General features: G+C 43.4%; 4 protein-coding genes and 1 non-coding gene across 16 annotated transcripts; 3 read left to right on the top strand and 2 right to left on the bottom strand.

Moving 5' to 3' along the window:
* The first annotated feature begins 4,017 nt into the window (after positions 1–4,017).
* TMOD1 (tropomodulin 1) lies at positions 4,018–93,748 on the top strand. 2 transcript variants are annotated; one of them, XM_024995989.2, is made up of 10 exons: positions 4,018–4,132; positions 25,310–25,456; positions 45,001–45,157; positions 53,272–53,391; positions 61,889–61,978; positions 62,907–63,037; positions 64,729–64,836; positions 70,758–70,901; positions 84,473–84,617; positions 92,149–93,744. In XM_024995989.2, the coding sequence occupies exons 2-10, from the start codon at positions 25,337–25,339 to the stop codon at positions 92,211–92,213; spliced, it is 1,080 nt and encodes a 359-aa protein (XP_024851757.1). In that variant the 5' UTR covers positions 4,018–4,132; positions 25,310–25,336; the 3' UTR covers positions 92,214–93,744. The 2 variants fall into 2 exon arrangements, with proteins under 2 accessions (XP_024851757.1, NP_001073108.1); NM_001079640.1 differs by having other exon boundaries at positions 4,019–4,132; positions 25,313–25,456; positions 92,149–93,748.
* TSTD2 (thiosulfate sulfurtransferase like domain containing 2) lies at positions 92,734–121,807 on the bottom strand. Of its 6 annotated transcripts, none has more exons than XM_005210193.5 (10): positions 121,666–121,807; positions 115,814–116,029; positions 110,504–110,817; positions 108,458–108,578; positions 102,719–102,844; positions 101,782–101,887; positions 98,424–98,542; positions 97,777–97,935; positions 97,098–97,236; positions 92,734–95,310 (listed from the first exon to the last, which is right to left on the bottom strand). In XM_005210193.5, the coding sequence occupies exons 2-10, from the start codon at positions 115,979–115,981 to the stop codon at positions 95,021–95,023; spliced, it is 1,542 nt and encodes a 513-aa protein (XP_005210250.1). In that variant the 5' UTR covers positions 115,982–116,029; positions 121,666–121,807; the 3' UTR covers positions 92,734–95,020. The 6 variants fall into 6 exon arrangements, with proteins under 6 accessions (XP_005210250.1, XP_002689777.2, XP_059745466.1 ...); XM_002689731.7 differs by having other exon boundaries at positions 110,504–110,643; positions 121,541–121,680; XM_059889483.1 differs by having other exon boundaries at positions 120,958–121,680.
* Positions 121,808–121,848: 41 nt separating this feature from the next.
* Positions 121,849–159,187, top strand: NCBP1 (nuclear cap binding protein subunit 1). Of its 4 annotated transcripts, XM_003586402.5 has the most exons (23): positions 121,849–122,188; positions 130,805–130,893; positions 131,453–131,553; positions 133,360–133,516; positions 135,560–135,667; positions 136,014–136,135; positions 137,067–137,136; positions 137,606–137,821; positions 140,575–140,672; positions 141,413–141,476; positions 143,072–143,182; positions 143,901–143,965; positions 145,501–145,563; positions 145,787–145,861; positions 147,732–147,835; positions 149,979–150,101; positions 151,029–151,131; positions 151,938–152,031; positions 152,832–152,935; positions 154,563–154,677; positions 155,927–156,055; positions 156,855–156,968; positions 158,638–159,187. In XM_003586402.5, the coding sequence occupies exons 1-23, from the start codon at positions 122,155–122,157 to the stop codon at positions 158,749–158,751; spliced, it is 2,373 nt and encodes a 790-aa protein (XP_003586450.1). In that variant the 5' UTR covers positions 121,849–122,154; the 3' UTR covers positions 158,752–159,187. The 4 variants fall into 4 exon arrangements, with proteins under 4 accessions (XP_003586450.1, XP_059745464.1, XP_059745465.1 ...); XM_024996221.2 differs by lacking the exons at positions 121,849–122,188; positions 130,805–130,893; positions 131,453–131,553; positions 133,360–133,516 and having other exon boundaries at positions 135,574–135,667; positions 137,698–137,821; XM_059889481.1 differs by lacking the exons at positions 121,849–122,188; positions 130,805–130,893; positions 131,453–131,553; positions 135,560–135,667; positions 136,014–136,135 and having other exon boundaries at positions 133,446–133,516.
* A 1,951-nt stretch (positions 159,188–161,138) lies between these two features.
* On the bottom strand, positions 161,139–189,557 carry XPA (XPA, DNA damage recognition and repair factor). Of its 3 annotated transcripts, none has more exons than XM_024995859.2 (7): positions 189,360–189,557; positions 182,137–182,175; positions 181,806–181,916; positions 178,283–178,388; positions 174,378–174,543; positions 172,457–172,574; positions 161,139–162,387 (listed from the first exon to the last, which is right to left on the bottom strand). In XM_024995859.2, exons 1-7 carry the CDS (start codon positions 189,529–189,531, stop codon positions 162,239–162,241), a joined length of 861 nt encoding a protein of 286 aa, XP_024851627.1. In that variant the 5' UTR covers positions 189,532–189,557; the 3' UTR covers positions 161,139–162,238. The 3 variants fall into 3 exon arrangements, with proteins under 3 accessions (XP_024851627.1, NP_001033770.1, XP_059745161.1); XM_059889178.1 differs by lacking the exon at positions 161,139–162,387 and adding an exon at positions 169,212–169,449; NM_001038681.2 differs by lacking the exon at positions 182,137–182,175 and having other exon boundaries at positions 162,136–162,387; positions 189,360–189,553.
* A 59,794-nt stretch (positions 189,558–249,351) lies between these two features.
* TRNAG-CCC (transfer RNA glycine (anticodon CCC)) lies at positions 249,352–249,424 on the top strand. Its single transcript has one exon. It is a non-coding gene; the product is annotated as a tRNA-Gly (tRNA).
* The last annotated feature ends 38,934 nt before the right edge of the window (positions 249,425–288,358 follow it).

The following is a 288,358-nucleotide window of genomic DNA, read 5'->3' on the forward strand; positions in this document are numbered from 1 at the left end:
AACTTTCCTGTGATAATCCAAAGATACATTTCATCTACACAAACTCCTTTTTATGAGCCATGTTTAAAATTAAAACACTTTAAGTTTCTGTTTAAGTGGTTTGCTCTGGAAAACACATTTGGCTTTTAAGAAGGTAAGGCTTTTGAACACAAAAGTAAAAACAAACAAATGGGACTACATCAATCTAAAAAGCTTTTGCCCAGTAAAGGAAATTCATCAACAAAACAAAAAGGCCACTTACTGAATGGGAGAAAATATTTACAAATGATACATGCAATTATGGGTTGAGGAGGCCTTACAAATAGCTGTGAAAAAAAGCGAAGCGAAAAGCAAAGGGGAAAGGAAAGATATAAGCATCTGAATGCAGAGTTCCAAAGAATAGCAAGGCGAGATAAGAAAGCCTTCCTCAGCAATCAGTGCAAAGAAATAGAGGAAAGCAATAGAATAGGAAAGACTAGAGATCTCTTTAAGAAAATTAGAGATATCAAGGGAACATTTCATGCAAAAATGGGCTCAATAAAGGACAGAAATGGTATGGACCTAACAAAAGCAGAAGATATTAAGACGAGGTGGCAAGAATACACACAAGAACTATACAAAAAAGATCTTCACGACCCAGATAATCACGATGGTGTGATCACTCACCTAGAGCCAGACATCCTGGAATGTGAAGTCAAGTGAGTCTTAGGAAGCATCACTATGAACAAAGCTAGTAGAGGGGATGGAATTCCAGTTGAGCATTTCAAATCCTGAAAGATGATGCTGTGAAAGTGCTGCACTCAATATGCCAGCAAATTTGGAAAACGCAGCAGTAGCTATAGGACTGGAAAAGGTCAGTTTTCATTCCAATCCCAAAGAAAGGCAATGCCAAAGAATGCTCAAACTACCGCACAGTTGCACTCATCTCACATGCTAGTAAAGTAATGCTCAAAATTCTCCAAGCCAGGCTTCAGCAATACGTGAACTGTGAACTTGCAGATGTTCAAGCTGGTTTTAGAAAAGGCAGAGGAACCAGAGATCAAATTGCCAACATCCGCTGGATCATGGAAAAAGCAAGAGAGTTCCAGAAAAACATCTATTTCTGCTTTATTGACTATGCCAAAGCCTTTGACTGTGTGGATCACAATAATCTGTGGAAAATTCTGAAAGAGATGGGCATACCAGACCACCTGACCTGCCTCTTGAGAAACCTATATGCAGGTCAGGAAGCAACAGTTCGAACTGGACATGGAACAACAGACTGGTTCCAAATAGGAAAAGGAGTACGTCAAGGCTGTATATTGTTACCCTGCTTATTTAACTTACATGCAGAGTACATCATGAGAAACTCTGGGATGAATGAAGCACAAGCTGGAATCAAGATTGCCGGGAGAAATATCAATAACTTCAGATATGCAGATGACACCACCCTTATGGCAGAAAGTGAAGAAGAACAAAGAGCCTCTTGATGAAAGTGAAAGTGGAGAGTGAAAAAGTTGGCTTAAAGCTCAACATTCAGAAAACTAAGATCATGGCATCCAGTCCCATCACTTTATGGCAAATAGATGGGGAAACAGTGTCAGACTTTATTTTTTTGAGCTCTAAAATCACTGCAGATGGTGATTGCAGCCATGAAATTAAAAGACGCTTACTCCTTGGAAGGAAAGTTATGACCAACCTAGATAGCATATTAAAAAGCAGAGACATTCATTACTTTGCCAACAAAGGTCCGTCTAGTCAAGACTATGGTTTTTCCAGTAGTCATGTATGGATGTGAGAGTTGGACTATAAAGAAAGCTGAGTGCCAAAGAATTGATGCTTTTCAACTGTGGTGTTGGAGAAGACTCTTGAGAGTCCCTTGGACTGCAAGGAGATCCAACCAATCCATCCTAAAAGAAATCAGTCCTGGGTGTTCATTGGAAGGACTGATGTTTAAGCTGAAATGCCAATATTTTGGCCATCTGATGCAAAGAGCTGACTCATTTGAAAAGACCCTGATGTTGGGAAAGATTGAAGGCAGGAGGAGAAGGGGATGACAGAGGATGTGATGGTTAGATGGCATCACCGACTCAACGGACTTGAGTTTGGATAAACTCTGGGAACTGGTGATGGACAGGGAGGCCTGGTGTGCTGAGGTTCATGGGGTCGCAAAGAATCAGACATGACTGAGCGACTGAACTGAACTGAACCCAAAATATACAAAGAACTCATACAACTAACATTTAAAAAAAAAAATCCAATTTTAAAAAATGGGCAGAAAATCTGAACAGGTGTTTTTCCAAGGAAGACACAGAGATGACCAATAAGCATATGAAAAGATGTTCAACATTACTAATCAGCAAAATACAAATCAAAACCTCAATGAGCTCTTACACGTGTCAGAATGGTTACTATCAAAAAGACAAGAAATAAGTGTTGTTGAGGATGTGGAGAAAAGGGAAGCCTAGTAAACTGTGAGTAGCAATGTAAATTGGTGCAACTACTATGGAAGTTTTGAGAGGTTCCTCAAAAGAATTAAAAGAACTACCATACAATCCAGCAAATTCCCTCAGGATTTATACAAAGAAAACAAAAACACTAATTTGAAAAGATACATGCACCCCTAGCCAAGATACAGAAGCAACCTAAGTGTCCATCAATAGATGAATGGATAAAGAAGATGTGGTATACATACATATATATACACACACACACACACACACACACACACACATATATACACAATAGAACATTACTCAGCCATTAAAAAGAAATCTTACCATTTGCAACAACATGAATGGATTTAGAGGGTATTGTGCTAAGCAAAATAACTGAGACAAATACTTTATTGATATCACTTATATGTGAAATCTAAAAAAGCAAAACAAATGAACAAATATAAAACAGGAACAGAGTTATAGACAGAGAACAAACAGGTGGTTGCCAGAGAGGAGCAGGATAGAGGGAGGAGAGAAATAGATGAAGGAGATTAAGAAGCACAAGCTTCCAGCTGCAAAATAAGTGAGCAAAGTATGAAATGTACAACGTGGGGAATTTAGTCAGCAACTATGTAATGTCTTTGTATGGTGACATTATCACTGGACTTGTGATCAGTTTGAAATATATAGAAATATCTAACCACTATGCTGTGCAAAAGGAATTAACATGTAGGTCAATTATACATCAAAAATAAACTCTAGGGAAAAAAGATAACATTTTTTGTTTGGGGAGTGGGGGTTGGATGAGCAGTCAAAAGGTACAAACTTCCAGTTGTAAGATAAGTAAGTACTAAGGATAAAATGTACAGGATAAATATACTTAACACATGAAAGTTTTTAAGAGTAAATCCTGATTTCTTATTACAAGAAAAATGTTTTTCTTTTGTATCTATGTGAGATGATGGATGTTCACTAAACTTGTAATAATAAATTTATTATGTTTATAAATCAAACCATTATGCTGTACACCTTAAACATACAGTGCTGTATGTCAATTATATCTCAAAAAAACTGGAAGAAAGAACAGGTGGGGCTTTTTTTGGGTGGTTGTTATTTTAACCATGTACCTCTGTTGGAACTACGTGTTCACAAATTGTTCGTGACTAAAGTTTGGGCTCAAACAAGACTCAGCTGGGTTGCTGATGAGACGGGATGGGTCGTTGCTTCAATTAAAGCAGGTAAAGTTGTGGCAACCGCTTGGCTGGCTTTGCTCCATCCGAGGACCTACCGATTCTTAGGTCTTAGACCCAGCAGGAATGAAATCCGCCCACCTTTTTCTAGACAACTACCTGGTGGGGAAACCGAGACGAAGACAGGAGGTGACGTGCACCCACTTGGTCAAGAAGCCCATCTTCCGGGCGGCTGGAGCCCTTGCCCCGCGCTTCACCAGCGGACGTCCCTACCCGGCGGGGGACTGTGCGCTGCGCCCCGGCGCCCCCGAGTGGAGGGAGAGGTAAGGAGGGAGAGCCGGGCGGGTGGGGCGGGGCGCGGTGACAACGCAGAGCCGGGCCCGCCCCTGGCTCCTACCCCCGGAGCCCACAGCGCCCGCCCGCTCGCGGCCGCCCGGGAGCTCGTCCAGCCCCGCGCTCCGCTCGCCCGCGCCCGTCCGCCGGCCGCCTGCGCTCGCCCAACCGCCGCCCGCGCCCGTCCGCCGGCCCCCGCGGCTCCACGGCTCGGTAAGCGTCCTACTGGCCAGGGGTCCCCCTCGTGCTCGCGGGGTTCCCTGCCCCCGCGCCGGGGCCCCAGCCATATCTGGGCAAAATATTCAGCTGTCGCTGCCGCAGCCGCCAAGAGGGACTGAGCGTGGCTCCCTCTATAAATAGCCGCCGCCTGGGGTTGCCTCTGGGGCTGGGGAGCCGGGTGTCTGGGTCCGGAGCTGGGCGCTCGCGTCCCCACCACTCGGCGCGCGTGGCCCCGGCCAGGGCGCCCTTCTCTCTGGACCCTGGCGCCGCATCTGTAAATGGGAGAAGGACCTGGGAGCTCCGGAGGACTGGGGTCATGGCGGGGCCAGCGCGCGGCAGGGCCAGGCGCCCCGGGCGCTCAGCGGTACAGGTGCAGCCGAGCCGGCACTCAGGCGCAGCCTGGGTCCGGCTACCGAGGCTGTGCAGGGGGGAGTGGGGCGCCTACGCGCTCAGGTGGACTTGATACTTGGGGCTCGCGCTGCTCCTGGTTGCGGCAGGAAAAGTTTCCCAAACTGCGGGAAGAGACAAGGTTTAAAGCCCCACGGTAACTCGCCTTTCGCTCGGAGGCCGAAAGAAGAGGGGGAGAGCCTGAAGGCAGAAGTCCCCCCACACCCCGCCCCGGGTATCGTCAACCCACTGGGTGGACTTGATAAGCCTCCTCCCTTTCTGGGCCTCGATTTCCCCATTTGTGGGGGCAGGGTTTGGTTCCGCGCTGGAGCTGGTGGCTGGGCCGAAAGCAGTAGGGCGCGCTCTTGACCGCCGGTTCTCCCCCACCTGTTCACCAGTTCCAGGCCTGGGACCCTGGGGGGCATAGACGCGCAAATCCGGAGGGGCTGCGGAGACTGGCGACTTTGCCGCTCCCTCTGACTCGGATCTTATACTAGACCTAGTAGGACCCTCGGAAAGCCTGGGCCATATACACCCAGGAAGCACGCTCCACGGTAATTATAGGCATCTCTGCTGGGTGGCAGCCATCACCTTCGCAAAGAAGCTTGTGAGTCAAACAGCTATAGACCCAGTGAACTGGGCAGGGCTAGAGGCTCCAGTCCCTCTGCTCTCTGCCCTCTGTTTTCACATCTGTATGATGCCTATGATGCTGCCTCAGAGCCCTACACACACCTCCTCCTCCTCCCCATCTCTTCTGGCCTTGACCTTGGCCCTCTCAGACCCTTGAAGATGACCTGGCCTAAGCTTTTCCCTGTCTGAATCACAAAACCAGACCCTAACACAGGTTCTAGGCACTCCGCAGGGGCACCCGGAAACTTCCCGTTTTCCCCCCAGTGGTGACAACAATTTTGTTTCTGGGGAAGGGACGCAGAGCCCCCTGCTCAAGGTCACACACTACCGGGCGTGCCAGACAGTCTCCACCAGCCTTTCTCACTTTTTTGTTACACTTGCTGCTCAGGCAGGTCTTGGGGATCCACGAGCACCCCACCAATGCGCCCCCCTTCTTTGGTCTGCTATTGTCTAGGACTTTCTCTTACTCAGACAACAGCACCCTCATCTGGAAGTTTCGTTTTTGTTTCTCCTTTACTTTGGATCTCTTTTTTTTTTTTCCTAAAGCCATTTTAAAGCCTCACAGATAGAATGAAGAAGAAATGGAGACAAATAGTGAGGTTCTCCTCACTTGCAGAGACACATCAAGTAGGCAGAGAGTGAGAGCAAAGAGTGCTGTCACTCTGATGTGTTAGTTCTATTTAATGAACCAGCCTTGCAGATCCACGATTTAGAAGATGTTGACTCCTGAGTTTAAGTGGAAAGCCTGTGTTGTCTAAAAATAGCCTTGGCCCCACCTTATCAGGGTCCCACACTTTCTCCCTCCTCTGGGGTTGGGCTGCTTCCTGCTCCTCAGCAAAAAGCATAACTAGGAGTAGGTAGTGGCAGCTATGAGTAACAGGCCGACCTGGATGTTAGGACACTCTGCCTGCCACTGACTTAGAGTGACCTTGAGCAAGTGGGCATGATGTCTCCACTGCATTCAAAGTTTCCCTTGGAAGATTTTCTATCATGAGAAAAGTGAAGTGCCAGGGATAAAATTCAGGGGAACCCACCCTGTGAAGAGGAAGGAAAGAGCAAGGGGAAGCTGGCTCCCAAGAGCCAAGGGAGGAGAGAGATTGGCAGTGCCAGTTGGTGCAGAGAGACAGAGGATGAGGGCTGGGAAAGGGCCACCATGATTGGCAGGCATCGTGGGTGACTTTGGCCAGGGCATTGCAGAGGGTTCAAAAACGGGATCTGCCACTGCTTTACTGAAGCCAGTGGCCCAACCTGTCTGAGCCCATTTCCTCCTCCATACAATGGGATAATAAGAGCACCCATTTCACATGGGTTTCTGTGGGGATTGGTGTCGGGGGGTGGGGGTGGGGGGTGGGGGGGATGATGCAGGGAAAGCCCCTGGTCCTGTGCTTGGTATCTGCGATGCTGTTAATGCTGGCAAGAGGAGGCAGAACCTAATGGGAGCTGAGGATGTGGAGACAGAGCCCACAGATCTTCTAAAAGCTTGGAGGAGAAGGGAGTAGGAGCTGACAGGAGGGGTTTCCAGGCTGAGGAGTGTGAGAAGAGGCTGAGCCAGACCACAGACCCCGGAGAGGGGAAGAGGGAGAGGTGTGCGTCTGAGGGACTGTGCATGGGAGGCTGAGGGCCTTCCTTCACCACCTGCTGAATGTCACAGGCTCTCAAACATCGCAGTCCTCTAGATTCAGGCTGAGCGAAGAAAGGGTAAAATGAAGCCAGTCCTGACTCAGAACCTGGTGTCCCCTTGGGAGACTTTAGTATCTGTGAAGGGGGGTAGTGATGGGCCATGCAGGGTCGTTTGATGCTGCCAGAGGCCTTGTGACCTTGGCTGGCTTATTTCTGAGATGACATCATCTATTGATGACTCCTGCTGAGCCCAGTCATAATGGCCTTTTCCAGGCAATGTTTTGATTTTTCGGTCGTACTAATGGGCCAGCCAGGCTGCCAACATTTCTAAAGAGGCCATTTCACTTTTCACTTAAAGCCAGAACAGCAAGTGATCAATTATTTGGCCACTAGGAGCTATTACCAGTTTAAAGCCACAAATGGTCTGTATGGAATAACATGAATCACATGGCAGGATTGGGGGACCATTTCCTATTTCTTGTTTTGTTGTGTAAAATCCTCCTTTGATTAATCACGATAAGACCAGACTCTCTGCTTTTAACAATAGGAAAGAGTGAGCTCACTGAAGTCAACCTAGGACAGCCTGGGAGTTTTTCTTCAATGTTAGGATGTGCTGGATCCAGATCACTTCTCATCTGAGATACTAAACAAGCTCAAGCATTTCTTTTGGTTCTCCTTTTCTTACATCCTTTTGTTTTCCTCTTGGAGAAAAACAGATCTGTCTCTGTTTTGGTTCTTCTGAGGGCCCCAGCCCTGGCCCCCACTCACTCTGGGGCTTCTAGAGAGGTCCATTTCTGGGAGATGCTTCTAGTGGGTGATGAGCAGAAGGGCCTTGAGCCTCACTCAGCCTTCCTGGACTCATCTCTGCCATCTCTTGAATCTCAGTGCCACTCTCAACCCTGTTCCTTTTCACCCCACACCCTCCTCCTGTCCTATTCACTCCCAGGGCTCCTACCACCCACTCGACACTCAAACTCCCAAATTCATGTGCCCAGCCTGGACCATTCTTCACGGCTCTAGGCATCTATGACCCCAGCCTATTGAACAAAGCCAGAGGGTGTCCCAAACGCACTGCACACCCAACAGGGCTGATCAGGCTCAGTACCGTCTTCTTCCTGTGTCCCCACCTCTTGGTTAATAGTAATATCACCCAGGCTCCGAGCCAGAAGCCTCCCTACCTTTCACCACCCCATTCATTTGGTCAACAGTCCTGTCAGTCTACCTTACTTAGTACCTCTTCTTTTCATGTCTGTCCCCATAGTCACTACCCCCGTCGAATACTTTGCCATCTCTCCCCTGAGCTAACGTCAGAGCCTCTTAAGAATCTTTCTGCCCCAGTGTTTTCTTCTCATGCTGTTGTGAAAAGATCTTTGTATTAATAAAACGTAGCTTAGACAGTGTTATTCCTCTCCATTTAGGGACTCCCCACTTCCTGCCAGATTCCTCGGCATTGATCACCAGGACCATCAAAGATCTGACCCCAAGCTGCTACTCCAAAGCCATCTCTGGACACTCCTCCCAGTTCTCTGTACCTTCTGGTCATGGTGCAAACATATGTGACTTGATGCCTTGCTGCCTTTGCCCATGCTGTCCCTTCTGCATGGAATGCTGTCCTCTTCCTTATCTACATGGCAGACTTGGGCTGTTCATTCGCTAAGTCGCTTCTGACTCTTTGCCATCCCATGAACTCCAGCATGCTAGGTTTCCCTGTTCTTCACCATCTCCCAGAGTTTGCTCAAACTCATGTCCATTGAGTCGGTGATGCCATTCAGCCATTTCACCCTCTGTCGCCCCCTTCTCCTCTTGCCCACAATCTTTCCCAGCAAACTTGTAATCCTCCATTAAAGTAGAGCTCCTCGTTGCTTCACCTGTGCTCCCACAGCCCCAGCTATGGTGAGTTCTAAGTGTAATCAGCTATTGTCATCCTTATCTCTGACTAGATTGATAGGTCCCTGAAGGCAAGAGTTTATGGCTCATTTATTTCTGCTTCCCCACTGTTGAACTCAGAGCTCAACCCTGGGCAGAGTGCAAGTGTTTCATGTTTTAATCGATAACAGATCACTGAATGAATGAATATGTAAAAGAATAAGCAAATGAAAGCCCTTAACCGTGACAATTACACAACAACAGCTACGTGTTTTCCCATCCCACCACCATGTCGGCTCCCTGAGGGCAGAAACCACACCTGTTCTGCTCCCCACCAACACTGCAACCTCTTTCAGCCTTCTCACAATAAATGGAATGAACCCCCGATCTCACTGGAAGCTCACAGTAATCCTGTAAAGGGAGGAAGGGCTGGTATAATGACCCCTTTTTGTAGACAGCCCAGTGAACCCCAACAGGAATCATTCCAGGCCATCCAGTGCACGTGTGCTCTCCCTGGAGAAAAACCCAAGCACTCTCTAGGGTTTAGTAAACTTGAGAAATTGGAGTCCTTGTGTTCTGCACTAGTGAGTCTCTAGCAATAGAATCTCAAGATGTTGTTAATGCAGATTCTGCCTCAGTAGGCCCAGGAGGGGGCCTGAGACTCTGAATTTCTAATAAGCTTCCTAAATAATAAGCTTAATGATTCCTAATAAGGGCTAATGCACATCTCATAATGTGAGGGTCATCCTGCATACTCTGACCACCAAACCTTGGGCACCAAGCTGCCCATGACTTCTCTCAGTTTTCCCTTGGTGATTGCATTTTTTTGTTGTTCGGTTGCTAAGTTGTGTCCGACTCTTTGCAACCTCATGGACTGCAGCATGCCAGACCTCCCTGTCTTTCACAATCTTCCAGAGTTCGTTCAAACTCTTGTCCATTGATTTGGTGATACTATTCAACCATCTCATTCTCTGATGCCCTCTTCTCCTCCTGCCCTCAATCTTTCTCAGCATCAGGGTCTTTTCCAATGAGTCAGCCCTTTGCATCCTGTGGCTAAAGTACTGGCGCTTCAGCATCAGTCCTTCCAATGAATATTCAGGACTGATTTCCTTTAGGATTGACTGGTTTGACCTCCTTGCTGTCCAAGGGACTCTCAAGCATCTTCTCCAACACCACAATTCAAAGGCATCCATTCTTGGGTCAAAGGCATCAGCTTTCTGTATGGTCCAACTTGATGGGCCATTGCATTAAGATAGTGTTTTATTAAAATCTACAAATGAATTAATTTAAGCCTTGACTCCAAATCACAAATCCAGGGTTCTTTCTGTTTTGTTTGGTTGGTTGGTTTTGTTTTTGTCACAAAGGGGGCGTGAGCGGCATGACAAGGCCAGGGCGTGTGGTGTGCAGCGGAGCATGTGGGAAGCCCGGCTAATTCGATGTGCAGGGGGCAGAGACTAGCAAGGGGGCAGGGGATTGGGGAAGGGCCTTGCGGCCAGGTGGCTGGGGTCATGTGTCCTGAGCACACTGGCAGGGAGAAAGCCCCAGGAATGGCAGGCTGCTGGAAGGGTCAGGCTTGCAGCTGTGGGTTATTTCCACCTTCTACCTTCCTGCCTTCTCCTTTCCTCTTCAGAGAAATTTAGATCCAGAAATGGCTTTTATGTCAAGCTGTCTAGTTCCTGGTCAGCCTAGAATCCCCACTGAGTGCCAGAACTCCAGGTTCCTGTGTCTGATTGAGTTTTTTCAGTGCACATCGCTTACACGTTGGCTCTCTGAACCCAGAGTGAGCACCTGGCCCGTGCAGGGGTGGGAACCCGACTCCTGCCTCAGAACCCTTAAAAGATAAGAAAGAGGGGAACCAGGAAGGCGGACTTCCTCCTCACAAATCCAGGAAGACTTAAAAAGTCAGACTGAATGGCAGCATTGGGCGCATTTGTTTATTATTTTTCTATTGCATTTCATTAGACAGACCTTTGTTGGCAAAGTAATATCTCTGCTTTTCAATATGCTATCTAGGTTGGTCATAACTTTTCTTCCAAGGAGTAAGCGTCTTTTAATTTCATGGCTTCGGTCACCATCTGCAGTGATTTTGGAGCCCCAAAAATAAAGTCTGACACTGTTTCCACTGTTTCCCCATCTATTTCCCATGAAGTGATGGGACCAGATGCCATGATCTTTGTCTTCTGAATGTTGAGCTTTAAGCCAACTTTTTCACTCTCCACTTTCACTTTCATCAAAAGGCTTTTTAGTTCCTCTTCACTTTCTGCCATAAGGGTGGTGTCATCTGCATATCTGAGGTTATTGATATTTCTCCCAGCAATCTTGATTCCAGCTTGTGCTTCATCCAGCCTAGCGTTTCTCGTGATGTACTCTGCATATAAGTTAAATAAGCAGGGTGACAATATACAGCCTTGACGTACTCCTTTTCCTATTTGGAACCAGTCTATTGTTCCATGTCCAGTTCTAACTGTTGCTTCCTGACCTGCATACAGATTTCTCAAGAGGCAGGTCAGGTGGTCTGGTATTCCCATCTCTTTCAGAAGTTTCCACAGTTTACTGTGATCCACACAGTCAAAGGCTTCGGCATAGTCAGTAAAGCAGAAATTAGACTAGTCCATCTAGTCAAGGCTATGGTTTTTCCAGTGGTCATGTGTGGATGTGAGAGTTGGACTGTGAAGAAAACTGAGTGCCAAAGAATTGATGCTTTTGAACTGTGGTGTTGAAGAAGACTCTTGAGAGTCCTTGGACTGCAAGGAGATCCAACCAGTCCATTCTGAAGGAGATCAGCCCTGGGATTTCTTTGGAAGGACTGATGCTAAAGCTGAAACTCCAGTACTTTGGCCACCTCACGCGAAGAGTTGACTCATTGGAAAAGACTCTGATGCTGGGAGGGATTGGGGGCAGGAGGAGAAGGGGACGACAGAGGATGAGATGGCTGGATGGCATCACTGACTCGATGGACGTGAGTCTGAGTGAACTCCGGGAGTTGGTGATGGACAGGGAGGCCTGGCGTGCTGTGATTCATGGGGTCACAAAGAGTTGGACACGACTGAGCAACTGAACTGAACTGAACTGATTGCATTTCACTTACACCATTAAAAGGCTATGAGATTGCTTAAAATAAACCCACACCAGCCATATAATTGGTAAAAACAGAAGAAAGGAAGAGAGGAGGGAGAGATGGCAGAAAACTTGAAAATGAGGATCATGAAACTCTGAGAATCTGGTGGGAGTCGTGGACCCTTGCTCCAGGAAAATGAATACACCCATGCACACAACAGTTTGCATGTCATTTCTGTGGCTGCATGGGTCACTCTGAAGGCCTTTCAAAATGCACAACACAGAATAAGGAGAGGAGTTATTTCATGTCCTAGCTGAAGATGGACATTCCAGTCAGCTCTGAGATAAATCATGATGGCCAAAGGGGAAAGGGAGAAGAGATGAATTAGAGGTCACGTCATGTCTGATTGAAAAACACCAGTCCTTCAGGAGAAAGAAATGTTTTCTTAGTCCTGGTTCTCAGAGTCTTGGGAGATAGTTTTGCATAGTGGTTATAAACATACCTTCCTGGATTCAAATCTAAGTTCTGTCAGTTACTGGCTGTGTAAACTTGGGTAACTGTTAACCCCGTGTGCCTCAGTTTCCCTATCTATAATGTAGGGTTACTGTGGGGATCTCAGTTCACACATATATGAAGTGGGGTTGTTGTGAGGACTCAGTTATTATAGGTAAAATGCTTAAGCCAGCATCTGGAACATTATTCATATTAGAAAAGTGTGTGCTATTATGAGAAGGCAGCGTGGAGCAGCGGTGATGAGTACAGGTTGCCTGTCTGGATTCAAGTCCCGGCTCTGCTATTTATGAGCCTTGTTACCTAGGCCACTGTAGTAGGTTAAATAGTGTCCCCTGAAAAGTCATGTCCACCCAGAACCTCAGAAGGTGACCTTCTTCGGAAATAGAGCCTTTGCATATGTAATGAATTAAGATGAGGTCATGCTGGGTTGGGGAGGGCCCTAAATGCAATGACTGGGGTCTTTATGAGACATAGAGTGGACTGACCCAGGGAAGAAGGCTCTGTGACCACGGAGGCAGAAACTGGAGGGATGCAGGTACAATCCAGGAAATGCCTAAGGTTGCTGGTCGTCACTGGACGCTAGAGGAGCATGGAGACAGCCAACCCTGCCCATGTCTCAATTTCCAGTTTCTGGCCTTCTGCACTGCAGCAGGGTGAATTTCTGGAGTTCAAATTCATCCAGTTTGTGGTTATTTGTTACGGCAGCCCCAGGAAACTGCTGCAGTCAGATTACTGCTTTTCCATTTCTTCAACTAAAATGGGAGTTAAAAAGTACCTACTTCACAGACGTATTAGGATTGCATGAGATAATCCACATAAAGGGTTTGGCACTGTGCCAAGCTTGCGGTACATATAGAATAATGCTTGTAATTAGAAGGTACGTTGGCATAACAGGCAATGGTAGCCTCAAGGATGGTGTTAGTAGCATCCTATTGTACATCTGCACTATAATTCATTTGCCCTATTGATGAATTTTTGTGTGGTTTACAATTTTGGGATAATATAGATAATAACCAGATTCTCTGGTTATTCTGATTCTTCTCTGGCTCACATGGTGAAGAATTGGCCTGCAATACAGGAGACCCGGGTTCAGTCTCTGGGTCAGGAAGATCCTCTGGAGAAGTGAAAGGCAACCCACTCCAGTATTCTTGCCTGGAGAATCCCCATGGACAGAGAAGGTTGGCAGGCTACAGTCCATGAGGTTGCAGAGTCAGACACAACTGAGTGACTGACACTTTCACTTTCAGACAATAACCAGATAATTTGTATGTATATCTTTGTACAATTCAGTGATTAAACTAGAAGAATAAATTCCTAGAAGTGGAATTGCTGTGTTAAAGCATGTGTGCATTTGGGTAGATGTGGCTTAATCTGTCCTGAGAGACAGTGTACCAAAGCATCCTTCTATTCTGTGTGAGAATGTTGATCTCCACATCTTGTGAACACCAGGGATTCTCACTAAATCTAACTCGTCCTTTAGCTATAACTCAGATGGTCCCAAATTATGAAGTCTTCCTTATTTGTCTTACTTTCAACCAGAATTTATGTCTTCCTTCCCTGTTTCCCTTGGAGTCATCTAAGGGAATGCATCCATGTGTCCATCCCTCCCTTTCTCCAATCTTCCCTTTCTCTTTCCTCCCCTCTCTCCATTCTTTCCTCCATCCATCCACCCAACACCCAACATTGATGGCACTTCTTATCTTTGTTGATCTGATAGAAGAGAACTGATGTCTCATTTCTTGATTTACTTTTTTCTCTTATGGGTGGATTTCATTCTGTGCTCATAGGTTTATTAGCCATTTCTGTTTCTTTTTATGTGAACTGCCTGTTTTTTCCCTCTTCCCATATTTTTGCTGGGCTCTTCTTTTTTTTCGTTTTAGGAACTCTTGTCTATTAAAAAAAGTTAGCCCTTATTCAATGTACAACACATATTTCCCCCCACAGCTTGCCTTTTGGCATTGCCCATGCTACTTTTTCATCTTGACTTTTTAGAAAATACAAAAATGTGCTTCATAAAGCTGTACATATGTTAACTGCTGCTGTAAGGCAAGGTGACAAAGTTCACAGGTGTGAAATGGACAGTGAGAATAGGAGTGAGTTCGCAAGCTTTTCTACAAGCCAACTTTTAATTCCACCAAGGCTTTTGTTCTGTGGCTGTCAATGCCAGTAATAATGCCCGGCATTCATTCATTCACTTATTCAACAAACCTGATTTCAGCCCCTGAGAGAGGCAGGACTCTATGATGGATCGTGGGAGACAAGGATGTTTCTTCAAGAAGCTTTCAGGCTTGAGGTAGATGGGGTACAATAACATGATGCTTCTGGTGGCAGAACTCTGATGGCCCCTTCCTTAGTGTTAGCTATTTAGCTTGCTAGTACCCTTTTCAGCTGGTGTGGAGAAAGATGTCATGGGCTAGAGTTAGGGCAAGAGGCTGGTGAGAGATTGTGGTGGCCTGAGTCAGGGCAGTTTCAGAGAGGTAGGAAGAAGGAACTATAGTGTGGAGTATGGCAGGACTTGCAGGGCAGCTGGACCAGCCAGCTGGGACAGGGCAGTGGGTTCAGCATCTTTTCCTGAAACACTGTTGCTTACAATGACTCATGTGGTGACTCAGACACAGTGATGGCCTCAGGAGGTGCAGAATTAAAACACACACTGGTGCACACACACATATGCGCACTTTTCTAATTTAAACCTGTTGACCATTTAGACGTTTGGACCTTTGAGGCTACATGTGAACTGGGATCTGGCTCATAGCCACTGCAGAGAGTGATGGAGTCAAATGCTGTGTTTTGTTGCCCTGCTTTTTTCAGAAGGCCCCTTGTGAGTAAAAGAATGAGATCAGCAGGAAGAATAAAGCAAACAAACCAGAAAACAAGTCTTTCAAAGAGAACTGATCATCTCTGAGTCTCCATGTTCTCTACTCAATGGCCCCAAACATATCTTTCATAATAGAACCAGGTCTTGAGGGGACTTATAATCTCATCTTGTCAATTCCCCAAACCTGCCATCAGTCAAGACGTCAGCCCTCCCTGGAAAACCTCATTTAGGGCTCTCGGCTTTCTGCTCACATGCCTGGCATAACAAGGGCCCACCACCTCTTGAATCGGCCCAGCTCCTCCTCGGGCATTTTTTATTTTTAGACAATTTCTTGTGCTGATCAGAAATCCACGCCCTGGTCACCTCAGTTTTAAATCTGTGTCTTCTGAGTGCTGCGATCCATAGACCATTTTTGTTCCTTCCTCCCCAGGTCAGTCCATTAGAAGTTTGCTGAGTGTGACCATGTTCCCTCTGTCCTTCAGCTGTTCTTCATATGACACCCTGCCCCCTTCTCTGGACTTAGCTAGAAATACTCAAGAGAAAAGGCCCACTTCACAGGAGTGGTCACCCATGTGGCTAATAATCATATGAAATGTGCTCAGCTGACATGCTTCATCATCGGGGAAATGCACAATGAAACACATTACAGCAGTGGGAAATACACCCACCGCTGTAATGGCTAAAATGGAAACTTACTGACAATACCAAGAGTTGCCAAGGATGCGGAACAATGGGGTTGCTCAAACACTGCTGGTGGGGATGTAAAATTATACAATTACTTTGGGAAACTGTTTGACAGTATCTTCTGAAACTAAGCATATGCCTATTCTATGATCCAGAAATTCTACTCCAGGTACATATTTAGAAATAAGTGACTATTTCTACCAAAAGACATTCATAGCACTACTTATAATTACCAAATACTGGAAATAACTTAAATGTCCGTTGACAGTAAATAAATTATATGAGTCAGGTAATGGAATACTATGCATCAATGAAAAAGAATGACCTGCCACTCTAACACACAGCATGAATGAAGCTCACGGATATAATGTTGAGTGAAAGGAGCCAGACACAAGAACATAACCAATGTATGTGTCCATTTATATGATGTTCAAAAATAGTCAAAGCCAGTTTATTAGATGGTGTTAAAAGTTCAAATGCTAGTTACCGTTGAGGGTGATGAACTGGGATGGGGATGAGAAAGCCTTCTGTTGGGCTAGAAATGGTCTGTATCTTCATCTGAGTGGTGTTGGCATAGTTGTATGCATATGGGAAGATTCAGTGAGCTGTGCTCCTAAGACTTACCCACTTGACTGTATATAGCCAATGCCTTATTAAAAAAGAAGAAAAAAGTCACACACTCCCAGTGCAAGAGTTGGGGCCCAGAGCTGAGCTCCAACCTGAGGCTGAGCAAAACCATCATGTGCTTACTTTGTCCACCGTAACTTTATTAATGCAACTGAGGTCACACCGTGGCTCTGGCCCACATTGATTTATGTTGAATGGACAGTCTCTGGAGAACCCCCAAACCTTCCTCATGGTTGCCCAGCCATGACCATCCTTCTAACACTTGTTGGGTAGGCTTACTGGGCTGGAGCTCTGTGGGACTGAGAAAGAAGAAAGAAATCAGTATGTGCCCTCACCATACAAATGAATCCATGAAGCTCAGAGGTACTGAGCACCATGCCCGAGTCTGCCCAGCCAGTTAGAGGCAGGGCAGCCCAGGACTGCGTGACCCCTAGTCCATGCTTTCACCTGTCATCAGCTCAGCCTCCCCCTGAGGGTGGTGGGTGAAGAGAGGATGTGTGTGACACCACTTCAGGAATTTCTATGTGGGTCTTATCCTCCCGACTTAACTGTAAGCTTCCTGAGGATCGGGACTCTCCTGTTAACTTCTGTCTCTCCCAAGCAGGCCCTCTGTGCCCTGCACAAAGTGGGTGCTCGGTAAACACTCAGCGAATTAGGTTGTGGAAACAGATCCAGAGAGGTAGAGCAACGTGCTTGAGGCCACACAGCAAGCCCACAGCCACAGTCAGGACTGGTAGTCAAGGCCCCTGACTCCTATCCCAGTGGCCCTCTGCCACTGTGCAATGTCTCTAACTTCCTATAGACTCCAGGGACTGGAGATTCCAATGGGTTGGAAGATACTAGGGAAGGAAAGGACCCTCCTAGGTGAGCCAAGATTGAGTCTAGCCCTGGGGCCTTGGGGGAGGGAGGTGTCCTGAGAAGAGGGCTGGGAACGGGTTGCAGTTTGTACAGCTGTATGGACCCCTGCTCTCAGAAGTACCCTGTGCTCAGCAGTCATTTTCTTGAAATTCTTTATTTTACTTTTGGATGTATATTTTTAAGTGAAGTCCTGTGGACAATGGAGCACACACTGGGGCTTTGAGTCTGAGCTCACATGAGGTCCCGTCTCCTGCTGCCTATCTGCTTCCTGGGGACAGGTTCTTAGACTCCAGCTGCCTGGCCTCCTGACACCCCCAGATCCAAACAGCCTCCTCCTTCCCACCCCTACCCAGCTGCTACCGGGGCTCTTGCCCCCAGTGCATTCAGCTGGCAGCTCTGTAAGACAGCCTCTCGTCATCCCTGGATCCAGGCATTTGGTGTCCTGGTGCAGAAGTTGGGGTACCATGGGGATCACCCATCTCTGGGTATTGGACAATGGCCCCACTGGAAGGGGAGATACCTGGCCCAACTGGCAGGTGCCCTACCAGGGCAGAGTGTGTGTGTCCCACCTGGGCCAGGGGAGGGAAGTTGGCAGCCAGAGGGCTTGGCCTGCATGCACAGAGTCACAGCACCCAGGCCCCTGTGTGCATCACGACACTCAATCATAAACGTTAAGGACAGTGTGACGGATCAGGACAGAGACCATGAGAGAAAAGGAAAACTTTATGTCTTGGTACTTTTAATGGCAGTTTTTTCCTGTTTGAACTCAGGACGCCACAGTCCTGTTTTGCGCTGGACTCGGTGGATTCTGTAGCCAGGCCTGGCTGGGAGAGTCCCTCCTCAGGGCGAGGTGAGCACTCAGGCTGTCACGCAGGAGACTTGGCTCTCTCGGTCTAGCGTTCTCCTTCTCCTGTCTCTCTGGACCCAATCACAGGTGACACCACACCGAGGTACTCGTGTCTTGCCTTGCAAGGGGACATGAAACTGCGGGCATGAGAGTGGTGTTTTGGTTTGGTTGTGTTGATCTGCAAAGTTAATCTGCACTTTGGAATTGTTTTGCTGTAATTGTTGCCTCATGTTTTATGATGCTGTTCCAAAATATAGACATTGAGGAAGGCAAGCCCTGCCGCAGCCCTCCAATACCCACTTGTCTACATCTTCCACAGCCTACCCCGCCCTGTCCAGTCAAGGGACAGTTGACTTTCTTCCCTTTGCAGTCACTGGCCTGGGCTAGAATTCAGGTGTCCCCCCAGCTCCAGGCGTCTGTATCCCCGACTGACCTGCAATAACGGCGTCTGCAGTCTGAGCTGTGCACAAGATGCTGGTCAGGTGGGGTGCCACGCCCACCCAGTCCAGCCTGCAGGCTGGAGGGTGTGGGGGCCAAGGTCTCCTCCACTGGGCATGGAAGCACAGCAGAGAGGCCTCGGCTCTCCAGTACGGAGGTGGAGAGAGGGCATCCATGCTGAGGGGACCCAGGATGTCAGGGTGCTCAGGGAGGGGAGGTGGGTACAGCTGGAAGGGGAGGGCCTTGTGGGGATTGGAAGCTGGGGCGGCACAGAGCCCACCGGGTCTCCGAGTGCCTCAGGCCCCAGGCTGGGGAGTTGGCCTTCCATCTGTCATAACGGGGACTGTTCAAGACAGCTTCAACCCAGGAGCAGCATCAGAACTGACTTTCACAAGCATCGTTTGGAGGCTGAGGGACATGTGGACAGAAGGTAGGAGAACTGAGGCAGGGAGCCGGCTGTGATAACACAGATCCAAAATAGGCAATCGCCATGACGAGGGAGAGGAGGGACAGACACGCAGAAGGATGGAGAGACGGGAGTCCGGCCACTAAAGGACAGTAGCACGTGATTCCGCACGGAGAGTCTCTTAGAGTAGTCGGATTGGTAGAGGCTGAAAGCAAAACGGTGGCTTCAGAGGCTGGGGGAGGGGAGCGGAGCTTAGGGCTTCAAGGGGGACAGAGTTTCCACTGGGGAAGATGAAAACGTTCTGGAGATGGGTGGTGGTGACGGTTGTACAGCAGCGTGAATGTACTTAATCCTATAGAACTAACTGTACGCTTAAAATTGTTAAATTAATTTTGTATTGTGCATTTTACCACAATCAAATGACAGCAACAACAAAAACTGTAACATTCAAAAGAATAAATGAGCGAGAGGATTGACAGGTGTGGGGACCTACCAGAGCTGGGGGAGGCGAGGGGAGGGTGTCTGGCCTGGGTGGCTGATGGCAGCAGGGTGGTGGTGGTGGCAAGCTGGCCACACTCAGGGCTGGGCTCATGGAGCCAGAGGGGCTCCAGGAGATGTGCCCAGCAGAGCCCGGGCTGGAGAGACCATGGGAAGGTCATCAGCTTATCACTGGACACTGACCCCCCACCTCGGAGATAGCCCCCAGGGAGGGTGTGAGATGTAAGCAGAGGACAGTAGCCAGGAGAACAGGCAGGCCAAGAAGAACCTGTCATCAGGGAGCCTGAGAAGGAGTGGGGAGAAAGGAAGGAGGCAGATGGAGACAGTCACATACTTGTTAGGCTGCAAGGAACAGGGACTCAGCCTGAGTGCAGCGAGGGAGCGTGAGGAGGGGCTGGGCCTTGTATGGATGGTGGCGGGACGAGGGTCTGATGGGAATCCAGTATGAGCGGCAGCCATCCAGGCCCAAGGAGCAGGGATGGGGCTCTTCTGGGGACACCATGTTGCCCATCTCTCAACTCGCTATCTAGATTCTCCCTCAGAGCCTCCAGAAGGAACCAACCCCACCACACCTAGATTCTGGACTTTCAGCTCCTAAGCTGAGAAACAGTGAATTTCTTCTGTTGAGGCCCCTCCATTTGTTGGGGCAGTCTCAGGAACCAGTACAAAATGCCAGGAAATGAAGGAGCTCATTCATCCAACTCTTTTTTTTTTAATCCAAGCCACCACATAGGTCATTGACTAGCCAATGGATCGGCTGTCCTTGAACCCAGCATCTACTCTGTCCAGTCATCAGGGGAGGTCAGGGGTCATGTGGTATAAAGCATTGCTGCCCCCAGAGGTGCCCTGGGGAGGAGGGCAGTGGGGAGACTGCTCTCGCAGGAGGGGCAGGGGACCCAGTGGAAGGGAGAGGTGCAGGGATCACGGGCTTAAATCCCGTGTGGCCAAAATGTCTTCCCAAAGAGAAGAAGAGACAAAAACAGAGGAGAGAGGCTGTGAGAAATCAGCTTTGTTTTGTAAATCCACCTCCCTTTTCTGTGGCTGAGATAACAAGATGGTATAACTGGAAAACATTCATTTGAATTTGTGACTCAGCTCTTCCCAACCTCGGGGAAGTGTGGTCTATAAATCAAGATGTGGCTCCAGCACCTGCTGCCCAAGTGTCCCCTGGGGCAGATGCTGGAGGAGCCATCAGCAGATGTGACTGCCCACCTCCTGGGAAAGATCTGTTGGTACTCCAGGGACCGCTTCCAGAGCTTCCATTCCTGAAGCTTCCTGAGGGACGGCCTCAGTGCTTGACCCACTCATTTTTACTGTCCACCCTGCCTACTTTTACTCCCTGGCACAGGTGGTAAATTCTCTTTTTTGCATATTTAGCAGCACTTAAGGTTCCTGCCATTGAGAAGCTGGGAGGCCAGACATGCCACTCATGTAAAAATACACAGGGCTTGGAAGACTAACGTTTTTAAATGTGTTTTAAATTGGTCGAGCTGTCCTTTTCTTTTTCTCACCAGCTCTCGCTCAGGAGCCCATCTGTAAGGCAGGCAGCAGCATCACCCCTTCCTGCCCATCCCTCCCCTCTTGGGTTCCCAGCCCTCCGAGATCTTTCCACTTTAAAGATGGGGAAGTAGAGGACCCGAGAAGAGAGGGACTTGCCCCAAGTTCCCAAGACACTAGATCAAAGCCCAGATGTACTCGTGCCCAACCAACACCATCCCCAGGTGCAGGGCTAGGCACCAGGACCATAAGGATAAGACACAGCTCCTTACCTGGGGGCATGGCAGTCTGATGAGCGTGTAGGGGATGCAGGGGGGAAGGGAGCAGCCCCAGCAGTGGTAGTAGCCATGGGAGCCTCATAATAATGTGTCTGATAGGTGCGGTGCCCATGCTAACCACGCCCCAGCCCCAGGCTTTTGCCCCTTACCTGCTTGCTGCAGGCTCATCATCATAGCACCTGTGGGTACTCCAGGGGCTGCCCTGACTCAGAGCCTGAGTACTGTGATCCCCTCACTGTGCAGATGAAGAAACTCAGTCCAGTGGATATCAACCTTTTATTTTAGTAGGTGAATCTTTTTGTCAAGAGCAATCTTCTATGGAACCCCCAATAAATCAGGCAGTACTGGGGAAGCACCCTTGCTTAGCTTCTCCCACTTAACCCCCTTGCAGGGGTCTGGAGAAACTTCTCGGAACCTGAGGTCTCTCCTGAGCACAGGGCAAACACCACCCCTGGGGGCTAGGTTACAAGCAGAACTTCCTGGTCCATTTATACTCATTTTACAGATGAGCGAACAGTGGCCCAGGGGAGGGGAGGGGTTTATCGAGGGTCACCCCAGCGAGTTACCACCTCAGCTAGCACTCTGGCCAAAGTCCTGTGAATCTCAGGCTGTCCATCTGTGACACCTCTTTTACTAGGAAACAGAGGCTTTTACTAACAGCTATAAAATACCTTCTCTTCCAAGCCATCATTTAAAGCCGAGCTTTCAGTGGGCTCTTGTTAACACGGTGTTTTCACCTCCCTCCAGCCCTGTCTCTCTCTGACCTCCAGCCACACGTCACTGAACACAGGAGAAGAATCTCACTTTAGAGAAACCACCCCTGGGAGCCAAGTGGATGAGTGTGGCTTGAAGCCGACAGCTTCACAGTTTACCTTAGGAGTTCTCTGTTCCTCTCAGCTTATTTAATGAAATGCCTTGTCACTCTGTTCACAGGACATTTGACATTAGAAAGGGCCTTTTAAATCCTTTGAAATATGATTTTTAAATTCATTGGCACCTCGGAGTGTGTAAGTGGAACAGTAACTTTCCTGTGTGCACTAAGATGGAGCCTTCTCCAGGAACTTTAATGATTGCAGCCCTCAGGAGGGCATCTCGGAAGGTGCCTGCCAGCCAGCCCCACGCCTCCTTTAGCAGGCCCCTCGTTGCCACCTACATGTCTTCTCGCCTCTTCCCAGCTCCTTTCTCCCCCGACTGTTTTGACGTGGATTCCTCTCTCCCTTGTCTGTTCCCTTTCCCAGTTTGTCCCTTCTCCAGGGTCCGTCCATGACTTTTTCTAAGGATGTTAGTGCCAACCATCTAGGAAAATGAGTCAACTGGCTAAGGAGTCAAGCATGGGCAGCTCCCAGGGTCCCAAACCTGTCTCAGCTGGTCCTCTCCCCCAGTCCCTTCTTGTCCCTCATGTGACCCAGAGGTGAAGCCAAGGCTGTGTTTCCCAAACTTTATTCCATGAAGTTCCGATTCCAGGAGAGGTTTCTCAGAGATGTAGTTTCCTGGCCCAGAGGTCAGGGTTGCTCTGCTCACCCTCACCATCGTGGTGATGGACCTCTGTCGTAGCAAGCACACCGACAGTTTTGAGAAGTCAGGGGGAGTCCAGAGTCCTGTGCAACTGTGTACAACCCAGGATCTGTCTGAGCACCAGAAATGTGTTTTGCAGCCCACCTGAGAGATGCCAGTTTGGAGATGTCTCTGTGATGGTCAGGAAGCATCTGAGCCCTTCACTAGGGTCCTCTTGGCCCCGAGATGGAAATCACAGGGCCTTTCCTGGCTCCCTACTCAGGAAAATCCAAATTAGGTTATTCTCTGAGAGCCTTCAGGAAGGGTTGTTTTTCTTTTTCATCTATACCAGAGCATTGTCAGTTGCTTGTGCTTTCTTTGGAAACAAATAGTCAAGTCAAGAAATGAGTCAAGGGGTGGCGGTGGTGGGGGGGGCGGCATTTATGGCCTGAACGCTGCAATCTTGGGGTCTGATCAGAGGGAGACATCAGCTCAAGCTGAGCCATGCTTAGAAAAAGGGATAGCACTGGCCTTTTCTGTATTTGGGAAGCAAATCCTTTCTTATCAAGCCAGCTGTCACACACACGGGCTTCTCCTACAAATAGGCCCACACAGGCACGGGCTTGCACTAATAGCATGGATCTCTGCTTCTTCCTGAAATGGAGGCTGCTTCTGGTAGCTGAGTCAACTTTGGTTTTTGTTTATTTTTAATTACTTTGTTTTAGATTAACAATTACTCCCAGCTTTTTGATTGATAAGTTGGTTCTTTTCCTAGGTTTTGTTTTTCTCTACTCTGGAAAATTCCATCAGTCATTTCACAGATGAGCCACGGTTTTGTTTGTATTTGTTTGCGCTGGGGTCTGAAACCACAAGCTGCTGTAAGAAAGGTGATGCTGATTGTATTAGTTGCTATGGTTGCCATAATAAAGTACCACACACTGATTTAAAAAGCAGAGATTTATTGTCTTAAAGTTCCAGAGGCCAGACGTCCAAGATCAAGGTGTTGGCAGGATTGGTTCCTTCCAAGGGCTGAGGGTCTGTTCCAGGCTTCTCCCCAAGTTCTGGTGGCTTGCTGGAATCTTTGGTATTCCTCGGCTTGTAGAAGCATCACCTCCGTTCCTGCCTTCATCTTCACGTGATGATCTTCCTGTGTGCCTGTTTACATTTCCCTTTTTCATAAGGACACCAGTCCTATTGAGTTAGGGGCCCACCCTTCTCTGGCATGACCTCACTGAACTTTAATTACATCTGCAACACCCCTCTTTCCAAGTACTGTCACATTCTTACTTGGATCATGGGATTGGGTTACTGAGGTGGGGTGGGGAGGTTAGCATTTCAGCATAAGAATTTGGAGGGGACACAGTTCAACGTTAGGCGAGAGGCTGTGTGGTACCGTGGAAGCACTGGGGTCCGGTGACAGGGATTCTGAGTCAGGCCTAACTGAGCCATCCCTCAGTTTCTTTGTTGACAAAATGGTTTTAGTTAAAAGACTCAATTTACAGGGTGTGGCCCCAGGATTGAATGAATTCTCAAGCGTGAAAGTGTCCTAGTTATGGAAGTAGCAGAGATGGGCTCCAGACACGGGTGTCAGGTACCTCTGTGCCATGGGGAATGAGCAGTAGGCGTCTCTAGCAAGGAGAACAGCTGGGAAGTGGCAGACCTGGACCCCTTTTCCCAGACCCCCTCCCTCCCATTCGTTACTTCCTCTCTGAGCCAGCTCCCTCAGAGGTGAAATGAAAGGTCTGGACGAGGAGGTCTCCTTCTGGCCATGAAGTTAGGGGATTCTGTGAAAAGGTGCGGATGCAGTGGCTAGAACAGTGCGGGCTTGGAACACAGCAGATCTGGTTCAAATGGTGATTCTTCTGCCTCTCGGTAGTGTGATTTGTGAGTCCCTCAACCTCTCTAAACTCAACATCCTCATCTGCAAGATGGGAATGAATGCCTGCCGCAGAGGTTAAATTATTAATAGGATGTCCTTGGGAATTACTTAATCACAGCTTGGTGTATGGTAGTATAAGGTAGCTATTAGCGTCAGCTGTTCTTCTTGAGGATTGAATGAGATGTTATAGAGGAAGAGCCTGCATACAGCAGGTGCTCAATGAACCACTGATGTTCACCCTGCTTTTAAGATAGGCCTTGGCAGAATGTCCAGCATTCATGTTTTCCGTAAGGGTATATAGTGTGGAGAGTTGTACAGAAAATATTTGAACTACTTGAAGAATGAAACAGTTTTCAGGGACTCATAGGCCATTTATAATCATCTATTACTCGTAACGGAGAAGACAATGACACCCCACTCCAGTACTCTTGCCTGGAGAATCCCATGGACGGAGGAGCCTGGTGGTCTGCAGTCCCTGGGGTCGTTGGGAGTCCAACACGACTGAGCAACTTCACTTTCACTTTTCACTTTCATGCATTGGAGAATGGCCTTGCCAATTACAACAACTACATTTTGTTAAGCCGCATGCCCTCAGGACTTTTACCTTGCACAGTTTATTAGAGAATTAATCCAACTTAATTCAGGATTCCATTATAGTAATTATTATCCTGACAATTCATAAAACATGCCCAGGCCTCCTTGTGAGTGACAAGCATCTGCTTGCTCTGAGAATGAATCCAAGAAGGATCTTTCTAAGATTTTTCTCTTTCCAGTAGGTCAGCTCAGAAAGTTCTTTCACAATGTCGTACAGACGAGAACTAGAGAAATACCGTGACCTGGATGAAGATGAAATCCTTGGAGGCCTAACAGAAGAGGAGCTAAGGACCCTGGAAAATGAGCTGGATGAGCTGGACCCTGATGTGAGTAGGCACTAAAGGGGACACATTGTCACACATGCAGGACGGTGACTCTTAGCGGCTGGGGGAGGGGCGGGCTGACTGCCTGGGGTACCATTTCGCCTTTCCTTCCATGGCAATAGCCTTAGAGTAATCTTGCCTTTGTGGGGGTGTGTGTGCTAGTCATGATTCTCTAAAGTAATAGAGCAAATAGGATATATATATAGATATATAGATATATAGATTTAGATATAAAGAAATTTATTGTCATGAGTAATTGGCTTCCATGATGATTGAGGCTGACAAGTTCCAGGATCTGCAGTTCGCAACCTGGAGACCCAGGACATCTGAAAGTGTCGTTCTAGCCTGAGTCCAAAGGCCTGAGAACCAGCAGAGCTGATGGTATAGTTTCAGTCCAATAGCTAGCAGGCTCAAGAACCAGGAAGAGCCAGTGTTTCAGATCAAGTCCAAAGGAAGAAAACAAAACGAAAGCAATTACCCAGCTCAAAAAGGTCAGGCAGAAAGAAATTCCCTCTTACTGGTAGGAGTTTCAGCCTTTTTGTTATACATGTATTCAGACCTTCAACTGATTGGATGGGGCCCACCCACCTTAGGGAGGGCCATCTGCTTTACTCAGTCTACTAATTCAAATGTTAATGTCATCTAGAAAGACCCTCACAGACATATTCAGAATAATGCTTAGCTAAATGTTTGGGCAGCCTGTGACCCTGTCAAGTTGATGCATAAAATTAATCATCACATGTCCACTTGCCGTCAACTTGGCACCCATACACATCTTTTTAAACCATACTTATCTCCATATAGGACAATAATAAGGCCATAATTCTGCCTCATGTGATACAACTATCCTGGGTACCTGCCAGAAGAAGAAGTAAAGTCCTTGAGTAATGTTTATTTTCTCCTTGATAGCCTGAAACTTAATACTATGATATAAAATTAACAATACTTAAATGCCACCAGATAAAATCAGTACATTCTTTGTTACATATTAAGAGAATAATAAAGGGAAGAAAACAAAAATATTTACTTAATGCATACACACATACATAGACTCACACATACACAAACATGTTCATAAAAAATACAGAGGAAATACTCATAACAATATTGTCCTCGTTTGTCTAACTGGTCACATGGTCATAGCTGGCATTTATAACTGCATTCTTCTACTACCCATTCTCTGCTCCCTTTGCCTTCAGCAAGCACCTCAGCTGGCTGTGAGTCTTTGCCTGATGGAGTGATCTACTCCTGAAGGGCCTGGACCATTAGTAGTCCTGCCTGGATTGAGTTATTATAGTTTTCCATCGACTTTAATCCCTGGGCCTTGTAATACTGAGAAAGCCCTATAGAAATACAAGGAATCCTTTGTATTTCAGGGGGATGCCCTTCTTTACCACCCTTCTGGAGCAGCAGCCTAATTTTCCCCTCAGTAATCAACACACATCACCTCAGCCAGTACAGAAATTCCCTTTCTGCCTATTCATTCAGAGGCATAAGGAGCCCCCAAAGTGGCAGTTTTAACTTCCAGTCCAATGGAATCATTGCTATGTCTCCTGGTAGAAGTATTCCTCCCTTTGGAACTAAGACTGAGGCCAGCAGAGCACAAGGTCATAGGAACAGGAAGCAAAACTTTTGCCAGTGGGTCACTAGGGGTACCAGTGTTGATAGTGGGTTGTTGTTTTTAGTCTCAGTCATGTATGAATCTGTGCGACCCCGTGAACTACAGCATGCCAGGCTTCCCTGTGCTTCACCATCTCCTGGAGCTTGCTCAAACGTACATCCATTGAGTCAATGATGCCATCCAACCATCTCATCCTCTGTCATCCCCTTCTCCTTCTGCCTTCAATCTTTCCCAGCATCAGTGTCTTTTCAAATGAGTCAACTCTCCGCATGAGGTGGCCAAAGTATTGGAGCTTCAGCTTCAGCATCAGTCCTTCTAGTGAATCATCAGGATGATCTTCTTGCAGTCCAAGGGACTCTCAAGAGTCTTCTCCAACACCACGGTTAAAAAGCACCAATTCTTCAGCGCTCAGCCTTCTTTATGGTCCAACTCTCACATCCATACATGACTACTGGAAAAATCATAGCTTTAACTAGACGGACCTTTGTTGGCAAAATGTCTCTGCTTTTTAATATGCTGTCTAGGTTTGTCATAGTTTTTCTTCCAAGGAACAAGCATCTTTTAATTTTATGGCTGCAGTCACCATCTGCAGTGATTTTGGAGCCCAAGAAAATAAAGTCTGTCACTGTTTCCATTGTTTCCTCATCTATTTGCCATGAAGTGATGGGACCAGATGCCATGATCTTCATTTTTTGAATGTTGAGTTTTAAGCCAGCTTTTTCACTCTTCTCTTTCACTTTCATCAAGAGGCTCTTTAGTTCTTCTTCACTTTCTGCCATAAGGGTGGTGTCATCTGCATATCTGAGGTTATTGATATTTCTCCCAGCTTGTGTTTCATCCAGCTTGGCATTTCGCATGATGTACTCTGCATAGAAGTTAAATAAACAGGGTGACAATATACAGCCTTGATGTACTCCTTTCCCAGTTTGGAACCAGTCCATTGTTCCATGTCTGGTTGTAACTGTTGCTTCTTGACCTGCATACAGGTTTCTTAGGAGGCAGGTAAAGTGGTCTGGTATTCCTATCTCTAAGAATTTTTCACAATTTGTTGTGATCCACAAAGTCAAAGTCTTTGGTGTAGTCAGTGAAGCAGAAGTAGGTGTTTTTCTGGAATTCTCTTGCTTTTTCTATGATCCAGAGGATGTTGGCAATTTCTGGATCCCTGTGCCGACCCTTGACTCCTAGACCCGTGAGTCCTGGTCATGGGAGAAGCAGCACCACATACTGGACACTGAATCAGAGCATGTACAGACTCATAGCGACCCTTAGCCCTGCAGGGTTTTACCACCTGGTCGCACTGTAACTGAGTTTTCAGAAGCCCTGTCCACCATTCCATCAAGCCAGCTGCTTCAGGACGGTAGGGAATGTCTGCCATGGAATGACTTAACTGAGAAGTAAAGGGCTTCCCTGGTGGCTCAGATGGTTAAGAATCTGCATGCAGTGTGGGAGACCTGGCTTCAGTCCCTGGTTTGGGAAGATAACCTGGAGAGGGAATGGCAACCCACTCTGATATTCTTGCCTGGAGTATTCCATGGATAGAGGAGCCTGGTGGGTTGTAGTCCATGGGGTCGCAAAGAGTCAGACATAACTAAACAACTAATGTACAAAGATCTACTTCCACTGGTTTGATGTCTTTATCTTTGCATTTCATAAGTAGTACATATAAATGTGTTTAAGCTCAGAATTTGCCTCTGCAGCCAGGTTATGGCATCACAAGACAGGAAGCTCACTGGTCACATATGTGGTTTGGCCAGTCACCACAGAGCTGTGACAGAACCAAGGGAGGGACTCCAAGGTGGCCTGCTATACTATCATTGTATCTGTATATCCTTGGTACCCTGGCCTAGGACCAGTCCAGAGAAGGTACAGAATGAATATTACTGAATTAAGGAAATTTTCCATTTGATATATTTTTATTAAAAATGGGGTATTTCATGTCTTTTTTAAAAAAGCTGTCACTCTTCAAACCTAGTTTAATAGTGATCCATACAGTAAATACTACTGTACCATTTCACTAACCCTCTAGTAACCACAGCTCGTGTACAGGGAGTGTAGGTTAGCAGAGAAGATGCAAGACAAGAGGTTAGATGTTCTAGGGGCAACCCTGGCTGTCTCTCTTTCATTCACATCACCTTGAGCCAGTTGCTGTCCTTCAGACCTTATTGTCCCAGTCCATGGAATGATGGAGCCTCATTGGCTCCATTCAGGGCTAAGTTTCCATGAGCTTATAAACTGGTCCTACCTCCAGATTTGATTAAATGTCTTCTTTTAGATAACCCAGAATCCTTGTCTAGGGGTCCTAGGTTTTAGGCCCCACAGAGTGACAAACCCCTCCAGGAATGTATCCTCTGCCTGCTATTCACAACCCCTTGCCCACACCTACACCCAATCAGGAGGAGATGGTCCCCGAGGCGAGGCCACTGGAGTTGACCTTCAGGTGCTCAGTCCAGAGGGGAGCGGGCACAATAAACCACACCCCAAGTGGGAGCACACAGGGAGCTCAGGGAGAGGATGAATTCTTTCGGTAGGAGGCTTTACAGAGCAGGTGATACTGAAACTGGGCCCTGGATTTTTCTAAGCCATGAATAAAAACAAAGAATTCTATGTTGAGTGAAGGCTACAAGTAGAGGCTCAGGCACAGAGAGCAGTCGTAGCGGGGAGTGTAGGTGGGGTTCCGGTGGAGGGCTAGCTGAGCCTGGAAGGGGGCTAGACATGGGGGGAGAGGAGGGTGTAAGGCAGACTAAAAGCTGTGGACTTCTCTCAGCAACTCAGGGAGTTCTGAGGACAGAGAGTGGGTGGGTTTGCTGACAGAGATCTTCCCTGAAGATAAGCAAGGGCCCTGCCCTTCTCTGCAACCCTTCCATCATCTTGCAGAATCTTTACTGCTCCCAGGGTGAAGCACAGACTCCCCAAGAAGCCCCCAAAGCCTTCTGCCTCTGGCTTTCCAGGCTGTTGGAGTTGTCCTGAGTCCCTGGACAGAGATGAGTTAGGATTAGGCTGTGGCTGCAAATTGGATGCATAATGACAAGGTTCAGAGCCAGACATCAGATGTTGGAGTAGGCAGATAGAGGAACCCTCTAAGAGTAGAGCCCCTGAGACCTGTTTGAGCCTCAGCTGGGAGCTCCATTTTCCAAACTGGCAAATGGCCCCACTCCTGATATCTGGCCCCAGAAGCAAATTCCCAGGGCCTCTGTGCCCTTACACACCTGAGCCCTCCTCGCAGGTGGTTAACAAGAAGGTATGCCTGAACACAGGCGGGATGGAGAGCCTGGGGCACAGAGAGCTGACTGTCTTGCCATGCATCACAGGACCAGGGTGCGGAGACTCAGGTTTCAAGCAGGCTCCAAAGTGTGCCACCTCCCCCTCTGGCAGGAGGAAGGTACAAGTACACTTGAATTTTGGAGTAGAGTTGGCAACCTGAGACCTGTGATCCTCATACCATTGTGGTTTCAAGTGGACATTTTCAAAGACCGCTTTCTCTCTAAGTTCAAGAAAAAGAGGAGAGAAATCAGAGCAAGGATAGGAGATAACCGAGACCAGTGGGGTTTTTGTCTCCACCTCACAATTGGCCCTTCACTGAGGTGCCTCTATTACCTGATTTGCAAGTCAGGATGGGAGCTTTGAAAAGATCTAGTGGGGCTCCATTCTTGCTGAGAGCACAAACATTCCAGCTTGAGTTTCACCTGACCTCCACCCATGTTCTGAAATCACAGCGCAGGGAGAGGCCAAAGGTATGCAGACCACAAGAGGCCTCCGGGCCACTGGCCTGGAGGGGACACAGAGACCAGGGGGTGTCCAGCCCTCCAACTCACAGAGCAGAACCCGAGCCCAGAGAGAGGAGGGGACTTGCATTGGTCACACGTCTGAGGAGAACCAGCCCAGGTCCTGGGCCCACTGTCCTCTCTCTTACATGCTCTACCCCACCTGTTTTAAGTCTAGTTTAACAAGCGCTTAGATGGCACTTTTTATGTGCAGACACTGTTCTTGCATTTTGAAAATATTCATTCATTCAACTGTCATCCTAATCCTGTGGTACAGACATTGTTGTCATCCCATTTTGCAGATGAGAAAACCGAGAGGTGAAGTAACTTGTCCAAGAAACTGAACTGAGGCGGTGGCAGAACCATGACGCAGCTGAGTTCACTCTTAGCCCTGACACTAAAAGGCTTCACTGGAGTCCTCAGGAAGATAGTGTGAGCCATGCCTGTGCTCTGGCTTTATAGTTGGGGAGGGTACTGTATGAAAGATTGTCCCCTTTTCCTCCTAGAAACAACCTGAGATGCAGAGATCCTTACTCAATCCTGGCTCTGCTCCCAGTTTAGGCAAGTGCTTTTCCCTCTCTGGATCTCAGTTTCCCAGTCTGCAAAATGGACACAGTTGGCCTAGATGCCCTCTGACACCCCCTCCAGCTCTAAGCATCTCGATTTTATGCGCAGTTCTTCGCAGTCTTATGACCTGAATTCAGTTAACAGGTAGTGTTGCAGGGGGTTATGTTTGCAGTGATGCAACTGTTAAGCCTCAGTGTCATGTGACACAGTAGAGTACGCAGAATTGGAAAGCTGCTTTGTTTGCAGCAGAAGATTGCAAACTTGTGCACAGTAAAAAAAAAAAAAAAAAAAAGAAGTCCTCAAAACTTTCTTAGTCTGCGGCCTGGAAAAACTCGAGCTTATCATGAGATTGTTGCACTTGGACTCCCACGGGAGAGGAATGCTCCATGTGCTAAAAGTATCCGCTGTTGACTGATTCCCCAAGAGGACCTGCCCTTTCTTGTCTCTGTGGAGTTAAGTGGATGCCGCTCTGAAGCTGAGCCAGCTGCTCGGCCGAACCAGACGGCGGGGAAAATGGGTAATGTATAGCCATGTTTGAGGATGACAGGTCACACCGTGACTCGAGCAGGGTACAGTGTATGAGTTCTTAGAGCAACGATAGATAGTCGGCATTTGCTGTGACAGAGCCCTGCATGGATTCTCTTCTTTAGTCCTCCGCAAGTTTTGGTTATCAGCCCCATTTTCCTGGTGACTCACACAGTAAAGAAACTGCCTGCAATGTAGGAGACCCAGGTTCAATCCCGGTGTCAGGAAGATCCCCTGGAGGAGGAAATGGCAACTCACTCCAGTATTCTTGCTGGGAAATTCCATGGACAGAGGAGCCTGATGGGCTACCGTCCATGGGGTTGCAAAGAGTTGGACACAACTGAATGACTAACACACACACACACCCATTTTAAAGATGGGGAAACTGAGGCTTAGAGAGATGAAGTAGCTTGCCCAGGAGTTGGGACTCCAGCCCAGACAGTCAGACCCAGTAGCCTGTGCTGTTAACTACCACCTCCAGTGAGGGTATGTGGGATGAGCCTGGAAGGGAACTTGGAGAACAAAGTTGGGAATTACCAGCAAATTTTTTTTTCTAATTCAGTGTCTTTTGAAGTTGTTACATTATTTTCACATAAATACAAATCTTAAAACAAAACAAAACAAAACAAAAAAACTACCAGCCTAAAGAATTTAACTATACATCTTACTTGTTAATGAGGCTTTGAGGAAAAGGAGTAATATTTTTTAGTGTCTCAGTAAAAGGATCAAAATATTTGCATGAAAGAAGGCAGAGATAATCCCAGACTTATAAAGAAATTGGATCCTTCAAGTTGATTCTGAAGTCTGCAGTTGGGAATCTGTGACACATTATAAAAACAACAGTAGAAAACAACAGGCCCCTGCCAGCAACAATCATTTTAAAACTACAACTATTCTCTGTTGAGGTCATCTTACGTGCCAGGTGCTGTCCTGTGTTTTATGGGCCTTGTCTCATAAAATCTCCACGAGGATTCTGTGAAATTGATCCTTGCAGGTTGGGGTTAAAACCACTCTAAGAAAAGGAAATGGATGTCCGAAATCACACAGCCGGTAGGTGACAGACCTGCCTCCCCCAGCCCATAATGTGTTAAGAATTCTGGGACCATGAATTGCAGGGAGAAATGATGGAGGAGAAAACCTCTGGAACTGTAGGATCTCCGAGTTAGAGGGGCCCTTAGAGATGATCTAAGCCCCACCCCAATCCCTGCCTGTATGAACACAGCGCAGGTAAAAGAAACCCTGGTTTACAGAGTTTTTCCTGCACACATGTCATTCACCTGGTGCTTTCTGTATCTCATCGAATCATTACTCCTGAGGTTAGGAGTATTATCGCCACTTTGGTGATGAGAAATCAATATAACAACAGCAGCCTGAAATCCAGGGAAAGGAAGGGACTTGTTCAGGGTCACACTGCAAATCAGCCACTGCACCAGGACACACCAGAATCCTGGGACTTCTGATCACACTACATGACTTCCAACCACAGTCCACAAAATCATAAACCCTCCCTATTCGTGGCCCACATCCTATCCTATAGACCAGAAGACACTCTTGGCCATGCAGGAAGCAGCCATGTCTGTTCACAGGGCTGTGGTTCTCCCTTGTAACACAAGCCGGCAGATTCACAAGCCCAGGACAGAAGTAAACAGTTGAAATGGAAAGAAATAAATCTCTGCTCTAAAAATAGGCACACATCCTTAGAAACATGGCCAGCCGTGCACGGAGCCAAGGGTGGGCCTGGTGGGGTGAGGGCGAGTGAGGCCAGGTGTCGGCATGTCCCCAGCCCACCCTCCGTCTTCTGGCACCCTGACCACCTCCCCACCCGGCTCTGCACCCCACTACCTTCCCCCAGGCAGGCCTCCAGCCTCCCCAAACCCCCCCCCTCCCCACTTCTGCTTCTGGGTGACCTCTTGGATCTGGAGCCCTTTATTCTCAAGATAGAATCCTCCCATTTCTCAAGAGGCCCAACCTCTCCACCCTTCCCTTGGGAACCCTTCCTGACCCTTCCCCTCTAAGCTCCCAGTGAAGCACCTGCCCCACCAAAGAGGGCCCCAGTGAGCCGTTTCCCTTTTGATTTTTATGTTTTTCATAGGAAATACGTTAAACATATAGTAGGGTACAGAATACACCTATGTTCCCATTATCCAAATTTAACAAATGTAAAAATGTTGCTTTATTTGATTCAGATCACCCTTAAAGAAAAGTCATGGTAAAGTTTCAACCCTGCCTTCCCACCTCCCCCAGTTCCTTCCCCATCTCTCTCACTCCCTCACTTTCTACTCAAAAGGCAGCAGACAAGCCCCCACAACATCAAGTAGGTAATATAATGAAGGAAGGAAGCTGGGCCAGTTTTCTTGAGGCGCATGGCCATCTTGGGTCATTTCTTACTTTTCTGCTCTTAAAAAGAGATATGGACGTAAGGAAGTTTTCATTTACCACTTCACCCTCAGGGAATAGAAGCAACAACAGAGCCAATGATTGTTAACCATTCGTTGACCTCTGTGTCAGAGACAGTGGGGAGTGGTGGGGACTGAGGCGGACGGGAGAGTTTGTGTTTGACCAGAGGGCACCTGCTATTCCACTCTACCAGGTGCTCTCCAGCACTGTCCCATCATCTGAGTTTGCAAGAAAGGCTGGAAATCTGAATTTTTATGCGCAAGTTTCCTGTCTGAAAGTGTTGGCCAGCTCATTCAAATATACAGACAAAAGCAACCAAGTTTTGGCATTTGATTGGACTTTAGACCTCCCAGTTTCCGATTTTGACTGTTCACAGGACAGATTTTTAGATAAACAGACAGATGGACAAGTACCTAGCCCAGTGTCTGGAACATAATGGGTGCTTCATACATGTTTATTGAACATGCATATATGACTTGCCCACTGGAATCTAGGGTTGTTGCAATTTAGAGCCACATTGTACCACCACAGATACAGGGCAGCCACGTACACTTGTGCAAGTTGTGCACTGCGTAGCTCCAGGAACCACTGCTCGTATAAGCCAGAGAACACACGTGCCCCTGGAGCTGTGCAGCGCCCAGTCTGCACAGTCAGATGCTGCTGTGCTCACAGGGCTCCCCCATAATGCGCTGTCTTTTCAGTTGAATGGAAGTGAACAGTTATGCCCTGTGGGGACAAAACTGACTGCTATAATCTGCTTCTAATATAGAGTTCAAACCTTTATTCTGAAGTTTCCAAAGATGATTTGACCATTTTACAGAAAGGGGATTCAAGGTCCAAGAGCGCCAGTGCCCTGTGTGTGGCCTCAAAGCCCTGGGATGAGAACCCAGGTTGTCAGTTAGAATGCAGTTTGTCTATAAGTAATAGAGATTCTAAATAACATAACTGAAGCAGTGGTAGCTCAGTCAGTAAAGAATTTGCTTGCATTGCAGGAGACCTGGATTTGATCCCTGGGTCTGGAATATCCCCTGGAGAAGGAAATGGCAACCCACTCCAGTATTCTTGCCTGGAAAATCCTATGGACAGAGGAGCCTGGTAGGCTACAACCCATGGGCTCGCAAGAGTTGGACACGACTTAAGAGACTAAACCACCACCAAGCAGTGTTCTGTTCATCTCTCAAGTAAGTCCAGAGGTGGGAAGTCTAGGGCAGGTACGGAGCTTAGCTCCCCAAACTTCCTAGAGTCCCAGGGAGCATTCAGCTCATCTTCATTCCATCGCTAAGGTGTAGCCCCCATTCTCAAAGTGGTCCAAAGTGGTGGCCATAATCACTGCAGTCCAGACATTAGAATAGAGGGAAAGGGTGGGAGGTGGGGAGAAAAGGAAAAAAAGCCATTTTTCAAGTATCTTTTAAGGAAAGTTACTGGAAATTGCCACTGGACATTTTTCATACTGTGACCCAACCTAGCCACAGGGGAGCCTGGGAAATGTAGTCTTTTACCATAGTGGCCATTGCGCAGCTACGTGTAGAGTGCTTTTATTACTGGAGAGGGGGAGAGATGATATTGGGGACTATCTGAAGTCTGTCGCTGTGAGTTTGCCAGTTTTATGGCCTGATGTTCTGCTCTGCCGAAAGTTCTGAGGGGAAGTGAGAGGAGTTTATAGGAATTTAACCAAATCCAGATCCCTGAAGGAAACATTACAAAGGTCTTACTCTCTAGTTTGGCATTTCCTAAAATCTCCATCAGTAAATTCTGCAGCCCCACTCTAGCACCTTTCATAATGTTTCCCCTTCCCCAGACCTGCATGGGGCAGCAGCTGGGTAGACCAGCAAACATCTCAGGATAGCAGGTGTGATGCTGACCTGAAGGGCGTCTAAGAAATACCATCTTTTCCCTGCTGGAGCATCAGTGCTGTGTGATTCTGGACAATTCAAAAGATGTTAGCACCTATTACTTGGGACTGGGGATTCAGAGAAGACTAGGATACATCTCAGCTGGCCTTTGAGGGACACTCAGTCTCTTTGGGGAGAGGGATATGGCATAAATGTGCTCCAAGACAAATTAGAAGGAGCATTATATAAGACCTGGCAAGATGCCTCCGGGTGTTTGGAAAGAAAATTACCAGATCGGTGTGGGGAGCACTGCAAAGGCTGGACAGGGTGCCCGAGAGAAGGGCTTTGAGGGATGAATGCAGTGGGGGAGGAGGGGTAGAATTCCAGGCAGAGGGCATAGCTTGAGTGATGCCCTGGCAGGGTGATGGTGTAGGGCGAGGCTGCGGAATGTGGAGCAGCCTGGAGTGGCTGGAACATGGAATACTTAAACCGAGAAGATGGGGAGGCTGGAGTTCGTTGAGGTCAAATCAGGAAAAAGCTCTCCATGCCAGGCTGATGAATTTGATAATGATTCTGTGGGTTAGTGGAGGTGCTGAGTATCTGTGACTGTGTTGGGGAGTGACCTGGTCAGGTACACAAGTGGGTGCGGTACACAAGCCAGCCTGATCAGGTACATGAGCCAGCCTGGTCAGGTACACGAGCCAGCCTGGTCAGGTACACGAGCCAGCCTGGTCAGGTACACGAGCCAGCCTGGTCAGGTACACGAGCCAGCCTGGTCAGGTACACGAGCCAGCCTGAGGCTCCCCTGATGCTCTCAGCAGTAAACACCATGGCTTGAACTAGGCTGGTGCCTGTGGGACAGAGATGATTCTAAACCCTGTAGCCTCAGGCTCCTTCCCCTGAGAAGTCAGGCACTCTCATTCTGCCAAGCCTCTGTGCTGTGCTTTCTGTCCCCCTGTAACCCTCTTCTCTCTCCTCTTCACCTGGCTGTTTCCTGCCTGTGCCCTGGGACTCATTCAGCTCAGGAACCACCTCCTGCAGAAGCCCCAGGTGAAGGAAGCTGCTCACACTTGTGTGTGTCTCCCCATCTGAGAGCCCTCGTGGGATGTGATCACTCATTCATTGTCTCAGGATGCCCAGTGTCCCCCAACAGCAGGGAAATGGAACATCTTCCTTGAATGTGAGGCAGAAAAGGAGGATAAGGAGAAGCCCAGGAGAGACAGGTTTGCCCTGCCTTGTGTCATGAGACATGCTGTGAAGAATCAGGTTAAAAGACATTGTATATATGCTGAACCACCAGTCTGAAGACAGCCATACGGATCCTTGAGATGCTAGTTATGTACACTGTCACCTATATATCAGCTCAGCCTTCCTGGCTGTGTGACTAACGAGGTGTGTGACTTTGGGCAAGTGACTTCAGTTTCCCATGCCTCAGTTTCCCCAACTGAAGATGAGAGAGTTGGCTCAGGGGCTCTCTTCCAGGCGTTGCAGCTCTGAGCTGCCAACCTGAGATCCTTTTAATACGTTGTGCCTGTGTGTGCGCGTGTGTGTGCATGCACACGCATATGTGTTGCCTGTGTGTGTGTGCATTGTCCACATGCACTCTGCTAACCAATCTGCAGTGGTTCTAGCCGAGATAGCTCCTCATGTAGCCCCAACTATCTATAGCAGTGATAATTGTGCAGATACTTAATATTTGGCCTTTACTGCACCTGTTCACAGGGTGTTAGAGCTCCTAACAGCACAGTTGAGGATTTGTCAAAGTTTCCATCATCCTTTGGGCAGCTGGATTCCAGAGCGTGGGTGAGAAAACTAAACAAAGATGCTAACCTATCACGCTGTACATCCAACTTTTAAATTTTACAACATTTAAAAGAAAATCGCCATTTAAAAAACTACAACTAGGAAACTATAGGAAGAGATTGCTTAGTTTTACCTCTTATGATTATTAAAAACAATTTTTTAAACCTCTGCATTAAAAAAATAAAAACATGTATCTACCTCTTTCTTCCTCTAGCCCAGAGCCTGAAACAAGCAAGATATTCAGTAAACATTTGAGGGATAAATGAATGTCTTGGCTTTCTCTATCTGGAATTTTAGTCTGATAGGAACTCAGATCAGAGGTGGCAAAATGGCAGCCTCTGGGCTGAGACTGGCCTGCAGCTGTGTTTTATTTGGTTTGAACATTGTTTTTAAAATATTTGGATCATGTGTCAATATTTAAAAATCAAGAGCTCTCACATAAAGATCAGCAGATCTAATAACACCACCCACGGCAGTTCTTAGCTAGAGCTGGGTAGTGTGGAGGCATTGAAATCTCCAGTGTGCCACAGTCCTCCTCGCTCCCAAGTGTATAACAGCTATAATTTTCTATTTTGGCTAAGATCAAAGAGTACCTAGAAATTCTTCCTCCTTAAAACCAACACTAGGGACTGCCCTGGCAGTCCAGTGGTTAAGATGCTCTGCTTTCAATTCAAGGGATGCAGGTTTGACCCTTGGTCCGGGAGCTAAGATCCCACATGCCACATGGCTTGGCCAAATTAAAAAACAAAAACAAAAACAAAACAACACCACCAACTTTCCTGTTTGGAGATAACAAAGAGATCACCCATACATTAGCCACTGCCCTCCTCACATGAGTAAACTTCTAATTGTAAGTAAGGACCTTGAAGGCATGCTCAGAGTCGTATACCCCAAAGCTATCTCCCAAAGCAAATCTCACCCTAACCCACTGGTCTTGGAGTGAAGATGTGTGTACATGTGATGTGTGCATGCAGATACGGAGTCCCTCATGCAGAAGTGACATCCGTCCTGGAGAAGCAGGCTGCTGCCTCCCTTTGAACTAACTGTAAAGAAAGCACATGCACAGCAAATTTACACTGTGCAGACAGTGAGATAGGGAAACAAGACTTAAGGGCCTTAAAGGTGAGATGCTTCCACTAACCCGCAGGCACCATGGACGCTATGACTTTTACAGCAATGTAGAGGCTAGTTATCAACTATTCTTTGCTATTCAGTAAAGTGGACCCCACTTTAGCATCTTGATTAACCTTAAAAGCTAAAATAATTGATTGTTTTGCATACATGCTGTAATTGAGACTTTTCTCTCCTTTTACCCTGCTTTCCCCATTTACCTTCTGTCTCCTCAGTTACTCCAGATTACGGAGTCCTTGGTCGGGTCCTGGCCCTGGGTTTTAGCATACTACCTGGCTTTATATTACTCACCCTGTAAGTGTTTGTAAAACGAGTAAGGAATTTAAGAAAAGATACATTTCCACACGAACATGTTCAGCAAATATTCTCCTGGTCAAAGGTGATGACAAAATGTTGTGGAAACTCTTTCTTTACCAATTGGATAGCTAGGCCTGAGACTCAGTTTTAGGTTCTGATAGTTATAAGAGATCTAAGGCAATATTTTCTAACCCATGTAATGCCTCCATGACCAGTTTACATAATATGGCTCCTCACTCTTTAAAACAAAACGCCACATTAAATCTGGCCAGCTCTAGCCTGCCCAGTCTCAGCATCATTTTTGGCCACTGACACACAAAGAGCCTGTGTTCTTAGCATTCTATGGGCACTTAATGTATTTCATTGGCCATTTTTGTAATTTTTCCCTCAATAACATTTAAAAAAAACACCTTTTTTTGAGATAATAATTCTCATGCCATAAAATTCACTCATTTAAAGTATACAATTCAGTGTTTCTTAGTATATTCACAGAAATATACAACAATCACCATAGTCAATTTTAGAACATTTTCATTTCAAAAAGAATCCTGTTCCTGACAGCTGTCATTTTGCATTTCTCACCATCCTCCTCAGCTCTGGGGCTTCCTTGATAGCTCAGGTGGTAAAGAATCTGCTTGCAATGCAGGTTCGGTTCCTGGATCGGGGAGATCTGCTAGAGAAGGGATATGCTACCCACTCCAGTATTCTTGAGCTTCTCTTGTGGCTCAGCTGTTAAAGAATCCGCCTGCAATGTGGGAGACCTGGGTTCCATCCCTGGAGAAGGGAAAGGCTACCCACTCTAGTATTCTAGCCTGGAGAATACTATGGACTGTATAGTTCATAGGGTTGCAAAGAGTTGGACATGACTGAACAACATTCACTTCACTTCCTCATCTCTAGGCAACCATTAATCTACTTTCTGTCTCTATAGATTTGATGCTCTGGACACTGCATATAAGTGGAATCAGACACTATGTAGTCCTTTGTTACTACTGGCTTCTTTCACTAAGTATGACGTTTTCAAGGTTTCACCTGTGATGTAGCATGCACCAGCACTTCGTTTCTCTTTATTGCGAAACAGTATTCTGTTGTAGGGATATACCACATTTCTTTATCCACTCATCATTGATAGAGATTTGACTTGTTTCTACTTTGGGGCTACTATAACTAAGGTTACTATGAACATTCATGTATAAGTTTTTGTATGAACATATTCTTTTATTTCTCTTGGGTTTACCTAGAAGTGGAACTGCTATCTCATACGATAACTCTGTTTTTAATCTGTTGAGAAACTGCCAGACTGTTTTCCAAAGGGGATGCACTTTTTACATTTCCCTTCGTTGGAAGGAATGATGCTAAAGCTGAAACTCCAGTACTTTGGCCACCTCATGCGAAGAGTTGACTCATTGGAAAAGACTGATGCTGGGAGGGATTGGGGGCAGGAGGAGAAGGGGACGACAGAGGATGAGATGGCTGGATGGCATCACTGACTCGATGGACATGAGTTTGAATGAACTCTGGGAGTTGGTGATGGACAGGGAGGCCTGGAGTGCTGCGATTCATGGGGTCGCAAAGAGTCGGACACGACTGAGCGACTGAACTGAACTGAACCACAGTGTATGGATGTTTCAATGTCTTCACAGTCTCACCAACACTTGTTTTTACCCGTCTTTTTTATGGGTAAAAGGGTGTGAAGTGTAATAGCTCATTCTGGGTTTGATTTGTGTTTTCTTGTTAGTTAATGATGTTGAGAAGCTTTTCATGTGTTAATTTTTTATATCTTCTTTGAAGAAATGTCTATTCAGATCTGTGGCCCACTTTTAAATTCTGTTATTTGTCTTATATTTTAAGTTAAGAGATCTTTATGTATTCTGCATACTATGTCATTCTCAGATATATGACTTGTAATAACTTTCTACCAAACTGTGGATTGTCTTTTTACTTCTTAGTTTCCTTAGAAGCACAAACATGTTCAATTTTGGTGAAGTCAAATTTATTTTTTCTTTTGTTGCTTATTGTTTCAGAATCATATCTAAGAAACCACTGCTTAATCCAGGTCACAGAGATTTATGCCTGTTTTCTTTCAAAAGTTTTATAGTTTTAGCTCTTACATTTAGGTCTTTGATTTATTTTGAGTTAATTTTTGTATATCAGGTGAGTTCATATGCTGTTTTTTCTATCATATGCTGTTTTTGCAAACAAGTTAAAATGATAAATAATCAAGAGTTTAAAAATATGCAACTGGCTATGGTTTTAGTTGAAAATCGTGTTATATTTCACTAAACGTACCATTTAATGGAATGAAAATAAACTCCTAACAAGGCTAATACTCTCAGTACTTACTTTAAAGATTCAGTAAGCAGAGAATCATTAGAAAAAGCCTGTCATGTTTTTGTTTTTTAAAAATCAGCTGCTTTCAATGAAGATAAATAAAACTACATTTTAACATGCCACATACGTAATATTTTTAAAACACATGAAAAACATCTTTACTCCCGTATTATAATGATATGGGTTTCAGTTTTAACACAGTGGTTCTTACTCAGGGGTGATTTTGACCCCCCCAGGAGACATCTGGGGATGTTTGGAGATATTTTGGTTGTCACAATCCGGAGAAGTGCTGGTGGCATCTGTTAGGCAGAGGACAGAGATGCTGCTAAGCAGCCAAGAATGCATATAACAGCTCCCATGACAAGGAACCATCCAGCCCCAAATCTCTCTTGTGCCGAGGTTGAAAACCCTACTTTCCCCATCCCAGTTTTATTGAGATATAATTGACATACAGCAGTATAGAAGTTTAAGGTGTACAGCATAATGACTTGACTTACATACATCATGAAATGATGACCACAAGTTTGCTGCTGCTAAGTCACTTTAGTCGTGTCCAACTCTGTGTGACCCCATAGATGGCAGCCCACTAGGCTCCTCCGTCCCTGGGATTCTCCAGGCAAGAACACTGGAGTGGGTTGCCATTTCCTTCTCCAATGCATGAAAGTGAAAAGTCAAAGTGAAGTCACTCAGTCGTGTCCAACTCTTCTCGACCCCATGGACCGCAGCCAACCAGGCTCCCCCATCCATGGGATTTTCCAGGCAAGAGTACTGGAGTGGGGTGCCATCGCCTTCTCCAGACCACAAGTTTAGTGAACATCCATTATCTCATGTAGATACCAAAAAACAAAATTTTGAAAAAACTCTACTTCAAATCACTGGCCTCTATCAGATATATTCAAAAAGAGATGTAATTTGCAAACCCCTTTCCCCTCAGTTACAACCTCGTGGGTTTTTAGCACCACAATACTGATCCTTTCGGAGGCTAGAATGCACCCCAGCACCTCACCACCATCAAAATCCTTTATGGTAACGAGAATCTGTCAGGTCTTCCCTTGTGGGGGTCATTGGGAACCACTTGCTTTACATGCTTAATTCATTTTATATTTGTATATATTCATTTTTTGAATTCTAAGACATATTTGGATAACACATCCCCTGTCCAACCTACATATTTGGGTAGCCTACCTCCTGGCAAAATGTGTTTTATCTGATCATAGAGCAGCAACAATAATGAGCAATAATTTGTGCGCTCACTGTGTCAGGCACTGTGTGCTAAGCACTTCTGCTTTATCTGATTGAGTGTTCTCAACAGTTTTGAGAGAGTGACTGTTATTATTCATGTTTTACAACTGTGGAAATGGAGGAACAATGAGGTTAGCTGACTTGCCCAAGATCACAGTGCTGGAGATATGGTTACTCCAAGTGAGTAAGGAATTAAGCCTGGGATGGGGTCAACTGTGAGGTGCCAGCATGTCACAAAGAATTTGATTGCTCATCACGGGTAATCGCAGATGGACATTTGCAGGACAGGTAGGCTGTCCCCTCACTCAGCTGAGCTATAGTAGATGTCGTTACTCTGAGTGGACACACACAGGTAGCCACAGAAAGTCTCGTCTCACCTGGGACATGGCTCATCCATGGACCATCATCACATGGAAAGTGTCTGAGGACTGCTGCTTAGGGAAAGCTGGGGTATCTGTGCCACCACTTACATTCTTGGCGGTCACCCACAAACCAATCAAGGCTCAGTTTTCTACCTACTGGCCACTCTTTCATAATGTCCTCTCCAATTCCCAGATGTCCCTCCTGACTTGTGGCCTAAGTCCATTTGTGTGGACACCAGCCCCACTCTCTGAGCCCTGGTATATACTGATACTGATGTCTGCGCCAGGCCCTGCTCACCTCGATTCTCCCAGAGTTGGGCTCACACTCAGTGTCCTGATCTCGCACCCACTGTGCTCTTATGGAAACGGCACAGTGGTAAACTATCCTGTAAAAAAAAATATCAAACTGCAGCCAAACAGTAGTATTTCCCTCCCAAGCTTTATCCCTCCACGTGCCAGGCCCAGAGCTCTCTTCATGTACCTGACAGCATTCTCCTCTCAGAGGGGGCATTTAGGAAAGGATCTGGAGTGTGAGTGGGTGACTGAAGAGATGCATGTTCTTATTGAATAGTACATAGATGGGAGATTGAATGGCTCTCTGATTTGTCCAGTGTGGGAGTGCAGCAGGAAGTGAGGTGAGACTGCTCACATCACCCTTTCTGGGATCCTCCCAACCGCCCTGAATGAAAGGGGGTGGGGGAGAGCACTGATCTGACCAGAAGATTTCCCTCTTCCCTCAAGTCTGAAGAAGGAGCCTGATTTGAGTTCTAGATTTGCGCAAGTCTTTCTCTGCCCTTGGCCTCAGTTTCCTCCTGAAGGGAGTGCGTGTGCACTGGCTGATCTCTGAGCATCCTTTCAAACCATGAGTGTCTGAATCTCTGCGTTACTGAGTTAAAGTGAAACCCGTGTGATTCAAATCCACCCTGATTAGGAGCCTGCTTTTGTAGTGAGCCCACACCTAGAAGCCTGCCCATGTTTGAAGAAGAAATCACGGGGATTGGTTGACGATATCTTTCTTGAGAGACCCATCTCCAAGGGCAACGTTCAAAATATTTAACAGCCAGCGTGTATGAGCACAACGGTCAGGGGGGTAGGAAGCAGCGGGTAGGGCCAGCTGGGGCCTGCAGCTGACAGCCTGCCTGGCCCTTCCGCCATCCTGCCCAGCTTTCTCTGCTTGTTTTTGAGGGCCTGCCTCTTCCTGCCTGATTCTGCATCCAAGGCCCTAACTCAGTCTGCCCCTCCAGGCTGCTTCTCTCCCCAGCTACTTTCCACACAGCGGCTGGAAATACCCTCATGCATCCAAACCCTAATATCCTATTTCCCCCCCAGCAGATGCTCTGGCAGCCCCCTGCTGTGCCTGGCTCCTGGTCAGCTGACCCTCACCCTCATGCCTTTATAGAATGTTCCAGACTGGGAACGGGTTTGGTTAAGAGACCTGAGTCCAAGCCGAGCTCGCCCCTGTCTGCTGTGACCTCATGTGTCTCTCCGTGACCTCGGCGAGTCCCTGCCCCTCCCAGGGTGTTAGTTTCTTTACCTGTGAATGAACAACTTAGATGGAGCTCCCGTGGTTCAGTGAGGAGTTTCTGGAGAAATGCGAGTCTTCGGCAGCTGACTGCTCTCTTTCTTTCTCTCCCTCTCTCTCTCTCTCTGTGCACCTGCCCCGCAACCACCACTGTAGAATGCACTGCTGCCCGCGGGCCTGAGGCAGAAGGATCAGACCACCAAGGCGCCCACAGGCCCCTTTAGAAGGGAGGAGCTCTTGGATCACTTGGAAAAGCAAGCAAAGGAGTTTAAGGACCGAGAAGATCTGGTCCCCTACACAGGGGAGAAGCGAGGTACTGGACGATGTTGTGCTTTTGAGTACGTCACCCCTCCATGCATCACTGAGTGCCAGCTGTCAGCCAGGCCCCGTGTCGGGCCAGATGTGACCGGGCCGCCTTGCCTTCATCCCTGCCTGGCCCAGAGTTACAGCCCAGCTCCAAAAGCATCAATGTGTGAGGTAGATTTAGTGAAGTTTGGGGCTCAACCAGGCCCGCAACACTTCCCCTTAAGTCCCCTCTAACTAGGGTGTCCTGATTACTCTTCATCCAAACCTGATATAGTTGAAAGGGAAAGAAGGAACTATTAAAATGATATCAGGACATGAGGCCCAGGCAAAGCCTGTGCCCTCCAACCAGAAACAAGAGATACCCTCTCCCTACCCTAACTGTCCCTGCTCTTTTCCCACAGCCCCTCTGTCTGGCAGCTGCAGCTTCCCTTCCTTCATCTGTCCCCCCATGACTCTCTGCCCCAGCCTAAGGCACACCATCTAGAATCGGGGAACAGAGAGGCACCCCGACTACCCAACCCTTCCAGAACTTCCCTTACACTCCAAACCCTCCTCCTGTCCTCTGGGATCATGCTCATCCTTGCTCACTGCCCTGCTGCCCCCTCAGGCCTCTTTCTGTTCCCCAGACACTCCCAGCTCTTTTCCACCTTAGGACCCTTGCCAGATGCCTTCCGCCTGGAATGCAGGTCCTCTGTCTGGCTCCATGCTGTCTTCAGGGCTGGCTCCCCTCTTCTGTAAGAGATGTGATGGTTAGAAGCACAGATTGGAGCTGCATCTACTCTGGCTGCAATCTTGGCACTACCCCTTACTAGCTGTGTGAACTTGAGTACATTTGTTTGTTGGCCGCACTGCAAGCCTTGTGGTATCTTATTAGTCCCTGACCAGGGATGGAACCTGCACCCCCTGTGGTGGAAGCTCAGAGTCTTAACCACTGGACTGCCAGGGAATTCCCTCAAGTACATTTTTAAACCTGCTGTGCCTCCATTTCCTCATTTGTGAAATGGGGGTGATGAAAAGAATATTATTACCAGCCTCCTGAGGGTGTTCTGAAGATCAAGTTTATATATATATATAAAGCACTTAGCACAGCACCTGGCCCATCATGAATGCAATATCAGTATCAGCTATTATTACCCTCTTGGTCTCAACTGTACTGTCTCCTTTTTCAGGAAAGCCTTTCCTGTCCCCACTGGTTAGCACATTCCATCCATTCAACTCCCCCTCGGTTAGTCTCCATCTCAGAAGCCTTTGTGTGTTCTTCAGAACAATTTATTCACACTGGCCTGTAAGCTCCATGAGGCAGGCACTCAGACACTTTTGCTCACACAGTTCCCGTAGCACCCAGCAGGGCTCAAGAGAGACGTGTTGAATGAATGCTGCTGCTACTGCTAAGTCACTTCAGTCGTGTCCGACTCTGTGCAACCCCATAGACGGCAGCCCACTAGGCTCCTCTGTTCCTGGGATTCTCCAGGCAAGAACACTGGAGTGGGTTGCCATTTCCTTCTCCAATGCATGAAAGTGAAAAGTAATACGTTCAAATTGATTACATGCATAATGGATCTTGTAGACTTTTTCCTTAGAATATAAGCTCGATGGGTACTAGTACCACATCTGTCTAGTTCATTATTATATTCCTGTACCTCATAAGCCCTAGCACATTGTAGGCACCCAGTAAATAGTTGTTGAATGAAAGCATTCATTCTAATTAATTAATTGGGTAATTCTTTATTTTCTGCCTCTTCCGTTCTCATCCCCCCAAGGATGTCAGCATGGTGCGCCAAGGGTCCCTGTCTGTGGCTTTGTCCCTATGTCAACTGAGCAACTGAGCAGGCATGCCCTGTTGTGTTAGCAAATCCAGTACACAGAGTAACTGCCTGATAAATAATAAAATGAAAGGGCAGGGAGGGGTGGACATTGCAGGGAGGATGTCAAGCCATCCAGCACTTGCAGTTGGAGCTATCCAGATTTTACCAAAAACCTGGAAGGTCAGGAAAGCCCAGGAAATATCTGGAACACAGAGCTTTGGAAAAATTGTGTGATCTGAGGCATCCTGGAGTGGGAGGCAGGGGAAGGGAGCCTGTACCATAAAGCCTAGGTGTGCCCGGCTGAGGGTATAGGTGCAAGCTGATTTTAAGCAAGGTGCTTGTGCCTTGAGGAGTGATTTCAGGTGCAGCAGGTAAAGATTTTAAAAAATCTCTGGATTTCGAGAGGTCTTAAAACTCCCGCTAGCCCATCTACACATCTGAAAACTGGGGAAAGCAAGGCTGTGAGAGTCAAGAGCAGGTCTGGGTGGACAGTTGGTGAGTCATTACTGCCATCTGCTCCCTTGTGTAGCCCTCCCCCTCCCAGGGGAGGAGCTGGAGATGAGATGGGGGATGGGGAGAGAATCTGGGCGGCACACCAACCAATCTTGCTGCCCCTTCGCAGAATGCTGACCTGGCCTTGAGCCAGGAACAGCTCTCCAGACTCCCAGAGCCTGAATGCCTTCATCAAAGGCCAGGCTGACCCAAGGAGGGTAGCTATAATTTATTCTATTTTCACAACGATGACAAGCCTAAAAGGTTTATCATCACTAACATCATCACCACCAGCATCAGCATCATCATAAAATATTTACATGATGATTGTTGGAGTCCATGTATAATGAATAAGCACAGGTCTCAACAGAGAGAGTGTGGAAGGAGACATTCCAGCTGTAAAAGGCAGACTCAGGGCCATTCAGCCCAGCCCTGCTGAGCACCTGCCCCACACTGGGCCTAGAGGGAGCCTGGGCTGAGGGGAAAAAGCATATCAGTCACTACAAGATCTGGCAGGATGTAGTAGGGGCCATAAACTGGTGCAAAATCTTGAGGAATTTGGATTTTCCTTCACTCTCATTCAAGTGGGGGAATCAGAACAAAGTTCCAAGCAGGGTATTTTCATTGCGCAGGTTTGGCTGCATGTGCTAAAGAAACAAGTAAAATGAAAGAGACTTAAGATGAGAATTTAGTTTTCTTTTACTTAGTAGAGCTGCAGGGTTAGGCATTCCAAGGTTGGTAAGACATCTTTCTTGGGGTTAGGAATCAAGAGCTTTTCCAGTTTTTCATTTTTCCATCCTTGCAATACATCTTTGTCCTCATGGTTCTTTTTGCTGCTGAAGCTCCAGTCATCATAGCCATATCCCAACTAGTAAGATGAAGGAAGGGAAGAAGTCTGAGTCTTGTAATATCTGAGTCACCACCTCTATGGAGACACCTGCTACAGTAGTATAGTAAACTATGTCTTAAATATTTACTGAATGTTCATCCTAGTTACTGCATTAGCCACTTTCACAGTTTGTTTTCTTTTCCGCCATTTTTGCCCTTTTCCAGATCCACCTCTGGTGAAAGTTATTATACATTTTCTCCCAGATGATTTCTTGCCTGTTCTGCTTATATAGGTAACTGATCTTTGCTGTAAACATTTTAAGTAATAAAGTAATTCTTTCCACTGAGAGATGGCCCCCTGGTCCTATGTTAGTGAATATCCTTGTGGACATTTCTCTTTGCACTTCCCATCCCTCTTCATCTGTGGTCCAAGTCACTATCATCTGTCATCCAGACTTTTGCAGGAGACTCTTAACCATCAACCATCTCTTGGCTTCCATCCTGGCCCCATTTCAGGTTATTCTCAATCAATAGCCAAAGTGAGCAGTTTTGTTTTGTTTTTTTAAATTAAATTCACATAACATTAACTATTTTAAAGTGAACAATTCAGTAGCATTTAGTATATACACAATGTTGTGTGACTACCATCTCTATCTAGATCTAAAACATTTTCATCCAAAATAAAACCCTGTACCCAATAAGCAGTTACTCTCCATGCCCCCCTGTCCCCCACCCCTGGCTATCACCAATCTGTTTCTATAGATTTACCTATTCTGGATATCTCCTCTAAATTATATCATATAATATGTGACTTTGTGTGTCTGGCTTCTTTCACTTAGAATATTGTTTTCAAGACTCATTCATTCCCTTTTATTCCTGAATGATATTCCACAGTCTGTCCATTTATCCATTGATAAACATTTTGGTAGTTTTTGGCTATTGTGATTAGTGCTGCTATGAGCATTCCTGTATAAGTATTTGCTTGGGTAACTGTTTTCCGTTCTTTGGGGTATATAGGAGTGAAATTGCTAGATCATATGTAATTCTACATTTAATTTTTTGAAGAACTACCAAACTATTTTCCAAAGCAACTGCACCGTTTCACATTCCCACCAGCAATATATGAGGGTCAGTTTCTCCACATCCTTGCCAACGCTTGTTAGTTTCCATTTTAACTTTTGGTTTTTGTTATAGTCATTATCACGATTGTGAAGAGGTCTCTCGTTCTGATTCTGATTTGCATTTCCCTAATGACCAGTGTTGTTGAGCATCTTATCATGTGCTTGTTGCCCATCTGTACAACTGACCCTCCGTATCTGTAGGTTCTGTATTCATGGATTCAACCAACCATGAATCAGAAATATGTTTTTAAATTCCACAAATTTTAAAAAAGCAAAACTTGAATTTGTCTCACACTGGCAACTATTTACATAGTATTTACATTGTAGTAGGTATACATAATCTAGAGACGATTTAAAGTATACAGGAGGATGTGTGTAGGTTATATGCAAATATTATGCCATTTTATATAAGTGACTTGAGCACCCAATCCCCCTTAGATACCAAGAGGCAATTGTATATCCTCTTTGGAGAAATGTCTATAAGCCCTTTGCTCATTTTTAAATAGGTTGTTTTTCTTTTGGTAGTTGAGTTGTTAAAGTTCTTTATATATTCCGAATACTAGACCCTATAAAAATATATGATTTTTGAATATTTTTTCTTCTTCCATATGTTGTCTTTCTACTTTCTTGATGATGTCCTTTGATGCACAAAGGTTTTAAATTTTAAATTCAATTGATCAATTTTTCTCTAGTTGCTTATTCTTTTTTGTCATATCTAGGAATACTTTGCCAGATCTAAGGTCATGAAGATTTATGTTTATGTGTTCTTCTAAGAATTTTATAGTTTTAACTATTATACTTAAGTCATTGGTCTGTTTCCAGTTGGTTTTTTGTATATGGTGTGAGAGAGAGATCCAGCTTTATCTTTTTGCCTATTGATGTTGTCCCAGCACCATTTCTTGAAGACACTATTTTTCCCCATTCAATGGATTTGACAAGTTCATCAAAAGTCAGTTTGCTTAAGATGTATGGGTTTATTTCTGGAGTCTCAATTCTACCTCATTGTGTTGTATGTCTATACTTATGTTAGTGCCACATTGCTTAATCTTATAGTAAGTTTTCAAATCAGGAAGTCTGAAACCTCCAACTTTGTTTTTATCAAGATTTTTGACTAGAGTCCCTTACAATCACATGAATTTGAGGTTTGGCTTTTCTATTTCTGAAAAAAAAAAAAAAAAAAGATGTAAGGATGACTTTGAATCTGTGGGTTGTTTGGGGCAGTATTACCATTTTAATATTGCCTTCCAATCTTTGAAATTGGGATTCCTTTTTGCTTGTTTAGGTCTTCTTTAATTTTTTTCAGCAGTGTTTTCTGGGCTTTCTGAGTAGCTCAGTAAAAGAATCTGCCTGCCAATGCAGGAGATTGTACAAATCCTTCACCTCCTTGGTTAAATTTATTCCTAAGTATTTTGTTCTTTAGGATGCTATTGTAGATGAAATTATTTTTCTAATTTTCCTTTAAGATTTTTCATTGCCGGTGTATAGAAATACCACTTAGATTTCTATGTTAATCTTGTACCCTGTTTTTTTTGTGTGTGTGGAATCTTTAGGGTTTTCTACATATAAGATCATATCGTCTGAGAACAGAGATAATTTTACTTTTTCCTTTCCAGTCTGGATACCATTTATTTCTTGTCCATTCACTCTGACTAGAACTCTATGTACACAGTCGGGTAGGAGCAGTGAGAGTGGGCATCCTCGCCTTGCCCCTGATCTGAGGGTCTCATTTCCCCACTCTGTTAGATTCCAGCTCACAGATCATCTTCCCTGACCACCCTACCCCGAAGAGCAGAGTCCACCTCACCCACACCCCAGCCTGGAACTTCCTAATCTTTTGCTTGGCTTTATTTTCCTTTGTGATGCTTAGTACTGTCTGATATCTTTACACGTTTGCTTGTTACCTGTCTTCTTTCACTAAACTGTAAACTATTCCCTGCTGTCCACCTAGTGCCAAGAAAAGTACCTAGAACATAGGAAGGACTCAATAAATTGTTAATTGTTGTTCAGTCGCTAAGTTGTGTCCGACTTTTTGCAACCCCATGAGCTGCAGCATGCAAGGCTTCCCTGTCTTTCACTATCTCCCGGAGTTTGCTCAAACTCATGTCCATTGAGTCAGTGATGCCATCCAACCATCTCATCCTCTGTCTCCCCCTTCTCCTCTTGCCCTCAGTCTTTCCCAGCATCAGAGTTTTTCCACTGAGTCAGCTCTTCACATCTGGTGGCCAAGTATTGGAGCTTCAGCTTCAGCATCAGTCCTTCCAATAAATATTCAGGGTTGATTGCAACTCAATAAACATGTTGCATGAATAAAGGTGTGTGTGTGTGTGTGTGTGTGTGTGTGTGTATGCAATTTTTCAGGCTTCCCAGGTGGCACTAGTGGTAAAGAACCTGCCTGCCAATGCAGGAGACATAAGAGCCGCAGGTTCAATCCCTGTGTCGGGAAGATCTTCTTGAGGCTTGCATGGCAACCCACTCCAGTATTCTTGCGTGCAGAATCCCATGGACAGAGGAGCCTGCTGGGTACATAGGGTCACACAGAGTCAGACACAACTGAGCAATTTGGCATGCATGCATGGAATTTTTCATAACCGGAATTAAATAATGTATGCTATTCTGTAAGCTTGCTTTTGATAGCTTACAGTGAACAGTGTTGGATTATTGATCTCTGAAGAAGAAGATTTAGCTTCGGGACCAGGGACCAGGCTTGATCACTCAAGAACTTTTGTGTAGCAGAGTTTTATTAAAGTATGAAAAGGGACAGAGAAAGCTTCTGACATAGACATCAGAAGGGGGACGGAGAGTGCCCCCCTTGCTAGTGTTAGCAAGCTGTTTTATGTCTGTTAGAAAGTTATTAATCAGATAAGAAAGACACCTCAAGGCTGACGGAGTTTCACCAGACCCCTGTCCCACAATGTGCAGATTTGAGATAGGATGGCACATGGTGTGTCATCCCCCAGCCATAAAACAATTGATATGAGTACAGGTTTTTTGAGCTATTGTCGGCCAAAAGTTAGTCTTAGGTGGAACCATTTTGAAGAAAGGCAAATACATAGTTTTCATTAACATAGCTTAAGGAAAACATTTCCAGAAGAAAAACGCATTGGTTAGCTCAAGGTTTGAGAAAAGTTAAGTTCAGGTGGAACCAGGTGTCATCATAGCAACACAGAATTTTAAGAGACACTTGCAGCCTATTTCCTCCATTTGGAGACCCCTGGCCTTCCTGCCTGTTAACCTCTCACTTTTTCACACATGTTGTCTTGGGCATTTTCCTTCCTTAGTGAGTAGAGCTCTCCATCATCCTTTTGCAGGATCGCCATTGTATGGATGCCCCATAATTTCTTCAAAAGGCCATCTTGGTGCACTCTGTAGCCGCCAACCATCCCCGTGTGTGCCTCTTTGCTCTCTCATTCAGTTATGAGTCTGACACTTTAAAAATATAGTGTCCCAAGTTTCTCGCTATTCGTCTTTTACTAATCTGAGTGTATGTATTTGTTTTAGAAATGTTTCTGAGTTTTTCTCTCATACCAGAACCCTTGTTTAGAGCATTCCAGACCCTGGCATTCGATTATATTTTTCTTTTGCATTTTTTTCTACTTACTGATTGTTAAAATTAATGACCAGCATTTTCAATAGTGAGCAGTCTCCTCTGACCAAGTTCTAAAGTTCTTCTTTTTAAACATAAGGGGTGCTTTGTTGGAGATCTCTGATTCCCTTTCTCTGAGCCACTTTGGCACTGGGTCCCCAGAGAGAGAAGCTTTAAGGGCATCTTGGCATGGAGGGATCCACAGGACTCTGGACGGTCCACCTGGGGTCATCGCCAGAGGCTGCCCCAGTGCAGTGGCGCTCTGTGTAACAAGCATCTCATGTGTTTTCAGGAAAGGTCTGGGTCCCCAAGCAGAAGCCGATGGACCCCGTGCTGGAAAGTGTGACACTGGAGCCAGAGCTGGAGGAGGCCCTGGCGAATGCCTCGGATGCGGAACTCTGTGACATCGCAGGTAGGAGGCACTCCTGATGCTTCCCCACGTCCTCTAAAGCATTTGACCTGCATCAGCAGGGGAGCCTTAGTGATTTATTTCAACATAAATACCCTCTCTGTTTCTGAAAAGGACTAGAGGAGGTGGAAACCTATTACCAAGAACTGAAATGAGTGAAATAGAGATAAAAACACCCAAACCCTTTCCACCTTGGAGCCCATCCTAGAGGAATGTGGGAGGCAGCCTAAGCCCTTCACCAGCCGTTGCATCAAACCCTGCCCAGGCCTCCTGGGAAGAAAGAGGAGAGGGGAGGAGACAGAGGGCTGCCGGCATCTCAGTCAAGGGGGCTCACAGAGGCCTGGAACAGGTCATCTGATTTTAGCACTTTGCGCAGTTCAGAGAGCTGGGCTTGGAGCTGATCACCCCACATCTCATGTTCATACAGCACCCTCCATCTTCCTGTGTGTTTCCATGTGATCTCCACAAACAGCCCCGAAAACTCCAGAAGGTGGCCTGGCATCCAGAGCCCTTCACCACCTGCTCTTGTCGCCTCGTTACTGTCTGGTCCCTGCCCCACTTGTTGGTATCCCTTTGTCGCCGGGGGTCAGGCTCTGGCTGCAGCGTGCCCACCATCATGCTGTGCTCCCTGGCCCAGTGCGGTAGCTGGTCTTTTTATTCAGCAGTCTTGGGGGGCTTCTAACCCTCACCCAGATGATGACAGGCGGGTGGATGGGATAGGGAGAGACTCAAGGCAAGTGGGAAGGGGAGAGGAAAGACGGGGTCAACTGTGAGGTCAGGGGAGGAGTCCAGTTCTCCGGAGTCTAAGTTGGTGTCATTAGTGAAGGTGGGTGCACTAGTCTGCCCAGCCTGCCCTAACGAGATACCACAGGCTGGTGACTTAAACAACAAAACCGTGTTTTCTCAATAGTTCTGGAGGTTAGCTGTCCAAGATCAAGGTGTCCGCAGGGTTGGTTCCCTCTGAGCCCTCTCTCCCGTGCTTGCACATGACCATATCTCTCTGTCACCCTGTGCGTGTGTCCCCCGGGGTCCCTTTGCGTGTCCTAATCTCCTTGTAAGTACACCAGGCAGATTGCATTAGGACCCACCTTAACAGCCTCATTGGCATTTAATCACTTCTTTAGAGACCTTATCTCTGAAAACAGTTACAAATTCTAAGGGGCTAGAAATCACCGTATTCAATATAGTAGAGGGACAAAGCAGGACACAATCAACAATTTTGGAGGGACAAAATTCAGCCGTAACAGTGAGGGAGGGACAAGTGTAGGGAAAATAAGGCCAATGGCCACCCACAGCGGGCAGGTGTATATGAAAGCCCTTGAGTTCTTCCAGGGTCCCCACTGGAGATAGGGAGGTAGGTGTCATCAGTATTGTCAAGCTCTAGGGTCTGGTGGGAGTGGGGTCTGGGGCTCTGGAGCCTAGGGCCCTGGCTGGGGTAGAAGTCTTTGGGAGAAGAGTGGAAATAGGATGAAGGTAACCACCGTGGATACCACGAATGGGTTGGGAACCCAAGGCCGAATCAAGATGGGCAGAGCCTAATGCAAGAGCTAGAGAGACAGTATGAGGGTTCTGTCTCTGGCACTGAGGGCCTGCCGGGAGACTCAGAGGCGAGGCCAGAGGCCAGTGAGGCTGCTGTTGCCAGGGGACTCAGGTGGCTGCAGTGTCATGCTTTTCGCATTCTCCAGCTGTTTTGTGCGTGTCATGTACCAGTATGATGACATTCTTAGGGGAGAGGGGGACCGGGAACCAGAGCCAGGTTGCAGCAACCTGAGGAGTGAACAAGGGGAGCCAATGTGTAGACCCTTAACCCAGATAGCCTTTCCTGGGGAGGCGGAACATTTGGGAAAAGACAAAGGGCGGTGGCTTGAAGGGTGTCAGGGCTGAGAGAGAAAGGTGTTCTCTTTCACTATGAAGTACACAGCAGTGAGGGTGTGACCCTGGAAATGCAGCACTTAGGTCAGGATACTCAACTGCTTTGCTCATCAAAACCCACACCTGTCACATTAGATCCCACGTTAGGCTCCTGGGACTGTCTTCCCGACTCAGAGTTTGCTTGCGTTCCGGTTCATCTGTGCACCTGGGCAGTGGGTGGGGGGCACAGTCGTCCAGCATCTCCACACTGGCTCACCCCAGCGACTGTTTTTGTCCTGGTCCTTCTCCTCTGATCACCCTCGTGACGTCACGCTCCTCGTTAGGCAGTTCAGAGGGATCATCAAATGACTCCACTGTCAGAACCGCCAGTTCCTATGCCAAAATAGAACTGCAATATCATGCTAAGTTTCTGTCTAGATTTCTTGAAACTATCCCTCTTTATTTTCGTTGGCATGGCTAATTACTAGTATCTATTCATGATACCATACACTTCCAACGCCCAGAAAGGAGAGCGGGAGCTGCAGGAGGACACCAGCGTTAACTGGCTAGCCTTGGATGCCTACTGTTGTGTGTCAGCTATTTTTGAAAGGTGGCCATGGAAGAAGGTGTGGAACATTTGTTGACCACCAACTATGTCCTCGCTGCTGTGGGCATTGCTTTCCACACCTTGCTGCATTTATTGACCACAGCGATCCTATGAAGTGAGTTTTATTGAAGTCCCCATTTTACAGACAGAGAAAGTCGGCATAGTGAGGTTATCCTTGCCCATGGGTTTGCACTCCGGCAGCTTGGTTCTAGGGTCTGCTCACAACATCACCACCCAGTACACCCTGGGAAGTGAACACAGAGTAGGGAGATGGGTGCATGGCTGAATCTCAGAGTCAGCCAGGGTGAGGATAGGAATTAGGAAAGGCTCTAGATGTCACACTAAAGCATTGAGGCCTGGGCTGGGGAGTGTTGGGAGAGGCCAGATGAAAGCAGGGGTTTGGTGGTGGTGGTGGTGTTGGGAGGATGAGGGGATGGAGGGGACAGGCCCCAGGTGAGGCCAAGGGCCAAGGTGGCCTGTGTCTAAGATGTGTTTCTGAAAGACCAGCTCCTCCTAGAGCTGGATCAGAGGACAAGATGGCTGAGATGATGAGTGTGGGCTTTTGGCCTGAGGCTCCCGAAAACAGAGCTGGGTGCCTTCAAGGACTGAGGAGAGCTGCCCAGCCAGGAGTCAATTTAAGAGATGAAGTCGCTGGAGGTGGGACATCTTGCTGGAGTGCTAGGGCTGTTGCTGGTGGTAGCTGGAGCCCCGAGTGGGTGATGCATTAGGGAACAAAGAGGAGGGCGTGCTGGGCACAAGGCTCTGCAGGTCCTCTCTGCGTCCTGCAACTCGATTCTCGGGCAGAGCATTTCTGTTAATTAAGCTTCCAATTGCGCTGGACTAACCATAAGAAAGCAGCCTGGTTCCTGCCCGTGCAGAACTGAGGTTAAACAATCCCCGAGGCCAACATGCAGGGACAGGTGGAAGCAAGTGTCCTAGGGAGAAAGGGCCGAGTGCAGAAGAGGACTCGTCAAGTGGTGGGGCCGTAAGATGAGGTGGGGACCAAAGCTGAACCGAAAGGAGAAAGAGTAGAGGTGAGCTAGGCCCGGAGATGGGTCCCAGTGGGAAGGAGGCTCTGAGCTGGGGATGAGGCAGCCCCTCTGAGCCGCTGCTTTACAGGTGCACGTGCGGCAGGCTTGATACCTGGCTGTGATGCGGATGTGTAGGGGGACACCCAGTAGGTGTGTCAAATGAGCCAGACCTGTGAACTCTCACTCACTCACTGTTTTCTCATCTGTGCATTCACTCACGAGTCAGCGTATACTGCTGGGATGAATCAGATCCAGTCCCTGACCTGGGGGCCCCAGGATGTGATGAAGAGGACAGAACAGAGACATACAAATATCAACATGCAGTGTTACCATAGGTGATGAGCAATGTGCTGGCCCCCGACTGTGCTAACTCCTTGGCACGTGGCCTTGAGTTGTAGCTCTGAGGCCACTGGGAGTCAGCTGCAAGCAAGTGCGTGATCACTGCCTCCCCTCCCCAGTCAGGGGTATGACCTTGACTCACCTTTGGGGAACTTTCAGGCAGGGCAGTACCCAAGAAGGAATTGAGGGTAGGGATACTTACCCTTCAGAACCCCAAGGCCACCCCAGGGTAGTTGGTACCCCCAGCTCCTGTGATGATCAGAAGCAGTCTTAATCAGACCACCCAGCTTCTGCTGTACTTGATGTCCTTAGACACCTCTTCTCCCCCGACACTACAAGGGACAGGGTATGGCTTATTCAGGAGTAGCTGGTTCAACTGCTCTGAGGTCCTGGGCTAGAGCCAGCTTCTCTCACCTGCTCCTAGGATGCAGGAAATACCTTCTGGCCATCTGCCTGAGTCAGCCCGAGCACTTGGCAGCTGGGGGAGCCAAGGATGTGTGCTGCTGTCTCTCTGTGTCCTAAGTCAAATCACCAACTGAGTGAACCCTGCCAAGGCAGAGTGAGGAAAGAGAACTCGATGTTCTTTTTCAGAGTTCAAAAATAGGCCTTTTTAAGTTTTGAGGAAGATCTAGACTTTTTTTTTTGTAAGAAATCACATTCCCCTGTGCTAAATTCAGCCCTGCCAGTATCTACAAAGAATGGAGCAGCAGGCAATGTTGATGTGCTGTGTTTCTGTCACTCATTCCTGGTGACACGGAGTGTGCAAAACCAAGCAAGGAGAAAGTCATGGTTTGGTCCTTGGGTCAGGAGAAGGGAATACTGGCTTCGGAGCCACCGGGCAGTCTGCTCAGTGGTGGAGATTTTACTTGGCCCCTCCCCGTCCAATCGTCCTCCCTCTCACCTTCTTAGAACTTTGAAAAGTGAAAGTAAAGTTGCTCAGTCGTGTCCAACTCTTTGCGACCCCGGGGACTGTAGCCTACCAGGCTCCTCCATCCATGGGATTTGAAGAATACTGGAGTGGGTTGCCATTTCCTTCTCTTTGAACTTTAATCTCCTCTGAATTGCAAAGTTGTTTTATTTCTTCTTATGACTGCTATTGATATACATTACCTCCTAGAATATATGTCGTCTGTCTTTAGAATTCTGAGGTCGAGGGGAAATGTTAGAACTTTAGACCAGTTGGTGACCTAGTATGTGGAGGTGTGGGTGAGAACATTAACTTAGAAGCCAGGAGGGTCTTCACCAAATCGTCTTTGACCAACCATTACCCTCTTGAGTTGACTCATTGGAAAAGACTCTGATGCTGGGAGGGATTGGGGGCAGGAGGAGAAGGGGACAACAGAGGATGAGATGGCTGGATGGCATCACTGACTCGATGGACGTGAGTCTGAGTGAACTCTGGGAGTTGGTGATGGACAGGGAGGCCTGGCGTGCTGCGATTCATGGGGTCACAAAGAGTCGGACATGACTGAGCGACTGATCTGATCTGACCCTCTTGAGCCTGCCAGAAAAATGGGGGTTGACAGTACCTGTCCTGGATGCTACTCGTAAAAATCAAACACTATAAGACGGTGAGAAATTGTCATGTGGCTATTAAGGCCCATGAGAAGGTAAGAGATCATCCCTCAAACATGATCCATTTTAGAGGTGAATAGACTGAGGCGCAAAAAGTGGAAGTCATCTGGACAGGGTTACTCAGTAAATTAGTACCGAGGCTCACCCAGAGTCCAGGTCTCCTTCCTCCATCCCCCAGCACTTCCTTGTAACCTTCCTGCCTCGGCCCCCTCTTTCTGGACCATTATGGAAAGCTATCATTCAAGCACAAAATGCATTTTCCATTTTCCCACCACTCTATACACTCTAAGCCAGAGAAGCCATCTGAGGTTACATCTTTCCTATGATTCCCAGCAACCTTTACAAACTGTTTTTCCAACCCTAAAACCCAGCAGCAGCCCAGAACCACCATCAGAGCCGCTGTCTGGGTGGGGCTGGAAGAGCCCACCCCAGAAGGTGACTCCAGGTGATCTGATGCACCTGCTGCTGACTCAAGCCTCAGCTCCCTCTGCCCACGGAGATGCAGCCTAAATTAAGGCCCAAAGAGCTCAAAACAGTGCAGAAGCCTCTCTCCTTACCAGTTCTTAACGATGAGCAGGCAGGTCTAATTTTAGCAGAGAAGACTCATAGAATGTGAGAAACAGAAGGGACTTTCAGATCATCTTGTCTTGTGGTTCTTAGCTCCCACTGAGCATCAGAAATCATCCAAAGAGATTAAAAATACATCTCCAGAGATTAGATCAGTTTGTCCAGGAGGACCACTGGTATTGTAAAGTTCCTGGGTCATTTGTATGTGTAGCCATGATTGAGAACCAGTGGTCTAGTCTTACCCCTTGTTGTACAGAAGAAGCTGAAACCCAGAAAGGGGAGTGGACTTATCCAAGGACACAGCAGCATCAAAGGCAGAGTCAGGACTGGAACTTGGGTCTCTTGACTCTTCACTAAAGCTTCCCATGTTATCTCTCTAACTAGAAATTGCATCTAATGAAATGGCCAGGGGAATTTTTTTTTTCTTTTTAATTAACAAATGTTTACCAAATCATCTTCTGAAAGAGGTCCAAGACAGAGAATACTCTTCCCTGATCTCTGGAAGCCCACAATCCAGTAGGGGAGACACACATATACCCAGATAGCTGTAACACAGTTGACTATGACTGTGAAAGGGACACCAGATGCTGTGAGAGAGCTAGAGGGAAGGTGGAATCCAGGAGGACTTCTGGGAAGGAAGCATTATTCTAGACTTAAAGGATGGGGATGTAGAGTTGTTGGATCAGATACTGGATGTTCAGTTGGATTTGAATTTCAGATAAACAATAAGTTTCTCATGGAAAAAGTTCTCAAATTCTGAATGGGGCACACTCATATCAGAACATTATTAATTGTTTATCTGAAATTACAGCTTAACTGGGTATCCTATAATTTTATTTGCTAAATCTCAAAACTCTCTGGTGGTGGGGTGGGCTGCATTTCAGCAGTGGGTAGTGTAGATGGAAAGAGGATCACCAGCAAATGGGTGGCATTGGCAGAAGCAGGAGCAGCCACTGAGCAGTGACCATTGGTGTTGCCAGAGCAGAAAGGGCCTGTGCGAGGAACAAGGCTACTGAAGCAGGGCCGGCCCAGGGATGGTGGCTGAAGCCAGGCTTTGGGGTCACAAGGCATCGTCCTCCCAAGTGAACATTGCACCAGCCTCACAGTCCCACAAGCCTGTCCCTCCCCTCTGTGGTCAACGCTCCGCATTCAGCCTGAGTAGCAGGAACCTGAGTCAGACCATCTCACTCCCTGCTCAGGCCACACCTAGAAAAAGATATCTGAACCTCTTATCTCGACCTAGAAGGCCCTGTACGGTGTGACCTGGCCTATTTGAATCAAATCTACTCCAAAGCATTGTTGTAAAGATTCAGGGGGATGATGTCAGGCAGTGTTCTCAACCTTGGCTGCCCACTGAAACCACCTGGAGAGCTTTTTACATTTTTATTGGAGTATAGTTTTGATTGATTTACAATGCTGTGTTATTATGCAGAGCTTTTAAAAAGGCAGATGCTTGGCCCCAGCCCTGGGGATTGTGGTTTCCTTGGTCTGGGGTAGTCTGGGCATCAGGAGTTTCAAAAGATTCCCAGTGATTCGGGTGCACAGTGATTGAGGGTCACTGCTGGACCGTGTGCTCTCTAGCCCCACAGAAGCAGCCGGTGAGGGTGTGGTGCCCTCTGCCACGTGTCCAGCTTCAGCTCCGTCTGTCTTCAGTTTCCCCCTCTCTCCCTGGCCGGTGGCTTCCTACCCACCATCCCTCTGTCCAGAATATTCTACCTTCTTTCTTTTCACTTGGCCAACATCTCATCGCTCCCATCCCTCTGTCCTCTTCTCCCAGAACACATTGAACTTTCTCTTTACAACACTCAGCATACTCTGCACTTACATTTTCAGTTGTGACTTGCTTAGTCTCTAGTTCCCTGCAGATTGTAGGCTGCATGGCAGAGGCCCTGTATCTCTTATTCCTCGCTATCCCCACCCCACCCCCACCCCAACCCAGAGCTGGACACGTGATGCTGGCACTCAGTAGATGCCAAACAAATGAATGGATGAAAGAATGACTGATCAGGAGAGGGATACAGTCAGGTTTGCATTTCCAGAGAGGTCTTTCTGACTGCTCTGTGCTGTATGCTGCTGGGGGAGGGTCGAAAGAGACCGAAGCCAGCATACCAGTGATTCCGCAGCTGGAATCACTGGCGAGAACTGATAGGGCCCTGACCAGGACAGAGCTGATGGAGTGGGAGATGGGACAAGTGAGAGACCCGGTACAGGAGGGTGAGGATTTGGGGGGAAGGGTGCCATGTGACTGAGGTTCTACCCCAGGGGACAGGCAGGATGAGATGAGAAACAGGAGTTCTGTTTTGGTCAAGTTGGGTTGGACATGTCAGGGGGACACCTAGGAATCTGAGGCCAGGGACTAGAGACACCTAGGCTGGGGACAGAGATTGGACAGCCACATCAATAGAGGCAAGAGTAAAAACCAAAGTGTTTCTTGCCATTTCTGTGAGCAAAACTTCCTGGGGCGTGGAATGTCTGTGCCTGGGAAGCTGTCTGTCTGAGAGGCGCGTCACGGGCCCTTGTGTCCCTGCAGCTATCCTCGGCATGCACACGCTCATGAGCAACCAGCAGTACTACCAGGCCTTGGGCAGCAGCTCCATCGTGAACAAGGAGGGACTCAACAGTGAGTACCGGCCCCGCTCCCTGCCCACTGCGAGGGCATCTCGGAAGTGAGGAATCCTCCAGAGTCTCGCTACCTCCGCCCACTCTCTGCAATCTCATTGCAGAAGATTTCAAATTCTACTAGCTAAAACTGCTCACCTCTTCTTTTTACTCTCCTGGGATCCTTGTGACTTGATTACAAAGGCCTTCCCCATCCCAATATTATCAGAACATCCTCCTTTATTTTCTTCTGTAAGTTTTAGAGATTTACTTCTTATTCTCCACTTCTTAATCCTCCTGGGGTTCATGTTTGTGTGTGGTGTGAAATGAGATCAAGCTTTCATTTTCTTATATCAATATTCCATTGTCCCAGCACCACTCCTCGCAAAGTCCATCCTCTCACCTCTGGTTTGGGGCTCCACCCGGATCATAAATGTCCATGTGTCCACACGGGTCTGTCTCTGGGCGCCCCTCCTGCTCCACAAGTCTCCTTGTCCTTTCCTGTGCCAACATTACATTGTCTGAATTTCTCCACTGTGTTGTTTCAAGCTGGTAATTTGGCCCCAAAGAGAAATGAAGGCACCCACAGCACAATTACCCTTTCCTCTGGAAGGCCTACACGTTTCTTTCCCACCCAGTCTTCGTTTTATCCTCACAGGAACCCACTGGGTAGAACGACTGTTCACACCCTACTGTGAGGACACCGAGCTTCAGGCAGTTTAGTGAATTCACCTGGTTCTTGCAGGTTGGCAGATGCATCGTCCAAGCAGGGCCCAGACTCCAGGCCCCATCCATCGCCATCCTCCTCCAACCCGTCCCCTCAGTAACCCCCAAGAGGCCCAGCCTTCCATGTCCCTGAGCTCCACCGCCACTTCCTTCTGATGTCCTTGTGTCGAGGGGAAATGACGCCCCATCTCTGTGAGCCATCTCCCTGTTGTCGGTCACTCTAGGTGTGATCAAACCTACACAGTACAAGCCTGTGCCTGACGAAGAACCAAATGCCACAGACGTGGAAGAAACACTGGAGAGGATAAAGAACAATGACCCAAAACTTGAAGAGGTCAACCTCAACAACATCCGGGTGAGGCCCCCTTCACTCCACTTCCCCTGTTGTGGGAGTGTGGGGGAAGCCGAGTCCACTCAGACCCAGACAGCCCAGACCAGACTGCACACAGACACCAGTGTCCTGCTTGGACTCTGGGTCCTTCTGGATCAGGAATAGAGGCAAAATTTTGGGGTAGGAGGACAGTATAAACCAGGACAGCCCATCATCTTGGTTTCCTTCGGGGCCTGACATCAGACCCAGATGTTCACCACAGCCAACCCAGGTTCGACTTTGGAAACCCACCACCTTATCCACAACACTGAGAGCTTCTCAGAGATAAATCATGAGTCAGACACATATGGCTACACGGGATCTGAAGGCTGGAAAAGCCTGGTGCCCACCACGTTCGTGGGGTAACCCAAGCCTGGGGAGGGGCCTAACCCTGAACCTGTGTCTCATGCACGTATTCAGCCCATTCTGCAACCCTAGATGGGAACCATTGGCCCAGTGTCCAAAGCCATACTCTAGGCTGTTGGCCCACATCTCTTTGGACCCTTCCTGTGTGACCACCAGGCAGAGCGGAGACGGGTGGACAGGCTGTGGGAGGAATGCAGGAGCAGGCCCAGCTGCCTGCTCACCTGCTCAGCCCGGGAGCCAGAGAGATTAGTTCTCAGGGGGTGTGGATGTAAGCTAAGAAGTGGGCCCCTCACTTCCCAGCTCGCTTTTCCTTTCTTCTCCGCTTTCTTTTAAGTGGCTGCCAGCCTCGTGGCATAATCAGATTGGAAACCTGCGCCTGCAGTGTCTCCTCCACCTGGCCTCCCTGAGCTTTGCTCCCATGGGGGATAAAGTGACACTCTGAAATGCGAGATCCATTCGGGTGCCTCTGCTATCTGCCATGTGCGCCGTGGGAGACACTGGCACAATTCAGAACTGTGCACCCTGGCAACGTCTATGGGCTCAGAGAAGCGTGGGATGGGGGGACCTGGCCACGGCCCTGTGCCTTCTGGAGCCTCAGGGGCCTCAGAAGTGGGCCTCAGGGCCCACTGTGGGGCCTCAGGCAAGGGCTCGCCCTTTTCAGGCCCATTTCCCCTCTGCATGTGAGGCAGTTGGACTAGGTCAGTGGTATTCACTTGAGATTAAAAAAATAATAAATGCCAATGCCCAGTCCCTCTCCCCACAGAGATTCTGATTTTATTGGTCCAGGGCAGGCCTGAGCATCAGCATTTTATGAAAGTTCCCTAGCACCTCCGATGTGTGGTAGAGCTGAGACTTTCTGGGACAGATGTCTCTTTAAGATTGTCTAGGGCAATGCCCCACCTTAGTTTACGGAAACAAACTCAGAGAGGGGCAGACTCCCCCAGAGTCACACAGCAAGTCAGAAACATTGCCTGCTGCACACACCCACAGGCCTGAGCTCTCGGCACAACACTCTCCTGCACCTTTGCCTTGATGTTTTCCTGCTCCTTCGGTCTCTGCGTGTACAAAGAGAAAACTACAGGTGCTACCTGCAATGTTCAGGGAGGACTTTCTCAATCTGTTTACCAGAAAGTTCTCCCCAAATCTCAGCCATCTGGGGCAAAGCAGGAACCCTCTGCCCATTCCGCTCTTTGGTCAGAGACATGCTGGACATCAGGTTGCATCAGGTGATGAGAGAAGTACTGTCCCATCTCTCTGCCCTGCCTGCCCCTAGCAGGGCTACTGATCACTGCTTGACTTTCTCTCTGCAGAATATCCCCATACCCACTCTGAAGGCGTATGCAGAAGCCCTCAAAGAGAACTCGTATGTGAAGAAGTTCAGCATCGTGGGAACACGGAGCAATGACCCTGTGGCATTTGTATGTACCTTTCTGTCCTGTTGCCTTGAGAGTGGGAGGCATAGAAACAGGAAAGTTGACCTTTGTGGCCTCAGGACTGGCCATGTGCCACCGATGAAGAACCCTGTGTGGTGAGGTGTGATGTGGTGAAAGACACAGGGCTAGGAGCCAAGAGGGAATGTGGACAGAACAGCCATTAGCCAGGCACCATCTGTACATTATCCTAGTTAATCTCCACAATCATCCCAGATCCCAGAGGTGCAGGGCTCCCCACTTTACAGATGAAGAACGTGGGGTAGAGGGAGCTCAGACAACTTGCTTTGTCCAAAGTTTCACAGCAAGTGAGAAGTGGAGTTGAGATTTAAATGCAAGTCACATGGACCTTAAAGTTGGATCTCTGTCTCCACTCTTGTGTAGACAAGGGCCTGCCCCTCCCTGGTCCTCAGTTTCTCCATATCTAAAATTATTGTCTTCATTGGTGGTTGCCAGTGATCAATTTTATTTGATCTTTCCTGTGTCTTAAAAATAATTCTGATTAGATTCAGTTCATTCAGTTCAGTCTCTCAGTCATGTCTGACTCTTTGTGGCCCCTTGGACTGCAGCACGCCAGGCTTCCCTGTTCATCACCAACTCCCAGAGCCTGCTCAAACTCATATCCATTGAGTCAGTGATGCCATCCAACCATCTCATCCTCTGTCATCCCCTTCTCTTCCTGCCTTCAATCTTCCCCAGCATCAGGGTCTTTTCCGATCAGTCAGTTCTTCGTATCAGATGGCCAACGTATTGGAGTTTCAACTTCAGCATCAGTCTTTCCAAAAAATATTCAGGACTGATTCCCTTTAGGATTGACTGGTTTGATCTCCTTGCTGTCCAAGGGACTCTCAAGAGTCTTCTCCAACACCACAGTTCAAAAGCAGCAATTCTTTGGCACTCAGCTTTCTTTATAGTCCAACTCTCACATCCATACATGTCCACTGGAGAAACCATAGCTTTGACTAGATGGGCCTTTGTCAGCAAAGTAATATCTCTGCTTTTTAATATGCTGTCTAGGTTGGTCATAGCTTTTCTTCCAAGGAGCAAGCGTCTTTTAATTTCATGGTTGCAGTCACTATCTGAAGTGATTTTGGAGCCCCTAAAAATAAAGCCTGTCACTGTTTCCACTGTTTCCCTGTCTATTTGCCATGACATGATGGGACTGGAAACAGTGGAAACAGTGGCTGACTTTATTTTTGGGGGCTCCAAAATCACTACAGATGGTGACTGCAGCCATAAAATTAAAAGACGCTTCCTCCTTGGAAGGAAAGTTATGACCAACCTAGACAGCATATTAAAAAGCAGAGACATTACTTTGCTGACAAAGGTCCATCTAGTCAAGGCTATGGTTTTTCTAGCAGTCATGTATGGATGTAGGAGTTGGACTATAAAGAAAGCTGAGTGCCAAAGAATTGATGCTTTTGAACTGTGGTGTTGGAGAAGACTCTTGAGAGTCCCTTGGACTCCAGGAAGGCCAACCAGTCCATCCTAAAGGAGATCAGTCCTGGGTGTTCATTGGAAGGACTGATGCTGAAGCTGAAACTCCAGTACTTTGGCCACCTGATGTGAAGAGCTGACTCACTGGAAAAGACCCTGATGCTGGGAAAGATTGAGGGCAGGAGGAGAAGGGGACGACAAAGGATGAGATGGTTGGATGGCATCACCGACTCAATGGACATGGGTTTGTGTGAACTCTGGGAGTTGATGATGGACAGGGAGGCCCGGTGTGCTGAAGTTCATGCGGTTGCAAAGAGTCGGACATGACTGAGCGACTGAACTGAACTGAACTGATGGGACTGGATGCCATGATCTTCGTTTTCTGAATGTTGAGTTTTTAAGCCAGCTTTTTCACTCTCCTTTTTCACTTTCATCAAGAGCTCTTTAGTTTCTCTTCACTTTCTGCCATAAGAGTGGTGTCATTTGCGTATCTGAGGTTATTGATATTTCTCCCTGTAATCTTGGTTCCAGTTTGTGCTTCATCCAGCCCAGCATTTCTCATGATGTACTCTGCATATAAGTCAAATAAGCAGGGTGACAATATACAGCCTTGACGTACTCCTTTTCCTATTTGGATCCAGTCTGTTGTTCCATGTCGAGTTCTAACTGTTGCTTCCTGACCTGCATATAGGTTTCTCAAGAGGCAGGTCAGGTGGTCTGGTATTCCCATCTCTTTCAGAATTTTCCACAGTTTGTTGTGATCCATACAGTCAAAGGCCTTTAGCGTAATCAGTAATGCAGAAGTAGATGTTTTTCTGGAATTATCTTGCTTTTTCTAAGATCCAACGGATATTGGAAATTTGATCTCTGATTAGATTAAATTGTATTTATTATAAAGTAGCCATCAACTCCTTTTTTTAAAATGTTCAATGCATATTTATGGAGTGTTTATGTCCAGCACTGAATTAGGCTCTGAGAATACAACTGTGACCAAGATAGTCACAGCTCCCACTTTCATGAATGTAATGGTTCATGTAGACAGATAAAGAATAACAGTACAGTATGATTACTACAATGCTAACAGCAGGTTAAAAGGTACATGAATTAGCCTACCAGCCATGGCAATTAACCATTTAGTAGCAATAAGTTTTGTTGATAGCCACAAAATAACTTGCTGGGATTTCAACTGGGATTGCATTGAATCTATATCAAAATGGGAAGAACTGGTATCTTGATAATATTGAGTTTTCTTGTACATGAATAGGGAATATATCTCCATTTATTTAGTTCTTCTTTGATTTAATACAACAGGGTTTTATAGTTTAGCTCCTATAGATCGTATACATATTTTGTTAGCTTTATACCTAAGTATTTCATTGTTTGAAATGAAATTGTTTGCTAATGTAAATGGTATTGTACTTTAAATTTTACATTCCACTTGTTCATTGCTATCTATGGGAAAGCAGCTGACTTTTCTTTATTAACCATATCCTACAACCTTGCTATAATTGCTTATTAGGTCCAGGAGTTTTCTTTGTTAGTTATTTTGTATTTTCTGTGTAACCAATAATGTCATTTGCAAACAAGTGCAGTTCAGTCACTGAATTGTGTCAGACTCTTTGCAACCCCATGGACTACAGCATGCCAGGCTTCCCCATCCATCACCAACTCCTGGAGCCTGCTCAAACTCAGGTCCATCGAATTGGTGATGCCATCCAACCATCTCATCTTTGCAAACAAAGACAGTTTTATTTCACCTTCCCAATTTATATGCTTTTTATTTCCTTTTCTTGCCTTAGTGCATTGGACAGAACTTCTGTTACAGTGTTGAAAAGAGGGTTGAAAGGGGGCATCTTTGCCTTGTACCTAATCTTAGAAATAGTTTCAAATTTCTTACCACTAAATATGAAGTTAACTGTAGGGTTTTTTTTTTTTTTTGTTTTTTGGTAGATAATCTTTATAAATTTGAGGAAATTGCTCTCTGTTCCTAGTTTACTGAGACTTTTTATCATGCATGGATGTTGGATTTTGTCAAATGCTTGTTTTGCATCTATTGAAATGACTGGTTTTTCTCTTTTAGCTTGTTGATGTGATGGAATATCCCACTTAGTCATAATTCAAAATACTTTATGTTGAGATTTCTTATTTGATCCATGTGTTATTTAGAAGTGTGTTGCTTAATCTCCATGTATTAGGGGAGTTTTCTACTTATCTTTTTGTTATTGAATTTCTAGTTTGATTCCATTATGGTCTGAGAACAGACATTGTATGATTTCTGTTCCTTTAAATTTGTTATAGTGTGTTTTGTGGCCCAGAATGCGGTCTATTTTGGTGAATGTTCCAATGTGCGTGAGAAGAATGTGTATTCTGCTTTTGCTGGATGAAATAGTCTATAGATGTCAATTATATCTAGCTGACTGATGGTGGTGTTGTGTTCAGTTATGTCTTTCCTGGTCTTTGACCTGCTAGAGCTGTCCATATCCATAGAGGTGTATGGAAGTCTGCAGCTATGATAGTGGATTCATCTCTCTCTTTCTTTGCAATTCTATTAGTTTTTGCCTCATATAGTTTGATGCTCTGTTATTAGGCACATTCTCATTAAGAATGGTATGTCTTCTTGGATAATTGACCCCATACTATCCTTCTTTATCCTGATAAATTTCCTTACTTTGAGGTCCATTCATAGCAATCAATTATTTTCTCATTTTTAAAATACATAGGACATTTCCTTGGTTGTTTTCGAAACGATAGAAATAGCTCATAGTCTCTCACTGCTGCCAGTGGAGAACCTCTGGTTAGATGTTCTCTGACCTCAGGATGTCTCCAGCACAGCTGGCAGTCACATGCTGTGTCCACTGCTGTCACTGGATCAGAAACCAAGCCCATCTGTGCTGGCAGTCAGCTCAGCTCCACAAATATTTACGGGGAATTGACTCTGTGCCAGGTCAACAGCTGATGTCATACCCTTCACACCAGGATACCCATTGTTGAAGATGAAAATACTTCTGGGACAATTGGTAACAAGCTACCGGAGCTCCATTAGCGTCCGCACTGCCTGCCACAGCTCTTCTCCTGCCCATTTCTTTACTCTGGTCCAGCAGACAGAGTTGACACCTGGTATGACACTGCCTATAGGACCAGCTCAGTCACTAGTATGTCGACTTGGATCAGCCTGCTATACTTACATACTGGCTGTCAAGTATTTTGATTATCAGGCCACACCTTTCCTGGGGAGCAAGAAGGATGCTGTGGGTGGGCACAGATTGGGTCCATCCCCTCAGGAGGGTCCAGCCTACGCAGGGTTGGAGAGGAAGCTGACATGTCATCCCGGGGCACACGAAAGCAGGGGAGCTGAGGATTTGGGCTCTGAAGGCATCCGAGGAGCTGAGCCTTGCGAAGGCTTCAGCAGGCAGGGCCAGTGGGACGGGCATTCCTGGACCAGATCGTCATTTCAGACAACCAGGACCCACTGATCTTACATCCTGGCTCATCAGCTGCTGGTGTCTCCTTTCCACCATGACACATCGTTTCCACCACCTGCTAATTACTTCATTTCCTCCAGAGGCTCTGATTGTCATCTACACCCCCTGGCTGAAGTCCTCCAACATGCTGGGGCCATCCGAGCTCCTGTCTTCCGATTTGCCCTGGTCACTTGCCCAGTGGGATGGCTTCCCAGGCTCCTCTCTCTGCTGTTCAAAGAGAATGACAACTCCATGGAATTCCAACAGGGACACAGAAAAGACAAGTTGAAAGTATATAGGGAACTTGGAACTCCAGTAGTCCAGTGACCAGTGACTGAGGACCTACTATGTGCTGAGCACTGTATGGGTGGGAGGTTCCCTTGGGGTGAACGAGGTGCACCAACAGCCCACCAAGAGTATATAGGCTAATGGAGGAGACAAAACCTCTATAAAAACAACTCTAAACACAGGAACACAAGTTCCATGAGGGAGGTTATGGATAAAGTCTGTGAGGTTCAAGAAGGCAGGCACAGCAAGCTAGGGGGAAAGACTCTTAGAGAAAGGGGCATTAGAATGGCCTGGAAGGATGGACAGGGTTTCAATGAGTGAAGCAGAAAGGAAGGGCATTCCAGGTGGTAGGGAAGGATGAGGAAAGGCAGAGCGGAGGGAGAGCGCTGGGTGCCGGGGGGAACTGAGAGTAGCACCAACAAGAGGGTAGCTGGAGTTGAGGCTGATCAGGGCAAGGGAACCAGGTAATAGAAGATTTGGATGCAGGTTAAGGAGCTGAAACTCTCCAGCTGGGGTTTGGAGCCACAGCAAGCCAGAGGGGAGGAGAGACACAGAATGGTGCTTGGTGAAGGAAGTTGAGGAGATCTTCTTCCTGGTCCCTGACTGTGTCTGAGGGACTCTCACTCCCAGCAAGGCTCCCTCAGTATTTTAGGTTCTACCCACAGGGGTTCCAGCCTTGATCAGGTAATTCACGGTACCCTACCTTTTCTCCTATGGTCCAAGGCCCTTGCCGAGATGCTCAAGGTGAACAAGGTGTTGAAGACACTGAACGTGGAATCGAACTTCATTTCCGGAGCCGGGATCCTGCGCTTAGTGGAAGCACTTCCGTACAACACTTCTCTGGTGGAACTGAAGATCGATAACCAGGTGAGATGGGCAAGGGCCTCCTTGTGTCCTTCACTTGATGCTTGCACTTCTGCACTTGTTCATTTGCTGCTGTATGGACTGGACAGAGCAGATGCTGCTGCTTATGAAAGCTCCAGAGCCCAGCTTTAAAGAGACCTCCAAGGTCATCCAGTCCATACCCTCTACATGCTCACAGTTCCTTCTTCATCATTCCCACCAAGTGCTCCACCAGCTTCTGCTTGGGGACCCCTAATGATGGGAGGCTCACTTTTTATTGAGATCACCCCTTTCATTTTTAGTGAGAATATCCTTCCTTATATCCAGTAGAAGTCAGCTCCCTATAAGTCCTGTTTGTTGAGTTTAATTCTGTTCTCTGCTGCATACAGGGTATATCTGATGCACAGATCTTATAAACCACTGGAGCCTTCCTCATTAGGCAAAACAACACCATTTTTATCCATCACCCCCCTACACCACTCAGTGGGCTTTTGAATACCATCAAGGTTATTCCCTGGGCAAATTCTAGTTTGCCTTTTTCCTTACAGGGTTATCATTTCTCTATAACTTCCGTAGTTCAGTCATTTATCTTCAGGGCAACCATTTCAGTTCTAACTTTCTAAGATGATACTAATAACAGTATCATGTCTGTTGCACATGTTGAGGGTTCCCTGTGGGCCAGGCTATGTGCTGTGTACCTTATACACATCATCTCTGATCTTCCCAACTGCCCTGCAGGATGTGAGTGTTATCGGTCTCAGTTTTCAGAAAACAAAACGGCTCAGAGAAGCTGAAGGCTAGCAGCTTTCTCAGGGCTGCCAAGCAGCCCTGAGAACTTTCAGAAGCAGGATTTGAATGCAGGTCTCTGACTCTGAAACCCACTCTTCTCCAGTATACCATGTCGCTTCTAGTGCTAAAATGCTTTATTCTTTATGGTTTGATAGAGAACTTGCTTTTTTTCCCTACATGAAAATGTTTGCTGAATGGTCATATAAATGTGTGTATAGGAAAAAGATTGGATGAAATAGAACAAAATTGTGTACAGTGGTTGTCCCTGAATGAGATTATCTCTACTTTTTATCCTCATTAAAAAAATTATACAAATATATAGAAAAGTGCATAGAAGTTAAATCCACAGCTTAATGACTCATATAGGCAGGTAACCTGTGTCAAGAGGTTAAGCATCACCAGCTTCCAGAAGACTTTGGCGGTCCCTTCCCTGGTGGCTCAGATGATAAAGAATCTGCCTGCAATGTGGGATACCCAGGTTCGATCCCTGGGTTGGGCAGATCCCCTGGTGAAGAGAATGGCTACCCATTCCAGTATTCTAGCCTGGAGAATTCCATGGACAGAGGAGCCTGGTGAACTATATAGTTCATGGCGTCAAAAAGAATCGGACATGACTGAGAGACTAACACTTCTCCCAATCTTAAACCTTCACAACTCTTCACAGTTTGCTCCCTACTTACTCTTACGGCTCCATGACTTAGAGCTATTCTTTTCTCTCCCCAGGAACGTCCTCCCCTGCCCTGACCCCTTCTCTGCCTAGAGAAATCCTCCTCTTCCTTCTGGATTTGGTTGTAGTCTCTCCTCCCAGTGGTTCTAGAGCCAGCCTGAACCACCTTGCTGGAGCTAACTGTACATATATCCCTTCCCAACTCCACTTGAGTGATGGCACACTGGTAGTTACTCCTAGTGAGAGTATTAACACTGTGGATGTTGGCAAACACTACAAATCCAACCTTTATTTCCCCCCCACAAGAGCCAGCATATAACTGCTTTCTCCCTTCAGCCTGCCACAGGGCCTCTGAGCCTCCCCGCAGAGAGAGTTTAAGAGCTCCTTCCCTGGTTCTCCTAGCACCTTGGCTTCCTTCTGAACTTCTCAGAAGTGGGGGCTGTGTCTAAGTCATCTCCATATCCCAATACGCAGTTCAGAACTTGGTCCCGCAGTGGCACTTGATAAACAGGGCTGCGCTGGATGGTTGTATATGTTGTCCACTGTACAATGAGGAGACAGGGGACAAAACCCAACTCATAATCTACTCTTTAAAACTTCATACAGGACTTTATTCATCCAGAGAAGGCACTTTTCTCTAATTCATAAAGAGAGGCCATATGAGCCTGCAGCAGCCGTGTCATGTGAACTTGCTGCATTAAATTCTTTCCATCTCTCACATGCCAGTAGCCTGCTGCTGTAGCACCCATTCCCAGCCCCCATTGCTTCCATCCTTTCTTCCATTGCTGACCCTGCTTTATTGCAGGCAGAGGGGGCAGATGAGATGGAACAAAGGCATATAACATGCCTGGCAGTAGCCTTAGGCCAAGCCCTGGGATTGGCTACTCATGTGATACCAGGCCTACCCGGGCAGGGAGTCTCAGCTGAAACCTGATTCCTGGGACAGAATGTCGGCCAAAGATGACCCAGAGCACTGGCTTCAGGTCATTCTGGTGGCAGCTTACAGGGAGCAAGCTGCCCACTTCCCCTCCCAGTGCTTCCCCCCAAAGACAGAGCCCATGCTGACCATCACCCTCAGCCCGGCTAAACATCCATGCAAGGCTATCCACTTCCCTGAGCCTCAGTTTCCTCATTTGTAAAATGGGGATAATGAGAATCTCTACTTCTAAGGAGCTAAGAGATGAATACTATGAAGTTGTTCACTTTTATATTTACTCTGAAGGTGACCTAGGGAGTTCACACATTATTCTAAGAGTTAATGTACTGAGCAGGTACCATGTATCCATTATCTCATTTAAGGCTGGCAAAGACTCGCTGGATGGATGTCACAGCCTATCCTAGTATTGTGGATGAGGAAACTGAGGCCCAGGCAGGCTATGTAACCTGCCTGAGGTCATACAGGAAGTAAGAGAGGCAAGGTTAGAATCCAGGTCTATGTGACGCTAAAGTCCATGAACTGTGCCTGTCTGGGTTCTTGAATCTACTGTAGTTTTGTGCAGGTCTTAGTTCTTCTCAGCTGTCCCTTTCCCTTGGTGCCAGGCCAGAGCACTGGTCACCACCTGCTCCCACCTCATCCTAGGAGTGTCTCCCTTTGTTTTATCTCAGGGTTTAGTAAGTGCCTGCTGTACCCAGAGCTGTACGGGGCTCTGTGTGTGAATACTGGCTCTGTCCTCTTGAGATTCCACACTGGATGAGATGACTGACATGTGTATAGTTGATCATTCAGCCAGGTGCTCTAGCAAGCCACACACAGTGGGGTACTGTGGGGAAAATTTTCAGTCAGGAGCAGGCATCAAGGAGGGCTTCTTGGAGGAGGCGGAATTTGAGATAAACTCTAGGGTGGAAGTATGTCAGAGGGTTAAGTGGAGGCCATGGCATCCCCGGTGTAGGGAACCACATGAACAAAGAGAAGGAGAGAGGACAGCTGTAGAGTCAATTCAGAATCAACTAATGGGACCGCCTGAGGAAAGCCAGAAAGGGAGCTGAGGGGAGCCCAAAGGGCTGGGAGTGAGTAGTTCGAAGGGAAGTGGCCTGTGGGCTGTCATAAGATGGTTCCCGGCTGGATGGGAGAGGGTTGGGGGCAGGAAGAGGGCATCAGGGCTTGGAGACCAGAGGGGGCTTTGACTACCCACATTCAGGGTGCCTGTGAGGAGGTACTCCTGGGAGCCTGAGTCTAGAGACTGGACTGAGACCTGGTGGGGGAGGTGGGGGGCTGAAACAGGACTCGAGGAGGGGGCTCTGCTGGCTCAGGCTAGGGGAAGGCCATCCATACCTCTCTCAGTGCCCCGGGAGGCATGGGCTCTGGGGGCATGTGGCCAAGAGGAGGTGATGAGTGGCGCTGGATTTATTCCTCGTTCTTGTTAGTCACCGAGGTCCCCAGAGGCCACAGCTTTCTCCTCAGCCCTGCGCCCGTAACCTGTGTCAGAGTCCTCCCTTCTCCTTATTCGGCCAAGGAGACGGACTCGGGGAGTTCTGCCCAGGGTGACACAGAGCCTCACAGGCTGGTTCAGGACACGGACTCAGGATAGGACTCTGAGGCTGCTTGTTGACTCAGCCAGGCTCTCTTTTACTTCCATGCTCTTGCTGCCTGGAGTCACCCTGGTACAGTAGTGAGCCTGAGCATGGGGGGAGGGGCAGGGGGCTGACTGCCGCTGAGAGCGCTGGGACATGCCTAGTCCAGCCCCCCTTTTGCAGATGGGGAAACCAAGGATTTGAGAAGGGATGGGACATGCCCAATGTCACGAATCAAGTTAGGCTCAGAACTGGGCTGGAACTGAAGCACCCAGCTTCCAAACAGGCTGTGTTAATGAACAGACAGGAGAGACCCTCCCAGCACCCAGGAGGCAGGCAGGACACATGGGGTGCCTGCAGGCCCATCCATCCCAAGCCAACCGTGTCCCAAGCAGCGGCTCTTCGCCGCTCTTGAGCCACTCTCCTCTCCCACAGAGCTCCCTCCAGCAGGCCCTTCCCAGGACACTTGGGGCATGGGACACTCTCCCTGCCCCTCAGCAGAGACGAGGCCTGAAAATAGGCTCCCTCTCCACATGAAGACATGTGCAAAGTCTAGGGGGATTTCACTGGGTGTCTCGCATTTCATTCCAATATTTGACAGCGAGAATGTGCTTAATATTTTGAAAAGAAGCTAAAGGAAGTGGATCATGTTTTCTTGTTTTTCCAGATTGGATTGTTTTCCTAGTGGAAATAAATTTAGAAAACAAAAGCTATGCTAGAATAGGATCCTGAAGGTTTTCACACATGGTGATACCCATTAATTTTAGATTCCACACTCAGGGCAGCTTTTTAAATGAGGCTGAATATAACTTTTGGTTTTGCAAGATATAAGGAAAACACACTCTTGAAAACCACGAGAGCAAGACCAACTGTGTTTTGTTTTGTTCCTTATAGTTTTAGCTTCTAAGCAGCAGCTCTCCGTCTGTGCATAGTTTTCGAGTCTGTAGTCTCATTTTGCATTGAAGTAATTCAGTCTGGAAGTATTCAGCCTCCTTGAGAGGACAGGCATGTGTCACTGTCCCTTCCTCTAAATGTCAATTATGTTCTTTTACTTACCTCACTCTAAGGGAAAGATGAAATGAAGTCAGTGGAAATAATAGAGAAAATCCTTTTCCTATGCAGATCAGAATAAACAAGAATAAAGATTTGTGACAGTGACGATCTCACACCATGTCAGGTCCCCACTGCAGGCTGTGTTTGGAGAAGCTAGGCAGGAGACAGACTGACCCAGGGGCTCCCTGGCTTCAAATCTCTGACATTTGAAGTCAAACAAGGGATGGAGTCCTGGCTATGCCCCAGCTGTGTCATGTTCTTTCTGTGTAATGGGGGGAAGTCACTTCTTGTATCCGTGCCTCTGTTTCTTTATGTGTAAAACGGGAATAATACTCATACTCGCCTAATAGGGCTATGCCTCATATATCTGACATATAGTCTTTTCTCAATCAAGGGGGGAGATGTTTCTATTGTTAATTAGGCCCAGTCAGTGGTGGAAGGGTGGGATGGGGAGGACCGACATCCAAGAGATTCTAGCTTATGCAAGGAACAACTTTTAACCACTTTCTTTTCCTCTCTTATTCCCTCTCTTCCTTTCCTACTTGAGTTTATTTTTTATTGAAGTTAACTTATACATAGTGAAGCAAATGCATCTTGAGTAGACGACTCAGTGGATTTACGAATTTATGTGTAGCTGTGTGATCACCACCAAGTTCAAGATGTGGAACACTTCAGCACCCCAGCAGGCTCCCTCAGGCCCCTTTGCCAATCAGCACCCCGCAAATGCATGAATATTTTAATTCCTGCCATCAGAGACGAGTTTTGCCTGTTCTTAAACTTTATATAAATGGAATCTTTCTGTGTCTGGCTTTTTTTGGTCAACACTGTCTGTGAGTCTATCAGTTATCTCCAGCTGTGTAACAAAGTATGCTCCCTTCCCCCAAAAAACTCAGCCACTTAAAACAACATGAACATGCATTTAGTTCACAGTTTCTGAGTCAGGAATCCAGAAGCAATTTGACTGCATAGATCTAGCCCAATCTCTAATGAGATTACAGTCAAGGCTTGACCAAGTCTGAAGGGTTGACCAATGCTAGAGGAACTGCTTCCAAGTGGCTTCTTCCATGGCTGTTGGCAGGAAGCCTCAGCTACTTGCCATGTGGACCTCTCCATAGGGCTGCTTGAGTGTCCTCATGGTATGGCAGCTAACTTCTCCCTGAGCTAGTGATCCAAGGCAGAGAAAGAAGGAAGCCAAGCCAAAAATGCCTTTTATGAGCCAACCTTGGAAGTTACACAGTCACTTCTGCCATGTTCTGTCTGTTAGAAATGAGTCACTAAGCAAAGCCACCCTCAAGGGGAGAGGAATTAGGCTCTACCTTTTGAAGGGAGGAGTGTCAAAGAATTGCAGGCTTTTTTTTTTTTTTGGCTGCATTGGGTCTTTGTTGCTGCACTCGGGCTTCTCTTTACTGTGCTGTGTGGGCTTCTCATCGCAGTGTCTTGTCTTATTGTGGAGCACGGGCTGTAGAGAGCCCTGGCTCAGTAGTTGCAGTGCATGGGCTTTGTTGCTCTGCAGCATGTGGGATCTTCACAGACCAGGGATCAAACCCATGTCCCCTGCATTGGCGGGCTAATTCTTAACCACTGGACCACTGGGCCAGTCCTGCAGGCATGTTTTAATCAGCAGAGTGAGAATCATTTCTATCCTTTTTCATTGCTGCTGTTTGACCAGAAAGGCCTTTCTAACCAGCAGAGCAAGCCAAGGATAGAGCAGGCAACTCAGAATGGTGTACTCCCATCCCCAGGGGAGTGTGTAAGTGGAACAGAACAATCTGGCAGCTGTAATAAAGGAGGAAATGTTAATATCAGCCAGGATTTGGGACTCTGAAGTTGGATTAGATAATTCCCAAGGCTCCTTTCTGTTGTTTTTTCAAGTGTTCTCAGTTGTCCATATTTTCTGGATTAAAGAAAAGGCCAAAACTGGCCCCATGACATGTATCAAGTGAGCTTCTCGGTGTCCATGGCACCTCTGTCCAGCTCCAGGTCACAGCTCAGTTGCACCTGAGTTGTTGGATGGTTTCATTAAGTAGTGAATCTGATCATCTTCTCCTCAGATTGATAATACATGGTCAGAGTAAAGGCTGAGGGAGCAAGAGGTGTCATACACTCCTGAAGGGCACATCAGTGTTCGTGTCCTTTGGGGAGGGCAGTCACACATTTAATTCAAAATATGCCTGTCATTTTAACCCACCAATACTATATCTCCACATCCAGCCTGAAGAATACTCCTACCTCTCCAGCAAAGCCCACTCCTGCATTGTGTATGACACGGAAAACTGGAAGCAAATGAAATTATCTGTCTCGACTAGGGCATCCCATGAAGCAGTTAGAAGGAATGAGGTAGTTCTCCATGTGCTGACCTGGAAAGATTCCAGAAAACATTAAATGAAAAAGATAAGTTACAGAACAATAAGTACAGTATGAATCCATTAAGGGAAAAAATGAAAAATAAGAAAAATCTGTCTATTTTTGTTACATATTGCATAGAAAAAAAAAAATCCATAGGAACACATCCTGTTGGCCATGGTGGTTTCTTCTGTGGAAAGCGGGTAGGACGATAAATGATGTGAAGGGAGACTTTTAATTTACTCCATCTGCTTTAGTATCATTATTAGAATTGTTAATAATGAGATAATATTTACTCACAAGTGATTTAGTTTTCAAGCATGTCTGAAGTGGGGCAAAAGTTCTTCCTGACCTCCTCTCCCTGGCCCTACTGCCAGAGTCTGCTGCTCCACTTCAGTCTCCCCACAAGAGGCTCCTAAGTGTCTTATACACACTGTCAAGGTCACGTCTTAATTTGTTATGCCATCCCAAGCAAGCTAGTGATAGACTCAATGCAGGCTCTGGAGGCCTTAAAGGTCACGGAGCCTAAGCCTCCCCCAGCAACATCTAGGAGACCCTTACAGGATGCAGTCTGCCATCTCTTCACACACCTCCAGGGACGAGCAGTCCACTACCTCGCCAGCCACTGTTGATGGCAATCTGCACGCCGAGCCAAGTCTCCCTTCTGAGCTCTTTCAGAGGCACTCGACTGAAGTGGGAACTAGCTCAGGCTCTGGAGTACACTGTGCAAGTCCTTTCTGCAACTGACTAGCTCTGTGATCGGAGGGAAATTTCTTAATATCTGCTTATCATGTCTCTTGTTTATAAGATGAAAGTTTTAAGAATACTACATATTCCATCGGTTTATAGGGAAGAGAAATTGACTTAGCTTATGTAAAGTGCTTATGCCATGCCTAGGACACAATGATCACTAGATAATAAGAGACCAGAGTTTTAGTCCTGACTCTGTCTGCAAGGCCCCCTCTCTCATCTATGAAGTGATTGCCGTTCTTCTAGTCTCAGAGTCCCTGGAGAAAGGAAGGGCTTGAGAAGGTAGTAAGTAGGAAGCTTCTTACGATGTATGCACATTTTCTATTTTAATGTAAAAATGTAGTTTGGTTCAGAGATTAACACTCCAGGCAGACAGGCTGTGATTATCTAATGTTCCCTCTGGCACACACCTGACATGTCTGCATGTATTCCAGGGCTGTCGGAGAAGGTGGTGCTGGAGCATCCTCTGAAGTCCTTCCAGCTCCAGCTTCAGCTCTAGCCTTGGCTGTCATTTAAGCAGAGGAAGCACAGCCTGGCTTCCATATACACACGGGCTCAGTTTACTCATCCCCAAGTCCAGGGCTGCCGACCTCCCAGGGAAGGAGGGCAGTCGAATGGGGCAGTTTGCATCTGAGTGCTTTGTGCTCTAGACCAGGCGGCACGATGTGTCAGCTTTGCGAAGCGGCCCCTGCAGTCATTGGCAGTCCCTCCACTCGGGACACTGGTGCTTTTAAGACTAGTCCATCTTGCTTTCTAGCAGAGCTTGCCTGACAAGTGACAGCAAGGAGAGACCAGGCTTCCTGCTTAGTGGGGTGGCGGGGGACATGCCAGTTCCTTACTGGGGTCGCAGTCTGTATCATCTGCCAGACCAAGCTGGCCAGAGCCCAGGACTGTGCTGGGTCCTTCGAGGACAGGCCTGAGCTCTTCCCAGCACTATCAGAAGCCTTGCCAGATGGGCTGGTGGAATCTTACCATCCTCCCTCTGCCTGCCCTAGTCAGCAGTTTCCGGCTCTGTCTGAACCCACACAAGCTCCGGTGAACTCAGGATACCTGGAAGGAGTTCTTTATCAAGAGTCTCAACTGCAGTTCCACACTTGTCCTTTTGGATATTGGGCTGATGTATCTTCTCAGCCTCCCCAAGTTGCTGTGCACTGATCATATTCCTATTTTTTCCATTCAGTTCAATGCCTTGACCTTGCCCTAGAGATAGGGTATTATGTGCTCCCTAAGGGCTCACGGTCTAGGTTAGCAACCATCCAACAGAATTTTGTGTTGATGGAAGTGTTCTGTATCTGCACCAATATGGAAACCTCTAGCCACTGGCTCTTGCACACTTGAATGCAACTGAGGAACTGAATTTTAAATTTTATTTAACTTTTAATTGAACTATAGTTGCTTTACAATATTATAGTTTCAGATGTACTGTGATTCAGTATTTTTATAGATTATACTCCATTATAAGTTATTACAAGATAATGTCTATAATTCCTTATGCTCTACAAGATGTCCTTGTTGCTTATCTATTTTATATGTGGTGGTTTGTAGCTCTTAATCCCCTATCTGTATACTGCCACTCCCCACTTCTCTATCCCTGCTGGTAACCAATAGTTTGTTTTCTATATCTGTGAACCTGTTTCTATTTTTACTATATATATTCATTTGTATTTTTTTAGATTCCATATACATTTTATTTAGTTAAATTTTTTAAAAAATCAATCAAATATGGGCAGAGAATCTGAATAGATAGTTTCCCATAGAAGACATGCAGATGACCAAGAGGTACATAAAAAGTTGCACAAAATCACTAATCATCAGGGAAATACAAACCAAACCACAATGAGCTATCACCTCACACCTGTTAGAATGGCTATTATCAAAAAGATAAGAATTAACAAGTGTTGGCAAGCATATGGAGAAAGGGAACCATTGGGCACCATTGATGGGAATTACAATTGGTGCAGCCACTATGGAAAATAGTATGGCTGTTCTTCAAAAAATTAAAAGTAGAACTATCATACAATCCAGCAATTTCACTTCTGGGTGTTTATCCAAAGAAAATGAAAACACTAATTTGAAAAGATATGTGTCCCTATTCATTACACCAGTATTTACAATAGCCAAAACATGGAAACAACCAAAGTGTTTGTTGCTGGGTGAATAGATAAAGTAAATGTGGTATGTCCAATGGGATATTATTCAGTCATAAAAAGAATTAATTTTTGCCATTAGTGACAGTGTGGATGGATCTAGAGGATATTGTGTGAAGTGAATTCAGAGAAATATAGATACGATATCCTCTCATCTGTGGAATCTAAGAAAAAAAAGAGAGAACAGATTGGTGGTTGCTAGAGGCAGCGGGTAAGGGGTGGGTGAAATGGGTGAAAGATGTCAAAAGGTACAAACTTCTATTAATAAGGTGGGAGGGGGGTTCAGGATGGGGAACACATGTACACCCATGACAGATTCAAGTCAATGTATGGCAAAACCAATACAATATTGTAAAGTAAAATAAATTAATTAATTTTAAAAAAAGAAAAAAAGTAACACATGGAGGTGTAATGTACAGCATGATGATTATAGTTAATAATACTATATTGCATATTTTAAAGTTTCTAGGCGAGTACTTTTTTTTTTTTTTGGTTGTGTGGCTTGTGGGATCTCAGTTCCCTGATCAGGGACTGAACCTGGACCACAGCAGTGAAAATCCGGAATCCTAAACACTGGGCCACCAGGGAACTCCCAAGACTAAATCTTAAAAGTTCTCATAATAAGAAACTATGTAGGTAACTGTGTATGGAGATGGATGTTAACTAGACTTAGTGTAGTCATCACTTCACAGTGTATATAAATATCAGATCATTATACTGTATGTCTGAAACTAATGTTATATCATTAAAAAAGATTTAAAGAGCCCAGTGCAGCTGGTGACTGCTCTACTGAACAACACAGGTCTAGTGGGAGAGACAGTTACAGAGGCAGGTGACCCAATAATGCAGATTGACTGGGCTGGGAGTAGAGAGGGACATAACAATGCTTGAGTGTCAAGTAGGGAAAGATGGTTTCCAGAGGTAAAGATCAGGAAGGCCTCGTCAGGGAGGGGGCATCTCCCGTAGCTATTAAAACATTGATGCTGGGAAAGAAGAAGGCAGGAGGAGAAGGGGATGACAGAAGATGAGATAGTTGGATGGCATCACCGACTCAATAGAAATGAGTTTGAGCAAACTCTGGGAGATGGTGAAGGACAGGGAAGCCTGGTGTGCTGCAGTCTATGGGGTTGCAGAGTCGGACACAAATGAGCGACTGAACAACAACAAATTAAAGCATTACGGACACGTCAACAGGAGGGTGAGGGAGGGTAGGAGCATTCCACATGGAGGCAAGAGGACACGTGAACCTTTAGAATGGACCTCTGCCTGCATCAGGCATCGGGTACCAGACTCTCCACCCCTGGGGTAACCAGCCTGAGGAAAGATTGAGAGAGGAAAGGAAGGCGAGGACAGAACTGTGCAGGGCCTGAGTGCCAGCCTGCAGAGAAGGCAGGGCTTATCCTGTATGGTTATTGAATGAACTGAGACCCTATATGTTGGGCACAGGGCATGGGGAACATAGTAATCTCTCAATAAATGGCAGCAGTTATCAGCCGTGGGGAGTCATTAGTGGTGCTTCTGTGTTTGTTTGCTGCTTCTCTAGATCAATTTGGGAGTATTGCCCTCTTAGCAGTATTAAGTCTTCTGATCCATGAATATAGGATGTTTTTACATTTATTCAGGTCCTCTTTAATGTACAATGCTGTTTTATAGTTTTCAGCATGCAAGTCTTTGTTTCTTTATTGAATTTATTCCTAAGTGTTTTAATGTTATTGTAAATGAAATGATTGCCTTAATTTCACTTTGAGGTGGTGGTTCATTGCTGGTATGTAGAAACACAGATGGGTTTTGAATACTGATCTTAAACACCCTGCAAGCTTGCTGAATGTGGTGATCAGCTCTAATAATTGCTTTTTGTGGATTCCTTAGGGTTTTCTAGATACAATACTGTGTCACCTGCAAATAGAAATAGTTTTGCTTTTTCCTTCTCTATATGGTGACTTTTCTTTCTTTTTCTTACTTAATTGTCCTTCAGACAATGTTGGTGAAAGTGGACATTTTTTGGTTTGTTCTTGTTATGAGGGGGAATGTCTTTAATCATTAAATACCATGTTAGCTTTCCTTCTGTGTCTTTTTAAACCTTTTTAAGATTATGTTTACTCTTTAATATCTTATTATACATGGTAACAGAAAACCCAATACAAAAAGAAAACAAAAACTTCCCAAGCTCATCACCATACATTTGCATATGTATGTGTGTGGGAAATACAGTTGACTTTACGTAACAAGTACAACCCATCTTGTCGCTGCTGCTGCTGCTGCTGCTGCTGCTGCGTCCCTTCAGTCGTGTCCCACTCTGTGCAACCTCATAGACAGCAGCCCACCAGGCTCCCCCATCCCTGGGATTCTCCAGGCAAGAATACTGGCGTGGGTTGCCATGTCACTAGGCTTCATCTATTCAATATTGTGTCACAGAATCTTTCCAGGCTTGGGCCCAAAGAGTCACACTGTTATTGTACAGCTGCCCATGTTCTACTGTAAAGCTTAACCATCTTTCATTTGAGAAACTGCCTCTTGATGAATGTTTGTTTCCCTTTTATTCCCACTATTATAAACTAGAAGGATGAATATCCACATCATATCCTTCCCAACACTATGTATTGTCATGTTTTCCTTTCCTTTTCATCTTTGTCAGATCATCACTATGGATCTGGGGGTAGAGAACTAGCATAATCAGAGTGAGGCTTTAGGAAGCTAACTCTGGCTGTCCCAACTTTCTGTGTGACCTTAGACAAATCCTCTTCCCTCCCTGGGCCTGTTTCTTCATTTGTAAATTGAAGAGATTTACAAATCTCTAGTCTAAAAGATGCCACCCAGCCATCTCATCCTCTGTCGTCCCCTTCTCCTCCTGCCCCCAATCCCTCCCAGCATCAGTCTTTTCCAATGAGTCAACTCTTCGCATGAGGTGGCCAAAGTACTGAAATCACCTGGGGAGTTTTAAAAACCGTGCACACCCAAGTACCGCAGCCAGTGATTTAATTAGTATGAGGGATAGCCTGGGTTGTGGGATTTTTAAATCTCCCTGAGACTAAACGATATGAAGGTCCTTCCTGCTTAGATAGTCCAAGAAGGCTGCTGTGGGGCAGCGGAAAAATTTCTTCTTGGCGTTCAGCAACCCTAGGTTTGAATCCCAGCTCATTGACTCCTGGCTGCCTGACCTTTCAACTTCTCCACACTTCCGGCTTCCGGTTGCCCTGCTCTTGGAGTGGGCGGGGGCAGGGAAGTACTAAAATCCCAGCCCAGCTCTCGGGGTTTCTGCGAGTAGAGAAGATCTAGGTGCCGCACGAGTGAGCAAGAAGTGACTGTTTGTTTTTTCTTTCTTTTTTAAATCAAAGAGCCAGCCTCTGGGCAACAAAGTGGAAATGGAGATTGTGAGCATGTTGGAAAAAAACGCTACGCTCCTCAAATTCGGCTACCACTTCACCCAGCAGGGACCTCGGCTGCGAGCGTCCAACGCCATGATGAACAACAACGACCTTGGTGAGTGGACCTAAGCCCCCTAGCCGCCGCCTGTCATTCTTCGTACCTGTCGGAGGAGATATGGCAGGGAAAACTCCACTGCTGCTTTGCCCAAGGCAGGCCTCTTCCTGGGCCTGACTGTCGGTTTTCATCCTAATCCCATACTCTTGTTTTCCCTGTTTGCGTCTTGCTTCCCCCCGGAACCTTCCCCAGACTGCCAGAGCCCTGCCTGCAGAGGCCAGGCCCTCCTCCCCAAAGGTAGCTCAACTCAGCACAGGAGTGGGCCCAGAGCGCACCCTCAGCCTGTTAGCCTAGTGAGTGAAACGTAGGAGGCACAAAGCCAACACTGAGTCTCTTCCTCTTCTGAATACCTTTTTTGGAGCCCAGTTCAGTTCAGTTCAGTTGCTCAGTCGTGTCCGAGCCCAGAATCCTCTCCAAATCATACAGTCTGGCCCAAGCCCCAGATCCCAAAGCCATCAATCAGCCTTACTACCCACACCTGAAGCCTGGGGGATTTGATATTGCTTTTAAAGTAAAGGTTGAAAATGTTGACTTCATAGTAAAGTATAACAGGTTACATTCATTTAATCTCAGTTACAGGCATAGTTTGTATTTTTTCCTAAAAAAATAAAAAAGAAAAGGTCACAATCTTTCTTAGCAAATACTGAATAGAAATACAAGTCAGTTGAACAAAAAGAGAGACCAATCACCGACTTAGTTCCAGATGCTAATTGTTCTCAAGCTGTGTGGGTAGTTGTTTCTCCTGTGTTTTCCTGCTGCCTGCTTGAAGAACTTGATAGTGTCCAAAGAGGAGTATGTTTGATGAGGCTATAGGAAAATAAGAGGGGGGGCGGGGGGGAACAAAACAAGAAAAGGAGTGGGCCTGTTAACTTAATTGATCATTATATTCAACTGTGAGTTACCTAGACTCAAAGGCAGAAGGAAGACAAAGCAAGTTATACTATTCTTAGAAGGAAACAATGCATTTTTTAAAAAGAAGAAAGCTTCTTTCTGAGATTGAATTATGAGCTGTGTTTTTAAAGGATGATGTGTTCAGTGAGTTTTTCATAAAATTTGAACCTGCTCTAAATGTGTTTCTTTTTGCTTAGTTTTTGTTTCTGACACTCAGTAAAATGCAAGGAGCTTAACGCTAAAGCACATCTCAGAGTTCAGGTGTGTCACTTCCTGGTGATGAATCCGAAGCTAGGTTAATACACGGAAGGCCTAGAAGAATGGGGGTGAGTGTGTAGGTGTGTATGCACGAGGCAGGTACTCACAGAGCCACTGCTGCTGCCAAGTCGCTTCAGTCGTGTCCGACTCTGTGCGACCCCATGGACTGCAGCCTACCAGGCTTCTCCGTCCATGGGATTCTCCAGACAAGAACACTGGAGTGGGTTGCCATTTCCTTCTCCAATGCATGAAAGTGGAAAGTGAAAGTGAAGTCGCTCAGTCGTGTCCGACTTTTAGCGACTCCATGAACTGCAGCCTACCAGGCTCCTGCGTCCATGGAATTTTCCAGGCAAGAGTACTGGAGTGGGGTGTCATTGCCTTCTCCCTAGAGAGCCACAGAGCTACTCAATTCAACAAACATTTGTCAAAGACCTATAGTGCACTGGATGTTGAAGGTATAGGTTCATGTTCTTAAGAAGCTATTTATTCATTTCTTCAGTTCAGTCGCTCAGTCGTGTCCAACTCTTTGTGACCCCATGAATCGCAGCACGCCAGGCCTCCCTGTCCATCACCAACTCCCGGAGTTCACTCAGACTCACGTCCATCGAGTCAGTGATGCCATCCAGCCATCTCATCTCTCGTCGTCCCCTTCTCCTCCTGCCCCCAACCCTCCCAGCATCAGAGTCTTTTCCATGAGGTGTCCAGAGTCTTCTTCGCATGAGGTGGCCAAAGTACTGGAGTTTCAGCTTTAGCATCATTCCTTCCAAAGAAATCCCAGGGCTAGTCTCCTTCAGAATGGACTGGTTGGATCTCCTTGCAGTCCAAGGGACTCTCAAGAGTCGTCTCCAACACCACAGTTCAAAAGCATCAATTCTTCGGCGCTCAGCCTTCTTCACAGTCCAACTCTCACATCCATACATGACCACAGGAAAAACCATAGCCTTACCCCAGCTGTTACTTTTTTCTAGAGCTGCAGATCTAGAAAAGTCCATCAAACAAAAACGCACACCAGGTGTCCTGGTTTGTGAAGTGTCCTTATTTGAAATAAAACATGAGCAAACACAAACCACTAAGAATTATAATTATCATGGTGTAACAGAGGTTATTGTTGTTAAATCACTTAGTTGTGTCTGACCCTTTGCGACCCCATGGACTGCAGCGTGCCAGGCTTCCATGTCCTTCACTATCTCCTGGAGTTTGCTCAAACTCATGTCCATTGAGTTGATTCAACTATCTCATCCTCTGTCACCCCCTTCCCAGTGATAGCTACACTGAATTGTTGAGGATGGCCCATAACCTGGACTCTGTTGGCTCAGTTGTGATCTGGCTGCAGACCCAGCACTAAAAAGCCTTGAGTTGTATTCTGATATGCAGTAACCTCACTTTTTTTTTTTTAAATCTCAGATTAAACATCTTATGTGTCCCTCAGTGCCTGTCTCAGGGCTAATTGAGCTTTGGTCTTCCAGTGGCAAGATGGCTTGGAGGGCTTCTTCCTAGGATTAGAAGTTTCCAGATGAGTCAGGAGTGCTGGAGGCTAGAGGAAATGGCCCTTGAGGACACTGTCCTGAGAGTCTGTGTTCTAAAATGCAGGTCCAGTTCCTATCACCAGGGACTTGGTGAGGTCATGGCAGGAGCCTCGCATGCCATTGCTGGACGGGACTTCAGGCTCCTCCTTCCGTTCTCTTCTGGAGGAACTGAGGCCTGGGAGGGACTGCACTTCTGGGCAGTGGTTTGGTCAAGTCACACCTTTGATAGTTACAGTGTCACACCTTAGTTACTGTGAGTACTTTGCGAGCACCTTTTGTGTGCCCAGGGCTATGCGAGGTGACATAAGCAGTAGCAGAAAGCCAAGTCCGTGACTCAGAAACCTTTACAACCCCTTAGGGGAGAAAAAGACTCAAAGTCAGACCCCTAGATTCAGGAAGGCCTACAAACTGTATGCAGACGAAACAAGCAAATAATTTGTGAGGACAGAGGCCAGTTAAGCCATGCCTCCTGGTGGGGGTGGGCCTGGGTCAGCCTTGTGAAGAAGAGAGAGGTTGTGCAGGAGGTCAGCAGGAGTTCCTGGTGGGGTTGCTGGCAAAGGCAGGGTGATAGGACCCAGTATGCCAGATAGGAGAGACAGGAAGTTCTGAAAGGAAGGAGGAACTGTTATAGGAAGTTACACATGGTAGGAGAAGCAGGAGCCCACAGAGAAGGGAGGGAAGGGCATTGCAAGCAGAGGGAACAGCATGGGCAAAGGCAGGGATGATGACCAGGCACATGGGGTGTTCATGGGAATGGGGGTGAGGGGGTAGGTATGGGACGCTATGAGCCAAAGGCCTTTAATGCTGAGCTCAGGACTTTGGTGAGGAAAACAGGTGGGTAGTGGGACAGTGGCAGTTTTCTAGGCGGGAATGACAGGGTATTAAAACGGGGTTCCCCCCGAGACCTGTTCAGCGGTTCCCTTGGGTTTTCCCACAGAAGGAATTAGAGCAGAGTGATCTAAGTGACTGCACACAACAGAGTACCAGTTGGTGAAGTAGGATTTTTAGCTTTAAAAGCAAATTGTGCCTGTTTTCTAACTTTTTGTGAAAGAAACACTTCCAATTTTGATGGTGCATCAGTGTCCTCCTTTAAAAGAAATTCTGACTTTCTTTCCAACATGGTTTTTTCATCCTGCTCCTGATGCTCTGATGAAGCCGACAGGCTTCCGCATTTCCCAGCTGAACCCATTTGTCATTAGAGCCCAGCCACGGCAGTTGTGACTCATCTGATGCTGCAGTCCAGCGGCAGGGGGCAAGCTCTAGATGGAAGGGAACAGGCCTCTCCAGCTTCCTCCTCTCTCCGACCAACCTCTGAGCTGGCTCCTGGCCATGGGCCAGGTCTGCAGGGCCTAGGCTTTGCTTGCCTGCAAGGCAGGTGGGCTCCTCGGGAGACATGTAGTCTCCAAGGCCATGGGTCAGCCAGTGGCTCTGCAGACAGGCAGCCTGCCCAGGACCCATCCTGACTGGCGTGTCTTTGGTCCTTCCCGCCCTGGGCTCTTAGCAGTGTTCCATGGGAGAGAGCAAGGCATCAGGAAGGAGCCGAGGATCCCCATCTCAAAGGGGATGAGATGGAGAAAGTAGGGGATCCCTACTTTCCCAAGGTGGTACTTCAGGTGACTCCTGTCTCCACACTGTTTATAGCTGACAGCCAGGCTGCTGCTCAGGGTCCTGTAACGCTGCCACTGATGCTCTCGTCCCTTAATGAAATCTGAATTGCAGCCTCCAGGTTAAGACAGTTATATGTTTTTTGGGGGGGGTGGGGTGGGGAGAGAGTAACATGTTTAAAAGCAGAAAACATTCGTTTCTGGGAAAGTCACTCCTTTACTGTTTTCTCAAGGTAGACCTAACAGGCACCCAAGACACAGCACACACACGTACCCCCCAAATCACTTTCATCATCTTCAGAAAGAATACTACTTTCCTCACCATTTCAAGCCAGAAATCGGCACCTCTGTCTGTGCTTCCCCAACCTGGCCAGCCACCTCCTCACTATCCATGTCCCCTGGGCCCTGGTCCAGCCCTCATCACCCTTACCCAGCATTCTGCAGTGTCCTCGCGCCCCTGCAGCTCCTCTAGGGCTGGCATCTCACAGTGCTCATCCCACAGCATATCCCACCACTCTGCTTAGAACCCTTTTCGTGTTCCCACTGCTCTCAGGTTAAACTTGACATGGCTTACAAGTCCCTTCGCAATCACAGCTGATACTTACATGGCCATTACTGTGTGCCAGGCACTGCCCTAAACACTTCAATCTTACTAACTCATGTAACATTCCCAAAACCAGGTGAGGCAGATACTGTTGTCATCCCCATCCTACGGTAAGGAGATGGGACCTAGAGAAGTAGTAAAGTTACCTGCTGTCAGTGGGCGGAAGTGGGACTGGATCTGGTAGTCATTCTGGCCCCAGCACCTGTGCTGTCCGCCTCCAGTTGAGGCCCTGCCAGATTCATCTCTCGACACCCCAACAAGCCATTGCCTTGCCATATTGGTATCAACCAGTCCAGGAAGGCTGAGTGTCTCCCAGTGACCTAGGCAAAAGCTGCCCTTTCAGAAACTATTACTCCTAATGCTCCCTGCACGTTCCCACCATCTACCCCTTTATCGTTTGAGATTCAGTGGACAACTTACCCACCATCCTTGGAAGATCTGACTACTTTGTTCACTGGGCCTCTCATACTTGATGAGATCTACCAGCATACTTGTGATGTTTTATCTAATTTCTTATAGGTTTATCTTAGTCCCCTGTTAATCTTTATTTCTTACCCTTGTGCTTGACACATCACAGCACTCAGTCAATGCTGCTGCATATAAATGTATATAAGACATGCCTCAAAGGCATGATGGAGGTATAAAGCCTGGCAAGTGGTGGAGGGAGCGTAAGATGCTGATGGGGATTGGTCCAGATGGCTTGAGATGCTGGAAGGCTCTGACAGTGAAAGAGTCTCTGGCAGTTGTAATGATAAGCCATGTAGAGGAGTCTGCTTTAATGGAAGTAAAAAGCAGGTTGATTTGAAGGAACCTGGAAGACCTGGCATCTGCTCCCAGTTGTGTCTCTTATTCACTGTGACTTGAGGCAAGATACTTTTCCTCTCTTGACCTCAATTTTCTTCATTATTAAAATGGGGGAAAATAATACCAAAGTGGTGCCTTTCTTTTCTTCCATCCAGTTCCTGTAGAAGCCAGTGCCTGGGGAACCGTGTGCAGATGCAGCCCAGCATACTTACTGAGGGCAAGTTGCGGGAGACCCCACGGGGTCCCTTTCTTACCTCAAGCCACGGACTGGGGCCTCAGGAACCAGTCCTGGCTCTGCTGCCTCGCCCTCAGGAACCCTGGCTCCCTTGTCTTCTCCAGGGGAAAGGAGCTGTCCCCTTGTGAGACCCAGATGAGACGTGTATGTGTACAGCCTGCATAGACAGGGCCTGATTGTACCGAGGGAGGCGCTGGACTGAGGCTCAAGATGAGTCACAGCCTTGGTTCCGTCTGGTACCAGCTCTGTTGCTTTGTTCCCTGCCGTACTTCCCTCATCCATGACATGGCAGTGGTGACTACGCTGACACTCTGGAATTGTTGGAGGGGCTCCAGTGAGGGGTTGAGTGTAAATGGGGTGTAATGCTTACTCAGCTAACATGGAGATGCTGCCAAGCCTGGTTTGTGTAAACCCTCTCATCACTCTGGGCAAACCTCTTCTGCTTTTTGGGCTTTGGTGGTGGTTCCCCCCACATCTCCCCCCAAGCTGTTACACATTCTGATGGTCTCCAGGAATCTGGCCAGACACACTGTCTTCTCTCCAGGAGACAGCCCGCTGATTTGCGTTCATTGCTCTTTCCAGGGAGGTGCAGGGGAGAGGAGCAGCCCAGGCAAAGGCTAAACTCTAGGCCCCAGATGGGGCAAACTTTGTGTCTCCCCACCAGCTCCTAGCCATAACCAGAGTAACACACCTTCCTGGGTGGTTCTGCTTTATACGCTCAGTGTCATACACAGGCCGATTCGGTTCTTGGTACAGCTTGTAAGCATCCATCTGAGATCTAAATTTGTTTAGCTCAGGAACCGGAAGGTGTCTAAGTGTAGACAGACTTTTTCCCTCTCACAATAGCATCCTGTCTGCCACACCTGCAGCCCCCTTGACTGCCGCCCACTGGCTCTACAGCCTTTGACCTGCCTTTCTCTCATAGCTGATGTGACTTGCTGCTTGGTTTTCATCTGCAGACACTGTTTTGTTTCAAACACTCTCCCTTATTACAACAAAGGGGACCCTTCCCCCTGCCCCCCACCATCACCGCCATCTCATAAGCTAATGACTGCGCCTGCAACCCCCTGGCTAATGCTTTCCTTTTGGCGACATTTAACTCCCTTGCTATGTGAACAGTGTTTGGACTTGATATAGTCTTGCCTCTGGGAAAATGTCAAGGTTAACCATAAGGGGATACAGATAATGCAGAGTAATCATCAGGGCAGATGCTGTTGTTGACACAGGCAGGCCGAGAACTCTGAGGAAGGGCCGAGGGAAACCTTACCAGCAGGTTAAAATTTCATTAAGATGGACTGAACTTAACCTCGATCTGACCTGGAGTAAGGATCTTCAACCATGGGGCCTCTGTACATGAAGGATGACAGTAGAGTTGGATAAAGCGGGCTTTACACCTGTGTGGCCAGTGCTTCACAAGTACTTTTTGAACGAATCTACACCACTACAGGCCCTCCTCTCAGTGAAGGCTCACAAGCTGTCCTTTAAAAACAACAGACTTCAGAGTGTGCTCAGCAAAGTTGTCAAGAAGCTTCCTGGTGCTTTCCAAGCCACGGTGGTGGTTCTGGGGCCCAGGGACAGCTGCTCACGTCTCATCTCCATTCCTTTCCAGTGAGGAAGAGGAGGCTGGCAGACTTGACCGGGCCCATCATCCCCAAGTGCCGGAGCGGCGTCTAGTGTGTGCGGGTGCCGACCACGCCTTTGAACTGGACGTGTTCTACTGATAAGCTGTGCTCTGCGGTGGGAACCAGAAGGCAGAATGCCAGCACAAACCCCGTTGTGGTTCAGTTCTTCATGCACTAAGGTTTTAGGTTAGCTAGTGGTTGTAGCTGAGAATTTTATAAACTATGGTTAATGTGAAGTTTTTCTTTAGTCACAGAAATTCAGTCTGTTTATTATTTAAAAACTAAGAAGCCCCTGAACCGGCAGATCTTAGTGAAGACGATGTTAGTGCAGCAGTGACTTAACCCCAGAAGTCCAGTTTCAGTGACCTTGGTATGTGGTGTTTCAGGTATATTTAAAATGTGTAACAGGAACAAACAGCACCCTCTTCCACATGGTTGAAAAACATTATAAAATATTTTATTACAAATTTGATCTTAGCTCTTTAACAAACAAATCATCATTCTTAATCCTCCTTTAAATTTTAAGAACCTCAAGATTAAAGTTGCTAAATTGATTTCTGGATCAAGAACAGTTTTTTTTTTTTTTTTTTTTTACTTAAAGACAAGCCCACAGAGCTTTGCCAGCAATCAAAGAACAGTCCTTTTGCTGGTTACCAGGGAATGATAGAAAAAGCCAATAATGAAAATTCAAATTTTAAAAACCATCCTTTTTAAAAAAAAACAAAAACCAGTTCCAGGCAACAAGCATTTTCCTGGGTGTTCTTTATCAACATCTGGGATTTATTTACAGTACTGGAGTCAGAATTGTTTCCTTACCGGATGCCAACCTTACAATGGATGTGAAAACCTATGGCCAAATACTTGAAAACACTCATAATTGCACAGTCAGTAGTGGGCCAATGCCTTATGTGAGGTAAATCACTGTTGAGATGAATTTCCAGTCCATCATGGCTTATGCTTACAGACTTCAGTCACCCTGTCACATCACTTATTAGAAAAGTCACCACTGATCTCGCCTGTAAATGAAGCCTCTCAAGGGCAATGGTGAAGAAAATCTAGATATTTAAGAATTAGGAAACCTGGCCAAACCACCCAAGATGGTGAATTCTGAAAATGTAATTTTGGCATCTCTGCCAGATCCCTTTTTAACATCACGTGCATCTCCTGGGATCCAGCAAAAATGTTAAGCCACACTGCCCTTGTGCCTTTTAATATACCACAGTGCCAGTTAAACTAGTATTTCTGTTGCTTGGGGAGTTATTTTCATGAGCGATTCAGCAAATCTTAGAACAAAGGACAGGCCAAAGACCAGACGAACATAGACTAAGCTGCGGAGCACTGAGCAGAGAGGCTTTTGATGAAAAAAGTCTTGCATACTGAACTGTAACGATGTGGACAGTACAGGGTAACCAGAGATGGAGCCAGGGCCTCACCGCCATGGAGGAGTGTCTACTGAGGCTGCAGGAGTGGCTCTGTGCTGCAGGGACAGCCAGCCCCATTCGGCTTCTCCTTGAAACACAATTGCAGCTGTATTCTGCATCACTGGAAACTGCAATGTAATATTAAATCTGTTGGTCTATGGATGGCTGTTCATGTGTTTCTTGGGACTTGCGCCTGATGTGTTGGCCAGAGGCTGGGAAACCACCACAGCAGTGCTCAGTAACCTGACGCAGGCTGTCTTGTGTTCTGAGGTGTTTACCTAAAAACTACTACCCAGATGTCAGGGTCTTCAAGCTCATAATGTGGTTCTCTCAAAGACGCTTCAGAGCTAGTAGGGTGGGTGTTGAGGCCAAGCAGAAACTATTACAGGGAAATCTCTCACAAAAGAAATCCATAAAAAGTGAAGACAGCCACATCTTTAAGACTATCTCCTCCACCAGATGAGCTGTTCATCTAGACTAGAGGTGGCAAGGTTTTTTTTTTTTTTTGTCTGTAAAGGGCCAGATAGTTCAGGCATACCTTGCTTTACTGTGCTTCACAGATATTTCGGTTTTTACAAATTAAAGGTTTTTGACAACCCCACATTGTCAGATGATAGCATTTTTTAGCAATACAAAATTTTAATTAGGTGATATACATTGTTTCTTTAGACACAATGCTATTGTACAATTAATAGCCTACAGCATAATGTAAGCATACCTTTTACATATACTAAGAAACTAAAAAGTTCGTATAACTCATTTTGATGTGGTTTGGAACTGAATCTGCATCTCCGAGGTACACATGTAAATACTGTAGGCTTTGCAGGCCATAATGTCTTTCTTGTAAATGCTTAATTCTGTCAAAGATCATTGTAAGTGAATGGCTGTGGCTAGTCCAGTGAAACTTTATTTACAGAAAGAGGTGGGCCATACGCTGTAGTTGGCAGATCCTGGTCCAGTGCTCTGAGGCTAGCAGGGAAAAGAGGAAGGTAGGGGTGGATGGTAGATTGACCTAAGAGGCCCAGTTCTGAGAAGCCCACTTCTAGGGCCACACAGCTTTCATTTTTGCCATCAGGACAGACAGGTTTGCTGATAAGAAAAATGAGTACTGCCAGCCCTGCTGCATGGTGCAGAAGGGGCAGGGCAGGTCACCAGGTTCAAGGCTCTCTCTTAGGAACTCTGGGATCACACAAAGCCCGCCTTTTTCTGTGCTCTAGCACCTTCTGAGCCAGAATGTCTGTGGTAAGAGGTGAGCACCCAAGTTCCTCTTCCCTTCTCTTGTGGAGGACAGGTGCTAACGTGACCAGCTGACCATGGTGGCTCTGGCAGCTCTGAAGTTCCCCATTTCTCTGTTAGTGCAGCCCTAACGTTCCCCAATACATGGCGGCCCCAGACCTAGCTGTGTGAAGGCCTGGGGGAACAGAGGGGGCTGCTCCCATCAACATCCAGCCTGGGCCCCAGGCTTGAGGGGAGAGGCGCCTGCTGTGAGAGGCCCCCGCCGTGAGAGCTCCCTCGGTACACGTGGCCGTCGGGCTGTACACTCGCATTCTTCTTTAAAGCTGCTCTGAGCGGGGCTTGCAGCCTGTCTGTTCCCTTTGTCTTGACACGTGACACAACAGGCTGTGAATCCTCGTTCTTGGCAGGCAGGGCAGGTCAGGACGAGCTGGCGGCACTGGGGAGTGGAGCAGAGGTTATAGTGGTCCCAGGGGACGCCACAGTAGGAACATTCTGGGAAGAAAGAAAAGCCTTGTTATAAAAACACAAGCACACGTGTGTGCACACACCACGTAGACAGGCACTTCTCCAGTTCCTAAACCTAGCCCTTTGCTCATCAGCATCTAATGTATCCTTTCGGGCCTGGGGAAGGTTTCTAACCAACAAGGCTCCCCCACCCATCCCCACTTTTTCGGGTTAGGTTGCTTCTGGGATTTGTCTTTTGATTCTAGCATTCATGGACCCATTTTTCTTTTCCCCATTTAGAAAACAGGTAGTAACGTTTTTCTGTTTCATTAACTAGTCCCAAGCTGGCCAACACCCTTTGTTGGCTTTTTTCCTTAACACCATTCCCTTTTGCACTGAGACACAACACGCCTGAATACAGGTGACTGCACATCGAAACTCTGCAGTCCACACCTGTCTCCCCAGGCCTATGGATCTGCTGTTGCCAGGGTACACTCAGCCACACAAGTCCTAAAGCTCATGTATCTACTTTCTCAGCCCCTTTTGCCTGCTGACTTCCTATTACCACTGATAACATCATTCTTCAAGTCCCCTTACCCAGCTTATCTAAGCTACCTTTGGGCCCTCTCTCCCCACTTTTTTCTCCCTCTAGCGCCATTAGAGATCTGAAGTTGCTTCCAATAAGAGACAAAATAAGACCATTAAAATGAATAAAAAGATCAAGAAGAAAGGGGAGAAGAAATCAGACTCCCATCTTATTTATTATCCAGGTGTTAATTCAATCTCGGTCCCTGCTCAAAGAAGTTCTAAAAAATTCTGACAGTCACTAGGGTTGTCTGCTTATGACCTTTCCCATTCAGAACAGTGGCCTCCAGGAGGAAGATCCATTTTCTTAAAGATTAATTTAATCTTCCTCCTCCTGACTGTTTTCGTCTGGTACCACGTGTTATTGTGGACTCGGGACTACAGTCTCACCACAGGCTTCCTGTAGCCACTCTGCCTCTGGCCCTGGGGTCAGCTCCCACCCTGGAATGCCCCACCCACCACTCTAAACATGCATAACACATGTGTCCACACACCATCTAACTAGGGGCTCTTTTATTTGTGCCATGAATCTACAGCCTAGTGAAGACTATTCTTGGAAAAATGTTTTTAAAATGCAGAAAATAAAATACATAGGATCACAAAGGAAACCAACTATACAGAAATACAAAATAACAGTATTCTTCAAAGTCTGGGATACAGTATGGTATTTAACACACAAAAAGATTTAGTGATGAGCCTCATAACTTTCCATTTTGAAGCAATGATGCACATAAAAGCTATTTTGAAATATTCATAGCAGCTGTAATAATGAAAATACTGTGATTCTATTGATGACAAAGTCACAAGTACATCCAATACACCTGATTTGCTTCTTACATTCATAATTGAAGTGCTATATTTAGTGAAGGGTTATGAAACCAAAGATGAAATTATTTTCCAGTCCAAATTCACAGGCCCCTTTAGTACAATATTACCGACTCCAGGTTAAGACCCTAGATTTAGCCTATTAGTTCAACTCTTAGCAGGTGGACAGAGTGAGTGCGGTTATTCCCATTTTAAAGGACTTGTCTAACTAGTAAACAATAGAGTCAGATCCCAACCCAGGGCTCCTAATGGTCAGGGTTCTGTCTGCCCCAGCACTGCATCCCCAGCTCTGGTGGGAAATGGTGGTCCTGTGCAGTCCTTTCCCCTTTATTCGTCAAGCAATCAGTACTGGCCTGCCTTCCAGAAGGTTAATACAGAGGATGTGCCTGCTCAGGAGTTGCGGTTCTGAGCCAGTGCTGACCTACCCGACACTATGTCATTGTTGAAGGATAAGGCATAACGCTCATCGAAAACAAACAACTTCCCTTTGTAAAAACCATCAGGAAACTCCTCCAGGTACTTGTGGATGCCACCCTTGAGCTGGAACACTTCCTTGCACACTCCCTGTGTATGGAAACACAACAGGAAATTTGAGGAGACTAGCAGAGGCCAGTAGGAAGCTCCACAGAGAAGCGACATGTGGTAGGAATGCCAAAATGGGGCCCCTGGTTCCCTTGTGGGACACTGAAGAACTGCTGACCAAGGGGGGCGAGGAACCAACTGGCCAGACCTTGCCCGCTAGGGGGATGGCTGAGGACAGCAGTCAGGGCCTTCACTCTCGAGATCCTGGGAAGCCCAACTATTTTTGTGGCTCCCTAAATATAGGTAGACACCTGTTGGGACATGTAATGTTACTGAATTTGCTCTTCTCAGGATCAAGCAAAAGGATTAGGAAAAGGGAGATGTCAACTAATCTTTCCCTTTTGTACTTGATGAGTCTCTAAGACTGATGAGTGCTTTTCACATCTTGAGATTTAAGAACTTCAGACTTTATACTTAGAAACTCTATGCTGGAACCATACAAGGGGACAATAAATCCTGCTGGCTGGGGGTGGGAGCTTCCTTCGCCTCCAAGCCTGCAGTGCCCTGAGGTTGGGAACTCACCTTGGTTTTCAGGTAGGCTGAACCCCGCTCACAACGGATGCCCCCAGTGCAATACATCAGCACCCTCTTCTCTTTGAAAAGTTCTAGATTTTCATCAACGTAGCTAGGGAAATAACTGAATTTCCTGATGTCTGGGGCTAAGCAGCCCTGGAATCGTCCCTACAATATAGAAGCAGCAGAAATAAAATTAATCAGAAAAACATACCTGGTAAGAACAAAGATTCTTTCTGCGTCAACCACCACTCCCCAGCCCTGCCTTGGCAAGGAAATGCCAAGAAAATGGCTCACTGCCATTTTCATCCCATACTCTGACCTTTCAAACTTCAAGAGCTAAAACTTAGAAACAAGGCTAGGTGGGCTGTCGGTTACCCTCTCAGAGACCTTGGGGAACTGGAGAGGTTGCCCAAGGCAAACTTGACAAGATCCTGGCATGTGTCTAGGGGTAGGCATATGGGAGACAGTTCATTTTGTGCAAGATGTCTTTAATCCCTATTTTCTTAGCCTTTCTCACCAGATTCTGTGTTCAAAGGCTTGGGTTTTCTCTGCTAGCAGCGGGAGGAGAGCCACTGACTGGGCCACAGTGGGCACAGTGTCCCCTTCAGAAACACGCTGTGCTGTGCGAACTCGGTTGTGGTTTTCTTACTTACTATTTTGCTTTCATAGAAGTTTCTGCAGTCCAATAGGATAGTATCACTTTCTTCCTGATTTGCCTGAGACAGAAACTTTTCTACTTCTTTATGAAATTCACCTGGGGATAAATGGATTCCTAAAACCAAACAAAAAATTGGTTAAAAACAAAACCAAATCACACAGGGCCCAGCCCAATGATTTCCATTTGTTCTTCCCCACCTAAACGTTTCCTCTTCATAGTTACAATTATGTCTGAAAATAATGCTATCTGATCAGCATAATGACAGAATTTAGTAAATCTATGTCGTCACTCTCCCTCCTAAGATGAGTGCTGTAGAGACCTGGCAGTTTAGAAATAATTAATCAAAGAATTCTGCATCCTCATACTTGGCCTAACCCAGTGATAAAAGCCAGACTGTAGAGATGTAAACTGCCACGTGGGTTTGCTGGTCCATGTTATGGCCGGTGTTCAATTGTTCTGTATGTGGAGGGGCCTGGACATGTATATGCTTGACTATAGGCTTTAGAAACTGTTCTATACCAACATCAAGTCCAAGTGTGAGCATAGGGTTATGGAACAAAGTTTGAATAAGTCTTTAAAAAATATAGCAGAGAAGAATGTGTCTAAGTTTGTGTGTGTGAGTAAAAGAGAAAAGGGGTTGACAGCAGGAATGAAATACGAGAAAGAAGCAAGAGAGAAAAGATGAAAGGCCAGAAGAAGGAGAGAAAGGACATGAAGTAAAATACAAGGAGACTAAAAGGAAAGAACCTGTCTGCTGGGGCCTTTTGCCTTCTCTACTCTCCAGGGGAGAAATATTCCTATACCTTTAGGGGTCCAGACATCTCAGTAGCTTGTGAAGAACTTTTGGTGAATCTGACAGGGGAGCAACCACACCTCACAGGTGGGGGCTCTGGTGCGTCAGTTACCACTCATGATCGATCCTGACAGCACCACGCAGTGATGGATCCCAACAGCCCCCTGAAGCTGCTGGGTACCAGATGGGGTTAGAGACCCAGAGCATGACCAAAGAATCTAGATTCCTGCCTGCCCATCTGAGGACTGCATGGAGAATGTAACAGGGCTGGATTTTATATGTGATGTCACATAATTACACAGTCACCAAAACAGTGGGGTGGAAAGGGAGGTTCAAAACTGTGATGACAAGCATGGAAATCTGCTGAGCCTTCCCCTTACAGGAAGCTGCAGGGAACCCAACCTGTTCCGGCTGCTGCTATTACTGTGGCTGCTCTCCTGGCCCTGTGGAGGCCTGATCAGACAGTGACTCACATAGACCTGCTTAGAAGAAGTGCCTTCAAACAATGCAGCTCAAATGAAGGCAGCACAGCACTACATGGAGCCCATTCTCCCCTCACCTCCACGGCGAGGTCCTGTAATGCCGACGAGGTCTCCTGCCAAGGTAAGGACACTAAGCAGACACGGCCCTTTGGGGCCTTCTGTTCTCATACATGAGTCTCCTTCCCCAGATGCTTGTATCTTACTCCCATTTCCCTCTGGTTTAACTCTTATCCCTTTTAAATATTTACATATTAAAAAATGAACATAGAGCCAGCCAGACCTTTCTGTTTCCTGATGAAAGGAGACAGTACTACCTATGAAGTAGACTTGGGGGAAAAAAAGGAAAGAAAAGAAAAATGGTAATCAAACCTGAATCTGATCAGGTCTCTAGATGTGAGCTGTCTAATATGGCAGCCACTAGCCAGCGTGGCTAACGGGCACTGGAAATGTGGTTTGAGATGTGCTGTAATAAGGGTGACACGTGGAATTTCAAGGATTTAGTATACAAAAAAAAAAAAGTAACATCTCTCTTTGTTGTTGTTGTTATAATTAGTATTTATTTTTGGCAGTACTGGTCTGTGTTGCCGCGTGGGCTTTGCTCTAGTTGTGGTGAGCAGTGGCTGCTTTCTAGCTGCGGTGTCAGGCTTCGCGTGGTGGTTTCTGTTGCTGCAGAGCGCAGGCTCTAGGGCACGCCGGCCTCAGCAGTTGCGGCACGTGGGCTCAGTAGTTGCAGTTCCCTGGCTGTAGAGCACAGGCTCAGTAGTTGTGCTTAGCTGCTCTGCAGCCAGGTGGGACGCTCGTATCTCCTGCGTTGGCAAGGCGGATTCGTTACCACTAAGCTACCAGGGAAGCCCCTAAAATATCTTATTAATAATTTTTTACATTGAATACAAGCTGAAATAATATTTTGGCTACACTGCATTAAATAAATGGTATTAGTGAAATTAATTTCACTTGTTTCCTTTTACTTTTTAAAATGTGGCTACTGGAAATGTAAAATTCCATCGTGGCACACATAATATTCCTGCTAGACAGCACTACCATAAATGTGACTAGAATTCACAGGAAAGACAGAGGAACATTACACGGAGATGCAGTCAGCATTATCCTGACTGTGGGAAATAGTACAAGCAAAATTTTCTAATTCCTTCAAAAAATAAACTGCATGGGAAAATAAAAGATGGAGGCTCTAGGTTAAAAAGCACTTAAAAGGCTCAGTCACAACGAGTAGACCTTACTTGAATCCAGATATAAACAAACTTTAAAAATTATGAGATAACTGGGAATTTTAAGCCCTGGCTGAATATTCAATAATATTAAGTAATTACTATTAAAATGTTTTGGATATGACGGTTTTATAATTATTTATTTTTTAAAAATCCTTTATTTTTTAGCAATATCTACTAAAATAGGAATGAAATGACATGACAGCAGGACTGTTTTCTAAGTAATTTAGGTTGGGGGAAGGGAGTGGGGATTAATCAAAGTTGGCCTTGAATCTGTAATTGTTGAAGCTGCAGGATAGGAACACGGGCGTTCACTATAATATTTTTTCTACTTTTTAAAATGTTTGAAATTTTTCATAGTAAAAAGTAAAACAAAACCAAAAACCCCAGCCAAACAAATGTCTTTCAACCACCTATGATACCCATGAGTGAGGGGGAAAAGAACATTCTAGAGCACTTGCAAACAGACTGCTTTCGTATTGAAAGCTGCTTGCTTTCTGTAGCGAAAAGTCTGTATGTCTTATCCATTTGATGAACTATTTACAAGTAATAATTATACTCTTCCCAAATTGCTATCTTTGGAAAGAGAAAACAACTTCTTTCCAAACCATCACCAAGAAGAATAACTAAGCCGGGTCATTCTAAGCAGCGAGTCTCCCATCACCAGAGCACCAAAGAGAAGAGCCAATGTGAGCTCCAGGTAACACGAGTGTCCGCCACCCCACGGCTATTCTGAAGAGAGAATTCATCACAGCCCTCGCTGATCAGAATGTCTAGCTTTCACATTTGTCTCTATATTAAAATTTGTCCCTATGAAGAAAAGGAAAATGTTTCTTCTTAAAGCAAGCATACCAGGCTTCTTATAGGAGATCTTATTGGGACTGATCCCCATGGGCACAATTTCTTCAAACACACCAACACGCAATTCTGGAAAACAGCAAGCTCCTCCTTTGCTGGTCTAGCCAATGAGAAACAAAACAGAATATAGTCTTTCTTGCCCATCTCCAGGTATAAGATATTTATTAAGTTGAATTATCTGGAACATTCTATGCTCTAAGTTCCTTCTCCCACTGAAAGAGCTGTTCCTAATTTGAGGTTTCTTAATACTTCAGCTACCCTATTATTACACAACAGATGTAATCTTATATTTGGCACTTCTTTATTGCGTATCTACCATGTGTAGAAATGTCAAATTGAAAAGGTGTTTCTATAGCAATAAGCATTTAACTATAAAACTGAAACACCACCAAGCAATTTCTATATGTAAGATTGCATCCAAGCTTTTGTTCAGGAGTCACAACCTTTTCTTTTCATATCATCATCACCAACACTAACACTTACTAGCAAGGTATTTCCCACCACCTCTGTAACCCATGACACGAAAGCATAAAGTCACTCTGACATAAAGTCTCCTTCAGAGAGCAAGAGCTTCAGTCCCGCTGTGGTATGAGTGCTGATCTGATCCCACCAGGTTTACTAAACACGCAGAGATCCCCTGAAACAGGTGGTCTCTCAGGTGAGCAATTATGGCTAAGTTTGAGTTTAGTGTGTGTAAGCCGCAATGTCCTTAGTCTATATAAAAAGGCCCATGATCACATGGTGGCAGCTTGGAAGATGGATTGGAAGGAGCATACTCTTTCTACTGAGCTGCCTCAAGACCTAGAGGGGAAGTGGTATTCTGTCCAGCACGGCTTACTTCTTTATGGTGATCTCCATAGCCTGGAGTGAGAAGAGGCACTGAAGCAGAAGCAAATGGCTCTCAATCCATTTTATTTTCAATCTCTCTTACCTTAAAATCATCCTTACACAGGTAATCCTTAAACAGTGGGCAGGAAAGCATGACACTGACATAGAGTCTGGTGGCCAGTCTGCTTCCACCAACAGTCCCATTGATTCCTTCCGTAGCAATTCGAACCTGAGACATAAAACAGTGGAAAAGGGAATGCAGCCGTCCAAGTTTCTCTTTGTTTTGGTTGGCAAGTTGTGTCTGACTCTTTGTGACCCCGTGACCTGCCAGGCTCCTCCGTCCATGGATTTCCCAGGCAAGAATACTGGAGTGGGCTGCCAAGCCCTCCTCCAAGGGATCGTCCCAACCCTGGGACCGAACCTGAGTCTCCTGCGTTGGTAGGCAGACTATTTACCACTGAGCCACGGGGAAGCCCATATTTGTAGCTCAGTTTGGATTTTTGCAGGGCAGAACAGGTTCATGTGTATTGGTGAACTTAACAGGAAAAGCAGAAACTCTGCTATGAACACCAGAGTGTTGCCACACAAAGATGCCTGTAGTTTTCTGAAATGGCACTGCCCATAGCTCAGCTGAGGTGCTCAGTTAACATATGCTGAACCAGAGAATAAAATGGATAAAACAACTGGAAAGCCCCATTTGCTATGATGTTCCAGCTGTCCTGTGGCCAAAGCTTAACCTAAATTCAGGGCAGCAGATCCAGAATCAGGATGCACCTTTGCCACTTAACTTGCCAAGTGGCCCTGAGAAAATTCTCTTTTCTGAACCTCAATTTCTTCATCTTGATAAGAGAGATGAAAAAGAAGCAATAATGAAAAGCTGCAGAGGAGATATTCCTCAAGTCCTAAAGCACAGAGCTCATCTGAGGGCCGGGAATGCACACGAGCACCCTCTGCATGGTTGGTGGGGTGGGGGGCGGGGGCAGGTAAGCCCACCACGGCAAACCCACCCACTGGGAGGAGCTTGTGTCTGTTTTGTTCTTTGTTGCATACTCGGTGTCTAGAGTAGTACCTGCCCACAGTAGACATCTGATATGTATTTGCTGAGCAAATGAGTGAGAATCCAAACCTGAGGCTTTCTGGCTTCTCAAACCCTCTGTTCTCTTTGAAATGCTTCACTGGTTGGGGGACATTAAAGCCTGGATTAAGGCCCCTACCCTAAGAGGCAATGCTCTGGGGGGCCTGCAAAGTTACTTGTTCTGGTACCACAAAACCCTTACGGTAAGTTTAAGATGGATCATCTTTAGAAGAGCTAGCTTTCTAAACTTCGAAAGTGCAACACTGTGTATCATGGTATTCTCTGGAAAGAGAAGTAGCTTAGAGCAAAGTTCTGTGTTATTACATTGTTACTTATATAACAATTACAACAATGATACCTACCAGTGCATTAGAATTTGAAAACTTTTAAAGGCTCCCCTTTTATTAGGGCCTAGAGGAGGTACTTGTTTGTTGCCTCACTTGGCTCAATTCTTTAGAGCATGGATAGAAATGGGATTCATTTCACAAGCCAGGGCCTACTCATTAGCAGTAGCTCTCCAGAGTTCCATGATTCTGAGTCACATCCAGGCTCCGCCTGATCTGGGCTGACAGAGGGAAGCAGGAAGCATATGCCATCTCTGCTGTACAGGCTACTGCACCTGTTACCAACTCATTTTTTTAAGGGACAACATAGAAAAATAGAGCTGAGCCAGCATTAACCAAAAATCTACCCTAACACTGTCTCTGACAGGGGCAAGTATGAGGAAGAGGTACAGGCTTCTGTGTAACTGTCTTTTGGGTAAGCCAGAAGACTCTTTCCTATGTTATTTTAATCCCAGAACCCAAATAAAATATAAGTATGTGCACTCCCTGAATACTGAGGTGGGCAACCTCTAAAACCCATGCATTAGACTTTCAACTCCTGTTGAAGGATTCCTCAACTGAACCCTTCAAAGTAGCTGCTAGGTGAGGAAAGCCTTATACCTCACAGATGAAGAGCAACAGTTAACATTTAATGAGCACCTTTATATTATAAAGTTCCTGTCTTTATATTATAATCCTGAAAGGTAGATATCATAATTCCCACTTGACAGAAAAGGAAACAGAAGCTTAGAGAAATCAAGTAATTTAAGAGAAATCAAGTAATTTACCCAAGGGCACAGAGTTGGGGGTGGTAGATCTGGGATTCAATACCAGATCTTTTGGGGTCCACCTTTTATAATTTTCCTTTCTAAAGCCTCTAATGCATCTGCTCAAATTTCTTGAGGCAGTAAGAAGTATATAGCAAGGGGTCAGAAGCTTCTTTCCATAATTCTAGAATTTTCAAGTTCTCCCCTTTCCCTACAAATGCCAACATTCTTCCAAATCTCCTACCAACACGAAACTTGAGAACTTAGCATGTATCCCTGAAGCCTTAGAATTTAAACCTAAGAACCAGGCAGGTGCTGCCACCTTGTGGGCAGAGACCCTCACTGCCAGTTCACCTTGCCCCAAACTACAGCGAGATTGATTGCCTGTTTGTGCACTCAGGTTTCCGTTCCATCTTTCAAGGTGTTCTCTAAATACAGATGATGATATATGTATATAAGCCACAAATGTTCTTTTTTTTCCACAATGCATCAGCAATTTTGCCAGGAATTGCAGACATAGTGATTAAAAAATACATAGTTTTGCCCTTTGGGAACTTACAAACTAAGGAAGGTCACAGATATTAAGATAAAAGTCACTAACTGACAAGTGCTATGAAAAATAACTACAAGATGCAGTGAAATAGTATATCTGGAAAACTGAATTTAGATTAAAGGTCTGGAAAGATGTCTTTGATGAAGTATCATTAAAACTGAGAAGTGGAGACTGAGTAAAAATTAGGAGAAATGAGTGGGTGTGGGAAAGTTCCTTGAAGAAAGTATTCTTGTAAAAAGGCCCAAAGGCACCAAATAAAATTTGTGGGCTCCAAGAAACTGAAAGGCTCTTTTGCTGGAGTGTAATGAGTAAAGGGAGAAGGAAATGGCAACCCACTCCAGTATTCTTGCCTGGAGAATCCTGTGGACAGAGGAGCCTGGTGGGCTGCTGTCCATAGGGTCGCAGAGTCGGACACGACTGAAGCGACTTAGCATGCATGCATGCGTTGGAGAAGGAAATGGCAATCCATTCCAGTGTTCTTGCCTGGAGAATCCCAGCGACGGAGGAGCCTGGTCGGCTGCTGTCTATGGGGTCGCACAGAGTCAGATACGACTGAAGCAACTTAGCAGCAGCAGCAGCAATGACTCAAGAATGGCATCAGATAAGTAGAAAAGGTGGAAGTAGCCAAAGTATGCAGGAAACTTAAGGCCACATTAAGGATCTGGGTTTTACTCTAAATACATTGCATAGACGCTGAAAGATTGTGAAGAGGGAGGGAGAGGATTTCATTTACTTTTTAAAATCATTCTGGCTGCTGTGTAGAAAATGATTTAATGGGGGCAAAGATGGAAGAATGGAGAGTAGTCTGGAAGCTACTGAAATGAATGAGGTAAGAGAGGGTGGGGCTAGGTCTAAGGAGGTGGAAATGGAGGATCAAAGGATATGTTAGAGGCAGAAATGTCAGGACTTGGTGATGAACTGATGAGGTAAATGCAACTTTCAGTCACTATCTGCAAGAAAACATGGGTGTGAAAAATATCACTGATCAAGTGATTGCCTCAGGGAATAAAAACCTGGGACAAGTGTAGGAAAGGTTAGTGTCATAACCAGAAGGAATATATATATATATATATATATGTAATTATGCAAATTATGCAATTATCAATTATCCTATCATGTAGAGATAATCATGACTAACATTTTGATATTTACTACTTGTCATCTTTTTACACACATGCTTGTGGTTTTGTTACAAACATTTATTTCTTATTCAACTCTCTCCAAATATTTACTGTCTGCTATATTCGAGGCCCTGTTCTAGCACTGACAGTACATCAATCAGTTAAGACGAAGTTCCTGTCCTCTTGAATTCAAGAGAGAAAGGAAACAAAACCATAAAACGGTAAAGGACTGACCGCCGCTAAGTCACTTCAGCCGTGTCTGACTCTGTGCGACCCCAGAGATGGCAGCCCACCGGGCTCCCCCGTCCCCGGGATTCTCCAGGCAAGAACACTGGAGTGGGTTGCCATTTCCTTCTCCATTGCATGAAAGTGAAAAGTGAAATCGAAGTCGCTCAGTCGTGTCTGACTCTTCGTGACCCCATGGACTTCAGCCCATCAGGCTCCTCTGTCCATGGGATTTTCCAAGCAAGAGTACTGGAGTGGCGTGCCATTGCCTTCTCCAAAGGACTGACATGTTCTAGTAAAATTAAGAAGTATCTTGGTATCACACCTGTATGTACAGTTCTATAAAACATTTTTCCAGTTGAAGTGAAGTGAAAGTCGCTCAGTCGTGTCCGACTCCTTGGGACCCCATGGACTATACAGTCCATGGAATTCTTCAGGCCAGAATACTGGAGTGGGTAGCCTTTCCCTTTTCCAGGGGATCTTCCCAACCCAGGAATCGAACCAGGGTCTCCTGCATTGCAGGCAGATTCTTTACGAATTGAGCTATCAGGCAAAGAATCAGAATATAATGCCTACTTTTACAGTTTTACTGGAACATGTGCTGTGCTCAGTCACTCAGTCGTGTCTGACTCTGTTACCCCATGGACTATAGGCCACCAGGCTCTTCTGTCCCTGGGATTCTCTAGGCAAGAATGCTGGAGTGGGTTGCCATTTCCTTCTCCAGTTATCTTCCCAATCCAGAGATTGAACCCAGGTCTCCCACATTGTAGGCAGATTCTTTACTGAGTCACCAGGGAAACCCCTGACCATACCCATTCTTTTACATATTGTCTATGGTTGTTTTCATATTAAAATGCCAAGGTTGAATCGTTTTGTGCAAAGTCTGAAATATTTGCTATGTGGCTCTGAAGTTTGCTAATCCTTGGTCTATGCCTTTATATAGTCTTATAAAACACTTTTCTTTTTAACTGAAGTGTAGTTGATTTACAATGTTGCACTTATTTCTACTGTACAGCAGAGTGATTCAGTTATATATATATTTAATATTCTTTTCCATTATGGTTTATCATAGGATACTGGTTGTAGTTCTCTGTGCTATACTGTAGGACTCGGTTATTTATCCATTCCATGTGTAATAGCTTACATCTGCTAACCCCAACCTCTCACTCCATCCCCCCCCCAACCTCTTCCCCCTTGGGAAGAGGTTCTCTATGTCCATGAGTCTGTTTCATAGATAGGTTCATTTATATCATATTTTATATTCCACATGTAAGTGATATCACACAGTATTTGTCTGACTTCACTGACTGTAATAATTTCTAGTTGTATCCATGTTGCTGCAAATAGCATTATTTCATTCTTTTTTTAATGTCTGAGTAATATCTCAGTATATGTATATGTACCACGTCTTTATCCATTCATCTGTTCATGGCTATTGTGAATAGTGCTGCTGTGATTGCAAGGGTGCATGTATCTTTTTGGATTAGTTTTGTCTGGATATATATTATTGTAAGGAATGGGACTGCTAGATCATATGGTAATTCTATTTTTAGTTTTATGAAGACTTTCCACACTGTTTTCCACAGTGGCTGTACCAACTTACATTCCCACCAACAGAAAACATCATGTTAATAGCTATTTAGTATTCTATTTAAATGCTTAGCAGGATTTCGCTAATTTCTGAGAACCCAACTGGTGAATCCTTTTTGTAACAAGCAAACCAAGGTGGAGGCAAGATAAGCCCTGTGAAGGATAAGTGATAAGGGAGAAAGTGTTACCTTGCCCGTGAGGTGCAGGTGCTGACACAGAGCTGTTTGCCAGGCACAGACCCAGTCGGGATCCTTCAGGTCACAGTAGCAGTAATAAAGTAGCACCTCCCCTTCATCGTTGCCCTGGCCACTATAAAAAGAAAACCATGGGAAAAGAGCAAATGAGTCACTGGCATGAAGAGGCTACAATTCAGAAAGTAGATTCAGGCAGAGTCAAGAGGGAAGGCCTAATGGAGCTACTCATGCCTGCCCTGGTTCCTAACTATCATTCTCCTCCTGTATTGAGAAGCAACTCTGGTCTGTATTTGCTCTAAAGAAGACAATACCTGCACCAAACTCCTTCCTTTCTAAGAAGTGAGCTTACTTTGATTTCCTTGTTTAATCATCATATCCATGAAACAGATATTAATAACCCCTTTTTAAATTTGAGTCCATTCTGGCTTATCCTCTACGAAAAGGCAGTATCTGTTTTGAATCTCTCTCTGTACAAAAAGGTTTCACTTTCATTTTTTCATATAATCCTCTTACCCATGAGACAGGTTATTATCATCACCATTTTATAGCTCAGTGAACTGAGCCCAGTTCATCCGGCATGAAATAGACGCAAAGTGACAGTCAGGACTGGAACACCAGTCTTCTGACACTAGAATCCATACTCTTCCCACTGCACTATGCTGACTTTAACTAGTCATGGGCCCTGGGTGGGTGTCTTATCCCTGAGCCTTGATTTCCTCAACTGTAAAACTAGAGGACTGACATAAACTGCCTTTCTCAAAGTGTGCTCTGAAGCTGTTCCATGAAATCACCTGAGAAATCCTGCAGACAGTATCTCCCTCTTTGAAAGTCACAGTGAAAGCCCATCATATATTGAAGGCTCTGGGAAGCTCTGCAAAAAAAGAACATTTTAACCTAATGTCTCCCCAATTGAATTGTCTTTAGCACCTCTTTTCAATACCTGAGAGCACCCTCCAGAGCTAGTGCTATAGAGATATTTTAGAGAATGCTGTCATAGATGGTAATTCAGGTCCCATCCAGCTCTGAACTCTCTGACTCTCTCATCAATGCCCTCTTATTGCAGGGCCTAGTCTCTTCTAACACCTGCTTGTCTATTAGTGTATCTGTTTTCCTCTCTCTAAATTCCTATAACAAATTATCGTCTGAGCCACACAATTTTAAGTGATAATTGCATAGTTTGTCTTACACCATCTGCTAAATGTTTTGTGTATCCTTTTTCTTTGTTTTTCTAACTAAAAAGCAGGTCCATACAGAAATGAAGAGATCACATTTGTATCACTTTACAGTTCACGTGAGCTCTTACCATCATCATTTTATGTAATTCTTAGAGCAATTCTGTGAGGTAGTCAGAGCAGGCATTATTACCAGTTTTAGAGGTAAGGATGTAAAGGTATGAAGAATTTAGTGACTGGCTCAAGTCTAACTCTAAGTGTAGTTCTCTTTCTCTTCTTTCTGATAAGCAAAAGGAACTGGTATTAAGACCAGTGACAAAAGTGTATCAAATGTGGGCATCTTCTGTTCACTGAGTAGTTTAGGAATTCCTTAAAGATTCCTTAAATCTGTCCTCTACAATTAACATAATGTTATGATGCGGTGAGGTTTTCAAAGGCAGATCTAAACTTCTAACCCTATGCATTAGTTCTAAAAGTTAACTTACTTTCTAAAGCATATTCAGCTCCGAAAAACACATCTGGTAATAAAAACCCCTTTCTAAGCTGACACTTCAGGGTTGAGGAATCATGAACATCTCTGGGCCTTCAGGCTTCTCTTTGGAAATAACATTTTCTGTTCTTTACCTCTCCCGAGAGAAGTAAAGACATGGGATGCCTTCCAAGATACCTAGAGTGCACTGCCAGCTGCATGGGTATACACTACTGCATAGGCTGTGGTCTTCTATTACACACACGTTTATCGGCCTAGCTTAGGCAGTAGAGAAATTCTGTGCCTTAAGGATCTGCCATTTTAGTGGATAGGTGGTATCTCATTCCAACTGGAAAAACATTTTTCAATGAAACAAAAGGTACAGAATGAAATCCTTACCTTATCAGCTCATCAGGGTTAAAGCAGCTTATATCAGGGAGCCAAGTAGACACTTCTTGGTTACGGGTAAAGTCCTCTTTGAAAGGGTTCCTTTTGTCTGTAGACTCAAGACTCTTGGAGGTGCTCGATGTCACAGCCAGCTGCTTTAAAACAGAAGCGGTCTCATGGCAAATCTCATTAGCATGTTGTGTTGCCACGTGTCTGTGTATGCTGGTTGGGTCTGTAAATAGTTGCTGACAGCATTTCCACCATTTTTCTTTACATTCACAAGGAGGTGCTGGAACTTCTTTAGTTTTAACGAAAAGGGAAAATGCCTGCAATTACATTTCAAATATGTCACTAGTAAATAACCTTAGGTTTTAGGTTAGAATGAAAGTCTCAGTGAAATTTTTTCCATAGGGGTTTCTAGTTTTAGGTCCTACAATTCTGCAGAACTTCTTGAGACTGAACTTCCTCCAAAAAGGAAATGGTCAAAGAAATTATGGAATATACTTACTACGGAATATTAAGTAGCTAGTTTCAAACTACATGGGAAAATATTTATGGTATAATGTTAAATGGAAAAAATTGAATAAAATGTCCTTATATCATGTAATCTCAATTACATAAAAAAGTACATTGAGGGACTTCCTGGTGATCCAGTGATTGAGAATCCACCTTCCAGTGTAGGGAACCCTGGTCTGATCCTTGGTCCAGGTACTAAGGTCCCATGGGCGATGGGATAACTGAGCCCACTGAGCCTGTGTGCTCTAGAGCCACAAGCCACAGTGAAAATGCTGCGTGTCCCAACTAAGACCCAATGCAGCCAAATAAATAAATTTTTTAAAGTATATTGAAAAGCATGGGAAGAAATGTACCAAATGTTTTGATTTGGTTTTTGTAAGATAACTTTATTGTTATTATAAAGAGGATTTAGGCAAATTGTTAAAAAAATTAAACACAATAGAAAATTATAGATGTACCATAATTCTTTTAACCAATTCTAAATGAATGAGCTTTTTTGGTTTCCAATATTTGCAATTATAAGCAGTGGTGAAGGAGCATGTCAGCATATCTTTGTATACTTCTTTAACCATCTACATAGAATAAATATTTTTTTTTAATTTTTTTTTTAGAATAAATATTTAGAAGAAAATTTTGGAGGTGAAGAAGCATAAATATTAAACTGTGATTAAGTAGTGACTACCTGAAAAATCATTACCAATTTATGCATTCAGCAGCAATGCATGAGGATTCCATTTTATTCACAGCATTTTATCAGTATTAAAATTTTTGTAGTCAGTATTTTCAATTTTGACCCAAATAAAAAGCAAATACTCTGTTTTTATTTTCCAATCTTTGATTAGCAGTAAGGTTGAATATTTTTTCATATTGATTCTATGTTCTAGTTTGCCTCTTCATACCTGTTGCCTATTTTTCTACTGTGGCATTTATCTTATTGATTTGTAAGTAGTTTTAGTGACCTTTCATTGATCATAGTTATTCAGATTTGTTTCTCTACTTGTCATTTGTTTTTCAACTTTGTTTATGGTGTTTTTTTGATGTCAAAATTGAAGTTTATACATTATGGTACAGTTTATGGCATCTATGATTATCAGTCTTTCAAGATATTTTCCCTCTTGGTTTCTAGAAAGAACGGTATTAATATTTTTACATTATATATATATATATACACACATACACACACAATACTTATATATAGTTTAAAATTGTTCAAAATATATAAATAACAATTTATATTAATGTAACATTTAAACAATTTTCTTAATACATCTGAAGACTACTGTAAAGCATCCAAAATTGGGCACTCTGAAGAATAATAATTATAAATATGGAGCATCATTTTTAGATCTTCCTCAATCTGTACACAACCATATCTGGATTGTCCCAGACTGAAGCAGGATAGGGTAGTCTGAAATTACACTGGAGGGCACTTTTTAGCCTCTCATGCAGTTGATCATTCTGTATAGGCCAATAAAAAGAGCAGTATGTCAACTTGAGTGCTTCTTTGTATTATACTTAGAACTTCAAATCTTGTTCTCTAATTGAGGCTACTAAGAAGGAAACACTTAGAAGGAAAGAAGAACACTTTTTACAAGGAACAGGCTTGTAAAAAGCATTACACAATTATTTCAGTTGACAATTATTGTACATCAATAATTACTATGACTATTAGTTTATATATAAATGTAAGGCATTGCATCCAAGGCCTCATTAGCATCGAGGCCTCAAGAAGTCATGATCATTAAAAAAATGCAGTATATAATCTGAATTTTTTTTCCTTCTTTCCTCCCTTTTTCCTTCATCAAAAGTCCTCAGGCAGGCCTGAGTGAGGTGGGAAGCCCAGTGTGAATGTGGCCTGCCACTGGTCTCTTAGGGCCTTCTGAACAAGGCATTGAGGATCCAGCAGCAGTCAGGGCCCATGTGGGGTCCGCTCCGGAGAGATAGGCAGGCCAGAGCTAGGAAGGTAGCTAAGAGCAGGTGAGGCCTGTGTGGGGAAGGCAGGCCCTGATGGAAGAGGCAGCTTGAAAGAGTGGGGAGACTGACTGCATACAGGGGAATAAGCAATTAAGTATACACACTGGGACTGAAGAGAGCTGGGTTTGCTATCAAACATCATCATACAGGGAAGTTATAAATATAAGGGGAGAGAATAAACCTGTGATATGGCAACAGAACTAAAGGTTCCATGAGTATGAACTCATCTGGTTTATACTGATATGAAAGTAAATATAAAAGTATGATATATAGAAATGTATGTGTTTTTCATCTATATAGATATTAGCTCTGCTGCTGCTGCTGCTGCTGCTAAGTCGCGTCAGTCGTGTCCGACTCTGTGCGACCCCACAGATGGCAGCCCACCAGGCTCCGCCGTCCCTGGGATTCTCCAGGCAAGAACACTGGAGTGGGTTGCCACTTCCTTCTCCAATGCATGAAAGTGAAAGTGAAGTCGCTCATTAAGTGTCGGACTCTTTGTGACCCCATGGACTACAGCCTACCAGGCTCCTCCGTCCATGGGATTTTCCAGGCAAGAGTACTGGAGTGGGTTACCATTGCCTTCTCCGAGATATTAGCTCTATCCACCATCTATTCTCAGCTCTGTCCACCAGATGTCCTGAAAGAAGCAGCACCTTAGTAGAAAGGAGTTTATCTAGCCCCTTGGTTTTGGTTTTCCACCTCCATAAGAACCAGTGTTCCTTGAAGAAATGTTTGACTCCAAGAATGAGAGAGAGAAAGAACATGACCCTGAAACATCTTGTTAAATCAGAAAGTAAGGAAATGCTCAAAGAATGATGGGGTAAGTCAAAAAGACATAGATACTAGCTGGAATCCCAGCCAAACCTGAGATGATCTGAGAATCAAAATAAAAAATTATGATAATGGATTATCGCCCACTGAATAAAATGGCATTCTTGAATACACACTGATACAAATAAACTAGGAACAAAGAAAGCTCTTCCTTACAGAAGACTGCCAAGTAAGAAATATAGAAGGAATGAAGCAATTAGAAAGTCACCATTTAGAAATCATCACAGTAATAGTCAACTGAAGCAAAGAAACACCAATGGATCTAAAACTAGTAGATGAAAGTTCATTGTGAAATAGGCTATTTCAGTTCAGTTCAGTCGCTCAGTTGCGTCTGACCCTTCACGACCCCATGAATCGCAGCATGCCAGGCCTCCCTGTCCATCACCAACTCCCGGAGCTTACTCAAACTCATGTCCCATTGAGTCGGTGATGCCATCCAGCCATCTCATCCTCTATCATCCCCTTCTCCTCCTGCCCCCAATCCTTCCCAGCATCAGGGTCTTTCCCAAAGAGTCAACTCTTCACATGAAGTGGCCATAGTATTGGGGTTTCAGCTTTAGCATCAGTCCTTGCAATGAACACCCAGGATTGATCTCCTTTAGAATGGACTGGTTGGATCTCCTTGCAGTCCAGGGGACCCTCAAGAGTCTTCTCCAACACCACAGTTCAAAAGTATTAATTCTTTGGCTATTTACATAGTCTCAAACTATTTTCCCTCAAATATTGAATAACTAAAGGGAAAAAAGAATAATTTTAAAGCAAAGAAATCTGACAAGGCACTTCCTTAATTGGGTACCCGAAGTTAACATCACCAGTAGCAGGACAAATTGGCACTGTGACTGCCTGACTGAATGCAGCTGGATGAACACAGTGTCTCCTGTGGGGCAGTCTTGTTAACAAAATCCACAACTTGAATCTAATCACAAGGAAACATGAGTGAAAAATCATGAGAGACGTCCTACACATAACTATCTCCTTCTAAAAAGTCACGGTCATGATTTCAGGGGAAAAAAATGAAAAAGTGGTCCAGACTGAAGACCTTTGAGATATAACAACTAAACATGTGACCTTAGAGTGGATCTATAAAAGCCATTTGAGACAACTGAAGAAACATGAATGGAGCTGCTGGGCAAAGGGGATCCTCCGTAGAATTCTGGCAGCTTTTCTGTAGGTTTGAAATTATTGCAAAATAACAACAACAACAAAATGTCTGTATCCTTTGGGTTTCATTTTCAAGGAAATCTGTGTGGGATGCAGGCAGAAGGGTGGAGTATAGAAGCTATAAGAAGAGACATCTATTCTTCATTGACGTGGAGCCAATATAAGATGATTTTGCAAGAGGAACAAAAGCCCGGAGGTAAGAAAACTAAGTCTCAACTGTATTTCTTCAGTCAAGTCATTTTCCTTTGAGCTTCAGCAGGAGAAGGGTTTAGTCAGTGATCCCTGAGAAAAGCATCAAAGGCCCAGAAGGGCAGCATCCATCTACCACACTGTGAGCCAGTTCTCAGTGGCCTGCAGCATTCCAAGCCACTCTGTTCCTTCTCCCAGCCAACCGAGCCCTGCAAGCTAGGCCGGACCTGGGGTCTTAGGCAGCAGCTGCCCTGACACCTGTCTGTTCTCCTATAACTGAGGCTCCTGGGACTCTTCCCATAACCCCAGGTGGGAAAAAGAATCGAGCCCATCTATCAAGAATCTGTCAAGTACTCCACTGTAAATTAGGTGTTTCCTATGATCCTCCTTTGCTTGGCACTGAACTAAGATTAACTAAGAACTGGTTAATCACTGGACACAGTACCCAACATGATGCAGTCTTTCTTTTGTAAAGCAAATGTTACAAGTGACAAATGTGACCAGACCTGACTAGAACTTACCGTGAGCGTGGCAGCAGCCTGGTGTCTCACCAGCGCTCCACTCCCTGGAGGACAACCTTGATGAGTTACTTCTGGACATATCTGCATTAACTGTACCTACATGATCCTGAAACATCAACGGCAATTTTACCTTTTTCTTTGCAAATGAGTATTTCTTCTTTGCACTGACATCTAACTCTGCTTTGAGACTGCTACTGGGATTCATAAGACTCGTGTCTTTCAAATCCAGGTCTGAAAACCTTAAAACACAGGCCTCCAGGTCATCATCTCCTTGGTCTGGTGAAGTGGAAGAAGGCATCTGGTTTGGCTCCAGCCGTGGGGTAGGTTCCTTTCTGCTAACTATCACCTAGGAAGTAAGCAAGGGAAAAACAACAACGTCCAAGTCTTTGATTACTACTTGAAGTAAATCAGTCATGCAAATGAGCATGGCCCAGTAGCCCAAACTATCCATTCATTCACTTGTTCATCTAAGAAATATTTATTTAGCACCAACTCTATGCCCTGCACTGTTCTAAGCCCTGAAGATGTAGTAGTGAAAGAAACAGAGAAAGTTTCTTCTTTCTTAGAGCTTACTTTCCAGTGGGGAGAGAGAGGAGGTAAACAAATGAATTAAACTGCTTTTTTTTTTTTTTTAAAGTCAGATGGTAGAAAGGGCTATGAAGACAAATAAACAAGGTAAGGAGACAAGAGTGATGGAAGGACTCTTTAGAACTCAGAGGGTAGTTCAGGTCTTTTTGAGGCAGAAGCATTTCAGCAGAAACCTGAATCAGAGGGTAAGCCGTGCCAACATTTAGGGGAAAACACACCAAAAAAAAGTACGAGGTACAACCAAAATCAACCAAGCTGCGTGTTCAGTTCAGTTCAGTCGCTCAGTTGTGTCAGACTCTTTGCGACCCCATGAATCGCAGCGCGCCAGGCCTCCCTGTCCATCACTAACTCCCAGAGTTCAATCAGACTCGCGTCCATCGAGTCAGTGATGCCATCCAACCATCTCATCCTCTGTTGTCCCCTTCTCCTCCTGCCCCCATTCCCTCAACATCAGCTGTGTGTTAGTACCTTTAATTCAGAGAAGGCAATGGCACCCCACTCCAGTACTCTTGCCTGGAAAATCCCATGGACGGAGGAGCCTGGTAGGCTGCAGTCCATGGAGTCGCTAAGAGTTGGACACGACTGAGCGACTTCACTTTCACTTTTCACTTTCATGCACTGGAGAAGGAAATGGCAACCCACTCCAGTGTTCTTGCCTGGAGAATCCCAGGGACGGCAGAGCCTGGTGGGCTGCCGTCTGAAGGGTCGCACAGAGTCAGACACGACTGAAGCAACTTAGCAGCAGCAGTACCTTTAATTATAAATACTTTTCTCTTTTGTCCTCTAATTTTTGAGCTGGTCAAATTCCCTTCCTTAGAAAAAATAACTATCTAGAGAGCCTCATTTTAATGAGTCAAACTTACACTTTGTATCGCTCAGTCATGTCTGACTCTGCGACCCCATGGACCATACAGTCCATGGAATTCTCCAGGCCAGAATACTGGAGTGGGTAGCCGTTCCCTTCTTCAGGGGATCTTCCCAACCCAGGTCTCCCACATTGCAGGCGGATTCTTTACCAGCTGGGCTACCAGGGAAGCTCAAGAAATGAGCCAAAAGAAATACACAAACTGCTACCATGGCCAAATCTTGTCAAAAGGAACACAGTACACCAACATGATGCATTCTTTTGTAAAGCAAATGTTACAAGTGATAAATGTGAAGAATAACAAGAAAGACTAGGGAAAGTATGGGCTTTGGATTATGGTGCAGCTGGGTGCAAGTAAGTGAACCTGGGCAGGATATTTACCTTCTCTGAATTCTAGTTCCCAAAAGCATAAAATGGGGATGACAGTATCTACCCTGCAGGACTGTGGTGAGAGCTAGGAAGCTGTTCAAATGCAACTGTTAAAACCAAATTCTTGCTCCTCAGTCTTCCTTACCTCAGTAAACAACAATTCTATTCTTCCTGTTACTCAGACAAAAACTTTGGGATTCTCATTTCCTTATTTTTTCAGATGATTGAAAAGCTTATCAACTCTGCTTCTGAAATACAATCACATCAACCACAATGCACCACCTTCACTACCAGCCTCCTTCAAGCCATCATTTGACTGAATGACTACAGTTGCCCAACTGCCCTGTTCCTGTAGAAGCCACAGAGGTAACTTTTAAAACTTTTATTTATCTTCCTTTTAGCTGTGCTAGGCCTCTGCTGCTGCACGCAGACCCCCTCTGGTTGTGGTGCAGGGGCTTCTCCTCGTGGTGCCTTCTCTTGTTGTGGAGCGCAGGCTCTAAGCCCCCAGGCTGCAGTAGTTGTGGCTTGCTGGATCTAGATCTCAAGAGCTCAGTAAACTTAAGCAGGATTAAGTTGCCCCACGCGGCATATGAGATCTTCCCGGACCAGGGATGGAACCCGTGTCCCCTCAGTGGCAGGTGGATTCTTAACCACTGGATCACCAGGGAAGTCTCAGAGGTAACGATTAAAAACTAAGTCCAATCGCCCTCCAAAAGCTTCTAAATGTACCAGGATAAAGTCCTTACAAAGCCCCATCTACCACCTCCCTAATCTCATCTTCTCCCACTTTTACTCACTACCTGATTGCATTGTTTGCTGGTTCCTGAATGAGTCATCATCACTAAGAAAGCAGGAGTTTTCTTTTGTTCACCTCTGCATCCAGAAAACTGCCTGGCACATGACATATACAAGATATTTGTCGAATGAAGTAAGAGTGATTGGGTGGCCAGGAAAGACTTCACTAAGGGCCTGATGTTTGAACTGAGACAAGGAGCCATCCATGCAGACTTAGGAGCAGAGATCTTCAGGCAAAGGAAATAGTATGAATTCCTCAGGTGGTAAACAGCTTGACTTACTGCAGGTGCAGGAAGTCAGAGTGGTTGGAATACAGTGATGAGAGTAAAACCCTGTAGAAGAGGTTATGGAGTTTACAATAGAAAGTCTTTGGAGAGCTGTAAACAAAGGAGTAACGTGATCTGATTCAGATCTGTTCTGAAGGTAGAGCTGGCAGGGTTTCCAGGTAGATTGTTCTTTAGGAAGTGAAGGAAAAGGACCTAAGAATGACTCCTATCCACTTTTTGGATTAAGCAGTAGACTGGATGGTGCCATTTAGTGAAATGGGTAAGACTGAAGGAAGAACATTCAGGTGACTTAAATCCTTTATGATTATACAGTGGAAGTGAGAAACAGATTTAATGGACTAGATCTGATAGAGTGCCTGATGAACTATGGATGGAGGTTTGTGACATTGTACAGGAGACAGAGATGAAGACCATCCCCATGGAAAAGAAATGCAAAAAAGCAAAATGGCTGTCTGAGGAGGCCTTACAAATAGCTGTGAAAAGAAGAGAAGCGAAAAGCAAAGGAGAAAAGGAAAGATACAAACATCTGAATGCAGAGTTCCAAAGAATAGTGAGGAGAGATAAGAAAGCCTTCCTCAGTGATCAATGCAAAGAAATAGAGGAAAACAACAGAATGGGAAAGACTAGAGATCTCTTCAAGAAAATTAGAGATACCAAGGGAACATTTCATGCAAAGATGGGCTCGATAAAGGATAGAAATGATATGGTAACAGAAGCAGGAGATATTAAGAAGAGGTGGCAAGAATACACAGAAGAATTGTACAAAAAAGAGCTTCACAACCCAATCATGATGGTGTGATCACTCACCTAGAGCCAGACATCTGGAATGTGAAGTCAAGTGGGCCTTATAAAGGATCATTACGAACAAAGCTAGTGGAGGTGATGGAATTCCAGTTGAGCTATTTCAAATCCTGGAAGATGATGATGTGAAAGTGCTGCACTCAATATGCCAGCAAATTTGGAAAACTCAGCAGTGGCCACAGGACTGGAAAAGATCAGTTTTCATTCCAATCCCAAAGAAAGGCAATGCCAAAGAATGCTCAAACTACCACACAATTGCACTCATCTCACACGCTAGGAAAGTAATGCTCAAAATTCTCCAAGCCAGGCTTCAGCAGTATGTGAACCGTGAACTTCCAGATGTTCAAGCTGGTTTTAGAAAAGGCAGAGGAACTAGAGATCAAATTGCAAACATCCGCTGGATCATCAAAAAAGCAAAAGAGTTACAGAAAAAACATCTACTTCTGCTTTATTGACTATGCCAAAGCCTTTGACTGTGTGTGGATCACAATAAACTGTGGAAACTTCTGAAAGAGATGGGAATACCAGACCACCTGACCTGCCTCTTGAGAAATTTGTATGCAGGTCAGGAAGCAACAGTTAGAACTGGACACGGAACAACAGACTGGTTCCAAATAGGAAAAGGAGTTCGTCAAGGCTGTATATTGTCACCCTGTTTATTTAACTTATATGCAGAGTACATCATGAGAAACACTGGACTGGAAGAAACACAAGCTGGAATCAAGATTGCCAGGAGAAATATCAATAACATCAGATATGCAGATGACACCACCCTTATGGCAGAAAGTGAAGAGGAACTAAAAAGCCTTTTGATGAAAGTGAAAGTGGAGAGTGAAAAAGTTGGCTTAAAGCTCAACATTCAGAAGATGAAGTTCATGGCATCTGGTCCCATCACTTCATGGGAAATAGATGGGGAAACAGTGGAAACAGTGTCAGACTTTATTTTTCTGGGCTCCAAAATCACTACAGATGGTGACTGCAGCCATGAAATTAAAAGACGCTTACTCCTTGGAAGGAAAGTTATGACCAACCTAGAAAGCATATTCAAAAGCAGAGACATTACTTTGCCAACAAAGGTTCATCTAGTCAAGGCTATGGTTTTTCCTGTGGTCATGTATGGATGTGAGAGTTGGACTGTGAAGAAGGCTGATCGCCGAAGAATTGATGCTTTTGAACTGTGGTATTGGAGAAGACTCTTGAGAGTCCCTTGTACTGCAAGGAGATTCAACCAGTCCATTCTGAAGGAGATCAGCCCTGGGATTTCTTTGGAAGGAATGATGCTGAAGCTGAAACTCCAGTACTTTGGCCACCTCATGCGGAGTTGACTCACTGGAAAAGACTGATGCTGGGAGGGATTGGGGGCAAGAGGAGAAGGGGACGACAGAGGATGAGATGGCTGGATGGTATCACTGACTCGATGGACGTGAGTCTGGGTGAACTCCGGGAGTTGGTGATGGACAGGGAGGCCTGGCGTGCTCCGATTCATGGGGTCGCAAAGAGTCGGACACGACTGAGCGACTGATCTGATCTGAAAGACCAGGCAGTTAGATACGCAGCTGTAGCACTCACCAGCGGAGAAGGCAATGGCACCCCACTCCAGTACTCTTGTCTGGAAAATCCCATGGACGGAGGAGCCTGGTAGGCTGCAGTCCATGGGGTCGCTGAGGGTCGGACATGACTGAGCGACTTCACTTTCATGCATTCGAGAAGGAAATGGCAGCTCACTCCGGTGTTCTTGCCTGGAGAATCCCAGGGACGGGGGAGCCTGGTGGGCTGCCGTCTATGGGGTCACACAGAGTCGGACACGACTGAAGTGACTTAGCAGCAGCAGCAGTAGCAGCGCTCACCAGAGATGTCAGAGCGAGGGATATTCAAATACACGTATGAAGGTACCCGATAACTATTGAAAACGTTACTAAAGCAATCACGCGTTCTTTCCTAAACCACAGGTCAGAGGAGCGAGAGATCAGATGACGGCCAGAGAGTAACCCTGGAGTAGCTGGCTCACGCTTCGGAGGGTCCTTCTGTCCCCGGGTCGCTGGAGCCACCTCGCACCCCGGCCTCTACCCGCGCACCGGTCTTGGCCTAATCTCTCCGCCCAGATTTCCCCAGCCGTCAAAGGCCGGGAAGTGGGAGAAAGATGAGCACGTACCCGCCCGTCCTGATCCTTTCTCAGATCTCTCTTCACCGAGCAGTCTCCGCCTAGAAATTGCCACCGCTCGCAGCCCTCGCACTCCCAGCCCCCTCCTGTATTTAGGAAGGAACGCCGTACCGCACCTCGCTCCGGAAGTTAGGCAGTTGGTGAAAGGGCCGCCGGGAAAACCCCCGGGAGGCCCCGAGAGAGGGACTGAAGTGGAGGTGGGGACTAGAGGGTCCCTCTTAGACAACCCGCCTCCGGGCGTGGCTCGCGACCTGCGGGGTTCGGCCTGGCGGAAGAGGCGGTGCTCTCCGCGTGGCCCCGGAAGGGCTTTCAGCGAAGGCGGGCGAAGGAAGCAGCCAAGAGGCGGAGGTAACCTGAGAGGGTCGCTGTGTGCGGGGCAGAAGCTACCGGCCTGGTGAGCTTCCAAAACCGGCTCTCCTGGATCCGAGCTCGCGGAGCCATCCAGCCATCCTGCCTTGTGCTTCCGGGAGCCGCCGCGACCGAAAGCGCCTGCGCGCCGGCCACTCCGCGCGCCTCGCCGCTGTCCGCCCACCGGCCGGCGGCCTGACGGTTCCTGCCGCGCTTCGTGACCGGTGTCTCAGCTCCGCGGAGCACCAGCGTGCGGCATGTCGCGGCGGCGGCACAGCGACGAGAACGATGGTGAGTGCCCTGAGCCCGGCCGCCGAGGCCGCCCTCAGGTGGGCCGAGGTTTGGCTTCCCTGATTTTCGGGTCTCGAGAGAAGGGACGGGAAGCCCTTCTTCCTCCAGGGGCGTTCGGGGAGCCGCGTAGAGAAGGGGTGGCACGGTGGGAGTGCGGCCGGGCAACTTTGGGAAAGTCCCCTGCTTCCCCCGGTCCAGTTCCTCAGTCGTTGGCCACGGGGAGGCCTGGTGGACCCCGGTCCCTAGGAACTCTTCAAAATTTGGCTCTTAGCATCTCCGAGCAGGGAATGCTAAGAGTGTCTGTGTCTGTGCCTCCGCTTCTTAGGGACCCACTCTACCCAGTGTCTCGTTTTGACCCTCAAATTGCACTTAAAAAGGACTCAGAAGATGAGAGATCTGCTGAATCCCGATCTGAGCTTTCTCCTGTACCCGTCATTCGTCATCTTGCCTTCTTCCAAGCGATAGGGAAAGAAATCGGTGTCTTATCCACACCCAAGAGGTCTCTTAAGAAAGAGATGTACGTAGATTGTTGTGTTACATTTTGAGCTGACCGTAAGCATATTTCCCTTGTGTAATAAAGAGTGTCGGAAGACTAACTGGAGAGCTCCTAGAGATTTTGATCAACCGTTTGGATGGTTGCGCTCATGGGGATCATGGAGTTGCCATCGTAATAAAAACCAAGAATAATTTTGCTAGTTAAAAATAGAAAAGATGTTTATCTTGCAAAAATCAGTCAAGAACACACATCCAACAAACTGAAAACCTAACAGTTATTGTTATTAATAGTTTAGGGTATTGTTCTTCGAGTAGAGTGTAGTTTGGTGGTTAAGAGGCCAGACTTTGGAATCAGAGGACTTTTCAAAGCCAGACCCTGCTGTTTACTTTGTGATCTTGCCTGGGTTATATTACCTCTTTAAACCTTAGTCTGTAACTTAGAAATAATGATACAGACATTTCGGCTTTGTGAGAGATAACACGTGTAACTAATTGCTCATGAAGATGTGTATTTTATCACCTGATAATGCTTAAGAGCTGATAAACATTGGCAGATGGTGACTCGAAGAAAAAGTACAGAACAAAAAAAATTGAATTAATTTTTTCCACTGACATTTTTCTCTCCTTGAATGTTGGGGTAACTTAGGGGTAGGAGCAGAATCCCACTAATTTAAGGTTTTTTGTTTGGTTTGTTGGTTTGGGTTTTGTTTCTTTTTTTTCTTTTGGCCGTGGTATAAGGATCTTAGTTAGGGTTAGGGATTGAACCTGTGCCCCCTGCAGTGGAAGCCTGCAGTCTTAATCACTGGTCCACCAAGGATGTCCCCCACTTAGTTTTAATAGTGTATCAGATTTCTCCTGGAGCTTGGCTTGGGAGGATATTCTACCCCAGCCTTATCACCTCACACCTGAGGTCTACAGTTTTAGTGTAATTAGCATGGAGGCAGCATTAGCAGTGCCCAGATACCAGTGAAAGCAAGTCGAGAGTTACATTACACAGGTCTTACTATGCTGTATTTTTGATTTTTATTAAACACAACATAATGTACATACAGGGCACAGAAAATAGTTTTCATGTGCCTTGTATCTGATTAGTTAACTTAATCTCCTAGAAGTCATCACTTGGGATTTGGAGAACTTAGGTCTTTTAAAGTTCTTCCCATTGTCTTTGTTCTTCTCATGCTTTCTCTATTCTTTCATCTTCTCCTTTCTAGGGTGTCCCTAAAGGGAGAGAAAATCTTTCCAAGGGGCATCCTGGAGAATTGGATGTAAATTTGTAGAAAAACAACTTTTGCTTTGGTTATTGGGATGCTGGTATAATGTTCTTAGGAGTTAGTTTCTGGCAGCTAAATCACTGTCCATTTGGGTCTTGCTGCAGGAATCTCAGAATAAATAAAGACAAAACAAAATAAAATAAGGAGTTAATTAAGCAGCGTTTACTATAAATAACTTAGTAGTTGAAGGGCAGTTTATAACCCCTCTTAGATACTACACCAAGTCTGGAGCTTTCGTAAATTGCCACAATTTGGGTAATCATCAGCTAGGGTTTATTCTAAACGGTGATCTGAGTCAAATATTTTAGAAAACTTTCTTTTGGTTAAATGCCTACTAAATGTTTTTTTAAACCAGAAATTTTGAAAACTTAAGTATTATAGAAGGCTATTTTAAAATAGGCCAAATTATTGTTGTGTTAAATAGATGCACCTAAGCATTTCTGGATTATTGTCAGCTCTTACCAGTCCCTAACTGCCATGACTCTCCACGTGTTTGACTAGACACAGTAATTCATTCAACAAATATTTAACAGTGCCAGGCACAGTTCTAACTCCTGGCAGTACAGCAGTGGATGATAAAAGGTGCAGTCTCCCTTTTACAGGCAGAGAACAATCAAGTAAATATAGTGTATCATATGGTGTTAAGTACTGTGGAGAAAAATAAAACCAGTTAAAGAGGGTAAGGCTCTTGTTGGGGAGGAGTTGCTGTTTTGTATTGGTTTGTCAGTGAAGGCCTCACTGAGAATGGCATCTGATCAAAAACCTGCAGAAGGTGAGGGTATATTTACATTTGATTAATTTAAAAGTGGGGGAAGGCAGTAGTCTAAGCAAAGGGAACTTTGAGTTCCAAGGCCTTAAGGCTAGAATAGTCCTGTCATCTTCAAACAGCCAGAAGGTCAGTGTTGCTGTAGTAGAGTGAGAAAGGGGGAGAGTTGTAGGAGATGAGGTCAGAGAGGTAAGGGAGGATCAGCTCACAGATACAACTTAAAACTGTATCTGTTGAGACTTCAGAGTCCAGGATCCAAGGCTATACCAATGAAGTTCACCTGGAGGTGGATTTATAGACAATGAAAATGGAAATAAATGTGTGTGGATACTGGTTCAGTGCTAAAACTAACTCCTTTCTTAGACTCTTTTTAAGAATATCTGAAGCTTTTCAATTATTTTGGATATGCATACAGTAGCTGTTCAGTGTATTGTTTTATTCTTGTAAGAAAGTATTTATATTGTCCATAACCTTGGCCCCAAACCCCATGTTAGTCCCTTTTAAGCTACTTAGTATTAGATCCTTACCTTTTAGAATGTGACTCTTCCTTAAAATTGATACTTAACTATAGAAAAAAATAAATAGAAGTGCAGGGATTTGTTACTCTGAGGAAGAGTATAGTTTGTTTCAGAAGTGACTATTATACCTCTGTTTTAAATCTGCAGGATCAAGGTACTTTACTTTTCCCTTTTCTCTTGTTGGTTTTTTTTACTTTCTCTTTCACATTAGTTGGTTTTTGTTTCCACTTTGTGGGTCTAAAATTTTTTGTAATGCGTGTAAATTCTAAATAAGGATATAAAATACGTAGTATAATGTATCCATATAGAATTAGGATCACCTTACGGGGGGGGGGAGGGGGGAATTACTCAGCTTGTTAAGATTTTTTCTGATGGGTTTTAATAGAGACTTCCTTCTCTCTTCTATACTAACTAAGGGTGTCAGAATGAAGTGCTAATGTGTAACTTTAATTTCCACTGTAAAACTTCTACTTAGGTACTTGTTAATATAAAATCTGTTCTTCTTTTGTGAACTACCTTAGGTATATTTTCTTGAGGATAGGTGAAAATATTCAGCTGATTGCACAGATTTTATTCTTAAAGTTTTTATTCTCCCTGCCTGTGATCTTGCCCACGCTCTCTTGAGCTCAGTATCCTGTTACCGTGTGAGTTCACCTGGTGTCTGTTAAGTCCCCCTCCCCCTTACAGTCTCTCCAGTGTCAGCTGAGAGTGGGGCATCTTCTACTTCTTAACACTTTGTGCCTCTTATTCTTCAAACATACTAAAAGTAGGAAGAAGAGAGGAAAGAAGGGTTGCAGTTCAGAGATAGGACTGAATACTTGTATTTTCTAGTTTTTCTTCAAAAATCCTGCCTTCTCTCCCCACGTCAGTATTTTCTTCTGTCCAGTCTTACAAGAGTGCCTAGGAGGCTGCTTTAAAGTCTGGGGTATGATTCTAAACTGACTTGAAAACAGGCCAGCTGGATGGTTAATTTAGAGATGGCTTGGAGGTGGGATGTGAGTTAGCAAAGTAGATGGGCCAGAAAGAAATGGACAATGGTTAAGGTTTAAAAGGAAAAAAAACACTGTTCTGATTCAGTCGTTTTGTAGCATCTGCATTCTCCTAACCTTACTGGAGTCTGATTCTGAAGAACATTGAGTATATTCTGCTTCCTAGAACAGTTACTCATCATGAGCACTGCTGCCATTTTGCGCTGGATTATTCTTTGTTGGTGGGAGTTGTTCTCTGCACTGTGGTATGTTTAGTAGAATCCCTGGCCTCTGCCCACTGGAGGCCAGTAGCACTTCCCCCGTGTGACAGCTAAAAATGTCTCCAGAGATTGCCAAGTGGCTCCTGGGGGACAAAATCCAACCTAGTTGAGAACCATTGCTCTTGGATACGGCTATTTTAGTGTCCTGGCTGATAGCTTATGTAAATGTTCCTTCAGATATGCAATTTTTTTCAGTGAATGAATTCTGAAAATAGAAGTCCTTTTGTGTCGGGTTTGGCTCTTTGGGTGGTGGAACCTTTATGCAGATTCTGTGCCTTCAGCTTGATGTATACTAGAGACTCAGGGTCACTGATACCATGATACTGCACATGTCCACATCTTTACATGGACAGGTGTCTTCAGGAATATGTTGCAACAGTTATGTTGCATGCTTGTTGTATTTTTTTTTTTTTTGACATTATCTCTTGTAAACTATATTCAGTGATTACTTGGCACCCACTCCAGTACTCTTGCCTGGAAACTCCCATGGATGGAGGAGCCTGGTAGGCTGCAGTCCATGGGGTCGCTAAGAGTCAGACACGACTGAACGACCTCACTTTCACTTTTCACTTTCATGCATTGGAGAAGGAAATGACAACCCATTCCAGTGTTCTTGCCTGGAGAATCCCAGGGACGGGGGAGCCTGGAGGGCTGCCGCCTATGGGGTCGCACAGAGACGGACACGACTGAAGCGACTTAGCAGCAGCAATGATCACTGAGGGGTTGGGCAGTCAAAGCACACAGTGTTTTGCCCTGTGGCCTTTTATAACACTGATTCTATCTAGGTGGTAATCAGTTCAGTCACTCAGTCCTGTCTGACTCTTTGTGACCCCATGGAACACAGCATGCCAGGCTTCCCTGTCCATTACCAACTCTCAGAGCTTGCTCAGACTCAATATCCATTGAGTCAGTGATGCCATCCAACCATCTCATCCTCTGTCGTGCCCTTTTCCTCCTGCCTTCAATCTTTCCCAGCATCAGGGTCTTTTCCAGTGAGTCAGTTCTTTACATCAGGTGGCCAAAATACTGAGGTTTCAGCTTCAACATCAATCTTCCAACGAATATTCAGGACTGATTTCCATTAGGATGGACTGGTTGGATCTCCTTGCAGTCCAAGGGACTCTCAAGAGTCTTCTCCAACACCACAGTTCAAAAGCATCAATTCTTCGGTGCTCAGCTTTATAGTCCAGCTCTCACATCCAGACATGACTACTGGAAAAACCATATCTTTGACTAGATGGACCTTCGTTGGCAAAGTAATGTCTCTGCTTTTTAATATTCTGTCTAGGTTTGTCATAGCTTTTCTTCCAAGGAGCAAGTGTCTTTTGATTTCATGGCTGTAGTCATCATCTGCAGTGATTTTGGAGCCCAAGAAAATAAAGTCTCTCACTGTTTCCATTGTTTCCCCATGTATTTGCCATGAAGTGATGAGACCGGATGCCATGATCTTAGTTTTCTGAATGTTGAGTTTTAAGCCAGCTTTTTCAGTCTCCTCTTTGACTTTCATCAGGAGGCTCTTTAGTTCTTCTTTGCTTTCTGGCATAAGGGTGGTATCATCTGTGTATCGGAAATTATTGATATTAATCCTGGCAATATTGATTCCAGCTTGTGCTTCATTCAGCCTGGCATTTTGCATGATGTACTCTGCATATAAGTTAAGTAAGCAGGGTGACAATATACAGCCTTGACATACTCTTTTCCCGATTTGGAACCATTTTGTTGTTCCAGTCCAGTTCTAACTGTTGCTTCTTGACCTGCATACAGATTTCTCAGGAGACAGGTAAGGTGGTCTGGTATTCCCATCTCTTTAAGAATTTTCCACAGTTTGTTGTGATCCACACAAAGTCAATAAAGCAGAAGTAGATGTTTTTCTAGAATTCCCTTGCTTTTTCTATGATCCAACGAATGTTGGCAATTTGATCTCTGGTTCCTCTGCCTTTTCTAAATCTAGCTTGAGCTTCTGGAAATTCTTGGTTCACATACTGTTGAAGACTAGCTTGAAGAATTTTGAGCATTATTTTGCTAGCGTATGAGATGAGTGCAATTGTGCAATAGTTTGAGCATTCTTTGGCATTGCCTTTCTTTGGGATTGGAATGAAAACTGACCTTTTCCGGTCCTGTGGCCACTGCTGAGTTTTCAGAATTTGCTGGCATATTGAGTGCAGCACTTTCACAGCATCATCTTTTAGGATTTGAAATAGCTCAGCTGGAATTTCATCACTTCCACTATGGTGGTTATCTGAGCCATTAAGATCTTTTTTGTATAGTTCTTCTATGTATTCTTGCCACCTCTTCTTAATATCTTCTGCTTCTGTTACGTTCATACCGTTTCTGTCCTTTATTGTGCCCATCTTTGCATGAAATGTTCCCTTGGCATCTCTAATTTTCTTGAAGAGATCTCTAGTCTTTCCCATTCTATTGTTTTCCTCTGTTTCTTTGCATTGATCACTTTGGAAGGCTTTCTTCTCTCTACTTGATATTCTTTGGAACACTGCATTTGGACAGATATATCTTTCTTTTTCTCCTTTGCGTTTTGCTTCTTTTATTCAGCTTGTGTTCGGGTGGTAGGTACCTGAAGATCATGTCGGACATTGGAAAAGCTTTTAACATCCCATGTTATAATAGCCAGGTGCTGTGTTTTATGGAAATCATTGGGTTTTTTTTCACTGTTAGATGTTCCAGTGGTAAGTAAGTAGTTGGGAACTCTAAAAATGGTTCAGTTCCTCTGGCTGTACAAGTCTGGAGATTAAAAATATAACTTGGTCCTGCTGCTGCTAAGTCGCTTCAGTCGTGTCCGACTCTGTGTGACCCCATAGACGGCAGCCCACCAGGCCCCGCTGTCCCTGGGATTCTCCAGGCAAGAACACTGGAGTGGGTTGCCATTTCCTTCTCCAACGCATGAAAGTGAAAAGTGAAAGTGAAGTCGCTCTGGGTGACCCTGTATCTGCAGATTTTCATTATTAATACTGATCCCTGGTAGAGTTACAGATTATTGCTTGCTTGTCTGCTTGCTGTCCTAATAATTTAATTGGTGGAAGTGAAAAATTGAATTATATTGGGAGAGTGGCCCACACTGTGTGTAGCAACAGCATCATCTTTCGTATTTACCACTGCTGCTGCTGCTGCTGCTGCTGCTGCTGCTCAGTCGCTTCAGTCGTGTCTGACTCTGTGCGACCCCATAGACGGCAGCCCACCGGGCTCCCCCTGTCCCTGGGATTCTCCAGGCAAGAACGCTGGAGTGGGTTGCCATTGCCTTCTCCAATGCATGAAAGTGAAAAGTGAAAGTGAAATCGCTCAGTTGCATCTGACTCTTAGTGACCCCATGGACTGCAGCCTACCAGTCCATGGGATTTTCCAGGCAAGAGTACTGGAGTGGGGTGCCATTGCCTTCTCCGTATTTAACACTAGTATTTGAAATTTTTTCAGCCTTATGATATTCTGTAAAAGAATGTGAGGTAGGAGTATTGAGGTTTTAGACAAAATGGTAAGAGATTGCTAACACCAAGACTAAATGATAGATCGTCCGGTACTTAAGGATGATAATCGTGTACTTTCTTCCCCACCAATTGTTTGATATCATGCTCAGGACATTTCTTTGAGTATGTCTGCTGATTGTAATTCTTATTGTTTGGGATAAACCAGACCCTAGTGCCTCTATGGTCTATAGAACCAAAACTATTAATTGACGACTTAAGAGCTCTGAAACTTTTGTAAAACTAGTCCTAATGTTTTATGCTTCCTTTCCCATCATTTGAAGTTTCCTCCTCTTTTGTTTTTAAACAAAAGCTTACCCCCTCATCAGATCTTTGCAAAATGTTCAACTTGGTTTTTATACCCATATTTCATCAGTTTACATAATTTTCATTATTAGAATAATGAGTACTACTAACACTGACAGGTTTTAGGAACGAGCAACTGAGGGTGATTAAACAACTCAAGTTAAGCCCTTAATGAATGGGAATAGCCATTGATGCGTGTTATAGGGAGTTTTCTCACTGCTAGTGACTAGCATGATACGGGCACCTTTGCTACCTATTCAAGAAATGGACAGGGCTGCTGCATTGCATAGTTCTGTGGGGACACTTTTCTCACAAAACTTAATGCCTCTCGGAGTTATGATGCCCCAGGGTATGGAGACTGTTGGTTGTGTCTAGCCTTGTTTATTGGTTGTATCTAGCCTTGTCTGAGTTACTAAGCGCTTCTGCTGTGCATAAACAGTAGGGCTTCAGGTAGAAAAGAGATTATAGCATTAAAAAGTTAAAGTTTTTGGTAACAGAGTCATCCTGTAATGTTCACTTTTTTACATTCTTGAAACAGGGGGACAACCTCACAAAAGGAGAAAGACCTCTGATGCAAATGAAACTGAAGATCACTTGGAATCTTTAATATGCAAAGTAGGAGAAAAGGTATGATCAAAATAGGTACAGATTGTGATGGGCTTAGAGTGTTAATTGACTGTGCTTGATTAATTTCTGCATCTGAAAACTTGATGTTCTAACTTATGGTCAAAGTTTGTATGGCCATGCATCTACATCCCAAAGTAGAGGCATATTAAAAGCTTTGGAATGCAGATAGTTGAGAGTTACATGTTTTTAGTAATTTTCATAGAATTTAAGTCTTAGAGGAGACCTTAGAAACCAGTCTGCTCAATTTGCAAATGAAGACCAAGTAAGTTCTGGATACTTGAGGTAGTTTGCCCAGTCATATAATGAGTGAATTCATTAGAAAAGTATCAGTAGACAGAGCCTGGGATGTTCTCCCACATCTAACACTTGCTACGCTGCTTTTTAAATTTCATTTGTTTTCTTTATGGGGTTTTCTAAAGAATAATAACAACCAGAATTTATTTATACTAAACTGTCAGAGTGCCTTGTGTGTAACTTTTTTATCATCACCTGGAAAATTTTAATGCACTAATTGCTGGTTACCTGACAGGTATTTAATATGCTATCCTATCCTCTACAGAGTGCCTGCTCTTTGGAGAGCAACCTAGAAGGCTTGGCTGGTGTTTTGGAAGCTGATCTTCCTAACTACAAGAGCAAGATCTTAAGGCTTCTTTGTACAGTGTATGTATACAAAAGATTTATGAATCCAGGTGATAATGTATTATCTACTCTTAAATGCTTGGGAATGTTCAGAAGATGTGTTTATGTTCCATATGTCATCTAGTTTCATTCCATGGGGAATTTGTCAAATTAAATGAACTTTGGCCCTTTGGTGAACTCTGAGAGATAAATAGCATGAAAATTGAGCATTTTTTTTTGTTTCTTGGATCCTTAGACTCATTTGAGTTGACTGCTTTTAAGTGAGAAAGCAGACAACTTCACGTTTAGCAATCTTCTTTTAAGCACATACAATTAAATGTATATGATAGAGTTTAATTTATATTTTTAATCAGTAATATCAAACAAATTTGAGAACTAGTCAGTCACTCAAGTAATAGCCCTTCTAGAAGGCTGAAGATGCTTTTGGAGCTGTGACATAATAGGCATAATCTTTCTCTGAGTTAGGTTAGCTAGAATGAGTTTCAGTACTTAATTTGTAAGGCCATTAGTGTGGGAAAGTCTCATGTGAGATCATGAAACAGTCTCTCGCAACAGTGGAATTAGCAATCCAGACTTCTTATCACTCAAGTAGACAGTGGTTACTCTAAACTGTCTGCTTTGCAGAGAAGTAGCTATGGTTTCTGGATAAAAGAGTCTTCATTATGAAAGTGACTTCATTGTTATTTCAGTTATTTTAAAACATTGTTTTTGTCTTAAATTGCCTACAACTCAGTTTTTAAATTTACAAATATACACACAGATTGAAACTATAGGTCGATTTTTAACTTCTCATAAAGTATAAATAAATTCAGATACAGTTTTTTGAAGGAATCCAATTAATATTCAGGAAGACATGTCCTCACACTAGGAAACTACTAAGAAAACTAACTTGGCTATAGTTATCCATAGATTCTTTCAGTTCTGAAAGCATTTATTGGAATGGAGTAGATTCATGTTTAAACTCTGGAAGCCATGACTTTGAGGTGAGGATGGGTTGAGGAGAATGGTTACTATCAGTGCAAGTATTTTTTTAAGACTGAATTGTCCCTAACACTGCTAGGAACCTTGGGAAAATGCAAAAAATGTTAAGAGAATCTGAATGATCATGAGTTCCCATTTGCTTTTCTTTTTTAGCTAATTGTTAAAGGCTGCCTAAATTAGGGATCAACATTTGCTTTTTTTCAAAATTTATTACTGTGATCCTCTACTTTTCAAATAATTTTAATGAAAACTAACACACTTGAGTAAGCAAATTGAGATGTAAAGAAATTTTACTATATTAGAGTACTGTGTTAAAAATTCAGCAGTTTAATAGGACCTGGCATTAGTTCTGAACTTTTTATAAGAAACTAGAATAGTGTTTCTCAAAGTGGAATTCTGATCCCATGACATTTGGTCAGCTGAGTTTAGAAATGTTGATTGCTCTGTCTCCCCTTTAATGATTCTGTATTAAAAAAACTTGTTTCATTCAACAATTCTCAGGTATTTTACCACAGAAACCATTTTCTGTAAATCTGCCATTTGATTCTACTAAGCATATTGGAAGAAAAGCTAGTCTAGAGTTTTGTCTATTTTAGTTTGATGACTTCACAGTTAGAGTGTTTTATTTTGTTAACTCTAGGATTAACTGATAGAATCAAAGTGAAAAAATTGAGGTAGCTCTGTCTACAACTCTTTTCAATATTTATGCCTTTTTCGAAGTAGTTTTAAAATAATAGTTAAATGTATTGCTTTTCTAAAGTTAATAAAATGATTAAAAAATTGTATAAAATTCAGCAACTTAATGTTGTGTTTGGATCTTATTGTCGTACTGGCTTCTGAAATCAGTGCACGTCTGTTACCTGAGAAGTTGACCATTTATACAACATTAGTTGGACTACTGAATGCCAGGAATTACAACTTTGGTGGAGAATTTGTAGAAGCCATGATTCGCCAACTGAAAGAATCATTGAAATCAAACAATTATAATGAAGCTGTATATTTGGTAAGTTTTTGGCTTTTTGACTTTTGAGAAGTTTTTGGTATGTTATGAACTTAGTGTCGGAATGGAGTAGAGAGGTAAGCTACAACCAAATAATTTATCTTTTCTCTTGAAATACAGTTCTCCACTCACCCATAACAGCTGCCCTTTTGAAACCAGTCTTCTTAAAGATACAGAGCTCATTACCAATCCAGTGATACAGCTTCTTTTAACTCTAAATCCAGGTTGACCTCCTTATAATAAACGATGCTTTACACTTCTTAGCTCTTGGTTGCTGCTGCACCACTTTTTTCAGGACCTCCTGCTGCCACCTGTGTTTTATTTCTCAGGCTCCTTTTTCTGGGTCAGCTTCCTCTGCCCCTTTTAAATTTCTGTGTTTCTCAGAATTCTGTCCTCACTTCACTTTTTTTCAAATATTCTCTTTTAAAGCATTCCCATTCTCTCTCATAGGTTTGTAAACTATTTATTTTGATGACCGCCCCCTCCCCACTATAGTTTTAACTCCTGCTTCAACATTTCCCCTGAGCTCCAGACCTATGTTCCAGATACTTCCTAGATAGCCCTAAGGTATCTTGCCTGAAAGTTAATCCCTAAATTAATACATTATTCATACCTCCTTTTCTCAGTCCTCACCCCAACCCACACAAGTGGCTGGTATTTACTGGATAGCTGCCCAAAAACCTGAGCATTGATTTTTGTCTTCCCTTTGCCCTGTCATACTCTAAGCAGTCCCCAAGCCCTGTCGGTTCTACCTCATAAATTTCTCTCCAGTCTGTCCCTTCTCCTCTGTCTCCAGGGCCTCTAGTGTAGTTCATGCCTTCCTAAATGGATATGGAATTAAGCTTTATTAATATGTAACATATAGACTGACAGCCTTATTAATATGTATAGACAGTGGGCCTCAGTATATTAGTAATAAATATATGTGCATGTTGAAGGTACGTGATCAAATTCTTTTCTACTGAATATACAATCAAAAGAGTTGGACACTGATTAGACTATAAGATTAAGTTCAAACTTCATTAAGCTTGACCTGTCATGGTTGCCCCTGTCTGTTTCTCTCTGCCTTCCATATATTCCCAGCTCTATCAGAATTGCTTGTGGGTCCCTGAACACACCTTGTGTTTGAACCTCTCTGTTTAGAAGCCTCTCCAGTTGAGGATACTTTACTGATTTTTCATGACCTAGTTTGATTGTTACTTGCTTTATGATGTTTTCCCCTACTCCCTTTATCCCTGTTTCTAGAGCACTCTTTATCTTCTAGTATACGAGTCATCCTTTTGGGTCAAGATTTGCACGTCCCACTAGTCTGTGAGCTCCCATTTGACAGAGACTTTAATAGTACTTAGCAGTGGCACACAGAGTACACCCAATAAATTTTTGTTCGTTTCCATTTCTGTGGTCCAGTGAAGAATTTTCACAACCAAACAAAAAAAATTATTGGTTGTAGTAGCTAGAATATTACAGTTTAGGTTCCTAGTCTAGTGGACTTCCCTTGTAGCTCAGCTGGTAAAGACTCTGCCTGCGATGCGGGAGACCTGAGTTCAATCCCTGGGTTGGGAAGATCCCCTGGAGAAGGGAAAGGCTACCCACTCCAGTATTCTGGCCTAAAGAATTCCACGGACTGTGTATAGTCCATGGGGTTGCAAAGAGTCAGACACAACTGAGCGACTTTCACTTTGACTTCCTAGGCTAGTATAAATGTAAAGCTGTACATGTGGATTCCTGTCCTTCATATAGTCTCTTTTAACAACTTCTCAGCTCTGCTGTTAGAGCACAAAAGCAGCCGAAGACTACATGTAAACAAATGAGTGTGGCTCTGTAACAATTGATTTGTGGACACTGAAATTTAATTTCATATAATTTGTAGGAATCAAAATATTACTTTGGTTTATTCCAAGCCTTTAAATATCTAAAACACCATTCTTAATTTACAGGTTCCTTAAAAAACAGGTAGTGGTCTAGATTTGGTCCTTGGGCAAAATGCTTGTGTTATAAATATTATAAAGGACATTTAGATTTAATAGAAATTGCTTTCCCCAATAGGTCCGTTTTCTATCTGATCTTGTGAATTGTCATGTCATTGCTGCCCCATCAATGGTTGCTATGTTTGAAAATTTTGTAAGTGTAACTCAGGAAGAAGATGTGCCTCAGGTAAGAAAACCCCTTGTGCTGAATTTCATTCATATGCTATGAGGGATTTTTCACTAATAGCCCTTTAGCAAAAAACAAAAACAGATTAATAGATATTACATTATGAATTTTTAATACCTGAAAGTTAAGCCAACTGGCATAATGGTCGATCCTCATGACATATGTATATTAGTTAAATGATTCTGCCTAATAAGATTAAAACTAATATATCTGAAAATGCTCTGAATGAGCCGTCTTCATTAGCCCTATTAAATAGTGTCCATAGGATTTCATTCAGGAATAAATATGACGTGAATGAAACTTCACTAGCACCTATCTTAAAGGCACCTTTTAAAAACTTCCTCAGGTGCGGCGGGATTGGTACGTGTACGCGTTTCTGTCGTCCTTGCCCTGGGTTGGAAAGGAATTGTATGAAAAGAAAGATGCAGAGATGGACCGAATCTTTGCCAGCACTGAAAACTATCTTAAGTAAGGGCACAGCAGCATGGTAATGGTTTTGTGTCCCCTTAAGGTTTTGCCCAGGGAATTCTGTTTTAAGTTTGGTTTTCTATTAGTAGGTACCTCTTTGGATATTGTTAATATCTACATAGTTACAAATAAAGCTGAAGAAGTCTAAAGATAAAAATTTGCTTTCTCATTATACTAAGCTACCTTCAATATTTTTTAAATGTTTTATATTTTTCAAAAGTTGTAGTTTTATATTTAATAATATATACATGTTTGCAAAAGAAGAATGAAAATAAGAGTGTGAATGTTCTAACATTTGAATATATCCTTCTCTCCTTTATACAAGTGATGGTCCAGTATACGGATTGTTCTTCTATACACACTTCTTTTCCCCCCTTAATACAGTTTGGATTTGTTGTGTAAAATATTTAGCTCTACGTCATTCTTTTAACAGCTGTATGGTATTCAACTCTTTGAATGTACCATAATTTCTTTAATTCGTTTCCTGTTGGTAGACATTGAGCCTATTGCAAGTCTTTGGCTATTTTAAATTGCGTTTCAGTGAATATCTTTGTACGTATGTCTTTGTGTACATGTGCAAATGTGTTTGTGGGTTATGTGAATTTTTAGAAATGGCATTACTAGGTTGAAGTGTCTTTTAACAGTTTTAATTTTGATAGATTGTTTAGTCAGATTGCCTTTGAAAGAGATTTTACTCTTGCACATCTCTTCTAAAGTGATTATTTATCAGTTAGCCTTCTGCCAGCAGTGTTTTCAAAACTGTGTATTTGCCTACATTTTGGCAATACATTATCAACAATTCTGATATCTGATAATTTGACAGGTTAAAATGTTTTACTCCCATAATTTGCATTTTCTTAATTATGAAAGCAACTGAACATCTTTTCATGTTTTTAAAAACCTAAATGTAGATTTTCATTCTAACTTCTAGAAGACGCCAAAAGACTCATGTGCCCATGTTACAAGTATGGACTGCAGAGAAACCACATCCGCAAGAAGAGGTAAATTGACTTCAGTCTCTTGTGATAGATACAAGCACAGTCAGAGTAGGTTCTTAATCTCTGACATACTCAGTCATCACATTTGTATACTATAGCTGTGTTTTCACACTTCATATCAGGGGTTCAGCTCCTTATAGCCCTAGGCATATAGTGTATTTTTAATAAATATTAGAATGTCCTTAGAACGTTACCTATTCTGTGGGATTCCAGATATCATAGAATTGATGTATTTTTTACTTAAATGCCCAACTTGAAAAAATAAGATAGAACAGCCCCAGACAGACTCTGTAAAGTAATTAAAACGTGTGCAGAAACATAGCACTATTCTTTTGTATTGTGTTTAATAAGTTAGCTTACTTTTGTATCCTGTATTTTAGAAGGTAGTAGATTTTTGGTTTTGTCTGGTCAAAATGTTATTTCACCTAGCCTCCAAATATCTATTAATTGTTAAACATTAATCTGTCTTTAGTATTTAGATTGCCTCTGGGCCCAGATTCAGAAATTGAAAAAGGATCGCTGGCAGGAGCGGCACATCCTAAGACCTTATCTTGCCTTTGACAGCATCCTGTGTGAAGCCCTGCAGCACAACCTGCCTCCATTCACACCGCCGCCTCACACTGAAGACTCGGTGTACCCGATGCCGAGGGTCATCTTCAGAATGTTTGATTACACAGATGATCCTGAGGTACGTGCATGGTCAGCAAAGGTTTCTTTCAAAGGGCCTGGGTTATGTTGTACTTACGGTTTCATCTTGTTGGAATTATGCCTGCAGGACATTTCAATTTTGAGTCGTTCATTGTCTCAGAGGGTCAGTGGCAGTGAGGTTAACGTCTAATTCAGTGAATGGAATCACCTCATTATGTGAGAAATCGTATTTAGCTTGTATAAATGAAGAGACAGCATGGTGTACAATTGAAAAGTATAGGTTCAAGAGCCAGGTTGGTTTGGGTTTTAATCCCGATTTAGGCATATCCCAGCTGTGCGTTCTTGAGTGAGTTATTTACCTTAGTTTCCTAAATAGAATAATAATTAGTATATAGCTCACAAAGTTGTAATGAGGATTAAATTATTAATGTACACACATAAGGTATACAGAATGATATATGACACATGGTAAGTGCTCAGTAGTGTTTAAAAATCCCAAAGATGTGTATAAGCTGACTTTATAGTTCTTAAATATATATATTTTTTATTATGAGATCAAGTTGTTGATAGCCTTTATATTTTGCTATGCTAGGCTATGCTAAGTCACTTCAGTTGTGTCCGACTCTGTGTGACCCCATAGACGGCAGCCCACCAGGCTCCCCCATCCCTGGGATTCTCCAGGCAAGAACACCGGAGTGAGCTGCCATTTCCTTCTCCAATGCATTAAAGTGAAAAGTAAAAGTGAAGTCGCTCAGTCGTGTCTGACTCTTAGCGATCCCATTTATGCAAATAATTGTATTAACTTTAATACCCAAGCAGCAAGCATAGTGGTCACTGGATTGGTGCTGAATAGAAACTCGCCTAACTAAAGTGCCATGTGGTAGTGGTGGTGTAGTCGTGCCTGACTCTTCATAACCTCGTGGACTGTAGCCCACAAGGCTCTCTGTCACACCTGTTGCTTGTACGTTCCAGTCAGCATGGAGCAGAGTTCCTCAACCTCAGCACAATTGATGTTTTGGGCTGGGGAATCCTTAGTTATGAGGCTGTCTTATGAATTGTAGGATGCCTAAAATTCTCCCTGGCCTCTACCTTCTAGGTGCCAGTAGCATGTCAGTTGTGACAACCAAAAATGTCTCCCGAGGTTGCCAGATGTTCCCTTAGGGGCAAAATTGCCCCTGGTTGAGAACCACTGGCATAAGAACCCGTATTACCACCTAAGGTCAAGTTTGAGTTTTCTTCCCCCGCCTTCTCTCTTCTATTCTATGGAAAGTTGCTTTTGATCAGTGAAATTTTAGTATATGTGTACCCTATCTTAGATTAAATAGTTGTTGGGTAATGGGTTAGTTAGTGTTAGTTGCTCAAGTCATGTCTGACTCATGGACTGTAGCCCTGCCAGGCTCACCTGTCCATGGAATTCTTCAGGCAAGAATACTGGAGTGGGTTGCCATTTCCAGGGGATCTTCCCGACCCAGGGTAATTGGTTATAAATACAGAATTATCAACTTGCTACCCACTTGCAGTATTCCATATATAATAAAATGCTTTTAGTCAACTTTATGTAATGGTCTAATTAGGTATATGTAATTGGAAGTCTACTTTACAATAAGACTATTAGAATCTTTGTGATTAGGCATTTATTTGTGCAAAGGGAACATTAGAATAGGACCTCAAAATCTGCCTCTCCTGTACTGTTTGGAATTGGTATTGCCTCTGTGATGTGCCCATCATGCTTTGCCAGAAGAGCATAAATATACAAGATATCTTAAGAGGATTTGGTTGTTTAGTTCTGGTCTTTCAAAAAAAGTTTGTTTTTCTTTTTTAATTAGAAATTATAAAGTAAAAGTCACCATTAAGAGTCTACAGTGGTGACTAAAAAAGTAAATAAAAATAAATGCATTGAACCTGTTTGCTATGCATATTTTTAAAAATTAAACAATACATAGATAATGTTCTTTAACCTTTTCAAAAACAACACAGTGTGGATATCTTTCAACATATATGTGATTTTTTATGTCTACACAGTGTTTTAAATAAAATCTCCCCCTCTCCATGTGTTTGGTTTTTTTTTCCAGTTTTATTTTTTAATTTATTTTATTTTGGCTGTGCTTGATCTTGTTGCTGTGCAAGCTTTTCTCTAGTTGCTGTAAGTGGGGGCTCCTCTGTGTTGCAGTGCTCGGGCTTCTCATTGCAGTGGCTTCTCTGGTTGCGGAACACAGATTCTAGGGCATGCAGGGTTCAGGAGTCAGCACATAGACTCAGTAGTTGCCGCTCCTGGGCTCTAGAGCTTGGGCTCAGTAGTGGTGGTGCACAACAGTAGTTGCGGTCGTAGTTGCTCTGCAGCACGTGGGATCTTCCCGAATCAGGGCTCAAATGCATGTCCCATGCGTTAGCAGGTGGATTCTTTACCACCAAGCCACCATGGAAGCACCCTCTCCATGTTTTTTATGGAAGTAATCCAGTCACATTGTGTAAAAAAATAAATCAATGGCCAATAATATACAAAAAATTATTTAGTTTGCATTTAAGTTAATGATTTAGTTAATCATTTAAGACTTGAGGTGGGCAGAGATAGTAGTGTCAGGTAGAAGAAAAACTATAACTGATATTCTAGTTCTCTTGTAGGTAGGTGAACACAAATAAAATTTGTTGAAATACAGAGCTTTCATGTTTGTGAACTTTTATCCTCAGCATCCAATATAAAAAGTATCTGGAACATAATAAGCTCTTATATATTTTGTTAAATGAAAAATATTTGTCTGGGTCTGTAGTATATAGCTGTTGTTTTGGTTCCAGGGTCCTGTAATGCCAGGGAGTCATTCAGTGGAAAGATTTGTAATAGAAGAGAATCTTCACTGCATCATTAAGTCCCATTGGAAGGAAAGGAAGACTTGGTAAGATGCTTTTCGTGGTACTTTTACTAGTGTGGCGAAAAAGTAGCAATCTTGATGATTTTCAAGGAGCAAAATGTATGTTAAGAGTAAGAAAGTCTTCCTCTTCTTGGTTTCCGTCTCACTAAGACCAATTTCGAAAACACTTGACTTGCTTTCTGGCGGCACTTCACCTTCAAATAGTACTTTGTGGATGCTGAGTAGTACTGTAGTGCTTTACAGTGTTATGCATATGATGCCTGCTCTTTTATGTGGATATTTGCCATATGTTCTGGATAAATTAATTTGAGTGACAAGCTATTTTGGGGATGAATGTTGCAGGAATAAATGAATACTAATGGTTTTGCTCTGTTTCATAGCAGTTAGACATCAAGCTTTGGAAAAGTTTATTTTTAATGTTTTCTAAAACCTTGGAAAGTTTCAGTTTGGATTTTAAGACGGAAAGGAATATAGCATTTTGGGGATAGTCTACCATATAAAACTTTTTAAGTTCGTAGACCTGAATGTACTTCCTTACTATTATTTACATTCTTTCTGATCTTTCAAGGAGTTTTGGATATACATTAAAGAGTTTCCCTTAGGGTAGAAAAAATAATTTGTGCTGTAGTTAGGTGAAGTAACTGAAATCTAGAACATTTCAGAAAATATTTCCTTTATATCTACACACTCTGTTTTTGAAACTGCTTATTTAGTTTTTCATATATCTGTGTATACTCACTAAACTTAAATTACACTTTTTACAGTGCTGCACAGCTAGTGAGTTATCCTGGGAAGAACAAGATCCCCTTGAATTACCACATAGTTGAGGTATGCATTCCAAGATGGAGCTTGTTTCAAAGTCTCAGAATCTTTCTGTTGACTGTAAAGTGTAATCTACTTTTAGCCTTTTGTTATTGTTCTTGCTGCTTGTCAGACAATGAAAATTAACAGAGAAAAGAGGAAATTGCTTTCAGTTTTGGAGCTCTGTTAACCATGTTAGTCAAGAGAAAAGAGGAGGTTAAGCCCAGTAACCAAACAAAATTTTGAGTTGCATATAATTTATTTATATAGTATGTCTTCATTCAAGGATAGTTATCATGGATAATGTAAGTTACCTGTAACTCTAGCAGTACATTGTCCACTTAACAGATGTGTGTGTGTGTGCGCACATGTCTGTTCTCAGCTTTGTCCAACTCTTAGTGACCCCATGGACTGTAGCCTTCCAGGCCGCCTCTGTGCGTGAAATTTTCCAAGCAAGAATACTAGAGTGGGTTACTATTTCCTTTTCCAGGGAACATATGTATAAGCGGCTTAAATACTTTATAATATTCTTTAGGCAGATAACCCATTTTTTAACTGTATTTACCTGGTTTCTTACTACTATCGTAGTCTGGACTAGTATATTATTTCCTGTATCACAAGGGTAGGGAAATACGAATCCTTATTTATTCTTAGAAATCAAAAGAGCCAATTGTTTTGGAAGTGAAAAGAATAGATAATGCTTTTGATTTCATATTAACTCATATAGAGGAGGATATTAGTACAGTTGAACACCTTATAGAAATTTATTTCCCAAAAAACAGTATTTTCACTTGATACATGAGTCAAACTGTCAATTATATTATTCCTTTATGTTAAAATGCTCAGCGTGAACATAATTACAGTGTATTCTTTACTTCACTTTTTATTCATACTCCACCCATGTGAACAGTGGTGTAGTGCATCTGGGCACTGTAGACAGACAGTGCATCTGCTCTGTCTTTACAAAACTTGAGAGCATGCTTAGGCTAATGGGTTTCACTCACTGACATGTCAATTGAAGTGCAAAACGTAAGTCACATTTTAAAATCTGCAAAATGTATAGAAATTCATACAAAAGTGTGGGAGATGGGAGTGAGGAGGAGGAATGCGAACTAGGCTTTAGAAGTCTAGGTATGTGGCCCACAAATTATATATGGAGGATGAAAACAAGTTTCTGAACAAGAGCATGGCCAAAATGTCTGGGACTACCAAAAAGGTACTAACTGTGCAGAATGACTTAACTATCTCCTGATCCCATCCTCAGAGTCTACAGAAGGCTTTTATTTCTTATAGAGCTGAAATTCTGATGGTTCTATGAGTCCTTAGTAAACTACCTCCCTGAACTAACTCTGATACTTTCACAGTTGAAATTTAATTCTCTGGAAATATCAGCTAAGCATTAATTTTTGCATATTCTTATTGATTGAGTTACAGAGATAAGGAATCTTCATTATGGTATTCAATCATAGGTCTTTGTGTTTTAGAGAGCATAGTTTTTAAGGTTAGAAAGTTACTTTTTAAAATTATGAATATCACAAAATTTAGAACACTGAGGTCTTTCTAAATAGTAGAAATGCATGGATAGCTGTCGAATTGAGTGCTGACTTGTGATTCCCTTTTAGGTGATCTTTGCAGAGCTGTTTCAACTTCCGGCACCGCCTCATATCGATGTGATGTACACGACACTTCTCATTGAACTGTGCAAACTTCAGCCTGGCTCTCTACCCCAAGTTGTATCCTTTCCTTTGTTTTTAAACATACTCTATTTGGCCTGGCTTTACAAGATTATTAAATATTTCTGCTGGTAGGTTTAAATCACTTCATGAAAACAGTTTGGCATTTCTTTAAAAGTTAAAGATCACATATACCATATAGTCAGCCACTCTACTCTTTGACTGTTGGCCTAAGAATATTAATGTTTATAACTTTATGTGTAACAACCCCAAACTGGAAACCGTCCAAATATCCATCAATACATGAATGGATAAGCAAATTTTGTTACAATTATACAATGGAATACTACTCAGGTTAAAAAAAAACAAACAGATTTTCAATGCAGGCATCAACATGAGTGAATTGCAAAATATATGTTGAATAAAAGATGCTAAACAAATATGAATTTATAGTATATGATACCATTTACACAGAATCCTAGAAAATGCAAATAATGTAATGACAACAGACCAATATTTGCTTGGGGGCATAAATGGGAAGAAGGGAGGATGGATTATAAGAAGAATGTGGCAATTTTGGAGGTGATGTAAATGTTTATTATCTTGATTTCGTAGGTGTATAAGGTCAGGTGTTACTGTATATCATTGATACCTCAAAGATCAGTTACTTGAAAAGAATTACTAGTCATTTCATAGACTTCTAGGAAATGTTACTCGTTTTTTCTATCACAGATTTATTTTCAAAGAGGGTATGGTTTCCTTATCCTGAAATTCACAGCTTGCACAGGCAACTGAAATGTTATATATGCGTTTGGACACAATGAATACTACATGTGTAGACAGGTATAGTATTGCCCCCCCCCCCCCCCCCCCGCCTTTTTTTTTTAGTATTTGGCTGCGGAGGGTTTTAGCTGCTGCATGTGAGATCCAGTTCCCTGACCAAGAATCGAACCCGCGTCCCCTAAATTGGGAGCGTGGAGTCTCAGCCACTGTATTACCAGGGAAGTCCCTGCCTTATTTCTATAGAGTGTTAGCAGCTTCTACTCCCTATACTTTATAAAAGTATTTGATCAGAAAAATATTTGCCCTTTTAAGAATTTCCAAGTTGGTTTTTCTTTCTTGCCTCCTCCAAATAATCCTATATATAATAAAGCTCATACTTGTTGTAATATAGCATTTCACTTTCTAGTCTTAATTTTCAATATGAAATGATACCCTTGCTGAAGTTTTCTTTAATTTCATTGCTTATTTGTTTGGTGCTTTGGTATGGTTACACTTTCCCTTTGTATTAGGTAGGTAAGCTTTTAAAATAGACTTTATGCTAATTCATATGTAGAAGCAGAGTCTAATCCTGTATATTTATTATGTTTATATATTATGTATTTGTTTATAGATAGTGTCTGTTTCTAAAATAATTAACTTCTCTATGACTACAACTTCAAGACTTGGTTTATACAAAAGACCATATTGGATTTTTACAGCCGTGTTAATTGGCATGCCCACTGTTGTCTTTTGGGTGAGATCTTACTGCCTCTGTTAGCTAATATGCTCTCTTACTCTGTCACTTTCCCAAATTAGCTCAGAACAGATAGTGCATATTTTCCATAATCTGTCATGTCCATTGTTCAAATGCAGTATTTGAAAACTATCAGAAAAGGCTACCCTGAGTGTTGACCTATTATCTTGAGTAGTTTTAATGATTGAAATTATAGGGACATAGGGATATGCTTTAAGGTGTCTGCTGAGGTTTTATCCAGTCTAATTAATAAACTACCAGTTGCTCTGGGCATTCCAACTATGCCATTCATTCAGCAAGTATTTACTGGGCTCTTACAAATTTCCCAGCATTATATAGTATACTAAAGTGATCCTTATCTAGTTAGATCAGGGGTGTCTTTAAGAGAAAAAGGGCCTTTGATGGTATGTTTTGTTGTTTGTGGTAAAAAGGGCATGGTATGATAATGAAAGACTGTGCTTTGGCTCTTGCATTTATAAAATGTTTTTAATCTTTTTTTGCACCTCACAGCTCGGTTTCATTGTCAATTAAATGGAATAATATATCCCTCAGCAGTTACTGTGAGAATTAAATTATATAATATAAACATATATAAGGTTCTTGATATAAAACAGGCACTTGAGTCGTATCTGTTATTCTCTTGAAAAGGATAGCACTGTTAGGAGGAGTGAGATGGGGACTGTTACTTTTTTGAAGTAGATGATGAGTTGCAGGATTTGCACAGAGAAGGGTAGGTGGCAGGAGAAAGTAACAGCTATAGGTAGGGTGAAAATAGGGTCTTATTTGTCTGAAGAATTATGTGAATTCCTATTATAAACTGCAACCATTCATCCTTTTCCACCTCCCCCCCTTCTTTGTGTAGGTTTATTAATTGGTTTTCCCATCATCTAAGTAACTTCCAATTCCGTTGGAGCTGGGAAGATTGGTAAGTAGTGTTATATCTGTCTTTTCTCTACAGTTTACCATTTTAAAAAGTAATATTTAAAACTATAATATAAAAGCAATCTTTTTTGTGATCTGAAAGATTTAGTTTTATATATATATAAATGAAATAATCTAGGTAGAAGGGAACTATTTGCAGCTAAATACAAGGTAGATATAGATGCGGATTATTTGTAAGAACTTGTAAAACTGTATTTTGTCATTAGGTCAGATTGTCTTACTCAAGATCCAGAAAGTCCCAAACCAAAGTTTGTAAGAGAAGTTCTAGAAAAATGTATGAGGTAAGTTCTTTGTGTTTTCTCCTTAGCTTAGGTTGTCTCATTTCTGTGGGGGAGGTTTCCCTTATCTGAATGTATGTCCAGATTAAAATCCAAGTACCTGTCTTTCTTCCCTTTCAGATTTAGGCTGAAAAATTAGGGCAGCCGTGCCATCTGGATTCTATGTGAATTAAGTCAAAAAGTTTATTTTTGTCAAATATACTTTGAAATAATTTAAAATTTTAGGAAAGTTGCCAAAATAGAACTCTGTATCATTTTCGTCTAGATCCCCTAGTTAACATTTTACTACATTTGTTCTAATGCCTAGTCCTTTTTCCCTCTGTATAATATCTACCGTTTATATTGGTCTTTTTCTGAACTTCTTGAAAACAAGTTGTAGATATGATGTCTGATCACCCTTTAATAGTTGGTTGTATATTTCCCCCAAACAAAAAAACACCTCTCCATGACCAGCACACAGCTCTCCAGATGAGGATGTGAGCTGACACAGTCACACCAGTGTGCAGTCCACAGATGCTGCTGAAATGTTGCCAACCACCCCAACAATATTTTTTTCCTTTCTGGTCCAGAATTCTATCCAGGAGCATGTATAGCATTTAATTGTCATTTTCTTCTGATTCCTTCACCTTGAACTGCTATTATTCTTTCTCGTTCACGTCATTGTCAGTTTTAAAGAATGCAGCCCTTACTTCGTTGTGTTGCCTTGGTGCATCCTCAGGACTCAAGTCTCGCATTGTCCAGCACTAAAGATGTTAATCTTGATTATATGGCCATGTCAGGCTTCTCAACCTCAAGCTCCCCATTTTTCCCTTTGTAGTTGATTAATATTTTTGGGAAATATCCTGAGGTAACACTCCCGTCTTACATCAGATCTCCACTGCAACTCGTACTTTTATTTGCCACCACTATGATGATCCTCAGATGATTCCCTTTTTCCACTATTCTTTCTACATTCATTAGTTTGCTTTCTACTGTAAGAGCGAGCTTTCCTTTTTCACCTGTTTATTAATTCCTGTGTTTATGTCAGTAGAGACTATTTCATTCAGTGGATTATAGTTCATTGCTGTCATTACTAATTTGATGCTCAGATTGCCCCTGATCTGTCCACTGGGAGTCCTTTGTGCCTTCTGTGTCTTTTTTTCCTTTCTTTAATGTTCCCCCTCCATTCATTGAGCATTTCCTTATTTCTGGCACAGACGTTCCAGGCTCTTCTTACGTTTCCTTGCCCCTTTCCTGGAATCATCTACTCATTCAAAGAGGCGGAGTTTCTTTTAGTGGAGCGTGGTATTTAAGTAGCAAGGTCTGGACACTTGATGTGTTTATTGCTATTGGGTGTTACTGGGTTTCTGCCCTCTAGATGGACAAGCATAGTGAATATATTTATGCACACATATACTCATACATACATAAATCTGTTTTTATATCCACCTAGATGTGTGTATCTTTCCAGTTCCAACCCACCATATCATTTTTCTTCCTTGCCTTCCCCTTTGCCATGATTTCTAAATACCTTGGCAGACATTAAGAAACTTGTCTCCCACAGTCTTGGTAAGTATTTATCTATTACAATATAACCAATCTCCCAACCATACAAAACTGTTTCCTTCACCTCATCCCACCCTACCATTACCACCTCACATCCTTGGCCACCCGGCTTGTGGACCCACTGGCCCACATCTCGGTACAAACCAGAAAGTTCTGAAGAAGACGTGAGTTCTGGTGTGCTGGCCAGACAGGAGTTAAAACGACTTGTTGCCCCTTTACTTCTTGGTTGTCAACTGAGTGCAGGGTGTTATCTTCTGAGTAAAGTTGGATATTACCAAAGAATGAAACTGGTGAATGGTATTTTCTGAGGCTTTTATTTGTGTTGTAGGTTGTCTTACCATCAGCGTATATTAGATTTTGTCCCTCCTACCTTCTCAGCTCTATGTCCTGCAAACCCAACCTGCATTTACAAATATGGAGATGAAAGTAGCAGTAAGTAATGAATCCTGTTTTTCAAAGGTACTAATGCAAGTATTAAGTCAGTTATCTAAGGTGGAGAAAGTGAATTATTTCTCTTCTTGGGTTTATATTTTCTCTGTTTGCAAGGTGATTTCTCACCAGCCTCTTGTTTTATTTGCCCTGTCATAATGTTAAACATTTACTGTGATTTACTTAGTTATTACTGTCTTGTAACTGTTTTTAATATTGTTCATAATGTTTTATTCATGACATTTTAAGTGTTTTTAAGTATAGCAAGATGAATTTATAGCCAGAACTTACTAAAATGAACGTATGTGTTTGTCATGGCAATTTTGATTACATGCATTGATTTATCGTCTGCTAACAGTACAGGTGTGGAACATAGGAGCACATAGAGACTGTGTTTTACCTGCAGTGTGCCCCTAGTCTAGAAGTAAATTCTTAAACATACTTTTCTTTTTGGTCACGTCACTTCTGAGATTTGGACTGTAAATCAAAGGGACTGTTTAATTTGATACGCCATATTGTGCTTTACACTTCCTGGAGGGAAGGTTGTGTGCCGGTGAGCAGTGGTAGAGAGGTAGGTGTGGAGTTACCAAGTTAGTCTTTTTACATGGCACTGAACTCAGCTCCTCTGTGAGCCTTCCACTTCATGTTGTGTAGCAGTTCTTTGTATCTTAAAACTCACTCCTCTCCCTTGCTTTGTCATGTTGCATCCCTGCTTCTCCACCTGCACTTCAGACTACACCTGTTTTCCTTGAAACAAAACTCGGTTCCAGTGCTGAGTATTCCATTTCCTGTGTTACTGTGTCACTTATTCCTTAAAACAAGTCTTGAGAAATAGGTATGTTTTTAACACCAGTTTACAATGAGGGAATGGCTTCAAAGAGGTAAAGCCCAGACTTAAATACTGAGCAGCCTTGTTCTTGATCACTGTGTTTTCTGCAAAGAGCAAAGCTTGATGTAGTTACAAGTGCCACGTTTTGATTTCTGCTTTGTGCTGGCTCAGAGAACCATAAGATACATCTTTGATATCAAAGAGTTCAGACTTCTGTTGAACACTGAGCTTTCTTTTTTCCCCACAGAAATAACTCAGCCTTCAGCCTAGCATTTAAGGCCCACCTAACTGTTGTTTCTACTTTATGATTTGTCACTTCTTCTCAAATGAATCTCCACTCCAGCCAAGCCCACTTCCTTTGTTTTTTCCATGCTTCTCATTCTTGGTTTTACCTTTGTTTGTACCATTATCCCTTTCTGTTCTCAGATTCCTGTTCTCTCTCCAGGATCTAGCCCAAGCTCCACTCTTGTAAATATTTTCTTAACCTTTAGCAAGCCAGTTTCATGTTACTCTCTGGCTACTTTTTATGTGAGTATCTTGGTTCCTTACCTAGAATGTAGACTTGTCGATGGTGGAGGAATTTTCTTCCCTTTCTCTCCCACTTTCAAGAAAAGTAGAGTACATATGAATTGTTGGAACTGACTTTATTCATTCCAAGTGCTTAGTAACTCATATTCTGTGTCAGAACTGCCTTTTTTGCTATCTCTTTGTCTATCTTACATTAAAAGTAGATTTCCAGTTGCTCTGGTGATGCCATACAATATGTATTAGCACAGATAGTATACAGTAAGGACCTGACAGATACTAACCAACAGTAAACATGGAGTCACAGCACACGAGCATCTGGCTTTTGTAGATTCATGTATGTGGATTCAGCAAAAGAGAAAAGCAAAGAGTCTGTCTTAAGTTGGCAGCCTTCACCTTGTTCAAACCTAAACTTAGTTTCCACTGTATTAGGGAAAAGGAGGCGCATTGACCAAAATGAAAGAGAAATACATTGATTCTCAGCCTTTCAGCTTACAGAGGCCTAGGGATTTGAGACCATCAAAGGAGAGTTGCAGCTGTGTTTCCTGAGGAAGATCCATACCTGCCTCACACTCTGAATTTCACTTAGCTCCGTGTTCTTAAGGAAATATTGAGGCAAGAAACCTATTACGCCTTATTTTAGGTGAAAAGCCATTGACATATTGAATGAAACTTTCATATGTGGTTATCTTTACACAGAGTAAATATTGACCTTAGGATAGAGAGTACTCTGTTTTAAAAGAAAGTGATTTTTTTTTTTCAGTTATTTAACTCTTTGCATTCTGTGCTTAGACTCTCTTCCTGGACATTCAGTTGCCCTCTGTTTAGCTGTTGCCTTTAAAAGTAAAGCAACCAATGATGAAATCTTCAGCATTCTGAAAGACGTCCCTAATCCTAATCAGGATGATGATGATGGTAAGGGAGTTAAATATTTGTTGAATGGAACTATGTATGGGCTAGGTTTAAGTAGAAACATAATTCTCATACAGTATATTTGTTTAGCCTGACAGCCTGTCAGTTATTCCCCAGAACACAGGTATCTGTTCCCTTAAACATTGCCTGCTTTCACTTTAGAGAGGTTCCTGCACAGGAAGACTTGGTGTATTATAAAGTTGGATGTTATCTCCAAATTGAACTATAAGTTTATCATCAACAAAATATAAGACAAAAAGCCATGAGAGGGACTTGCTTTGTCATCTATTAAAACATCTTGGAAACTACAATAACTCAAACAAAAAAAGACAAATTAGTGAAACAGATAAAGTCTACTGGGACAATGGTGTAACCATTTAGGAGGGAAATTTTGTTAGATCTGTACATAATGAGGTGCAGAGAAAAATGACTTAAAATATTAATGGTGTTTAGAGTATTACTCAGATTTTGTTTATATTTTTCTAAGAAATTTGTATTGTTAGAATATATTTAGAAAGTATAATTCAGAGTGTTAAAATCTAGACATTGTCAGACATCTTAGGACATGGACCTACAGTGTAAAGGGCTTACTGTATTTTTTTCTTTTACTATATTATCTTGCCACCATGTAGAGAGATAAGAACAAAGAAATCTATGTGGTATTTGTAAAAAGAAATGGATCATATAGAAGAATTTGGGAAACAATCCCCCAAAACTTCAGAATTAAGGTCATGCTTAGTTTTATATTTTGAGGATATGCGATTAATCAGTGATGGTCTTTTATTGTCTGTTAGTTCTCTGAGACATTGCTTGAACGTGGGACTTAGTATTTGGATATGAGTGTGCCATCTGTTTAGCAATACAGGTTAGGGGCCAAAGAATTGCTATCCTTAATCTTCTTAACTCTCTTTACTGTGGACTGTTGTTCAGATGAAGGATTCAGCTTTAACCCACTGAAAATAGAAGTCTTTGTACAGACTCTGCTACACTTAGCAGCCAAGTCATTCAGCCACTCCTTCAGTGCTCTTGCGAAGTAAGTACAACCAGAACACACATGCTCTCTTGAGGGTTTAAAACTTTGCTGGATGAATACCAGCGGTGTAGTAGTTTTTACCTTAAGATTATTGAATATAAAGATCTTAATAGTATCATATCATTTGATACAATGGGTTTTGGTTTGTGGTAGCTAAAATTCCCATCCTATGGCTCCTGTCTGTGGTTTGCATGTATATATAAAGTGTACATTTTTTCACATAAACCTTTAGAGAAACAAAAACCTGGGTCCATAGGACAGTCAAAAAGTTCGCAGCTTGTCCAAGGATCTTCTTAAAAAGAGGGTGAGCAGAATTGAAAGCCAGCTGCATTTTTGGGAGCCACCCAAAGGTTGGCATCTAAAGACAGAACTTTTTAACTCATCATACAGTCTAAATGAAGAAGGAACATATATTCTTCCCAATCAGGCAGAGAAACTAGACTCCTCACCCCGTCTCAACTTCCAAGTCTATGAGACTTGCAGGGCTACCACAGATGCAGGCAAAATACTATACTTGTGTTAGGAGATTATTCCTTAGCCCTCATCTATCCTTAAATACACAGTAAACTAGAGTCCTTGGCTAATGATAGTATTTTGTAATTCTCCTAAGATTTTGAGACAAATGCCATTCAAATTGAATTCCTAATCATACCTTTTATATTCTTTAACGGTTAACGATGTTTGGTTATTTTGTATCTATATACTGCACTGGAAGTTGAGTAACGTTGTAAAGCTTTGAAAATATTAAGATGCTCAATAAGTTTATATGTGCTGTTTCTGCCCCCACCCCCGCCAACCATGAAAAGGTTTCATGAAGTCTTCAAAACCCTAGCTGAAAGTGATGAAGGAAAATTACATGTTCTAAGAGTCATGTTTGAGGTCTGGCGGAACCATCCACAGGTAAAAACTAATTAGACATGTTGAGATGCTGATTGTTTAGCTATAAAAAGAAGGCACTTGATATCATTGTTTTAGTTGTAGAACACGAAATTTGACTGTGCCCTTCAAACAGTTTTTAAATCTATAATTTTAGTGCTGTGAAAGTAATGATGTTTGAGTCATTCTTTAAAGAGCAAGTGTTACGATTTGGTTTGATATTATAATATCTCAACACATTTTAAGTAAGAATGCTTATTTCTTGGAAGGTTCTCCAATTGGGTAGGAAATAGTTCTTTAATCTATCCAGTTTTATTTTTAAACAGGCCCCAGATTTCTCAAATCTCAGTGTACTATTTTAATACCATGTGTTATAAAGAGGCATTAAAATAAACTTTGGAGTATATTTAAGACATTTTTCACGATAAAACTTTAGGGTTAACTTTGACACATTATTAACCAGGATATTTTTGCACTAACTAATGCTTGTGGCCAGCAGTTTATTATATAAATGAATACTGAAACATCTACAGTCAATAACATCCAGGTAACAAAAGATGTATTACTAAATATCTGGTCAGTATGTCTTAAGTGTTAACATTCACAGTTTCTTTTTGCTCAGTCTTTGTGTTATTGTATTCTTACAAAAAGTACCAGAGCCAAGCAGAAGGGAAAACAAATCTTGAGACCTAATGGTCAAATTGTTCAGTTCCATAGCTACTGAATGTTCACAGCGATCCTATTTTAACTTTTGTAGCAGTGGGATTATTGTGGCCTACATATAACTGTGACTTACCTGAATAACTTCTTTCCTCTGACTGTAGATGATTGCTGTACTAGTAGATAAGATGATTCGTACACAGATTGTTGACTGTGCTGCAGTAGCAAATTGGATCTTCTCTTCAGAATTATCTCGTGACTTTACTAGGTAAAATGGGTAATTTTACAAAGTTCCTATTCTCTAAGAAGTCTTATACATGAGCTCCAAGTTCTGGTTCAGACCAGGTTAATACTCGTATCACAGTGGTGCAGTCTGGACGTGGCAGAGAGTCCTGCACAGTGGAAACACACACACCAGTCTGGCTGCAGCGTCTCTCAGGGACGCACACAAGGTGAAGTAGGACTTAGAAGTGGAAATGCTTACAGAGGATCCAGACTGTGGGTGGGGAGATCAGGCTGTATGGCAGGAGCTCACATTAGGAACTGGCAGGAATCAGTCCATTGTAGGTTAAGTGCACATTATGAGGGATTGAGGAAAGCCTGTGGGCACCTGAATGCCACTGGGGGAAGGAGGTCTCAGTCATAAAAATCCTAGATGTAATACACAGAAAATTCTCTCTTGACTCATTCCTCCTAAAGGAAAGAGACTTTCATTAAGTTTGGTTCTTATACATGAAGCAGGGTCCACAGGGTTTATACCTGATCAGGACTAGGACAACAGGAGATGACACAAAATAGGAAACCCATTACTTGCAAAGACATAAATATCCATCACAACCTTTATCCTCTTCACTGTATTTGTTATTGGCTTAGGACTCAGCTGAATCTTTAGGGTGAAGGAGTGTGGTCTAAGATTATCATACCAGCCAAGTTGGCACTCAGAAATGAGAGCAACAGAAGGATATTCTCAGATGTGTGGCATCCCAGAAAACTGACCACTCAAGTATGTGTTAGCCATCATCTTTAGTGGTTTACAACTAGTTAGTTGTCAACAGTTAGTCTGCAACTCTAATTCTGCAAAGCCTTTCCTGACCAGCTGACTGATGCAGAGTTAAAGTACTCTGCTCCTTTACCCTGTTTGCTAACATTCTAGACCTTGTTTTATTATATTCCACTTAAACTGTCATCATCCAGATTAAAACTTGTAGAAGGAAGTACTCTTCTGTGCTGTATATCCTGGAGTTAGGAGACATAATGTTGTAGACATAAAAAGGAGTTAAGAAGCTACTTAAAACACACTCATATTTATGCAATAAACATTTAAAGCACCTACAGGTGATCCTGGTACTTGAGTAGTTTGAAAAATTGACCTAAGTATCTCATTCCTAAAGGCCCAGCAGTTGATAGCTATTATCAACTAATGAGGTTCTTACACGTTCCAAGAGAATTGGCTGAGTTTGTGCTAGTATAAAGCATGTGAATGAGCCTCAGATTAGGTTTCCATTTCAAAAAAACCACAATACATAGTGTTTACACTCAAAAGAGAGAAAAATGTATTTTTGTTTCTACGGTGTTTTTTCTGGTTTGCCATTTCATTGACTGTGTACACATATGTTCTATGTGTGTTTAGTAGGGGATGGAAGTATAGAACGTAAGAAAAATGACAAGGACCCAGTATTGCCTTCAGGAAGCTCATCTGAATCTAATGGGTAGAGCTAGATTGTGTGCATGATTGATAGTACAGGAAAAATTATCTTGCTGGAGAAATATACCTTATTCTGCCTAAAGAATAGAAGGCTATATCAGACCTTAAGTATGTGTAGATTACAAAAGTTGAGAGGTCTTATTTTCTTTATGGTTTAACATACAGTAACCAAATGCCTTATTACTTTAAGATTGTTTGTTTGGGAAATCTTGCACTCCACAATTCGCAAGATGAACAAACACGTTCTGAAGATCCAGAAAGAGCTAGAAGAGGCTAAAGAAAAACTCGCAAGACAACACAAACGGGTAAGTCTTGTGTCGACTATAAATGGTCAAAGAAAATAAGAAATCATTGAGAATATTACTGCCTTGATGGGAGCTTTTTTTTTGAGACCAAATCATGCAGAGCTGTTTGTAGAAATGGAGGAAAGGGAAGGACTGGTGTCTGCTGCTCTCGTTTTCCTGCATGGTGAACCTGTTTAGCAAGCCACAAAGCTTGCTTTTTCCATACTTTACCATCCTATTGCCTTCCCGAAGGAGAAGGAAGGAGGACACTTGTGTTTCTATAAAAGTTTGTGATGCAAGAGGGAAAGAGAGAGAAGACTGATGGTGTTCACCCCTTCCCTGGTACAGGGGTGGGGAGGGAGCAGGGCAAGAGGAGACAGTCTTTCCCGGACCCATAAAATACTCCTCGTATTATTAGTATGTTTAGTGTTGTAGTCATGTGGGGCAGAAGCAGTGAGCTGGAGGTATCCTGAGATTTAGCAGATAGTACTGGTGTTCTTCATGACAGTTTTCCAGTGGTACGCACATTTACCAGAAAAAGGTAAAAGCAAGTTTAATGACTTACACAAACCTAAGACACTGTTAAGGTAAATGGCATCATCCCCATTTTATACGTGTACCTACTCCAGAGACTTGACTTCACACCACCCTGTTCTCTAGATATGTGGTGTCCATGTAATAACCACTAGCCACATGTAACTTTAATAAAATTTGAATACAATGTAAAATTCAGTTCCTTAGTCACACTAACCACATTTTAAGTGCTCAGTAGTCACATGTGGCTATTGTGAGGGCAGTGCAGATTTATGTTAACAAAAAAGTTTTGTGATGAGAGGTTCCCAAGACCCTAGCCCTATATTTCTCCTAGGAGCAACAGTTCACTGTTCAGAGTTCACAGCAATTTCATAAAACAACCATCGTGAATAACAAGAATCAACTGTACATTTTCCAAAGCTGTTTTCATTTTGAATGAAGACTGTGACATACATTTCCTCCTTGAGTGGACTATCCTGTAAAAGGCATAATTCATTCTGCTATATAGGAAACCCAATGCCATTACCCAGGACAAGTGCCATTGAATTTCCCTGGCCTAGATAAGCACTTACAAGATGTTGGATGTTTGCCTGTATGTTTGGTTCTTTTCTTGTGGAATGCAAGTCTTCAGATAGTATTTGATCATGCACAGTAAAATCCTCAGGTCTGCTTGTTGGGGTTTTAATACACTGGAATTCTAAATGGTCGTTTCTTTTTGTTCCTTTGCATTCTGTAGCGAAGTGATGATGATGACAGAAGCAGTGACAGGAAAGATGGGGCTCTTGAAGAACAAATAGAAAGACTGCAGGAAAAAGTGGAATCTGCTCAGAGTGAACAAAAGAATCTCTTCCTTGTCATATTTCAGGTATCGTGACTTGGGACATTGATAGGTTCAAAAAAACCAGTATATTTCTTTAATTTTAAAAAATGTTTTTAATCATTAGAAGTAATACATGCTTATCTGTAAGGTCTTAAATGTATAAAAATTTATACAGGAAATAAAAGTTCACTAATTGGAGGTAATTCTGTTATTAGCATGTATATTTCTTCTTGCTTAAAAAAAAATGGGGGATGCTATTATTAAGTACTTGCAGATCCGTTTAGATGATTGCTTTCCGTCCTGAAGATTTTTGTGTATACATTCCTGTTAACATTTCTGATTATGTCCTTAAAACAGATTCTAAGAAGAATTACTAGCATTAGTAATCTAAATATTAACGGTTAGATTACTTTTGTATTGCCAAAATGATGTGCTGCTCACCTCATCAGGCTTCCCAGGTGTCTCGGTGGTAAAGAAGTCTTCCTGCCAATGCAGGAGATGTGGGTTTGACCCCTTGGAAAGGGAAGATCCCCTGGAGAAGAAAAGGGCAACCCACTGCAGTATTCTTACCCAGGAATCCCGTTGACAAAGGAGTCTGGTGGGCTACAGTCCATGAGGTTGCAAAAAGTCAAAAACAACTTAGGGACTAAAGACTAAACAACTCATGGTTATCACTGGTCTGCCTTTCTATACTTCAGTATTTACTGAATCATGAAAGGGATACACACCACAAAGATAGGGTGAAACAAGCAATACCTTTGAGGTCTCTTGGTCAAAAGTGTGATTGTTTCTGAAGTATAAGACTTTTTACTAACACCTCTGGAACTTTGTACCCTATTTCCAGCGTTTTATCATGATCCTGACTGAGCACTTAGTACGCTGTGAAACTGATGGGACCAGTGTGTTAACACCATGGTATAAGAACTGTATAGAGAGGCTCCAACAGATCTTCCTACAGGTTTGTGGAAAACTTTGATTAGGAATAATAAACATCACTAATCTCAGCCATGGGAATTCTCTCCTAGCTCAGTTAGAATGCAATCTGTAAATAATAGAGCTTCAAAATGACATGACTTAAGCAGTGGTTGCTCAGTCGGTAAAGAATCTGCCTGCATTGCAGGAGACCCAGGTTTGATCCCTGGAGAAGGAAATAGCAACCCACTCCAGTATTCTTGCCTGAGAAATCCCATGGACAGAGGGGCCTGGTGGGGTTGCAAAGAGTTGGACATGACTGAGCCACTAAACACAGCACATTCTCAGCCACAGGGATCCTCCGTTTTAAAAAAAAGCATAAAGTTTGTTAGGTTATATAGTACCTGTAAAGCCCTTTAGTTAGTGTCCATTTGTTCCTACCATTGCTCATCAGAATATTTAGGCTTAAAATCGGCTCTATATCACTCAGACTCCTAATTGCCATTCTCTTTGTTGGAGAGCCTGGCTGTAACATAAAATAGAAAAATGCTAAGGGAAGAGTAATAAGATTTTAAGAACCTCTATAAATCCAAAGTTCAAATGGTAACAGTGCTTCTGGAGGCGCTATTAATAGTTCCCTGAGGTTCTTACAGAAAGCAGACTGCAACACATCCTCTGTTAGATTTAAGTTAAAGATTTGAAGTGGAGTGGTATCCTCAGACACCAACACCCCAAGCAAGTCCTTATCTGTCCCAGACAAGAGTGATTAAAGCAGAAGGCTTAAAGGGGGAAAAAAGTTCCTTGAAACATCTAGAGTAAAGCCTGATCCTATAGGAATCTGAGTATATTAAAGTTTACATATGTACATGTAGAAGAAACTTTGATTTTCTGACAATTTTTTCCAGTTAGGCTCAATAAGTCACTGATTTTCAGTAAAACAGATGACCTCTATTTTAAAAGATAAAAAAAACAGTGAGTTTTGGGTTTCCTGTTTTGTGGAATACTTAACAGATCACTGGGTAATTCTGAAATATAAATAGGTTAAATATTTTTTTCTTAACACATCTCTTTGCTTAATGCCCTAACCAAAAAAGGAAATGATTTCCAAAATTTCTTTTTCATAGTTCATTCCTTGTCTGGGCAACTTTAAAAAAGTCATACTATATAGTCTGTCCTAATTAGGGGAAGGGCTTCCCTAGTAGCTCAGATGGTAAAGTATCTGCCTGCAGTGCAGGAGACCCAGGTTTGATCCCTGGGTTGGGAAGATCCCCTGGAGAAGGAAATGGCAACCCACTCCAGTACTCTTGCCTGGAAAATTCCATGGACTGAGGAGCCTGGTAGACTACAGTCCATGGGGTCACAAAGAGTCAGACACGACTGAGCGACTTCACTTTCAATTAGGGCAAAGAACCAGCTGAAGTCATCTAGAATAGTAGCAGGTGCTGCTGCCACTGCTTTGAATTATGAGTTGCATAGAAACAGACCAGAACTGAATTTTTAAATTATTGACCATCATTTTTTTCTTTTTCGTTTCCCCCTACATTTTCTCAATATTCGGGTTTTCCAGGGTTGTTATTCCTACCAGTTAAACCACTTTTTTCTCTGCTCTTTTGCATCACTCCACAATGTGGGTGGGCTTTAGGGGAATCTTCTCTGAGATTGCTTATGTGCTATTTTCCTAACCTAAACATTTACGCCCTTTTCTGTGTCTACAGCATCACCAAATAATCCAGCAGTACATGGTGACCCTGGAGAACCTGCTCTTCACTGCTGAATTAGACCCTCACATCCTGGCTGTGTTCCAGCAGTTCTGTGCCCTGCAGGCCTAAGGGTCATTTTTTTTTTCCCTTTCAAGATTTTTTTTAAAAGATCTCAAAATAATCTGTCTTATTTTTGATTGTTTGAATGCTTGCTTTCTTGTAGCATCCTGTCACTTTCTGAAAGAAACAGAGAGAGGAGGACAGTGAAGAAATATGGTATTGATTACCCGTAGTTTCCCCTAAAAAGCAGATATTCCCTAATGACAATAATGTGATAATACATAGGATGTATCATATATGTGACAAATACAACTTTTCTCTGATTTTTTTTTCTCCTTAAGGCACAAAAGATAACTAATATGAGGTATGTGAAACACTAGAGGGTCAAGCTTATTTACCAAGTAGTATATAGAACTGATGAATTTATTATCAAGTAGCATAGCTTTTCACAGCTCATGGGTAATAACCTAACATGGCTGAAATAAAACTAAAAATGTTTTTTAAACTTTGGTATTTCATGATTTATCATCTCAGTCTACTTTAGTGGTTTCTTTGTAAAATACCTCCATCTGAAATTTTCTTTTCAAAATACTTTTAATTACTCTAGTATTTTTAAGATACTATTTAAAAAGTTACCAGAGTAGCAATTCCTAAATCTGAACATATATCACCTGGGGCTCTCTAAAGTTATTTTTAAATTAATAATTAAACCACAGTCTTTCAAACACAGACATATCTGGTAGTTCTTAAGGCTCCCAGGTAATTGCAATATGCAGACAAGTTTGGAATTATCATCTTAGAATATCTGGTGATCTCAAATCTGAGACAGATCTATCCCAGCTCATATAGTGAATTTCATGTTAAATTGTGACTTAGAAGTAGCTAGACTGACTAATGCCTAGTGTTAGATGTAGGTTTGGATTTTATTTCTGTGGAATCTGGTCCAAGTAACTACTAATTCCTAAACCTGTTTCCTATATGGTGTTGAGGCTTAACTAAGATAAGAAAAGTACATTGTAAAATAACAAGGGGTTATCTGACATTCCACATTTCTAGCATTTTTAGTTTTTATTTAATTGAACCTTTGAAAAAATTTAGCAATAATCCCACAACTGAAGTAGCTTTGTTCATTTATACAATATAGGTGTTTTTTTTAAACTTTGTACATCATAAGTTTATGGTGCATAATATATGGGGTCTCTTTGGTTTACCATATACTTAATGGCTACAGAATATAGTCTACTCAGTAGATGGAAATTCCTAGGATTTTAAAACACCATACCATTTAAGACAAATAATCACAAGATTAAAGGTGCACGGCAAGTTACTGGCAGGAACTAAAAGCCAAGCGCTTAGCTAATGTTCTTTTGTTTATCCTGTTCCTCCTTCCCACAAACTATGTAATGAGTTAGAAACAGCTCCTGTCCTCAAGAAGCTAAAGGATAACCATTTAAGGCTTTGGTAACTTTGACCCTGAAGCTGCTTTGTGATCCTTTCATAATGTATTGCAAAGTGTGGCTACTTACACTTTTACTTGATCCACCTCCTTTCTCTTAGACCCTCTCTTCACATGTAATGGTTGCTTCTAACAACTGCTCACTGATGTGACCCTGCTCTGATCCAGTCTGGCAAACTAGGTGTATGGAAAAACCAAACCAGAGATTGAATTCTGAAGAAACAAACATTCAACAATTGCTCTCCCCAAAAATGAAGCTCCCAGAGACAAAAGAATGGCACGTCACACTGTACATCGCACCTTGCAATAAATCAATATTAAACTACACTGATGCCATTTAACATGCTTTTGTCCAAGTAAACATAATTTTTGTTTTCCTTGACTCTAAATCTCACAGGAATTACTCAGCACTTCAAATGAAGATAAAGTTTGCTTGCTTTTCCTGAAAAGTACTTAGCAGTGATTTCTATAACTTACTAATAATCTACAGTTATATCCGAAAATGAATGATGAGGACAGAACTTGGCGACCTGAGTAGAGCATATCTGGCTGTCAGTGATATCTGGACACCAGGACTGTCTTAAATTGATGAAGGTAAAGAGCGACTGACTGGAAGCCCACCTCAAGGAGACAAGTCTTAGCTATACTGGTCTCGATAATACATGCTCATTAATAACTTACGTGTCATTTGCTATAGATTTGCCATATTTAATCATCATGACAGTCATTAGATTATTATGCCTATATGACAGATAAAAACAGGCCCACTGAATAACTTACCCAAGGTCCACAGCTAGTAAATGGAATCTGAAACTATGTCCATGTGGTGGTTCAAGGGTTCCTTATCTCCCAATGCAGTGGTCAGCAGCCTGAACCCCTAATTACTTGCTGGAAGCTTTTTGTTTAGTCCAAAGAAGGTCTTGCTGCCCATTCAGAATTGGTTTTTACTGAGCTGTAATATTCAGCATAGCACATGAAAAAAATCAACATTCGAAAAACATATTAGACATTTCTGTATTGAATACTTATAGAGGAACAATTAGTAATTACAGTTTCAAGTCTTTGGCTTTGACTTGTTTTGACTTTTGCCCTTCTTCAAGCATAATCTCCAAGAGCTGATCTGAAGAAAAACATGAAAATGTATAAAAACTTCCTATTTGTAGCAGTAAGATAAAAAGTCCTGTCAAAGAACAACTTGAAATTATCTATCTTGAATTTGTTTTTATAAAAAAAAAAAAAATGCATACACCCGTTAATCAAGCACTTGGGATCAATTGCTCTTACCAGGTAACTACCCTGTAACCCATTTGACAAGATAGGGTAATATTCGACTATTGAAACTTGATCCAAATGTCTGGGGTGATGTCAGGTTGTAGGTTACCATTCCTTTAGAAGTGCTACATAAACATAGAAGCAAGCGGTCTTCCCTCCCAGGGTTACATGAGAATACCTGTAAGGCACTTTGCATAGTGTTTGTTTGCATGACACATGGAACATGCTCAGTAAATGTTAACAAGTTATCATTACCTTTGATCAACAAACAGTTTAGATGTTTTTCTATTTTACCCAGATTTGAAAAGGGATATCCAGACACTGATATTAAGATCTATCATAAACCCTAAGGATACAGAAAACTTGTCCCAGCAAAGCTCCCTCGCACCCTGACTTAGAGACAGACATGGTCTAGAAGACCTGGCCCAGGGTCTGGGGTGCAGTGGTCTACCACCATCCCTGCTGGTTCCTGGGATATGAATCCAGCTCGGCCAGCTTTTGCCTTTACTGCTAAAAGCTCTTCCTCTTAACCTCAATCGAGGGTTTGCCTTGGTCGTTATTTCTCAGTTTTAGCTCTAAGCTAACACTTTTAAACCCATTCTATTGCTCAGCTCCCAGCCTTATTATAGAAAAAATGGTCACACACTCAGTGTATTGCCCACCAGACCTGCTGGACCTTAACTGAAACTTGCTGTTAAGCCATAACATACATAATTATTGGAGCATTATTTATACAAGTGTTTCATTCATTTGTGAAGACTTTACATTTTGGTGAATTTTGAACAGGACCAATCTAAATTTCCACACTGTAGAACAGATCACTTAACATCACATTTTCTCATATGTCAGTTCATGGCCACACACAGTACAAGTCTTCCGGTACATGTCATCCTCTAGCTTTTCTTCAGCCCCATACTCATGTTGATGAGCAGCTGTTTCCTTTTTCCATACACTGCTTCTTACTGCTCGCCGTAATTCTAAGGAAAAAATAAAAGCCAATTGTTCAGTGGTGCTATTCAGCTGAATTAAAAATCCATTGCTTTTCAGCTGTGTTTAACCGAATATGGTTTATGCCTTAATTTTATAACAAGTCAAAACTAATGATACAGTTTTGGCAAGCCTACTTTCCTAGCTCACTAGTTTGGTCTGTGGAATCTTTCAAGTCACTGTTGGTTTTAGTTTGAAACAGGAGGTTCAGAAATGGAGTTATGTGGATTAGAAGAACAGCAAGAAACTAGATTCAGAAGACAGGCAAAGAATAGTTTAAGCAGCTGACTATGGAAAACAGGATGCCAAAGAATGAGAGGGGAATCAGCTGGGACGACTGAGGATAAGGATTTAAGTTCCTCATAGTCAGGAGCCACTTCTCTAAGAGGCAAGTCAAACTGCAAGAAAACTAGAAAGCCAAGAACCCAGCCACTCTGCTGATGTTTCATCTTAGAAAAGCTGCTTCTGCAACTGACCTTATATCTACTGAATTCTTTATTTTATGGAATGACAGCAGTATTTTAGGAGACAAATTGTAATTGTTACAAAGTACAACAAAGAAAAGAATCACTGGCTACTAAGAGCTGGAAAGAACTATAGAGTTGTTTTACTTCATTTTATTTTGCAAGTAGGAAAACTGAACAATGAATAGCAGGGGAACCCAGGTCATGTATTTCAATTGTTGAGAACTTTTCCTACTACATCATACAAAACAGCATTTTCACAAAGAATTGAATTGTGTTGGATGCTCTGAAAAGCAACCAGGACATTCTAAAGTTCACACTGCATGTTACCAAATGCTTTGTGTTAATTAGAAAATAAGCTAATAACATCTCAGTTTCTGGTTTAATGAATAAAAAAAGCAAATTTTTTCTACTCTGACCAATGATCCAGCATTGTCTTTGATGGCTGCCCTACCTAAGGGAGAGTATGATCATTACCTTCTATAATCTCAACCTTAAAAATCAAAGTACACCAAGTAATCACACATTTTCTTTAATCCATTTTACTGCAAGTAGTATCAAAATACCACTTGAATCTTTTTATGTTTAGCCTTTACTATATCATACGGATAAGCAAACAAATAAGGCTGTGTATCAGGCACTGTTCTAAGTACTTTATTTAAACACATTCAATCCTCACAACACTTTGTAATAAGTACAACTATCTTCCCAATTTTACAGATGAGAAAACTAGCGCACAGAGAGGTTACATAAGTTGTGCCTAAGGTCAAACAGGCAGAGGCACAGTCCAGCTCAGTCCATGTTCTTCACCACTAAGATGCGCTGCCTTTTCATACACTTCCGGTATGAAAAGCACTCTACTTCAGGCTGCTTTCAAGCTTCAGTGCGTACACTTCATGATAGTTTATCATGGTCTAAACTCTAATCTTTATTCCTGTATCCTCCCATATTCTGAAGAACCTTATTTTATTTTAAAAGTGGGATATTTTTAAAATAGTATGCTAACCAGAACTGCACAGATGCCTCATGGTTTCAGATAATGACAAGAAGATGTTTCTGTTCAAGTTCCAATACCTACTTTTCAACTTCGTTCTGATGTATTCCAGCCACTTTTCCTTTACTACCCAATGAAGAAAATCCCTCAAAATGTGACTGCATGCCAATCACTAAGCTAACCTCTGCCCCATTTGAGCATTCTGTGAAATTGAGAGAGAAGAAAATTGTTTTCTTAACACTAAAAGAATACTTAACAAAAATCTACCTTACTGTCCATAATTGTCACAACTGAACATAATGTTTTACTCTGACTTTATGGCTTTTCTTCCCATTCTTCAACTAACCTCTCAAGGTCTATAACGACAGGAACAAAGCCTGTCTTTAATACTCACTAGACAGTCCTGAAAAGACTTGTGCTAGAAAGGAAGTAATAAAAAAATTTAATAAAAACCTGCTGTCTCCTTTTTTGCCACTTCTTTCTCCACCTGAAAAATCTAGACCTAAAGCCATGAGGAGTAACAGGTAAAGTGAGCATCTGTGGTAGGGTGGGCAGAGCCCAAGCCAAATAAGGAGGGTCTCCTAGAGAGGAGGCAGACATGAAGGGGAATTAGTTACATTCAGGAGCACCAATCAAAGAACTACACATATTATAAAGGATAAGGGAAATCAGGATTCTGACTGTCAGAGAAAGGAGTTACAAATAAGGTAAGGGAGAAAACCAGAATAAACCCTAAATTTTGGATTAGAACTGGGTGTGAACTCATACATTATAGATATATAATGTATATATATTGGCCACCTGATGTGAAGAGCTGATTCATTGGAGAAGACCCTGATGCTGGGAAAGATTGAAGGCAGGAGGGAAAGATTGAAGGCAGGAGGGAAAGATTGAAGGCAGGAGGAAAAGGGGATGACAGAGGATGAGATGGTTGGATGGCATAACTGACTCGATGGACACTGCAAAGACTCAGACACAACGGAGTGACTCAACTGAACTGATACATATATGTGTATTTTGAGCTAGAAAGATGTGCTCAAAGAATGATGAAGACATGCCAAAAGGACACAAGAGCTAGTCTGGAGATATTTCTGTTGGCCCAAATCTGAGGCAATTTGACCACCAAAATAATTGAGGACAGAAATTAACCAAAAGCCACTGAGAAGAACAGGAATTAATGAATCCATACCAGTAAAAAATAAGTAGGGGAGAGGATGGTATCAGGGCTGACTTCCAACTTGTTAAATGTGGAATGAATGAGTGCTGAAGTTAGAAAACAGTTTTTGCAACCATCATCCTAGGTTCAGGCAAGAACCACTCATGGATGGATGCTAAACTTAAGGGGAGTGTTGAACAGAAGCAGGCACTTACATGGTCTTACAGGACTTTTGCCTATCTAATAAAAAATAAATACATCACCACTAAGGGCAGATGGATATCACATGCCTCCAGACATGATACCCTGGAAAAGTCACATCAGTTGTGTACTATCCAACCTGAAATGAATAACCTGAATCTGACCATCAGGAAACATCAGAAAAACCCCACATGGAAAATACTACTGTAAAAAAGATAGAGGAAGGGGAAAGACTTCTTCAAAAATGCCAGTGTCATAAACGATAAGGCTATGAAAATACTCCAGAATAAAGAAATTTAGAAAGACTTGGTACCTAAAGCCAATACCTGGTCCTAGCCTAGATTTTATACTAAACTGATTAAACTACACAGGACATAATTGGATGACTAAGTAAAAATATAGATACTATACTTTCATAAGACAATCTTTCTATTCTTAGGAAATTCGCATTTGTAGTATTTAGGGATAAAAAAGGCTGGCAATGTACACAACCTACTCTTAAACGGTTCAGAAAAAGAAATGTGCAGAGAGAATGCAAATGGCATGAAGTGTCAATAATAGGTAAATCTAGGTGAAGAATATATGGGTGTCCCTTGTACCATTCTTATCCTTGCAATTTTATGTAAGTTTGAAATCATTTCCAAATAAAAACATTTTTTAAAAGACAGGAGCTACATTGAAGGGACGTCCACTGGCCAAATTTGGGCATTAAGATGAATAATGGAAAGGAGTACAACAAGGCCATATACTGTCACCCTGCTTGTTTAATTTATACGCAGAGTACATCATGTGAAATGCCAGGCTGGATGAATCACAAGCTGGAATCAAGATTGCCAGGAGAAATAACGACCTCAGATAGGCAGATGATACCACTCTAATTGCAGAATGTGAAGAGGAACTAAACAGCCTCTTGAGGGTGAAAGAGTGAAAAAGCTGGCTTGAAACACGTTAAACAAAGATCATGGCATCCAGTCCCATCAGTTCTTGGCAAACAGAAGGGAGAACAGTGGAAGAAATGACAGATTTTGTTTCTTGGGTTCCAAAATCACTGTGGGTGGAGACAAACCTATACAGCATATTAAAAAGCAGCGACATCATTTTGCCAACAAAGGTTCGTATAGTCAAAGCCATGGTTTTTTCAGTAATTGCGTACAGGTGTGAGAGTGAACCATAAAGAAGGCTGAGCACCAAAGAACTGATGCTTTCAAATTGTGGTGCTGGAGAAGACTCTTGAGAGTCCCTTGGATGGTAAAGAGATCAAATCAATCAATCCTAAAGGATATCAACCTTGAATATTCACTGGAAGGATTACTGCTGAAGCTGCAATACTTTGGCCACCCGACATGAAGAGCCAGCTCATTGCAAAAGACCCTAATACTGGGAAAGACTGAAGGCAAAAGGAGAAGGGGCTGGCAGAGGATAAGATGGTTAGATAGCATCACTGGCTGAATGGACACGAACTTGAGCAAACTCCTGGAGATCGTGGAGGACAGAGGAGCCTGGCGTGCTGCGGTCCCTGATGTTGCAGTCAGACACAACTTAAGTGACTAAACAACAAGGAGTGGACACACTGTACCACTGACTTGAGAATAAGAATCCTGGTTCCAACTGCTACTAAAAAAAGCTCTTCTTTCCAAAAGAAACCAAATAAGAACTGTAGAAATAACAGAAATAGAAAGTCACCATTTATATTTACCCTAATAATAACTGACTCAGACAAGATTCAACCTGTGTGCTAAAACCACTGAATGAAACTTAAGGAATGAGAAATTCACATAGTGTTAAGAGTCACCCCACAGATTTCCTATTAATTATAAAGGGGAAAGGGTACCTTTATAATGGGGAAATCTGGCAGATACTGCAGTGATACCACGCATCTCCTGAGGTGACTGATCCAAATATAATCACGAGGAAACAAGCTGCTAATAAAATGGAGGGACATTTCGGAAAATGGGTAGCCTGGACTCTTCAAAAATTGTAAAAGAAAAAGGCTGAGGAAAAAAAGAGACTCTGGATATGCATCATCCTTGACAGGCCCCTGGATCCAACAACTGAAAAGCTATAAAGGACATTGGAACACTTGGGGAAAGACAATGTAGATTATATACTGGGTAACAGTGTTGTATTAATGTACAGTTTGAGTGTGGTATTTTCTAGTCAGTAGAAAAATGTCCTCATTTATAGTAGATAAATGCTGAAGTATTAAGAATCACAATGTCTCCAAATAACTCTTAAATGGTTCAGCAAAATATGTGTGTGAACGAAAGAGAAAAAAGCAAGTGGAAAAATGTCAACATCTGGTGAAATAAAACATTTGTTTGATTACAGATTAGTAATAGCTTTTCACATTACTTCATTTAAGCAACTTAAAACTTTGGAAAGTAGAGGTCAACTACTACTGCTGAGATTGAAAAGAGGGTAGTAAGGTCAGAGACTTCAGAAGAGTGAGAAAAGGTCTGCTAGGCCTCAGGAGAGCTAGGGAAACCCTGGGGGTGGAAAGGGATGTGCCAAGCAGGCCTGAAAGCCTGAGACTGGCGAACAGAACAGCAGTTTGCCATGTTGCCACCTCCTGGTCCTGCTGGCCTAGAATTTCACAACACAGCAAACTGTGGACTACTTCTCTTGGAAGGTTACAAAAATGTTCATGGTAACCATCAGTCTTGCTACTACTGATTAGCTTCAGAGACCGCTTCTATTTTTTACCAAAAGGCATTTTCCCCTAAGTGCTTGTTTCAGTGAAAAATATATTTTATACCACTCTAAAATTTGTATTTCATCCAGCTTAATATCTTAATTTTGCAAAAGAGGCAGCCTGTATTCAAAGAAGCCCAGAGCTGCTTAGGAGGTAGACTTACAATAAAATAATTAGTGGAGGGAGACCACGTACAGCTAAATACCTGATGGGAGGGCAGGAAGTTTTGACACAGGGTGCCCACCAGTAACTAGAGGGGGAAAAATCGCCAAGAAATAACAAAACTTAAGAAGCTTTGATCTTTGTCCTCCAGAAACCAAGGATAGGAAACTCTGTCTTTCAAACTCTTCCGAGAAGCCCCAAAATATCCATAAATATAACCACAGGCCCAGAACGTAAAATGTTCACAAACTGAGAAAGTGAGAAAGTGAAAAAAGTGGAAGTGAAGTCGCTCAGTCGTGTCCGACTCTTTGCGACCCCATGGACTGCAGCCCACCAGGCTCCTCTGTCCATGAGATTTTCCAGGCAAAAGTACTGGAGTGGGATGCCATTTCCTCCTCCGGGGGATCTTCCCGACCCAGGGATCGAACCCTGGTCTCCCGCATTGCAGGCAGACGCTTTACCGTCTGAGCCACCAGGTATTTTTCACAAACTGAGAAGGAGCCCCACATGGGATTTTCTTACCCACTTCTTTTGGGGAAAAAAAGTGCACACTAACAAACAATGAAAATTAATCCTTTTTTTTTTTTTTAAGAAGACTCAATGGACCTGAGTCTGAGTGAACTCCGGGAGTTGGTGATAGACAGGGAAGCCTGGCGTGCTGCAATTCATGGGATTGCAAAGAGTCGGACACGACTGAGCGACTGAACTGAACTGAACTGAACCTCTACCAGTATTAAGAGAAAGCTGAGTATAACTTTAAAGAAAAACTTTACAGCCACCTTATCTGTGGAAAGGAGCCATCCAAACCCAGAATGTTCTGTGTATTTGCACCAAAGTTTCCATCCAATATCAAGGCCAACACACATTGCCTTTATAAAAATCTAGTTAAACTAAGCACCAGTAATGCCATCATTTCTACTTCTGCCTTCTCAGATCTAAGAGAGTCAATGCGAATTTGAACAATTTGAATTTGCCAACGAGAAAATTCTCTTTCACTTTATCTAAATTTATACAGACACACACACACACACACACACCCCTTATATACCATCTATAATTTTCTTCTCTAGTTAAGATCAATTCTTTCTCAAATTGCTAAAGTAGAAGACCATATTCTAAAGCAGGTAAATGTAATCTCTTACCTTTCTATAAAGAAGTAAACTTTGTGTCAGCTTCTTTGTGGATCAAAATCAGAAGATCAAGAGGAACCAGGTTCCAATTCTTTCAACTAAGAAAACTTTTAGACTTGCTTTTATTCCTCTCTGTCCTGAGCCTTCTGAGCAAACTGCATAGTAAGCTCCTTGTTTCTAATCTCTACAGTGTCTACTCCACTCTCAGCCCTCTGTGGCCTAGTCAGGAGGACAGGAACATATCCACCAACTTCTAAAGCAAATCAACAAGAAGAAGCCATAATTAAAGAAGGCACGGCATTGACCTCTGCACATTAAACACCAGAAGACAATGGAACAATGCTTATACAACTCAGAGGGAACTCAGGTTTTCAAATGCAAGAGAAACAGAAAAACATTCTTAGATTTGTTAACAGGGTCTTGGAAAATATACCCCTCTAGTAACCACTTGGAAAAATTTCCTCAAAAAACATGCTTCATCCAAACAAGGAATAAACTAAAGAAACCAGTCTTAAGAGCTCCAGGAAAAACTTCAGGGAAAATCCAAACTCTTCAAGGATGAGGAAAATGCATAGTACTTCATCTGGTGGTTAATAGCAGAAATTTAACATAGTGAGAAATATAGCCAATTATATTTGAGTTTATACTTTTAAAAAAAATTATCTAGGCTAATTGTGTAAATCTTGAAAGAAATGTTCTAATCATGGTATTTAGTAGGTGTGAATATCTTAATAGAACTGTTTTATTAAAAAAATAAAGAAATTAAACAGATGCCTTTTGTTGTCAAATTATCAGAATTCAGCCGCCTTTAGTGAACATCTTGACCAAACTACAGAAACAGTATCTAAGTAAAATTACAGACAGACCCTTTTCAAAAAGTATTTTACTCTGAAGGTACAAGTTCCTAATTCCTTTATCTGTATATTATTGTCTATGCCAAAAGACCATGGGGAAGTGGTTTAAAGAGGCAGCTGAAAGGGAAGAGCTGAAAAGATTCAAGGAGCTGGAGTTAACAAAAGCCTTAGGCTGATATATGATTAGTCTATAAATATGCCCTCCTCTTTCACACCCCTTAAGGTACCTTCTGTTACCTTACCCCTCCCATCAAGGGATTCCCTGATGCTGGAAGAGAGGAAGGCTTGGGGTAAAACATGGAAGAGATTAAAGAAAAGGACCAAATTCAAAAGAAGCCTTTCCAAATCCTCTCAATTGGCCCCACAGGTATTTTGGAAGATGGTGGTACAGCAGTGGCCAATGTGGGGATGATCCTTCAATGAAATCCTCTTACATGGCACAGTATGCTATAGGAAAGCTCTCTACAAAGAAAGAAAAATGTGCTTACTCTCTGATTTAGGAAGTATGTTAAGTAACTATAATTTATATAAAGATGTATTTATCATGAGATTATGTCTTAACTTCTTTTAAATTCAACTTTGATTTTTATTCTTCACTGTTAAGTCAATCAATTTATATATCAAAATTTTCATTTGTAATCAAAATTAAGAATGTCAAATTGGAAACCTGAAACACACCTAACTCTTCTTCCCATCCCATAATCAAAGAATAAAGTAATAACTGATAAATATATGAACAAGTCCAAGGATATATAAGTGAATTTTTTACCTGCCTCCATTATATCGTATCTATGGGGGAAAAAATGAAACTTTTCTCTAAAGAGTGCTCTTCTAAAGCAGCACATGCAGAGCTGCCACATTCTTATAACAGGTATAATATCGCACAGTAATATTACCTACGGGATATCACTCTGCCCTAGTTCTTGTCTAAGCAACTTACATATAATGTCTCATTGATTCCTTACAAAAACTTTTATATGGTGGGTGGTATTATCGTCATTTTTATAGTTGAAGAAACTGAGATACAGAGATAAAGGATCGATAAACTTTATGAATTTCATAAATGTCCAATGGTGCTTCCATTTTTATAAAAAAAAAATGTAAGGGCCTATGCATAAAAAAGAACTGGAAAAACAGACATTAAACTGTTACTGATGACTGTCTCTGGGTAGTATAATTATGGGCTATAAGTTCTTTGTAGTTTTCTAACTTCTCTGTACTGCACATGAATTACTCTTATACTGAAAAGGTGGAAAGCAGTCCCTCACAATAAGAAGAAACAAAGTAGGCTGACATTCAATTTTTTTTTGGCTCTTTTGTTTTTAAGACATCTCAGCTATCTTCATTCACCCTCCAAAACCTCTTCTAAATCCTAAAAAATAAGCAAAATTACTTATGATGGCTAAAATACTCATTTTAAATGGATCGATTTAGTATATGTATAACCCTGTATATACACAGAATACATGCTATCTATATAAACTAGACACCAGAGTGGGACTCTGGTTACTGAAGAACATTTATGCCTACTTACTTAAGACTCTCTTTGGGGCTTCTGTGCCACAGCAACAAGTGCTCTTTGCGCTCCTCTAACAGCTTATGCTCATCACTGTCACAGTATTTACCACATGATGACGACTTTACCAGTTTTTCTCCTCTGATAACCTGTGATTTCAGCATTTGTATCAGCACAGTGCTTGGGACATAGTAACTGTTGGATACACTGGCGGACAGATGGATAGACAGACTTCTGCACATATGCATGGATGGATGGACAAATAAATACAGAGGCAGATGGACAAAGGAATGGAGAGTAACACAGATAGACAGATGTATGGTCAGAGGAATGAATGCAGACTCTCAGTCATGACATCTTGGCTCCAGTCCCAACTTTCCAGAAACTATGTAACAAGTCACTCTACCTTTCCAGAACTTTTTTTCATATAAAAATAAAAATGATTAGACAGACTATCTGACATTAGAAGGCACCTTCTAGTTGTGAAGTTAGATGACTAAGACTTAAAGACATTGCTCCTTCACGTTAAGCAATTAGAGAGGTTTCCTGGTAGAAATCTCACTTTGGATAACCCTGCGGGTCATATTCAAGACTGAACTAATGCCAAATCTTTAACCAGAGGCACATCCCTGACCCTACTACCATTCCTATACAAAACTATGATTCACTTTAAGATGAGGGCTTACATGCTTTTTTAGAATCGCAGTATTGTGAAATTTGGACTTAAGACTCTCAAACACCAACCTACCCAAACTTTAAGCCTTTTGTTCTTAAATTTATGGGGAAAAAAATAAAATTCAATTAATATCTTTAAACTGGAAGCACTTAGCTAAAGGCTTTTTGCAAAGCAGTAGAGCACAGTCCTTCATGATGTAAATGCAGCCACTTACCTTTTACTTTTTTATCAAACTTCTTCTGTTTCATTTTTTCTCGATTTTTCTGTCGAACTTCTTTCGCTTCTTCTAATGCTTCCTGACTACCCCAAACTTCAAGAGACCTCTTCACAATCTGAAATACAGAATCCATATTTAAATTAGTTGTGATTCATTGCTGTAAAATAGTTATAATTATTAAATCCATAGGTCTCAAAGAATAATCAAGTGAAACTTTATAAATATTTATTTGAAATTTAAAAGATCTTAAATACTGATAAGAAAAAAACTCTAATAATATCTATATCTAAACTTATCAAACCCTCAGTAAATAAATGATGAATCAGATTACGTATTTGTGAAGCACAATAGAACCAGGGATGCCTGTGTATATATAAATAAAGCTGCCCTCTGAGTGCAATTGCTTTTTTGTATTCACATGAATCAAAAATTTGATGAATTTTGGCAGGATCACCAAAAAAAACAATTGCTAACCAATTAGCCATAGCAGATCTAAATATGAGGTCATCTCTAAAAATCTCCCATCATAGGAAATCAATCAATGCTACTCTACTTCTGAATCAATAACAGTTTACATCCATTCAACTAATTTTTGATCTTCAAAATATGAATTTTTTTAAACTTTTGTAGCTGAATGATCTAAAAAGTCTTTATTCTAGTTTAAAACCTTTGAATTTTATATATCTATAATACATAATATATTAAATATTATAAAGAGTATATACATAGAAATACTCCTTGCAAACATTTATTTACATTTAGGGAAATAATATACACACTGAGAACTTGCTCAAGGTATCTCTCTCAATATGTTAAGGGGACCAAAATGTCCATCAATAAAGCCAAACTGAAATTTCTTAACACAAAGTGATATATACTGTTATTTCATAAATTCTAATATCACATTTTCCACAATTTAACATCCCTGAAAATGCTGCATCACTAATGTACTTAATGGTATTTTAACAACTGAGTCAAAAAGTGGTTCAGAAGAATTGGACTCTGAATGTAAGGAAGTTTAGGAATACCTTAATAAATCTGTGGTAGCTGCATTTTCCTTTTTAAGTACACACAAGCATGACTTATAGCAAAAGGGGAAAAAAAAAAACTACAGTAAGTCTAATGACATTAGTTCAGTAAAATAAAAGCACCAAGTGATAAGAGAGGACTGCTGCTAAGTCACTTCAGTCGTGTCCGACTCTGTGCGACCCCAGAGATGACAGCCCACCAGGCTCCCCCGTCCCTGGGATTCTCCAGGCAAGAACACTGGGGTGGGTTGCCATTTCCTTCTCCACTGGGTTTGTCTAAATACCAGTATTTTTTTTTCATTTTCAGTGGTACATAACAGTGAATCTTTTAATCAACAGTGTCTAATACTTAGTGAAAATTCAGTATACATTTGGTTTTACACGTGGCTTCGTTATTAGAACACACAGGATGTTCTAGTATATTCCAATCAAACCATGCTCTAAAGCAACGCCTCCCGGTATTTTTCACATAACGGCATGAAAAAGAGGATTATGGTATCTGTGCCATTCTGAGATAGATGAAGAAAACTGGAGTTAGATTCTAGGCATTTGGGAAATTCCTGAATTTTTTTTTTATGATTTTATTTGAGGGGTGGGTGGGCAAGGGAAACACGGGCTGACATCTCTACTTCAAGCTTTCTGTAGTTTCCAAACTGTACTTCTAACATGACCCAAAAGTAATATATTTGCTCCAAAGTGCTACATCAAAAAACATAATAAGTAAACATGTTATTTAATGTCATTATGTATGACTATGACTCACGCAAAACAATAAAACAACAGGATCTTTTTAAGTCGGTAAGTAAAAACTAAACTAATAATAGCTAGTTCGTTGTTAAAACATCACCTAAACCAAGATTTTAAATGACTGAATATAACTTATTAGAGACCTGCAATCTTAAGTAGAGTTTCATATCACCCCACTGTGAATGATGAGGATTCTTCTTCACAATAAATTTAAGCGCTGGTTCTCTTTTTTCTAAATCACAATCTTTCAGAAGGTATTCTTGTTTTGCTTCTGTTTTAGTTATAAGCTTGTGTTTATCATCAGCATCTCTGAAAACAGATTAAATCCATTACATAAAGTAAATAAATTTTCAAGTAGCCCCAAAACCTAGGGGCATACATGCCAAAAGAAACATATAAATGCTTTTTCCTAAAACTCTCATGGTCAAATTAGCAGCATAAGAATTCCAACAGGAAAATATTAATTCTGAGAAGCTGTGTCAGCAACAGATCCATGTTATTTAACCTTTTAAGAATTTCTTTTTACTTAAGTTCCTCTTTTCCACAAGGACACAAGGTCCAACTGCACCAAGCACAGATGAGTTTCCAGTTGGCTCTTTCTGAAAGCCCAGGGAAAATGGGGACACAGACAATTACACAGCTCTTCACATTCATTTGTTCTCCATCTATATGCTGGGTACTGTTTAAGGCACTCAGAATAAAGGAAATAAAAAACCTTGTTTTCATGAAACTTACATTCTATTTAGGAAAAGACAATCAATAAGCAAACATGACGACAGATTAAAGTACTATAACACAAAGCACGGTAAAGGAATAGAAATTTCCAGAGACTGGGTAATCAGAGAAGGCCATTGGTGAGGGAACATTTGAGCAGGGCCTTTAAGAAGTCAGAGAACATTCCGAATAGCTAGAGAAAAAATATTTCTAGCAGAGAGAAGAGTAAATGCAAAAGCTCTAGGATAGGAGTATGTTTTGCAAATAGAGTTCACAGCAAGAGGGCTAGTGTGATCAGAATGCTTGAAGTTCAGTGATGGTGAGGAGTGATGGGAGATAAAGTCAGAGATAGGCAAGGGTCTCGTGAGCGATGGTGAAGACAATTTTATTCTGAATGGATTCAGTGCAGTTCAGTTCAGTCACTCAGTCATGTCTGACTCTTTGTGACCCATGGACTGCAGCACGCCAGGCTTCCCTGTCCATCACCAACTCCCCGAGCTTGCTCAAACTCATGTCCATCGAGTCAGTGACGCCATCCAACCATCTCATCCCCTATCATCCCCTTCTCCTTCTGCCTTCAATATTTCCCAGCATCAGGGTCTTTTCAAATGAGTCAGCTCTTCGCATCAGGGGACCAAAGTATTGGAATTTCAGCTTCAGCATCAGGCCTTCCAATGAATATCCAGGACTGATCTCCTTTAGGATGGACTGGTTGGATCTCCTTGAGTCCAAGGGACTCTCAAGAGTCTTCTCCAACACCACAGTTCAAAAGCATCAATTCTTCAATGCTCAGCTTTCTTTATAGTCCAACTCTCATAGCCATACATGACCACTGGAAAAACCATAGCTTTGACTAGATGGACCTTTGCTGGCAAAGTAATCTCTCTGCTTTTTAATATGCTGTCTAGGTTGGTCATAGCTTTTCTTCCAAGGAGCAAGCGTCTTTTGATTTCATGGCTGCAGTCACCATCTGCAGTGATTTTGGAGCCCCCCAAAATAAAGTCTGTCACTGTTTCCATTGATTCCCCATCTGTTTGCCATGAAATGATGGGACCAGATGCCATGCTCTTAGCTTTCTGAATGTTGAGTTTTAAGCCAACTTTCTCACTCTCCTCTTTCACTTTCATCAAGAGGCTCTTTAGTTCTTCACTTTCTGCCATAAGGGTGGTGTCATCTGCATATCTGAGGTTATTGATATTTCTCCCAGCAATCCTGATTCCAGCTTGTGCTTCATCCAGCCCAGCATTTCGCATGATGTACTCTGCATATAAGTTAAATAAGCAAGATCACAATATACAGCCTTGCCATACTCCTTTCCCGATTTGGAACCAGTCTGTTGTTCCATGTCTAGTTCTAACTTGCTTCTTGACCTGCATACAGATTCCTCTGCTTTTTCTAAATCCAGCTTGAACATCTGCAAGTTCACGATTCATGTACTGTTGAATCTGAATGAATTAGAAACTGTTAAAAAGCCTTGAGTAAAAGGCTATAGGAGAAGAGACTAATGGTGCAAAAGTGGGAGAAGAGGCCAGTTAGAAGACTACCACTGCGGTGATCCAGGTAAGAGCTGGTAGGGGACCAGTCTAAGGCATAACTGTACAGAGAATGAGAAATGAACAGATTCAGGATATGGTTTAAGACCTTAAATACAGAAACAAATAGATCTGGAATTAAACATGGAATACAGAAACAACCAATGAGTGAAGCTGCCCTTTACTGCAACAGTGAATCCTGAAGAGGCAGGTATAGGACAGGAGAGGGGAGAAGGAGGACAGTTAATAATCAAGAATAACTTTAAGATGACCAAACAATTTGGAAGTATAAACCAAAGGAAGGAAAACTATCATTGTATGAATTCTATAATTGTCAAAGATGTTGGAAAAAAACAGAATGGATGGCTATATCCCTAATTATGTTTAACCTTTTCAAATATTTTTCCAGACTACTAACATGTGCTGTGCTCAGTCACTCAGTCATATCCAACCCTTTGCAACCCCATGGAACACACCAAGCTCCTCTGTCCGTGGAATTTTCCAGGCAAGAATACTGGAGTGGGTTGCCGTTTCCTGCTCCAGCAGACTACTACATAACTTTCAGTTGATAATCACTGGCTTCCACTTTCTCATGGAAAAAGGTTATATGTGGTAACTCCCTGGTGGCTCAGAGGTTAAAGCGTCTGCCTGGAATGCAGGAGACCCGAGTTCGATCCCTGGGTTGGGAAGATCCCCTGGAGAAGGAAATGGCAACCCACTCCAGTACTCTTGCCTGGAGAATCCCATGGACGGAGGAGCCTGGTGGGCTGCAGTCCATGGGGTCACAAAGAGTTGGACAGGACTGAGTGACTTCATTTCACTTTCTTCCTAGTTCCTGAATGCTATCTACTTTAAAGAGATAATACTGTGGACCTTAACCACTGTATGCATCGATGACATTGTTATGCATAAACACTGGGAACAGAGTTTATGATTCATAATTCCAAGGGATACCAGAACATTTCCCATCACTGATCATGAGATCAGAAATAGCTCTCATTCTATCTTCTAAGGATTCTACTTGGCAACAAGTCAATGGTGCCAGCTCTCAATGTCTGCAGCAGGGACTCTGAAAGGGCAGGTCCACCAGGCATGTGAGCAGCTGATCTGGGGCAGAACATATAAGTGGGCACAGGGAGCAGATAAGAGGCTGAGTGAGAATCCAAGGTGGGATCTTCAGGTGTGAAAGACACCAACGCAGGACTTGTGGAGGTAAGCAGTAGGGACAGAACCATGTAGAGTAGTGAGGGATAATCTGTGGTGATATAAAAAAAGAAATAAAGGCTAGGAGAAAAAAGGGAATGACAGAGGAATCTGATTTTTCCTCATCTATTCTCTTCCCTGCCAATTCAGAAGAACAGAAAATGAACGGAAAGAGGTGTTCTACGTACCAGGAGAGTGGTTATACTTTCCTCCTCTCAATGAAGGTGCCAGTCCTCTGACCAAGGTGGTTACACGGTGGTCAAAGAAAGAAAAAAACAAATGGATCCTTAGGGGTGGGGTAAGAGAAGGATTAGGAACCTGCTACTAGGAGATGGTTAAAGAAAAAAGCAAAAGGACGTATCCACGGCAGACCCAGGGCCATCCTTCCTATTGATATGGCATGACTGCTAAGCATAGGCTTCCTGTATTTTTTTGGCAAAATGAAAAACACAGAAATTTTAGGAAACTTCCAAAACGAAAAACAAAATTATTATGAAAATGCTGAATCCAAATGGAGCAAATCATTATTTTGCCCTAAACCTACATGCAAATGTTAAACTTTAGTAATTTAGAACATGCTCTGAAATAAAAATAAGTACCTGCAATTATCACAAGTTGCCAAATCAAAGTGGTTCATAAGGTAAGAATCCATGAACTCTTTACCACATTCTTCACATATAACATAATCAAATTCCATAACAGGTCCTAAAGAATGGAAAATTCATTCTTAAGTTTCCTTTTTTTGTGTAATTAGAATACATTTTCCTTTATTTGTATTAGCTTACAAATGTATTTTATGACTGATACAAATATTTACATAAGACAACATAAAACTTTAAGTAATCTCCCATTTATTAAAAAAAATTTTGAAGGAAAAAAGAAATGAGAAAGGAAATAATATAAAGGAAAAAATTATCAACTCATTCAGTATTGTTGAACACAAACCACATGTAAAGTACTTGTATTATTAATACTTCTGTATTGCTGCTATAACAAATTACTACAAATTTAGTGGCTAAAATAACACAAACTTATTTTATCCCAGTCTGTAGTTTATACATTTGACACAGGTCTCAGTGGGCTAGAGGCAAGTTGTTGGCAGAGTTGCACTCCTTTCTGGAGGTTTTGGAGGGACAATCTACCACCCTGCCATTTCCAGTTAGAGGCCACCTGCATTCCTTGACTCACGGCTCCCTTCCTCCATCTTCAAAGCCAGCAACTGTAGCTTCTTATATCACTATGACTTCTTCCATAATCACACCACCCCAGACTCTCTCCTGCCTCTCTCCTACTTTTAAGGATGCTTGTGATTACAGCTGGATAACCCAGAATAAGCTCCTCACCTCAAGGTCTTTAACCTTAATTTTATCTGCAAAGTGCCTTTCACTCTGTAAGGTAGTAAATTCACAGATTCCAGGGTGATTAGAATGTGGACATTGCTGGGGGCCATTATGCAGCCCACCACAGTACTGCTGAGAGTACAGAGATTAGTCCCAAGGCGGAAGCAAGATGGGGGAGCTGCTTACACATAAGGGACATAACATACAACACAGAAAAGAACAGTAAAGAGCAAAACAAGAGTAAAAGAGAGACAATACAGAATTCACTTTCAAGTGGGAAACTCCATTCCACCTCCTACCAACAGGGTAAATGGCTTCCTCTTCATCTGTCTCCACTACTAGATTGAAAATCTCTAAAGGGTAGAGATTGTACTTAGCTATACAACCTCAACACCCACTACAGAAACTACTCCAGGTAAAGTAAAGCAGAATTTTTTAAAAAGATTTCAAATACCTAGCTAAGGATCTTTATCCTATAGAACTGTTTTCTTTTTATCAGCAAATATGAAAGTTTTACTAATAAGTCTTCAGGATGACTGCCACTGCCAAGCCCCAACTCTGAGAACTACCACTAACCCCAGTGGGAAGAAAAATGGAGTTGTCATTTGTTCATAATTCATTCAACATATTCCTATCACTGCCTCTCCTTACCTACTTCCAATACAAGAAGGTCAATTAATATTCTAGCACTTCTTAATCTCACTAATCTCCAAACCCTAACAAAATCCAAGTTATCAGATGTATGATTTGCAAATATTTTCCCTCCTTCAGTAGGTGGTCTTTTCGAAGGTTTCCTTTGCTATGTAGAAGCTTTTTAATTTGATGCAGTCCCACTTGTTTAACAGTTCTGGGTTTTTTTCTTAATTTTTAAAAAATATATCAGCTATAATTTATTTAAAGATTTTCAATTATGAAGGTTCTGCCTTTATCGCCTCTGCTTTTGGTGTCATATCCAAAAATATCATTAGCAAGAGCAATGTCAAGGGGCTTTTCATGTTTTCTTCTAGGAGTTTTACGGTCTGTCTTACATCTAAATCTTTAATCCATTTTGAGTTATACTGTATGATGTAAGACAGTGGCCTCGTTTCATTCTTTTCCATGTGAATGTCCAGTTTTCCCAACTCCATTTATTAATGTCCTTTCTCTATTGTATATTCTTGGCTCCTTTATCATAAATTAACTGACCATCCGTGTAGGTTTTTTCTGGGCTCTCTCTTCTGTTCCACTGATCTATGTGTCTGTTTTTATGCCAATATCATACTTATTGTCATTATGATGGCTTTGAAATATAATTTGAAATCAGGGAGCATGAGGTCTCCAGTTCTGTCCTTCTTTTTCAAGATTCAATGGCCATTCAGGGTCTTTCATTATTCATATGAATTTAAAATTTTTTCTATTTCTGTGGGAAAATGCTATTGGAATTTTGGCTGGGCCTGCACTGATTCTGTACATTGCTTTAGGTACTATGGACATTTTAAGATTAGTAACTCTTCCAACCCAAGAGTATAGAATGTCTTTCAATTTAGTTGTGTCTTCTTCCATTTCTTTCATTTTTGTCTTACAGTTTTCAGTGTACAAGTATTTCACCTCCTTGGTTAAATTTATTCCTAGGTATTTTATTATTTCTGATAAATAGGCAGTTGTAAATAGGACTGTTTTCCTAATTTCTCTTTCTGATAGTTCACTAGTAATGTACAGAAATGCAACAGATTTCAGTGTATTGATTTTGTTTCCTGAAACTTTACTGAGTACATTTATTAGTTTACACATACAGATATACATGTTTCAGAAATCATGAGTTCATATCCATGATTTTAATCTATCTAATTTTGATCCATTCCCATAGGGTTCTTTCTTGCCTTCTCCCATTCTACGTTTGTATGTCCTTTCTTCCACAATGAGAACCCTGGCTCCCAACATCAAGAAATACATTCGTCTATTTGAGCCAATAATACGTCTAAAATAATTTCAAAGTTGCTTCCCTCATATCACTCTATGAGTTCAGGAATGTTGTAGTTTTTCCCCTTACCCCACCTATCTCAAACTGAGGATACACTGTCAAATGCTATGCTCATAAATCATCTGGACTAGCTCCTTCTGTCCTCCCCCTCTTCAATATGTGTTAATTCATTTGGAAAAATACATCCATTTGTTTATTTGCTTTTAGGTTGTTTACTGCTTCTATACATGTTAACTTTTTTTTAAATATGTAAACTTTACTGGAAGTATACATACTTTTGGGTCAGTTACCCTACTGCTGTGAATCAGAGAGCTGGACAAAAGTTTATCTCCAAATATATTCACTGCAGTAATAATTATTAGAATAGAGAAAAGAAACAAAAGAGCTGCATTTCAATGAACCATGGTACAGCCATCAAATGGAATACTATGTAGCCGTTAAAAAGAAAGCCCTGAAAGAATATTTGAGAAATGGGGAAACCACTTTTCCTCTAAACATAAGAAAGAATGTGCTAAATTTTATCTCTTGCATTCAAGACCCCCATTTCAACCTATCAAGATAATTTTAAGTATTTATTCTATCAACCTGTCTATTATAAGACCGAGAGCATCAACTCTAAGCATATAAACCACATTTTTAAATGAATCTGCCAAATTTGTTTAATTTTTAATCTACTAGCAAAACTGCCAAATTTCATCATTCTTATAAAGTCAACTTGCTCACTGACTAAATGTGTCATTTTTTAACATCAGTTTGCAAAAAATCACGCATGTTATTCAAAATGACCAATCTAGATATCTGTTTTTTGAAAACCCACTTTACCTGGTTGATGAACAACTTTTCCAACTGTATGTTCTTCCTCCTCCTCCTCTTCCAGGATGAAGCCTCCTCCTGTGTCAATTATCTTTGGGGCTGCTTTTACATTAGCCATGCCTATAAAAGTTAAGAAGTGGTCAAGAAATGAACCAGGTAAGCCCATATGCTCCCTTGTGTATAAACAGGAACTTTCAAAAATGTAATATATATCAAACAAGACGAGGATGTCCACTATTATCACTTCTATTCAACGTTATACTGAGGCCCCAGTCACCGTAATATGGCAAGAGAACAAGACAAGCGTAAAGGCTGAAAGGGTAAATCCGCATTTACTCACAGATGATGTGATTGTGTAATAGAGGACATCCACAGGAATCTGCAATTAGAGTCAAGAAATAATACCTAGGAATAGACGTGTAAAACGTCAAAAACACCACTAACAGAAATCAAAGTCACTTCTCCCCAGATTCACCTAAAGATTCAATGTGATCCCACTCGAAACCCTAGTAGGTGCTTGCATGTGTGTGTTGTGGGTGGGGAGGAATAATGGGAGCTGACAAGCCGATCTAATGCTTATATGTAAATACAAAGAACACAGAATAGCCAAGATAATCCTGAACAAAACTAGAGCATTTACACTACCCAGATTTAAAGATTTACTACAAAGCTTCAGTAATTATGACAGCGTGGTACTGAAACAAAGACAAAGAGACCAGTATAATCGAGTCCTGTAATAGGTCTACACGTATTTACAGCGAAGGCTCCAAGGCAATTCAGTGAGAAAAAGATAGTATTTTCGATAAATGATGCTAGAATTTATGACTAAGGCACTTCTACAAAACAGTGAGGAAAAGATGGCCATTCCAATAAATGAACTTTGATTCTATCACATACAATACACACAGAACAATTTTGAAATGGGTCACAATCTTGAACATAAAAGGTAAAATAAAGCTTCTAGAAGAAAACATAAAATAACTTTATGAACTTGAGGTAGCCAAAAACTTCTTACACATGACATACACGTATCAACCATAAGAGAAAAACTGTTTAATTGAACTTGACTGAAAATTATTATAACTTCAAATTTTAACAAGATGGTGGAGTAGAAGGATGTGTACTCATCTCCTCCTGCAAAAGCACCGAAATCTCAACTAGCTGTTGAACAACTAGGACAGGAGAACACTAGAACCCACCAAAAAAAATACATGTCCAAAGACAAAGAAGCCACAAGGAGACGGACGTTTACAGAAGCCTCTTAGCCTCATTCACCAGAAAGTGAAAGTATCAATCAGTCATGTCTGACTCTTTGCAATCCCGTGGACTGTAGCCTGCCAGGCTCCTCTGTTCATTGAATTCTCTAGGCAAGAATTCTGGAGTGGGTTGCTATTTCCTTCTCCAGGGAACACATGTATAAGACCATCAGAAGAAGAAGAACCACAATCCCACAGCGGCTAGAACAAAAATCACATGACAAAAAGTTAATCAGGATGAAAAAGAGTTATGTCCCAGGTGAAGGGACAATATAAAACCCCTGAAAAACAACTAAATGAAGTGGAGACAGGCAAGCTTTCTGAAAAAGCATTCAGAATGATAGTGAAGATGATCCAGGATCTCAGAAAAAGAATGGAGAAGACGCAAGGAAGGTTTACCAAAGAGTCAGAAGTACTAAAAATAAATGAACACAGATGAACGATACACTAGAAGGAATCAACAGCAAAATAACTGAGACAGACGAATGGGTAAGTGACCTGGAAGACAGAATAGTGGAAATCACTGGTGCAGAACAGAATATAGAAAACAGAACGGAAAAAAAAAAAAAAATGAAGACAGCCTAAGAGACCTCTGGGACATTAAACACACCAACATCCGCATTATAGGGGTCCCAGAAGGAGAAGAGAGAGAGAGAGAAAGGACCAGAGAAACTATCTGAAGAGATAATAGTTGAAAACTTCCCTAACATAGGAAACGAAATAGTCAACCAAGTCCAGGAAACAGAGTCCTCGGCGGGATAAACCCAAGGAGGAACACACCAAGACACATAGTAATCAAAATGACAAAAATGAAAGACAAAGATAAAATATTAAAAGGAACAAGGGAAAAGTGACCAATAACATACAAGGGAACTCCCATCTGGTTATCAGCTGATTCCTCAACAGAAACTCTACAAACTAGAGGGAACCGCACGATATACTTAAAGTGTTGAAAGGGGAGAACCTACAACCAAGAATACTCTACCCACCAAGATTCTCATTCAAATTTGATGGAGAAATCAAAAGCTTTCCAAACAAGCAAAAGTTAAGAGAAATCAGCACCACCAAACCAGCTTTACAACAAATGCTAAAAAAACTTTTCTAGGCAGGAAACACAAGAGAAGGAAAACACCTACAGAAGATAAACCCAAAACAATTAAGAAAATGGTAATAGGATCATGTATATTGATAATTCCCTTAAATGTAAATGGATTAAATGCATCAAGCAAAAGACAGACTGGTTAGGCAGATGAAAATGTTCATGTACACACTTCCACTTACTACATCACTCTGCCTGACCTCCCAAGTTGTATGTAATTATATTGTTAAGTTAATCTTGTTCCCATTATGGCTTGCAACTGTAACTATTTTTTTTTTTTGTCTGGCTATTGACTGTGAAAACTGACAAACATCTCTTACTATTGTGATTATGTAACTATTACTCAATACTGTTGTATCATGATTGGGCAACAGAAAAATAATAGAATTCTATATCACCCTGCTGCTGCTGCTAAGTCACTTCAGTCGTGTCCAACTCTGTGCGACCCCATAGACCCCGTCCCTGGGATTCTCCAGGCAAGAACGCTGGAGTGGGTTGCCATTTCCTTCTCCAATGCGTGAAAGTGAAGTCACTTAGTCGTGGCCGACTCTTCGTGACCCCATGGACTGCAGCCTACCAGGCTCCTCTGTCCATGGGATTTTCCAGGCAAGAGTAATGGAGCGGGTTGCCATTGCCTTCTCCATATATCACCCTAACTACCATTTAATAGAAAAACCTGTAATCACTTTTTGAAATCCAGATATATATCAGAATTATCTTGGAATTTCTTGAAAAATACAAATGCCCAGGTATTGCTATTCTTTGCCAGAGCTCCAGATATGTTTCTAATGAGCAGCCATGTTTAAAAACAACTGGACTAATGATGATCTTTTACTTTTATCGAGTTTGTTTCACACTTCTATTTCATATTCAGTGCTCCCATTTCATTTAATTTTCCAATTTCTCCATCTTTTTTTATGTTCTTTTTCAAGCCTTTATCAAGTGTAGTAGAAAAGCTTTTATATACAAATATATAAACAGTATGTATAATAATTTTAGAAAACATGAATTTTGCCTAACTAAAAAGTTTATGACAGTTTGAACCCACTTGCTTGTCTTAGTATGAACAGAATGCTAGATTTCTAATTTAAAAAAAAATAGATATTCAACAAGCAACAAAGGTTTACCGTACAGCACAGAGAACTATACTCAATACCTTGTAATAACCTATGATGGAAATAACTTGAAAAATAACACACGGGTATATGTATAACTGAACCACCTCACTGTACACCTGAAACATTCATTGTAAGTCAACTATACTTCAATAAAATATATAAAGAAAAAAAAACTATCAGAACCTCTATTCATCAAAAGACACCATTATGAGAGTAAAAAGACAAGATGAAAATTGGCAGAAGCTATTTGCAATATGTATATCTGACAAAAGACTCATATCCAGAATATACAGTGAAATCCTATAAACAGGCTTTCCTGGTGGCTCAGATGGTAAAGAATCCTCCTGCAATGCAGGAGACCCAGGTTTGATCCCTGGGTCAGGAAGATGCCCTGGAGAAGAGGAATGGCAACCCACTCCAGTATTCTTGCCAGGAGAATCCCATGGACAGAGAAGCCTGACAGACTGTTAAGGGATCGCAAAGAGTTGGACACAACTGAGCAACTAACACTTTCACTTCAGTAAAAGAAAAACAGAGCCTTAAAAAGAGGCAAAAGACCTGAAGAGAAACTTCACAAATGAAAACATGCAAATATCCAGTAACCACAAGAAAAATGTCTATCATTAGAAATTAGGAAAATACAAATTAAAACCATAATGAAATACCACCACTCTGACCAGAATACTCAAAATGAAAAAGACTGACAATACCAAATGAAGATGTGGTATTGAGACTGTCATACATTGCTGGTAAGATTCTAAATTGATATAATGAGTGTTTGACAATGCCTCAGTTCAGTTCAGTTCCTCAGTCATGTCCAACTCTTTGTGACCCCATGAACTGCAGCACGCCAGCACTCCCTGTCCGTCACCAACTCCCAGAGTTTACCCAAACTCATGTCCATTGAGTCGGTGATGCCATCCAACCATCTCATCCTCTGTCATCCCCTTCTCCTCCTGCCCTCAATCTTTCCCAGCATCAGGGTCTTTTCAAATGAGTCAGCTCTTCGCATCAGGTGACCAAAGTGTTGGAGTTTCAGCTTCAGCATCAGTCCTTCCAATGAATATCCAGGACTGATCTCCTTTAGGATGGACTGGTTGGATCTCCTTGAGTCCAAGGGACTCTCAAGAGTCTTCTCCAACACCACAGTTCAAAAGCATCAATTCTTCAATGCTCAGCTTTCTTTATAGTCCAACTCTCATATCCATACATGACTACTGGAAAAACCACAGCCTTGACTAGACAGACCTTTGTTGACAAAGTAATGTCTCTGCTTTTTAATATACTGTCTAGGTTGGCCATAACTTTCCTTCCAAGGAGAAAGCGTCTTTTAATTTCATGGCTGCAATCACCATCTGCAGTGATTTTGGAGCCCCCAAAAATAAAGTCAGCCACTGTCTCCACTGTTTCCCCATCTATTTGCCACAAAGTCATGGGACCGGATGCCATGATCCTAGTTTTCTGAATGTTGAGCTTTAAGCCAACTTTTTCACTTTCCTCTTTCACTTTCATCAAGAGGCTCTTTAGTTCTTCTTCACCTTCTGCCATAAGGGTGGTGTCATCTGCATATCTGAGGTTATTGATATTTCTCCCAGCAATCTTGATTCCAGCTTGTGCTTCTTCCAGCTCAGCGTTTCTCATGATATATTCTGCGTATACTAAAGCTAAATATACATTTCCCCTAGGAGCCAGGATTACATTTCTAGGTATATACGCAATAGAAATGTGTGCATATGTCCACCATAAAACATATATCAAAATGCTCACAAATGTTTTCCTTTTAATAGCTCCAAACTGGAAAGAACCCAAATGTCCATCAAAAGGAAGTGGAAAACTACAATGTAACAACATAAAAGAGTACTATAGAACATACAAATGAACAAACTACCAACACATGCAACAGCAGGGATGAAGCTCTCAGGTATTACTTTGAGCAAAAGAAGCCAGATACTGTATGATTCCATTTATATAATGTTCAAAAACAGATGGTACTAATCAAACCATCAGAAGAGTAGTTACTTCTGAGGGTGAGTAACTGACTAGGAAGTGACAGTGGGGAAGCGCCTACGGTTCTGGAAGTGTCAGTACACGACATTGATGCCATGGTATTAGACATGAGCACTCACACAGGTAAAATTCAGATAAGTGCATTTTACATTAGTGTATGGTGTAACTAATTCTTTAAGACAAAGAGGTATTATTTTGCTTAAATCACGCACCTTCCCTGGCCTCAATTTCTTTTTCTATTATATAAAGGGATTAGAGTATAATAAGCCTGTTTCTACAGTTAACAGCAATTTTCATACTTTACTATATTGCCCATTTATCTCCTTATATCCCTGCATCAGCCTGAGCACTTTTATCTCTGTCATTCTGAAAAACAGTTTAGCATTCCATGAATATTTACTGACTGGATAGAAAATGTACCAGAATATGATTTTGATTTCATGAATGTTATAAGAAGAAGGGAAGCTGTAGTTATTAAGACTATAATTAGAGCAGGATCCTGAGCGATGCTAAATCATGCCAAAAACAAAGCCCCATTTCTCTCTACTGCTATGCCTTGTATTTCCCCAGGACCTTAGCACTACTCTTAGCAACACATTCTAAGCAAGTTCTCGGTCTTTTTCAAGGCATATGTCATAGCGCACACAGAGTATGAAAACTATACATATGGAAATAAAAGTATTACAAAGAACAAAAATCTCAGCACCTAACTAACTCAAAGCACAGGTTGTCTACAATGCAACAACACAATTCAGTTCTTTGGTAAATGCCCAAGACATCTTACAAGATATTCATGCCGCCTTGCTTTCCATTATCAGACATTTAATACCACTTTATGCTCTACTTTGCACCCCTGTTCCATAGCCATTTTACACATTTTAGAAATCTATATGGAATCATGAACATGAATTAATCCATGCAGATGAAGAACATTTTGTCCTGATCCTAGAATGCTTAAAAGTGGTCAAAATGTGCAGATTCAGTGTCAGTATGAATGAATATAGACATGCAGCTAGCTGTTTTCACTCTGCCTTTCTTCTGGCTGATGAGAAGGGGGAGTAGATGACACAGTTCTGACCGAGCTCAACTGCTCAAGTAGGTTTAGACACAGGTTTACGAACACAGGTGCTTCACATTACAGAGGCAGTGCTGAAGAACCACATGTCAACCAAACTGTATTTCTCTGGGGAAAATGATTAGTTGACCCCCCACTGGAGAATTACATGATAGGCAAAGAAATAGGCAGCCAAGTGCTGCTCTAAGAAAAAAGATGAAATCCAAGCAAGAATAACAGCCCTTCATCCTAAGAGTGAGAGAAATGCCTAGTATAGCAGAGGCAACTAGTGAGCAAGGAAAGGCCCTGAATCCAGGGTCAGATTAGACCCGAGTTCTAGTCCTGATTAGCCTTTGCACTTACTGGGATGAACCTGAGCAAACCCCCTTTCCTTTACTGATCCTCAATTATCATCTCAGTACAATACGGATAACAAGCCCTGCCCTAAATAATTCCAGGTTAGCTGTTTGAATCAAATTAGCCAAGCTGAAAAACGTGAAGCACAACAGGTGCCACTCTGTTCCCCCCAGGCAGGCAGGAGCTAGTGTCTGTCTGCCCCCAGCACGTAGCAAGCACTGCGTATCAGCCCGTGTTATACGGAGGCATGAAGGAGCTGGTGCAGGACTACTACTCAAATGTGCTATAAGGTCTAAAAGCTTTACACAAAGACCACCCCCTGGGACCCGTGGCAATTGCAGGAAGAGAGCAGAGAGGGAGAGCTAAGACACTGGCTGGCACCTCCAGACGGCGAGGGAGGCTGTATCCCCAAACTAAGGACGGTAGCTGGACCACCCAAGGCAGGGAGGAAAGGCCAGGGCTGGGAGTCAGGGTCGCCTTGTGGTCTTGGGCAGTCCGCAGTGACAATCTCCGACGAGCGGATTCCCTACCCCCCTCCGCTACCCCCTCCACCCGCCCCTACCCGGGACTGCACAAGCGTCTGCGCTCAGATGCGAGAGGGACGCCCCATCCAGGATGCGGCCCCCGGTCCCCCAGAAAAGAGAAGAGGCAGGCGCCGCCAAGGGCCCAAACCTCCAGTAGTTGCAGCTGCCGTTGCCGGGTAAGGCCGGGCCGCCAGCCGGGCTTGGCGCAGCATCAGCGCCCGCTGCCGCTTCCGCTCGATGCTCGCCCGCACTGAGGCAGACAGCTCCGTTGGTTGTTCCGAAGCCGCCGGCTCCGACGAAGCTTCCCCGGCGGCGGCCATCTCCGCCGGTGACGGTCGGTGGCTCTAGCCCCGCGCACGCGCACTGCTGGCCCAAAGCGTGCCCAAGGCTCCCCTTCGCGGAGTCGCCAGCACCGCCTCCTATCGGGAGCGCACCTGCGCAATTAGAGAAGGAAGTGGGGAAGGAAAGGGCGGAGGGTGAAGTCTGCGCACGCGTTGGCGCGGAAGCTACCTGCTGGTTTATAATACAGCGCAAGAGCCAGTGAGACATCAGTGATCAGAACCTGGTCATCTCTAAAATAATAGTTTCGCTTGGTAGTTCAGTCAGTTCAGTTCAGTCGCTCAGTCGTGTCCGGCTCTTTGTGACCCCATGGACTGCAGCACTCCAGGCCTCCCTGTCCATCACCAACTCCCAGAGCTTGCTCAAACTCATGTCCATCGAGTCGGTGATGTCATCCAACCATCTCATCCTCTGTCGTTCCCTTCTCCTCCTGCTTTCAATATTTCCCAGCATCAGGGTCTTTTCCGATGAGTCGGTTCTTCGCATTAGATCACCAAAGTATTGGAGTTTCAATTTCAGCATCAGTCCTTCCAATGATATTCGGGACTGATTTCCTTCAGCATCGACTTGTTTGATCTCCTTGCAGTCCAAGGGACTCTCAAGAGTCTTCTCCAACACCACAGTTCAAAAGCATCAATTCTTCAGCACTCAGCCTTTATAGTCCAACTCTCATATCCATACATGACTACTGGAAAAACCATAGCTTTGACTAGACGGACTTTGTTGGCAAAATAATGTCTCTGCTTTTTAATATGCTATCTAGGTTGGTCATAGCTTTTCTTCCAAGCAGCAAGACAAGAGTCTTTTGATTTCATGGCTGCAGTCACCATTTGCAGTGATTTTGGAGCCCAAGAAAATAGAGTCTGTCACTGTTTCCATTGTTTCCCCCATCTATTTGCCATGATGTGATGGGACCAGATGCCATGATCTTAGTTTTCTGAATGTTGAGTTTTAAGCCAGCTTTTTCACTCTCCTCTTTCACTTTCATCAAGAAACTCTTTAGTTCCTCTTTGCTTTCTGCCATAAGGGTGGTGTCATCTGTGTATCTGGTTATTGATATTAATCCCTGCAATCTTGATTCCAGTCTGTGCTTCATCAAGCCCAGCATTTTGCATGATGCACTCTGCATATAAGTTAAATAAGCAAGGTGACAATATACAGCCTTGACATAATCCTTTCCCGATTTGGAACCAGCCCACTGTTCCATGCCCGGTTCTAACTATTGCTCCTTGACCTGCATACAGATTTCTCAGGAGGCAGGTCAGGTGGTCTGGTGTTCCCATCTTTTTATGAATGTTCCACAGTTTGTTGTGATCCACACAAAGGCTTTAGCATAATCGATAAAATAGAAGTAGATGTTTTTCTGGAACTCTCTTGCTTTTTCTATGATCCAGTGGATGTTGGCAATTTGATCTCTGGTTCCTCTGCCTTTTCTAAATCCAGCTTGAACATCTGTAAGTTCTCAGTTCACATACTGTTGGAGTCTGGCTTGGAGAATTTTGAGCATTACTTTGCTAGCATGTGAGATGAGTGCAATTTCGCTGTAGTTTGAACATTCTTTGGCATTGCCTTTCTTTGGAACTGGAGTCAGACTTGGGTTAAACCCTATCCCTGACACTTGCCATCTGCATAACTTCAGCAAGTTATTTAACCTGAATTCAGTTTCTCCAGTAGTAAAATGAGGATAATTACAGAACCACTTCCACGGTTGTTGGGAGGATTAGATGTAGCCTTTTAGCACAATCCCTGGCACACAGAAAGTTTCCAAAATGATGGCAGCTAGTAGTAACAGTAGTGCCAATTCAAGAGAGATCAATAGACGATTGGTCTGAATACATTAAATGCCTGGCCTAGGGGGACGGGGTCTTTTTAGATTTTGGTTTAAACAGCCAAGAACACCTGGGTTTTCACTTGCTGTATGACGTCATGCAGATCACCAGGTACCCAACGCTGGTAAGCATGAGCTCGGCTATCTTTTCCTAGAATATTTCTTCAGTGTGGATGAACAGCCACCAAGCAGAGGGTTTGGAATTTGAGCCAAATCCTAACTTCCCAAATGTGTGGAAAATTTAGCAAAAGAAGCACTGCATGATTTTCTTAAAATGTATGCTCTTTCTTTATTACAATTAAAACTTAACTAAAGCCAGCAAACATTAAGTTCTAAATACTATATATACCATTTGGGACTAGGTTTTAGAGCAAGCTGGCACACTGCAGTTTCCCTTAATATTCAATGATTAAAGTTTGAGAAACGTTAAGTTAGTGATTCTATCAATTATATGTATATTCAAGCTGAAAGACCTTATATAAAGCATATAAATGCTGAGATTTTCTGGTTGAACTGGAGACAGAAACCTCAAGCCATCACTACTGCCTTTCCCTCAGATTGTTCCCTATCCATTGATTTTGTCCAGGTGATAAAATCTCAAATTCTATTTGACACCAAAAGCATGAACAGCAAAAGAAAAATCAGTTAAATTTAACTTCATCAAAATTAAAAATCTTTGTTCATCAGAGGACACTGTCAAGAAAGTGAAAAGACAACTCACAGAATGGGAGAAGATACTTGGAAAATCATATACAGGTTTCCATGTCCCCTATCCAAAAGTAGAGCATTCCTAAGAAATCTGTTGTAAACCAAAATGCCACAAAGCAAAGAAGCAATTAGCTTAGAACATATCTTGCTAATGAATGCGTATGCACAAAATAAGTGAAGATAAAGCACATATGCGCAGAGACAGTTCACAGCTACAGTGACTGGATGCCAAGGTGCTCAGGGTAGATCCAGGAGAAGGAGCTGCTTGGTGTCACTCTCTCAAAGTGTGCTGCCTCTATAATGGCTCGTTGCAAACCAAACATGACACATGTAGAGAACAAAGGAATGGATACCAAGGGGGGAGAGGGAGGGATGAACCGGGAGATTGCTATTGACAAATATAGACTACTGTGTGTAAAATAGATAACTTACGATAACTAACGAGCTACTGTACAGTACAGGGAACTCCACTCTATGCCTGCTGTGACCTAAATGGGAAGGAAACCCAAAAAAGATGGGATATATGTATATGGATAACTGATTCATTTTGCAGAAACTAACATTGTAAAGCAATTATACTCAAATACAAGTTAATTTTTTTAATGCAAAAATGGGTACTAGTGAAGGTCTTTCATAAGTGCAAAATGACATAAAGCAAACTTGAAAAGCAAGTGATATACCTGTATCTAAAAAGGGAATTCTTACAACTAAGTAACAAAAAGACAATGGTTTGTAAATGAGCAAAGGACTTAAGTAGATATTTTTCTACAAATGGCCAAACAAGCACAATGAAAAGATATTATTAGTGAAATGGAAACGGAAAAGCATCAGGTCAAAAGTGAAGTGAGAGACCATTTCACATCAATTACATGACTAGAATTAAGAGAAAAAAGAAAACAAAATAACAAGTGTTAGCAAGGATGTAGAAAAATTGGCATTGTCCTAGTGGGAATGTAAAACAATGTTGCTGGTGGCAAAGGGTTTGGCTATCCTTCAAAAAGTTAAACACAGAGAATTACCACCTAAGTCAGCAATTTCACTCCTGGATAGAAAGAACTGAAGTCCTCAAAGACTGAAAACAGGTGTTCACACAAAATCTTGCAAACAAGTGCTCATAGCAGCACTATTCACAATACCAAAAGACTGAAACTACCCAAATGTCCGTAAAATGATAAACAGATAAACAAAACGTGGCATATCTATACAAGAAAAATAATTCGGCCATAGAAAGGAAGTACTGACACATGCTACAACACGAATGAACCTTGAAAATATTATGCATTTCTTTTATATGAAACATTTGGAATAAGCAAACCCATAGTAACATAAAAAGCATTAGTGGTTGGCAGGGACTGAGGGGAGGAGATGAGAAGTGACTGCTTAAGTAGTGTGGGGTTTCCTTTGGAGGTAATGAAAATGTTCTGTTGTGACAGTTTCACAACATTGTGAATGTACTACATGTTACTAATGGTAAATTTTATAACAAGTTTTTTAAAAATTCAAATTCTGACTGGGCCCAGGCCGGTCATGAAGTTAATGAATCCATCCAGGTGTCGCACTCTGTAAAGTGGGATGTGAGGGCCCCCTAAGGGAAAAGCTACTGCGTAGCTCCAGTGAGTAGACAGAATTTGGGCCCCTTATTGCCAACTGCCCAATGTTTGAAGAGAGGTAACTGCTTCTCAAATTGTAAAGCACATACAAGTCACCTGGTGATCCACTTAAAATGCGGATTCTGATTCAGTAGGTCCATGGTGGGACTCGAGCTATGCGTTTCTAATGAGCTCCCTAATTGAGTTGCAGCTCCACCAACCATAGGTCTAATAGTAAGGGTCAGGTCCACAGGTTTTCAAACTTGGCTGCACCCTGGAAGCACCTGGGGAATTTGAAAAACACAGTCTGATGTCATTGGTCAAGGGTGGGATCTGGGTATTAGGATTTTATAAAGCACCCTCTCCCCCACCCCTATGATTCTAATGGGCAGCACATTTTGAGAGTCAGCACCCTAATGACCCCCCCTAGACTCTATGCCAGAGAAGGCAATGGCACCCCACTCCAGTACTCTTGCCTGGAAAATCCCATGGACGGAGGAGCCTAGTGGGCTGCAGTCCATGGGGTCGCGAAGAGTCGGACACGACTGAGCGACTTCCCTTTCACTTTTCACTTTCATGCATTGGAGAAGGAAATGGCAACCCACTCCAGTGTTCTTGCCTGGAGAATCCCAGGGACGGGGGAGCCTGGTGGGCTGCCGTCTATGGGGTTACACAGAGTCAGACACGACTAAAATGACTTAGCAGCAGCAGCAGCAGACTATGCAGCTGTAAGAGCCTCAGTAGACATGAGTTTGAGCAAACTCCGGGAGACGGTAAAGGACAGGGAAGCCTGGCGAGGTGCAGTCCATGGGGTCACAAAGAGTCAGACACAACTGAGCGACTGAACAAAAGAGACAAAGAGCTTTTGAGACTGCGATATTTCTGTGTGGGACAAGATAACTGTTCTCTCCCAAGGTAACCTTTTGAGAATAATTAGCCCCTAGAGCCTCCTCCCCAAGAAAGCACTCCAAACTTGAATGCTGAAGGACATGGACCATAGCTCAGATGCCGTACCGGTCCTGGTATTTTGTTAGCTCTTGACAACCTTTTGGGTTTCCTTTTACTGGTAGCTCCCTCTCCTTGGGCTTCCTGACCTTTGTTAGCAAGTTTAGTGTAACTGGGTCTGAATTGTTAGCTGAAGCCTCAACCAAGCTAAACCAAGGCTCCTCCTTAAGAGAAAAGAGGAGTACATGCCCCAATCTGCACATCCCACACAGTGACAAAGGCTGCAGGGCCTGCCCAGAGCACAACAGCGTGAGTCATCTTGGTGGGGGCACAAAAGGAAAGCAAGCAGGAGAATAGAGTAAATATGTTCTTGCCTCACCCCATTCAGTGTCAGGAGAAATCTATGACTACATCTGTATTCCTGCTTGTGCCTCTCACCTCCCAGACCAACTGTGATCCTGGCTGAAAGAGGAGTTATGAACAAAGCACAGGAAGAACTGAAAGCCCTAACAGAGCTTGATAAGGAGCAGGCAGGTAAGAATGGAAGCCAGCAAGGGGGATGAAAACCTTGGCAGCACTTCCTGGTAGACCTCCTCTCTGAGAGCAGTACTGGGGTTATTCATGCCTGAGAGGACAGGATGTGAACATATTTGTCTGTATCATCTAGTAAATAGTACATGTGTGTGGCTTTCTTTCTTACTTGCATTTTTACCCCTGATTGCTGGGCTTTACCTCTTAATGTGGTCACTTTGAACATCACTGGCATAAATTTATAATCGTAGAACATCCGTGGTAAGGAGCACACCAAGTTGGGTAACTGTCTGGGATGAGCACACAGGAACACAGAAATTAGCCTGATCCTACAGACCTAAGCTGTATTGCTTTAGTAACCCAGGAAACGCGGTCTCCTTTGTCTGTAACTGACACCCTTCTGGAAAAACTTAAGATTTCAACCTCCCTGAACCAAAAGATAAAGCGATTGAGGCAAAACCATCATATTGAAACCTTGATCAATAAAATGTATGTGCAAAGGGATTTAGAAAACATCTTAAAGACTAACAACAATATTCTTTCCAGAAGCAATAAGAAGTAGAAGGGTCCAAACAATTCAACTAAAGACAGGAACTAGGAAAGATGATTATCAGTGCTGAAAGCCAAAATCTAGTCACCCACTGACCAGCAAGGGCAGATCTTTTCCCACTCTGCATTCCCCAGGTCCTGAATGTGGGCCAAGGGACCTTGCTTCTTACTGCCTTTTCCAGGAAACTTGCCCTGTCTCCTTCCTTGGGCTCCTGTCAACCTCATGTGTGCTGGTATTGTGGCTTCTCCACATAAGAAGTGATACCTACCTGCCTCCTTAACTAAATTATCAGGTCCTTGAGAATTGGGACCCTCTGGTTCATCCCAGTATCGCCAGCACAGCATCTGCAGAGTAGCTGCTCATTAAATGTTTGTGGAATTAAATAAACAGAATGAATAATGCTGAATAAACCTACTCAGAGGTTTATTCACCTCACCAGCACTGAAAACTCAATGTCCAAAGCAGAACCCAACAACTAACTCAGCCCTGGTGTTTATACACCTGTGGAAACAGGAAACACTCCACTTCAGAACAGCCCACTCCACTGTTGCCTGGTTTTGGCCATTATTTTTTGCAATAATAATAATAACAGTAAACACTTCTATGGTGCTTAGTATATAGTAGGTGTTTCTAAGCATTTAAAATTTATTAATTAATTTTTGTAGCTACTCAATGATTGTGTTCACTAATCCCAGTTTATAGATGAGATTATAAGGTACAGAGATGTTAAATAATTTATTCAAGGTCATAATCTAGTGACAGAGCTGAGTTCAACCAGGCACAGCCCAGCCCTGATATCAATAATCTCAACCACTAAACTCTAAGTCTCAACATTATTAACAGAATGTCTTCCTCTTCTCCACTAGTACTCATTCACAGCTGGGATCAGGTCCTTGCAATACTCTACATGGCTAATACCCTAATACATAGTCCCTGCAATGCCCTTCATGGCTTGAAACAGACAGGGCTGTCTCTGTTTGAAGCCTGGTTTGAGAGTTATTGTTGCCAGTCTTAAATAGGGCCAAAGGAGGATGAATGTGACCCAGGGCTCATTCATTGTGTGGATGAACTCCAATCCACATAATAGGGTGATAGTCTTATGGTTCCCTGTTTTCTTACTACCCTCAATTGGAGTTTTTGTTTTCCTTTCAATTACCTTTATAAAAAGTGTGGTTGCAACTTCAGACCACAAACCACTTAAATTTTATTGGCAAGTACTTCCTCTAATAGTTGGATTCCCATTGAACAGTGAACTATTTGTCACGAGACACACTTGTTTTTACAGTTTTTATAATATTTGGAAATTGGATGAGTGTCTCTGGCTTCCATCCTTTCTCTGGTCCGACTGCAGGCCTAGTTCAGCTCCCATTGCCTTTTGCCTGAACAGCGTCCTGGCTGGCTCCCAGTCTCTCCTTCTGACCCATCTTATACTTGGTCTTACAGTTTCATTTTTCTAAAGTACAGCTTTAGGGAATTCCCTGGTGGTCCAGTGCTTAGGACTCCATATGCTTTCACTGCTAAGGGCCTGGGTTCAATCCCTGGTCAGGCAACTAAGACCCCACAAGCTGCACAGTGTGGCACTTCCCCAAGAAAAGAGTACATCTTTAACCGTTTGCTCAAAAATCATTTGACCCCAGTTCAGTTCAGTTGCTCAGTCATGTCTGACTCTTTGCAACCCCATGGACTGCAGCATCTGACACCAAGCCTGCAGTTAATCCCCATCACCTGTTCCAGCTGCCTTTGGGGGTACTTACCCTCCATGAATTTTCACTGAACTTTATGCTCTGTCTTCCTATCTTCTAGGCTGGTCCTGCATTCCTCTTGCCTCTGGACTATTTCCCTCTCTGCAATTCTTTTGTTCATACACTCACTCATTCTTGCATTTGTTCATACATTCAATCAGCAAATTTAAGACCCCATGCTCCAAGCGAGGTCTTATGCTGAGGACCAGGAATACAGCAACAAATTAATGATGCTCCTCTCAAGAAACTGATTTCCATTTCCTTAAAGATTAATTATGTGGAGTATCTTTTCATGTGCATATTGGCTATTTGCATATCTTATTGGGAGAAATGTCTATTCAAGATCTTTGCCCATTTTAAAGTTGAATTATTTGTCTTTTTATTATTGAATTGTAAGTTTTTATATCATAGATATCCCAGTTTTCTAATTGTTTCCCTTATGCTTTTGTATTTTCTAAGTTTTCTACAATGATGAGTGACTCTAATAAGCAGAATATCTAAAATGTGATACTAACCTGCATGAAAATGTAGAAATCATACTAATCAAACTTATGAATGATATTAAATTAGGAAGAATGTTAATGTATTTGGGGTTTTTTGTTTTACAAAATCAAGATCCATTCTTGGAGGAGCAGAACTATGGGTAAAATATTCAGTGTGTTAGTGTGAACTTCCTCATTTCAACAATTTTCTCAGGATGTTTGATGAAGTGATCTTTTTCTGCATAAGTGGGAGCTGAAATTAGATGATATCCTGCAGGCTCAACCTTCACTGTCTTTGATTTTCGGTTAAGGTAGGGGTAGAATTCTCTTGACAAGGGTTCATGAAAAAGCAATCTGAAAGTCTTGGTGTCTCACAGACTCAGTGGGGATCAGCATGTGATGTGACTGATGAAAAGAGAGGATGTGATCTGAGATGACAAGAATCAAAGCAGCGTGTCTGAACTGAGGGAGAGGTTTGTCCTGCTGATTGAGCTGCTCAGACCAGACCCGAAGCATGTTCCCACTTCTGAACAACACTCCAGGAACCAGAGCACCATCTATGTGGCTGGGTTGGGGAGGGAAGGGCTAGGAGGAAAGTGCTGGGAGGATGGCCACTTCAGAAAAGTCGTGATGAAGGCACTACATCTCTGGAGGGTTTCCCTGGGCAGAGGCATCAATGTGGTCTGCCAGGCCTTTATCATCTCACTTAACTGGAAATTCACAGCAGCTCACTGGGCAGGATTTCTTCTTACCATATACCATGAGACCCAGGAATACACTCATGGCAATTCCAGTGGCCCCTCATCTTGGAAGCTGAAGACGCAAATGGCAATCAGGTGAGAATCTGACCTGAGGTCCACAGAGCAGGAACAAGGAGACACCAAAGACACTCTAGGGCAGCAAATACAAATTGTCCTGGGGTCCAAGCTGGCAAGGAAAACCAACCTTTTAAATGTAAACCTTTAAAATGAACACCTGCCTTTTAAATGTATACAAGTTTCTTCACTTTCACAGATAAATATATTGGGCTCCATTTTTTTTTTAATTTTATTTTATTTTTAAACTTTACAATATTGTATTAGTTTTGCCAAATATCGAAATGGATCCACCACAGGTATACATGTGTTCCCCATCCTGAACCCTCCTCCCTCCTCCCTCCTCATACCATCCCTCTGGGTTGTCCCAGTGCACCAGCCCCAAGCATCCAGTATCGTGCATCGAACCTGGACTGGCTGAGTTGGTCTTTTACTTTTCCTTTTTTTCAGAAAGAACTAAAAAAAAATGTTTTATTTTTATAATTAAAAAAACAGCAATGTACAATGAGAAATGGCATCCCAGTCATCCTCATTTCTGGGGTGACAACAGGGAAATGAGGGGACAGCCGTGAAAGGAGTGCAGCAGGGCCAGTGAAGCCAGGCCTCCCACTCTGTTAAAGAGGAGCTAAAAATTGGGATTTTTATGTGAAATCATCCAATTTCTAAATCTTGATGCTGATGGAGGGGACATATGTACACCTATGGCTGATTCATGTTGATGTTTAACAGAAAACAACAAAATTCTGTAAAGCAATTATCCTTCAATTAAAAAGTAAATTTTAAAATATATAGTTTTTAATTTAAAAAAGAAAATATCATACAGGGGCTGGAAATCCCTACAACATCTCTGCTGGGGTCATCTTAACTCTTCTGCTTGCATATCTGGGAACTGGACCCCAGGCCTACGAATTTAGCCATCTCTGTATGCAGACTGCTGCAACTGATAGGAACAGATTCTTCAAACTAAACTGAAATCAATCTCTTTATAGTGTTCAATACACCGGCCTGACCACCCCTGACCTGCATGGCCTCTGCCACTCAGCCACTCCGTCTATCCATTCACTCACTAGACAGACAGACACAGACACACACACACACACACACACACACCAGGGGCTCTGGAATCCAGTGGACAGGGTTCCCCACAAGTTGAATATGTGCTTTCTCTACCTTTGAGTCCCTTGGGGCCTGGAATACAGATAGGTTCCCTGGGTGGAAACACGGTCTCCCAAGCCCTCTCCTGTATGAAGATTGCCCCGGGAAGAAGTTCCCTTGTGGACCCTGTGTGTGCTTCTCCTGGGCAGCAGCCTGGCAGTGAGTTTACGGGGTCTACTGGACATGAACCCTGGACATGTCATTGATGTTGCAGCCCAGGCCTCCCCACTGTGTAAACAGGCATTAACATCCACATCCTGGCAGATTTTGAGGGATATACAGGTTGTTTTAATGGGAATGTGCTACACACAGTGTCAGGATTGCGACAAATGGTATTGACACAGAGGCATGGAAGGAACTTGGGATCCCACAAGGCTAGGTTTGAATCCAGGTTCAGACACTTTGGGCAGAATATCTGACTTCTAAGAGCCTCTATTTCCTCATCTATAAAATAAGCATAGAACTGCCTAGTGGAGGCCTGTTTTTTGAATTTGAAATTAGCAGTAATGCCACACACTGAATGTCCTGCACAGTAAGCGCCCCGGAAAGGGTAAGCTGTTGGTGGTGGTGTAACTGGTAACCAGTAGAGGGCACCAAACTACTCCGTAAATGAGGTTGGCGGTTGGCCTGCCATACTCACCACAGGTGCAAGCCTTTACCTATGCAAAGCCAGTGGGACACACACACACACACACACACACGCACACACACACACACACACTCATGCGCACACACACACACACACTCATGCACATCTTCGTTGAAAAGTTAGAAATTACACTTTACATGGTACTATTGGGCAGGGTGGGCAGGGGGTTCATTTATTAACAAAAGCAGCTTGGGGTAATGGAAAGAGCACCCCAGAAGGAAGGGAAACCCATCCTAGGACAGGGGTTCTTGTCCTGTGCTCTGTGGCCCTGGGAAAGTCTGGACCCTTTTTTGAAGCCCAAGAGGGTTGAACCAGTTGATCTCTAAGGGACCTTCTAGATGTCTATGACTAAGATTTTGGGACATATATTTCACGAAGCATGCAGGTGGTCGGGATTGCGATGGGGAGAAATGGACTGAACGACCTCTGAATGCCCTCCTGCGGCTGCAATTTGACATTTGTACACAGTCACGGGAAGCCTCACACGGGCTAATCCTAGCCTCACAAAGGCGTGCGGTTAGAGTCGCTGGGTGGTGGCGAAGTTTTTCTACAAGCACACATGATGCTTATCATCTTTTGTGCAGGCTGATGATGAAGCCACAGAGACCACCCAGCCTGACAAAGAAAGGAATTCTTGTCTGCACTTGACAGCCTTCAGGTTGATGGTTTTCCATTTGCCCCGGAGGCTGTCACTTGCAGAACAATAGCAAGGAGCAGGGTGGCTCTCACCTGAGACTGGCGCTGCCGAGGGGCTGGGGAAGGGGGGTTACTGCTGTCTCTGTTCCAGGACGTGGAGGGTGTAAGCCAGCAGCTGGCATGCAGTAGCCCTGCCTGGCTGTGGAGGATTATTTCCTGTGTAGATGGGGTTGTACTCTACAGGTCAGAAAGCAGTAAGTGCTTAGCACATTACTGTTCATTTAAAAAAATTATAATGAATTATTGATACACACAAAACATGGATTAATCTCAAACCTCAAACAGAGTGAAAGAAGCCAGACACAAAAGATTACATACTGTATAATTCCATTTCTGTGACCTTCTAGAGAAGATAAAACTTGGCTATATGGTACTAGAAATTAGATTAATGACTGATTCCTTAAGAGGGGGAGAAGCTGACTGCAAAGGGACAGAGAGACACTTTCAAGGAGGTGGAAACTCTATGTCTTAATTGAGTGATGATAAGGAGGTGCACCTTTGTAAAACTGAACTGTTTACATAAAATCACTGCGTTTGATTGTCTGCAAATTATATTTCAATAACACTGATTAAAAAACTGAACTGCAAAAACAAGTTTAGGGACTTCCCTGGCAGTCCAGTGATTACAACTCAGCATTTTTTACTGCTATGGGCCTGGGTTCAATTCCTGATCGGGGAACTAAGATCCCACAAGCCACATGGTCCAGTTAAAATACAAACAAAAACAAGTTTAATGACTTTCTTATTATCAAAATAAATACATGTTGAGAGTTCTCTGGTGACCTAATGGTTAGGATTCCAGGCTTTCATTGTAGGGGAACTGAGATACAAGATGCACAGCACAGCCAAAAAACAAAAAACAAAAAACTATGTTCACATTAGAAGACTGAGAAAATACAGATATGTTTAAAAAAAAAATAAAGATAAACCATCCATAATCCCATCACGCAGAGGTAAACATGGTTATCATTTCGATAAGGCTAGTGCCAGACCTTTATTATCACAGAAATGAAATAATAATCTGCATTATCATTAATTTATTTCTGCATTAAATAGCCAACATAGGCACATAATTACAAAAGGGCATAAAGTAAAAAATAAATCTTTCCCAGTCTCCTCTCTAGAAGCAATTACTCCCATCATTCACTTGTATATCCTCCTGGAGATATGTTATGCTTTTACAAAAATATATGTGAGATGATCATGAAGGGAAAGATGGTAGCATACTCTACATATAATTTTCACCTGTATTAATCTATATTTTAATATAATATCCCATGAATATCTTTCCATGTTATTGAAATTTTCTACAGTGTCATTTTTAAGCAACTTTTGATTCAAGTAGAACATAAAAATCTAAAATATGCAAAAATTATAAGTGTAAAGTTCAAAGTGTTTCCATATATTGAATCTACTTTTATATCCAGTACCAATGAACCAAGAATTTTCAGATGTTCAAGCTGGATTTAGAAAAGGCAGAGGAACCAGAGATCAAATTGCCAACATCCACTGGATCATAGAAAAAACAAGAGAATTCCAGAAAAACATCTACTTCTGCTTTATTGACTACACCAAAGCCTTTGACTGTGTGGATCACAACAAACTGTACATTCTTCAAGAGATGGGAATACCAGACCACCATACCTGCCTCCTGAAAAATCTGTATGCAGGTCAAGAAGCGACAGTTAGAACTGGACATGGAACAACAGACTGGTTCCAAATTGGGAAAGGAGTACGTCAAGTCTGTATATTGTCATCTTGCTTATTTAACTTATATGCAGAGTACATCATGCAAAATGCCAGGCTGGATGAAGCACAGGCTGGAATCAAGATTGCAGGGATTAATATCAATAACCTCAGATATACAGATGACACCACCCTATGACAGAAAGCGAAGAGGAACTAAAGAGCCTCTTGATGAAAGTGAAAGAAGAGAGTGAAAAAGCTGGCTTAAAACTCAACATTCAGAAAGCTAAGATCATGGCACCTGGTCCCATCACATCATGGCAAATAGATGGGGAAACAATAGACACAGTGAGAGACTTTATTTTCCTGGGCTCTAAAATCACTGTAGATGGTGACTGCAGCCATGAAATTAAAAGACACTTGCTTCTTGGAGGAAAGCTATGACAAACCTAGATAGCATATTAAAAAGCAGAGACATTACTTTGCCAACAAAGGTCCATCTAGTCAAAGCTATGATTTTTCCAGTAGTCATGTATGGATGTGAGAGTTGGACCATAAAGAAAGCTATGCACTGAAGAACTGATACTTTGGAACTGTGGTGTTGGAGAAGACTCTTGAGAGTCCCTTGGACTGCATGGAGATCAAACCAATCCATCCTAAAGGAAATAAGTCCTGAATATTCATTGGAAGGACTGATGCTGAAGCTGGAGCTCCAATACTTTGGCCACCTGATGTGAAGAACTGACTCCTTAGAAAAGACCCTGATAGTGGGAATGATTGAGAGCAGGAGGCGAAGGGGACGACAGGATGAGATGGTTGGATGGCATCACTGACTTGATGGACATGAGTTTGAGCAAGCTCCAGGAGTTGGTGACGGATAGGGAAGCCTGGCATACTGCAGTCCATGGGGTCACAACAAATCGGACATGACTGAGCCACTGAACTGAACTGAATATAAAGCAACAGGTCACTACCAGCACTCCAAAAACCTTTCACTGTCTCCCAGTGTCTCCTAAACGCTGTCTCCTCTCCTGCAAAAGAAGCTGTGATCCTGACTTCTAATTTCTAGTGAGTTTTGCCTGTTTTTTTTTTTAATCTTTACACGTTATTTATATACTAATAATAGAATTACACAGTGTTTATTCTTACGTCTGTATTCTTTCACTCCACAGTATATGAATGAGATTAATTCATGTCAGTGCATATAGCAACATTTCATTCACACTTACTGTCATAGAATATTCCTTTGTATAAATACATCACAATTTATCTATCCATTCGGCTGTTGATGGACACAGGGGATGTTTTCAGGTTTTGGCTGTTGTAGCTGTTCATGAACATTCTGTAGATGTCTTTTGGTGAATATATGTGTGCATTTCTGATGCATACATGGCTAGGAGTGTAACTGCTAGGTCATAGATATGCACATATTCAGCATTTGAAGAAAAAAAGTCTCCAAAATGGTCACACCAATTTAAACTCTCTCCTGACTTCTGAGAGTTCCAACTCCTCTACATTCTACCTACAAACTCAGTTTTAATGGCCATATAGCATTTCTATTTTATACAAATATGCCATACTTTCTTTTACCTGTTTCCTGTAGTACAGGGATTCCTAACTCTTTTTGGGCCATAGACACACTGATGTTCTGACAAAGCTTGAGGAGCCCTTCTCCGAATATGACATAGTAAAATATGACTTTACTATTAACATGCTAAATGATAACATCTAGCAGCAGGTCTAATAATCACAGTAACATCAAAATTCCAAAATGAGCATAAATATTAAAATGCTTATTGGCCTTTAGTGTTGCTTCTCCTATGAAATGCATATCTTAGTTCTTGCCAATTTTAATGGCCTTTTTATTTTCAAATTTATATGTAAGCACTCATGTGTTATAGATATTACCCATGTCTGTGAAACGTTACAATTTTTTATTTGTCATTAGCTTTGCCATTATGTTTGTTTTTAAATAATAGCTTTATTGAGGAAAATTCATATACCATAAAATTCACCCTTTTTAAAGTAGAGACTTTGGTGGCGTTTAGTATACATCAGCATGTTTTCAGGGCTTATCCATGTCGTACCAGGTATCACTATTTTATTCGTTTTTATGGAAGAATAATACCCCCTTCTATGGTATGGCAGATCAGATTTTTATCAGTTGATAGTCAAGTGGGTTGTTTCCATTTTTTAGCTATTATGAATAATGCTGCTATGAACATTCAAGTAGCAAGTTTTTGTGGGGATGTGTATTTTCATTTATCTTGGGTATATACCTAGGAATGTAATTTCTGGGTCATATGATAATTCTACATTTAAAAACTGCTAGACTATTTTCCAAAATGGCCACATCATTTAAAAATTCCACCAGCCATGTATGAGATGTTATGGTTTTTTAATAAATTAAAATTTTTAATTTTACATAGAAAAATAAGTCAAATCTATGTTTTCTTTTATGCTTTTGCCTTTGAGTTATTCTTAGAAAGACTTTCACCATTCCAAAATTATAGAAATAGCCTCCTAAACACTCACACACACACATTCTTTTAGTACTTCTGTGTTTCTCCTTTTTGTAAATAGAAACTTTAAACAACCACTTGGAATCTACATTATACAATGCCAGGCCTTCCTACTCTCTCTGCCATTTTTAATAGACTCTTTGTTTTTTTTAATAGATTTCTTCATCCAGTTCTGTCTGCCTTATAATTAACAGCAATTTCCCTCAGATTTGGAGGTATGGTGAATTGTTACTAGACTCTTTTCTTTTTTTTTTTTTTATGGTTGTTTCCGATAATTCTAGCCATATGTCTTTTTTCTTTCTGACATAGGATTTTTCAAGTGCTCATCTGAATGCATTTCTCAGCGGTATAAACATTTTATCAGAACTGAGGAGAAAAGGATGTGGATGGTGTTCTAGACACACTTGATTTTGTGTGTCCTGTCTTTTCCTGCTTTCGTCATCTTTAGAGTGAAGGGAAACCCTGTGCTCGGTAGGAAGACAAAGGTTGTTTGGATGAGTGCTGAAGGGACGAGCAAGGGCTAAGAGGAGGGTGGGAGTCTCTGGGGAACATTCAGTTGGTTTTCCAGCCTGTCCTCTGTTTTTTCCTAATTCTACCCACCACCTCAGAAACAGAAAGTAGACTGTTTCCACTTGAAACAGTGTAATGAAGCCTCATACTTCCAAATTTTCACCCCATTTTTATTCTGTTTTATCCTTATTACAATCCTGGGAGGTTAGACAGGACCAGGGTTTATTAGCCCCATTTCACAGATGAAGAAACAGAACCCCCAAGAGGGGAAATGCTGAAACCATAAGCCTGGGACCTGGTAAAGTGGGATCTTAACAGTCCAGGACTCCTGACTTAAAGCCTCAAAAACCCCCGTTCAGCAGGCAAAGAGGGTCAGAGGTCTAGGGTGTGTACACATACAGCCCTCAAAAGGAATGTGGAGTTTTGTGGTTTGGGTTTTTCTTCCCCTTTCTAAGCACGCTTCGCATGCCAGCAAAGGGTGTGCGTATGTGTGTTGGGGGATGGGAGGGGTGAGTTTCAGAAGTGCATGTCATTCCTGAGCCGTTTTACAAAGGACGTCAAAGCACGTAACATGTGATGAAGCTCACAAGTCCCTTCTGGTCTTCTGGTGTCTTCTCAGCTCCCAGCTTCCACAAGGGAATGACAGAATGAGACTCAACCCGATGTGGGACCTGGGGGACATGACACATTCAGGGGTCTATTGTGACATGCACCTGAGCTTCAGATAGAAGCTCTATGACAACAGAGAGGAATGAACTCTGCTTTGTGGGCCCCAAAGTTAAAGTTGGTAAGTGAGAGCTCAGAATCCCAGCCCTGGACTCTGGCATCCTAATCTCTGGCCCTGCCCCTCGCTGTGCAGACCTGCACCCTGCTTTCAGGCAGGCATAAATGCCATATAAAATGCTACACCAGGGATTTCGCCGGCAATCCAGTGCAGGGGGTGCAGGTTCAACCCCTGGTCTGGGAACTAAGATCCCACATGCCTCATGGCCAAAAGAACCAAAACATAAAACAGAAACAATGTTGTAACAAAGGCAATAAAGACCTTAAGAAAATGGCCCACATTAAAAAAAATTGTTAAACCAAAGTACAGCTGTCTTTGCCTGTGTGCCATTAGAAGATATTTCAACCTGACAAAAAATCACTGGTGGCTCAGGTGGTAAAGCATCTGCCTGTAACGCGGGAGACTGGGGTTCAATCCCTGGATCAGGAAGATCCCCTGGAGAAGGCAATGGCAACCCACTCCAGTATCCTTGCCTGGAAAATTCCATGGACGGAGGAGCCTGGTAGTCTACAGTCCATGGGGTCACAAAGAGTTGGACACGACTGAGCGACTTCACTTTCTTTCTTTTCTTTCTTTCTTTCAACTTGACAAAATGAATGGGTTCTTATTACAAAATCCTTGTAATTCCTCAGTCAGCTTGTCTGAGCCCCAGTGCTGGGCTCTCTGTTGTTGGGTGTCCACCTGTGGCTGACAGATGCTGCACATTCAGAATAAAAAGCATGCAGAACTGGAAGGGGGCTTTGGCTTTCACAATGGCCACAGGTGTTCTGCTCTGCCTCGCTGCGTCTCCCTTTATACGCTTTGCCAAATGACACGGATGATGGTGAAGACTGGTCTACCACTCTGAGGTGTTACCAGCTAGGAGGATGTGCTCTGTGGGGCAGCTTTCATTTGCCTGCCTGTGTTTGCCCTGGGAAAGTGGGACTCTTAAAAAAATAGCTTCAAAACTTTGAGTCAGGGGGAGGGGGCCAGTTCAGGCTCTAAATTTAGTAAGAAAACATTAGGAAAAAATTAGAGTGAAGTATAAAGAAAAGTCTAACCAGGACATGTATAAGACTAAGGTTGAAATTTGCTGGTGATGGCCAGAGAATAGTAAGCAAGAAACCAAATTGTTTGTATTTTTCTTTAAAACAGACAAATCTGACCATGAAATGCATGCTCTTTGCCATCTGACATCATTACAAATAAATAGTTTCCCAAATGGAACCTTTCCATTTTTTATTCTAATCCTTCAAGTTTTCCTGAAAGACTGGGCTAGAACATGTAATTTCCTAGTTTGGGTCTTAGTTCCCCTGTCTATAACATGGAAGGACTTTGAACACACAACCACTCAGGGTCCTTCTAGTATAGTTTCTATTATTTTTACATAAATTCAACTTCACACACACCATTGAACCCTTATCCTAGGTCATTTCTTGTTCCTGGCTTTAATCATGCAAAAGATGCTTGTTTCCTACCCACAAGGAGCCACTGTTCACTGGGGGTGGATGAGACCAGTGGAGAGGCTTGTGATTCAAAGCCAAGCCTGGTATATACACAGTCAAGGGATGCAGAGGGCCAAAGAGTGGTAGAAGGAGGGATCTGGCCTTGAATGCTAAGGCAAGGGGTGTGCAGTTCATTTGGCAGGTATTGAGGAGCCACTGAAGGCCTGAAGGAAGAGATGTACTGTCATCAGAATCGTACTTTAGGAATATGAATCTGGCAAAATGGGCCTGTGGTTTTCCTAAAGGTCCCCCCAGGTGGCAAATGGAGGCACTGGTAGCAGAACCCACCCAGGCTGACTCCCAAGCTTGGGCATATAACTCTCCAGGAAAGCCACAGAAACACGCTAGATAAGCTTCAAATCAACAACTGCTTAGACTGTTTAGACACCAGCATCCTATCCAAAAGGATACACTAGGGGAAAATAACCTCTGCCAGGAAGGGCTAAAGATTTACTTCCTAATTCCTAAGTATTGAAAGCTGACCCCCCAAATATATGTCCACATGCTAATCCCTGGTGCCTCTTGTGTAGCAAGAGACAAGAATAAATTAAGGATCTTGAGAGGTGGAATTTATCCTGGATTATTCAGACAGCCCTACATGCAATCACATGCATCCTTTTAAGACAGACACACAGAGAAAAGGAGGAAGAAGCAATGTGACCACAGAGATTGGTGCGATGTGACCACGAGTTAAGGAAGGCCTGGGGCCACCAGAAGCTGGAAGATGCAAGCCATGGATTCTCCCGAGAACTTCAGAAAAGAGTGTGGCCTTGCAACACCTGACTACAGACTTCCTGCTGTTTTAAGCCACCAAGGCAATGGTAATTTGTTACAGCAGCCACAAGAAACTAACACACAGATCACTTTTTGTTAAATTTAATGAATTCATTTGAATTGGTAATGCATGCATACAGGGTCAACACTGTAAGGGTAAAGGATAAATACTGGAAGGGAAATCTCCCTCTTTTCCATGCCCACCAGTTACCATTTTCCTCATCAGATGAACATTAAATCTTGTGTGTGTGCACCTACAGATTTGCAAATATTCTGTGGAAGGTAGCATGTGGTCATGGGGTAACAAAAATAGACCTTATCCTTGCAGACAGACAGACAGATGGACCTGGTTCAGATTCCACCCCAATTCCAACCCATATACAGAGACTCTCTGGACAAGCTCCCCAACTTGAAGAGACCTTGTCTTCTCCTCTGTAAAGTAGAGACTAGGACTGCGATGAGGATCAAATGAGATGACGTGGGTGAAGCTCACAGCAGAGAGTGGTGTGTGGCTGCACAGTTCCCATCTTGTGAAGTACTGTCGCTGCTGTTTACCTGGCCTGTTGGGGGCGCTTCTGAGTTCAGCACTTAGAATCAGTCAGCACATCTTTTGCCAACAAGCCTAAGAGATGGCTGCATTCTTGTCATTCCAGGGTTATTTCTGACGATCTGTCTGTCTGTGGGCCCTTCTTTCAGTGTTGCTGGAAAACCAGGGTTATGTAACATCAATAAGCCAACTCTTAAAACCATAAAGAGAAAGTGAGGAACATGAGGGGTAAGCAGATGTGCCTGGGCTACACAGACAGGATTCTGGGCCTTCACCCACACTGTTCCTTCACTTGCAGGAGTACAGGTGAAGGAGTACAAAAAATTCCAATCACAACTCTGCATTGGGGTCTTCGGCATAATAGAAACAACAGAAGAGTTAGAGAATTCAAACCCGCTTACACTGCAGCTTTGGCCAGGACGCTTCCACTCGGTGCGCCTCAGTCATTTTAATCTATAAAATGGGAATAATGCTCTTTTCCCTATCTACTTAGAGTTGTCAGGTGGGTTACAAAGGAAGAGCCAGGGACCAGCTTAGATATTACCTAGGCCGCCATTTACTTTTACAGATGAGGAAATTGGGACCAAAAAAAGACAAATTACTTGCCCAAGTTTACCCAAGGAGTCCGTAGATGAGGCTGAAACTCGGCCTTCGAGAGACAGCCCTTTTCTCTTTAGCAGACTGATGAGACATAGGTGATAAACCATCATATACTATGTAAATGTCATTTGAGGTCACTGGTGTTAAGGATGGCTAGACCTTGGCCTCCCTGTTTCTTTTTCTAAAGCTCTATTCAAAATGGATGCAAGCCCCAATCTTCTGCTTTTCAGCCTTTTAAGGAGGAGTATGAATTACCCTGACAAGAACCATGAGCCTCTGGTCCTAATTCCCAATGGCTACTCCCCAACCTGTGTGCCCCTGGATCAGGAATGCAGGGAATGCGCCTATGTGCAAGGCCACTTGACCTTCTGCAGCAGGACATGGTGATGCAGACAGGGCACAGGGAATCTTTTCAGTTCAGTTCAGTCACTCAATCGTGTCCGACTCTTTGCGACCCCATAAACTGCAGCACGCCAGGCCTCCCTGTCCATCATCAACTCCTGGAGTTGACCCAAACCCATGTTCATTGAGTCAGTGATGCCATCCAGCCATCTCATCCTCTGTCGTCCCCTTCTCCTCCTATCCTCAATCTTTCCCAGCATCAGGGTCTTTTCAAATGAGTCAGTTCTTCACATCAGGTAGCCAAAGTACTGGAGTTTCAGCTTCAAATCAGTCCTTCCAATGAATACTCAGGACTGATCTCCTTTAGGATGGACTGGTTGGATCTCCTTGCTGTCCAAGGGACTCTCAAGAGTCTTCTCCAACACCATAGTTTAAAAGCATCAATTCTTCGGCACTCAGTTTCTTTATAGTCTAACTGTCACATCCATACATGACCACAGGAAAAACCATAGCCTTGACTAGACGGACCTTTGTTGACAAAGTAATATCTCTGCTTTTTAATATGCTGTCTAGGTTGGTCATAACTTTCCTTCCAAGGAGCAAGCGTCTTTTAATTTCATGGCTGCAATCCCCATCTGCAGTGATTTTGGAGCCCAAGAAAATAAAGTCAGTCACTGTTTCCACTGTTTCCCCATCTATTTCCCATGAAGTGATGGGACTGGATGCCATGATCTTAGTTTTCTGAATGTTGAGCTTTAAGCCAACTTTTTCACTCTCCTCTTTCACTTTCATCACGAGGCTTTTTAGTTCCTCTTCACTTTCTGCCATAAGGGTGGTGTCATCTGCATATCTGAGGTTATTGATATTACTCCCAGCAATCCTGATTCCAGCTTGTGCTTCTTCCAGCCCAGCATTTCTCATGATGTACTCTGCGTATAAGTTAAATAAGCAGAGTGACAGTATACAGCCTTGATGTACTCCTTTTCCTATTTGGAACCAGTGTGTTGTTCCATGTCCAGTTCCAACTGTTGCTTCCTGACCTGCATATAGGTTTCTCAAGAGGCAGGTCAGGTGATCTGGTAGTCCCATCTCTTAAAGAATTTTCCACAGTTTATTGTGGAAAAAGGCTTTGGCATAGTCAATAAAGCAGAAATAGATGTTTTTCTGGAACTCTCTTGCTTTTTAGATGATCCAGTGGATGTTGGCAATTTGATCTCTGGTTCCTCTGCCTCTTCTAAATCCAGTTTGAACATCTGGAAGTTCATGGTTCACGTATTGCTGAAGCCTGGCTTAGAGAATTTTGAGCATTACTTTACTAGCGTGTGAGATGAGTGCAATTGTGCAGTAGTTTGAGCATTCTTTGGCATTGCCTTTCTTTGGGATTGGAATGAAAACTGACCTTTTCCAACCCTGTGGCCACTCCTGGGAATCTTTTAGTGTCAAATAATTCTTACTTGGGCTGGGTAAACATTCTTTAAACCCACACACAGCTCTCAAAGCTCTGTCTCCCTGACTTGGACTTTATTCTTTCCAAATTGTATGAAACTTAAAAATAACTTGGGAAGTTTCTAATAAATGTTTACCACCATCCAAAATGAAATATGTTCTCTCTTTTTACCTATTATTCAAAATAAAACAATAGAATATACTATCTGGGAAAACAAGGCTGTTTACATTGATGGGGGTGAGGGGAGTGGTATTTGAATTAGCAGGAATGGGCAGAGAGGAGATTGGCCACCCAACCCTATAGCAACTAGAGAGATCCAACACTGTTTCCCTTATTTTATAGCTAGAGATGCCAGAAATAAATGGATAATTAAACTCAGTAGAATTTAAAAGAGTCCATCAGTTTTCACTCACAACAGATTAGATAAGTCCGGAATGAAGATAACTATAGGGAGGTCTCCTGGGAACTACCAGTGTGTTTTATACTTTCGTTTGTTTTCACGTTACTAAGCAGCATCCTTTCATTTAAGCTTGAAGAACTTGTGTCAGCATGATGATTCTTATTTCAATCAAGCTTGACCATGACGGTTGCAAAACAAAAATCTTCCAACCCTAACATTCTCTTCACATTTACTGGCTGGCATTTTACTGTAAGCGAGAGCCCTTTCCTCTTCTCTGTTTGTTCATCCATTTATTATTGATCTATTTATTATCAGTACAGATTCACAGAATCCTATTTTTCAATGGTTTATTGTTCCTTATTTTCTTAATTATTTTGATGCTCAAATTATCCCAGATTGGCTGGCGGGCTCCTCTTCAAGCTGATTCCCGTGTCCTTTTGACTTCCCCCCATCATTTTTTTTTTTTTTTTTTTTGAGCACTGCTTTACTTTCTAGCACCGGATATACCAAGCTCATCTTGTAGAAAAAAAGCATGGAGATTAGGAAAAGAGAAAGGGGCATTTACAGATCAATAAAGATGATTGTGCATTGGCAAAGTATGGTAGTAACCAAGAATAATTATTCTAAGTTTTTAACACATAAAGAAATAACTATGCATAGAAAAAAGAAAGGAATAGAAGAAAATGCTAGAAAACTAAAAGACACTCTATAGGGATTATGAAAAGTTTTTTCATATTGCTTTTTTTTTTGCATATCCCAGATCTTATGTAGTGAGAACACACTATGTTTTTAATGGGAAAATTTGTTAAAAGGGTTTTTTTCTTAAAAATAATGGGTTGAGCCAACCTCTGGGAACATTACATAAGGATTTATAAGTATGCAAACAAACTCTATTAAAAATCAGTGAAAACAATTCATCCACAATTCTTTGAAAACAAGGCCCTGTGGCACACACACCAGGGCATAGAAAACTTGGGCTGCTACACCTGATTCTGCCCTGTATGTCTGGGTAACTTCAGGCAATTCACTTAATCAGTTTGGGCCTCAATTTCCTCATCTGAGCAAGGAGATATACTAATTTCTTCCTCTATCAGCAATGTAATGAGGCTCAAATGAAACCATGTGTGTGAAAAATCCTTTAAAATGCTACAAAAGTAAATTTTTTAAGAGCTTTAAAAAAAAAGTTTGCTTAATGCTTTATTGAAAGGCTAAACTTTTAGCAGTTTCCTTTTTTGGTATTTGTCTTCCAGCTTTATTGCGATATAATTGATCTACAGCACTATATGAATTTAAGGTATACAGCGTAATGATTTGACATACATATATAATGAAATGATTACCACAATCAGTTTAGTGACTATTCAACATCTCATGGAGAAACAAAATAAAAGAAAAAAATTTTCCTTGTGATGAGAACTCAAGATTTACTCTTTTCACAGCAATATTAATTAATCATGCTATATATTACATTCCTAGTACTTACTTATAACTGAAAGCTTACACCTTTTCCAATTCCTTCTCCCTTCAAAACCCTAGCAGATTTCTTTTTAAAGTGAGTGACAGAAAAACAGTGGAGTCTCTGTGAGCCTGCTTGAGTTCTATCTTACAGCCAAGACAGCAGCATCTCCACGGCTGCCCCTTAAATCAGGTTCTGTAAAAGCAACCTTGGTGGGAGAAGTCATGTGCAAGTGATTTACTAGGAAGAGATCTGGAGCAAACTGATAAGGACATGCGGAAGAAGGATCAGAGAGGAAAGGGGGCCCAGCAAAGGTAATTATCAAACATCATTGGCTCACCCTTCAAGGGAATTCTGGTGAAAGTCACACCCCAGAGCCATCCTAGTAAAGGGTAAGGAGCTGGAGTGTTTACACCTCTGTATCCCTGGTTACCCCTGGTTATGGGGGAGAGGTGGGTGGTGGGCAATCTCCTGGTCACTTCCGGGTCTCCTGGGTGCAGGCAAAACAGGTTGAGAGACTTGCCCAGGGTCACACAGGTGATCACGCAAGATTCCAGTCTTGGGCTGTCTGGGAGAAGTCCCTCTGATGTGACCACAGCCCACATGCCCTACTGTATGCTGTGTCCTCACTACACTGGGACTAATGCCTTTCCTATAGAGGGCTACTTAACAGGGAATCCTTCACGTGCCACAGAAGCTCACAGACCACCCTGCCGTCAGAAATCCCAGTCACTATGTGTGTCCCAGGATGCCATTAGTGACTCTTTCCCCATAGTAACCCTTCTCTTCTAGAATTTGTCCAACACAAGGCACCAGGATGGACTGAATCATGACTTTATGAATTCCAAAAAGAGACGCCCATGTCTCAAGTACAGGGTGGCCTGTCTCCTGGCTGCAGAGACATTGTTAGTGATTTGGGGAGAGTCAGTTAGATAAACAGGTACCATCCCAAACAAAAGACCTAGTGAGCTCACCTGCTTGGTTCTCCCTTGTTGTATTAATACTTAAGAGCAATTTCCCCACATCCTGCACTCTGAACATGAGCGAACATGTGAAGGAGCAGACACACAGGAGCTCAAGTCACGCAGACCTTGCATCTAGGTAGGGAGAAAGGGTCTGGAGCCCCAGGTCCATGGCCAACCCCCACAAACTAGCTGAGGGATCTCGGGTAAGTCAGAGAATCTCGTCAGGCCTGAGCATCCTAGTTCATAAAGGGGTTAAAGCAATGACTACCCCATACAGGTGCTGTGAGGATCTATGACATGTTTCAAGGGCTTCATAAAGTGTCAAGCTGAATGCACATGTAAACATATTGCTATCCACATTTGTCCTCCTGGTGTGATTTTTTACAAAACCAAACACGGTCACTCCTCTTTCTTGGGATCATTGATCCAACATCGTCAGACTCGCAGACGCCAGCCAGGAGTTAGGATATAAACCTGTAAGGCCTCTGGGCGGCTATACCACATGACAGGCACCTTCTTCACAATGAAGCAACTGGGCTCCAATGCCCAGGGTATTCTCTTCTAGGCAGTTCTAACAAGCGTCCTTATTGTGTCTGGCTTTTTAGAGTAGAAGCAAACAAAGACTCAAGAAGCTGGCCTACTGACCCTAGGAAAAAGCAATATTTAACAGCCTGACAGGAGAAATGTCCAAAAGAGTACAAATGACAGCTGTATTCACTCAGAATCACACTCTGGATTGAAGTCTACACATTCCAGAGCTCCTGGTGTTGGTAATGACACAAGACACTAAGAATCAAGTTGCTTTGTGATCAGTGCTATTTAAGAGTGCAGGATTTTACAATAACTGTTAATGGATTGTAATCTTAAAAATTGTATAAAAATTTAAAAGACAAAAAAGGGGTGCTGGGATAGTTGACAGAAAAATGTCCAACAACACTGGAAACCAAAACAAAAGCACATTAAACAATAATAAAGTCTGTGATGTTTAAATTTGCATGTATTTTATGAAATGAAAACACTCAATGCTGGTGATGATCAGGTAAAACTGGTTCTACACGGAAAACAAAAACTGTATAAATTTCTCAAAGGAAAGGTAAGGTGAATTTTAATTAAATATGATATTATGCATTCACGAATAGCAAAAAATTTGAAAACTATACAGGAATGTGAAAATTGCTTATGATACTACTTGAGAAACCATAAGACACACACAAAAAAATAGCATGCCCAGACCGAATGTATTAATAACAGCCCATAACTATATGCCTAAGAAAAAGAGACTGGAAGGAATATCACTGCGCTTCCTTCTTTCCATCCCCTCTTTACATATAGGCAGACTGAGGCCAAGTGGCTGCCCTGTCATTGAGAACCTGTCCCTACAGTTTCCATGTGGCCTACAGGGACAGCTGAAGGGGCAGAGTGAAGGAGTGCTGACCATGCCCAGGAGAGTCAGGTCATAGAAGGCCTCTGGAGCTGGGGTGGAGAGGACTGGTTCAACATGTGGCCTTGGCACATGCTTCCTCAATACCAAGCCCTGAAGGACAGAGGTAAATCAGACCTGGTGCCCATCCTCAGAGCAACTGGGAGAAAGAGAAGGCTTCTGCCTGAATTAATCAGGGAAGACATCAAGGAGGAGGTGGCGTTTGGACCCAGAATCAGAGTGAGGACACCTGGCATGCCAGAGCCAGTGCATGCCAGCTCGTGAGAGCGGACTGCTAGATTTTCAGGGATATCGAGTGTTGGTGCCTAAACATAGCCATTATTAAAAATAAATTATATGAACCTGTAATTTCATAAATAAGATTTGAAACAAAGGTAATACTCGATACTAATCACTTCCACATTATTTTACTTTATTTCACTGTGACCTATGTCCCTGAGGTTGTTCTCATCTGTTGTTAACCATATGGTCTGCATCCACACATTTGCCCCCAACTCCATGCTGTAGCGACACCATGTCTGCGGCCTGAAACTGGCAGTGGTGGGAGTGTCTACACCACGGAAATGGGCAAGTAATCCAAATCAGGACTTGGTGTAACGCTCTGTTGCTTTCTAGAGTTTAGACTCTGGACTTTAAAAAGTGATGGAGAAAAAATTAATAATGCAGATTAACTTTAAAGACAGTCATGTCTATGGTTTTTTAAACATTATGAATAGCACCAAAATATGAGGAAATACTTCTAATACTCAAACTATTATCTGATTCAGCAAAATATTTGTCATTGATGAATAAGTGAAGTTCTATGAATTATTCTTCATTATTTCATTTTTGTCTTACTCATTAATATAAATGAAAATACCAGCCAACATTTATGAAAGAACTTGACTCTGTGACATGAGTGACTTCTTGGCTGAATCCTATGGTAATCAAGTATTTGTTTATAGTGTGATTTTGTGATACTATTATTGTTCATAGAGTTGTACACACTAATAGTGGATTTCACAAGGAATGAAAGTGAAAGTGTTAGTTATTCAGTCGTGTCTGACTCTTTGCAACCCCATAGACTGCAGCCTGTCAGGCTCCTCTGTCATGGACTTCTCCAGGTAAGAACACTGGAGTGGGTTGCCATTCCCTTCTCCAGGGGATCTTCCTGACCCAGGGATCAAACTCAGGTCTCCCACACTACAGGCAGATTCTTTACCAACTGAGCCACCAAGGAAGAGCAGCACTAAAGTTAAGGTGCATGGAATTTACAAAAAGAGAGTATTTCATATTATTATTTGTAAATTGTATGCCATACATCCTTTATATCGGGAAATTATAAACTTACACACAGATATCTATGCAGTATCTTTTTTTAAGAGAGTTTTTGTTAAACATTTACTAACATACCACTGGCAAGGCTCAGTCAGGAAGAGACAGGGCGGGCATGGGTAGAGAAGGGCATACAGTAGGGATTGTTCAATGGGTTCTGTAGTAGAGCGAAACTGTGGGAGATGATGTGGCTGCTCTCTCTCAACAGTTGAGGGCCAGAATCCTCACCACCCTAGATTCCTCTGGCCTGGGTCCCTGGCCCAAACAGTTTCCAGGAGGAAGGAGGAGGTCCTGGGTGTGGCGGCACCCGACCTCCCACTGAGTGAGCCTGGCTGGAGATACACTGAGCCCGACCACCCCGGGAGGAAACACCCTGGGGCAGCTGGAGAGAGGGACCTTACACATCCAAAGCATCCTAGAGGTGAAACAGCCAGATCGAGGACAGCCCAGAGATCTCTGCACACAGTGCCAGCCCTCCTGAGGTCAAAGAGGAAACAAGTGCAGGGATGGGAGGTCTGGCTGGCTGAGCTGTCTCCAGGAGGCCCTGCACACCCAGTCTGGGACCTGTGCTTCTGCCCTTCGAGGACACACACTGTAACCCCTGACTGCACTGCTTTTCTTGCCTGATTCTGCCACCATTTTGTTGTGATTTTTTTAATATTGGGGGTGGATAAAGGGAACTTCATCTGATGCAAACCAGTTTGTATTTTGCTTTTTGTTTTTGTATACCTGAAGTATAGTTGACATACAAAATTACATCAGTTTCAAATGTACAACACAGTGGTTAGGCATTTATATCTAAAACAAATTGATTGCCACAGTAAGTCTAGTAATCCTCTGGCACCATACAATGTTACTGACTAAATTCCCTATGTATACTACATTCCCAAGACTTGTTTATTTTATAACTGGAAATTTTCCTCTTAACCCCCTTCACCTATTTCACCCGGCCCCCCATCCCTCTCCTGCAATTATTACTTTGAATCTCAGTGAGACAGGAAACTCCAGGAAGCTCACTGGACATGCCCATCCTTAAGTTCCTTAGTTACCTATGCGGTAACCATAGTTACCGCACTGCTTGTTTTCTACAGTTTTCAATTTCTGTGTCTATAGTTAGATCTTCTTTTAACCCCTGCCCTTATTTTTGTTCTTGGTGTTCTTTGTGTCTTTTTTCCCCCTTAGTTATCCCTAAGACCAAACTATTTTATCAGCTTTTCAAAGAACTGGCTTTCGTTTTGTTGACCATTTGTACTGGGTTTTTTGGCTTGACTTAGTTGTTTCTTTTTCAATAATTTCTCCTTTTAACTATATCAATTTCATCCTTACACTTCTCTGGGTTTATTTTACTGTTTTTCTAGTCTCTTGGATTGAAAGTTTGGTGATTCCACTCCTTAAAGTTTTCTCTTTTAATAGTGAGGACAGTAAATGGTATAAATTTCCTTCTGAGTATTACCTTGGCAACATCTCACAGATCTGATATCCGATCTTTCAACAAATATTTAAGTTCCTTCTATGTACTAGGAACTAAGAAATGGTGCTCCTATCATACAGTTCTAAATAATATAATTTCCACTTGGATTTCTCTTTAACTTAAGAGTTATTTATAAGGGTTTTTTGTTTCCAGGTGTAAACCCACTCCAGTACTCTTGCCGGGAAAATCCCATGGATGGAGGAGCCGGTAGGCTGCAGTCCATGGGGTCGCGAAGAGTCGGACACAACTGAGTGACTTCACTTTCACTTTTCACTTTCATGCATTGGAGAAGGAAATGGCAACCCACTCCAGTGTTCTTGCCTGGAGAATCCCAGGGACAGGGGAGCCTGGTGGGCTGCTGTCTATGGGGTCACACAGAGTTGGACATGACTGAAGCAACTTAGCAGCAGCAGCAGCAGTATGGAATTGCAAGAAGGAGCTATCTGTCAATAACTAAAATTCTAGTTTTGCATTCTGGTAAGTGAATACAGTTTGCTTGATGGCAGCATTCTGTAGTTCATTGAGATTTCCACTATTTACTATTTTTTAATGTCAAAAAATTGATGTATAATACATTCTCAGTAAAGTGCATTACTTGCGTACAGTTTGATGAGTTTTCACAAATATATATACTTGTGTCTATGCCTTATTACCTAGACGACAGAAGACTACTTGCCCCCTTCCAGTTAATACCCCTCAGAGTTCCAAATACTAAAAATAAAACTACCATATGATCTGGCAATTCTACTCCTGGGTATATATCCAAAAAAACCGAAAACACTAACTTGAAAAAATACATGCACCTCAATTTCACAGCAACATTATTTGCAACAGCCAAGATAGGGAAGCAGCATAAGGGCCCATTAACAGATGAATTGATAAAGAAGATATGATATATGTATATAATATATATGTATGATTCTTTTTGCTTCTTGATATCTTTTCTTTTGTATTTATATATCTAGGGTTGACTTGTTTTCTTTTATTTGCCTTTATTCTCTCTAAAAGAGTTGTTGTAAAATTCCTGGTTTACCTGGCTGCTTTAGGATCAGTATGTAAATCAATTAAGCTAGACTACCCCATCACACCATACACAAAAATTAACTAAAAATGACTTAAAGACATAAATATAAGACATAACACCACAAAACTCCTAGAAGAGAACACAGGCAAAACCGTCTCTGACAAATCATACCAATGTTGTTTTTTTTATACCAGTGTTTTCTTAGGTAAGTCCCACAAGACAATAGAAATAAAAGCAAAAATTAACAAATGGGACCTAATCAAACTTACAAGCTTTTGTATAGCAAAAGCAACCATAAACAAAATAAAAAGACAGCCTATAAACTGGGAGAAAATATTTGCAAATGATGCAACCAATAAGGTCTTAACTTCCAAAATATGCAAAGGGCTCATACAACTCAATAACAAAAACAAACAATCTAATCAAAACATGGGCAGAAGACCTAAACAGACATTTCTCCAAAGAAGACATACAGATGGCCACTAGACACATGAAAAGATGCTCACTATCACAAATTATTAGATAAATGCAAATTAAAACTACAGTGAGGTGCCATCTCACACTGGTCAGAATGGCCATCAGTAAAGTCTACAAATAATAAATGTTGAAAAGAGTGTGGAGGAAAGGGAACACTTTCACACTGTTGGTAGGAATGTACATTAGAGCCATCATGGAAAACCGTATGGCGGTTCCTCAAAAAACTAAAAACAGAGCTGCCATATGATCCAGCAATTTCACTCCTGGGCATATACCCAGGCAAAACTACAATGTGAAAAGACACATATACCTCTATGTCCACAGCAGCACTATTTACAATAGCCATGACATGCAAACAACCTAAATGTCCATTGACAGACGAGAGGATAAAGAAGAGGCACACCCTCACACACACACAATGGAATACTACTCAGCCATAAAAAGACTGAAATAATGTCATTTGCAATTACTTGGATGAGCCTAGAGATTATCATACAAAGCAAAGTAAGTCAGAAAGAGAAAGACAAACACCATATGACATCACTTATATGTGGAATCTAAACTATGACATAAATGGGAGTCTTCCCTAATGGTCTAGTGGTTAAGACTCTGTGCTTTCAGTGCAGGGACTGTGGGTTCGATCCCTAGTTGGGGAACTAAGATCCCACATGCTGCATGGTGTGGCCAAAAATAAACAAATAAACAAGTATCCTTTCTGTGGTAAAAACTTACTGCCATGTTAAAAAATATTTCAAAACTTTAAAAAATAAAATATGGTACAAATGAATATATCTATGAAACAGAAACAGACTCACTTGACACAGAAAAAAGACTTATGGTTATCAGGGGGAAGGAGGTAGGGGAGGGGAGGATTGGGCGTTTGGGATTAGCAGATGTAAACTAGCATATATAGGATGGATAAACAAGGTCCTAGGAGAAGGCAATGGCACCCCACTCCAATACTCTTGCCTGGAAAATCCCACGGATGGAGGAGCCTGGAAAGCTGCAGTCCATGGGGTCGCTGAAGGTCGGACACGACTGAGTGACTTCACTTTCCCTTTTCACTTTCTTGCATTGGAGAAGGAAATGGCAACCCACTCCAGTGTTCTTGCCTGGAGAATCCCAGGGACGGGGGAGCCTGGTGGGCTGCCGTCTATGGGGTCGCACAGAGTCGGACACGACTGAAGCGACTTAGCAGCAGCAGCAGCAAACAAGGTCCTACCATATATAGCACAGGGAACTATATTCAATATCCTGTGATAAACTATAATGGAAAAGAATATGTAAAAGAATATATATGTGTACAACTGAGTACACATATATAGCAGAAATTAACAAATATTGTAAATAACTATACTTCAATAAAATTTTTTTAAAAAAGAAACAGAAATGATCAGGAAAAAAATGCACAATCCTGTTCCTCCTGCCCCAAACCTATCACCCCAATCCTCCAGGAGCAGAACCCAGGAATCCGCATTTTAGCAAGTATCCCTGGTGATTCTGCAGCTCATCAGATGTGCAAGCCTTCCTGGGTTCCAAGTTTCCATGGGCTATGGACCAAAAAGGTGAATTGTCACCATCCCAGGCAGCCTGAGTCCTTCCCTGTCCCCTTCTGAGGACAGCTGTTACCACTGGGTCCTCCCTTTGCCCCACTGCCTCCTTGTCTGTGCTCCTAAAAGTTTGAGTGGTGAAAGTGGATGATCTGTCAGAACTGTTGATAAATTTTGGTGGATCTGGTCCCTTTCCTCACTGTACTCATAGGAAAACCGAGGTCAGAGGATGAAGGAGAGCCCATGAAGAGGCAGGGTCCGGGAAGAGCCTCTCCTCCCTACCTCTATAATAAGAAAAAATCCCTGCAGAGGGTGATCTCCTAGTCCCAAGTCTCCCGGGAGCATCAGGAAGACGTCTGTCTTATCACAGAATAAGCATGGCCTTGGGAATCAGATAGACCTGAGGTCCAATCCCACTTCCTCTCCCTGAAGCAAATAAATGGAGGTTTCTGAGCTTCAGGTCTCCATCTTGAAAATGGGATTAGAGCTGATTAAGATTGTTGTTGTTCAGCCACTCAGTCGTGTCTGACTCTTTGCGACCCCATGGACGGCAGCACACCAGGCTTCCCTGTCCTTTATCATCTCCCGGACCTTGCTCAAAGTCATGTCCATTGAGTTGGTGGTGCAACCCAACCAGCTCATCCTCTGTTATCCCCTTCTCCTCCTGCCTTCAATCTTTATTAGAATTAACATATATGAAGTGCCTGGCACATGGTATGTGAAATAGACAGGTGTGATCATTAGTAGGAGACTCTGCCACCTGCTACATAGGCTGGGTGGCAGGAGCTGAGAGGCAAAGGAATGCTGGCTTTCCCAGGGCTTTACATACTATCTTCCTTCCTCCTGTGACCTGCATGCCTCAACTCCAAGTTTACCTGGGATCCCTCCCACTTCCTGAGCAGTGACTGCGGGCTGGGTCCTGTGAGGGGCACTGGAGTTTTGGTTCCTGCTGGGAGGGGCACCCAAGCTGACAGACATTTGGGCGTGTGTATGGAAAGCTGCAGGAAGAGGGCAAACTGAGAGTTGGAGGGAGGAAGTGGAGGCTGGGGCGGACCTGAGGGACCAGGGAAGGTGGGAGCCAAGAAGAGCAATGAGCATAAGCCTGGCAGTTTACAAATGGGGAAGCCCAGGGTCAGGGTCTTAGGCAAACACTCCTAGTGGCCCTAAAACCCAGCTGCCTTGCCTCTATTTCGGAGTTTATCTTTTAGGGAAAGCTGAATTGATACACTGTCAATAAAAAGCCTGACAGATATGCAAGGGCTTAGTACGAACTTGTAGGCAGAAAGCAGATCAAATATGTTAAGCACAGATTCACAGTCTTTTGTATGTCTATCTGAGCTAATATTTCACAAAGAAAGAGGACCCTCCCCACCTTGGCACAGTACATGCGAATTTGTGTTAATAAATGCTGTTTACAAAGCATTCTGGTCTCAAAATCACATCCACGTGGATGCTCAAATGCAAGAGCAAGAACTCGCCTTAAACAGCACTTTGCTCTTTTCAGGGCTGTGCTTGGTGAGTCAGGAGGCCTGTGTTCTAGCCATCTGTGTCTAATTTGCTCCAGGTCCCTCTCTGGGCTTCAGCAGCTCTGTCTTGAAATGTGAGCATTAGGCTAATTGCCTCCCAGGCTCCTTCTGGTTGAGTTCTTAGATGTGCCTTCTTTTTTTAGATCCTTGTAACAGCCCTGGGAGGCAAACATCATTGTGCCCATTATACAGATGGAGAGACAAGGCTCACAGGTCACCAGAGATTCAGAGGCTGAGTCAGAACCCAGAGTCCCAGACCTTTCCTGAGTACTCGTTCTAGAAAGTCACGTATGTACACATGTGCATGTACACACATATGTGGGTATGTACACACATGTATATACATACATATATACATACATACATAAGTAAATAAGCATGTTCCCACATGTGCCCCTGAGCTCCCTGCAGTCATTCCTGGATGCTGCGTGTGCAGGCTCATGGGCTGGGCCAGGCCTGTTCCAGGCAGTTCCACCCTGTGAGAAAGAAGTAGGGGAGAAGAGGGGAAGGGAGGAGCGGAAAGGGAGCTACACCCACATTTTTCTCCTGCCCGCTGATTTCAACTGCTGCAGCGCAGGCTCCTAACTGCTGTGTACTTAGCTAAGTCTGAGTGACTCCATACATGGGCAGTGAGCTGGAACGTTTCCCTCCAAGCATCACAGCTATGAGTTCCTCTCACAGCTGGGGTCCAGGGCTGCGGGAGCACCCAGGGCCCTTCTTACACATGTACGCAGGAACAAACACACATATGTACACACATGCATGTCACAACTATTTTTCCCCACTCTGGTCTCAGTTTTCTCATCAGTAAAATGGGAGAGAACTCTCTTTGCCTTGCCAGAGGACCTTCTGAGTTCAGAGATCCTGCAGTTAACTTTGCAACCTGTAATGAGCTGGGAAAGACCCTGCTGAGATAATGCTCATCCATTGAATAGCAGAGAATGGGACTTTTTTCCTTTTTCTTACAAAAGAAGCCACACGAGCTTCCTTTGAAGGAGACTACATAAATTTACTCTGGTTTTATCTTAATACAAAATTTGTGATTTCAACCTCAGAATCATACTGTTTGGTGAGTATGACAGAGGGGCCTGGCATGCTGCAGCCCATGGGGTCACAAAGAATCAGATGTGACATAGAGACTAAACAAACACTCTGATTCACAATTCAAAAGGGAGATGAAACAGTGGGGTGGCTAACAGAATGAACTCTGGAATAAGACTTCCTGGCTTCTACTCGCAGTCTGTCACTTGCTAGTTGGGTCGCACTGACTCGGATGTGCTATTGATTGCCTTGTGCCTCAGATTCACTGTCAGGTGGGGTGACTACAGTACCTACTTCATTCAACAGCTGTGAACATCTGCACATTCAAAGCTGCTTGATAAGAGTGGCTATTTTTGATGGACTTAGAGATTCAAGGTCACTGCCAGTGCCAAGGCTAGCCCTGAGCTCTCCTGTATCGCCTCCAGTCTACACTGGCTTCAAGGGAACCCTCTGTTTTTGGAAGGAAAGGCAGCTACTCTGCCCCAACTCCCTGTCCACAGGCTTGTCTAAGGTCCCATGGGAGGTTTTAATGCGGGAAACTCAAGCTCTCGCTGGTTAAAAGCAAGGAGGTGGGGCTTTCTGCAGCCCCCTCTACCACTGATAGCATCAGTATCACTGCCACCTGGGTCTGGACACAAGCGTCTTGTGGCAGAGGGGGAAGCCTGAGGGCTGTAAGGACTCAGAAATTTATTGGAAAAGGAATAAACTAAATGCAGAACTGGGCTCCAATTTCTGCTTTGCCCTGACAAGCTGGGCAACCTTGGCAAGTTATGTCTTTAAGCCTCTGGAGAGAACAACACTGGTTGCAGTTCTTAAGACTAGGATTTCCTAGGATCAGAAATGTCACACTCCCAAGGATGTTGATTAAAAAGCGTTTGCTCAGCTTGGTGAAAGTGTGAGCAGAAATCAAACATGGAGGCTGACTCTAAGCTGCCGAGGGCAATCATAAGACCTCAATACCAAAAGTTTACTTACGGTGCTAATTTTATTTGCAATTCAGTCATACCCAGCAAACCAAGACACAAAATGTCAAGTCAAGGAAACTGTTCTGAAGGCGGCTGCCCAGAGGATGAAAACCAGGGAGGCTTAAGGTTGTGAAAAGTCTTGTGGCAAAAGGGCTAAGCACACAGCCTTTGGTGTTAGCCAGACCTAGGTCTGAATCCATGCTTGGCCACTTACTAACAGTTGATTGACCTTCAGTAAGTCCCTCAACCCTCTGCATCGCCGCTTCCTCATCTGTGAAATGAGCATTATAATCATGGCCCACGTGGCTGTGTGCAGGATTACCTAAGGAGATGCAGTGAAAAGCTCCTGGCACACAATAAACTCAATAAACGGAAGGTTCTGGTCTCATTTCAGATTCTCTTGCCTAGGGGTGAGAGAAATAAAGCTCAAGTAAAGTTTTGTTTCTTAACAAAGAAGGCTTAGGTAGAGAAGGCATTTTATTGTTTTAAGTAACCAGTAAGGGCAAGGGTAGAGCTGGCCTCGGAGGTCTGGGACCAGGGACTCAGACACCAAGACACTGTCTTCTCAGCTTCTCATCTCTAACTGTTGGCTTCATTCCATCCTGCCACAGACAGGCTTCACCATGAGTGAGGATATGGCTTCCACAAGCTCTAATTTCACATCTCCATCATACCAGGAGAGAATTCTTTCCAACTAGCTAAAAGAAACTCCAAGAAAAGGACTCTAATTTGCCTGGTTTGGGTCACATGGTCATCACTGACCCAATCATGGTAGCCAGGAGGTTGGAGTCCTCTGATTGGCTCAGCCTGGATCATGTGCCTAGGGCCTCAAGAGGTGTTTCATCCTAGAAGAAACAGGGGAAGGAGATGCTGTGCAATTTTTTCCTTCGAGAGTCCAACATGTGGGTGGGTGGAGTCAGGGAACAGTTCTCTGCACCAGGTGCTGCGCATGGCATGAAGCCACTGCTTATTAATACAAGTGCTACATCCTCTTAGCGTATCTTTGGTGCCATGTTTATCCTAAAATGTACTCTTTGTAGAAACAGCTCAACTTAATACAGCTTAATGCTGCCCAAATCCACCATCTTCAGCCGCTGTTTGCAGAGCTTACACAGTGCTCATGGCAGATGGAGCCCAGGCGTGATGGCGGTCTCCCTGGAGGGCTCAGAGTGAATCTTTCCCTGCCTCCACCCATCACCTCCAGACACAGAGGGGCCCTGGCCTCTGGTTCCTCCACTGACCCCAAGCTGTAGATCTTGAGAAGACTGGGGGTTTTTTACTTAAAGTAAAAAATGATAGCACTAGAAGGGACTGCAGGAACTGCCTGACCCATTTTACAGGTGGGGAGACTGAAGCCACAGGAGGACAAGGGGCTTGCCCCCTCTACCATGGACACAGAGCTCCTTTGGGAACTGTGTCATCATTGAGCACCCTCAGCCTATGGATATGGTAGGTCTTCAATAAAGGAATATTTCTGGCCTCCTAATTCCATATTATTCTGCTTCCTCTTGAGCTTAAAATCTTAATTTCTAAATCTAAAGTCCTTTCCCTTTCTAAAGAGGATAGATGCTTTCCAAGGGAGAGGAAGGGTAGGAATGACCAAAATGCTCACAATCCCAGTTGAAGTGACTGAGAACTGGTGTTCGGTAATGGGGACAGGCAGATGATGAGAAACACAGGGAGCAAGGTGAATACACGATGGTGGTGGTGTTTGGTCACTCAGTTGTGTCTGACTCTTTGTGACCCCATGGACTATACCTCACCCGGCTCCTTTGTCCATGGGATTCTTCAGGCACGAATACTAGAGTGGGTTGCCATTCCCTTCTCCAGGGGATGTTCCTGACCCAGGGATGGAACCCAAGTCTCCTGCACTGGCAGGTAGATTCTTTACTGCTGAGCCAAGTGAAGCTAAGGCCAATATATATGCATCATCTTTTTACAATTTATGATTTGGCCCTGTGTGTGATAGGCAGGGCAGGGGCTCCCTTCTCACCTGCTAGACAAAAAGACTGAAACTCCAAGAGGACAACTGACTTACTCAGCATCCTCCCATCCCCTGCCCCCCAGCAAACTCTGGAGGCACTTAGACCCCTTCTCTGGTGTAGGAGTCACAGCTTCGGCCTACCAGTCCTTTGTGTTCCCCGCCCACGTGCCCACAGCTCCTGCCACTCTGCCGGGGGGCTCTTCTCTACTGGCCATTCCCAGCACAGGCCAGATATGCTGGGGAATTGACAGTCCCTCCCTGGCAGCAGTTCTCCATCGGTGGCTGACACGAGTTGGGGGGTACTGTCTCGCCCCTCAGACAGGTCAACCGCGAGGCCATACACACTCATTCCCAGAGCCTGCAGGACAGTCAAGCTCCAGCTGCTCACAGGGGCCACTTGCTGGAGAGCATGTCATTCACTATGTCATTTCCATCCCTGCGTTACTTTCAGGCTCCCTGGCAGCATTTCCTGGGATCCCATCCCAAAGAAACCACTTGCCTTAGAGTCTTAGACAAAGCCTTGACAAAGTCTAAGTCAAATCTTTGTTTTAGGTCTCCTTCTCAGATAACCTAAACTAAGACAATCGCCTTAGTTTAAAATAAAAGAAGGTGGACCAATTGGTTAAGTGGTGACAAATATAGACTATAAGAAGTGAGCTGAGGTCAGGTCTAGAATGCCACAATGCCTGCCTGCCCCTTTCCCGGCCCCACCCTCACCAGTCCTGCAAGTTTCTCCACCACCCATTAAGGAGGTCATTACATGTGAGAGTGCCACAGGTCATGCTCCTGAGAACCAGCATCATGCAGGGCTGACTCCATCCCTGAGCCCTGGGTGACAGTTTCCCATGGCTCTCACAAGCTGTCAGAAGTGAGTCGGCACACTCCGCCTTCTCAGGCAGGCGGCTGGCCTGGCCTGAACTCACATGAATTCAGCCTCATGTCACCCATTCCTGGACTGACTGTCCCCCACAGGATGACCTTTGCGGGCCTGAGACCAGAGTCGTGGAATGGGTCATGGAATGGGTCATGGAATGCCGAAGCAGGAGAGAGTCCCAGGGACTGGTAAGGGGAGGGGCTGAGGGGGGGAGTAGTGGGGGGACAAGGTCTGTCCAAGGTCACACAATGCATCAAGAGTGGAATAGGGTATGAACCTAGGCATTTTTCCTTTCTTTTTTAGTCTGATGTATTTGCTTCTCACTATCAGACTGTAGGGGAAAAGGAGATGGGAGCACAGCAAAAGAGTGGGAGCACTGAATTGAAGGCAGGCGGACCTCGGCTTAAAACCTGCTTTCACTGACTGCTGGCTGTGTGACCTTAAGCAACTAACTTGGTTTCACGTGTCACAGTTTTCACAACCGTAAAGTCGAGATTCTATTACCTTTCTAAAGGCGTTATTGGGAGGCTCAGCAGAGATAAGGGAGGTGGAAGGCACCTGGTTAATAAGAGATGCTCAACACCAGGTGAGTCTCAGTCTAAGAGGCGATCCCTCCCATTGTACAGGCTCCCATATGGGTTAAACTCCAGAGTTTAAATAGAAGTGTCCTCACCATCTTCATCATCACTTCTGGAAAGTCTGTAGCATGGACTAGTGCAGAATTTCCAGATGGTGTGCTTTAGAATAGGTACTACTTCTATGTGAGAAAAGGTGCCACCTGAAAAAAAGAACTGCACTGCCAAGTATATTTGGAAAGGGCGGCATTAACATTGACCTGCAGGACCTGTCATGCCCTCCACTCCTCCATGTACTTGGTCCCCAGGCAGCATCTCCCAGCACATCTGACCATATAAGTCTTTGTCAGGAGCACTAAATGTCTCCCAGTAGTTGCAGATGCTCCAAGAAGCAGCCTAGGAAACAACTGGTGTCCACTGGAAAGGCCACCCGGCTGAAGTCAGCTACTGTCCCTTTCTTGTGTGACCTTAAACATGTCCCTGACCTGTATGGGCCTCAGTTTCCCCATCTCTAAAAGAGAGGGTGGAGTGGAATCCCTAAGGCTACTTCCAGTTCTGACATGCTAGGGTCCTGAAGCTCCTTTCCTCCACCCTGAGCTCCCTGCTTGTAATCCTAGCTCACCCAGCTCTGGCCAAGGACAGTGCTGGAGAAGGGCAGAGCGCTCTAAGCGGGCTCTGGCAAGCAGCCCGACGGCTGGTCTCACATCTTGCCTTTAAACGTAGGTGGAACTGTGCCGGGCAGGGCTACGCCAGCCTCCTGCCTGGAAAGAAGACAAGAGAGCGGCTGTCCTCCTCTACTTCCTCCTCTACCCCACTGCCAGCACAGTCAGCCACTGGGGGATTAAGAGTCAGCCCAGGACCCATTCAAGCCATTCAACAAGACAGGAAACCAAGCTGCTCCTGCCTGCCCGCCTCTGCTGGGCAGGTCGGCAGGATTACGTGCATTGTGCTGGGGAATGGCACAAAGGGAGGCTCAGCCCATCAGGGAAGGCCTCATCTAGGCAAGAATGCACTGTCCAATGGCCGGGGTGCCCAGGGCCGCCCTCCACCTGCAAGTGAGTGGTTCGGGGGTCCCAGGAGCACCACGCGTGCCATCCCTTACAGCGCTTCCTGAGACAAAGTCCCTGCATCCTCACGTGAAGCTCCAGCCTGCGTGTAGCAGTCTTTTCTGAGCACGAGGCAGAGACCGGCACAAAGGGCAGGCGGGTAAGGACAAGTTCACCTCCCTGAGCCAGAGGCTCCTGAAGGCCTCTGGGGAACAGCATGTTCATCGTCACTGCCTTCTTACAGCAGCCATCAAATCCTTAACCAGGAGAAGCCGGATCTGCCTTTGAGGGCGACTTCAGAGATGTCTCTGTGGGTTCCCCTAGGCCGATCGGCCAGAGCTGATTGGACAGCTAGGCTCCGTTCAGGTGGGTCCCACAGGGAAATACGGGCATTCACTACATAGCATCCTATGGAGATTAGTGCTCCAGGTGGTGGCAGGTACCCTGAACTTCACTCATGCCTAATTTCAGCCATATCTCTGTGCGTGCGTGCTAAGTTGCTTCAGGCATGTCCAACTCTGTGTGACCCTATGGACTGTAGCCTGCCAGGTTCCTCTGTCCATGGGATTCTCCAGGCAAGAATACTGAAGTGGATTGTTGTGGCCTCCTCCAGAGGATCTTCCCAACCCAGGGATTGAACTCATGTCTCTTACGTCTCCTGCATTGACAGGCAGGTTCTTTACTACTGGTGCCACCTTGTAAGTGTGGTGTTACTGACAATATTCTTCCTTTTATAAACTTACTTTTTAAATTGAAATAGCTTCTTTAGCCTTTTGCTAAGCAATAAAACCTATAAAATCATGGGTCTCACAGGCTAGTGTTTACTAATACAATAAAAATAGTCTCCCAAACCATAAGAAATGGTATGTCCATAGCCTACCTACAGTCAGCTTGGGAATTATCAGAGATAAGTGATATAGAATGAGACTAGGTAGTCTCTAGGGCCCCTTCAACTTTTGGGAACTGGGTTTATAGGATACTGAGAATCCTCAATGCCACTCATTCCAAAATTCTCCATAGTCACCTAAGCCAGACCCTCAAGAGTCCTTCCCAGACTCCCTCTCCTTCCTCACTCCTCTGAGGTAGTCCCCAGGCAATCCTGCCTCCTGAACACCTCTCCCAACTGGGGGGCCACTGCCTTGGTTCAGGCTTTCACCCACTTTCACCCAGCAGCAGCTCTGGCTGGTCTGCCTGCACCTCCTGACTGCCTCCAATCCACTGTCCGCCCCGCAGCCAGAGCACTCTTGTGGCCATGCATACCTAAAGCACCTGGAACACAGGAAACACTCCATTAATGATAGCCATGATAGTTTCTAAGAATACAAATCTAATCATGTCTCTTTACTGCTCAAAAGCTTTCCATGGCTCTCCAGAAACCTCAGGATAAATGGGAATTCCATAACCCAGTATATGGGCATGGAGCAGGGTGCCGGGATCTTGAAGAATGAACAGAGGAAACACACTTCCCTAGGAACACTGCCCTAGGCTTGCACTTGTCACAAGCTCTTATAAGATAAGCCTAAAGATGGTCTTCAAATATTAATAAGGCCACGAGACAAGAAAACATCCCCCACTTGCAGGTGGCACAGGAGTCCAGAGAAAGATAGGTGGAACAAGGCAGACCCATAACGGATTCAAAAGGAGGCCCTCCCATAGTTAAGTGGTTCTTGATCTTTGGAGACTGGGACATACTCTCAACTACAGGGTTTCTAGAGGCATAGCTGAGGGATTATACTGTATCCCAGGGGTGCAGCATTTACTTTTTGGTCTCTCAGCATCATGACATTGTTTAACAGGACTGATGGCTACCCAGGCTGTATGCCCTTGTGTGCGCGTGCACTCAGTCACTAAGTCATGTCTGACTTTTACAACCCCATGGACTATAGCCCACCAGGCTCCTCTGTCCATGGAATTTTCCAGGCAAAAATACTGCAGTGGGTTGCCATTTCCTACTCCAGGGATCAAACCTGCATCTCTTGTGCCTCCTACATTGGCAAGCAGATTCTTTACCACTGCGCCACCCAGGAAGCCCCGTAAGCCCTTACATACCCACAAAGAAGAGCTCTTGTGTGTGACCCTACTTCTTACTCCCAGTGAGCTGTACTCCGGCTACCCTTGATCCTATAATTTCTCCAGCTCAGTATTCCAACCACATCTGGAATTACTGTAGCTGAAATTGAGTTCACACCTTTGTGGTACTCCAGTGTACACCAGTTAGGAATTGCTGTCTTAGCCATACAGTTAAGCCAATGAGACCCTCTGACAAGGAGCTGAAAATTTATGTCAGAGATCACCGATTTGTAGTATACTGCATATACTCTTATGTATGATAAATATGTTAAAATACATGTAATTCTTGCCTAATAATATGCTTCATTCTTTTTTAGTAGTCCATTTATTTAAGGTATTAAATGCATAAAGTACTGCAAATGTCTTTTATCTTGATTTTGGTATATGCTTATATATTCCTATAAATGTTGGAAGAGAGTGTTTGCTATGACCAGTGTGGTCTCAGCAAAACTCTATTAGCCTTTGCCCTGCTCCACATTGTACTCCAAGGCCAAACTTGCCTGTTACTCCAGGTATCTCTTGACTAACTACTTTTACATTCCAGTCCCCTATGATGAAAAGAACATCTTTTTTTCCTAGAAGGTCATGTAAGTCTTCATAGAACTGTTCATAGAAAAAGCAAGAGAATTCCAGAGAAACATCTTCTGCTTCATTGACTATGCTAAAACCTTTGACTGTGTGAATCACAACAAACTTTGGAAAATTCTTATAGAGATGGGAATACCAGACCACCTTACCTGCCTCCTGAGAAACCTGCATGCAGGTCAAGAAGCAACAGTTAGAACCAGACGTGGAACAATGGACTGGTTCCAAATTGGGAAAGAAGTACGTCAAGGCTATACATTGTCACCCTGCTTATTTAACTTATATGCAGAGTACATCATGAGAAATGCTGGGCTGGAGGAAGCACAAGCTGGAATCAAGATTTCCGGGAGAAATATCAATAACCTCAGATATGCAGATGACACCACCCTTATGGCAGAAAATGAAGAGGAACTAAAGAGCCTCTTGATGAAAGTGAAAGAGGAGAGTGAAAAAGTTGGCTTAAAACTCCACATTCAGAAAACTAAGATCATGGCATCTGGTCCCATCACTTCATGGCAAATAGATGGGGAAAAAATGGAAACAGTGAGAGACTTTATTTTCCTGGGCTCCAAAATCACTGTAGATGGTGAATGCAGCCATGAAATTAAAAGACACTTGCTTGCTCCTTGGAAGAAAAGCTATGACCAACCTAGACAGCATATTAAAAAGCAGGGATTACTTTGCCGACAAAGGTCCATCTAGTCATAGCTATGGTTTTTCCAGTAGTCATGTATGGATGTGAGAGTTGGACTATAAAGAAGGCTGAGTGCTGAAGAATTGATGCTTTTGAACTGTGATGCTGGAGAAGACTCTTGAGTCCCGTGGACTGCCAGGAGATCAAACCAGTCCATCCTAAAGGAAATCAATCCTGAAAATTCATTGGAAGGACTGATGCTGAAGCTCCAATACTTTGGCCACCTGATGCAAAGAGCAGACTCATTAGAAAAGACCAATGCTGGGAAAGATTGAAGGCAGGAGGAGAAGGGGATGACAAGGAATGAGATGGTTGGATGGCGTCACTGACTCGATGGACATAAGTTTGAGCAAGCTCTGGGAGTTGGTGATGGACAGGGAAGCCTGGAGGGCTGCGGTCCATGGGGTTGCACAGAGTCAGACATGACTGAGTAACTGAACAACACTCCTCTAAATACGATATATTCCTGGCTTCTCTGTTCAGCATATTTTTGAGATTCATTCACATTATTGTATATACCAGTTGTTTGCTCTCTGCCACTGCTGAGAAACATTCCATGGTGTGAACATACTGAAATTTGTTTATAGACACTAGGACACCTCCAGTTTACAGATATTATGAATAACATTGCTATGAGTCATCTCATCTTTGGGTGAGCTACATTTCTATTTGATTTATATTCAAGAGTAGAATTTATGGATCATGGGATAGGTGTATATTTAGCTCTAGTATGGGATTTTAATAAGTTACTGAGGTTTTTTTCCTTCGCAAAGTCCCTCCGGGTAGTTAGATACAGATCCCTACACTGACTGGATTCTGCCTGAACTTCAGCCTATATTCTGATATTCCAGCCAGGCCTAACCAGATCAGCAGCCCCCTCTATAGAATGCTGTCTTAAGAAAGCATCTTTCTACCTTGTCTGTGCTACAGACCACACAGGCATTGTCTCACACTCCATTGCAAACATTGTTTTATATTCCATGCCTCCCTCCAATCCCCACTAGACTGAGTGTTCTTTAAAAGCAGATATTCTGCCAACCGTATAATCTCCCTTGCCTGGCATGCAATAGGTAAGTAATGTTTAAAGATTAAATAATAAATAACTAATTTATCAGTTAGCTGCTGCTGTATGACAAATTACCCTAAAGCTCAGTGGCTTAAAACAACATTTGCTATCTCAGAGTTTCTGTGGGTCAGAGAGCCAAGAGCTGGGTAGTCCGCCTCAGAGTCCCTCGTGAGATTGCAATCAAGGTATGGACCAGGGCTGCAGTCATCTGAAAGCTGGGCTGGGACTGGAGGATCCTCTTCTGAAATCACTTACTGTGGGCTGATGTCAGGAGACCTCAGTTCCTTCCCACAAGGTTCTTATGACATAAAAGCTGGCTTCCCCAGAGTGAGTGATTTGAAGGAGAAAGGGCCAAGCCACAGCATCTTTTATGACCTAGATCTTGAAGTCACATTGTTATTTCTGCTTTATTCTCTTCATTGTCAGTGAGGCACTAGGTCCAGTCAATACTCCAGAGGAGAATTAAGCCTCACCTCTTGAAAGCAGGAATATTAAAGAAGTTGTTGCTGCTGCTGCTAAGTCGCTTCAGTCGTATCTGACTCTGTGCGACCCCATAGAAGGCAGCCCACCAGGCTCCCCCGTCCCTGGCATATCCTAAAACCATCAACTGTAATAGTAGTTAACATTTATTGAGTGATTACCATGGGCCAGGTGCTATTGCTGTGTGTTTTTACAGAGCATTTTGTTTAATCCTTATAAAAACCCTACAAGAGAGCTACTATCCACAATTTTTCAGGCAAGAAAACTGAGGTGCTGAGAGATCAAGGAATTTTCCCAAAGTCCCACAGCCAATGACAGAGCTATGATGGGAACCCAAAAACCCAGAGCTTTTTCTCCTAACCAATGCGTTACACAATGAATGAGAGGCAGTGGATGAACCCATGAATCTAGGGTTCTCAGATGGAATGGTGGGCTCAAGAGTGCACCAAAGATATGTCCATTTCCTAATTTCCCATGACTACTACCTTTCATGGCAAAAGATGTGATTAAGTTAAGGATGTTGAGAGGAGGAGCTTAATCCTGGATTATCTATGTAGACCCTACACATAAACACATGTATCCTCCTGAGAGGCAGAGGGAGTTTTGATACAGACAGAAGAGGAGAAGACACAGAGAAAGGTGATGTGAAGACAGAGGCAGAGGTTGCAGTGATGCAGTCACAAGCAAAGGAGTGCTGGCAACAACCAGAAGCTGGAAGAGGCAAGGAATGAATTCTCTCCTAGGGCCTCCAGAGGAAGCACAGCCATGCTGACACTTTGATTTGAAACTTCTGGCCTCTAGAACCATAAAAGAATAAATTTCTACAGCTTTAAGCCACCAAGTTTGTGGTACTTTGTTACAGCAGCCACAGGAAACTAATACAAGATGGTGAAATGTGTTCTATCTCCCTATTCAACAGTGTTGCTCTTGAGGACTGCAATGGAGTGTTTCTGGTTTGTTAGCATGCTTCTCATCTTTGGATCAGCTTGGCATCAACTCAATCTGAAACAGCAGCAGCAAATTAAAATCAGGTTTAAAGAAATGGAAGAAAATGTATAAAAATGACCTATATTGTTATCTGTTTAGTTGCTAAGTTATGTCTGACTCACTGGCAACCCCAAGGACTATAGCCTGCTAGGCTCCTCTGCCCAAGGGATTTTCCAGACAAGAATACTGGAATGGGTTGCTGTTTCCTTCTCCAGGGGATCTTCCTTGCCCAGGGATAGAACTTATGTCTCCTGTGTCTCCTGCATTGGTAGGCGGATTCTTTACCACTGAGCCACCTAGGAAGCCCCATATTGTTATTACTGAGCTTAAATTTTACTCTCATCTTCCTAGTAGCTGAGACTAAAAGAAAATAAGGATGGATTACATAATTTTCACTTTCTGATAAAGGAATCTGTTCTTCAAGAAAAACACATGTTTCCCTCATATTATATTCTAAAAATAACAGAGCAAGTATGTCTTCATACACTGAACAAAACAAGAGATAAAATGTCAACAGTAACTTAAGAAGGTCAAGAGACTGCCCTCATGTGGAGGTTTCTCATGTAATCCTTGGATAAAAACTACAGCCCAACAGAAAAACACAGTTCAACACCCTGACCACGCAGGCTGGAATCCAGGGGTGTGAGTGCACATGGATAGAGGGTGCCAGAGTTCACAGAGTGCTTCCACATCCACCATCCTAGCTGTGTTCAAAAGCTCCTGAGCCCAGGCAGGGCAGAGAGTATAATGTGCATTTTACAGATGTATAAACTGAGGCCCAGAGAAGTGAAGAAAGTGCCGAGGGTCACATAGCTGGTGACTGGCAGGGCTGCGTTTCAGTGAGATTCCAAGAACAGACCCCCAGGCATGCTGGAGCTTAGTCTACATCCCTCCTACTGTTCTCCAAGGGTTTCATGTCCATCTGTTGTATCTTTCCAAGCACGCTGAGCCTTTGCAAGAAGGGTCCTCCTCTCATAGTTCTTAGGAAACCCCTGGTACCTGGGGTGGTCCTGAAAGATGTCCCTCCATGTGTCAGGCCCTGCCCCATGAGAAACCATGCCCCAGCCCTACCCTGGCCTGGTCCTTTAGATCAGGTCCCAAGCCAGCTGAGAAAGCTGCCAAAAAGGGAGGAGTTAAAGATTGGACTGGGGGGGCTCAAACCCAGCACCTCACAGAGGGATCTAGGAGTGAGTGCCCCGCCCAGTCAGGCGCTGTCCACCCCACAGTGCTGACCTGCTTCTGGTTGCTGGGAAAAGATGGGAACCCCAGGGAGGTGGGTTTGGCCTCCCCATCTCCCAACCTTCCACAACCAGCGGCTGAGGTGTCTGGAGACATTTTGACCCTTAGGGACCAGGAAGAGAAAGAGAAGTGGGGCTGACTGCTTCTGCTCTTCGTCCTCACTTTCTCCCCACCCCATGCCCTCTGCTGCCTCTTTTTTCCCTCGATTCATCTTCTTCCTGTACTTCACCACATTCCAGCCTCCTTCCCATTCCTCTGGAGCCACTTTCTTTCCACCTCCCTCATCCCTATCCTCTTCTCTGTTTCTTCCTACCTCCCTTTTTATTTTTTTATTGATTCATAATATTTGTTTCAGGTTTATGACATAGTGATTGAAAATTTTTATAGACTATATACCTTTTAAAGTTACTACCAAATAATGGCTATATTTCCCTGTGCTGTACAATGTACCCTTGTTGCTTATTTATATTATACATAGGGGTATGGGTTTAAGAGACACAAACTACTATCTCGCCCCTCCCACTTCCCTCTCCTTACTGGTAACCACTTGTTTGTTCTCTGTATTTGTGGGCTTGTCTCTGTTTTATTATACACATTCACTTCGCTTATTTTTTTAGATTCCACATATAAGTGACAACAGAGTATTTGTATTTCTCTGTTTTACTTATTTCACTAAGTATAATACTTTCTTAGTCCATCCACATTGTTGCAAGTGGCATAATTTCATTCTTTTTAATGGCTGAGTAATATTCTATTATGTATACTAAAGCTCAGATGCTCAGTTGTTCCTGACTCTCTGTAATTTCATGGACTGTAGCCCTCAAGGCTCCACTGTCCATGGGATTTTCCAGGCAAGAATACTGGAGCGGGTTGTCATTTCCTTCTCCAGAGCATCTTCCCAATCCAGAGGTGGAACCCACATCTGCTGCATCTTCTGCATTGGCAGGCCAATTCTTTGCCACTGAGCTGCCTGGGAAGGCCCCTCTTATGTATATATACTACACATTCTTTATCCATTGGATGGCACTTTGGTTGTTTCCATATCTCATCATTGTAAACAGTGCTGCTATAAACACTGGGGTGCACATACCTTTCCAAGTTAGTGTTTTCATTTTCTTTGGATATATACTCAGCAGTGGAATTGCTAAATACGGTTGTTCTATACGGTTTTAAACAATGGCTGCACCAATTTACAATCTCACCAACAGTGTACTATGGTTCCCTTCTCTCTACATCCTTGCCAATGTTTGTTATTTTTAGACTTTTTAATGATAGACACTTTAAGAGGTGTAAGATGATATCTCTCATGATGTACTCTGCATATAAGTTAAATAAGCAGGGTGACAATACACAGCCTTGACGTACTCCTTTTCCTATTTGGAACCAGTCTGTTGTTCCGTGTCTAGTTCTAACTGTTGCTTCCTGACCTGCATATAGGTTTCTCAAGAGGCAGGTCAGGTGGTCTGGTATTCCCAACTCTTTCAGAATTTTCCACAGTTTATTGTGATCCACACAGTCAAAGGCTTTGGCATAGTCAATAAAGCAGAAATAGATGTTTTTTCTGGAACTCTCTTGCTTTTTCAATGATCCAGCTGATGTTAGCAATTTGATCTCTGGTTCCTCTGCCTTTTCTAAAACCAGCTTGAACATATGGTAGTTCATAGTTCACGTATTGCTGAAGCCTGGCTTGGAGAATTTTGAGCATTACTTTAGTAGCATGTGAGATGCGTGCAATTGTGCGGTAGTTTGAGCATTCTTTGGCATTGCCTTTCTTTGGGATTGGAATGAAAACTGACCTTTTCCAGTCTTGTGGCCACTGCTGAGTTTTCCAAATTTGCTGGCATATTGAGTGCAGCACTTTCACAGCATCATCTTCCAGGATTTGAAATAACTCAACCGGAATTCCATCACCTCCACTAGCTTTGTTCATAGTGATGCTTCCTAAGGCCCACTTGACTTCACATTCCAGGATGTCTGGCTCTAGGTGAGTGATCACACCATCATGATTATCTGGGTTGTGAAGATCTTTTTTGTACAGTTCTTCTATGTATTCTTGCCACCTCTTCTTAATATCTTCTGCTTCTGTTAGGTCCATACCATTTCTGTCCTTCATCGAGCTCATCTTTGCATGAAATGTTCCCTTTGTATCTCTAATTTTCTTGAAGAGATCTCTAGTCTTTCCCATTATGTTGTTTGCCTCTATTTCTTTGCATTGATCACTGAGGAAGGCTTTCTTATCTCTTCTTGCTATTCTTTGGAACTCTGCATTCAGATGCTTATATCTTTCCTTTTCTCCTTTGCTTTTGCTTCTCTTCTTTTCACAGCTACTTGTAAGGCCTCCCCAGACAGCCATTTTGCTTTTTTGCATTTCTTTTCCATGGAGATGGTCTTGATCCCTGTCTCCTGTACAATGTCACAAACATCCGTCCATAGTTCATCAGGCACTCTATCAATCAGATCTAGTCCCTTAAATCTATTTCTCACTTCCACTGTATAATCATAAGAGATTTGACTTAGGTCATACCTGAATTGCCTAGTGGTTTTCCCTACTTTCTTCAATTTAAGTCTGAATTTGGCAATAAGGAGTTCATGACCTGAGCCACAGTCAGCTCCTAGTCTTGTTTTTGCTGACTGCATAGAGCTTCTCCATCTTTGGCTGTGAAGAATATAATCAATCTGATTTCAGTGTTCACCATCTGGTGATGTCCATGTGTAGAGTCTTCTCTTGTGTTGTTGGAAGAGGGTGTTTGCTATGACCAGTGCATTCTCTTGGCAAAACTCTATTAGCCTTTGCCCAAATAGGTAAAGGAGTACGTCAAGGCTGTATATTGTCACCCTGCTTATTTAACTTATATGCAGAGTACACCATGAGAAACGTTGGGCTGGAAGAAACACAAGCTGGAATCAAGACTGCCAGGAGAAATATCAATAACCTCAGATATGCAGATGACACCACGCTTATGGCAGAAAGTGAAGAGGAACTAAAGAGCCTCTTGACGAAAGTGAAAGAGGAGAGTGAAAAAGTTGGCTTAAAGCTCAACATTCAGAAAACGAAGATCATGGCATCTGGTCCCATCACTTCATGGGAAATAGATGGGGAAACAGTGGCGGACTTTATTTTTGTGGACTCCAAAATCACTGTAGATGGTGATTACAGCCATGAAATTAAAATACACTTATTCCTTGGAAGGAAAGTTATGACCAACCTAGATAGCATATTCAAAAGCAGAGACATTACTTTGTCAACAAAGGTCCGTCTATTCAAGGCTATGGTTTTTCCAGTGGTCATGTATGGATGTGAGAGTTGGACTGTGAAGAAAGCTGAGAGCCGAAGAATTGATGCTTTTGAACTGTGGTGTTGGAGAAGACTCTTGAGAGTCCCTTGGACTGCAAGGAGATCCAACCAGTCCATTCTGAAGGAGATCAGCCCTGGGATTTCTTTGGAAGGAATGATGCTAAAGCTGAAACTCCAGTACTTTGGCCACCTCATGCGAAGAGTTGACTCATTGGAAAAGACTCTGATGCTGGGAGGGATTGGGGGCAGGAGGAGAAGGGGATGACAGAGGATAAGATGGCTGGATGGCATCACTGACTCGATGGACGTGAGTTTCAGTGAACTTGGGGAGTTGGTGATGGACAGGGAGGCCTGGTGTGCTGCAATTCATGGGGTCGCAGAGTCAGACACGACTGAGTGACTGAACTGAACTGAAGATGATATCTCATTGTGTTTTGATTCGCACTTCTCTGATGATTAGCAGTGTTAAGCAGTTTTTCATGTGCCTGTTGGCCACCTGTATAACCTCTTGGGAAAAATGTCTGTTCAGGGTCTCCTGCTCATTTTTAATTGGGACATTATATATCAAGTTGTATGAGCTGTTTATAGATTTTGGATATTAACCCCTTATCAATCATAACTTTGCAAATATTTTCTCCCTTTCAGTAGGCTGTCTTTTCATTTTGTCAGTGGTTTCCTTTGCTTTGCAAAAGCTTTACTAGGTCCCCTACAATAAGGTACCACTTCACATTGGACAGAATGGCCATGGTTTAAAAGTCTGCAAATAACAAATGCTGGAGAGGGTGTAGAGAAAAGGGAACCCTGATACACTGTTGTTGGAATGCAAATTATTGCAGCCACTATGGAGAAAAGTATGGAGATTCCTTATAAAACTAAAAATAGAGTTGCCATGAAAGTGAAAAGTGAAAGCGAAGTCACTCAGTCATGTCTGACTCTTTGCGACCCCATGGACTGTAGCCTACCAGGATCCTCTGTGCATGGGATTCTCCAGGCAAGAGTACTGGAGTGGGTCCCCATTTCCTTCTCCAGGGGATCCTCCTGACCCAGGAATAGAACCCAGGTTTCCTGCATTGGGCAGACGCTTTACCGTCTGAACCACCAAGGAAGTCCACCAGAGTTGCCATATGACCCAGCAATTCTACTACTGGGCATAAATCTAGACAAAAATATAATTTCAAAAGCTATATGTACCCCTATGTTCATACAGGTCTATTTACAATAGGTAAGACGTTGAAACAACCTAAATGCCCATTGATAGATGAATGGATAAAGATGTGGTGTATGTATCTATATGTGTGTGTGTGTATACACACCCACACAGTGGAATATTGCTGCTGCTGCTGCTAAGTCGCTTCAGTCGTGTCCGACTCTGTGCGACCCCATAGACGGCAGCCCACCAGGCTCCCCCGTCCTGGGATTCTCCAGGCAAGAACACTGGAGTGGGTGGCCATTTCCTTCTCCAATGCATGAAAGGGAAAAGTGAAAGTGAAGTCGCTCAGTCGTGTCCGACTCTTCGTGACCCCATGGTCTGCAGCCTACCAGGCTCCTCCGTCCATGGGATTTTCCAGGCAAGAGTACTGGAGTGGGGTGCCATTGCCTTCTCCAAGTGGAATATTACTCAGCCATAAAAAAGAATGAAATAATGCCACTTGCAGCTACATGGATGGACCTCAAGATTATCATACTAAGTGGCGTAAGTCAGAAAGACCAATACCATACAATATCATTCATATGTAAAATCTCAACTATGACACAAATAAACTTATTTATGACACAGAAACAGACTCACAGACAGAGAGAAGAGATCAGTGATGGCCATGACAGGGGGCAGGGGAGGGAGAGACGGGAATTTGGGACTACCAGATGTAAACTATTATATACAGGCTGGATAAAGAATAAGGTCCAACTACATAGCACAGGAAGCTATATCCAATATCCTGCAATAAACCATAATAAAAAGTTTTAAAGTCTAATTAGGTCCCATCTGTTTATTTTTGCTTTTATTTTCCCTTAGGAGACAGATCAATATATTTTGCTATGATTTACATCAAAGAGTATTCTGCCTATGTTCCCTTCTAGTTTTGTGGTTTCAGCTCTTACATTTAGGTTTTTAAACCATATTGAGTTTATTTTTGTATACAGTGTGAAGTCGCTCAGTCATATCCAACTCTTTGCGACCCTGTGGACTATAGCCTACCAGGCTCCTCCGTCCATGGGATTTTCCAGGGAAGAGTACCAGAGTGGATTGCCATTTCCTTCTCCAGGGGATCCTCCCAACCCAGGAATAGAACCCAGGTTTCCCACATTGTAGGCAGATGCTTTACCCTCTGAGCTCCCAGGGCTTCCCTTGTGCTCAGCTGGTAAAGAATCCACCTTTAATGTGAGAGACCTGGGTTCAATCCCTGGCTTGAGAATATCCCCTGGAGAAGGGAAAGGCTACCCAACCCACTCCAGTATTCTGGCCTGGAGAATTCCATGGACTGCATAGTTCATGGGGTTGCAAAGAGTCTGGCTTTCACTCACATATAGTGTGAAGAAATGTTCTGATTTCTTTCTCTTATGTGAAGCTGTTCAATTTTCCCAGCACCACTTATTTTGAGAGACTGTCTTTTCCCCATTACATACTGTTGCCTCCTCTGTCATAGCTCACTTGACCGTAGGTGCTTGAGTTTGTTTCCAGGCTCTCTATCCTGTTCCGTGATCTGTGTGTATGTTTTGTGCCAGTATCATGTTGTTTGGATTACTGCAGCTTCGTGGGATCACAGTCTAAAGTCAGGGACCATGGTTCCTCCAACTTCATTCTTTTTTCTTAAGATTGCTCTGGCAATTCAGTCTTCTCCTTTCCTTATTTTGAAGCATATCTCAAATATCATATATTTTTGTCCATAAACATTTCAGTGTAGGCCTTTAAGTGATACAGTTAATTTAAAAAACATAACCAAAACATACTTCAGTTCAGTTCAGTCACTCAGTCCTGTCTGACTCTTTGCGACCCTATGGACTGCAGTACGCCAGGCTTCCCTGTCCATCACCAACTCCTGGAGCTTGCTCAAACTCATGTCCATCAAATCGGAGATGCCATCCAACCATCTCATCCTCTGTCATCCCCTTTTCCTCCTGCCCTCAATCTTTCTCAGCATCAGGGTCTTTTCAAATGAGTCAGTTATTCGAGTCAGGTAGCCAAAGTATTGGAGTTTCAGTTTCAGCATCAGTCCTTCCAATGAATATTCAGGACTGATTTCCTTTAGGATATACTGGTTGGATCTCCTTGCAGTCCGAGGGACTCTCAAGAGTCTTCTCCAACACCACAGTTCAAAAGCATCAATTCTTCAGTGCTCAGCTTTCTTTATCGTCCATCTATACATGACTTGGAGAAGGCAATGGCAACCCACTCCAGTACTCTTGCCTGGAAAATCCCATGGACGGAGGGGCCTGGTGGGCTGCAGCCCATGGGGTCGCTAAGAGTCGGACACAACTGAGCAACTTCACTTTCACTTTGATGCATTGGAGAAGGAAATGGCAACCCACTCCAGTGTTCTTGCCTGGAGAATCCCAGGGATGGCGGAGCCTGGTGGGCTGCTGTCTGTGGGGTCGCACAGAGTTGGACACGACTGAAGCGACTTAGCAGTAGCAGCAGCAGCAGCAGCATACATGACTACTGGAAAAACCATAGCTTTGACTAGATGGACCTTAGTTGGCAAAGTAATGTCTCTGCTTTTTAATATGCTGTCTAGGTTGGTCATAACTTTTCTTCCAGGGAGCAAGCGTCTTTTAATTTCATGGCTGCAGTCACCATCTGAAGTGATTTTGGAACCCCCAAAAATAAAGTCTCTCAGTTTTCATTGTTTCTCCATCTGTTTGCCATGAAGTGACGGGCACAGATGCCATGATCTCAGTTTTCTGAATGTGGAGTTTTAAGCCAGCTTTTTCACTCTCCTCTTTCACTTTCATCAAAAGGCTCTTTTTCTTCTTCGCTTTCTGTTATAAGGGTGGTGTCATGTGTGTATCTGAGGTTACTGACATTTCTCCCGGCAATATTGATTTCAGCTTGTGCTTCTTCTAGCCTGGCATTTCTCATGATGTACTCTGCATATAAGTTAAATAAGGTGACAATATACAGCCTTGACTTACTCTTTTCCTGATTTGGAACCAGTCTGTTGTTTCATGTCCAGTTCTAACTGTTGCTTCTTGACCTGCATATAGATTTCTCAGGAGGCAGGTAAGATGGTCTGGTATTTCCATCTCTTCAAAAATTTTCCAAAGTTTGTGGTGATCCACACAGTCAAAGGCTTTGGAATAGTTAATAAAGCAGAAGTAGATGTTTTTCTGGAACTCTCTTGCTTTTTCAATGATCCAGCAGATGTTGGCAATTTGATCTCTGGTTCCTCTGCCTTTTCTAAATCCAGCTTGAACATCTGGAAGTTCACGGTTCACATACTGTTGAAGCCTGCTGAAAACAGGCTTACTATTCCTAAAAACTTTACCATTTAAGATTATCAAATGGTAAGGGAGCACTCAGTGGGCTTCCCTGGTGGCTCAGTGGTAAAAGCATCTGCCTGCCAATGCAAGAGACACAGGTTAGATCCCCGATCCAGGAGGATCCCACATGCCACAAAGCAACTAAGCCCATGTGCCATAACTATTGGGCCTGTACTCTAGAGTGCAGGAGCCACGACTACTGAAGCCCAAGAGCCTAGAACCCACGCTCCACAACAAAAGAAGCCACTGCAGTGAGAAGCCCACTCACTGTAACTAGAGAGTAGCCCCCACTGGCTGCAACTAGAGAAAAGCCTGTGAAGCAACGAAGACCCAGTATGCCATAAATAAATAAGTTCAAAAAAAAAAATTAATAAGGGAGCGTTCATATTTCTAACTATTGTCATGTTTCTCTGCTCTCCCCTTCTGCCTCTTATAATAAAATTATGACACCTCTTTCACGGTAAAGCTCTCCAAACACATTATTTAATGCTCATATGTGCTCTTGGAGGATGTTCGTCCTCCTAGAAATGAGGCTCACAGAGGTGGAGAGACTTGCCCAAGGTGTCACAACGGGCTAGAGGCAGAGCCAGGCCCTGGCCCAGGCCCCGTGGCCCCAGCCCTTGCTTCTCTCCACCCCAGGGACCTCACAATGGAAGGTGTCAACTGTCAGGCTCAGAGGCTCCAGAAGAGCCTGGACAAACGGGCTGAGAGATTCTCCACCAGTGGCAGCAGGCTGGAAAGTGTGCATCCCCAGCTAGGGAGGTACCTTCAAGCCCTTTCCTCCAGGGAACAACAGGACTAATTCCTTGGCTCAGGCTTATTTGCATGCAGGAGCTCCTCAAAGCCCAGGCAGTGGCTGGGGCTCACCACGCCGCCTCCTGAGCAGCAAGCCTTAAGCCCCCAGCACTATGGCAGATTGGCTGCTGACACCCAGAGGGCAGGCACAATAGCCAGATCACTCAGCCAACCTTATCCTAATTCTACTTTTTTGCCTAAGTGCAAGAGGAGGGCAAAGGTCTCTCTGTTTTTCTTCTGGGAACCTCCTTGCCTAGCCAGCCCTACACATGCAGAGAATGCCATGGATTCCATTCTAAATCCCCTGGCTTTTGTGGCTAATTCTTCCATTAGTCTACAGACTGCAGAGCAAACCCCTCAGCCTGGCATTCAAGACCTGCAGTCTGCCCACCACCACTGATGTAACCTATCATAGAGACCAAAGGCACCATGCTACAATTTCAAGGGAGACCAAAAAAAAAAAAAAAGCGTTATACTAGTTAATTCCTGAAATTATCCTATTTGAGCTTCACTTCTTTAGCTTTAGGTGATGCATCTGTTTAAATGCAAGCACTGTTCCTGTCAGCAGTGTCCATTAATCTCCTTCCACACTTTAAACGTAATGTGCTGATATTTTCACTTGCTACTTGTCTGCCCATACAAACTGTGGCGTATCGTATCTCCTCACCTTTGCTCATTCAGTTTCCTCTGCCTAGAAGTTCATTTCTTCCTTCTTTACCCGCTGACTACTAGGGGTGCTACCTCCTCTGAGGAATCTTGGTGAACGCCTCCTCCTCCCACAGCCTTCCAATCCCCACACTGGGCAAAGGGCCCTTTCGAGGGTTTAACTTGGCCATAGTCACATCTCACTGCATGGTAACCAGCACACTGTAAGCCCCCACCCTGCACCCAAGGGCAGGGATCAATGCTGTTCATCTAACCCTCTGCAGGCCTGAACATAGGGCCTGGCATACAGTAGCATCGCCACTTAGTGGGATGGTTGAAATACTTTATCTCAAGGAAAGTATGCAGCCCCGTGGGTTAGGCTGCTCAGGAATGATGGTTCCTCCCATTTTACAGACATGGAGGTTGAGACACGGAGAGGTAAAGCAACAGGTTCCAAGCCCCCAGCACTGAGTGGTGGCTAACGCTCTCCCCATATCTCCTGTCTCCTGATGCAGTGCACTGCTCCTGCTGCTGCCCTCCAAGACAGACCCTGGATGCCCCAGGGCAGAGGAGCCATGACAGATGCCAGTGCTCCGGGCACACTGGAGCAAGCAGCTGTGCTCAAATACCCCAGCACAATTTCCCACTGCCCAGGGCAACATCCACATTCCTCATCCTGGCATCAGGTCTTCACTCAAGCCCATCTCTCCACCTTCTTCCTCTACGATTCCCTCTCACATGCCCCTGCTCCCACCACACCTGCCTACTCATCCTTCTCTGGGCTCACCTGACTTTTCAGAACCCAGTACAGGGTGCCCAGACTCTGTCCCTACCACTGATCATGTGATCAGTGCAACTGGATGAAGAGGTAGGGCAGATGTTGACAGGAGTCCTCCCACATCAGGGTGACAGAGCCGCGCAGCACAAAACAAGCAGATCAATCAGCATTTGCCACACTGTGTTCACGGAACACCAACATCCTGAGAGACGCTCAGAACTATTTTTCCACCAAAGAGCCCCCTGAACGAGACAACAGGAATGATGTACTGAGTGTTCGTGTCTCAGGCCCTGTGCAGAGTCTTTTGCACACAATGCTGCATTCTATCCTCACAACAATCCTGAAATGTAGGCTCCACTTTATTTCCTCTGAACCACAAATGAGGAAACTGCAGCTCAGAAGGGCTAGTGAGCTTTCCTGTGGTCACAAAAGCTAGAAAGAGAAGAACCAGGATCCAAAACCCAGCCTGTGCTCTTATTATGAGAGACTACCTTTGTCTTATCTGCTGTACTGTTCCTTGAGGAAATTCCAGATGTAACTAAGACCTGAGGATCCTTATTTAAATTTAATGAAATATTCTGCCGCCCTCTTTGAGGCTGGAACCTCACCATCACCTTTTATGTTACTGAATCCTACTCATATCCCACAGAATGCAAACTCAGCTTGGGAAATGCTGCACTGGAAGACTGCAGCTCTGTCCTAACAATCTGAGAGCACCAGGTGGAGGAAGGAGCCCTGCAGACCTCTGGGCACAGCTCTGTACTGTACACATAGGGTTCTAAGACCAGACACTGGCCCGGCTCTCCCTTGTCACGGCCAGTGAGGGAGGGAACAGGTCTATGACTCCCGAGAAAGGCCTTTACTCAAGGCAGGCAGGTGAGGCTTGCAGTTTGGAATTCTCTCAGCAGGTGGAATTCACACACCTTCCTGCAGAGGCCGCACAGGCTTCGGGAGATGGAAACTGTTGGAAACAGCACCAACTTAACGAATAAAAATCATAAGTTCCAAGGACCAACAAAGCAGGACAGCTCCGCAGATCACACCAAACTTAACTCTTCCAACATAAAGGCCCAGAGAGGGAAAGGCACTTGTCCAGGGCCACACAGCAAGTTCAAAGCACAGCTGGAACTAGAATTTAAGCTTCCTGCCTCCCGCTCCAAGCACCTGGCTGGCCTTTCTTGAAATGCTGATATGTGTGTGTCTGTCTCTTCAGCCTGGCCAGAGGCTCATCGAGAGTCAAAACAGTGTCCAAGTCATGCCTGACTTCCTGGCTCCTGACACTTAGGGCTAAATAAATTTTTACCCAAAACTCTGTTTCTCAGCTTTATCACTTAAATGGTTGCTTCTGAAAATGACTGTACCCTCAAAGGGTAAACATACTCTACCAAAGAATAACAACACCTGTAGTATGCCTAATATATATGTTTGTATATACACACACATCTACACATACACATGAAACACCACCCTAAGAATTTTACCTATAATAATTATATTTAAATCTCACAGTGACCATAAAAGGTAGGTATTTTATCAATATTATCATCCCCATTTTGTATGCAAGAAAAAATGTGACAGAAGAGGTTAAGTAACTTGTGTAGAGTAACACAGCCAATAAATAATAGAATCAGGATTTGAACCCAGCCGAGCACTCTAACACACAAACCACTACCTCTCGAAGGTCCTATCTTTATCATACATATAAGATGCTCCAGGTACTATGTTAAAGCATCACTTGCATTAATGCTCACAGCGAAGCCCAGAGCTAAATGTTATTTTCCATTTTGCATCTAGAACACTGGAGGCTCAGAGGTATAAAAGGACTTATTTGCCTAAAGCCACACAGCTAGGAAGTGACAAAATTGGGATTTGAAGCAGTCAGTTCTAGTGGTATGCCCAGAGTCATCTCATGACTTACGGCTAAAATGCAATATACAATTCAGTCAAAACTTAAGTAAAAACGAATGCATTATCATCTTCCATAATATCCTGTGAAATATCTTCCTCTTGTTTGTTACTTTTGTTCCAAAGTTATTCATTCGTTTGTTCATGCAAATGCTTATTGGATTATATACACATACACACATATGCACGCACGTGCACACCAGCCAGCATGTGCTATGAGGGATATAATAAACATGACAGATATTGTCCCTACTAACCTTGCCTTCAAAAACCTTACATTCTGGGGCTTCCCTGGTGGTCCAGTGGCTAAGACTCTGTGCTCCCAATGCAGGGGGCCCGGGTTCAATCCCTGGTCAGGGAACTAGATCCCACATGCCATAACTAAGACTCCATATGCCAAAACTAAAGATCTCACATATTGCAACCAAGACCTGGCACAGCAAATAAACAGATACATTTTAAAATAAATATTTTTTAAAAACTGACATTCTAATAAGACAGATCATCATTCAACAATTCATTTCACAATTAATTAGCCAATTAAAATGATGGTAATTGCTACAAAGGAGAGGTAGAGAGTGTGATTAGCTTGCTCAGAGTAGAAAGTATCAGTTAATCTGCTGAACGTTTTGAAAGCCATCATTAAAATCAAATTTTCCATAGTTCCATATGGCAGTTATTTTTTTAAAAAAAGGAAGAAGAAAGAAGTTCTTATTTACCTGAGGGAAATACAAAGTAATCATTGACTAACGCATATTCCTAGATAACAAGACTACTTAAGAGTAAATTAGAGAGAAGACAGTCAAGACATACTCAAGGATAGTGTGTCCTGAACACCTACTACACGATGCAACTCTCTAGGGGGCTTTCCCAACATTACTATTAAACAGAAGCTTTTATCCCCATTGAAAGAGGAGAAACTGAAGACGCAGGGAGGCTAGCCAATTCTCTGAAGGTCAGCCACACAGCTACCAAGTAGGACTGGGATTCAAACCCAGGTTGGTGAGACAGCAACACCCAGAATCTTTCACTGAGCCACGATGTATGTTCTAATCTTAAAAGCTGATCAGCCAAGAGTTGAAACTTTGGACTCTGACATCATAGGTATGCAGAGCCTTCTTGTCAACTCCATCTCTCCTCCATGGGGCCCTGGAGAAGAAACACTGTGTTTTCCAGGAACCAAGAGGATCGAAATGAGAAGATCATGTATGATGCAAACCACACTTCTTGGGAGAACTGTTAATTACTGGAATGATCACATTCCTTTCCCCTGAGATATAGGTTTCTTTAATATTTTGTTTATGCAAATAGAGGAACCATTCTCCATCTCTCAAATAAGATGCCCAACTGAGGTCTTTTCTCTGTCTTTCTGTGACTTAAGCAAACATTGTTCTCCTCTAAAGCAACTCCACCTCTTGGTGCAGCCAGGCCTTGCCCAGAGTTCCTGACCCCGATTTCAGGAACACCATTTCTTATTAATCCAGTTTTCTCAGAGTTTAAAAGGGACAGTGAGGCTTGACTTTTGCTTTGAAGAAATGAGGCTCATCTTCTCTAGACTCATCCTCTGAACTGGGGATGATCTTTATCTGATCACCCAGTGAGTCTTGACTCTACACAAATGCCCTTCTCCATCAACAACAGTTGGGAGCATTTTCCAACATTGAGAAAGAATTCAACTTTGGAATAGAAAAGTGTAGATTGTGCCATGGCCAGGGTGCATCCTGGCCTTGCAGGCCTACTGCTTCCACCTACCCCGCCCCCGCCCCCAGCCAGGTCCACCACAGGGGCTTGGGAGCCCAGATGTCCACTGAACTGCTGCTCCTGAAACAGACATTCTGTCTTCTTGAGAGTGAACAGGAAAGAGGGCACCTAGACAGGCATGTTTGAACAGCCCTCCCTCCTAAAGAGCTTGCCTTGCAGGTTTCCTAAGAGCTGATGTGCCTGTGGATTCTATAATGAGGAGGGATTTGTTTGTTGAAGGATCTTTTCAGCTTTATTGCTTAACTCAAAGGTGAGAAGGGGGTGGGGGCAAGATGAGAATTACTCTGCTTTGCCTTCCCAAAGAGTCCACATTTAAGCTTTGTCTACAGCTGCCCTGAAACAGCAGCCAAGATGGTTTTAAGAAAGCGGAGCCAGAAATCTTACTCCTGGACTGGCCTTTTAACCTGCTCTGTGACTGGGACAAATCCTTCCCTTTTTCTGGGATAGAGTCCCTTCATCTGTTCAATGAGAAAGTGGGAACTATTTTGTGTGTCTCGGTTTCCTCATCTATGCCATCTGACTTCACTCTCTTGGCTGTTAGAAAGATCAACATGGAATAATATAAACTAGATCTGAGAAACGAAGGCTTACGTTTGTCAGCATTGTGTTAGAGCACTGTTGTGTTAGAACCGGATGTGTTAGAACCATAAAGCCATTCCACATTCTCACTGGCTTCGAGATATCCTTGATGGTGGCTATGAACTTCTTTGTGCAACAAATATATTTTATAAGTTTTTATTTTGGAAAAGCTTTCATGTAAGAGTTGCAAAAGACAGAACAGAGGGTTACCATTCATCATTAACTGCATCTTTCCCTGATATTAATATCTTACATAACTACTGTAAAAGTATCAAACTGATAACTACAGACTTCATTGAGATTTTACCAATTTTTCTACTTGTGTCCCTTTTTTGTTCCAAAATCCAATACACGGCGACACATCACATTTAGTCATAATGTCTCCTCAATCCGTGACAGATTCTTTTTTTCTTTCATGACCTTGACATTTTTTGAAGAGTACCACTCATGTGTTTTGTAGAATGCCATGAATTTGGGAGCATTTGATGTTTTCTCAGGATACAACAGACCTAATGAGTTTTTAGGAAGAATATCACAAAGATGAAGCTTTCTTCTCATTGCATCACTTTGTGTCCGACTCTTTGCAACCTCATGGACTGTAGCCCGCCCGGCTCCTCTGTCCATGGAATGTTTCAGGCAAGGATGCTAGCATGGGTTGCCGTTTCCTCCTCCGAGGAATCTCCCTGAGCCACAGGTCAAACCTGAGTCTCCTGTGTCTCCTGCATTGCAGGCGGATCCTTTTACCACTGAGCTATTAGGGAAGCCCCCATATCAGGGTATGATATACATGTTATAAATGGTGATGTTAAACTTGAGCACTTGGTTAAGGTGGAATCTGCCAGGTTTCTCCACATTACAATTTTTCCCTTTCCATATCCTACTCAGAGATGAGAAAGACTGAGTTCAACCTACACTCCACACCCAGTTCAAGGGGTGAGAAATTAAGTTCTACCTTCTGGGAGAAGAATATCAAAGAATTTGTGGACATATGTTAAAGCTACCACATTTGGGGAAGGCCCCTTGAGGCAATACAAATGTCCTGTTTCTCCTTAAAGTTTTGCCTACCAATTTTACCATACTCAGTGTTTCTTGCAGTTACTACTGTGGTGTCTACTAGTGATTTTCTACTTTCCTCATTCCTTCTATATTAATTACCTGGAATTCTTCTATGGTGAAGATTTGGCACCTCTTCCTTATTTATTAACTATTTGTCTATATCAATACAGACTCATGGATCTTTAATATAATCTGGGTTATAACTTAGTATTATATTTATTTACTTAATCCACTGGAAGTTCTTTCAGGCTGACTTCTATGTCCTCTTTTCATACTCCATCTTTTATATATATATATACACACACACACACACACACACACACATACATATACATACACACACACACACTTCCTTACTTTATGACACTACTTTAGGCATTAGAATTACCTTGTACTTTCCCTGACTTAGTCCTGTAACTGGCCATTTCTCCTTGGGGCGGTTGGTTCCTTTCACTGGAGAATGACCCTTAGGAATCAAGGTCTGAGTTCATCGCTTCTGGGGTGTCACTATCTATTTCTCAGCAGCCAGAGCAAGGCAATGCTGAAGTATGCTAACCCATGCATACACACGTATCTACGTTTGTTCCTGTGTCTATCTGTACATATATTAAAATAGACATGAATTCATACTGAGATTTCTAACTCTATCCCCACAGAGTTCATTCTAGTCTTTCCCCTATGCTCATGGGGGACTTCTTCCTCTGATGTGAGAAACCCAGCTCCCATTATCCACAATTCATTCACTTATTTAACTCTCATATACATGTAGCTTCAGAATGCTAACCTCTATTCCTATGACAAATACATTTAACAACTAGAGTACAGTGTTTCTATTCTTTTTGTCTTTACCCAAACATAATTTTTAATATTTAAAAGCATGCCCAGGGCACTTCCTGGTGGCTAGGACTCTGAGCTCCTAATGTGGGGGCAGGATTCGATCCCTGGTCAGGGAACTAAATCCCATGTGCTGCAACTAAAGATCCTGCAGATTGCAACTAAAAAAGATCCCACGTGTTGAACAAAGATCAAAGATCCTACATGGCGCAGCCAAATAAATTAAAAAAAAAAAAAAAAGAATGTGTGGATTCAAATCCCATCTCAGCCACTCATTGACTGTGTCAGTGTGAGGAACATACTTAACATCACTTTCATCTCTATGTACTCATCTATAAAACCAAAATAATAGCCTATCTGCTTCATCGCCCTGATAGGGAGGGAAGAACGAGAGGAGATAAAACATACAAAGGGGCTCAGGAAAATCGCCCCGCACTCCTCAAATGTTTGATGTAATCTTAACATCACAGTCACTGCGCTCCAGGGTTGGGTCCTGTAGATAGCAGCTCCTGTCCTGAGTCTTATCCTGCTCTAAGGCACATACAAGGGTCACAAGTGTCCACTCTTTTCTGCATCCAACTCAGTGAGTCTGATCCAGGCCAAGCTGGGAGGGAGACTGGTCTCTGGCTAAACAAACACTGAGAGCAATGAGGCTCTTGGAGGCTCTCACTACCTGCTGGGGCATTTCAGCCCAACCACCTGGCCAGAGCGCTTCACTGGCCTCTCTCTCCTCAGCTGCCTTTTCTTACACAAGCAGCAGACCTTTCCAAGGGGGTCGGGGGGGACTCTCTCCCTCTTTGTTGGGAAGATCCCCAGCATCCTGAGATGGGAATCTTTGTTCACATTGTGTTTTGCAGACTGGCAGGCCCCCTTCCCGCCTCTGGTCTTCAGTTTTCCCATTTGTCAAATGAGGGTGTTGGATTAGGTCAGCCATCCAAGCTGGTAGCTGGGTCCAGCAGGCACATGTTATACTTGGCCCATGGGGCTCTTTCAGTATTTTTTTTTAATTAATAGCCCTTGCTTTTACAGCAGCTTTAGGTTTACAGAAAATTGAGTGGAAAGTTGAGAGCTCCCATGTGCCCCCTCTTCGACCCCCATCTTCTGTTCACCAGTTTACTTTATTGTCAACATCTTCATCAATGTGGTACATTTGTTACCACTGATAAGTCAACATATTATTGTCAAAGCCCATCATTTATATTAGGGTTCACTCTTTGTGTTGGACGGTTCTGTGGGTTGTGACAGATATAACGTCATGTATTCCCTATTATAGCAGCATAAGAATAGTTTCACTGCCCTAAAATCCCTTACATTTTACCTATTCATACTTTTTCCTCACAAACTCCTGGCAACCGCTGATCTTTTCATTGTCTCTGTGGTTTTCTCTCTTCTAGAATGTCATATGCTTGGAACCATATAGTATGTAGCCTTTTAAAACTGGCTTTTTTCATTTAGCAATATACATTGTTTCCCCCCCCCCCCATATCTTTTCATGGCTTCATCCATCATGTCTTTTTACTGCTGAATAATATTCCATTGTATGCATGTATCACGGCTTCTTTATTCATTCACCAGAATAATTTTCAGCTGGGATTATTTGCCAATAGTTAACAATGGAAGGCATTAAACTGAAATCCCTATTTTTGGCTTCTCTTAAAAATAGGAAGATCCGTAACACTGGGCCTATCTCTCCAGATGGCAAAAAAATGGCTTGAACTGAATAGCATCAGGCCTTCTTGGATAAAGCATGGGTGACCTGCCCATTACTGTCACCTCCTGCCTTCCTTATGTGACCTGCCAGTTCCTGGTAAGCATTTATCTATTTTTAAACAATCCGATTTTTACAAAAATTTTGGCTGCAGCACGCAGCTTGTGGGACCTCATTTCCCAAACCATGGGAATGGACCTGGGTCACAGCAGTGAAAATGCCAAATCCTAACCACTAGACCACCAGGAAAACAGGTGAGCATTTAGACTGAATTTTTTTCATATTATTAGCAGAGTGACTTCAAGCAAATGTACTGACTGTTTTCTATTTGCACCATTTCCTATCCCTTAATCCTATTTCTACAGTTTTTTTGTCCTGCTCTGGGGTCTGCATAGACTGCGTCTCCCAGGTTCTCTTACTGGTTGTCTTCCAAGTGGGTCTGGCTACAGGAGAACTGGCGGGAGACCAGAAGATGAGACGAGAGAGGGCCCACGCACACTCCCGTCATGCTCCCCCCACAGCTTGGGCCCCTTCTGTCCAGCAGTGGCTGCAGCCCTCCAAGACCACTGACTGCTCTTGCTGAGGAGCTTCCCCTACAGCCCCAACCCTCTCTGGGCATGATGAACTCCAGGTCCTCCCTTTGCCCCTCCCCATGGTGGCCAGCCTCTGTACCTCAACATCTCTTATTTATTCCCTTATCACCGGTCCCTTGCAAGCAGCCCTTTTATTGAAGTCTCTCTGTGAACCATCCGGCTGATTCTGCTTCCTATTGAGACTGATACAGCAAGTTGTTTCTGTTTTTGTGCCTCCGCTTCCTTACCTGGAAATAGGGATCGAGTTAGTGCCCACCTCACAGGGATGATACGACAATTAAATGAGCAAATATGATACCCAGCACAATCCCTGACATAGATAAGTGCTCAGTGAATGTTCATTATTATTATTATCATCATCATTATCATTACAATGTATGGCCCTAGGGCTACATCATTTCTATAGTCCTTTACAGCATGGATAGAAATGAATGGATGATTCACTACACAAAAGCTGCTGCCAATAAATCTCCAGAGATCACCTTAATCTTCTGCTCCTAAAGCAGAGTTGAGGCTTGGACAGTGTAAATTGTAATTATCTTTTGCCATTTATAAGCAAGAGGACTGGGCCCTTTCCAGGGACTTTGATATCCAATCTTTCCTCACATGACAGTGGCCATGTGGGAACTTTCATCCCACTTACAGATAATGGCTAACATTTATGGAGTCCTTTCTCTGTACAAATAATCCAAGTCTTCATATGTGGGACTATGTAACCACTGCACATCAGTGCCTCCACGGATGAGAAAAATGGGGTTTGTGAGAGACTAAATGACTTGTCCAAGCTCACACAGTCATCTGTGGACTGAGACTACATCCAGCTGCTCAGGCTCCAAGTCTAATGCACTTTCCACTATAAACTCTGCCCCTTCGCAGGCAAGGACTCTGCCACACTGATGCCCAGGGTTTTCCTCACCACAAAGGACCCAAGGCTGAGATGTCTCCCAGGGGGCTGGCCTGGCTACCTCACTTCTGCCCATGAGGCTCAGGAATGGCATTCAACCCCAGAGTCCCTGGGTAGAGCCAAGCATGGGGACCCCAGGGCACTTGGCTGCACACAATGCCTTCTCTAGCACTGCCCCTGACCAGTTGTCACAGGTGAGTGGGTACTCAAGCAGGTGCTAGGAAAGAGGTGGCCAGGGCTCCAGGGGACACTTGACTTGTCTCTCACTGGAGCCAGGTACATGCTCCAGTGACACCCATGGATGCTTCCTCTGAGGGCACACTGCCTTTGTCCCTGCCAAAAGAATCCAGAGGGAGGTAGTGAGAGGGGTCCTGCCTGAACTAAGCAGCCAGAAGGGTCTGGGTGAGCAGAGAGTCATGGATAAACTCATGCATTTTCTTACTCAACAAATATTCACCAACTTCCTGCTTTCTGTCAGACTCTACACAAGGGGGCTAGGGAGTCTGTAGTAAACTGGGCATGATGTTTGCTCTTTATAATTTAGCAAGATTTGGGCCCAAGTAGACAAAAAAACAGCAGAAACTGGCAGGGTCCTAGAAGAGGGACTCCAGAATCACGCTGCCTAGTCCAGTCTCCACCTAATCCCACAATGCTGGGTGACCTTGAACAAGTTGCTTAACCTCTTAATCTCAGTTTCCTTTCTCCAAGAGCTATCTAAAAGTGAAACAAAACAATCAGCTTGTAAGTACTTTGCAGACAGAAACTGAAGATGATTACTACTGTTTCATAATTTCAGTTCAGTTCAGTTCAGTCGCTCAGTCATGTCTGACTCTCTGCGACCCCATGAATTGCAGCACACCGGGCCTCCCTGTCCATCACCAACTCCCAAAGTTCACTCAAACTCATGTCCATTGAGTCAGTGATGCCATCCAGCCATCTCATCCTCTGTCGTCCCCTTCTCCTCCTGCCCCCAATCCCTCCCAGCATCAGAGTCTTTTCCAATGAGTCAACTCTTCGCATGAGGTGGCCATAGTACTGGAGTTTCAGCTTTAGCATCATTCCTTCCAAAGAAATCCCAGGGCTGATCTTCAGAATGGACTGGTTGGACCTCCTTGCAGTCCAAGGGACTCTCAAGAGTCTTCTCCAACACCACAGTTCAAAAGCATCAATTCTTCGGCGTTAAGCTTTCTTCACAGTCCAGCTCTCACATCCATACATGACCACTGGAAAAACCATAGCCTTGACTAGACAGACCTTTGTTGGCAAAGTCCATAATTTCATCATTAACGTAAAGGCTACTTATTCAGCATCTTCAAAGTACCACGTATCTATCCAGTATCATATGTAATTCTTCCTACAACCATAATGACAATGTTCTTATTAGCTATATTTTTAGAGATGGGAAATGGAGGGTCAGAGAGGGGTGGTGAGTTATCCACAGTCACACGGACAGAGGGTGACAGGGCTGGGATTGGAACCCAGGCCATCTGGGAGCCTGTGTTCTTTCTTGATTGCCCTCTATGGCTTCCTTCTTCCTCTTCAGTCTTTCATTCAGCAATGGCTTACTGAACCCTTTCTATGTACCAGGCATTGTGCTAAGCTCCAAAGATACATTGGGAGTAAAACTGACCTGGAGCCTTCCCTCACAGCTTCACAGTCTACTGGGAAGGAAAGCAGTGAAGAATAATAACATGCATAGCAACTACTGCCAAAGTAGGGGATCAGAGCCTCATGGGAATGTGAACCTTATCTGGGAATCAAACAAGGCCTTCAGGAGAAAGTAGTCTTTGCAATAAAATCTGAAGGCTGACTGAGAGTTAGGCAGACAAGATCAGGAGGAGTGGGAACAACATGAAACCCGGAGCCACAGGTGGTCAAGGAACATAACAGAACACAGTTCAAGGAACAAAAAGAAACTGGGAGTGCAGGCACCAGAAGAAAGCAGTACACGATGGGCTGAAGAAGGAGGGAGGAGCCTTGGAGCAAATGCCAAGGAGTCTGGACTTGATCCTGAGGGTCCTTGGGAACTGAATTCATAGGGTCTCAAACCCTTCATTTTATGTCTTGCATTTTCCTCTTCTGCCCTCTGACTGTCTGGATCAGCAGCTGAGGAAGTAAATACAGATGGGGCCAGAAGAGCTGAGAATGACCAGACAAATTAAGGTCAGCACAGAACTGCAGGAAGGGCTGGGCCAGGGCAGCACCAGGGACAGCTCTCAGTGGTTCATGGGGCTCAAAGGCCATCAGAGATCAGTCACTGTCTCATTTGCTCATTCCTTCTACAAATATTTATTGAGTGCCATACTATGAGGGCACTGTTCTGGGCACTGGAGGATACATCAGAAAACTCAACAGATAAAACTCTCTGTCCTCCTTAAGATTACTTTCTAGTAGGAGGAGACATAACAAATAAGACAATCATGCACTGTATTAGAAGGTAACATGTGTATGGGAAGAATAAAGCAAGCAAAGGGAATCAGAAGGGAAGTCAAGAAGGGGAGAGTTTATAAGTTTAAATAGGCTGATCAGAGAAGGCTTTACCCTGAAAGTGAAATCTGGGCAAATACATGAAGGAACTGAAGAAAGGGTCGAGAGCACTCACAGGGAGGAGTGTTTCAGGCAGAGGGAAGAGCTAGTGCAAAGTTCCTAAGGCAGGAAAATGCCAGGCATGTTGGAGGCTCTGTGAGGAATCTGGGGTGGGAAAGTAGGAGTCAGGGATTCAGAGATGGGAGTCAGAGCATGGAGGGCTGGTGCAAGGACTTGGCTTTTACTCCAGGTGAATGAGAGCCATAGGGGGATTTTGAGCAGAGAGGTGACATTACTTGACTTATATTTCCATGGGACCCCTCTGGCTGCTGGGTGGATATTAGATTACGAGGTAAATATCTCCACTTTTCAGACAAGGAAAATGAAGTTCAGGGAGAGGAAGCACTTGTCTGGAGTCACATGGTTAACAATGGTGGAGCTGAGATTTGAACAGAGGTCTCTCTGATGTTTCCAGTCCCTGCTCTGGCAGGGCTATGTAGTACAGGCGGTATTCCCACTGGGCTTTAAAAGCTGTTAGACTTTGGACATGAAAAGGGAAAGTTGGGATGTGGAAGGGAATAAATTAAAGGAATAGCACTGGGAGGAGGGTAACTATGGGTTTCTGGATTTAAAGATAAAAACATCTTTGCTTTTAAAAAAAAAAAAAAAAAACAAAAAAGAGCACATGCTGGGGAGTAGCTGGAGCTAAGTCTAAGAAGGCCAGTTTATGAAAAAGAGCCTTGAATACCAGGCTAAGGCAGAAGGATCAAGGAGCAGCCCCCTCCTCTTGCACCCAGAAAGCTTCCAAACTGGTGGCCTCAGTGGCAAAGATTAGAGAGGAACCCAACAACATGAAAGAAAATGGTTTCTTGTATCATATCTAACCAAGCAATTTTAGCAACCTTTGGATGAGAAAGATACTTGCCAGACTTTGCTTGATGGTATCTACAAGGGAATTTTGGAAACATACATGGTGTGGATCAAAATATAATGCTCATCATTTAATCAGCTTTGTTTCTCAACAGTTATATAAGTCCCTAAACCTCTTGGCATAAGGGAAGTAACAGGCATCACTGCCCCTTGTGGAAGACAGATATCCCAGTTTGTGGAGACCCTGGGCCCCAGCTCAGATCCCAAGGGGGAAGTGGCTTTGGAGGATGTAAGAGGGCAGAGGAGCTGCTGGGTGGGGAGGTATGTCTTCTTAGATCTTGTGCCTACCCTCAAGCCCCACCCTACCCCTGATGCCTAAAAGGGAAATATTTTGAGGCCTATTAGGGGCTGAGGAATGGATCTCAAAGGGTCTCAATTTCCCACTACTCTCAGCATCTTGCTGGGCTTCTATTTGCTTTGCTCTGGTCACCTATCACTGCAGGACTTCACCATATGAGAACTGTTAAAAAGCCATCTAGCTACCCCCAGCCCATCCTCGACACCCTACAACCTACCCACAAAGTACATGTCTACCAGCCTCTATTGAAGGTCAGGAAGAACAATGGAATTGCATCCAGAAAACTTCAAAGAACTCTTCCAAGAGTCCAAAGCATAGTAGTATCAACCCTCTACAGGAGGTCTCCTTGTGTTTCTTGCCTTGAAGACCACTTCCCTTTCCCTTGTCTGAGAAAGGAACTACTTTGTCAGTCCTTCACCAGGGGAGCCTCTGCGGCTAGGAAAAGCTCAACCTTGATCACAGGGATGGCACTAACAGAATCAAGGAGATCCACAGTACGTAGTAACCCTCTGACAGTATCTCTCCAAGAATCTGAATCTAGAATAACCATGTAGGGCCCAGCAAAACACGGTGTGGGCTTGGGCCCTCAAAGGATGATGCTCATCCATGTGTCTCCACTAGAATGAGATAAAAAGGCCTACTCATTCTTCCCATCATCCTCCAAATGGTAATGCTTGGAACACACACACACATACACACCATTTTCCAAAGAAAAATCATAATTCTCAAAGTCACTATAGGCTCTAGACCATTAGAAGAAAGTCATTTTTCTAAATTCACGTAATCTGCTGGATTTCTATGCCCACATAGGGATCCATCTCATATTATCGTGCAAAGCAGTACCACTTCCCTTCTTTGGCTCAAGTCAGTTGGAACTGAGTTTCTATCAACTGAAACTGAAAGAGTCCTGACCAATGTACCTCATCTCTCTGAAATGATTAAGAAGCTTTTAGCTGCAAATAACAGAAATGTATTATCTCACATGGGATGGACTTCAGGGTGAGTTGATTCAAGGATTTAATGATGTCTTCAGGTTCTTTCAAACTCCCCATTCTGCTCAGAAACAAGGTGACGATATCTGATTTCAGATATCACATCCACATGACATCAACCCAAGGAAGTAGAGGGACCAACTTTTACTCTATCTCTTCCGTGGGGGTAAGTTTCTCCTGAAACTGTCTCCAGCAGGTATTTTCTGTGCTTCACCGGCCAAAACTGGATCTCATGCCTTTCCTCAACCAACAAGTTGAGGCAGGGACAATAGCAAGTGAAATGGAGTCTTTCTGAGACCAATCAGGTTCATCTCTGAATGAGGCGTAGATCAGAGTCTCCCAAGGGCAGATGGATTTGACCTTGTATGTGTGATGGGGCTTCTATTAAGAGGGAGCCAGAGGAAAAAATAGATAATTAATAAGGACCTACTGTAGAGCATAGGAAATTCTATTCAATATCTATAATGATCTATAGTCTATATGGGTCAAGAATCTAAAAAGAGTGGTTTTATATATACATATATGTATGTGTGTGTGTGTGTGTGTGTGTTTGTGAAAAGTGAAAGTGAAGTAGCTCAGTCGTGTCTGACTCTTTGCGACACCACGGACTGTAGCCTACCAGGCTCCTCCATCCATGGGGTTTTCCAGGCAAGAATACTGGAGTGGGTTGCCATTTCCTTCTCCAGGGGATCTTCTCCATCCAGGGATTGAAACTGGGTCTCCTGCATTGTAGGCAGACGCCTTATTGTCTGAGCCAGCGGGGAAGTCCATATACATATATATGTATAAGTTATTAACTTTACAGTACTGCAGAGACCAACACAACATTGTAGATCAACTATACTCCAATAAAAATTGGAAAAAAAAAAAAAAGAGAGAGAGAGAGAGGGCAAGAAGAGGCAAGTATTGGGCTGGCAGCCAGTGATGTGTGCTGCCCTACATCCAGAGGCTACCCTCGCTGAAGCTTTCCTTAAACTTGGGCCACGGCTAATCCTTTTCTCCTACTAGTTTCTGCAAGAAGTTGGAGTGGGGTGAGGCAATGTTAGGGGCAAGAGTTCCAGTGAGGAAGTCAGCCAGGCTGTCGGCTCAGGACCTGGGAAATGAGGAAACGGGCCAGCCCGGTAATGCAGAAGCCTGAGTCATGAGCAAGTTTTCGGTGGGTAGAGTGAGGGCAAAAAGGGCGTGTTCTCAGAAGAGGACTCTCAGGGATTCTGTGAAAGGTGAATAGCAGGACCCTGAGCTCTTTCATCAAGGCCAGGCAGGGAGATGAGACTCTGAGTAAGGTGCAGAGGGAGGGGACCCCCTCCAAAGCCACCTCCTTAACTTGTCCTGAATACTGCCAGGCCCTCACCAGGCCTGCCCCTGACGGCCTCCACCCATCAGCTCACTGGTACCTTGGGTGACTGCAACAGAGAATTTGGGGCTTGACTCCTGCCACATGCGCCCTCCTCCATCCTCATACCAGCCTTCACTCTCCGAACATTCTGTGCTCTTTCTTGCCTCCAAGCCCTTGCCAATGCTGTTCCCTCCACAGGAAAGTTTTCCTGCCCCGATGCCCATGCCATCCTTCATATTCAGTCTCTAGAGCACCCCCTGAGTGAGTGGCTCCCTCCCTTTAGGCCCACACAGCCGTAGAGCTATATGCCTCACCCTGGGCTGTAGTTTCTGTCTGCAGTACATGCCAATCTGTCCAGAAGGAGATGTGAGCTCTTCAGGGCAGGACCCTGCCTTGTTCACCTTGGTGGCCTCTGCAGTGCCCAGGGAGTGCAGGGCCACAGCACCTGCTTAGGATGAAAGAATAGAGAAGATGGAAGCAAGGAGGTTCCTTTAGAGCTGAGCAGTCCAATACTGTAGCCAAGTAAAATTTAAAATTTAGTTCCTCGGTTACACTAGCTGCTTTTCAAGCATTCAATAGCTAGTTGTAGCCAGCGGCTACTGATTAGATAGGGCGAATACAGAACATTTCCATCAGGACAGAAAGTTCTAGTGGACAACACTGTTCTAAGAGATTCAAACTTGCTGCGGCTCTGAGAGGAGCAGACCATCTGCCACAAACTCCTTTCCCCTCCAACCCAGCACCCAGCACCGAGCCAGACACCTCTTCATTTCTCTTCCCTCTCCACCCATCTTCCTATCTCCCCACGGGCTCAGAAGAATAATTCATAGTGCCTTCAGAGTTCTCAGAGCCTTTTTATTGTCTGTGTATCTCTGACCCTTCACTCCATTCCTGGAAGCTAAGCAGGATAGAGATTAAAATTTTCATTTCATAGGTAAGGAAGCAAAAGTTCAGAGAGGTGAAGACTCTAGCCCAAGGTCACCCAGCTGGCGAATGCTGGTATCTGGAACAGACCTCAGGTTGGACTCTGGCCCCTTCTTTTCCACCAGTGTCACATCACCTCTCACTAAGGAGTCACCTAATCTAACCTGCCATCTGAGGCACTAACCCACGCCACAACATTCCTTCCAAGTGTTTACCCAGCTTCTGCTCAAGTGCTCCCGAGGATGTGATCCTCACCACCGTCCGCTGAAGCAGTGCCATCCACCTTCAGATAGCGCTGCTGGAAAGCTCTTGCTTATGCTGAGTCAAAATCAGACTTCCTGTAGCTTTTCTGTCCTGAGACCTTAGAAATCACATGATACAGCCACTAACAGGCCTTCTGCAACACCAGTTAGCTTCCCTGTACACCTCCAGTTTTGGGGAGCTCAACACTGCTCAGGGAAACCCCTCCCGTCTTTGGTCCTTTGAAGACCAACCTCAATCCTGCAGCTCTCCCCACTGGCTTTGCCCTCTGAGTCCTAGACTGTATCTGCTCTCTCTACCCAGGGCACCCCCTCAGAAACAATGACCATGCCCCCTACTTTGCTTCTGTCCTGACTGCAACCTATACTCATCATCAGAGACAGGATGCTCCCCTCTATTAGCACATGACCTCTTCCTCTGGCTTCCCTCTCTCATTAGCACATGAACCCCCCCACCCCTGCACCCCCAACACCCCCCTTATTCCATGGGCCCCGTAGGAAGCCAAGATCATGTCAATAATAATAATCACTGCCATTTATTATGTGTTCACCATACACCAGGCAACTTTCAAAGTGCTCTGCTTTCATCTCCAAAACCCTGCAAGGTGATCATTACTATTCCCATTTCAAAGATGAACTGACTGCCTGTGTATATGTCTGTCACCCCAGGTGAGAGGACAATTGCAGGGTGGATTTAACCCGAGATGACCCAGATTTGGGTCTGAGTCAGTCCCAGGTCCCCAGGCCCTAAGCAGGGTAGGAGTGCAAAAGTAATGTGCACAGGCTATAGGGGCAAAAGATTTGGGTTTACACAGCCTCTTACCAGCTGTACGACCTTGAGCAAGGTCACATCAGCTCTCCAGCAGTACGAGACACAGAGCTCAAGGATACAGTGAAGCTTAGCACTGTGCATGGCACCAAGTAAGTTCTCAGCAATGGGAGCTGATACCATTACCATCAATATTATTTCTGGAGACACCATACTCAGGGCCGAGTCAAATGTACCTCACAGTATTACCCTCCCACACTGAGTCTGGTCAGACCCAGTGGCTTTTTGTATCCTGTTGTGTCTCCCAGAAAATGCCTGGTCTCTGAGTTCAGATGTGCTGATGGGGATGGGGAATGAGGAGGTCTGAGGGCCTGGGCTGCTCTTCAGATGAGCCGGCATCACCTATACTTCTCCACTGAAAGGACAGGAGAACACACAGGAAATAAGGAACTGGACATGGCAAGAAGAGAGACTAAAAATGAGGGTATCTCACTTCTAAAGCAAACACAACTTTGGACAAGTTCTCTTCCTCCCTGAGGCTCCATGTGCAACTCTGTCAAATGGGGTAACAACACTCTTGCTGTCTTAGGGTGAGGACAAAGGAGCTGCTTACATGGAAGCCCCCAGCCGGGGTGTCACCCACGGGAGCACCTAGTGAGGGTCTGCCCCTAAAGTATCGCCAAACAGCTGTCTAGTGAGCTCTGGCCATCACCACAGTCAACAAAAACAACCTCATAATAACATAATACTTATTTCCTGAATTCCTGCTCTGGGCCAATCCTGACACAACCTCTGAGGAAGTTGTCATTATCCCCATTTACAGATGAAGAAACTGACAGTTTAGAGTGAATGGGGTGACACGCCCCAGCTCACTCAGGAAGCCAAGATACCAGGAGTGGTACCCAGGACTGGCTGAAGCCAAATTTTGTTTCTTGATACCCAGCTGCGGAACCCCTGTGAACCAGGTGAAAGGTGTGGCAGCCTTCTGGTTCACCTTCCATCCCAGGAGAGGGACCACGACCACAGTGTGTGACAGGGGCACACTGGACAAATGTCCAGAGCCCTGAGCTCTGGTCCTTGCTGCCCTGCAGAGCGGCTATACACTCTTACTCCTTCCCCTCGGCCTCAGTTTCTCCATCCATAGAGCGGGAGTAAAAAGTCAGACTCTTAGGGTTTTTCAACTAACTCTGAGATTGTAGCAGGAGCTCAGAGGAGGAAAACTGCCCTAAATGGAAACTGCACTGTGTTGCTCCATCCCTTAATAACCACTAATTACTTAATCCCCTCAGCAGCAGGGTGAGTTATCAGGTATTATTATCCCCAATTTACAAGCAGGAGGTTGAATGAGAGAGGGATTGGCCCCAGGCTCAGGGCAGGGATGGGATCAGTGAAAATGCTACAAATTGCTTCAGAATTGGGGGAGGGCTCAGCAGAGGGATGAGGGAGGCCTCAAAGGGGAAAAACCACATAGAAATGTACTTCTGAACCTCAGGGAATTGAAGTCCCTTCCAGGGCATCTGAACCAGTTCTCTCTGTGCACAGATGGGTAGATGGAGGCCCAGAGAGGGAGAGAGAGTGGCCCAAGGTCAGCCAGAATCACAGACCAGGAGCACACTATTCCATGGGTCCTCAGCTGAGGCTGCTCTGAAGAGGGCTGGGGCGGGGGCGGGGCGGGTGACAGATGGCTCTCAGGAGTTGGGCTCCCTCTGTGGCCCTCCCTGAATTCCTAGAGAAAGCAGTAAGCCCCCAGGGATTATATGCGTAGTAATGGCCTGTGACAAAGGCAGTAGGATAAAGAGCCTGCTCTGCAGACTAAACAAGATGCAAGAAGCCAAGTCAAACAAAAGCTGAGGTTTTGTGTTGGCCTGGCTGGTGGGCTAGAAGCAGCCTAGCCTCTGGGGAGGCCAGGCCTTGCGCCACCACTCAGTATCTCCTCTGGTGGCCCTTCCCCTTTTGCCACTGAGGACTGGACAGGAGTATGTCCACGACACATGGCCATCCCCGTTTATAGCACAGAAGGCACTTTTAGGATATGGCCCCCAAGATGAAGAAACTGAGGGTCGGGGAGGGGAAGGAAGGTACTGTTTCAAGTCACATGGCAGGAGTTTGGAACTCAAGACCTTTTGACTCCCGGCTCCACCACAGCCTCCCAGATTCTTCCTTTAATTAGAGGTGAGTAACATGTGAACACTGGAATAGAGGGAAATGGAATGCTCTACTTTCTATCTAAAGTAGATACTTTCTGGCTGTTATCTCACTAGAGTCTACAGCACAGGCTTCAGGGGCAGAGAGGCCTGGATTCAAGTCCTGCCTCCATCTCATTCTAGCCCCATGGCTTTGGCAAGTTACTTCACCACTCTGAGCCTCAGTATGCATCAAAAACAGAACAAGCAATAGTACCCCACTCGTAGACTTGCTGGGATGATCAAAAGAGTGGATGGATATAAAGCATTTTGCTCTGTGCTTAGCTTTGGATCTACTGGATAGCCCGAGGCAGGGCCCTTAACCCCTCTAAGCTTCTAGTCTTCTCTCTCTAATGAGACATCACAAAGATTTCTTCTAACTCCAGAGCTCAGTGGTCTCTACCACCAGCCTTTCCCAACCTAAATGAAACTGTAGACTCAAGAGTCAGCAAAGTGGGCTGGAAGCCTCTGTCACCTTCTAGGCCAGGCTGCTTGCCGCCCCCTCAGCTCCACACACCTGCTCTGGGATGTTCTGGGTGTGAGTCCCCTCAGCAGGCAGTCTGTCCATCCCCACGGCTGGTGCTGAGTCAATCCTGTGCTGTTCCAAAGGTTTGCAAGTGACTGCAAATCATGAGACCATGGGCCTTGCAAAGCCTGGGAGCACGCGGAGACCAGGGTAAGGGAGCTCAGGGGCCGCACGGGCAGCATCACATGCCAGGCAGTGCTGCCCTACAGGTCCAGGGAGTCCAGTCCTCCGGCCTTGTTTCTGGTAAAAACAGCTGAAGACCCTGCTACCTCCAGGGACTCAGGAGCGGCTCTCAAGCGACTCCTTCAGTCATGCGTCAAAGGGGCCCTCTCCACAGTGCTAATTGTACAGGGATTGCTCTGCTTGTTTCTGAAAGTGGCTTCCTTTCTATATTGTAGAACTTACTTCTGCAAAATAAGAATGATCTGACTTCAGGCCTGGGGCCATTTCTCACTCCTTCCCTCCTGGTTCTCAACAGGAGCAAGAAGAGATCTGCCTGGTGGGGATTAAGGCCATCCTATTCTCTAGCAGGTAGGGAGGTGGTGTGAGGAGATTACCTACCTGCCCCTGCTCACCTGTCTGTATGTCAAGTTTAAGCCCCTGGAGGGTTTGTGTAACACTGTTTAGGAATTTAAAATGTAGAGACCCTCTTTACAGGATTACAGGGTGTGGAGACATTCTTGGCCTTTCACAATGAGGCTGCCAAGCCCACTCAGTCCTGCCAGTTGCTGAGCTCTGCTTTGCAGAGAAGTGATTTATTCCTGTCTATTAAAAATGAGTCACATCCCAGGAACCCCTTATCTTTGGGACACATTCTGCCACTGACCAGTTTGGACTCAAAGTGATATTTCCAAACACAAATGTAGTTGGTAAAGTGCTGAGCTGCATTAACGGCTCTACTCCTCTAGCTTCTGTGTGACCTTAGGCAAGGCCCTTTCCCTCTCTGACTTTCCATTTCTTAACCTGTAACTGTATAACTTTGATAAAAATAAAAACTTTTTAAAATTATGTGTTGATAGCTGTTTTACAGTTCAGTTGAAATATTAGAGAATCACTAGAGAAAAGTACATAGAAAACTAATCAAAGCAGGAAAAATTAAGTACAAAGAAGAGAAACAGAATTTTACTTGGCTTAGCATTAAACAATATTTATGAAGTCCCACTTTTGAAAACACTGAACACTGATTGAAGCAAATATTGTGATAGTATAGGAAGAGGATAAAGGGAGAGGGAGTTAGTGGAGGTTAGTTAAGACGGCTACATCCTCATCTTTAAAACAGAAAATCAACAATGTCATCAAGAAATAACAGTATAAGCATACCAATGGGAAATGCAGATATAAGTAACAAAAAAGAGAGTATAAGATGTTGGAGGGGGCAGCCCTGGGGAATGAGAAAGGAGGAGAAGAGTCAAAAATGACTCTTATTTATTATAATAAGACTTTTAGTATTATTTTACTTTTCAAGTTGTGTGCATATATTCTTAGATTAAAATTAAACTTAATTTTAAAAAAAGAAGCAAGTACAGCTACAAGGAGACTAATTTAGGTTCCAGATAAGAAAGAACTTTTTAATATTTAGTGAAGTCACTCAGTTGTGTCTGACTCTTTGCGACCCCATGGACTGTAGCCTACCAGGCTCCTCTGTCCATGGGATTTTCCAGGCAAGAGTACTGGAGTGGGTTGCCATTTCCTTCTCCAGGGGATCTTCCCAACACAGGGATTGAACCAGGTCTCCCGCATTGTAAGCAGACGCTGTTACCGTCTGAGCCATCTAGATCTACCCAAAAAACGGCACCTCTGCAGATACTGAATTCCCTGTCATTAGAAGCATTTAAACAGAAATGATATATCCATCTGTCAGAAATAAGGTAGAGAATTTTAGCTTTGGCTGGGCTTTACTAAATAAGCTTAGGGATCCCTTTTAATTCTAAGATCCCTTCTAATTCCATGCCATCTGTGGAAGCTGGGGTGTCCTTGTCATTTATCTCATACCTAATTCATTTATCTGTGTATTTAGTTAGCATTTGCTTAGTACCTGTTTCTGGTGCTGTACCAGGTCTGGGTTGGGGATAAAGGAACCAAAATGGATATGACATAATGCCTGCCAACAAGAATCATTGAAATTCAGTGCTAGAAAGTTCCTCAGCATTTGTCTGATCCAACTACTCAATATACAGAGAAGGAAACTGAGGCCCAGAGACAGGCAGACACTTGCACAGGGTCGCACAGCATTAGAGGCAGAGTCAGGCTCACCTCCAGACCTCTTGATTCCTGTAATCTTGATTCCTGTAATCTTTCCCTCACAATCCTGCCTCTGAAGAGCACTTCCTCAAAAAATAGTTCAGCAAAAATGAAGTTCATTCTTCATGGTATTTTACTGATCTCAAGTAGACACATCATTATTGTGCAATGAAGCATTATTATTTTAATTGTAGCAATGTTTGGCTTCCTGGATATCTGCTTTAGGATGGCATGCAGTGAGCTTTCTGGAGACACCCAGTAAAAAAAGTTCACTGAACCCAAACTCCAAGTCATTCACCAGAAAGATCTAAAACAACAGAAATAAAACTAACTGGCATTACTTTGTCTCACCATCTCATGAGGTGCGTGAGAATTCTTAGGTAGAGAGTTACTGCCTGTGTCATGTGTAAAATCCCAAATCATTTTGTGGAGTTTGTTATTATTCCAACAGTGATGAGAGCCAACATTTGCATGTACCAACATCTCCGTGGAGTATCACTTCCTGGATCTGTTTTGCCCGATTTAGTAGTCTTGTCTTTGCCACTTTGAAAAAAGTCCCACAGCTCACTGAATTTCAGTTTTCCCTATCTGCTTTGTTTGTTTAGTTGGTTGGTTAGGGTTTTTTGTCTGTTTGTTTTAGTAATAATCACCATGAGTATTAGACTACACCAGTGATTCTCAACCAGGGGCAATTTTGCCCCAACCCTTAGGGGCCATTTGGTAATGACTGGAGACACTTTTGGTTGCCACTGTTGGGATGGAGTGATGCTGGCATCTAGTGGGGTAGAGTCCAGGGTGCTGCTAAACATCCTGGAATGCACAGAGCCACCCCTCCCAACACAGAATTATCTGGTCCAAAATGCCAATACTGCTGCTACTGAAAAATTCTGGGTTAGCCGCTTTGGCTGAAAGGGACAGGAACTCAAGTCCAACTTGCTTTAGTAAAAGAAGAAGAACAAAAACAAAAGCAGGGTAATTATTAGAAGAATGTTATCACTGTTTTTTTAAAAAGAGACACCTAAGAAAAAATTCAGGATGGATACACTTTGGAAATCAGCATAAGTAATTCAACTCCCATCTGGACTACCTCTACTTCCTGTCTTCCTTCTGTTTTCATTCTTTTGATATGACACAGGCTTATCCATCCTAGTTTTGAGCTCATATCCTCACAACTTCCAGAAAGGAAAAGATCCTTTCCTTTCCCAGATCCACAATCATAAATCCCAGGGAAGGATTCTGATTGATCAAACTTGGATCACATCCTCATCCCTTGAACCAACTAAGGCCAGAGAAGGTGAAGTGCTCTTTACAATGACTGACCCTGCCTGGGTCAATGCCTACACCTATGGAGAGAGGGATGAAATCTGTTCCCTGAAGTGGAGGAAGCAGGTTCTGGATAGAGAAAAACACTAGCCACTACAGCATGGAATAATAAAATGCTGGACTAACAGTCAAACATCTGTATACTATTCTTGGCTTGCCTCTAACTTGCTATGTGATCTTAGACAAGTCCCTTTCCCTCTCTGGGCCCCAGTTTCTCACCTGTACAAAGAAAATAGTTGATAACTTTTGATTGGTTGTTAAGTATTATTCATGTTTCCAACAATGACACTTGAAAATACTTACTAAACCTACCTAGCTTTTAAACTGCTGCTTTCAGGATACAATATAGTCTTGTTGTTGTTCAGTCAGTAACCAGTGTCTGACTCTTTTGTGCTTTATTTTTAAATAAATTAAAAATATATATGAATAAAATCTGCTTTCAACTTGGTATATACATTTTATATTAATCCTTATTTTGAAATGTATATAGTCAAAAGAAATAGATGGTGTTCAGAAATTTCCACCAATATGGAAGATGAGGCAAATATTTCAATATCTCCAACCACTCATTCATTCAACAAAGAGTTCCTGAGTACCTACTATGTGCCAGACACTATTGAACAATCTGCCCCTGTGTAACTCACAGTCTAATAGATATAGCTATATTCTAGTGGCGGAAGAAGGATTTTTTAAATCCTAGCCCATCATCAGTGAGATGAAGTCCATACCTCTCAGTCCTGTGCCAACCTCTCCAGCTCCAAGAGAATTCCCACTCATAACCTACACCTCATCAAACAGAAGCTGCCAGACGGCTACCTCCAAAATTCACTAGTTCTCTCACATCTCTTCTAAATGGAAGCCTCCTGCCTTCTCCACATTTGTATCACTACCTCTGGGAAACGTCCTTGAATGATTCCTCCTGCCCCACAGCCCTGCCCTCCTCTGTGGTCCCCAAACCTCACACAGATCTCTACCACTCAGCACCTCTCACTTTATGTCAGAAATATTTTCTATGTTTTTGCTTCTTTCATTGGAATACAGATTCCTCTAAGAAAAGGAAAGGCTTTTATTAATACCTGAGGATTTGGGGAGCTTGACGATCAACATACACACAGACCAATTCTTTCTCCTCTAACTCCCCTTCTCAGTGAGTGGCACCCCTACCCCCATTCTCCAAGTTGCTCAGTTTAAACACCTGGGCATCATCCTCAATGAATCCTTTTCTCTCACCACCCACATCCAATCAAGGTTCATCACCCCTGGATAAATCCATTACTTCCCTTGGCCTTTAAAACAAACCTACCCCATCCCTCATATCCTGGGTAGCTCATTATTCAGGGTTTACTTTAACCTTGACCTCCTCTAGGATGTCTACCTTAATTCGTGTCCCTCTAGGTTGGGCTGAGTGTCCATTCTCTGGGTAGTTTAGGTTTCCCGTGCTTCCTAATTTATGACAATTGCTCTTCTCTCCTAGTAGACTATACATTTCAAGAGAGTGAGTTCTTGTTTATGGCTGCATCCCCAGCTCCTAGCTTATTTCCTGAAATATGGTAAGTTATGACTAATGGACTGCAAGGAGATCCAACCAGTCCATTCTGAAGGAGATCAGCCCTGGGATTTCTTTGGAAGGCATGATGCTAAAGCTGAAACTCCAGTACTTTGGCCACCTCATGCGAAGAGTTGACTCATTGGAAAAGACTCTGATGCTGGGAGGGATTGGGGGCAGGAGGAGAAGGGGATGACAGAGGATGAGATGGCTGGATGGCATCACTGACTCAATGGACATGAGTTTGAGTGAACTTTGGGAGTTGGTGATGGACAGGGAGGCCCGGTGTGCTGCAATTCATGGGGTCGCAGAGAGTCAGACACGACTGAGCGACTGAACTGAACTGAATTGATGACTAATGACTTTTTAAACAAATGAAGGAACAAATTCATTTGAAGTCAGAAAGCCTGGATTCTTTCTATTCAGGTCTGCCATTAACTAGTTGGGTCACCATGCACTTAAGTTCTGAGTTTCAATGTTCTCATCTGTGAATTCCTCCCAGTCTACCTCCAGGATTGAATATAAAAAACAAATGAGATAATAAATGTGAAAGCTATTTATAACCTCTGGGTTGTTCTACACATGTAAAGAGTTACTGCTAAATGTTCTGGAGTTTTTGTTTTGTTTGCATTTTCTCTGGTTATTTTAAATATAATTAGGTATTGCTCCTACTTGGGAATTTCCTGTAGGTACAGAATACAAGAAGAAATATGTTGCTGCTGCTCATCTCTGAAAAGAGTAGAAGTTAAATGTTTTGATCTTTTTTAATGTTTTAGAGAACACTGTACTGGAGGCACTAATAAAAATAATCTAAATTTCACTTAAGTGACTAATACCAAATTGACATAAATTAAACAAATGAATCCTTTATAATATTGACAAAAGAGGGAAAACAATTTAGAACAGAATAGTAAAAGAAAATATTCAAAGAAAACAACTTTAGTTTTATACTTACTAAATTAACAAAAAACATTTTAAAATAATTCTCCATGCAGTTGAGGTTATAGAAGAGCCAATAGGCACATACACTGCTGTCAGAATGTAAAATGTTCACTTCTTTGAAAATAAAATTGATAAAATACATCAAGAGCTAAAAATAATTCTATTCCTGGAAATCTATCTTAAGGGAAGAATTTAATAGGATAATAAGGTTTTGTGCACAAAAACATATAGTATTACTCATAAATCATCAGAAAGCGCAAACAACTACAACAATGAGAAACCGTTTGGTAAAGCTCTTGCATCCATGGGATGAAATATTTTACACCATTAAAAGCAATCTCTATGGAGGAATGGCCACAGCACTCTTAGTCTTGCCCACAAAACTCCTGTGATTTTAGAAAACTTATGAATTTTTGCCCAACTAAAAAATTCATGACATTTTGCTTTCACTTGTTTGACTCAGTATGAATAGAATGCTAATTTCTAATGTAAAAAACAGATATGCAACAAGCAACAAAGGTTTACTGTCTAGCACAGGGAACTATAGTCAATATCTTGTAATAACCTATAACGGAAAATAATTTAAAAGACAATATATGTGTATATGTACAACTGAATCACTTTGCTGTGCACCTGTAACGTTGTAAGTCAACTATTCACAACTGAGAGACTAAGCACATATATACATACTTCAGTAAAATATGTACAAAGAAAAAAAAAATTCCTCGTAAGTCCTGCTTGACAGCTTCTTCATTATCAAGGGAAGTCCAAGCTCTCAGAACAGACCCCTTCTCAAGTCCTCAAGCATTCAGGGCCAAGTTTTCCAAGATGTTACTGATGAAAGTGTTCATCTAAAGCCAGGGCCTACACAATGCTAGCAGTGATGGCAATGGGCATACTAATATTTCAGGAGCTTAGTAACTTACTACTGACTCTGTTCATGATGAGTCTGTCCATACTCTGCTGACCTTGAGGGAGACTATGGACACCTGGAGCAAGGCTGTGTCTCTTGCAGCCAGCTCCTAACCAAAATCAAGACTCCCTGGAGAGGAGTCAAGTGCATTCAAAGATACCAGGTTGGGGAGGAGGGGTGTCTGACACTGGACTCCCTGTATTTGTAAGAGGGTCTCATGAACTGTCTCATGGTATTCATGTGCTTGTACAGTACCCTCTTCTTGACCTGGACTGGCCCTAGTACTTACTCACTTGTAACTACAGAATATGGCAGAAGTGAAGCTTCTGAAACTAGGTTAAGAAAAGTGCCTCTGAAACTAGGTTAGGAAAAACTCTCAATCTTCTGTTGGGAACACTCTCTGAAAGTCACAGGCCACCATGTAAGGAGCTGCATGACTGCCATCTTAGAGAAGTCACTTTTAGGTATCCTGGTTGACAATCCCAGCAAAGCTCAGCCTTTCAGTCATTCCCAGTAAGGCATCACACATCCTTCAGACCAGCCCATCCAAGAGCTGAATCCGCCTCCAAGTGACTTCAGTACCATATGGAGCTGACAAGTCGATCAGCTAATCCTGGACCAAAATAATGAGACATAACTGAATGGTTGTTGTTTTAAGCCACTAAGTTTTAGGGTAATTAAAACACAATAATACCTAAGTAGCGCATCACCTTTGGAGGATGCTTAAAAATAAACTCATAATTCCAGAAATAGGTAACGGTAAAGAAACAAACATTTATCTTGCCTTTCCTTTATGAATTGTACTTCAGTGTAACCAAATAGTTGATGAGATCAAGCTCTTCTTTATGAAATAATTATAGCTAATAAATAGTGAATATCAGAATTAGAATACCACCATTTTGAAATCACTGATTAAATAACAGCAATCATCAGTGACTACTAAAATCATTAGGCAAAACCCCAACAAGGAACATTATAACAGATTAGGCTAAAAACACCTCAACCTGCTGATCAATATCTTCTTAATAGACAAGAAGAGAGAAACCTAAACACTCTGTGCCTCCTGATGTGAGGCGTCGAGAAGTATATGGCACAAACTTTAAACTTGTCCCCAAATCAAACCTGAGCCTGATAACACTTCTAGATTTCATCCTAGGGACCAGAGGAACACAATACATAATCCCCTCAGAATGCAATCCACAAAATCCAAAACATGGAAAGTTCTATAGGACAAACAACTAAATTTCATCAAAATATAATTTTTTTAAATAGAGGAAGAAAGGGACTCTATTTATTGGAAGAAACTCAGGAGATATATCAACCAAATTCAATGTGCAGACTATCTCTGGATTCTTATATCTATTTATTTGAACATATTCATTTATTATTTTGGTGTGCTGGGTGTTCGTTGCTAAAGGGGCTTTTGTCTAGTTGCAGTGCACAGGCTTCTCATTGAGCTGGCTTCTCTTGTTGCAGAGCACAGGCTCTAGGATGCACGGCTTCAGTAGTTGCAATGCGTGGGCTCAGTAGCTGCACCTCACGGGCTCTAGAGCCCAGGCTCAGTAGTTGTGGTGCACAGGCTTAGTTGCCCCATGGAGTATGGAATCTTCCCAGACCTGGGATCCAGCCTGTGTCTCCTGCATTGGCAGGTGGATTCCTTACCACTGAGCCACCCAGGAAGCCCTATGAACATTTATACATTTGAAATATATACATTTTATATATATATATATATGATAACTGACTGGATATTTGATATTAAGTCATTTTTAACTTTTAGGTGTGATAGGTTTTATAAATAATTTTTAAAAGACCTTTTATGTTTTAGAGATAAAAGATACATGTATTCCAACATATCTGGGATTTTTTTTTTTTTTTCAAAACAATCCAGTGGGGGCGTGGGGCAGGTAAGAGTGGACAGGATCTAAATGAAGCAAGATTGGCCATATACATGGAAATACGTATAATATCATATATGAAACGAGTCGCCAGTCCAGGTTCGATGCACGATACTGGATGCTTGGGGCTGGTGCACTGGGACGACCCAGAGGGATGGTATGGGGAGGAAGGAGGGAGGAGGGTTCAGGATGGGGAACACATGTATACCTGTGGCGGATTCATTTCGATATTTGGCAAAACCAATACAATATTGTAAAGTTTAAAAATAAAATAAAATTTAAAAAAAATAAAGAAAGAAAGGAAAAAAATGATTGGCCATATATTGATATTTTAAAGCTAGGTGAACTGATTTAAATGTATTCTTTTTAATAGCTGAGTAATACTCCATTGTGTATATATACCACAGCTTTCTTATCCATTCATCTGCTGATGGACATCTAGAGGTGGATGAAACTGGAGCCTATTATACAGAGTGAAGTAAGCCAGAAAGAAAAACACCAATACAGTATACTAACGCATATGTATGGAATTTAAAAAGATGGTAATGATAACCCTGTAAGCGAGACAGCAAAAGAGACACAGATATATAGAACAGTCTTTGGACTCTGTGGGAGAGGAAGAGGGTGGGATGATTTGGGAGGATGGCATTGAAACATGTATAATATCATATATGAAACAAATCACCAGTCCAGGTTCGATGCATGATACTGGATGCTTGGGGCTGGTGCACTGGGACAACCCAGAGGGATGATACGGGGAGGGTGGAGGGACGGGGGTTCAGGATGGGGAACACGTGTATACCTGTGGCGGATTCATGTTGATGTATGGCAAAAACAATACAATATTGTAAAGTAATTAACCTCCAATTAAAATTATTAAATTTATATTAAAAAATAAAATAAAATAAATAATTGATATATTTTAAAAATAAATAAATAAAGCTAGGTGATAGGGATATGGAGGTGTAATATATTCCATACTAATACCTCTACTTTTTATATATAATTTAAATTTTCGTTTAAAATTCATTTAACACACATAGCTCTAGCCAAAAAAAAAAGTGGGGGAAAGCGTTTCCTGTGATGCACCTCTGAGTGGTTTGAGTGTAACAGAGATGGTCTTTACCTCGTCCCTTCTCACCAAATCCCCCTGCACTTACAGAAACCTACAGAGGCATCTGAAGTCACATTTTAAGGATGCATAATGGAGGGGAGTTTGGAGAGGGAACGAAATCATTAAGGAGGATTATACTGTCACCACTCGACACAATGGGGATTGCTGCTTTTAACTGCTTTAAACGAGTCTTACTTCATACCAGAGCTTCGACTCAAGAAGGCGTCGCCATGGGAAGTGATCCTGCCCAGGAGATCAAGTCTTTCTCCCTGGCTGAGTCTTTGAGTGCACCCTCCTGCCCTCCACAGCAAGAGAACAGAGGGGCTTCTTAGAATGCACTTCAAATTCTTTTTTCCTCTTCATAATGTCCTTGCAGGCAGGGCTCTTGGAAAGACTAGGAAAGAAGGCGCCTTGGATAAAGTAGCTCTAGGGGCTGGGGGGACAGGTCAAGCTTCTGTCTTTCTGTGGGTCTCTACCTCCTGCACATGCAATGAGAAGCAGTATAGCCTAGGGTCTGCCAGTGGCCTCTGGACACAATTGGTTCTGCAAGTCACCAGCTGTGCAAATGTACCTTATTGCACCCCTGAAAGTTACACAGGTCATCAGCAGCTCCTCTGGAGCCACCCACAAAAATCAACCAGAGTTCTAACTCTTACTGCATCTGCTCAAACTGACACTGACTGATCAGGAAATACAGCCTAACTATGGGCCACCAGTATTTCCATCAGCCCACGAAGGATATAGGCATCATCAAGTAGAACTAAGTGATCTTCGTTGAATGGATTATCCAAGACGCCTACCTGACAAAACAATGCTAGCTCCTTGTACAAAAAAAAAAAAAAAAATTTAACCTTAAAAAAAAAGTAGGGATGATAACTTTCAGCTCACATTACTCCTGAAAGGATAAAATAAATATATGTGAAGGACTCAGCGTGGATCCTACCACTGAGTCAGCTCTCAATAAAAGGTTATTACTATTATTTATTTCTCCATAAAACATGGATCTAAAGATCCTTATGGTTCCTCTTAATTCCAGTGTTTGAGGATTCATTCATTTATGCAAGAACCATTTATTTCCAAGTCCCACACCAGGTGCTGGTGCTAAGGTGGAGACCCCTGATATGGGAGTTGGGGGGGGGGGCGGTAAAGCCAGCATATAAGGCAAAAACTCTGCATACTCAAAATTACTCTTGAGAATTCCTCCACCATCAACGGACCTCCCGATCATTTGCTCCTCGATTCAGAGGTGCTGTCAGAGATGCTGCTGGTTAAAAGAGCAGCATGGTCTGGGCCATGCCGTGACAGTGGCTGACGGGTCTTTCAGGACACTTCATCTTGTCTCCCTCCACCCAGGACCCAGAACATGAAAGCCTTAAGTTTTCCTCCATTCAGAGCAAAGCTGTGTTCCCTCCTCTGCCTCTGAGCCCTGAGTCCCAGTGCTGGATGAGAAAATGGAGGGCAGTCTCAAGGGACACCTTCCATCAAGTTCAGGGTCTCCCAGGACCATATAGATGCAGACTCCAGCCACAGTTAAGTAGGGTCAAGAGGGCCACAGGAAGGCTCAGAGACGGACTAAGAGGAGCAGGGGAGAGAAAGAGCGCCCTCACCTTCCTGGGTGATGATACTGAACCTGACCCTTGGAGGACAGAGAAGACCTGGGGGTAAGACATTAGGGAAAGGGTAATCTGGGCTGAGGAGACAGCAAGAGGCAGAGTCTGGAGGCAGGAAATGTAGGCTGTGTCTCAGTAACAGCAGGCGGACCACACGGTCGGTTGAAGCAGGAGGTGAGGCTAGAGAGTCACTGGGGCCAGGAGGCAATGGTCTTAGGTCAGGCCAAGGGGAGTGGGCTTGGGTGTGTAGCCAGTAAAGAGCTGAAGGCCTGGAGCAGTCTTGGAGAGAGGACCCAGCCGGGGTGAGGCCCTCCTCCCAGGGCCTGCCCACACCCTCTCCCAGGACAGTGCCCAGCACCCTCCCAGGTTCGGAAAGCCCCAACTATAAATTTCTCAGCCCTGAGACTGAATCTTTCCATAATGGCTTCAGCAGCAACCTTAGGGTCAAGAGAGGCAACCCTCTAGGTTTCTCTGCACACCTGCCCTTCACTGTGGAGAAACTACACCAAGATGGAGCAGAAGCAGCAGAGGAGATGAAGACTAAGCCTGGGAAGAGGGGCCACTGGCAAAGATGGAGATTAAATATTCTCAAAGCTCCCTGCTACCAAATATCCAGAAATGCCGGGTAGTGTTTGCTTTAGCCATTAGAAATGTATAGGAAGTGTCGCGGGAAAGTAAGGGTATTTCCAAGATCAGAACAAAGGGAGAGCCGAAAACCAGCGCAGATCGAGGGCTGCTGTTAGGGTAGCAGCGGAACTAGGGGCTTGGAGACCAAGCACGCAGAAAGATTGGTCAGGACTGTGCTAGAAGGGCCCCTGGGAATCTCAGTCTGTGTGCACGACTAAGCTCCTGGCTGCCCTCTGCTTACAGTGCTTGGAAAAGCCAGGAATGTCCTATCTAGGGAGACAACTGATGTGGGGGAAAGAACCTGTGACCCGGCTCTGCTTCTAACCTCGTACCTTCCTTCTTCCCTTCTCTAAGCCTCAACTGTATCACCTTTGAAATGGAAATAATACCACAACTGCTGCCACAACTGACCTCATAGGATTACCAATGTACTCCAGTGCCTCCTCAGCATATGGACAGTAGCTAAAACCACAGGAGTGAGTGAGATTGCCCAAAGAAAGTCTGTAGACTGACAAGAGCTACAAGACAAGAACAGATCCTGAAGAACAAAAAATTTAAGGAAAGGACAGAGGAGGAGCCCACAAAGCAGACAAGTAAGAGTAGAAGCAGGAAAATTCAGTGTTGTATGTGCCAAAGGAATAGTACCAAAAGGAGAGACTCCTCAACTGTCCAGTGCAGTAGACAGGTTGAATCAGATAAGAACTGAAAAGTTTCTAATGGGTTTGGCTACTAGGGGCTCTTGGTATCCTTAGGGAAACTTAGAGCAGGGGCAGTAGACAGGGTACAGTGGGCTGAGGAGTGAATAGGCAGTGAAGAAGTAGAAATAGTGATTTTAGACCACTCTTTGAAGAAATTTGGTAAGACTCGTAAACCAGCTGAAAGGCAGATACAGGAGAGAAAGGAGATAATTGTTGGAACAAGGTTGTAGAGAGAGTTAGAATAGAAGAGGTCCAGAACATAGAGGGACACATTAGCTTGAAAAGAAGGAAGGATACTCTGAGAATAAGATAAAGGGAGCAGTGCTGGATGTGAAAACAGGAACTTAGGAAGACAGGAACGATCACACTCGATGATCTCAATTTCTCCATGAAGTAGACCACACAGAGAAAATGGGAAACTAAAAATGGGATATGAATAAAAGTTGAAAGAAGTTGGGGGGGAGTGGGTACAAAGATTAACAAGTAGCACTAAGAGTCTGGCTGAGACTGAAGACCTTGAAGTGGTTTCTACATGTGTTCATTCACTCATTTACCCCTCTCAGGTCACATCAATGATTTTTGGTTCCCAGTGGGACCATTATTCAGTGACTCAGTTTTGGTCATACAGATACACGTCAGAGTATCAAGCCAAGAGTTTGCTTTGGGACAAGTCAGGATAGAGACACCTATTAAACATCCAAGTGGAGGCACTCAATATGAGGCTGGATGCTTCTGAGTCACATTCCAAGAGGCAGACAGAGCTGGAGATGGAGTCTGGGGAGACATGGCTGCACAGAGTGTTTTCAAAGTCTGGGCCAGAGGAGATCACCAATGGAGAAGTAGTAGCTAGAGAAGAGGACTATGGCCAAAACTTTGAGCACTCGGACACTTGGAAGTCAAGCAGCAGATGAGATCACTAGCTAAGCAGACCACAGAGGGGCACCCAAAAGCATACAATATTCCAGTAACCAAGTAAAGAAAGTAGTTCAAGAAAGTGAAGACAGAGAAGTGACCACCAGAGGTTATTGGCGACCTCATCAAAAACAGTGGACTGGAGAGAAGATAAGCCCACTACAGCGGGCTGAGCAGAAAACAGAAGTGAGGAAGGAGAGACAGGAGACAAGTCCATGGGAAAGGCTGCTGTGAAGGACAGCAGGGAAATAGGCCATCGGCTGAAGGAAGACGGGGTAAAGGAACAGCTCTGCAGAGAGTGGAAATGATGGAACAGCTATGAATTTTGTTGGAAATGCTGAGTGGAGAGAAAGAAACTGGGGATGCAGCAGAGATGGGAGAATTGAAAAAAACTAGAGGCCAGAGGATTCCGCTCACAAGTACAAGTAAGGAAACTTCAACTATAGCAATATGAAGGCAGGAGGGAACGAGAAACACAAATTCAGATGGATTAAGAGGTGTGATGGAAGGATAGGGTGTTCCTTTGTACCTGCTTCTTATTTTATCAATGAAATAGGAGATGAGGTGATCAGACAAAGATGGAAGAGGGGTGTGGAATGGGTGGCTCCTACCAAGAAGGAAGTAAAGATGTGAAAAAACTGTCTTTGAGGATGGGAAGTGAACACCTAGAGAAGGGTGGTAGGATTGCTGAACAGGATTGAATGATCACTTGAGATTCGTTGTCATAAATTTAAAGTGAGGCCAGTTGGCTTGGGTGTGTGTTTTCTCTTATGCTTGAGTTACAGCATGTAGTAGGAAGAGATGTAGGCTTTAAAGAGAGTAAATAAGAATGAAGAAAGGTGTGATAAGGGAATTAGGAGTGTTTGAAAAGAAGTGGTCAACAAAGGTCCATCTAGTCAAGGCTATGGTTTTTCCAGTAGTCATGTATGGATGTGAGAGTTGGACTATAAAGAAAGCTGAGCACAGAAGAATTGATGCTTTTGAACTGTGGTGTTGGAGAAGACTCTTGAGAGTCCCTTGGACTGCAAGGAGATCCAACCAGTCAATCCTAAAGGAAATCAGTCCTGAATATTCATTGGAAGGACTGATGCTGAAGCTGAAACTCCAATACTTTGGTCACCTGATACAAAGAGCTGACTCATTTGAAAAGACCCTGATGTTGGGAAAGATTGAAGGCAGGATGAGAAGGGGATGACAGAAGATGAGATGGCTGGATGGCATCACTGACTCGATGGACGTGAGTCTGGGTGAACTCCGGGAGTTGGTGATGGACAGGGAGGCCTGGCATGCTGCAGTTCATGGGATCGCAAAGAGTCAGACACGACTGAGCAACTGAACTGAACTGAAAAGAATAGTTATGGCAACAAATGCAGAAATACTTGCTGGTTAAGGAAGACAGAGAACTTAAGGGAAATGACAGATGTGAAAAGTGGGAGGGGGAGTGCATTAGAAGTCTTGATGAGACAGTGTAGAAACATTACCCTCTGGGAGCTGGAATGAGAGGAGGTGGTGGTCAGAGAGCAGGATGTCTAGGTTCCGGGTGATGATATAGTCATGAGTGTGACAAAGGAATGCGTGGCTAGGGTGGGACAGATCAAAGGAAAAAAATCAAAGAAAGGCATGAAACCAAGAGGCCAACATGTTAGATGGCTCACCCACATAGATATGGAAGTCACCAGTAATGATGTCAGGAAAAAGGATAGAGAGGAAGACAGCATGCCATTGCTAAAGACACTAGTGAATGGGGATAAAGAGTGGGTTCATGTGAACTTCAAGGGAGTGGAGTTTTAAAGGAAAAGGGAGAAGAACTGGATTTAGAATCAACAACATAAACCAAGGTGGCCCTACCTAATCCACCACTCTTACCTCACCTACCCCATCTACGTCACCTCCAGGCCCTCTGCTGCTGCTAGCCCACCAGGCTCCCCCGTCCCTGGGATTCTCCAGGCAAGAACACTGTAGTGGGTTGCCATTTCCTTCTCCAATACGTGAAAGTGAAGTCACTCAGTCATGTCTGACTCTAAGCAACCCCATGGACTGCAACCTACCAGGCTCTTCCATTCATGGGGTTTTCCAGGCAAGAGTACTGGAGTGGGGTGCCATTGCCTTCTTCTTCTTCAGTACCCAGTATCTAAGAGGAAAAACACCCTCCAATGGGAAGGGCTGAGAAGACAATCATAAGTAGACACTCAGCTTTCATTTGATACAGAAACAGAAGTGAACAGTCAAAAAAGAAGCTGAGGGTTTTGGAGAGTGTAACTGACTCCATGAGTTCCCAAACCCACAGAGGAAGGGTCTGGGCATACCAGAAGCGGTGGGAAATTGAGTCAGATTAGAGACTGTTCAGAGTACCATGGGGATTAGAGTCCCATCGCCCTGAGGAGCTTGGGTTTCTGAAGATGACTGAGGTTAAACAGTGTTCCAAGCATCTCAGAATTAGTCTTGAGGGTCTCCTAGGGGAAGGCAGATTTGACACGGTGGGCAACAATTCTCTTCGGTGCCAGCAAGTGGGGCAGAAACCACAAAGCGAGCCCCCGGGGGACTATTCTCTTAAGTGGCCAGCACTGGAGTTCTTTGTGAAGACTCCTGGGGAGGGGCCACCTGCCCTGAAACCAGATCCTCAGGGTCAGCTTTTCTCCCTGGTGATTCAATGCAATGGAGATTTGGAGCACAAGTCCATGTTCTGTCACTTTGCTCCTGGGTCGTGCAGTGCCGCAGTGGGCAGTTTCATCTGGAGGCAGGGATACTAGATGAAACCCAAGACACAGATAAACTTGAATTTCAGATAAATGACTTCTTAGTATAATGTCTCCCAGCTATTGCATGGGACATACTTATTACAAAAAAATTATAGCCTATCCCTGACTCCTGCCACATGATGTCAGTTGCTTGTATCAGGCAGGGTTCTCCAGAGATCTACAAGGCGAGGCACCAAGCTGGAGATGAAGCAGAGCCAAGTGGTTCAGTTCTGGTCCGAGTCCAAAGGCCTAAGAACCAAGAAAGCTGATGGTGTGGCTCTGGTTTAAAGGCTTACAGGTTTGAGATTCAGGGGAAAAGCCAATGTTCCAGTTCAAAGGCAGTCAGACAGGAAGAATTCTCTCCTGCTCAGGAAAGGGTCAGCCTTTTTATTCTAGGCAAGCCTACAACTGAGTGGATGAGGTCCATCCACATTATGAAGGGCAATCTGCTCTACTCAGTCTATCCATTTAAATGTTTCTCTCTTACAAAAACACCAGCACAGAAATACCAGAATAATGTCTGCCAGTCCGGTTAACATGTAAAATTAACCACTGCAGTGCCCACGTGTGCACTTTTTGAGGGAAGTGGAACTAGGCAGTGGTATTTTAATTATAACAGTTAATGAGAAGAGAGAGGCAGGCCTAATCTCAAGGTATTAACTGAAGATTAAAATATCATAGGCCTATAAGCTTACAGCAGTTCAAATGGAGAAAGTTGTGGGAGAATTAAGTCATTTCATACACACAGTAATATGGGCAAGATGGAGCCCAAAGAACCTTCCCCTTAAAAGGTCAGTCCCACTCTGTGGGAGAAGGCAAGGGTGGGATGCTTTGAGAGAATAGCACTGAAACATGTATATTACCATATGTGAAATAGATGGCCAGTGCAAGTTCAATGCATGAAGTTGGGCACTCAAAGCCAGTGCATTGGGACAACCCAGAGGGACAGGATGAGGAGGGAGGTGGGAGGGGGAATTCAGGATGATGTCACATATATATCCGTGGCATTTTATCAAATAAAAGGCTCTGAGAAATCCAATAGAAAAATATACCAAATGTCATTTCACCCCGTGTTTCCCAAGCTTATTTGTGTAAAGAATACCTCTACTGCAGGAACTAGTAATATCCTGAGGAATAGCTTTCTTTGAAAAACCAAAGTTAAAACACTCATGTATAATGCTATCTAGAATAAAAATACTTTATTCAACATTTTTGTGCCAAGGATCTCTCTAGCAGTCTAGCAGAGCCAACAGACATCTTAGAATGATGTATTTGGGATTACAACAGAAACTAATTATACTGAAATATAATTTTAAAACAAATGGGAGTACCTGAAGGAGAAAGAACGAGTAAGGGACAGGAAAAAATATTTAAAGAAATAATGGCCAAGGACCACATATTATATGATTCCATTTATATGAAATGTCTAAAATAAGTAAACCCACAGGGATAAAAACCAGAGTAGTTGTGAGGGGGGGCCAGGGAGTTGGAAGCAGACAGCTAAAAAACAGGGCTTCTCTTTGGCATAATGAAAATGCTCTAAAACTGCCTGTAGTGATGGATGTGCATCAAACACATAGATAATAACATACATTTATTTGTACACTTTAAATGGCTTAATTATATGTTACACAAATTCTATCTCAATAAATCTGTTTTAAAAACAATGGCCCAAAACTTTCCAATCATTTGTACTGAAAACTAAATATACAGACCCATGAGGCCAAATAAATTCCAAATAGAACAAACACGAAAACTACATAAAGGCATATCATAACCCAGTTGTTCAAGACAAAGAGAAAATCTTGAAAGTACTCTGATAATGATACATAATATATTCAGTGGAAAAAAAGACAAAGATGACAGCAAAATTGTTGTTGAAAGCAATGCAAGCTAGAAGACAGTACAGCAAAATATTTTAACATCTGAAAGAAAACACAGGCAATCCAGAATTCTACACGCAGGGAAACTGTCTTTCAAAAACAGGCAAAACAATGAGATGCCACTTAATACCCATTAAAATGGCTATTATCCAAAAAAAAAAAAAAGGAAAATTGCAAGTGTTTGTGAGGATATGGAGAAAGCAGAACCCTACCAGATGCCTCACTGGTAGGAATGTAAAATGATACAGCCACTGTGGAAAAGTGTTAAAAAAAATTTAACATAAAATGACAATATTATCTAGTAGATGTTCAAATAAAAACCTAGACACAGTACCTCTAGTCAACAATAAATGTGTTTATTATACACTTAAAAATTTGTTAGAGGACTTCCCTGGTGGTCCAGTGGTTAAGACTGTGAGCTCCCAATTCAGGGAGCCTGGCTTTGACATCTGGTCAGGGAATTTGATCCCACATGCTCCAACTAAGAGTTCCACTGCCACAACTAAAGAGCCCACGTGCCACACCTGAGACCTGGCACAGTCAGATAAATATATATATTTTTAAATGTGTTAGAAAGGCAGATCTCATGTTAAGTGAACCTATACACAGTATCTATAGTCAACAATAATGTATTATACACTTAAAATTTTGTTAAAGCTCACATACTGCAACTAGAGAGCAGCCTCCCCTCCCTGCAACTAGAGAAAACCTGCACAAAGCAACGGACCCAGCACAGTCAAAAATAAATAAGTAATTTTTTTAAATTGTTAAAAGGTAGATCTCACGTTAAATGTTATCACAATAAAATTTAACAATTTTTAAAAGCTATACACAAATGCTTGTAGCCACTATTCACAATACCCCAAAAGTAGAAAAAGCCCAAATGTCCATCGACTAATGAATGGATAAACAACAACATATAGTATACACATGCAATGGAATATTATTCAGACACAGAAAGGAATCAAGTTCTAATACATGCTACAACATGATGAACCTCAAAAACAAGCTAAATGGAAGAAACCAGACATAAAGGACTATATGTTGCATTTTTCCACCATTTATTTCATATTCCATCATGAACTATCCAGAAGAAACAAATCTACAGAGACAATAAACAGATTAGTAGCTGCCTAGGGCTGGGGAAAAGGGGATTGGAGAGTGACTTAATGAATATGGAGTTTCCTTTAGGGATAATGAAAATATTCTGTAACTACAATGATTTATAATATTATGAATATACTAAATACCACTGGATTGCACACTTTAAAATGGTTATTTTATGTTTTTTGTGTATTTTATCCCAAGTTTAAAAACCACAATGAACTACACTGCCCATCTATTAAAGTGATTAAGGTTAAAAAGACCAAAGGACTTATGTGGCAGCCTGGATGGGAGGGAGGTTTGCAGAGAATGAATACCTGTGTATGTATGGCTGAGTCCCTTTGCTGTTCACCTGAAACTATCACAACATTGTTAATTAGCTATATCCCAATACAAAATTAAAAGTTCAAAAGAAAAAAGACACACAAAAAGACCAAAGAACTAATCATACTAAGTGTTGGCAAGGATGTGGAAGAACCAGAACTCTCCATATACCACTGGTGGGAATGTATGCTATAATCACTTTGGAAAACAGTCCGACAGTTTCTCAGAATGTTCAACATACACAAGCTACCATATGATCCAGACATTCCTTTCCTAGGTATTTCAAGAAAAATGGAAGCACGTGCCCATACAAAGACTTGTACATAGATGTTCACAATAATTTTACTCTAAACATCCCCAAACTGGAAATAACCAAAGTCTATCAATAGAAGATGTATAAACAAATTGTGGTCTATCTATACAATGGAATAGTATTCAGCAATATAAAAAGAATGAGTTATTGACAATCTGGAAAAATCTCAAAAGGATTATACTAAGTTATAAGGAGACAGACAAAAATCAGCACATACTATATGATACCATTTAAAATTCTAAGAAATGCAAATTAAGCTCTAGTGACAAAAGCAGTTCAGTGGTGGGCCTGGTGGGAAGAGACAGGACAGAGAAAGACACAAGAAAACTTTTGTGGAAAGGGACATATTCACTATCATGACTGCAGTAATGTTTTCACAGGTACATACATATGTCAATACTTATCAAACTATATACTTTAAGTATGTGGAGTTTATATTTTAATTACATCTCAATGGAGCTCTTAAAAACATTTTTAAATATATGTGATAAGATATATATAAGGAAGAAACGGAAATCAAGCTTGTATTTTCTATTAGATTGTGCAGCTGTAAGTCTATTTTTAAATAAATAAATCTTGTTTCAAAAGTTGAAAGTTATGTTTAAAAAATTGACTAAGCATTCAGTGTGTTAGATTGATTGCTGTATTGATGACTGTATTGGTCAGAATAGGCTAGATTAAGCTATAGTAACAGAAATGCTCAAATCTGAGTGGCTTAATATCACTGAGGTTTATTTCTCACTTGCTCTGTGCATGCATAACAGTTGATATGAACCCAAGCCAATAAAGTTCCAATGTCCTAGAATGTGACCTCCTTAGTCAATGCAGCGGAAGACAGGACTAAAGAGTTAAGCACCTGCAACTCAACGTTCCATTCCACAGGTGACGAACAGCACTTCCAATCGCATTTATTGGCCAAAAATAGTCACA

This window comes from Bos taurus, chromosome 8 (assembly GCF_002263795.3).
Source record: "Bos taurus isolate L1 Dominette 01449 registration number 42190680 breed Hereford chromosome 8, ARS-UCD2.0, whole genome shotgun sequence".
NCBI lineage: Eukaryota > Metazoa > Chordata > Mammalia > Artiodactyla > Bovidae > Bos > Bos taurus.

Excerpts from the sequence above, each read along its gene's own strand:
- TMOD1 (XM_024995989.2), top strand. The coding sequence starts at position 25,337 with ATGTCGTACAGACGAGAACTAGAGAAATACCGTGACCTGGATGAAGAT. Across the intron at positions 64,837-70,757 it reads GCAATGACCCTGTGGCATTT|GCCCTTGCCGAGATGCTCAA; the intron begins GTATGTACCTTT and ends CTATGGTCCAAG. Across the intron at positions 70,902-84,472 it reads AACTGAAGATCGATAACCAG|AGCCAGCCTCTGGGCAACAA; the intron begins GTGAGATGGGCA and ends TTTAAATCAAAG.
- XPA (XM_024995859.2), bottom strand. The coding sequence starts at position 189,531 with ATGGCCGCCGCCGGGGAAGCTTCGTCGGAGCCGGCGGCTTCGGAACAA. Across the intron at positions 182,176-189,359 it reads GGCAGCTGCAACTACTGGAG|ATTCCTGTGGATGTCCTCTA; the intron begins GTTTGGGCCCTT and ends CTCTAATTGCAG. Across the intron at positions 172,575-174,377 it reads AACTCTACTTAAGATTGCAG|ATTGTGAAGAGGTCTCTTGA; the intron begins GTCTCTAATAAG and ends TCTGTATTTCAG.
- NCBP1 (XM_003586402.5), top strand. The coding sequence starts at position 122,155 with ATGTCGCGGCGGCGGCACAGCGACGAGAACGATG. Across the intron at positions 143,183-143,900 it reads CTGGCTCTCTACCCCAAGTT|CTTGCACAGGCAACTGAAAT; the intron begins GTATCCTTTCCT and ends TGAAATTCACAG. Across the intron at positions 147,836-149,978 it reads ATATGGAGATGAAAGTAGCA|ACTCTCTTCCTGGACATTCA; the intron begins GTAAGTAATGAA and ends TTCTGTGCTTAG.
- TSTD2 (XM_059889483.1), bottom strand. The coding sequence starts at position 121,086 with ATGAAAGTGAAGTCGCTCAGTCATGTCCGACCCTCAGCGACCCCATGG. Across the intron at positions 116,030-120,957 it reads TGCCATTGCCTTCTCCGCTG|GTGATAGTTAGCAGAAAGGA; the intron begins GTGAGTGCTACA and ends CTTACTTCCTAG. Across the intron at positions 101,888-102,718 it reads TGTGTAAGGATGATTTTAAG|ACCAGCAAAGGAGGAGCTTG; the intron begins GTAAGAGAGATT and ends CTCATTGGCTAG.